The sequence below is a fragment of the Mustela lutreola genome, chromosome 3 (assembly GCF_030435805.1).
Source record: "Mustela lutreola isolate mMusLut2 chromosome 3, mMusLut2.pri, whole genome shotgun sequence".
NCBI lineage: Eukaryota > Metazoa > Chordata > Mammalia > Carnivora > Mustelidae > Mustela > Mustela lutreola.
In genome coordinates, this window is record NC_081292.1 from 143,793,313 (window position 1) to 144,081,670 (window position 288,358).

At 38.9% G+C, this 288,358-nt stretch overlaps 3 protein-coding genes, 1 non-coding gene and 3 pseudogenes across 13 annotated transcripts; 2 read left to right on the plus strand and 5 right to left on the minus strand.

The window, feature by feature from the left end:
• Positions 1-380: 380 nt before the first annotated feature.
• Positions 381-35,290, minus strand: LOC131827103 (plasma membrane ascorbate-dependent reductase CYBRD1). Its single transcript, XM_059167047.1, has 4 exons — positions 35,004-35,290; positions 18,943-19,151; positions 4,969-5,123; positions 381-4,443 (listed from the first exon to the last, which is right to left on the minus strand). The coding sequence occupies exons 1-4, from the start codon at positions 35,194-35,196 to the stop codon at positions 4,146-4,148; spliced, it is 855 nt and encodes a 284-aa protein (XP_059023030.1). The 5' UTR covers positions 35,197-35,290; the 3' UTR covers positions 381-4,145.
• On the plus strand, positions 23,653-26,467 carry LOC131827711 (G protein pathway suppressor 2-like; annotated as a pseudogene).
• On the minus strand, positions 29,064-29,164 carry LOC131828325 (U6 spliceosomal RNA; annotated as a pseudogene).
• A 28,891-nt stretch (positions 35,291-64,181) lies between the features above and the next one.
• DCAF17 (DDB1 and CUL4 associated factor 17) lies at positions 64,182-105,971 on the minus strand. 4 transcript variants are annotated; one of them, XM_059167049.1, is made up of 14 exons: positions 105,770-105,970; positions 104,152-104,255; positions 95,949-96,039; positions 92,444-92,580; positions 91,436-91,514; positions 90,191-90,280; positions 87,895-87,999; positions 87,499-87,604; positions 80,014-80,156; positions 76,656-76,765; positions 73,067-73,157; positions 72,290-72,373; positions 69,686-69,841; positions 64,182-68,826 (listed from the first exon to the last, which is right to left on the minus strand). In XM_059167049.1, exons 3-14 carry the CDS (start codon positions 96,006-96,008, stop codon positions 68,680-68,682), a joined length of 1,308 nt encoding a protein of 435 aa, XP_059023032.1. In that variant the 5' UTR covers positions 96,009-96,039; positions 104,152-104,255; positions 105,770-105,970; the 3' UTR covers positions 64,182-68,679. The 4 variants fall into 4 exon arrangements, with proteins under 4 accessions (XP_059023032.1, XP_059023031.1, XP_059023035.1 ...); XM_059167048.1 differs by lacking the exon at positions 105,770-105,970 and adding an exon at positions 104,657-105,112; XM_059167052.1 differs by lacking the exon at positions 104,152-104,255 and having other exon boundaries at positions 105,770-105,971.
• METTL8 (methyltransferase 8, tRNA N3-cytidine) lies at positions 105,252-190,993 on the plus strand. Of its 7 annotated transcripts, none has more exons than XM_059167053.1 (11): positions 105,257-105,464; positions 138,817-138,875; positions 145,895-146,049; positions 164,922-165,013; positions 175,370-175,737; positions 177,936-177,985; positions 182,174-182,237; positions 184,383-184,522; positions 188,518-188,624; positions 188,745-188,810; positions 189,528-190,993. In XM_059167053.1, the coding sequence occupies exons 2-11, from the start codon at positions 138,843-138,845 to the stop codon at positions 189,716-189,718; spliced, it is 1,266 nt and encodes a 421-aa protein (XP_059023036.1). In that variant the 5' UTR covers positions 105,257-105,464; positions 138,817-138,842; the 3' UTR covers positions 189,719-190,993. The 7 variants fall into 7 exon arrangements, 6 of the variants coding, with proteins under 6 accessions (XP_059023036.1, XP_059023040.1, XP_059023039.1 ...); XM_059167055.1 differs by lacking the exon at positions 105,257-105,464 and adding an exon at positions 105,996-106,018; XM_059167054.1 differs by lacking the exon at positions 105,257-105,464 and adding an exon at positions 116,270-116,390.
• Positions 190,994-234,214: 43,221 nt separating this feature from the next.
• On the minus strand, positions 234,215-234,318 carry LOC131828403 (U6 spliceosomal RNA). Its single transcript, XR_009352416.1, has one exon. It is a non-coding gene; the product is annotated as a U6 spliceosomal RNA (small nuclear RNA).
• Positions 234,319-282,190: 47,872 nt separating this feature from the next.
• On the minus strand, positions 282,191-282,541 carry LOC131828123 (gamma-aminobutyric acid receptor-associated protein-like 2; annotated as a pseudogene).
• Between the last annotated feature and the right edge of the window lie 5,817 nt (positions 282,542-288,358).

Consider the following 288,358-nt stretch of genomic DNA (forward strand, 5'->3'; position numbering starts at 1 on the left):
TGGAAAAAGTATGGTACTCAGAGTACATTTGAAAAAATCTGACTGCAGGATGCCTGGGTGGCCCAGTCATCAAGCGTCTGCCTCTGGTTCTGGTCATGATCCCAGGGTACTGGAATGGAGCCCTGCATCGGTCTCCCTGCTCAGCGGGGATTCTGCTTCTCCCTCTCCCACACCCCTGCTTATGTTCCCTCTATCGCCGTGTCTCTCTCTCTCTCTCTGTCAAATGAATAAATAAAATCTTTAAAAAAAAAAATCTGACAGCATTTTCAATAAAGAAACTTAAAAAAAGAATTTCCCCCCCAAAACAAAAAACATGGGACAGAAACTTGCCGAAGAAGAAAGTACACCTTGCCGTGGGACAAATGGTTAACACACACAAATAGCTTCCAAAATAACTTTTATTACTATATAAAAAAAAGTCAAGAAAAAATAGATGTGTATTTTTTTTCTACAAAATTATAAAATATTTGGGCTACTTCATATTTTTCCAGAAGAAGGCAAAATTAAAACACTAATATTTTCCACTTCAGTTTTCAGGTATCTCCTAAGGGATAAAAAATAATAGGTTTTTTTTTTTTTTTTACACTGTACTTTCCTTATGTGCAGCTCAGAGACATATAGCAGTTACAGTGTTCTGTCAGAGTTCTCTAAGAAAGGGCGTAACAAGATAAAAAATTCTATCACACGGCAATAAAATTAGCATAACACTTTACTCCTTTCTTTGAGCTTTTAGATCTGGCAGTTGTGGTCAATCGGTATGGTACTGCAATTTTCAACTCAGCAGGGAAAAGAGCCTAATTAAAAACAAGACATTCTCTTTAATTCGTCCTTTAGAAAACAGAAACCACTTGTCAGTATTCCTGAGAAAGTGCAATTGCCTTCTTTGTCATTTGATTGTAAGGTCTGAGATGCTGTTTCGAACTAGCGGCTTACATGAAACCACACGAGGCAAGGGAAGGAGAGTTTCTGGAGGGTGAATTCAGTCTGACATAGAAGCACAGGAAACTGTACGCCTTTGAGAACATTAATTCAAAAAGCATATTCATTTGAGTTTCTCAATAAATCCTTCCAGAGAAAAGGCTTTAGTGTTGATTTAGATGAGTGTTAAAATAAAGCTCCCCCCTACCCCCAACCCCAGAAATTAGATTATGGGGTAAGCCAAGCCAGACTACCTCTCCTGATGATAAAAGCTATAATTACTTGGGAAGATTTCAATCACTGTTTTGGAAATGATACCTAAGGCTTTCTTCTCCCTTCTTTCTTTTTGTGGACTTTTTAATGAGATATTTTGGGGAGAGATGGCTTTAGGTAGGAAATACCAGCTTTTGAAAGATAAAGGTACAATTACCATTAGAATAAAAAGCCCATTAAAAGAAGAGTCTCGGAAAGGTTTTCTAGATATATTTTACTATGCATTGTTTTCATAAAGGTTGAGAAAGAAAGAAGTTCCTATAATATCCGTAAGATTGCTCTCCCATTAGCCCACAAGAGAGAGAAAAGAAAGGGCTGAGATGATGGGTGCTCGAATACTTTGCAATGGAATAGAATATTCTCATGCCAAAACCATAATTAACTCTTCACTAGTAACCGCTTCCTTGGCTTCAATCATTGATACTGTCACTGACCCCTTCCCCTTCCAAAAATTCCTGGAATTTGGGGCACCTTTATATAAAGAAACATCCATTTATTAAAAATATGTTTGTGTATGACAGTGCAATTATTACTTCCACCTGACACCAAAATTGAAGCATCATCTACCCATATTGAATTGTGCCTACTACATGCCAGGTACTGGGCTGGGCACTGGGCATACTTACGACACCATTACCAATTTTGGAAATATAATTAAATAGGAAGAAAATAGTATTTTGGCAAGGAAATCTTCAATGGTTAGCCGTCAAGTTTAACCGATAGGATGGAGTGAAGCTCATATTCAGTCTATGGAGGTAATTACCACTTCACTTAAAAGGAACTCCACTAAGCACTAAAAAGGTTAAATGTGTTTGGTGTAAACTGTAACATTTTTACCTACATTAAAATGATCCAGTTTAAAATCACAGGGAAACAAACAAAAAACCCAAATAAAAAGCATCAGTTCAGCATAGGTACTACTCTGCGGGGGGTAGGGATTGTTTTTTAAGATTTATGTATTTATCTTAGAGAGAGAGCACGCCCAGGTACATACACGTGAGTTGGGGGAGGGGCGGAGGGAGAGAATCTTCATGCAGACTCCCTGTTGAGTACGGAGCCCAAGGGGGTCCTCCATTCCATGACCCATGAGATCACAACCTGAGTGGAAACCAAGAGTCAGACGCTCAACTGAGTGAGCCACCCAGGTGCTCCAACTCTAGGTTTTAATTTAAGTCGGCCCCGAGTCTAGACAGCGGTCTCCACGCTCGAACGAGGTCACCTCTGAGTCTCAGTTCATACTGAGAACCCAAAGCTCCAGATGTCTCCTAAAACTCCACCAGTGTCAGGAAGGACCTTAGCTGTTGCCACTGGGAAGGGCAGACCATGAGATGAGTCTCTCTAATCCCCAAACCCAAAGTTATTCAGCAGCTAAGATGCTGAAGAACAAAAATTGTGATTGATTAATCTTGAAAGTTACAGCTGTTTTTGCCCAAACATTTCTTTGTTACTAAGACACAATTTTAAGATCAAAGGGGCCTCCGGGTGGGCCACGGCTGGTCGGCAATGGTGGGGTGCCATGATCTATTTCGAGGTACGGGTGGACCTCTTTTCTTGGTTGTTTGAGGAATCTGCCTTGGAAGAGAGAGACAGAAGGTACACTTTAACAACACCACTACACTCCAGCAACTGGGGTTTATCCAGGAGTGAATCAGAGTAGGCACAAACTAGTATCAAACAGAAAATGTAGCAGAGTGAAGTGGTTAGGGTCACAGACTGAGGAGTCACAGCCACGAGTCAAATCTTAGTTCTGCTACCAATGAGCTGTATGACCTTGGGGAGAGTTACTAACCTTTCTCACCTCCAGATCTCCCAGTGGTAAAATAGTGATAATGATAGTATAAAGTTTGAGGATTGAACAAGTTAATATTTATAAAGTACTAAGAAGAGTGTCTGGCATGTAGTCAGTGCCACGTAAGTACTTTTTAAAATAAAAAACAGCAACTTGGGCTAAGCCTTTGCCTTCAGCTCAGGTCATGGTCTCAGGGTTCTGGGCTCGAGCCCCTGCATTGGGCTCAGCAGGGAGCCTGCTTCCCTCTCTCTCTACCTGTCTCTCTGCCTACTTGTGATATCTCTGTGTCAAATAAGTAAATAAATAAAACCTTTAATAAAAACAAAAAAAACAGAAACTTGGGGAAAAGTGCCCTTTGAGGTGTGGAGAACAGTTTATGCTACGTACACTTTCAGGCATGGTCCCTACTAATTAGGTTTTGGAATCTGGGTTAGAAAGTACACCAAACCCCAAGGAAACTTTGGGATGAAGTGGAGTTTTGGAAAAAACTTCCAGGTCTGACAAGAGAAGATTTCTTTAGCTACCTTTGGCTCAGTCATCACTCCAAAATTCTCTAATACAAACCCTGGTCTCCAGGGCCAATCTGAGCTCAAATGAGTGAGGGGGATAGATAGCAGGGGACAGTCACTGGGAGAAGGGAACCAGTCACTTTCCTGAATTTTTCTGCACTCTACTCCTTATCTGTGTAGCATAAACCCTGCCCCAGATCTGATTCTAAAACATTAGGATTGGATTCCTGGAATTAACAGGAAATGACTTCATGACAAGAGACCAGAGATGCTGCCAACTGATGGCATTTACCAACTGAGAGACATATTTTTGATTTTGATTTTGGTTTTTTTAAGTTTTTTGTTTGTTTGTTTTGGAGAGACACCTTTTGATGATCTGTTCTATGTAAGGCACTGTGCTAAATATTTTGGTCCATGATAAGAAAGAAGTAACATAACCACCACTTATATCTTCTACTATTTACACAGATCGTCTCCTTTCCAATTCAGGTAAGATCATAGGCCTCAATCCATACAAACTCTTTCAAGGAATCCTACTTTATGATTAAAATAAATATCTACTGCACAGCTCAATCATCTTGGGGCTAACCAGGAGAGGTTAAACTGGAAGGCTGGTTTTTCAAAGTGAAGTTATTGGGCCACATCTCTACAACATTTTACATGGTGGATCTCTGGCCAACCTCATCAGCAGTGAAGTTTCTTTTCTTTGCTGAGGCTTCGTGGTTTAATTTTGAATCTGGTGCGTCCACATTGCTGAAGTTGACGGTTAAGCCTCCAGCTCCCTCTTGAGCGCCTCCGTTTGGCTGAAGCAGGACAGAATTTGGTTCTTTAGGACGTTGCCATTGCGGTCTGGTGACTATCCAAAAAATGAGCGCCCCATAGAGCACCATCAGGAGGCCGAGGGTATTTGTGAAAACACCTTCTGGTGGGAACTTATTGTATCCAGAACTATTCCTACAAAAAAGAGAGAGTGTGTCCAATTACAAATAGGGCGATCCAGCCACATGTCAGTCTTGAATTTATCTGCTTAAAAATGCACAGTGGTACCCCTTATAAATTCCCTTAAAGTTTGACATTAAGGAGAAATTTAAGTTGTGCCAAAATAACTCAATTGAAATAGCATGTAACTGTTAAAAATGGTAAGTGTGAAAATACTATAGCAACCTGAAACACCTAGAGCACTTAAAAATTGGAAAAAGCATGATATAAAAATGTATGTATACCATAATCACAATGAATTTAAAAACATGTACATCAAAAAGATTAAAAGGGCATGCCTAACTTCAGTAGTTGTTTTGTAAGAGTGATACAGTTTTTTGGACTTTTTGGTCCTTCTTCCAAGCATTATTAATGCTATACCACATGCGTAATACATTTTAATTTTAAAAATTTTGTTACTTTAAATTATGCTTTTCCAAGGAACAAGTATTTAACATTTTATAGCTCAAATAATATAATTAGGAGAACTATGCAACTTACAGGGCAAAGAACAGTTTCTCAGTCACTCCCATAAGCACTGCGGCAATCACCGTTCCAAAGATGAGGAGCCCAGAGTAGACATGCATGGGCATGACAAGTGCTCGGAGGGAAAGCGGAGCCCAAGGAAGCAGAAAGATGAAAACCCCTAGGAGAAGCTGAACATCAACAAGTACAAAGGTTATCATTTAATTCTATGTTTTAATGAATTTTAAAATTATTACTGTAAAAGCAATTATGTGTAAAAGGAAGAACCTTCCTACAGAGCCAAGGGCATAAGATGAAAGGTATATCTCCACGCTCTAGTTCCACTACTCAAAGGCAACACCTCTTACCACTTTCTCAAGAACCCTTCCAGAAAATATTTATGCCTGTACAAGCTTATGTGTGTGTGTAAAGACAGAGAGAGATTTTTTTAAAGTATAAATGACGGGGCAGCTGGATGGCTCATTGGGTTAAAGCCTCTGCCTTTGGCTCAGGTCCCTCTGGTCCCAGAGTCCTGGGATCGAGCCCCACATTGGGCTCTCTGCTCAGCAGGGAGCCTGCTTCCCTTCCTTTCTCTCCCCGCCTGCCTCTCTGCCCACTTGTGATGCCTGCCTGTCAAATAAATATATAAACTCTTTTTTAAAAAAAAAGTATAAATGGCATGTTACTCTACATACTTGTTCTGCATCTTGCTTTTTTCCCTTAATAGTATACCTTGGAGATCTTTTCATGACAGCTCATGTGCATCTGGTTTATTCTTTTTCATGGCTACTCTTCTAGTAATTTACTCAATTCTCTCTCTATGAATGTTCCTGTTTCTATTTTTTTCTGATCATTAACAAAGTTACAGTGAACATTCTGGTATCTTCTTGTTTGTTTTTATCTATTTGCTTATGGATGCCAAGTAGAAGAGGAAATAAAAGATTTTCAAGTCACTAAAAGCAGATACAATAGGACACATTCAGTTCAGCCTAAAACAGTATGTGCCGAGAAGTTGACAATTTTGTTTTAGGAGGAAAAAATGAATCCTGCAGAGTCCATTTGCTTGACAATTAAAGCCCTAGTAGGATGTTTCTCTGCAGAGGATGTCAAGATTCTTAAGGAAAAATAGTCAGGTGACACTTGCAGTTTGTTTTGTTTTGTTGCCCAGATCAATGATTAACTATTCTCCTCTTCTCAGGAGAATGAAGATGACCACTGAGTCATCGATGAAGATGACCACTGAATTTAAAGGGGCATTTTTTCAGGTGCCTACTTTGGACCTACCACCCAAAGAAAACAAATATGAGAAAACACTGTTTTGAACATCACTGTTCATCTTTCCTCAGATCAAAGGACTAATGCGGGAGGCACACCAGAAGAATAAAGGCAGAAGGGGTCTGAGACCCTAAAACACATTGAGAATCAGCTTCTGGGACATGGTAATGAATGGAAGTTAAAAAATGCATGCGATAGGCTGGTTGTGCCTATGTTGTTGTCCACTTAAGGCCACAAATGCCTCGCTGTATGAAAAATGGTACAGAGGGTCCCCCCTGGCGGTTCAGAATGCTGCTAATTCTCCTTCAGTGAAGTTTAGTGATTGTATTAGTATCAAAGGGCAAGCATCCTGATGTACAGGTTGTGCCTTCTCTATGAAAAGGGAGCTCAGGTAAGTGGCCACCAAGGATTTAGTGCACCTACACTTGTGTGAGTAAAGTCACCACACCTTTTCTGTGCTTCGGAATATGTATTTCCACATTCCTGTTCTCCTGACTCTTCATTCCTAAGACTGTATACTCTCTTCTTTCTTTCAGGACTTACCATGTGTACCTCTTATAATCCTGTAGGGCTCAATGATCGAAGACAGTGAGGTGCCAGAAATAGGTTTACAGGACCCCAGGGGATTTAACGCCCTTTAAATGTTACTTTCATCATTAAAAAAAAAATATATATATATATATATGTATAATATATATATATTTTTTTTGGGGGGGGGCAAAAGAAAATTACTTTTTTTTTTGAAGATTTTATTTATTTATTTGAGAGAGAGACAGTGAGAGAGAGCATGAGGCGAGAAGGTCAGAGGGAGAAGCAGACTCCCCATGGAGCTGGGAGCCTGATGCGGGACTCGATCCTGGGACTCCAGGACCGTGACCTGAGCCGAAGGTAGTTGCTTAACCAACTGAGCCACCCAGGCACCCTACTTTTTTTTTTTTTTTAAGATTTTATTTATTTATTTTATTTTATTTATTTATTTGACAGAGAGAGACACAGGGAGAGAGGGAACATGAGTGGGGATGTTGGAGAGGGAGAAGAAGGCTTCCTGCTGAGCAGGGAGCCTGATGTGGGGCTCCATCACAGGACCCTGGGATCATGACCTGAGCCAAAGGCAGATGCTTAACGACTGAGCCACCCAGGTGCCCCAAGAAAATTGTTTTTAAGAGGAAAGGGGAAAATTTGCAGAATGCTTCACTTTGATTAAAAGTGTTCCAAATGATGCATGTTTATAATAACTTATAAAAACTTATAATTTAGAATAATCATTCTTTATTTCCTTTTTGTCTTACCATCTAGCTTGAAACCCAGCGGACTGAAAGAAAATCCCTCTGTCCTTTTAAGTCAGTGGTTCTTGAAGACCTGAATCAGAAATGCTTGTGCCTTTTTTTTAAAAAGAGATACTTGGGAAACATCCAGAGCTGCTAAATAAGAACTCCTGGGAGTTGGGCTCAGCAATCTGCATTTTAACAGAATGCCCAGGCGATTCCTAATACATGTGAAAGTCTGAAGATCACTGCTTTTGATTTACTTACATTGGTTCAGAAATATGGGTTAACTGCAGTCTGGAAAATCCCTAACAGTGAAGGCGGTGGAATCTTCCATTACCTTCAGTCTCAAACACGTATTAAGAGCCAACTATGGGCAAACAAAGTGCTCCAGGGTTTAGAAACCATCACCTGCAGAAAACTGTTCTGCACCACATTGGAGTTCTTTCTTTCTTTCTTTCTTTATTTGACAGAGAGAGATCACAAGTAGGGAGAGAGGCAGGCAGAGAGAGAGAGAGAGGAGGAGGAAGCAGGCTCCCTGCTGAGCAGAGAGCCCGATGCGGGACTTGATCCCAGGACCCTGAGATCATGACCTGAGCCGAAGCAGCGGCTTAACCCATTGAGCCACCCAGGCACCCCACACTGGAGTTCTTAAGAGAGCTAAAGAAGAATAAAATCTCATTAAAAAATTATTATTTAGATATTAAAGTGAAAGTGTAGTATGACCCTAATTTCCTAAAGGAGATAAGCCAAAATATAACGGTATCTCTAGATTGTGGCATTATCAATGACTTTGGTTCTTTTTTTCCTATATTTTATAAATTTTAAAGTTAATATATATTCCTTTTATAATTAGAAATAGACAATAAAAGTTTACTTTTAAAGTTCCTATACCAAATACCTAGGCTTTCTCAGTTAATTATTATTATCCACTCAAAAATGTATTTTGCTACTCCAGTTTTATCTCATGTATGAAACAAATGAGTTTTTAAAAAAAGATACATGTGAACTTTGAGAGCTAACAAGAGCTTTTTTTTTTTTTAAAGATTATTTATTTATTTATTTGACAGAAAGAGAAATCACAAGTTAGGCAGAAGTAGGCAGAGAGGCAGGCAGAGCAGGGGAAGCAGGCTCCCCGCTGAGCAGAGAGCCCGATGCGGGGCTCGATCTCAGGACCCTGGGATCATGACCCGAGCTGAAGGCAGAGGTCCAACCCACTGAGCCACCCAGGTGCCCCTAACAAGAGCTTTTATTTGCAAACATCATTAATGAAACCAGGAATTATCTGCCTAGCTCGCTTCTGTATTCGGTATGATTTCCTTTTTCTTTTAACTATAGAAGTGGAGTTAATGAGCAATCACGTGATTGACAGATGGAGGTCCTCTCCGTTTCTCTATTTATGTACTCAATCATTCCTGGATCGAAAGCACATATTCCTGGGTCCCATCCCTAGAGTCTCTGATTCACCAGGTCTGGAGTGGAACTTCAGAATCTGTATTTCTATTTCCCCCGGTGATGTTAATGATGCTGTTCTAGGGACCACAACTTTGAGAAGCTCTGTCTTGGGCCATTTCCAAGTTGCATTCTTCAAATATGAAAGCATGTTTCTTCCAGCGATTAAAAAATATAGTCAGCACCAACTAAAATATGTCCACAGTTTTTTTATAAAGAGAGACGACACACAAAGGGAACACTACGTTCCCCTTGTCAGTATCCCACATCTTCTTGCTGCACTGCCTGGCATCACGAGCACATGGTGATAGATAGCCCAGCACTGGCTCAGCCATCTCCAGGACTATCTCTGGTCTGCTAGGTACTACTGAAGTAAATCACACAGCGAATGACATCACTAAAAATCATGGTTATGATCCTCACAGCTATGAGCACTTTGACACTGCTCAACAATCCTTCAATGGTCCGATTTCTCAGCTCATCCTCCAAGTTCCTTCTTCCTCAAACTATTCGCTGTCCTGTGTGCCTTCTATCAGCAGATGATTTTATTACCATCTCATGGGAAAAACAGAGTCTCACTCTTCTGCCACCAAATCAAACAAACCAAAAAAGCACCCCAAGCCAACAGTTCCTACTTTCTTCAATTATAATACGGTCGCTATTCAGTTTTCCAGCTGGGCTTGGCAACCTGCTTCCTGAAGACATAGCTATAGATTCACTCTAGCATTTACAACCTCTCCTTCTCTACTGGGGCCATCCTGGGAGCATTTTGACACACCGGAGCTTCTCACAATGAAAAGAAGTAAAAAAAAAAAAAAAAAAAAAAAAAAAAGAAAGAAAGAAAAAGAAAAAACAACCAAACACCTGCCTTGATTTTCATCCTTCCTTTTCCAGTTGCCATTCTCTCGCTCCTTGCCTTCTTAGCCAAACCTCCTGAGTTGCCTATTTTTCACCTTCCACACTTCTTCAATCCACTGAAATCTGGATTCTGTCCTCCAAGAAAATTGCTTTCCAGAGTGATCAGCGACTACCAGGTCACTCAACCCAAAGAACAGTTTTCAGACCTTATTTTCGTTGACTTTTTAGAGCATCTGACACTCCTCAAGCCCTCTGCTTCCCCTCTAATGTTCCCTTTCTCATCCCCTACTTGCTTAAGCCTGCAAGTGACTTTCATCCCATACTTATGCTGACTTTCCAAATCTCGTTAATTTCACCTTTGAACTATCTTTTGAAATTATCCACTTTGGTCACTGCTGCTGCTACATTTCAGGCCACCATCCTTTCTCATTTGAAACTCTGTAAATACTTTCAAGCTAGTCTATCTACCTGAAAGGAATGAAAAGGAATCTGACACAGAACTCCTACATATCTTCAAGGAAAAGACAAAAGAAACCCTTGTTTTTCAAATGGACAAAAGATACAAACAGGTATTTCTGAGAAGAGAAACATGAGTAATCAGCCTCCAATTCATCTACCATACTCCACTCCAGGAAGTCTGACCTCCTTGTTCCTCAAACAAAACAAACTTTTACCCACATACTGTCCCATCTCCCTCTAATATGTCCTTTTCACCACCAACCTCATGACTTCAGGTTTTAGTTTGATTTCCTTAAATCCCTATACCATATGAGGGCTTGCCCAGAATACTCCGTACCCACCTTATCTACCAAATAGGGAAAGACCAGTCTCCCTTGCAAGTTGCATGAGGACAGAAAGCATGTTTCTTTGTATCCATGCTTGTCTTGTGGAACAACACATACCCTACAGCCTAGCAAGGAATCTAATAGTAGGTAATTTAGCTTTGTTGAATAAGTGGATGGACTCCTGAACAAAATTTCGTTGATACAAAATATATGTTCTTAACCACAAAGGTGCCTAAGATCTATAGCAGAAATAAAATTTAAAATGCCCTCTTCGGGGGCACCTGGGTGGCTCAGTGGGTTAAAACCTCTGCCTTCAACTCAGGTCATGATCCCAGTGTCCTGGGATCAAGACCTGCATCAGGCTCTCTGTTCAGTGGGGAGCCTGCTTCCCCCTCTCTCTCTGCCTGCCTCTCTGCCTATTTGTGATCTCTGTCAAATAAATAAATAAAATCTTAAGAAAATATGTGTTAGCAAAATCTGGGAGAAGACTCTCATAAAGAAATTTCAGCTTAATTTCTTCCTCGAAAGGGTAAACAAAGGATCTCTGCTTGGCAGGGGAATCATTACTGTGTTTGTTTTCAGGGCTGTGGGATTCGGCAGGGGGCAGGCAGCAGATTAGATGATCCAGGCTGGTCCAACCCTGGGCCCAAGTCCTCACTCAAGAAAACATCTAACAGACAAGTAGACCCAAACACATTTTTATGGAATTTAATCTCTGGACTCAGGAAAGATGGGCCCTCTCTTTTTGGGGGTAGGTTCAAGGATCGTAGGATCCACCTATTTCCACCCCGGCAACAGGCTGAGGGGAGCAGAGGTCAGATATGCAACAACACAGCCCAGTCAGAGTACAGTTTGGACCTCTGATAGTTTGTTATTTTTAAAAAATGCCCCAGAGGCTACATGTCACAAATTGAAAAGAATTCTACACTTGAAACGCTTTATAATCCATAGCGAAACTTGAGGAAGGAGGAAGACCTTTCAGCCTTTTCTGGTTGTGGCCTTTGTTCCTTGCCTCCTTCTTTCCTTTACTTGCTGAAATCACCTGACACTGGCTTCACTTGGTGGATAAATCCTGACAGGGAAGCTAAGCCAACCTTAAGCACTAAGGTAAGAGGATCTGAACTTGACCATCTCTTCTGCGCTCTTCATACTCTGTAGTAGGACTGCTTCCTGAAGTGTTCTTGGGTGGGGGCAGGGAGTGCAAACCAACCTCAAACTCGGTGAATGGTCCACACACAGTTAAACTCTGGGACTTTAGTGCAGGCTGCGGGGGCCAGGGAAGCCGGCAGAAAGACTGCAGCTGCTGCTGCTCCAGGAAACTGGGGCTTCCTGTTCTCCACCTACAAGTGGCAGCTCCAAAAACCTCTGCCTAGAACTCATCTTGGTTCAGACAGAGATACTGCTTCCCTTTTGTACTTTTGACTTCAGAAATCTGACAGAAGCAGATCTCAAGTGAAGCGTATTTTTGTGGCTCATCAATTTTTACAACTAAGACTATGCAGGCAGGAATCTTTGTAAATCATAGTAAGGAGGGAGCTTGAAGTGAAGAAAGCAAGTTGACAATTGGTTTCTTTCCTCTGGGAAAGGAAATATTCTTTAATGTAATCATTTCCTGAGCACACCTGGGTGATCGATTCTGTCACTTCCATGGAGAAGCAATGCAAATAACTTGAAAACAGCCGTCATGCAACAAAGCAGTAAAGCTGAAATGGAGTCCTCTTTCCCTGACAGGACATGTTCACCTCAACCACAGGCACCAAGCACAATGTGAGTACTCACAACTGTGGTAAGGGGCACCCATTTGCTTGTTTAGTTTTAGAAACTACGCAGGGGCGCGCCTGGGTGGCTCAGTCAGATATCTGCCTTGGGCTCAGGTCATGATCCCAGGATTCTGGGATCGAGCCCTGAGTCCGGCTCACTGAGCAGAAGTAGGGTGTCTGCTTCTCTCTCTCCCTCTGCCCCTCCCCCAGCTTGTGTGCTCTACCTTTCTCTCAAATAAATAAAATCTTAAAAAAAAACTATGTATATATGATTTTTATGTAACATATGACTTACTTATATTTAAAACAAAAGAGCCACATGTTCAAACAAGTCAAACAAGACATATTTAAAAATACTCCCCCCAACCAATCCTACCCACTCCCACAATGTAGTAGTGTGGTATATTCTCCCACACCCTTCTTTACACATCAACACATATATGCTTTTTTTCTTTCTCTCTTTCCTTTATTATTTTTTTTTTTTTTAGATTTTATTTATTTATTTGAGAGAGAGAGACATCAAGCAAGCATGAGCAGTGGGGAAGGGCAGAGGGAGAGGGAGAAGCAAGCTTCAGGCAGAGCAGGGAGCCTGACATGGGGCTTGAACCCAGGACCTAGGATCATGACCTGAAGCAAGGGCAGATGCTTAACTGACTGAGCCACCCAGGTGCCCCTCCTTTTTTTGTCTTTTTTTAAGTGACATTTTACTATACATTTTACTCTTCAGTATTTTTTTTTTTTTTTTTTTTTTTTTTTTTTTACTTACTCATTTGTCAGAGAGAGAGAGCACAAGCAGGGGAAGCAGCAAGCAGAGGGAGAAGCAGACTCCCCACTGAGCAGGAAGCCCAATGCAGGACTCGATCCCAAGATCCTGGGATCATGTATTGAGCCGAAGGGAGCCGCTTAAGTGACTGAGCCACCCAAGCATCCCTCTTCAGTATTTTTTATACTGAAGAACGTATGGTGATTTTACTTTGGTCAGTAGACAGAGCTACATTCCTTGTAATAGCTTTATAATATCCACCACTGATTTACCCCAGATTATTTAACCATTCCTATTGATGGAGATTTCAGTTGCTTCTTGTTTCCTGCCTGCATAAACAGTGCCCCACTAAAAATCCTTTTTAGAGTTCCTTATGTTATAGTATTTTTAATTTCCACTCTCTCCAAATGTGGGATTGTTAGGTTAAGGGTAACCAAATTAAAAAAAAAAAATAGTAGCTATTAACAAACTACTTCCCTAAAATTTGGTAACAATGTATTTTCCTGCCAGCAGTGGAAAAGCAGAAGAAGAGAGCACCCTTTACCTCACACCCTTGGCAGCAAGGAACATCACCACTGTTGTTGTGATAATCTTGTGGGGGAAAATGACCATTTTATTGTCCTCACTTACATTTTCCTAACTTTTTAGTGAGGTTAGCATATTACCTTATTATATTACCTTAGCATATTACCTTGGCTTATTACCTTAGCATATTACCTTAGTGAGGTAAGCATATTACCAATATGCTTATTGGTAATTTAAGTTTTTCTTCTTTGACCTGCCTATTCAAATTTCCTGTTTATTCTTCTATGAGGTTGCCTTTTTATCACTAATTTTTGGGAGTTGTTTTATATATTAGGGGCACCTGGGTGGCTCAGTCAGTTAAGCGCCTGCCTTCAGCTCAGGTCATGATCCCTGGGTCCTGGAATGGGGTCCTACAGCCCCTGCTCAGGGGGGAGCCTGTTTCTCCCTCTGTCTGCCACTCCCCCTGCTTGTGCACTTTCTCTCTGACAAATAAATAAAATCTTAAAACAAAAAGAGAAAACTGTTTTATATGTTAAATGCATTAACCCTTAACACACGACTTGATTATTCCTCATATCCCCTGGTGCAGTTTCTGTTGACCTTGATATCTTTCGTCCCATATAATTTTTAAAAAATTTTATGTAATCCAATAGGTCTTTCTTTTCCTTTACGACTTCTGGATTTCTTATCAACCTTATGGACTCCCCAAAATCAGATTATATGCTTCTTAATTTTTTTCTTCTCTTTTCATTGGCTTTTTTTTTTTTTTAATATTTAGGACTTTAATCTATCTAGAATCTATTTTCTTTTGTTTTATATGCAGAGTTGTTTTGCTTATTTATTTGGTTTCTCCCAAATGGATAACCAATTATGATGATAACTTTTTTAAAAAAGATATTATTTATTTGGGAGAGAGAGTGAGTGTGTGTGCGCATGCACACGAACAAGGTGGGTGCAGAGGGAGAGGGATATGCAGACTGCCAGCTGAGCAGGAAGCCCAATGCCGGGCTCAATCCCAGGAGCCCAGGATCATGACCCAAGTGGAAGGCAGACAGATGCCCAATGGATTGAGCCACCCGGGTGCCCCTGATGGTAACATTTATTAAATAAGCATTTTTTCCCACTAAATTGAAACACTATAGTGTCATTAAAAAAAAAAAAAGCTCTCCTACATACTTGGACCATTTTTGTTCTCTCTGGTCTTTCCATGACTATATTTTGTTTACCTCTGTGTTAATAACTTGTTTTGAATAAGGCAAGTATCCCTTCACTTCTTTTTCAAAAATTTTTTTATTATCCTTGGTATTTGCTCTGCAAGTTTAAGACTCCCATTGGGCTTAAAATGAGAATGATATGAAACATAAATATGATTGAAGAGGGACAGATAATGTCCATATTAATTTTTCTCTTTTAGTAATATGGTTTCTCTCTAATTATACCATGTTTTCTCAATAAAATTTTGTAGTATTTTACGTATTCTACATATAGATTTTATACCCTCCATTGTTCAATTTATCCCTAGGTATTTTATAATTTTATATCTACATTTTAAATGAATTCTACTTCTTATTCTAAGTGGCTATTTCCAGTTTAGGCAAAAGTTAATGAATTATGAATGACTATCTTATACCCAGCCACCTTTCCAAATGCTCGTATTACTTTAGCCATCTCTTGGGTTACTAGACATATGTTACAGGATCCGCAAATCAAAAAAAGGTCATAATTCTCTATTATTTATACTGATTTTTTCTTCATCTTGTAGCTAAAATTTCCATGGTAAAGTTGAATGACAATTTGACAGAAATGTCTTCAGTGTTTCACAGTTTCAGCTGGTGTTTGATGCTGGATGTTAGGAAAGATGTATCTCATTGGAGCCGCCATCTTGGGTGTGGTATGTAACGCACAATGGGGTCATATCAAAGAAAATTTGTTTTCTCTCGGTGTCCTGGAATAGTTGAAAGTACCTGTTCCTAGAAGTTCAAAAGTATAAAACGGACCCAATGCCTTTTTTAGTGATAGATTTCAAACAAACTTACCAATTTTGTCTAATATTATTAGCCAGTTTATGTTTTCTAATTCCTCTTGGATCAAATCTGGTAGTTTATATTTAGCAAGAAAATAGTCCTTTCTTCTTTAAGATTTTTAAGTATATTACTGTGTATTAAAAATCTAATAACCTGTCCTAATTTCAAAATATTATTTGTAACTATGATTATATTTCTTTCTTATTCTGAAGTTTGTATATTTTGTTTTTCCTCAATCAGGTTTGCAATGGCTTGTCTATTTTTTTTAAAGAATCAGCTTTTCATTTCATTTAGAATTTCTTCTATTTTTTTATTCATAGTTGTGGTAGGCTGAATCATGCTGCCCCCAACACGTGCAAAGATATTTACACCATAATCACTGAAAGCTGTGAATATGTTATGTTACGTGGCAAAAGACACTTTGTAAATGTAATTAGTTTATGGATCTTATGATTGGGAGATAATCTTGAATTATCTGGACAGCTTTATACAACCACATGACTCCATTAAGGTATTTTATCTAGTCCCATTTAATTACTGCACTCAGAACCACAGAACTCTCTCACAGGAAAGAAAAAGCTACATAGCTTTGGGGTGGTTTCCATTCTATTCTTCAGAGATACACCCTCCAGATGAGAATGCTCGAAGGCTAGCTGAGTGATCATGGGGACATCATGGGAAGGGCAGAACTAAGTGCTCGTGGGGAGGGCTGCGGACTTGGGCATGAGTCCCAGCTCAGCCACTGGTTGTGTAACTCCTGCCTCCTCAGCCCCGGCAAAGGCCATCTCCCAAGAAGGACCAGGAGAGAGAAGCAGAATGCTTCACACAGAGCTCTGGCTTCTGTGTTTGGCATTCTGAAGTGGTGCAGAGGAATGGAGACAAAGTGAGGGGAATGGACAGCTGAGAGCAGAACACGGAGCTGAGGAAAGTTCTGAAGAGACACCAGGAAGCCAAGGGGGGCCCTAAAGCAACTGGCAGCATCTCAATGGCCTTTGTTCTAGCCTCTTATTCTCTGAACAGGGAGGATCCACCAGCTGCTGGGGGAGAAAAGAAGCTGCCTCCCAGACGAGAAAACACGGAGGGAAAATCAACCTTGAGGACAGGAGGTCTGAGCTAAGCTCAGGTATCCAATTAGAGATACTTTTCTTTTTCCTTCTTATCAGTAAAATAGTGTCTGATCCAGGGTTTTCTCTGTGCTCCCATCCTGTCTAGCCCCTTTTCATTCTCTGATCCCTAGCTCCAGTCATGGTGAAAGACCCTAGGGGACCCGCACCCAAGGACGCACTCACAGACCACTGGATGCAATAAGCAAGAGGATTTTATTCGGGCATGCTCAGACTCCCAGGGACACTTGACCACGAAATCCACGAGGGATGGGTCAGTGTCTGAGAGCCCCGATCTGTTTCGGGAATGACTTAATATAGAATTTTACAGTCCATTACATCCGAGCCCTCACTTTTCTAGCCAGTAATTTCAAAGCATTACAGTAAGGCCTACACACAGGTAGCCAATCCTTTAAAATCAACCATACATTCTGGCCAGTCACCGTTCAGGTAGTGTACAGTAGAGGGTACGTGTTGAATTGCACGTTTCTAACCATTATCTGTTCAGCACGTCTCCAGCTAGCGTACGTGCTGAACCGCACGTCTCCAGCCTTGGTACGGGAGACAACCCTTATCAATTTTACTTAGTAGTAGGGGAAATTCTTAACAGGGGAAGGGTATAACTTTATTTGATTACACAGCGAGCGAGGGTTTAAGCAATTTTTCATTTCTTAGCAAAGCATTAGAAGCATTATTATACAGAAGCCAGAAACAGCTGGGTTAAACACAGATTTTTGCTATTCGTTATCCTGTTGTGCTGCTTGTTGACTCCTTTATCTATGGTCAGCTGGCCACAGTTTCTTAGCATAAGCTGGTTATAAAAAGAATGTTAAAACTTATAGGCTATACTATAGTTCTGACCTGGGGTCCTTCAATGGTAATGCAAACTGAAATAATCAATATAGTCCATACATACATTCACTTTTATTTAATTAAAATTCAAGAAGCTTTATGTCTTTAAAAGCCTTTCTTTAAAAAGAAAAATGACAGATACCTGGTAAGAGGTCTTTTTCTAAGAGGTCATATTTTAAGATATGCCTTATTGCAGGAGGTGTCTGGGTGGTACAGTTGGCTGAGAGATTCTTGGTTTTGGCTCAGGTCATGATCTCAGGTCATGATCTCAGGGTCATGAGATTGAGCCCCATGTTGAGCTCTGTGCTCAGCACAGAGTCTGCTTAAGATCCTCTCTCCATTTTCGTCTGCCCTTTACTCCCATGTTTTCTCTCTCTCTCTCTCTCTCAAATAAATAAATCAATCTTAAAAAAAAAAAAAAAAGATATGCCTTCTCCCTTATTCACAGAAAACTGAAGTTTACATTGATATCCCAATTACGTAGCTGGATATATGCTGTACAAGGCAAGGGAAATGAGTTGACATAGTTGACAAAGATTTTTCATCAAGGGGCGCCTGGGTGGCTCAGTGGGTTAAGCCTCTGCCTTTGGCTCAGGTCATGATCTCAGGGTCCTGGAATCGAGCCCCACATCAGGCTTTCTGCTCAGCAGGGAGCCTGCTTCCCCCCCCCCTCTCTCTGCCTGCCTCTCTGTCTACTTGTGATCTTTCTCTCTGTCAAATAAATAAATAAAATCTTAAACAACAACAACAACAAAACTTAAAAAAAAAAAAAAAAGACTTTTCATCAAGGTGATTAACACCAAAAAGACTTCTAAAATTAACCTTTCCCTTCAGTGACCTAGAACAGCCACATCCCTTTCAAACTCCATTAACTTATGTTTAAAAACAGTACTCTCCGAAGTATGTGTTTTTACTAAGTGAGGAAAGGGGAAAACTAAACTAATCGCTGAGCCTACAAAATCTACCAGAGAAGTAAAATTTACAACTTCATTCATAAAGTTAGAAAATAGAAGTGATAGGAAACATGGGGAAGAAATCTGTAGCTCTTACCTATGCTTGTTTATTTGGCACATGGAACTTGAAGTCTACATAATGGCAGCCTCTGTGTTATGGAGATGGCAGTTTCCCTACATAGATATGCCCATATCTAAACTCACACACTCAAGACTGAATTCTGCAGTTCTGGTGGCCCCTCGGGGAACAATACTGAATGGAAAGAAAACGGAGCAGAGTCTAGTGGGGGAATGACAAGGCGATTTCCAAGAAATATGAATGTATAGAAAACATCTCTGGTATCTGAAGTGTTTTACTTTTTATAACGTGTTTATAAACACACCAAAAGACTGACCTGTAAGATGTAGAGTATGACAACCGTCAGTCCGACCCAGCTGTGTAGACTGTACATGTTGGGGATATTCAGGGCATTGTGGAAATCAAAAACAGACACCAGAGCAATAATTACGAGAATGGTGGCAATGGTGTGTAACCCTGCGTGGATGGACTTCATCAGGAGCTTGCTGCATTTCCAGGTCCATGGCAGTCTGTAGACGATGATGGCTAGAAAGAGATGAAGAGGGACAGAATGAGGTGTTGCTTTTTTAAATCAACATAAGTTGAACATTTTGATGCACTTAACACTCCCTTGCATGAAACCATTTTCACATGGCTTCTGCTTCTCCCCTCTTCCCTGCCTTTCAAGAATTCCTTTTTGGGCTCTTTTGCCAGCATCTTCTTTACTCCCAACGTATGAACAAACTCTGGTGGCTCTCAGGCTCAGTTCTAAGACTTTTTCTCTGTGGGTGACCTCATTCACTCTTTCACTGAGATGCCATTTACATGGCAGGGACTCCAAAATTCATATCTCCAGCCCAGAACTCCTTCTGAACTCCAGATCCACATAATGCAACAGCTTCTTGACATCTCTGTATATATGCCTCCATATATCTCAAGCTCAGCAAATTCAAAACTAAATTATTAATCTTATGACTGGTTCTGTGTGTGTGCATCTTACTTTGATGAGAAAAGATAAACTAAGGAATAGAAAAATATGCAACACGATCTAAATAGACAAAAGAATATATCCCAGTATTTTACCAAAAACTACATCCAAAAATAGAAAGAGAAACATAAGTAAAATATCAACTTCATTAGCCAACAGAGAAATGCAAATTAAAGTCAAATAAGACTATGTCTACTATATATCTGAATGGCTAAACATGAAAAATACCAAGTATTGGAGAGGATGGAAAGCAATCAGAGCTCTCATGTTCCACAGCAGGAGATATATGAGAACAAACACTCTGGAAAACCAGCAGTATTTATTCAAGCTAAACTTGAGCATAACTTATGATCCAGCAATTCTACTCCTGGGTATATTCTCCAAAGAAGTATGTATTTATGTTCACCAAAAGACATGCACTAGAACATTATTAGCAGCACCATTTGTAGTGGCCAAAAACTAGAGACTCCCCAAATGACCATCTTGAATAATATGAATAAATAAATTGTGATATGGGCACCTGGGTGGCTCAGTGGGTTGAGCCTCTGCCTTCAGCTCAGGTCATGATCTCAGGGTCCTGGGATCCAGCCCTGCATTTGACTCTCTGCTCAGCAGGGAGCCTGCTTCCTCCCCCTCTCTTTCTGCCTACCTCTCTGCCTACTTGTAATCTCTGTCAAATAAATAAAATCTTAAAAAAAAAATTAAAAAAATAAATTGTGATATGTTCACACCATAGAATAATACACAATAAAGAGAAAGAATAATAACTATATATAATATATATGTATTATATATAAAATATATATACATAATATATATAATAATCTATAACTAGAACTTCACCCAAGAATATGAATCCACCTATAATGCTGATGCCAAGTAATGAGACATAAACAAGTATGTACTGTATGGATTCAATTTATACAAAGTATAAAAAGAAGAAAAACTCATGTCTGCAATAAGAAAAGTCAGGATATTGGTTACCCTTGTGAGGAAAGGGCGCAGTAACTGGAAAGGAACATACAAGGGATTCCTAGCTTCCTGCTAATACTCTTTCTCCATCTGGGTGCAGGTTACATCAGTTTTCGCTGAGGGGAGAATCAATGTACACTTTCTTGCATGTAGATTAAACTTCAACAAAGACATTTTTTTTTAAATATTTATTTATTTATTTATTTGACAGACAGAGATCACAAGGAGATTAGAGAGGCAGGCAGAGAGGGGTGGGGGGAAGCAGTCTCCCTGCCAAGCAGAAAGCCCGATGCGGGGCTCTATCCCAGGACGCTGAGACCACGACTGTTGCTGAAGGCAGAGGCCCAACCCACTGAGACACCCAGGAGCCCCTAACAAAAACATTTTTGAAAGCATTTTTTTTTAAGTGTCCTGGTTTAAGCAACAGATTATATGATCACCTTAACCAGCATGTGATTAATTTTTGTTCTGAAGACAATATCCTGCTGCTACCTACCCTCATTCCCACATCTCCGGTCCATGTCAGGGAAAATTTAGGGATCTAAAAATGTAGGGCAGGTTGAAAAAGTTTGAAGAATATTTCCTTGCAAGATAGATTCCATTATATCCACAGTGTATCCTGTATATTGCTTAGTTATAGTAAGAAAAAAAAAAGGGCACATTCCTACTAAAGACATTTATAATTTGAATATAAAGAACTTCATAGGATCACAAAAATGTATGAGATTATCTAATCCATTCTCAGGCAGAGACACATATAAACCCACAAAGAAAGATGTGAATTCATCCTCTTTAAACTTTCAGCACAAAATGTCAATCTTCCTATCCTTTCATTCTATTCCGCAACACTTGACAGCCCTCACCATTAAGACAGGATTCTTTTCTAATCCAAAGTCTGAAGAATTGCTACTTTTAGTGCATATATGGATATCTTATGACTATGATTGGTTATACTTCCTTGAGGACGTGGGGACTTTTCGGATAATCATTTCTATATTTGGTGAATCTTTTCAAGCCATTTAGTGCAACCAGGTAGACCCGCTGATCCTTAAACAAGGTTATAGTGCTTGATCCTTGAGCAAAGTTAGGGGTAATGATCCCCACACAGTTGAAAATCTGCATATTGGGGTGCCTGGGTGGCTCAGTGGATTGGGCTTCTACCTTTGGCTCAGGTTATGATCTCTGGGTCCTGGGATCGAGCCCCGCATGGGGCTCTCTGCTCAGCGGGGAGCCTGCTTCCCCCTCTCTCTCTGCCTGCTGCTCTTCCTACTTCTCTCTGTCAAATAAATTAAAAGAAAGAAAGAAAGAAAGAAATAATACAGATAGAGCCCATATACTCTTCATACAGCTAGCAACACCTGGTGTTACCAATGGTAACATCTTACATAACCATAGTACAATATCACAACTAAGAAACTGATGTCAATATAATCCACTGACCTAATTCAGATTTCATTAGTTTTATTTGTGTATGTGACCCATTAAGTGTTTTTAAAATAAATATAAAATACTCTCTGCAGGCTGATCAAAGTCTAGAAATAAAATTGAAGTCAACTCAAACACACAGCCTCCCCTCCTTATGCTTTTTCTCCTCTGATTCAGTGGCACACCATATAGGATTTTCTAGTTCTCAAGAAAAACAAATGCCTCTTGACCCAATGCCTTTGTGACCTTTCATCCACATGGTAGGGAGCATTTTGCAGTATGTGTGATCAGGCAGTAGTAAAATAAAAATGTAGCTAATATGAAAATCTAGCAATCATCTCACCCTCTTCTGAGTTAACCTCATTTATTACACACACACACACACACACACATACACACACACACACACACACACACACACACACACACAACTGAGCCCTTGCTAGATAGGAGGTGCCATGCTAAGTGCTCTACTTGTTTACATTTACATTATAATTCTTACCTCAACTCTGTGAGGAAGGGATGATTACCGTTACCATGAGCATCATACAGAGGAGGAAGCTAAGGCACAGAGAGGTTAAGTAGCTTGTGTAATCTTAGTAAGTGTTTTAAAATTAATATTATTATTGTCGTCATCATCTTCATTGCCATCCTATCACTCAGACATTGCCCTCATCTTAGATGAGGAAACTTGAACATCTACATATGAAAAGGAAATACTTGGAATATGTTTGCTTGGAAAGCAAATTATGAACAATAAATCACAACAGCTTTTTCTCCCCCATCTGGATCCTGTTACATTGCATTTTTTCCAAAGTCAAAACTAACCTCTGATGTTAGAAGTCAGGAGTAGTTATCATGACTGAGAGATGTTACGATGGTTAATTCTCAGATGCCTGGGATGTTGTTTCATGGTTCGGGTACATGAATGTGTTCACGTTATAAAAACATGTAACTTATGATTTAGGTATTTTTCTGCATGTATGTGGTTCTTCAATAAAATAGCTACAAAAATGTTCAGCAAAGAATCTTTACTCTTCTAAATACTACAGGCGTCACAGAGGAATGTGATAAAACTAAAATCTTTCCCCTTTAACTGTTAAAACTGGATTTTTAAACCTTTCACATTTACCTAAATGATTTTAGATTGGGTGCACACTAGCTTTCCTTCTCCAGCAGTCACACAAAAGGAACGCAATTCAATCTTTTACTGTGGATTTGGGGTTACCAATGAAACATATTATCCTCTTGCCAGAGAAAGCCCTTACGGGGTTTGAGCAGGAGAGGGGCTTGTCTCTGATTCACATAAGCCCAGGCAATTACGGTTTTCCAGTCCCGGGATCTAGTTTAGAGTTCTTCAATCTCCTCTTAAGTATCTTGCTCAGGTTAGGGTGCTTAACCCCCCTCCATCATCCTGAATTATCTTTTATTCCTACCAGCTTTAAGTTCTAGTTTATAAATCTTTATGTTGGCAAAAATCGGAACATCTGTTAAATCAGAGTGATGAATACATGGGGATTGGTTATGTTATTTTCTGTATGATTGAAAGAGTTTCTAATAGTTTTGAAGTTAAAACAATATTTTCTAAAGCTCACAAACCTAAGAGTGAATTAATCTCTACTAAGTCGGTGGAAATTGGAGAGGTTCTCATGTGAGTGAGGCATGGAGTTTTCTGCCCATCTTGGCTATGGAGTTCTGCTACATAGTTCACTATCATTCAAAAGCTCCCTAGGTAAGTGAGGGATAACTGCAAAATACCATGTTTGCATAAGGCGTTTACATGTTTTTAAAAATGTATAAATAACCAAACCATGGTGGACTTCAGGAGAAAGGGCAACCTTAACAAATCAAACCACATTTCTTAAACAAGAAGCTACTCTTAACAGTTATAAAAACTTCCTGGAGAGCGGAATTTAAATATTTCTTGCTTCTTTGGCTTGGCATTTACTTAGACACCATTCCTGAGGTTCAGCGAGAAGGAAGAAAAAGGTCTCATAAGCCCATGAGGAAGGGAAGTGGCATCAAACAGCTACTTGTAACTGAAACAAGGGTTTTCTGTTAGAGGCCCTCATTGGCAAGACCATTTTTTCCCCCAGAAAATGATGGAAAACATGAACACATATATATGAGAAATACATGTTAGATCTTTTAAAAGAAAAATTATTGGTAGTGGAATATGCTATTCTGATAAACTTAAAAAGAAAGCAAGGAAAGAAAGGAAAAAGGACATCAACACCTGTATTTAATTGGTTTTCGGACAAATGAAGGTGAAAAATGGTCTTTTTAAGTAAGTAATAGGTACTCTACACTCGGGCCCACTTAACAGCTTTACATTAGCTTTAAGTGAACCCCAAAATAAAATAAGAGTAAGTTATTGTTTGAAGTACATTGTAATTTTATACGCTAATTTTAAACGCTTATACATTCTAATTAAATATGGGGTACCTATTACACTTTTCTTAACTCTTTGAATAAAGCATTATTTTGACATCTTTGGTATAGGCTCCAAGCAGTATTATCAACTAATTTCCCTGTGCACCCAAAAAATGTGCCAGAAAGTATCCAAAGACCTCAAGGTTAAACGTAAAAGCAGGGGTGACTGGGTGGCTCAGTCAGTCAGACGTCTGCCTGCCGCTCAGGGCTTGGTTCTGGAGTCCTGGGATCAAGTCCGCATTGGGCTACCTGCTTAGTGGAGAGCCTACTTCTCCCTCTGCCCCTCACCCTATTCATGTTCTCTCTCTCTCTCTCAAATAAATAAATAAATCTTAAAACAAAACACGTATAAGCAGAGAACCGTTTTATTTTTATTTATTTATTTATTTTTTTTTTAAGATTTTGTTTATTTATTTGACAGAGATCACAAGTAGGCAGAGAGGCAGGGAGAGAGAGAGGGGGAAGCAGGCTCCCCACAGAGCAGAGAGCCCCACGCGGGGCTCGATTCCAGGACCCTGGGATCATGACCTGAGCCGAAGGCAGAGGCTTTAACCCACTGAGCCACCTAGGCGCCCCCTGAGAACCGTTTTAAAATAATCTTCTTGGGGGGGGACGCCTGGATGGTTCAGTCAGTTAAGCGTCTTTGACTCAGGTTATGATCCCAGGGTCTTGGAATCAAGTCCCCGGGGAGTCTGCTTCTCCCTCTGCCTGCCGCTCCCCCTGCTTGAGCTCTGACAAGTAAATAAATAAAATCTTAAAATAAAATAATCTTCTTAGATTCCTGCAGTGGCTCACAAAGAGAATCTGACTCGGAAGCGCAGAGACCCCAGCCTGCAGGCACTGCGCAGGCGGAGCACTCGGGGCTGGCGGGGCCAGGGACCCGGTGATGCGGTAGCAGTGGAGGCCTGCAGGCTTTGCCACCGGGTACTGCCAATTGTGACCCCCTGAGTGCCCACCTCTGGGTAGGGCCGGTCCCACGTCTGGCAGTGACAGAGCCGGGTGCCTACCTCACCCTCTCAAGGGCCCCCGGCAGCACCATGTCTGCCCTTCTGGAGCCTCCTGACCCCCAGGGTGTTGCACCAGAACATCGAGATGGAGTCTGTGCGCAAACCCCCCTAAGAGGAAGAGGGGGACAAGATGATAGAACAGAAGATGAAGGAGGAGCAGAGGAGAAGGAAGAAAAAGGAGATGGACGTGAGAATGTCACTGCAGGAGCCCAAGGAACAAATCTGAAGTTTTAGGAGAAGCTTTGGGCCCTAGAGGAAGAGAAGCACCAGCTTTTCCTGCAGCTCAAGAAAAGTTCGACGTGAGGAGGAGGAACGGGTGCGAAGAGGGACCTGACCGCTCTACTGTCAGCTGCGCCCCGCAGAGCCTGGTTGCTCACACAGGGGCTCACCTCCTCGGCGTGCAAAAGAGCCCTTGGAAGACCCTGGAAGAGCCTTGGAAGGTACCCTCCTGGTGGCTGAGAGGACCAAGTAGATGTTCAGACGCCAAGTGCTTGGAACCCGGCACTACGTGGGCTCAGCAGCTGCTTTTGCAGGGAGCCCAGAGCCCGGTCAATTCCAAGGCGGCCCCAGCAGTGCCTACGGAACCGCCTGCCTCACTATGGACCCACTTAGCCAGCCGTTAGGCCCAGTCTGCAGCTCAGAGCACCTTCGGCGTTTCCGGCAGCACGGTACCTGTCTCAGCCACAGCCACAGCTCCACGCAGGGCACTTTCCGCCCACCCAGACAGGTTTCCTACAGCCTGGCAGCAGGCTGTCCTTACAAAGGCAGATGAAACCAACAGACTGGTTTTTCTGACTCTTCCTGCACCCTATGTATCTCCAAGCTCTGCATGCACCCTCCGGACTCTCTGCCTCCCTCCAGCTTCTGGGGAACAGGCAACCAGCAGTAAAGTCGGGCTTCCCAGTTACCAGGCAACCTGGTTCTCACTTCCCCTTTATCCAGCAAAGCCCCAGAATTTGTGGTCCTACCACAAGTGACTATCAGATTTTTATCTTCAACCTGTCCCCCACTCTCTGCCATGGGTGAGGATCCCCGGTGTGTCCCAGTCCAATAAAATCCACCTGCCATGGGGGGGTGGGGGGGTGGGGGGGTAGAATCTAAATTTTGAAACATGCCTGTGTATTCAAACTGTCTCACCACATGAATATCATGTAACTGAAAACCTTTAGAGAATCAAAATGCAGGAAGTGATTTGGATGATTTGGAAGATTTGTTTTAGTATCTTGGCACTTAAACATCTCTTTGAAGTGACAAATCACAAAGGCGGCTAGTTGGTAACAAATAGTGTGTGAAGAGAGAAAAATCCAATTAATTGCTAGACATTTATAAATATCCAGAAATCCTGCATTGTTAGAAACATCAGCTATATTTTCTTATGCCTCGTATCAATATAACAGATTAGAAATAGTACTGGCTCTGACATCACCTCTTTGTGATCTCTAAAATCTCTAAAATCAGGCACTGAACTTCAAATCCTATGGCTCAGGTTTTCCAAAGGAAACCATAATTCGGCTCTAGCAAACTCAAATAGGAACAACTTGTAGGCAAGACTACATTTTACTCCTTTGTTTTACAGTGTCTGGCATGCAGTAAGCGCTTAATTAATATATGCTAGTTAAATAGCATGAGATATGAGAACTGAATGAATGAATGAACTTAGAAAAGTATGGCCTAAGTCTGTATCGTTATTTCAAAGCCTATTTTGGCTTTTTAAGAAAGATTCTACAGGAAGAAAAGAAGTTATAACAAAGATTTCTGGTCTAATTTCTTAAAAAAGAAGGTTGTTCTACTTTTTAAGGGAAAAATTTTAAATCCCACAAAATCAAGATGAGAAGCTCTAGCAGGAGTCACTTGTAAACTGGAAGGTATGGACTAGATTTGGTCCATAGATGTGTTTTGTTTGATCAGCATCATGTTTGGGTTTTTTTTTTTTTAATATTTATTTATTTGAGAGAGAGAAAGTGAGACAGAGCATGAGCAAGGAGAAGTCAGAGAGAGAAGCAGACTCCCCGTGGAGCTGAGAGCCCGATGCGGGACTCGATCCCAGGACTCCAGGATCATGACCTGAGCCAAAGGTAGTCGTCCAACCAACTGAGCCACCCAGGCGTCCCTTGTTTTGGTTTTGTGGCTGGTTTACTTTTAGATTGAACCAGGTTTTTTTTCTTTTCTTTTTAAAGATTTTATTTATTTACTAGACAGACAGATCACAAGTAGGCAGAGAGGCAGGCAGAAAGAGAGGAGGAAGCAGGCTCCCCACTGAGCAGAGAGCCCGATGCGGGGCTCGATCCCAGGACCCTGAGATCATGACCTGAGCCGAAGGCCTGAACACACTTAGCCACCCAGACGCCCCTAGATTGAACCAGTTTTTAAAAATCTGGGTTCTCCTGGATAATTGGAAGCTCTAGGCACTTTGGGCTGGCATCCCCATAGAGCTACATTCCGCTGCAGCTAAGAAGTTTCCTATTTTGTCCAGAGTAGGCGCTCTCTAATTCTTTACAATCCCCCCTCTGCCCTCAACACACACACACACACACACACACACACGGCATTTACCTTTTGTTGCACGAGGATCTGACCTTTGGTTAACTGTCCTAATAAACAGATACCAGAGGCTTGACATTAATGTTATTAGGCAACGTCAATTTATAATAAAAATTACCCCCTGATGGACTGGGAGAAACAATAAAAATTCTATAAATACCCAATAAAGCCAAACTTTGGGCTTCCCAGAGTGCAAAACTGTTATAAGCTGTGATGGTTTCCTAGGGCTACCATAATAAATTAGCACAAATGGAGTGGCTTCAAACAACAGAAATGTCTTCTCCCACAGTTCTGAAGGCCAATAGTCCAAAATCAAGGTGTCTGGCAAGACTGGTTCCTTATGGAGGCTTTGAGGCAGAATCCAGTCCATACTTCTCTCCTAGCTTCTGGTGGCTGCTGGCAACTCTTGGTGTGCCGTGGCTTGTAGACACATCATTTCAATATCTGCCTCCATTTCACATCGCCTCTACCCTCTGTGTCTGTGTTCCAAGTCTTCTCTTTTCTAAGGTTACAAGTCATTGGATTTAGGCCCCACTCTAAATAAGGATGATCTCATTTTGAGATCCTTAACTTTACATCTGCAAAGATACTACAGTCACATTCACAGATCTGTAAGATTAGGAGTTAGATGTGTCTTTTGGGGGCCATTGTTCAACTCACTGTATATCCCCTTCAGGGACACTGGCAACCAGGTCTGTAGAGTATTACAGAAGATACTGGCTCCTTCCCTGGGGCTAAAGATACATTATATGTTAATAAAAAATAAAAATAAATAAATATATTGGCTTCTGTGGGGCATGAGGACCTTAATCTCTGATCCCACCAATGCAGATCTTGCCTCTGGTGTCTGAATGGTCTCCCAGAGAAAGACTGGTTTATGGGTGGATATATGGCTGCTATATGAACAATTGCAGAAAGGATGCCCATTACAAAAGAATACCAAATGCTGCCCTGGCAGCAAGCTCTGGTGCCCAGTGTGGTCTTGGCAGTCTTGTGTATCTGAATGTTTAGTTGAACAGAGGAAGACACAGTAGTGGGTGCTATACCATTTCTCATATTGATTTTGTTTTTATTTATTTATTTATTTATTTTTAAACGATGGAATGCTTCACAAATTTGCGTGTCATCCTTGTGCAGGAGCCATCTTCTCTGTATCGTTCCAATTTTAGTATATGTGCTGCCAAAGCGAACACTCTCATATAGATTTTATAAGGCCATCCTTGTTAGTATGGCTTGTGGTTTAGAAGACTGACCAAACTTCCATTAATTTAGTAAATATTTATCAAATGCGGACTAGATGTTCAGTAGCATTCCACACACAATGGATACAGCAGTGGAGAAAACAGACAAGGTAGCTTACATTCTAGTAGAAGACAGACAATGAATGAATAAATAACTAAAACAGTTAATGGTCAGAGTCTGGATAATACTGCATTTTGAGTTTGGAGTCAATATAATTTTCTGAAGGATTGGATGAGAAGTATGTCAGGAAAAGAGGAATCCAGGATGACCATATGAATGTCCAGAAAGGATGAAGCTACCATTTACTAAGATGGGGAACCTGTGTAATGAGTGGTTTTGGAGGTATGAAGAAGATGGAGAGCTGAGGTTTGGACATGTCTAGTTGACATCCAAACAAGAGATTCTGAGTAGACGGATGGATATGTGGGTCTGAAGTTCCAGGGAGAGGTCCAAGCCAAAGACATAAATATCGGATTCAGTGAATAGACAGTGTTGAAAGCCACGAGACTGGATGAGATCACCAAGAGTATGAGTGCATCAAGAAAGGAGAAGTGCTCAAAAGACTGGGTTTTGGACACTTTAAATTTAAAGGATCAGGGAGAAGAGGAGGAACAAGCGAAGGACACTGAAAGGCATAGCCAGTGAAGAGAGTACAGCCAAGCACACCATGTGTTCTTGGAAGCCAAGTGAAGGAAGTGTCCCACGGAGGTCAGTTACACCAAATGCTGCTTTCTGATCAGGCAAGATGAAGGCTGAGAAGAGACATTGAATTAGCTACGTGCTTGCCACTAGTAACTATGTTAAGAGCAATTTTGACTGAGCAGTGGAGTAAAAGCCTGACTGGAGTGGCTTCAAAACAGGACAAGGGAGAGGAACGGGAGATACTTTTTTGTTTATACTTCAGGTGTTGACAAAAATTTCCAAAAATGTTCTGTGGTGGTAATGGAAGCAGAGAACTGAAACAGTAGCTGAAGGGGGAACATGGCGTTAAGAGTGCTGCTGGTTTTATAAGGACAGACATTATAACATGTTGGAAATAATCCAACGGTGGGAAAAAAAGTTTATGATGCAGAAGGAAAAAGGGAGGATTGATGTCTTTGGTAGACAAGAGGAGACAAAGGTTGTACTTCGATGGCAACATTCTAATGGGCCTGACGTCTTTAGAAGATGCATTTCCAATATAATTTGATGCTCGTTCTTCCTAAATAAATCTTTGCAGCCAAACTGGCTAAACAGGCTAATCACAGAGGGGCAAGGGAGGGCACTTTTACTTTAGATGCTATCATTATCATCCCAAATGAGTAAAATTGCATTTTGTTACTAACAGTTTAATGAAGGTACAGAGCTAATCACGCCTTTGTTCTTACTGGCCTACGTCTGTCGGTTCTAGGTGTTATTTTAGAGCCAGATATACAAAAAAGTGAGCAAAATAATCATTTCTATAACATTTTTATTAGTTACATTACAAAGAGATCTGCATGTATTTATTTATAACAAAAATTCTGTTTTGGGTTGCCTTGCATTGTGTCCTTATGCTTTGTGGCAAGCTTCCTTTCCCTAAAATTGGTAGGTTTTGTTCTTGGTGGTGCTCCCAAGACTGGTTTTGGGGTAGGTATCTGGGGCATTCTCTCCATTGTCCTCTGGGCCAGGCTCTATCCCAAGAGCCTTTTCAACTACACTTAAGTGGACCTGGAATGTGGTCACTTCTAGAGGCATTAATCGGAAATGCCAACTGCCTTTTAAGAAGTACTCAGTTTCGGGATGCCTGGGTGGCTCAGTTGGTTAAGCGGCTGCCTTCGGCTCAGGTCATGATCCCAGCATCCTGGGATCGAGTCCCACATCGGGCTCCTTGCTCCGCAGGGAGCCTGCTTCTCCCTCTGACTCTGCCTTCCACTCTGTCTGCCTGTGCTCGCTCTCATTCACTCTCTCTCTGACAAATAAATAAAATCTTTAAAAAAAAAAAAAAAAAGAAGTACTCAGTTTCTCTTTGTTCCTCTTTTAAATGTTACTGAAACGTAGTTACATTTTCTCACAAAGCCAACTTGAGATCATTACACAATTCAGTTTCTCTCCCCTCAGATTATACAGTAAACGGAGTTCTACATGTGGAAAACGGAGGAGGGTAGAATTGCTGAAACTTCTATTCCGCAAATTTAAATATTTGAATTTTCTACCTTTTACCGAGTAACACATTCCACCTTGCTGAACCTTTTAAAAGGTCAGCTGCCACTTTGAGAGGGTTTATTTGTTTCACTCTTTTCTGCAGCCTTCTTTTCGAAGGTTGTTTCTCTGGTTTCCTGGCAGTGTTATTTACTTCATGGGAAACATTCCTTTCAGAGAAGCACAAAGCCTCTTCTAAGTTCTCTTTGAAACTCTTCCTTAATCACTAGATATTTACTAGATATTCCACTCGTTTAAAATTTTATTTCAGTTTTAGATATCCCACTGTTGGTTATATTCTCTTTTAGAACACATGTATTTCTCAAAATATATCTGGACTATGTGTCTGCGGGCCTCCATGTGCACACATTTATTTTGTAACTTTTCTGCTAACCCCAGAGCTTACTTTTTAAAGGTGTTTCACAAGACTCTTGCTTGTTCTCAAATGGTTTTAAGTATTGCTTACTGTTTGTGTATTGTATTTGTAAGGCATTTCATGCTTAGAATAATAACTGTAATTTAGCCTTCCCTTCCTCATCTCTAAATATTTGTGCATCACAGACAAATTCAGTTGCATCCTTTTCATTACTAGAGATCTGAAAGAGCAAAACCTAAAAATTTCCTCCCTGAAACAATTACACACAGTAAAAAAGCCCTGTTCTAGCATGACTGGTCTGTAATGTGTGTTTCCCTCCTGGCCTATAATGTTGATTACTGAACACTTATCCTTCCACTGCTGGACCCGAGGAGACACTGGCCCACTGAGATTTGTACAAACTTGGGGGTACTATGCATGTGCCTGTCTGCAGGAAGCAGCTTATGTTTATGTTGATTAAATGCATTATCTGATTTAAGTGCTTTGCAAATCTGGAATCCAAATAGTAAACAGGAGAGATATTCCAAAACAGATACAAATACCATAACTAAGCTTTAAGAAAACAAAGTTTGCATAAAATAAACAGATGAAAATTCCCCAAATATCCATTTACAAGTTTTTGGTTTTTTTTTTTTTTTTTTTTTTTGTAAGAGAGAGTGAGAGACTCCCCTAGGTGGGGCTTGATGTCCCAACCCTAAGATCACGACCTGAGCCATAATCAAGCTTAATGGGCTGAGGTACCCAGGCGCCCTTCCATTTACATGTTTTTGCCCCAAAGTGAGTATGGACAGATTAAGAAAAGCCCATAGTTTAGAGAAACTAGAAACCTTTTAGGAAAACTCTAATGGACTCTAACAGGAATAAAGAATTTCAAGGTGTATTTTAGATGAAGTGTTTGCTCCTCTTAAGAATATTTTGCAGAAAGTAAGCATATTACCTTAAAGGCAGAGAAATGAACCCTGAAAATAAGGGTAAGGTACTTAGCTGCTCTGTGTCTTGGTTTATTCTTAAATCCCTGTGAAAGAATGCACTAGTGGGCATACAGAAAGCACTCAATAAAATGTTAGTGACTGTTTTGTGACCATCTCCTCTTGGGTCAATCAGGAAACAACTAGTATCATCTGTGTTTCCCTTATCCTCACAATTATGAGAAGACTCTGGAAAATTTTCTGGTATTAGGAGATCTCTGAAGTGCTGGTTGGAAGAGATAAGGAGACTGTTTCTCCTACTTTGAGCAAACAGAGGACGTTGGCAGCTCTGGCCACACTTCAGGGCTCCACCACCAAGGAAAGAGTGCTTCTGATGACAGCAACTTTGGAAATGGAGTATGTTTTTCTCATTTTCGGTCAGTAGCAAAATCACCTAGACTTACCTAAGGAAATAACTTGGCTGCCTGATGGCCCTCGCACCCCGTTGCCTATGGCAACCCAGGTGAACTAAGCCTGAGCAACACCTACCACTGCATCCCAGGGTGAGAGGGTGCTGGCCACATCTGTGGAAGGCGGCAGCAACGTTTTACACTGAAACAAAAATCTTTGCTTTGCGAAAGAGATCAGAGCTCTTTTCTTCACTTGTTTGTTTTGGAGAGCCAGATACTGGTGGAGAAAAGGTGGCCTGCTCAAAGACAAGGCTTAGAGGTTTCAGCTGATGGGCACCTCTTTCTGAAACCTTTATGCTTCTATCCATTGTTTTCTGAGCTATAACCACCCCCCACCACCACTTTCTACCTTCTTCTAAATACTTTATCAACCAGGCCTTGACTCCACTTTTTGAAAAGTGTCTACAAATAAATGGGGCTTGCACCACTAGCTAAAGCTTCCTTTCCAGCCAAGCAGCAGAGGAAGGAAACTGTCAGGACACTGAGTGTCACTACACAGCCACAGTAAAAACCACCATGGATGGGGGGAAGCGGGAGTGCAGAGGTGAAATGGGTGAAGGTGGTCAAAAGTTACAAACTTCCAGGTATAAAATAAGCACAGCATGATGACTACATGAATAATATTATATTGTATATTTGAGCCGTGGCTGAGAAAGTAGATCTTAAAGGTCGCTAAGAGAGCACATCTTCAAAGTTCTTACCACAAGAAAAAAAAACTGTGTAGCAATGTGAGTGGGTGCATGTTAGCTAGATTTACTGTGGTAACCATTCCGATTTATAAATCCTGAATATAATCATACACCTGGCCATGTTACACACATGAAACATGTGTGTCAATTATACCCCAAAACAAAAATCAAAACAAAATCTGCTGTCCACGGAACCCTCCCTCTCGGTCAGCCTCATCTTAGGCAGCGCAGGCCCGGAGCTGGCTTGTGTGGGGCCAAACATGGACACGGCAAACCCCAGGGATGTCTCAAGCACAAGCCCGTCTGGGAGCCAGGCGGCCGGCCGCAGGCCCTCACCTGGCATCTCCTGCCCGATTCGGGGCCAGCGCCCAACGGGAAGGCCCGCAGGGGAAACTTCCCTGGTCGGCAGCCACAAAAACAAGTTGGGCTCAAGTCCGTCCCATGACCAGGCAGGGCAGCCTAACACCCTTTTGAGTCCCGGAGGCTTCCCGGACTGCCCTGAACTGAAACCCCAGTTGATGCTTTCCTCACCCTGGCCACCGGCTGACCGGCCGGCCCCTTCACTCAGGACCGAGGCTGGGACCGGGACCGACAAATTCTCGCCCCACCATTTCCCCGGTTAAGTTTCTCTCCCAATCTAGCCCCCCTGAAGAAAGTTCCGAGAAAGGCCTCGCCTAAAGAGCCTCTCTGCGCCAGGGACCGCGCAGGCTCCGTCCACAGGGGGCGATTTTCGGGGCTACTGCGCTAGGGAGGCACGGCTCTCCAGCCTCCCTCCTGCGTCCCGGCTTCGGGGGTCACCCGGCGCTTCCAGCGCGCCCCCGCCACTCGCAGCAAAGAGTTAACCAAGTGAGGCCGGCGGAGCGGGCCACCCGCCCGGCAGCAGCTGTGCTCTGCCTTCCCTCCTCCCCGAGGCGTCTGGCCGCGCTCCCCGGCCCCGCGCGCCGCCCCAGGACCGCCACTGCCCGCTAGCCCAGGTCGGCCGAGTCACGGCTCGGCGCGCCCGCTGCCCCGGACTCGGTCCCGCCGCCGCGCCCCGCCGTCTCGGCGCCAGGGCGCCCTCCGCTCGCGCCCCGCGCGCCCTCCTCACCCCCTCGCTCGCCCACGTCGGCCCCACTCGGCTGAGAGCGATCCGTCCCGGGCCCCGGCCGTTGCGTCCCTCCCCGCTGCCTCCCAGGAGATGCCAGTACCGATGCCCTGGATGAAGACGAAGCCGGTGACCATGAGCACCGGGTGCCAGTTAAACTCGAGCGCGGTCCCATCCCAGCCGAGTCCCTCCCGGTAGTGGAGGACCCAGATGAGGGTGAAGATCACGGACAGGAAGCCGACGAGGAGCGACGACACCAGCAGCCCCAGAAAGCCCTTGTAGCCGTCCATGGCCATCAGAGCCCCATAGCCAGCCGCAAGAACTCTGCCAGGCGGTGGCGGCGGCCTTAAGGTTCTGACTCCGGGGCGGGACGCGGGCTTCTACTCCTGGGAGCTGCCTCCGCCCGGGAGGAGGGGCTTCCCCGCCAGCCGCTGGAATCTCGGGGCCGCTCCCTGGCCCGGCATCCAGTAACCCACCCAGTTCGTTGCTGGGGCGAGAGCTGGAAGGATTACGTACCCACCGCTTGCCGTGTCCATTGTTTGTGAGATGATTAAGGAGTAGGGCTACCGCTAGGTTTTGAGAAGAGAGGTTGGGATTGTGTATTGATTTTGATTAACGAAGCCTGCTGAGCCCCAGCCCTGAGGACTGGCTGTCTTCAGTAGATGCCAGGAATGTGCCCAAGAGGCCTTACCTAACAAGGAAACTCCTTGCAGTTTGCGCTTTAGAGAGGGAAGACAGACATCTCCTGGACCCTGAATTTGCCTACACAGTGTGATAAATAATGGATCATAAAAGTGCCCACCTACACAGACTAATCTGGACCAAAGCCCCACTTTGATGAAATGAAACTTCACTCTTTCCCCTCTTTCCAGCATCCCTGACGCATCCAGCGTCTCCATTAGACTGTCTGTTGCCTGTTGTCTGTTGCTATAAAAGAAAACGTGGCTCTTGGGGCCCCTGGGTGGCTCAGTCTGTTAAGCATGTCTGCCTTTGTCCTGGGATGGGGCCCCACGTCCAGATCCTTACTCAGTAGGGAGCCTGCTTCTCCCTCTTCCTCTGCCTGCTGCTCCCCCTGCCCATGCTCTCTCTCTCTCTGTTAAATAAATTAAATCTTAAACAACAACAACAACACAAAACAAAACCAAAAACGTGACTCTGGCTGTGAGGGCCTCTAGAACGCATTGGAACATTCACTTCTAGCTTCCCCCTGTAACTCATCTCCAAGGACTGGTTTACCATATTGTCTTGTTGCCATTTTGAAAGATCTTTGGATGTGCAGGCAGCGTGTAGAAGTGATTTTCAACAGAAAGACCAAGGAAGTAGGAGTGTCGAGCCCTGGTGGTAGGGCAGGATTAAGGGTTATGAGTAGGAGGCGGCACACCACCTGTCATTACTTTGCCCTTAGTGGAGAAAGAGAGGGAGAATACGTATGTCGGAAAGAAGGACCCGTGCCTGCAGTATAAGGCTTTCTGTGGTCTGGCCCAGCCTCACCCTCCTCTCTCGTCCTTTCACACCCTGACTGGCCCTGAAGTCCATAGCTGTAAACTTCTCACCCAGCTCCTGACCCCTCTACTCACATCCTTGCCTTTGAATTTTCCTGACCCCATCTCCACCAACACACCTTCTCCAAATCTGCCCTTGCTTTATGCCTCCACTCACCTACCTCCCCATCCAGTGCCTCTGTGTTTCATTTTCAAACTGTGATGTAATCATCTGTTCCTATGGCTGTCTCCACTCCCCAGACCGTCCCCTTGAGAGTATGAACTGTCTGATTTATCATTTTATTCTTCCTTGGCATCTAGTAGTTACTCAGTAAAGGAAGCGGACTGAGCATATAAGGATCCTGGCCAGAAATAGATGACACATTCCAACTGGGCAATTTAATAATGAACAGGACTATTTGCAAAGTTGTGGGCAGGGCATAGGAAACCACAAGGGTTTGGCAGTGCCCAGGCCTGAAGGGAAGACGGTTACTGGAATCGAGAGAACTGTGTAAAGAGGGCAGTCTCACTGAGGTTCTGGCCTTGAGTTGAGCCTGCAGCGACCTCACAGGCAGGAAGAATGAGAAGCAGGATGAATATTCCAGTCTGACTCTCTTCCCCTCCAGTTTCCTGTCCAGGGTCCCAAATGGCTGACCCTTCTCAGAAGCTGATGTAGTCTGTATAGATCAGCCTTCCAGGACACACACCAGGGTGGAAAAGGGTAGAAGCAAACCCATAGGAATGAAGAGAAACTATCACCGAATCGTCCAGTCTTATTTTTTTACTTTTTTGGCTCCTGAGTGCCATAAACATTCCCTATTTAATGTTATGCTGTTTCTCTTCCTTTGTGATCTTCAGCTAGTAATTCTTTAACAATGTCATTGTGTCCCTATTCTTTTCCCTTAACGTAGCTATTCCTTGTCCCCAGTTAACCTCTTCACCTCCTTTACTCAACATCTGTACTCCACTCTGGAGTTTATTTTGCTCCACAGAAGCAGCAAATAAGAATCTCTGGGATTCCAGATTCCATTCAATCCAGTTAATGGATTCCATTCCATTTAACAAAACATCTTAGGAGAATGAAAACATGGCCAAATGGTACAGATGGTGTTGAATTATTTTGCACTTATAAGCTAAACTGAGAGGATTTCAACTTTTAAGTCGTTCTTGTCAAAAGTTCAGAAAGAACAGAAAACCAATAAATCATGCAAGTAGTTACTAGTAAAAGTTTATTTATTGGGCACACAGCAAAAAGACAGTTTACAGAATAGGAGCATTCAAATCAAAATATGGATTGAAGTTCAGGGGTACAGGTATATTGTTATAAAGCAGCTTATGTAGTGAGAAATCGGTGACTATTAGTTTTTCACAGTGATTTTTTGTCAAAGTTTTTTTTTTTTTTTAATTTATTTATCTGACGGAGAGCACAAGCAAGGGGAGAGGCAGGCAGAGAGAGAGAGAAATGGGCACCCCACCAAGCAGGAAGTCTGACATAGGGCTGGATCACAGGAACTCCAAGATCATGACCAGAGCTAAAGGCAGATGCTCAACTGACTGAGCCACCCAGGCACCCTTCACAGTGACTGATTTTAATATTAGATATTCTTTTTTATTTAATTTTATTTATTTATTTGTTTGTTTATGATTTTATTTATTTATTTGACTGAGAAAGAGACAGTGAGAGAAGGAACACAAGCAAGGGGAGTGGGAGAGGGAGAAGGAACCTTCCCACTTAGCAGGGAGCCGGATGCTTCATCCCAGAATCGTAGGATCAGGACCTGAGGTGAAGACAGACGCTTTAGGACTGAACCACCCAGGCGCCCCTCTCAGTGACTGGTTTTAATATTAGGTTTTTGTAAAAGATAGGGAATTGATCAGTGGTTATCTCATATCAATCTTTTGAAACACTCCAAGTTTTGGTTATGATTTCCAGAGGCATAAGCCAAAAATGACCTTTGTCAAATTAGTCTTACAAAGTGAGCTAAATTAAGCTTTGCTTGTATGGCTAAACTCATTTTGTCTGTTCAGGCAATTTTCAAGCCTGGTCTCCATTTGTTTCTTAATATCCTTGAAGGACCTAACTTTGATAAAACTTGTCACTTGAAAGAGAAACATTTTTAATAAATATTGTTGTGGCTTAGTATTAACAACTTTTTAAAACAAGAGTTGTTCAATACCAGAGGTTTCCCTTGGGAGATGGTAAACAATTTGTCACCAAAGTCAGACTAGACAATCTGTCAGCAATGCTATCAAAGGGATTCCTGATGTCTGTGGGGGAAGATAGGGCGTGCGGGTGCGGCAATGCACACCACAGGCTAGTCTTCCTAAAACCCTGGGATGCTTCAAACATGCACAGGTTGGTATAGGTTTGGTTTTGTTTTGTCCCTGACAGACATAGAATGCAGAGTAAAGAGAGGACCAGAAGGGATAGGGAAAGAAAATCCAAACCCCACCCATCAGGAGATCAGGAACCAGGTGTCCTAGATGCATGAGGTATTGTTACATTTCTTTTGGTGCATACAGAAGTCCACTATTTTTTTTTAAGATTTTATTTATTTATTTGACACTCAGAAATCACAAGCTGGCAGGGAGGCAGGCAGAGCGAGAGAGAGAGAGAGAGAGAGAGAGAGGGAAGCAGGCTCCCTGCTGAGCAGAGAGCCTGATGTGGGGCTTGATCCCAGGAGCTTGAGATCATGCCCTGGGCCGAAGGCAGAGGCTTAACCCACTGAGCCACCCAGGCGCCCCAGAAGTCCACTATTCTAATGTGAAGTGTAGTAAATTGTGCCTACTGGTTTGCTTTATGGAATAAGTGGACCATTATTTAAATTTTCAAATAGTGACTGTGTGTTGGTTACTCTATTTGACCCTCCATTCTCCATCCTTCATTGCCTTGTCTTCTGCCCTGGCAGGCTCCTTGACAATTGGCTTCCAATGGGCTTTGGCCAATGTGCTAAAGATGGAGATTAGAGGGCAGGAAGAAAGAGAGGTCCACCTTTTTATCTTTCTCTGCCTCCTTCCCAGGCCATGGTTTTTGCAATGGTACATTCCTTTGCCATAACAAGGTTTGAGTGACCCCTATTCCATCTGGAACTCTCCCAGGGTCAGGTAACACCATGCCCACAAGCCCAGCAGTGTGAGCGCCCCCTTGCTTGTCCCTTGTCTTCACTATTCCTTGTTGGCTTTTCTTAAGCCTGTTTGCACCTCTGTAAATACTCCCTTTATTACACTGTCTTTCATGAAACTTGGCACACACCAGCTGTTTCCTGCAGGATTCTGACAGACAAGTAGAAAAATTGTCTCACCAGTGTGACTTTTCCCTTAGCCCCACATAATTGCCTATGCCTTTTTAGGACATATTATGAAAGGACAGATATATGAACCAAGAAAAAACCACAAGTAGGAGGAATGAACTCAAACATCTTGTTCTCCCTTCTACTGGACAAGAGATCTGAGGATCAGAAGGCTGTCTCGGTGACTCACAGCTGACACCCTGACCCAAGATGTAACCAAGCTCGGGCAGTAGTCCAAGGCTCCTTAGCAAAATAGAGCAAGGATTATGACTTTGAAAAGAACAAAAGCCCATGTTAATAAGAGGAATATACTTCCCCATGTGAGGCTAGACTGTTGTCTTTGTAGAAAAAAAACCGAATGTCTGCTTTGCTGAGATGTTTCTCCTCTAAAGGGAAAACTGGTGAGGAGATTAGCTCCAGCTCTGGCTGTGGGGAGACCGGCTGTGGAGTCAGCCTCTCTTATCTCTCTAACTCTAGAGGCTCTCAGAATCTACCTGCCCCAAGAGGGCAGAGCTGAAATACAGATAGATTTCATTTCAGGAACCCCAGTTTGGGGATTGGCAGAAAGTAGCTCTCTTCCTCAGAAAGCAGAATGGGCCACCAGCCTGGGAAGCAGACACAAGAAGAGGAAGATGCTAGGGAGAACAGAGGAAGCGAGGAAAACACTTTAAGAGGTGCCCAAGCAAAAGGCCTAACTCAATAAGGGCCTCTTCCCCCGGAGGGTCGGTGGGTGGGGGGCTGTGGTCATATCAAGGTGTTGCTTTTGTTCGCCCACTCTATACTGCTCTGTAAGATCTAACTGACCCTTCATTTAATTTTTAGAATGGCATCCATCATCATCCCATGAGAGTTTTGGGGGTTTGATGAGGCAGGAAGCCCTTAGGAAAGGGATTAGTAATTCTTCCTAATCATCTTGCCCTCTCCTAACCATCTGGCAAAGTAAAATTACAATGTTCCTCTTCTGGCGCTAACTCCTCAGCCCAAGACATTAGTAGGCCGAGCCTTGTCCAAGCAAAGCCTGGCCTTTGCCCAGGCAGAAGATAAATAGGATTCAATTCTCTGATTCTCCGAATCTCATCCACCACCTTTATTTCATACATTAGCAGGAAATAGCCAGATGAAGAAGAACAGAATGGGGCTTGGTCATACCTAGGTTCAATTTACTTTATAGCCCTCCTCCCCACACAAACTTAAAAACCCTAGATTAAAATGTAAACTTGAAGGTGAGGATTTGGTCTACCTTATTTGCTGCTGCTCTTTTAGGGTCTGTGTTTTAAAACTGTGCTGAGAATTGTTGTGATTGGGTGCATTGGACACATAGACGTGGAAAGGACTGCGGTGAAGGAAGAGGTTACTTTTTTATATTCATAGTCCTCAAGGAACAGGAAGCACTGGAAGTACGCCAAGCCCCTGCAGGGCCACCCAGGGAAGGGCCAAAACCAAATGAGTAGGCAGAAAGGGGAACCACAGGCTGGAGACTTCATTGCGGTTTTTAAGGGAAGGAATGGGTGAGGCAAGGTAAGCAAGTGGAACAAACTCAGGATTGGGTAGTTGGAATAATTTCCGTGGGTTTTGGTTTATTGAGGAGGTTCCCAGTAGTCTTGTTCCTGGTCCTGTGGTGATTAGGGCCAGGGGATGGTCCCCGGGAAGTACTAGAATTTGCTAAAAGAGCTAGGTAGGGGAGTGGACTCTGAAGTGGTTGATCTACATAGCAAAGGTGTGCTGGCAGGCCAATTGTTATCTTTAGAAATTAGTTAACCCTCAGAGAGGCAGTCCCCAGGTGCACAGGGCCCAAGGTGCCAGAGCATCAAGAATATGGAAAAGAAGAAAAGACAGTTAATACAGCCTAGGACAACTGTTGACAGGGAAAAGGCATTTAAGAACACGTTTGTGGACTGCCTGACTGTAGGGTTAGATTGGAGAGCCTAAGGTCAAATCGGGGAATTTGCAAGAGAAAGAATGTTCTGGAAAACCTTTCTGCCACCTCATCCAGATTTTATAAGTGCATTAGACTATTCAGGTGGGATATCAAAGTATGTTAAAAATTGGGTTATAGTATTATTGAGTAGCCAAACATCATTTTACCTTTGGAGAACTTTATTGGATGCTTCCTTTTTTGGCACTGAAATAACAGGAGTTAAGCTATTCTAATTTTTTAAGGGAGTTCACAGATTCAGAAATGTATTTCTAGAATTTTGACTCCTGGATCTCAGGATCTTATCGAAGTTTGAAAGAATCATGCATGTCCAAAAAAGAACTCTGAAAGTAGAACACAGAGGCTGTCTTACTTGTTCAAATATTTGGCTACATAACTTTTATCTGCAAACAGCTTAAACTGACCGCACTGGATCTCGGGAAGAGATTATAATTACTATAAGAAGTTCTTTAAAAAAAAAAAAACGATTTATCAATCCATTTGAGAGAGAGAGAGCAAGCCTGGGAGAGGGAGAGGATGGGGAGGATAGAAGAGAGGGAGAAAAGCCCAACCAGACTCCCCGCTGACCACGGAGCTGGACTCGGGGCTCGATTTGGGGCTCTGGATCCCCCAACCCTGAGATCAACCCACTGAGCCACCCAGGTGCCCCTCTTAGAAGTTCTTTTTAAAGAGAAAACCAAACGGTATAAGTTCAAATTTTATTTTTGTTCCAGAATAATTTAGCTTGGCCTCTTGTCATTTGTATGTTGCCTCCAAGACTAGATCCTTGAGCTCCAGTCAGCAGGAAGCAGTCTGGAATGAGGAAGCGGTCGTTGCTCTGGGGCTTCAATCTGCTACTCGCTTGCTGCATAATCAGACAATTTACAGGGGCCCAAAACTGGCCTGCGGTTTGCTAATCTGTGACAGGACAGCTTGGAATTAGATCAGGGTTGTGGATAGGATCTGCAGCGGGGGGAAACTGCAACGTTATTTTCCTTATGTTATAACTGAAACTTAGCATTTTCTTGAATTATGAATGCAGACAACAAACCCCACTAGTATTTGCAGTGGCTATGACCCTGTCACCAATAGAAATCATAGATATTTTTATGTCTCGTTAAGAGTTTTTACAGACACCTCAGTGTATCATTTATACTCAGCACTTTTCAGAGTCACAGCAGTTATTAGACCTGCAGATCTTGTTAATGCATCAATAACAAATCACATATCATAATTTCCTTTTAAACTGTGATAACTCCTTTTTTAATGTAATTGGTTTTCTTTGTAGTCCTATTTTTAAAAATTTCATGCATTTTATTTTTTATTATTTTTTAAAAGATGTTATTTATTTATTTGACAGAAAGAGAGAAAGAGCAAGCACAAGCAGGGGGAGCACAAGAAGGAGAAGGAGGCTCCACACCGAGCAGGGAGCCCGATGCGGGGCTCCATCCCAGGATCCTGGAATCATGACCTGAGCCCAAGGCAGAGGTTTTAACCCACTGGGCCACCCAGATGCCCCTGAATTTTATGCATTTTAAAACAATATTCGGTGGAGAGGTCCATAGGTTTTATTTAGCCTGCCAAAGAAGTCCATGGCTCACAAAAGCTTAAGAACCCCTGAGTTAAATGACCTCTAGGGCTTATTTTTGCTTTTTTAACCCAGAAATCCAGGGGCAGGCTATCAACTCAATCCAAATCACATCTTACAAAGTACGGTCACCATTCTACTACATACGAATGTAAAAAACAATACTTGAAGAACTTGATACAACTCTTGAAAAGCCAACCTAGAAAAGCCTTGTGTTCTCTTAATCCAGAGCTACTCTTAAATGCTGAGTTGTCCTGAGTGTCATACTTCCTCAAGAATAAAAGCCTGCTCCTTCATTGCTTAATCTTTATTTACCAATGGTTTGATAGATGTGGTCTAAAAGCATAGCTGAGCCAGGCAAGAGTATTAAACATTACTTGTTTGTCATGGGTGTCCTGTTGCTCCCTCTTTTGGTAGCCTCCTCTCCCTCCCCTGGCTGTTCTTCCCAACACCCACATTTCGTACAAGAACCCCCAACACTCAGATCTTCCTACTACCATCAAGGTCCCTGGATAGAGATGAAACCTTCTTTTACAATCTATTAATATTGAGTGATTGCAGGTCTCTTTCATGCTGAGTATTGGTGGTCATACTAACACCATGAGCATTACACATATGCTTATTGACAATTGAGCATACCCGAAGCACAGTTCTATAAATTATTCATGTTATTAAATAATTTGATTCTTACAACAATCCCATTTTATAGATGGGGAAATTGAGCTACCCAGAAGGTAGTCAACTTGCCCAAGTTCCCACAGCAAGGAGGTCATGGGGTTGGAATTCAAACTCAAGTAGTTTGGCTCTGTTCCTATACTTGTGAATACTATGCTAAACTACCATGATTTATGTAACAAATTCCCTGTTTGTTGAGTTGACGTTTATGTTGTTTACAGCTTTTCAGTACCAGGAAATTGCCTTCATGAATGTCTTCATACATAAATAATTTTACACTTCTGGTTGTTTCTTTAGGGCAAATTCCTAAAAGTGAAACTACCAGGTTAACATTTTTTTAAATCAGTTTTTTTTTTTTAAGATTTTATTTATTTATTTGACAGAGATCACAAGTAGGCAGAGAGGCAGGCAGAGAGAGAGGAGGAAGCCCGCCGAGAAGAGAGCCCGATGCGGGACTTGATCCCAGGACCCTGAGATCACGACCTGAGCCGAAAGCAGAGGCTTTAACCCACTGAGCCACCCAGGCACCCCCAGGTTAAAATTTTTTAAATGAATTGCTTAATTATCTTACAAAAGATTGCAGCAATTTGACCAGACTGTATGATTGTGTCCCTTCACATCATTGCCAATAAAGGGCATTATTGTATTTTAAAATACATTACTGTATTTTAAAAATGTTTGGGGGGGACGCCTGGGTGGCTCAGTGGGTTAAAGCCTTCGGCTCAGGTCATGATCCCAGTGTCCTGGGATCGAGTCCCACATCGGGCTCCTTGCTCCGCAGGGAGCCTGCTTCTCCCTCTGTCTGCCTGCCACTCTGCCTGTGCTCGCTCTCGCTCTCTCTCTCTCTGACAAATAAGTAAATAAAATCTTTAAAAAAAAATAAATAAATAAATAATAAAAATAAAAAACATAAAAATGTTTGGGGGTGTCTCCGTTAACTGTCTGACTCTTAATTTTGGCTCAGATCATGATCTCAGGGTAGTGAGACTGAGCTCTGCATGGGGCTCCGTATTGGGCATGGAGCCTGCTTCGGATTCTCTCTCTGCCCCTCTTTCCAAAATGTTTGCCAATCTGATGGACATCACATGATATCTCATTATAATTTGTGTTATACAATGTAGTATTTCTCATGTATTAATCGGTCATTTGTATGTCTTTTGTGATTACTTGTTTCTCTCTTTTGACCATTTATTTTTTTTTTAATTTTTTATTTTTTATAAACATATATTTTTATCCCTAGGGGTACAGGTCTGTGAATCACCAGGTTTACACACTTCACAGCACTCACCAAAGCTCATACCCTCCCCAATGTCCATAATCCCACCCCCTTCTCCCAAACCCCCTCCCCCTAGCAACGCTGTTTGTTTTGTGAGATTAAGAGTCACTTATGATTTGTCTCCCTCCCAATCCCATCTTGTTTCATTTATTCTTCTCCTACCCACTTAAGCCCCCATGTTGCATCACCACTTCCTCATATCAGGGAGATCATATGATAGTTGTCTTTCTCTGCTTGACTTATTTTGCTAAGCATGATACGCTCTAGTTCCATCCATGTTGTCGCAAATGGCAAGATTTCATTTCTTTTGATGGCTGCATAGTATTCCATTGTGTATATATACCACATCTTCTTGATCCATTCATCTGTTGATGGACATCTAGGTTCTTTCCATAGTTTGGCTATTGTGGACATTGCTGCTATAAACATTCGGGTGCACGTGCCCCTTTGGATTCTTTTGACCATTTAAATAAAATTTTGTGTAGGGGGTGCCTGGGTGGCTAGTTGGTTAAGCCTCCCACTCTTGGTTTTGGCCTGGGTCATGATCTCGGTTTCCTGTAATCAGTCCCGGGGTAGGTTCTGTGCTCAGCAAAGAGTCTGCTTGTGCCTTTCCCTCTGCACCTCCCTCTGCTTGTGCGCTCTCACTCTAAAATAAATATATGTGTGTGTGTGTGTATATATATATATGTATGTGTGTGTGTGTGTATATAATTTTGTGTAATCTTTACTCCCCAATAAATTCTTAACATATAGCTTTGGGAAGATTTAACTGGAAATAATAAATGTTAGTTCTTCGCTAAGCAGGACAAGACTGAGATTTCACAATGTCTTACAATGTTCCAGTGTCATGAGACCTGGAAACTTACTTGGGTTGCTGTAAGTTAGCAACACCTTGTTTTGGACCAGGGATCACTTTCTGTTCCCATATCTTGTTCTTGAGATTCTCAAGCTGCTTTTCAAAAAATTGTATTCTAAAACAGTTCCCTACTAAGCATGTTTCTTCTCTCAACCTTCCTTTATAGATGTCACATTTTTTAGTATAAATGCTGATTACTATTACTCATCCTACCTTAAATTACTCCTTTTTGGAACCTCAAATTTGTACACCATGAGGTTCTATTTTCAATGTTCTTCACAGATCCCTAGGGAGAGGGAGAACTGTGTGTCTTTCGAGCTTGCCTCCCCTTTTTAGTCCCTACATTCAGTTAATGGGTCCATTCTACCCCCTGAGAAATCCATCAATTTCTCTCCATCTCTTCTGCTACTTTAATTCCAGCAAGTCTATTTTCAAACCTAGATTAGCAAACAACCACCCAATAGGTTTTCTGCTTCTATTCTCACCACTCCTTCCCCAGACCACACATTTCCCACACTACATCAAAAGATATCCAAAAATATAAACCTGAGCACATTCCCTTGATTAAATCTTCCTGTGGCCTCAGGTTTCAAGAAAACTTCCTTGCCATGGCATGCAAGGCCTTTCTGAATGAGCCTCATCTCTTTCTGCCCTCCTCCAGCAATCTTGGATGCTGCCATCTTGAATTATTTGTAGTGTCCCCCCAAATGTCATGCTCTTATTTCTGACCTTTACTTTGCACACGTTGTTGTTGTAGGTTAGAATCTAGTGGCCCCATGAGCCTTCTTCTGCCTGATGGCTCTTTTCAGTCTGATTAAGTAGCTACAAATCAGAAGAAGCAAATAAAATTGACTCATGGGGTCCTTTGCAAATATAACCATGTTTATTAGCACTCTCAGCAGTTATACAGTTCTTAGGCCTATAGTAAAATAACCAAGGAAAAGACTGTGAAATGAATTATAAGATTTTTTTTTTTTTTTTGGCCATATAGCAGTCAATTTGACACAGCAAAATAAAAAAAAAAAAATCATAAGAATGATGAAATAGGGGCACCTGGATGGCTCAGTGGGTTAAAGCCTCTGTCTTCAGTTCAGGTCATGTACTGGGATCGAGCCCCACACTGGGCTCTCTGCTCAGCGGGGAGCCTGCTTCTTCCTCTCTCTCTCTGCCTGCCTCTCTGCCTACTTGTGATCTCTGTCTGTCAAATAAATTTTAAAAATCTTAAAAAAAAAAAAAAAAGAATGATGAGATAATGCTGGGAAAAAAGAAATTAATAATAGGCATGATCAAAATTGTGCTGAGAAAAAGAAGTCCTTTAATCTCAAATCAGATTACTCGCTTAATATGCAATGTGTTCACCCTAAACTATGCTGGAAACAAAGAAATAATATCCCAGCTTCTCACAGCTTTGGATTAGGTTATATTTATACTGATCATACTGTGAGATATTTAAGTAGATTAAAATTTCAAAATCAAGCCTTTGCAGAAGAAAGGACAGATTTATTTATTTATTTATGTATTTAAGATTCACTCTGTGGGAGCCTTGGTAGCTCAGTCATTCAAGCATCCAACTCTCGGTTTTGGTTCAGGTCATGAGCTCAGGGTCCTGGGAGGAGCCCCACCCCAGGCTCCGTGCTCAGTGTGGAGATGGCTTGAGATTCTCTCTCCCTCTCCCTCTGGCCCTCTTGCTCCTGCTCTCACGTGCTTTCTCTAAAACAAATAAATAAGTCTTTTTTTTTTTTAAGATTTTATTTATTTATTTATTTGAGAGAGAGACAGTGAGAGAGAGCATGAGAGGCGAGGTCAGAGAGAGAAGCAGACTCCCCATGGAGTTGGGAGCCTGATGCGGGACTCGATCCCAGGACTCCGGGACCGTGACCTGAGCCGAAGGCAGTTGCTTAACCAACTGAGCCACCCAGGCGCCCCAAATAAATAAGTCTTAAAAAAAAAAAATTCACTCTGTTCCTGCGTGATTGCTTAACATATATTGAAGAAAAAGGACTTCACCCAAATATTAGTTTTATCAAAAAAAGTAATTAAACAGAGACATAAGCTTAAATAGTCTGTCACTTTCAAAAACTATTTATGCTCTACTCGTGTGGGGCAACTTGGGCATAAGGGAAGAAGAGGGAGTCAGTGTTCTAGGTGCTTGCTACTCAAAGGGCGATCTATGGACAAGCTTGTTAGAAATGCAGGACTTTGGTGCACCTGGGTGGCTCAGTGGGTTAAAGCCTCTGCCTTGGGCTCAGGTCATGATCCCAGGGTCCTAGGATCAAGCCCCTCATCAGGCTCTCTGCTTAGCAGGGAGCCTGCTTCCTCCTCTCTCTCTCCCTGCCTACTTGTGATCTCTGTGTGTCAAATAAATAAAATCTTTTTTAAAAAAATGCAGGACTTCAGGCTCCACTGCATTGCATTTTAATAAACTTGCAGGGGGGGCACCTGGGTGGCTCAGTGAGTTAAAGCCTCTACCTTCACCTCAGGTCATGATCCCAGGGTCCTGGGATCGAGCCCCACGTCAGGCTCTCTGCTCCGCAGGGAGCCTGCTTTCTCCCCTCTCTCTGCCTGCCTCTCTGCCTACTTGTGATTTCTCTCTCTATGTCAAATAAATAAAATATTAAAAAAAAAAAACTTGCAGGGGATTAATAAGCACATTAAAGTTTGAGAAGCTCCACCTCAAGTAGCCTAGCACCTGGCAATCACAACTTAACCACCACAGCCTGGCCAGCTGCGAACCTTTCAGATGCTTAGCTAGTGCCAGAGACAGGGGTCTGTAATTTTCCAAGGCTCCGTATCTCAGATCAATAAGCTTTTTCAAAGGCTACAATCTGTCCTGAAAGGTCTCCTTTAAGAGCCTGACCATAATTCTTGCATAGATGCTATAACTTTTTTAAAAAATGACTCGTGTTGGAAAATAGGATGAGATTTGAGGCACTTAAATGATGCTATGATCAGAGAACCCAGTAAAACTTCAAGGTTCTTAAAGATTTTTATTTATTTGACAGACAGATCAGAAGTAGGCAGAGAGGCAGGCAGAGAGAGAGAGGAGGAGGGGACAGGCTCCCTGCTGAGCAGAGAGCCTGATGTGAGGCTTGATCCCAGGACCCTGGGATCATGACCTGAGCCGAAGGCAGAGGCTTTAACCACTGAGCCACCCAGGTGCCCCAGAACTTCAAGATTCTTGATGGAAATGTATGCCTAGTTCAATGACCAACACATAGAAGGTGAAGTGACATTTATTTAACAATGAGTGGATTTTGACCCCATACTTCATAGTAGTAATCTGATCTGCCAAGCTAGATCATGAGGAAGTCTCCTTTCTCCTAAATTATCCAAATCATGGTTTGAGCTCTACCTCTCCACATTCATTCACTAATTTTTTTTATTTTTTAAAGATTTTATTTATTTGATAGAGAGAGAGAGACAGTGAGAGAGGGAACACAAGCAGGGGGAGTGGGAGAGGAAGAAGCAGGTCTCCTGTTCAGCAGGGAGCCTGACATGGGGCTCAATCCCAGAACCCTGGGATCATGACATAAGCCCAAGGCAGATGGTTAATGACTGAGCCACCCAGGTGTCCCAACCACATTCTTTCGTTTAAAACAACCTGGATAGATGAGAGAGACAGAGATGACAGAGACAAGAGACAGAGAGAGAGAGAGAGAGAGAGGCCAGGCACCATGCTAGGCACTGAGAACATAACTGAGAGCAGAAACTGACAAGGTCTCTATCCTCATAGAACTCCCAGTCCCCTCCAAATACTAAACCTGAGTCCTGGACCTGCAATCAGTTCAAATATGAGGAAAAGGAGATCCAGTACCCACTTCTAGCAGCAGGGGAATGGAGCCCCAGGGTGTGAGAGGATGTGGAAGGCAGATAACTTGAGGGGAGGCCATTCACTCAAAAACTGCGACCTTTTACTGAGCTTTAACATCTTTGAACACTCTATCCCTAGAAAACTCAATCATTGTCCAAATTTCTGACAAACTAATCAGCATTCCTCTTCCAGGAGATGCGGTAAGTGTGGGTGGAGAATGAGGGAGAAAGCAAAAAAAAAAAAAAAAAATAGCCTTGTCCTAGAATATAAAGAGATTATTATTTTTTGTGGCCTGTAAAAGACCAAGCCATTTCCTCCTGTACAGAAGAAATTATTTCAATATCTTGAGAATCTATTATGTGTCAGGCATTCTTCTGGGCTCTTGGGACACAGCAGTGAACAAAACAAAGTGCTCTCTTAAAGCTTTCATCCTGGTGTCCTGCAAAAGATTCGCCAAACTGTGCTTCAGCTTTGAAAAGGAAAGAAAATTTTATTATTATTATAGAAACAGAAGAGGGAAGGAATCTACACATAGATGAAGGTAATAGTAGGCAATAAATGAGAATAAGGCAAAAGTTACACCAAATCGGGTTCTTAACAACATCCAACCTCATTAGCTAGGGAAGCCCCGTGGAAACGGCCAGGCTGGAGAGGCCTGGGTGGAGGCCTTCCTCTCAGGTGAAATTTCCAACTGACCATGCCCCTAAGGGCCGTATTTACAGGGCAAGTAATAGGTTTCAAATTAAACAGTTGTTTGCCTACGTGCCTTTTGGAGGGAGCTGCATTTCCATGTTATCAAGTTTCTGTATTTCAAGGAGCCTGGGCTCTGTGTGTCTGCCTCCCCTTCTGGTTTCCACTGGGGCAGGAGCGGTGGGCAGCCTGGAGCAGGAAGGGGCATGAGACAAGATTTGTAGCTTTGGCATCCACGACAGAAGGGCCAGCTCTGACCTGGAGGCCAGATAATACATTTCATTTTTTTTTTTAAATGATTTTATTTATTTGAGAGTGTAGGCAAGAGAGAGGGAGATGGAGAGAGAGCAGGCGCGCACAAGCTGGTGGAGGAGCAGAGGGAGACGGAGAGAGGGAATCTCAAGCCAAATTCCCCTGCTGAGTGCAGAGCCAAAGAGAGAATCTCAAAAAACTCCCTGCTGAGTGCAGAGCCTTCCAATCCAAGGACTCTGGGATGATGATTAAGCCAAAGACAGATGTGTAACCGACAGAGCCACCCAGGTGCCCCTAGATAATATATTTTAAACAATTAGGATCCTAAGGTTAATCACAGAGCATAAGTCTTACAAACAACATTCCCTAGCCTGTGTACATGCAGGCCCAGGTGGTCAGTTCTATGAGACAAATCACAAAAACATCTACCCATGCAGAGCACCTAGCGAATGGGTATTGAGGGAATGCAGGCTTTGCCTGAAGAGTAAAGTGCTACATTAATCTCCAGATTCCTGCCAAATACCAGGAAAGGAAGTCCGTCTCTCAGGCTGGAACCCAGGGCTGGAGTCGTAAGGTGGTCCCAAGCAGTCAATGACATATTCAAAGACATCATGTTCAGAGTTCAACTCCCATTCAGGAGGTCCCAAGATAGCATTCCTCATATGCAGGCAGACTAAAGGCTAGAGAGTGAGGACCCTGGGCAGCTGCAGTAAGTTATACCCATACTTTTAGCCGAGGCCCTCTGACAGGACTTAATATGGGACAAGGTGTGTGAATCCAGATGGTAAGATGGTTAGTATCACTATCGTATAAACCTGGGTTTTTTTTTCCTTGCTTGCTTCCTGTATTTTTAATTTTTAAAATTACCCAAGTAATACTTATTTTGAAACAAACAAACAAACAAACAAACCTGGTAAGTTAAGATAGCCAATTAAGAAGACACTCACCTATAACCTTCCCACCCTCCATAAATAACTACTAACATTTTGCTATATATCTTTCCAGACATTTTTTGATGTCTCTTTGCATATATTATGTACATATCCTCAAAATAAATTCTCCATTACCTCAGCAAATGTACACTGGATGAGTACAATGAATATGTATGATTAAAATACAATTTTATTTGGTATCCTTCAGAAGAGTTAACTTTAGAATTTATTCTGTCAGAGAATTTGCATGATTCACCCATGTTAAACTCACAGGAAGGCCTTTTATGGAAATGTTTAATGATCTGAAAGTCCACCCTTGGCTCTGTGGTTTGGCATAGACACTGAAGTTGAGAAGAATATATTCATATACTCTGACCTTAAATATTTTTTCAAGATTAAAGTTAGAACACTTTACATTGATTCTGGACTGCTATGATTTGGGGCATAAGGATATTTGCCATCAGCTTTACATTTCTGGTGGGAGCCTTTTAAGTGCTATGTCCTCTTTATTACTGAAATCCAGTTCCAAAGAATGAGAGATTATTTTCCTCGGATGGTCTCCATTACTGGCAACTATTGTGCATCAAAAGTGAAACTTAGAACAGAATAATTCTATTAATATGCTGGAAGCAGACTGACAGAGAAAGTCTGTGTATTTGAACTACTTTCACTGCTGGGTAAGGCACAATCTCTCTGTGCTTCACTTTTCACCTACAGTTAAGTAGGTGAACGATCCAGATATTCTTTAAAATTTTTTTTAAAGATTATTTATTTATTTATTTGACGGAGAGAGACAGCAAGAGAGGAAACACACGCAGAGGGCGTGGGAGAGGGGGAAGCAGACTCCCCGCCAAGCAAGGAGCCCCATGTGGGGCTCAATGCCAAGACCCTGGAATCAGGACCTGAGCCGAAGGCAGACGCCTTTTGACTGAACCACCCAGGCACCCCAATACTGATATTCTTTACAATTCTTCTAATCCTAAAACAATTTGATCTCTAACAAATGGTACTTACCCTATGGCCCAAAAGTTTAAAATGTCAAGAGTTTTCTAAGGGCAAGTGCGAAAGGGTACATGCATTGCACAATTAACAATTTAGATAAACCGTCAGCTTTTCTAACCATAGTGTTGAAGCTATCTACTTAGTCTGGATAGATTCTGAAGGGGAAATGTCAAATCCTTATGCAGTTTAATAAAATATAATTATGGCTCAAGCATAGCAAGTATAAAAATATATTCTGCTGGTCAAAAACATGAGTTATTATGTCTCCAAAGACACCAAAGATCTTGAAAGTAATGTGAGTGGGAATTTGCTTTACTTTGAAGTTATTCTGCATTAGATATCCTGGTATCCTAAACTGGAAAACCTGGATGCTCTGAAAATCCTTTCCTTTGCTTGCTTCCAAAGGAATTTTTTAAAAAGATTTATTTATTTGTTTTAGAGAGAGAGTGTGTGAATGCACGGAGGAACAGAACGAGAAGGGGAGAAGCAGATCTCCTTGCTGAATGAAGTTACGATGTGGGTCTTGATCTCATGACCCTGAGATCATGACCTGAGCCAAAATCAAGAGTCAGACACTTAACTGACTGAGACACCCAGACTTCCAAAGGAATTTACTACTATAATTTTAAAACAAGATATAGGGTTCAGTTCAATTAACAAAGTACTAAGTTATTGATTAGTGTTTATATTCTTAAGGTTTACTATATTTAAGTTTATTAGTGTGGAGAAAGCTGATCTAATTTCCTACCATAAAAATATCATTGGTGCAAAGGAATTAAGGTAAGAGGGTCTGTTGCCTATTTTAGCTGTGTACCTTCAATTCCATATCTATTATAGGACTTTAGACTTACACGCTTATTTAAATTTGAGATAAATGACACACAACTTAACTGACTAGATTAAAAGTTCAGCAGTAGTAAATCTTTGTAAACTTGGTTCTAGGTAGAAAAAGAAATAAAAGATATTCTTCCATATGTAAAGAATAACACTTGGGACACTTGAGACTTGCTTTATGGTCCAGCATTTGATCAGTTTTGCTTAATATTCCATGAGTACTTTGAAAGTTCTATATTTCTCTCCAAATCCCATAAAATCTCTTTTTTAATGAGTTTAATGAAATACTAAAAATTTCAACACTAACATATACTTTGTCAAAAGGCATTGTGGTATATTTCTCTAAAATTGCATAAGGCAAATAATCTACATATATTTTAGTATTCTTAAGCAGTGTTCTTTTGAAGAGAGAAACACAGTAGTAAAGCAACAAGACTTTGCCAACTCTACGATTCTTAAGAATTACCTGGAAAACCCTACAGAGAAAAAGGCAAAGACTAGAAACATAGCAGTTCACAGAAAAGGAAATAAAAATTTCCCTTAGATGTGTAAAAAATACTCAATCTTACCCATAGTAAAAAATGCAAATCAAAATTAAGAAATATCATTTTCACCCAATTAGATGGATAAATATCAAACAGTTTTATAATATATTTGATGAGAATATAGGCATGCTCCTACATTTCTGGTGGGAATATAAATTGATACAATTTGTATGGGGGGGAATATGATCCAGTAATTCTATCTCTAGGAATTTATAATACAGAAATACTAATATAGGTGTGAAATGACACTGCAATATTGTAATAGTAAATGACTATACAGAATCTGCAAGTTCATCACTGGGGAACTGGTTAAAGAATTTTATACAAGAGATGATTCTGCAGTCTTATAAAAGAATGATGAGGCTCTATATGCACTGATCTGTAACACTATGCATCATGTATTATTAAGGACTTCCAGGTATGGTACTAATGGCTAATTAGGTGCACAGAGGCCCCCATCCACTAAGGAACAAGTAGACCTTGAGTAGAACCCATTTCTTTGAGGCACTGTTGGTCTCTCAAGAGGTAGAGGAGGTTTCTGCAGACCTTTCCCCTCCAAAAGCAAAAACAAAACCAGAGTTGTCACGAGGGAAATGATGATAGTAGTGATACTACTATCAAGAGATGGATGCTTGCACCAAACATAGGTTTGGAAGGATGAACTGAGCCAAGATTCTGAAGTTGTCCCAGGATGTTGGCAACTTGAGCTACAGGCAGAAGTAGAAATAAATCCTCTCTGGAGGAGAGTTTTCCCAGTTTGGGGCTATGGGAATCTCACAGATTAAAATAAGTACACAATCAAAGATTATTAAGCTCAGGAGAACCCAAGGCCACCCAAGCCACCATTAGTGAGAGTCAGCATAAATAATAAAATATGGAAAAGCAATGAAACAAAGAAACAAAAATCCATTTTAGGTAGATCTAGATAAGAAAGTCAAAACTATAATGCTTTTAGGAAATAACGTAGGAGAGTATCTTCATGTCCAGGACAGTAAAGAATCTATGAAAGATGATGAAAATTGCATCAACCATAAAATAAAAGATTGATAAATTTAACCAAGTCAAAACAAAGAACTTCTGTTCCTCAAAAGACTCCATTATTACCAGGTATTATTAGAGTAAAAAAATAAAAATGGATAGGAAAAGATGTACATATAATTAGCAAAACCTAGTAAGCATTACTATTATAAACTGATGGGACAAACAGCCAAATAGAAAAATGGGTAAAATACTTTAATAGATACTATATGAAATTTTATATCCAAATGATCAATAAACAGACAAAAAGAAGCTCTACTTTAGTAATTAGGGAAGTACAAATTAAAACTACAATGGGATATACAGCTATCAGATTGGAAGAAAATTAAAAGTCTGATAATAAGTTTTGGGGAGAAAATGGATCAATAGTCACCCTCAAACACTGCTGGTGGGATCATAAACTAGCATAATCTTTCTGAAAAACTGTGTGGCATCCAATAAAGTTGAACACACACACACACCCTGATCCAAGAATTTTAGATACCTTAGAGAAATACACACATATGTGCATATAGATGTATGTACAAGAGTATTCAGGGTGGTGGTGTTATATTTATACAACTGAATGTTACACAGTAGCTAGAGATACATAAAGCAACATAAATGAACCTTATGTACCTAATGTTGAGTAAAAAAGCAGGACACAAAACAATACATACAATGTAGTTATATATTTAAACTTCATAAAAAAGCAAAAATAAACCCTTTGGTTTACATATACATATAGAAGTAGTACATTTATGAAAAAAACAGGAAAATTATCAAAAATCAGGATAAAGGTAATATCTTAGAGGGGGGATAAAACTATAATCACAAAGGCATATATATGGCTTCTAGAATGCTGATACTACTTTATGTCTTGACCTGGAGGGTGAGTTGGGTGGTTATTTGTTTTGTGACTATTTTCTGAATTATGCTTTTTCCAGGATGCATGTTACATTTCACAGTTTAGTTTTTTATTTATTTTTTTTAAAGATTTTATTTATTTATTTGACAGAGAGAGAGAGATCACAAGTAGGCAGAGAGGAAGGTAGAAAGAGAGGGGGAAGCAGGATCCCCACCAAGCAGAGAGCCTGATGTGGGGCTCAATCCCAGGACCCTGGGATCATGACCTGAGCCCAAGGCAGAGGCTTTAACCCACTGAGCCACCGAGGCGCCCCTCACAGTTTAGTTTTTTTAAAGAGGAAATAAAGGAAACCATCACCAAGATAAACAAGCCCCAGGGGAATACCAGAAATGAACAAGCAAATTTGAGGAAAAGTAGAAATTTTCAAATGCATATGCAAATTAAGCAAAATGGACCAAATGCTGGATGACAAAGCAACTCTTGACAAATTTCAAAGAACTGAAATAATACTGAGTATATTTTCTGACTACAGTAGAATCAAGCTAGGAATAACAAGATTATAAAGCTGAAAATTCAGTTTTTTGTAAATTAAGAGATACACTTTTAAAGAGTCCATTGTACAAAGAAGAAATCATTAAGAATATCAGAATATATTTTAGACTGATTAATATTAAAAATACATCCTGCCACAACTTGTGAGATAATAGTAAAAGCCATGCTGAGAGGGAAATTTTTAGTATATAAAGTGCATAGATCAGAAAAGAAGGAAAACTGAAAACCAAATGGTCTAAATGTCTATCTCATGAAATTAGAAAAGTACATATGATGGAGAAAATCAACACAGTCGAAAGACAGTTTCTTTTCTGTTTGTTTAAAGATTTTATTTATTTGAGAGAGAAAGTGAGAGAGCACAAGCAGGGTGAGCAGGAGAGGGAGAAGCAGAGGAGGGAGCCTGATGCAGGGCCAATATCAGGACTTTGAGATCATGACTGGTGCCGAAGGCAGCTACTTAACCATCTGAGCAGCCCAGGTACCCCCAGTTTCCAAAGCCTAAAGAGCATAATAAATATCCTATGAGACTAACCAAGGGAAAAAGAGAACACTTGGGTCAACTGTGAACTGAGCTTTCAGGGGCTTTGCAACTGTCTACCATTATTACAAGTCCTTTAGCTGTTAAAAGATGTCAAAAGGGGGGGGGGTGTGTGCCTGGGTGGCTCATTGGTTAAGTAACTGTCTTTGGCTCAGGTCATGATTCCAGGTCCTGGGATTGAGCTTTGCATTGGGCCCCCTGCTCAGCAGGGGAGTCTGCTTCTCCCCCTCTCCCCTTCTCATGCTCTCTCTCACTCTCTCTTTCAAATAAATAAATAAAGTCAAAAAGCTAGTATAAACAACTTCAGGATTATAGCTTTGAAAATTTGATGAAAGGGATAGATTTTTAGCAAGACCCAGTTGTCCAAGATTGACACAAGAAGGAAGAGAAAACCAGATTAATAAATAAATAAATTGGGGAGCCTGGGTGGCTCAGTGGGTTAAGTTATTTATTAACTTATTAAAAATACGATATTTTATATATATGTATATATATAATATTTCTTTATTAAAAATAAAGAACTCAATTATCTGATGTTATTGAAGAAGGCTGGACAATTAATTTGAACAGTTAATTAGAAAGGAAACCACTGTATAAATATATATTTATATATTATATATATAATATATATGAGACTAACCAAGGGAAATATATAATTATATATTATATAAATATAAATATATAAATATATATATAATCTGTAAACATTTTATTCCAACTTAAAACAGAAGGGTACCTTCATTTAACTACCTTTGATATAAGGCCAAGGCCTTTTTCTTTAGGTCTGAGTTTGTTGATTAGTGCTCCATGCCATCTTTCTGGCATAAGCCACACTCCCTGGACACAAAGAGGACCAGAACTCAGACACATAGGAAAAAATCTAATTCCTTTCAGCTTTTTGCCAATTCTCCCTTTTATTAGACATCCTACACAAATTCAGATTCTCTTGGCCTTACCCCTCTCTTGATCCAGCCACTGCTACCAACACTGTTCTCTGTGACTCAGCAAACTTCATGCCCAGACAACCTGGCAACACTAGGACCTCAATTCATGTCATGGTGCTGAGTTCCCCTTGCTTCCTGCCCATTGATGTCAAAGTGAATTCTGCCTTGTGCAATTTGGAAACTGAGTTATGTTTGAATCTTTGAAAGTGACAGATTAGACCTGGGGATAAATTCTTCCCTCTTTCTCCCTAACCTGTCCCTGCCATACTGCTCTGAGATGTAGTTTATGTGGCTTCTTAGAGGCTGGTCCATCAGATTAAGCATTTAGTTGCACTTAGTGGTCCCAGTATAATGATTAGTACTATTTGCTGTTACTCTCAGAAGTGTCTGTATATGACATGATACTCTATGTAGAAAAGCCAAAAGACTCCCCAGAAAATTGCTAGAACTGATACAGGAATTCAGCAAAGTCACAAGGATATAAAATTGATGCACAGAAGTCTGTTACATTTCTATACACCAACAATGAACCAGCAAAAAGAGAAATTAAGGAAATCAGTCCTATTTACAATTGCACCAAAACCTATAACAGACCTAGGAATAAACCTAACCAAAGTAGTAAAAGACCTATACTCTGAATACTATAGAACATTTATGAAAGAAACTGAGGAAGATACAATGACATGGAAAAATATTCCATGCTCATGGATTGGAAGAATAAATATTGTGAAAATGTCTGTATTACTGAAAGCAATCTACACATTTGGTGCAATCCCTATCAAAATAACATCGGCATTTTCCACAGAGCTGGAACAAACAATTCTAAAATTTGCATGGAACCAGAAAAGACCCCAAATAGCCAAAGAAATGTTGAAAAAGAAAACCAAAGCTGGAGGCATCATAGTTGTAGACTTCAATCTATATATCACAAAGCCTCAATCATCAAAACAGTATGGCACTGGCACAAAAAAGACATATAGATCAATGGAACAGAACAGAGAACCCAGAAATGGACCCTTAACTTTTTCCAACCAATCTTTGACAAAGCAGGAAAGAATGGCCAGTGGAGAGAAGACCATCTCCTCAACAAATGGTGTTGGGAAAACTGGACAGCCACACTAATAAGAATGAAACAGGACCACTTTCTTACACCATACACAAAGCTAGACTGAAAATGAATGAAAGACCTAAATTGAAACAGGAATACATCGAAATCCTAGAGGAGAACACAGGCAGCAAACCCTTTGACCTTAGCCACAGCAACATCTTGCTAGGGCCAGAGGCAAAGAAAACAAAAGTAAAAAATGAACTATTGGGACTTTATCAAGATAAAAAGCTTTTGCACAGCAAAGGAAACAATCAACAAGACTAAAAGGCAACCTACAGAATTAGAGAATATATTTGCAAATGTCTTATGAGATAGAGGACTAGCATCCAAACCCTATTAAGAACGTATCAAACTCAACACCTAAAAAAAAACAAACCCCAGTCAAGAAATGGGCAGAAGACATGAACAGACATTTCTCCAGAGAAGACATACAAATGGCCAACAGACATATGAAAAAATGCTCAACATCACTCAGCATCAGGGAAATACAAATCAAAACCACAATGAGATACCACCTCACAAAGATCAGAATGACTAAAAGTAACAACTCAGGAAAGAACAGATGTTGGTGAGGATGTGAAGAAAGGGGAACCTCCCTATACTGTTGGTGGGAATGTAAACTGGTACAGCCACTCTGGTAAACATTATGGAGTTTCCTCAAAAAGTTAAAAATAGAACTACTCTATGACCCAGCAATTGTACTTAACTAAAGGATACAAAGTAATGATACCCCAATATTTACACCAGCAGTATCCACAATAGCTGAAATCTGGAAAGAGCATATATGAGCAAATATATGCAAAAGAGCAAATATGGAACACACACACAAAATGGGATATTATTGAGCCAACAAAAAGAACGAAATCCAGCCATTTGCAATGACATGGATGGAACTAGAGTGTGTTATACTAGGCAAAATAAGTCAGTCAGAGAAAGACAAATACCATATGATTTCACTCATATGTGAAATTTAAGAAATGAAAACTCATGAATGTAAGGGAAGGGAAGGAAAAATAAAATAAAAACACAGAGGGAGATAAATCATAAGAGACTCTTAATTATAAAAAATGAATTGAAGGTCGCTGGAGGGGACATGGGCAGGGGGATGGGTTAATAGGGTGATGGGCATTATGGAGGGCACTTGATGTCATGAGCACTGGGTGTTATATGCAACTGATGAATCACTAAATTGCACCCCCAAATTAATAATGCACTATGTGTTTGCTAACTTGAATTTAAAATTTTTTTTTAAAGTGTCTGGATATGCACAAAAAATGTAAGAGCACTCTAACTCTAGCCAAAGTGGCAGAAGCAACCAAGACTTTCTGGCAAAAATTGAAATGGAAGCCATTGGATCAGGGGTCCAGCTGGTAAGGGAAACCAAGACACACTCTAGAAAAGTGACGTCTGGGACTGTGTATTAGATGTGGTAGTGGTCTCAAGGACCTCTTTAAGTTCACCATACAGTGTAAGTCAGCATATCTTCAAGCAGATACTGTGTCAAAACTGTGGTTTTAGATGTGGGAGAGGTTGGAGCTGGAAATGCTTTACTCTGACTTTGCTCTCTATAGAAAGACAGATTATAGACAGGAAAATTAAATGTTAGAATGGTTTTTAAACTATAATTCTTTAAACATATTTTAACCAGTCTTGTTACTCTTACAGATAAACCTCAAAAAGCTGTGCCCTTGGAGCCTGTGATTTTTCAAAGAGAAAAGGGGTTTCACAATAGGCTTCAGAAATGATTATCTACTTAAGCAGATGCCCTCCTAAAAGAAAATTAAAAATCTTTAATTGAGCCTTAAAACTTTTACTGGAGAAAAGAATTAATAATTTTTTGGTGAACAAATCATTTTCTTTTGAAAATTTCATTTGGGAGATCAGTTTATGTATACATATTACCTGAGCAGGTAGAGTGTCCCACCATGACCCATTTCACTGGTTGTCATCTTTATGACTTCATCACTTCCACAGCAATTCACGGTTTCAAAGTGTATTGAATTAAAATGGGTTCAAAGCACTCACTGGTGTTACAGCAGCTGTAAACTGACTTTTCTACTTCAGATGTAATTTTATTTAGTATATGAACTCTCTGGGCTGTGATAAGACCGGGAGAGGCTGGCAATATGCCCAGAGCTTCTCCAAGGTTGTAAGCCCTAACTTGCTAAATTCTGTTTATATGGGAATGAAATATTTGGCAAAAGGTCCAAAAATGTCTGGCAATCATTTGTAAAGGAAGAAAGTTATCTAAATGTAATGAACTTGAAATGATTAATTTGTACCATAATACAAATGTAATGGTAAAATTTATGAATTCACTATTGTGGAAATGACACATGTTAGAAGGTGGAAATGCAGAAACTATCTGACTTAAAATATGATTTAAAACTTAGGGGGGTGCCTGGGTGGCTCAGCTGTTAAGTGTCTGCCTTTGGCTCAGGTCATGATCCTGGGGTCCTGGGATTGAGCCCCGCATCAGGGTCCCTTCTCAGTGGGGAAGCCTGCTTCTCCCTCTCCGTGTGCTATTCCCCCTGCTTGTGTGCTCTGTTAAGTGGATAAATAAAATCTTAAAAAAAAAAAAAAAAGAAAAAGAAAAAGAAAAAGAAATTTAGAGGTATCAAGTGGATTTATCCCAAGAACTCAAGAATGGCTTACATTAAAAAAAATCAATGTAACTTACCATATTAACAGACTAAAAACTGTATGATCATCTCAAGAGATGCAGAATGATTATCTGACAGACTCCAACATCTATGTCCAATAAAACATCAGAAAACTAGTAATAATAGGGAACTTCTTCAAATTGATAAGAAGCATCTATGAACAATCTACAGTTAATATCATACTTGGTGAAAGATGGAATGCCATCATTTATGCATTGGATATCCATATAGAAAAAAAAGAACTTTGATCCATCTTAGACCATATACAAAAATAAACAAAAAATAGATTATAGGTCTAAATGTAAAACCTAAACTAAATGTCTAAAATTAACACTGACCATAACAAGGGTTAGCAAGGATATGGGGCACCTGGAATTCTCATGTACCGATGATGGGGTGATGGGCATATAAAAAGGCACAGCCATATTGGAAAAACAGTTTGGAAGTGTCTTAAGCATAGGTGTGCCTGGGTGTTAAGTGTCTGACTTTTGGTTTTGGTTTAGGTCATGATCTCATGGGTCACGGGATTGAGCCCTGCATCAGTCTCCCTGCTCATCTCGGAGTCTGCTTCAGGCTCTCTGCCTCTCCTTCTCCTGACCCTCCCCTTCTCCTGACCCTCCCCACTCACACACACACTCTTTCTCTCTCAAATAAATAAATAAATAAATAAAATCTTAAACAATAAAATCTTAAACAACAATAAAAAACAATTTTAAACAGTAAGATTGGATATCCACTCTTAAACAACAGTTTAATGAAAAAGTTAAGCATATTTCTAACATAAAATCCAGCCATTACCTACTTGGTATTTCCCAACAGGAATAAAGCATATGTCCATAGAAAGAATTTCTACTGCATGTTTGTAGTAGCTTTGTTTGTAGTAGCCAAAAATTGGAAACTACCTAAATGTACAGCAGCAGGTAAATGTCTAAATGAATTCTGTGTTATAACCACACAGTGAAATACCATTAAGCAATAAAAAGGAATGAGCTATGATACATATACTACAGACGGACCTCAAGATAGCTATATGGAGTGAAAGAAGCCAGGAAAAAAAAAGAGTACTTCCTGTGTGACTCCATTTATATAAAATTCTAGAAAATGCAAACTAATCTAAAGCAACAGAAATAGATTAGTGGCTACTTTGGGAAGACAGGAAAGAGAAGCAAGGGGTATTACAGAGAACCAAGAATAAGCTTTTTGGGGTGATGGACATGTTTAATATCTTGATTGTGGTGATGGTTTCATGTGTGTATACATGTCAAAACTTATTAAATTGTGCAATTCAAATATGTGCAGTTTATTTTATGTCCATTATACCTCAAAAAAATCTGTTAAAAAAAGTTTAAATTTATACATTACCAGTTCAGAGGAGGCCTGTGCTACAGTTCCCCAATCCCCCCAGAACATAGCACATATTTTTTGTAGGATGAACACAGTTTTTGCAACTTAAAAATAAAATAATTAAGTTTACGCATGGTATATAAACACACACAAATGTGCTTATCATCATTAGTTAATAAGGAAATATAAATTAAAACCATATTGAGATCCAATAGTTATTGGAAAAATAATAAAGTTTGTTTTAATATTAATATGGTTTCATATCATAGCAAAAATTCATTTCATTGGGGTACCTAGGTGGCTCAGTCAGTTAAGTATCTGGCTCTTGGTTTCAGCTCAGGTCATGATCTCAGGGTCCTGGGATTGAGCCCATGTCTCTGCACTCAGTGGGGAGTCTGCTTGAGGATTCTCTCTCTCTCTCCCCACCCACGCCCTGTTGAGTGGGTGCACACACGCGCTCTCTCTCTGAAATAAATAAATCTTTTTAAAAAATTCATGTCATTTACAAATAACATGAACTCCTATTCTTTACAGGAAAAGGTCATTTTCTGCTATTATTACAATGTTTTATGGAGCCTCTGCTCTGGTGTCATCCTGTCCAGCTCCAGTAGTCATGTGGAACGGTCTAATGTACCATTAGCAACCTGGGTTTGTTCTCTGTGAGTCTCCACAAAAGGAGACAGGGTTCTTTGGTGACACTGCATCCTCTGCTTTGCTGAGTTCTAAGTTATCTTGATTATTATCACAAAGAAAGAATGTTTTCAGCAGTTCCTGATGGAGATGAGGTTAAAAAATATAAAGAGGGTAACCTGCTGGGAGGGCTGCTAGGGGCAAGTACAATTTAAGTAACAACTAGGAAACATTTTATACCCACCATAAATGCTAAGATAAAAAAGACTAACAACCACAAGTACTGGAGAAAATGTGGAGCAACCGGAAATTTCATACATTGCTGCAGGCATGTAAAATGGTACAATCCTTTGGAAAAAAGGTCTGACAGTTGCTTATTAAACTAAACATACACCCACCCTAGGACCCAACAATTCCATCCTTAGATGTTTACCCAAGAGGAATAAAGACATATGTTCACAAAAAGTGTATACATGTTCAGAGCACTTTATTCATAATAGCAAAAGAAAAAGAAAAAGCAGAAACAGCCCAGGTGTCCATCAACAGGAAAATGGAAAAAACAAACTGACATTCATACAGAAGACTATTCAGCAATAAAAAGGAATGAGTCACTGGTATATGTGACATGAATTAACCTCAAAAACATGCTGACCAAGGAAGCGTTATGCTTTGTATGAATTCACTCATAATCAAGTTTTAGAATGGGTAAATTTAATCTGTGAGGCAAAATAATCAAAACAGGTGATAGGTCGGGTGGGAATCGACTGGGAAGGAACATGAGGAAACTCTCTGCAATGACTACTGTGTTTGAAATTTTGAAAAGGGTTTGGGTTACAGAGATGAATGCATTTGCAAAATCTCAGCAAGTTTATATTTAACATTTGTGCATTTCACTGCATGTTAAGTGTACATCAAAAAATTTAAAAACCAAACATTAAACTCTACTTACTTAAATGCATGCTGAAGTATTTGGGGGAAGTAAACTGATGTCTGCAATTTACTTTGAAATGCATCATAAAAGTAACATGGATAGATGAGTAATAAAATATAGATGTAAAATTTAGGATCCATGAAGTTGGCAATTGGGTATTTACTGTAAAATTCCATCAACTTTGCTGTATGTTTGAAAATTTTCATATTAAAATGATGGAGAAGAGCCCTCAGTTGGTCTTATTTTTCTAATATTATATTCTATGCCTGTAATAAATTATTCCTTCTGTAAGACAGAGGTAGGTTCTATAGCAACACAGGGACCAGAAATTAGCCCCAGAATTTTCCCTGAAATTGAAATTCTAAGTTAGATAACATATGTAAACATGGTAAGAAAGGTAAGAAACTATAAAAATTATTAAAAAGGAAGCCAAGTTACCTTAAGAGTAATTACTAATACTGATGTTTATTATCATCCACAAACAGGATGAGAGTACCAGATTTTGTATTTTTTTTTAAATACTTTTAACCACTGAATAGAAGAATCATCTTTTTTTATATCAGGTAATATATGTGAATAGGCCAATTGTATCTCATTCAAACTTTGTCCAAAATTTGGATATCTAACCATTTAAAAAACACTTACTAAGCATTTTCCTATACCCAGTATTATCATTGTAAGTATGCTATATATGAGATAAAATAAAATCATTTGTTTTTGAGAGCTCTGGAGGAAATCTGGCATAAGAATGTGTCAAACAAATCTGGATGTTTCCTAACTCTGTACTTACTAGTTGTAGGACCTCGAGCAAATTAACTTCTATAAGACTCACTTTCCTCATTTACAAAATGTGGAAGGATAATGGTAGTTTGTACTTCATATGATTATTCTGAATTTTGAGTGAGCCAATTCGTTTTACATGTATCACAGTGATTGGTAGACAGAAAGCACTCAATATATGTAAGTTATCATTTTTTTAAAAAGTACATACAAAAAACAAAACATTCAATTGGTGGAAGAATGTGGAGTACCTTAATTTGTTTAAATAGAACATCTTCTCCTCACTAGGTAATTCAAACCCCTCAAATTGTGAGAAATGTTTTAGAAAGTCAAAGGAGGATAACCCTGCTGCACTGATACGGCGAGGATACAGAATTGCAAGTAGTGAAATGCAGAAATACACTTATCAGCATATTGTTTAGACTTGCTGAAAGAAGCTATACTGCTTCCCTCGGTTTTGCATTGAACACTCAGAAATGTTACCCATAATGTTTTATGCTTATCACTAGTGCTTGTTAAGAAGGTGGGCACACAGTTAAAGACTCAAACACAGTCAGGCAGACAATGGTGGTTAAGATGGGGCCAGGAGAATATTAACTGCCACTTTCTTCCACCCCAGAGAATTGCAGTGTCATGCCTGCAATGAATGAGCAGCTGCAGTAGCCCTATGGGAAGCTGGGAAGCTTGTTTGGGAAGCATGCTGTACTGTTTCCTGTTGTGTGCGTTATCCATGCACTTGCTACATTCTTTAGAATCTTCTACCTTTTGGCATCTTTTTATCAACCATCCTGTTAACAAACATGTAGCCCACATTCCCACATACTGTTACGATTGGCTGAAACTATGTAGGAGCAGCCTGTCCTCTTACTTGGGGCATAACCCTTCTGTTTGTTACACTCCCCACAACTCCCTATGGACTTTCACCTCAGGTGCATTTCCTGCCTGGCTCATAGGGCATGTGGATCCTGGTCTGGTTTGATTTTGGCAGTAGTGAAACATTAGGAGTTTCTTAGTGGTCAGTTCATACCTAGCCTTGAAATATTCTACCCACCCACTCATACCTGCCCAGCCTAAAAGCAGCTAAGAATCTCAGCTAGTTCTCAGATGCCTTTCTGAGCCAATGAGTTCCTATGATTTCATCAAAAGAAGATAATGACTTAGAGGAGAAGGGGAAACTCTACAAGCTCTTTCTTTAAAAAACCAAACAGGATTGAAGTCTTAGGACATCCTTTTCTGAAACACTCTTGGAGAGTAGGCCTTCGGCTTTTATATAGCATTGCATCTCTTTGAAACCCATATAACGCTGGTTTCTTTCTTTTCTTTGGCATTTATTATCTATTACCTCTTATCCAGAACTTGTTTTTCAAGGTATAAATTCACTGGGTATGACTGTTTAGATACAGTTAGTGTCTAGTTGGGAGTTTGGGGCAATATCCAGCACATTATACCTATTCAACTGCTATAACCACGATCATGTCTCTAAAAGGCTCTGAAAGCTTCAAACATTATATTAAATAGTACTATTAAAGGTACAGAAAACAAGAGTAGATTTTTCAATTAGTAGATATAAAAGTATAGAATTTAATACATGAAGATAGTTATCTCGCTCATGAGGTAATCACTTCTGCTTTCCCAAATGGTTATTACACTTTGGATCAGATTCAGAAAGATTTATCTTTAGCCCACATATAAATATTTTCTCTTACTCTAAAATGTCAGCAATCTTCTTTTCTACTGCACAAAAGACAGTTTTAGGTTTGCTCTCTTTATTTCTTTTTAAATTTAAGGACTGTGTTACTAATTTCTTGATGTCTGGAATGTCCTCAGCCCTGTTGATTCTAATAAGTTTGAAATTTATCTGCAAAATTCAAGGGCAAAAAAGGGAAGATTCACATCCTTCTTAACATGGGATGAAGCCAAAGCCGAAGGAAAAATGGAAGGATTTAAATTTTTTTTTTTTTTTTTACCCCAATGCGGGGCTTTGAATTCATGACCCTGAGATCAAGACCTGAGCTGAGATCAAGAGTTGGTACACTTAACTAACTGAGCCACCCAGGTGCCCCCCAAAACTGAATTTTAATGTAAATTATCTAAGCTAAAATCCTAAATTTAACCTTAAATTTGAATCAGCAATGGTTTTTACTCTGTTTCCTCCCCTTCTATTTTTACTATTCTTTTGAGACTGAATCAGAAATGTGCTGAACATGTGGATTGCAGCAACTGGATTTCTCAAACAGGAAGCAAAAAGAAACAATTTTCTCCCTTAGGTTGCTTTTATTTAACAATCTGTAGAATGATTATCTGAGTTCAAGAATTAAATTTAGATTTGTCCTAACAAAGAAGAAAAAAATACTCATTTCACAACTAAGATAGAGCCAAAAGCCTTTTCTAGCTAATCAGTCAATTCCCAAACTAGTAGGAATTAAGACTTTATCTACTCTTCTACAAGGAGCAGAACTGGTGGGATCCAGGATACCTTTATCTTATTGCATAGGTATGAAAATACTGCCTATAAGCAGAATTGGAAAACTCACCAAATAAATAGAATGGTGAGATGAGTACAACATTCTTAGATATATTAAGAGCTGAACAGTCTATATACCAGAAAAAAATTTCTTTTCTTGGAATCTTTTACATTAGTCTATGATAGAAAAATAATCAATGGGAACACCAAGCCAAGAAAATAAAACCATGGAATAAAAGATAATCTGGGAACTAGAGCCAATTCCTAATGTTATATATAAATATAAAACATACATATACATATATATTATTTTTTAAATGTGATGACATATTTATGGCTCAAAAGTATTCTTTCACATTACAGATCTCCTTTCTCACCCTTAGGCAAAGTTTGGTGTAGAGGTTAGAGGATTTCTTTCTGTATCTTCTACATCTGTCTGTCTCTCCTGTCTAGTCTTACCTATCAAAATTCCATACCATCCTTTAAGAACCATGTTAAATACTTCTCCATCAATAACCCTCTCCCAACAACTGAAATTAACTTGTATTTTGTGCTCCCCAACACTTAATATTTGCGCCACCACCAGTGAAAAGCTCTAAAATGCTCCTTACCACCCCCTTGAATGGCAAGAATTTAAAAAAGAAGTCACAGTCATCTGAAGACAACACAAGACCTTTTCTAGAAAATACTAGAGAACTTGCTACGCAGATAACAAAAAGGAGGATTGAACATAGCTGCTGGGGGTTATGTGGCTAAAATTCTCATAAGTTATATCTCAAAATTTAAAATTATCTCACTCTTTTTCACAACTTCTGTTTGTTGTTTCTTCTTCACCAGGGTCACATACCATCTGGTAAACATAGCAGCTGAAGACTCTGCTTGGTTTCTGTTCTATGTGTAGTACCAAGTCTCTGTCAAAGTAGACTTCATGGCTGTATGTCTGTAATGAAAACACAGTGAAATGAAATCTCCTCTTCAAACAACCAAGTTTGCAATTATATCACTATGTCATGGCACCTATGCTCGGGCTCTTCAAAAATACACTTGGTAACAAAACAATTGCTAGAAATCGTTTATTTTCATTACTTATGAATATGCAGATTATTTATAAGAAAAGTATCATATAAAATGTTGAAAATGGAAAGAGCGCTGGGTCATAGGAATCTGAACACCCAGACTCTATTGCCTAATACTGTTATTTCACTGTGTGACAGTGGTCAAGTTGCTAAACCTCCTAGGTACTCCACCGATAAAACAAAAGACTAGATTAAAATAATAGTGGCTCTTCCTTGGTCAAGTTGCTAAACCTCCTAGGTACTCCACCGATAAAACAAAAGACTAGATTAAAATAATAGTGGCTCTTCCTTACAGTTTTTATGTTCTGTAATAATCAAAAAAGTAGACAAATATGTCCAAGAGTGCCTGCAAACCCTACATGTTTAGATATCATCTCTATTAAGTAACTGGGGGCATTCAATACAGTATACTTCTATTTTTAAAAATGCTACCAAACTTATAAAATGTGAGAAAACCAAAGACTATGGTAAGGAAATAGACAGCATGTCTCAGAATAAAACATAAAATTTTATCTTTAAGGCCTCTAGAAAGGAGGCATCCTCTAACTCCTAGGAAAGGAAGGCTTAAGAAGTACTCATTTTGTCCTGCAGGATGATATCCTTTTTGATGTGGTCACTGGTACAGGTGACCATGGACTGACAAGAACACAGTAACATCTGTTCCAATAAATGTCACCTACAAAGAAAATCCTTACAATTTTGCATTCCATGGACTCTACTCACCACATCCCATGACTCCACTAGTGGAATGCTTTTAAGTAAAGTTCCATATTCATTACAGTGGAAATCCAGGTGAGCTTTTCCTTCAGCATCTATTTGGGTAACAGCTACCACGGAAAGCAAATCCAGCTCATCTTCATAGTCCACAATTTTAAAAGTCTCAGTGAATAGATGGATAAGAAAGAGGAAAAGAGGGGCAAAATCCAGTTATCCAGTTAGGATTATTTCTATTTGTAGTTTAACTATTCTATTATTTTTAAAAGGAGAAATAGGTCTCTACTTTTATGCCTAGTAAAGTCCCAAGATTCTGAAGACTGCAGCAGTATCCTACAGATTTTAACAGAACAAAGTCTATGTAGCTCTCAGCCAAAGTGTTACGGAAATTCTCTATTATGACAGCAAACTAGAACTTCTCCAAATTCAAAGAGGTATTCAACTGCTGCCTCTGATATGTGTGTTCACTAGCTTCCAGAGAGGACTAAATATATGAAGTTCAGAAAAAAAAAAATATGAAGTTCAGTTCTGAAACCTAAAAATGACCCACTTTGTCAGAAGGATCTTTCCTCAGAAAAACACAAGTCATTTTAAGAAGAACTGATAGCCTATCACATACTATTTATGACTCTATTTGCCATCTTTTTTTTCCCCCTTTCAACGTTTTTCGGTTTCCTAAAGAAACCAAAAATGATGGGGCACCTGTGTGGCTCAGTTGTTCAGCCTCTGCCTTTGGCTCAGGGCATGATCCCAGGGTCCTGGGATGGAGTCCTGCATTGAGTCCCGCATTGGGCCCTGTATAAGGCTCCTTGCTCCACAGGGAGCCTGCTTCTTTCTCTCTTTCTGCCCCTCCCCCTGCTTGTGTTCCCTTTCACTTTGTCTGTCAAATAAATAAATAAAATATTAAAAAAAAAAAGAAAGCAAAAATGGCCACTTACATTTGAGGGAGAATATTATTTGGGAACTGAAATCCAACCCACAGAATAGAACTGGGATGAGAGATGTTAGCTGGAAATGATTCATGATGGTAAAGTCTTAAGGAAGAAAAAAATCTAACCTCAAACTCTGTTTAAGGAAGTAAATCTGGGACTCCAGCAGCCTCACAGGGGAAGCAGATCCATGGCAGCCATCCAGGGATGGACCACAGGAAGGGACATTTTGGCAGGCACAACAAGTTTCTTTGAACCACCACATACTAAACCTTCACTCACATTTGGTCAAACTTCTTTTTCATCTATTTATATTTTCTGCCTTTACTACCCATGATATAAAAATTTACAGAGATTTATTACACATGGCTCCTTTCTATTTACTTTTTTGCCCTAATATCACTTTGGTCAAACTTTGAGTAGACTTCTTGCCTGGGTCTAGTGATTTTAATAGTCTTGAGTCCCAACTTCTTTCAGCTTCTCTTTTACAGGCTAAACGTTTTTGTTTTCTAATCTCTTGATGTAGAGTATATCTCTCTTTGCTACCACCTTCTCCTTGTTAATTATTTTTTGCTATCTTTTAGAAATTTTAGTATGTCTTTCTTGAATATGGTTTATCTACAGGGAGCTTTCTACTTTGTTCTCAATAGATTTCTATGGTCCAAAAAAATACATGTATTTATTTTATATTTTTATATATTTTACATGACATATTTTATAAAATATGTACATATATAATATATAATTCACAAATGTACGTATACATATTTCTTTTTGAGAGTAGCAACATACTGAGTCACCTCCAACCTTTTTATTTATTTATCTGTTTATTTAAAGATTTTATTTATTTATCTGACAGAGATCACAAGTAGGCAGAGAGGCAGGCAGAGAGAGAGAGACACGGGGAAGTAGGCTCCCTGCTGAGCAGAGAGCCAGATGTGGGGCTTGATCCTTGGACTCTGGAATCATGACCTCAGCCAAAGGCAGAGGCTTTAACCCACTGAGCCACCCAGGTGCGCCACCTCCAACCTTTTTAAAAGAGTTTCAAAAACTATTCTTAGAAGCCTACTCTAATGTTTCTACCTAGAAATGGTCATATAGTTTTCTGCTCCAAACAGATCAGAATTCATGCAATGATATATATTTGAAGCATGATCACTATCAGTTGATTTTGTAAGAACTTTCAATTCCTCTTTAAAAGAAAAGGATAAAAATGTAATAGCTCAGTGACTGGCAATGTCAAGTTCAGGCTTGAGGCTAATTGAATTTATCACACCCTCACACCCTTCTTCCCTGGCCCACGATCATTAACATACATATCCATGTCTTGTAAGTAAAAAAAAAAGCAAAAGCCATAAAGTCATCAGGATGTGATTCAAGTATTTTCTATTAAGAAATTTCCCTATAAATGTGCACATTAACAAAACAATAAGCTAGTAGTAGTTTTTTCAAATTATTTCAGTCCTAAGAACCTTTCTGCAAACATAATCTTATGAATAATTCCAGTATGAGAAGATAGGGTGATGCGGATGCACTGGTTGAAATACCATGCACAATCCTACCAATGAAGTCTGCATGGAACTACTCACCCCCAACCCCTATCCCAGAGTCTGGAAAACATCGTTTAAAAATCACAGGGCTAGTACACACTAGTTTGATTTGCTATCTCTGGCTAAAATAATACCTCTTGTTCTGGGTCATCATCCAAAAGGTTAAAATTTTTTTTCACCACCCGTCCAGAAGCTGTAACAGTGGGTAAGTTTTCATTCTATCACATGGAGAGAAATAAAAAGATACGATGAGTCCTTTTATGTGCAATAAATAGCAAAACTGTACCAAATTTCATTAAACAACTAACCCTTATCCAACATCCACAATTCTTTCCTCTACTGAGAAAATTCTAAATCAAATTTCTGATCTTCCAATTAGCAAAAATACTTGACCGTAATAAGTTAATGGATAAAATACCAAAATAGACAAACAATAAATACACTCGCCCTTCTAATTTTTGCTTTAGTATAAGTACAGCAATGCTACACTGGATCTGTTTTTGGAAATTTATCTCTGCATAATTCTCTTCATGTTCTTAATCTGCACACTAAAGGGAAAGAACTATTTGGAGTTAAAGCATGGCATGTGATTTCTAAAGATTCATATGTACCCCAACCTACTGTATGTTTGCACAATAAATTAAACCCAAAGGTTGAAAATTCATCAATAAAAACCTAAAGAGAAATTTAGAAAGGGAACAGATATTAGCAAAAGTTAAGCTCAATATAATCAGCTCTTTTCAATTCTCAGTTGTGCACAAGGCTGAGACCAGTTACCGGCACAGACAAAAAACCCAGATTTTTATTGTGCTGTTCTTTTCAGCATACTAAAAGACAAACACATTTATATACTATATTCTCAAATAGAAAGACAGTGATACACAAAGAATTTTAAAGTACTCCTGGCTTACTTTGTTCTTCTCCCTGTTGGCCAAAATGACAAAATCTTCAGAGATCTGATGCTGGGCACTATTATTTTCTACTTCATTTAGCTTTAGAACTCTGAAAAGGGAAATAAAGAACCTAAGACCTCAACAGATCATCAGAATACCCAAGTTGAACTACTGAAATGAAACTCAACAAATGTAAATTACAGGAAAAACTGTTAGTTCTTGTTTCCTCCTGTGGAATCTGAAATAGTAATGTCTGATCACTTTAGTGTCTATAAACTTCAAATTCAGATTTTGTTAAACAAAAAAACCTGTGACAATAGGTATTCCTGATGTAGATAATGAAGCCACTTCCTCAAGTTTAGGCCGTCTTCCAAGCTGGCTTAATGAAAGTTCCCCTAAAGGACCTCATCTTTGTCATCCTGCAATAGGCCTTTAAGGTTTCAGCTTTAACGGTGGCATTAGAGTAGATGTTAGCATTTTCTACTTCTGAAGATAGAATGAGATATCAATGAACAACACTCAGAGTTAACTAAAAGGCAGACTGGAAGCAACTGAACCTAAACTAAGAGTTTTCATAAAAGAGTAATGTTTAAAAACTCCAATTTACTTAATACTTTTATTGTAGGATTATATTTAAAGATTTGGGTTTTCTGAGTACAAATGGTTTAATGGATCAAGCTTACTAAGGAAGAGAAAAGAAAATAATTTGTCCACTGCCCACACAAATCTGTTCACAGCATTAACAAGCTTCAAAAGCACAATGTTCCCAAAGCTTAAAGTCTCAGACACAGGTAAAGAGAATAGCAGGGAGGAGTAGATACCGTGGCTACAAAGAGCCAGTAGTCTTAGAGCTTGCCAGAGGCAAAGAAATCAGATTAGATTTTAAATTACTCAATTTGTTATCTTAATTCATGCCAATGTTTAAAAGTGCCTATCCTCTAGAACCTGGCAAAAGGGCGCAGTGTATTTGGACCTTATTTTCTTAAGCTCAAACTACTATTAAAAAAGGTGGGTTATGTGGGGCGCCTGGGTGGCTCAGTGGGTTAAGCCTCTGCCTTCGACTCAGGTCATGCTCTCAGGGTCCTGGGATCAAGCCCCACATCGGGCTCTTTGCTCAGCAGAGGACCTGCTCCCCGCCTCCCCCTGCCCTGCCTGGCTCTCTGCTTCCTTGTGATCTCTCTTTCTCTGTCAAATAAATAAATAAAATCTTTAAAAAAATGGGTTATGGGACACCTGGGTGGCTCAATCAGTTAAGCATCTGATGCTTAATTTCGGCTCACGCTATGATCTCACAGTCATGAGATCAAGCCCTGCATCAGTCCACACTGGGAGTGGACCCTGCCTAAGATCTCACTCTCCCTTTGCCCATCCTTTCCTCTCTCTCTTAAAAAAAAAAAAAAGAAAGAAAGAAAAAAGAAAACATGAGTAGGCAATAAGCATTAAGATCCAAGCTTTATTAAAGCTGAACTACAGTTTTTTTTAGAAAAGTTCATAATCTTATTTAATTAAGTCCCTTTATCTTCTTTATCTTCTTTCCAGAGAAGTAAACTAATTAAAATGAAACATAAGGAATAGAGAAGGCAGATAATGTCTTTCTTATTCAACCAGTTTACTAGTACCTACTCTGTGCTACTAAGTGCTATGCTCAGTGCTGGGGTTAGAGTCAGCAAAACAGACTCTTTCCCTGTCATTATGGAGCTGATGACTCCAAAGCTAGATATTTAAACAGATAATCAAACAAATAATTAATTAAAATTGCTGTGTTAGAGGAAGGTAACACAGTGGCTGGTATGAAAATAAGATGGGGGTGCCTGGGTGGCTCAGTGGGTTAAAGCCTCTGCCTGCCTTCGGCTCAGGTCATGATCCCGGGTCCTGGGATTTAGCCCCACGTTGGGCTCTCTGCTCTGCAGGGAGCCTGCTTCCTCCTCCTCTCTCTCTCTGCCTGCCTCTCTGCCTACTTGTGATCTCTGTCAAATAAATAAATAAAATCTTTAAAAAAAAAAAAAAAGAAGATGGGGAGCTAATCTAATGAGGGGTATCAGGGAAGGACTCTGTTAAAAGGGGATATTTAAGCTGGGGACAAAATATAAATAGAAATCAGGAGAACAGGGATTAAGAGAACAGCGATTAACAGGGATGATTAAGAGAACAGGAAGGGGAAACACACTCCCAATGGAGGAAAGAGGTCCCTGACTGTCTGAAAAGATAGCATGACTGAAATAAACTGAGTGGGAGGAGGGTCTTTCAGATCATGCTAAGTGTATGATGATCTTTATCTCAGGAACAAGAAACCATAAAAAGGTTAAAGCAGAATCCACTTGTTTAGGTTTTTGTGTTTGTTAATAGTTCTAAAAATCACTCTTATTGCTGAGAAGAAAACAGACTTAAAGAGTGCAAAAATGGATTCTTGGGAGTCCTGTAAGTAGGCTATTACTATTGTTCAGGCTAGTGATGGCAATGGTCTGACCAACATGGTAACAGGCCAAGGGCAGAAAGAGGCTGATTTAAGAAATATTTAGTAACAACAACAACAACAACAACAACAACAACAACAACAACAAAAAAAAAAAAAAAAAAAAAAAAAAAGAAAGAAAGGAAAAGAAAAAAAAGGGGAAAAGAAGGACTCAAAGGATCTGTGGGTGTGTGTGTGAGAGAGAGAAAATGCACACGAGTATATGTATGGATGAAAGACAAAAAGTATAACAAAGTGCTCAGAATCATTCCAGATTTCTGGCATGAGCTTAGATGAGAGGTTTCGGCTAGGATAAATTTTGGAGTTTTGGTGTATATGTGATTTATGAAGCCAAGGGAATAAGAAGAATCAATAAACAGAATCATGCAGAAAGGGAATGAAGAGTGAGAAGAAAATAGGGTCTAAATCCTGAGGACATCCAATAATTAAAGTCTGTGTAGAAGAGAAAGAACATAAAAGGGTATTAAGGAGCAAAATATTCATAACTGGTGTCAGGGAAGCCAAATGAAGAATGTTTGAAGGAAGGGAAGGTCAACTGTATGCAAGATGTGGGTCAACAAAGCAAAACAAGGTTTACTTCAAACAACTCCTGTTCTAAAGTCGTCTTTTAGAACAAAGAAATCACTTCTCTCCTTAATCCTGGAGAATCAAAACATGATGAGGACAAGCCAATCTGAATCTCCTTTTACCCATATATCATCCATCAAAGAATTTATCTAAATTTAATGTCTACGGGGGCGCCTGGGTGGCTCAGTGGGTTAAAGCCTCTGCCTTCGGCTCAGGTCATGGTCCCAGGGTCTTGGGATCGAGCCCCACATCGGGCTCTCTGCTCGTCAGGGAGCCTGCTTCCTCCCCTTTCTCTCTGCTTGCCTCTCTGCCTACCTGTGACCTCTGCCTGTCAAATAAATAAATAAAATCTTTAAAAAAAAAAAAAAAAAAATAAATTTAATGTCTACAAAGAGTAATGATGAGGCTGAAAGAATAGTCTTCTAGATGCCAGTCTCTGAGGAAACAACGTGTAACAAGCTAATGATTTCTATAATTGAGTCAACAGTTGGCTAGCAAAAATAAACATGTCAATAAATGCTTCTAAAACCTACCTTTCACTTTAAAGTAATGAATAAAAATACTCACTTGACCTGATTTGGGCCGACATGTATTATTCTACCAGAAGCATCAGGATGAAAATAGATCCAGTCAGATTCTAGAGAACAACATTCCATTTCTTGGATCCCATTTTTTGCCTGAAGTTGGGTAAAAATATTGAAAATAGAGATTAGGGGAAAATAAGTTTTCAAATCTAATTTCACTCACAGATCAGTAAATCAAAGGTACAGGCAAGAGGAAATATCAACAGTTGGACTGGGATATGTATGAGAATTGAATACAGCCATTCTTACTTGAGAAATTCAGAACATTTACCCTGTACCATACAATCTGCCTCACAAATAATAACTTAACAGTAATCATATCTCAAGCATTTAATTTGCGTCAGGCACTGCAGTAAATGTTTTAGTCATCTCATTTAATAACACTCAAAGCATATATTATTATCCCCACTTTGATGAGGAAACTGATATACAAAAAGAATGAATCATTTGCTCAATGTTTTACACGTGCTAAACAGCTGCTCTGATTCTGAGATCCAAGGACTTGTTCCATGATATAGCTCTGTACAAATATTGCACACATAGTTCCCTTTAACTTCCTCCCTTGCCTATCCCCAATAAACTGTCAAAAGGAGTGGTTAACACAAAGATAAACAGGCACCCCAACCCCAAATCTCAGAAACAGGTCATATAATCTCTTTGGATAAGTCATATATAAACCTCTAATAATGGAGAAATGGTCTAATACTGCTCAGCCTTTTAGGCAAGTAAAGATTTATTCACGGTAAGATATTTAGACATTAAAATAAAGAAAAAGATACCTCCAGGCTATATGATCACATAAGTACATAAATGTTTTACCTTACACACAGGAGCACTGGGAACTAACACCAGCATGGATACATTGATTTCATTTAATTTCTTCAATGTAAAATGAAGTGACACCACCTTTCCTATTAGATACAAATTTTCCAAATATTAACTTATTAATTTCATTAGCACATACTGACAGGACATGTTTTAGGTATCGCAGTAGGTGTTTGTACCTCACATGAACTAAATATAACTCTTGCCTTCAAAAAGCTCATAATCAAGAAGGGAGGCAGAAACATAACAGAAATAAGACAATGTAAAAAACAAAAACAAAAATGAACAAACAAAAAGATGGTGTAGAAAACAAAGTAATCAAGCCATGCACAGGATATTTTCAAGCATCCAGCTCAGGTGGGCAGAATATCAGAAGAAAAAACAGAACTTAAACTAAGCCTTAAGGGATGAGCAGAAAATGGCTAAAAAGAAGAGATGCCAAAACACAAAACACAGAAATGTTAATCCATGTAACATGTGCATGTGTACAGATGAATAAAAATTTTAATTTTGGCTCCTACAAAAGAAATATGATTAGAGAAGTAGGTGAGGGCTATGTCACCTACTAAAGTGCTTTGTATGCCACGCTTTCTAAAAAAACGAATTTTAACACATTTTCTATATTAGTGAGTTTTAATTTTTCAGGAATTTTTATTAGTATTCTAATAATTTCTAATAGGAATGGTGGTAATTATTACATTGTACATATAAGGAAATCAATTTAAACACCGTGGTTGAAACCACTGAAATTAATGTGTCCAAGATGGTATTAGCTCTGGATGTCCCTTTGTTTAAAATAAAACATGTACATACTATACACATCTTTCCTTAGACAATTAATTCCCTTTATTGTAATTATTATAACATGCAAAAGAAATACTGTCTCTTTTTGTGTTGAATATAAGGCAGCATTATTACCAGCCTCTGTAGTTTTTGTTATGTGCTGGAATGCTAGATTTTAAACCTCAGTTTAATAGAAAGCTATGAAACATTTTCTGAATTCTTCAGTTTGGCTGCATGTATTTGTGGGTTACTTACTGTTCTGACTGACAGGTGAGGAAGTAATGGGCATAAGCATCCTTAAGTTAATGTGACTACATCTAAGCTGTCTGGCAAAAGGATTGAAAACTTCCTCTGGATTTGGCAATTGCTCATGAATATGTTGAAATATAGATATGACTAGATGTTATCAGTTATTACAGAAAGTGAGTACTTGACAGGCATGCTTGATATAAATCTTGGAGGCCATTTTACACACACACACACACACACACACACACAAATATGTATCATTAGTTCTATTATAAAAAGAATATGCACTAAATATCCAGAATGTGAATCGTACAGGGTTTGACTGGATAGAAAAGTTAAGTTAAAGAGAGATGTGACAGGTCCTGGTAGCTGAAGAATGTTCCCTGGCTGAGAGGTGAACAATCAAATCATAGACTTGTCATGCCGGGAAACAGTCCCTAGAGAGGCCACTCTAAAAGAAGATGTCACTGGGTTGGGGCAAACAGGAGCTGCTACATGTGATGGGTAAATGAAAAAATGAAAGGGGACAATGTCCCCACAAAAGAAAACTATAAGACACTATACACAGTGTTCCCTGGTAGTGACATCAAAGGAAATGGGTAACTGGACTCAAGATTGTATTGATCTTTGGTGTGGTGAAAGGTGAAAGGCCTATGACTAAAAGCCACTGAGTCTAACAGTGACAGAGCGTGATCCTGGAAGAGATGGGTGTGGAATTAGCTGAACCTATATGTTTGATATCCCAGAAATGAATTACACTAACTCAGCAATACAAAGCAAAGGGGAACCCCTCCACCACTCCCAGAGCACTTGTTCTTTTGCGCTGCATCTTATTTAACTACATGTGTGTTTTCAAGAGCATAAGCAACTTGATGGAAGAGAATATGTATGTAGCCATTCCTGGCACACATTAGGCCCTCAAAGAATTGAACTGAATTAAATTAAATTAAATTATAAATCATGTGTAAATCATTTTCAAAAAGAAAATTAATTCAAGGGGTAGAAATTTCTATTGTCTTACCATGTACCATTTCTTCCTATTCTGCCATAAGTAACTTAACAATCTTCTTGAAAATTCAATGTTTCAATGCTTACATTGTGACCAACAGGGTTCTACCTGGATCTGCTCTGGGAAGCTAATAGTACCAAACGATGACAAAACAGAACCAACCACACATTGCATCAACAATTTCAGAAGCAGCCTGAACATATTCCATCAATAATTTCTACTATAGAGCTTCAGAAATGTTTTGCAGAGATCCCATAAGAAATCTTTGGTTTCCAAAAATTTTCGAATCTTTTAAGTTCTTCGTAGTATACACAAGTGTTTGTTATATTCTTTGTATCCTTCTGTATCTAACATTGTTTACCAATTACTAATATAAACAAAAACTAATTCTTAGGAATTCTTGTTACAGAAGTAGAAAATAAAGAATTTCTGATCAAAAATTTACTACTAAAAAGTTTTACTACTTATGATTTACCAAGGAGTTGTCTTTCAGGGCACAAATATGGAAAACCCCTTTCTGTTTCTTCTTATTAGGTGTGATGATGTAGTGCCAAGGATGGCCTCCAATTTGAAAAGCATTCTCCAGGGAGGACACCTCAAAGAGCAGTGGTGGTGTGTCTGCAGAGATGGGCAAAAGGAATTTATTATTTTCTCCGCTCTGGTAGCCTTGGAACATTCATGAACTCAATTCAACCCTTCTTGGCATGCACATCAGTGAATTTCCATTAATGAAAAATTACTATGTTCAGGAAATAAAATATAACCAGGAAAGAGGCTGATGGCTAAGAAAAGAGAAAGCTGGTAGGAAATAAATGTTATGAGGTCAAAATCTAGACATCTGTTTTCAGAGTATGTGTGACCTGCAACTAAGTGGAGATAAAAAGTGGGCTGAAGGTGCCCATGATGGGGAAAAAAATGACAAAGTACACCTTATAAAAGGAGCTGCTATTTACTAGGCATGTATGTCTCAGACTCTGGGTTAGATACTATTTGCAACACTCATTATAATCCTAATAGGTAATTAAGTCTAATAATTCCCTCAGATGTGAGGAAGAGATCTTCCAGACTAGCAGGTTACACTTAGCAAACTTTATGAGAGAAGTCTTAAGATTTCCAGTGTAGAAGTGATATTAGTCATAATGAATGTAACCACTTAGGACAGGTCCTGTCATAGTGAAAGCTTTATTAAAAGATAGCCACCACTAGTAGTATCATCTTTAGACAAGTTAACTAGTTTAGATACACCTAGTCAGTTACTGTCATTTAAAGACTGACACCAGGGGCGCCTGGGTGGCTCAGTGGGTTAAAGCCTCTGCCTTAGGCTCAGGTCATGATCCCAGGGTCCTGGGATGGAGCCCCACATCGGGCTCTCTGCTCAGCAGGGAGCCTGCTTCCAACTCTCTCTCTGCCTGCTTCTCTGCCTGCTTGTCATCTCTGTCTGCCAAATAAATAAATAAAATCTTAAAATAAAATAAAATAAAGACTGACACCATAAAAGAGGTATCTGTTGGTGCTTCTTAGTCTTCTTGATGACAACTAAGTTTAAGTAGAGCGAAACAGATGTACTCTTAGAGAAATGCAGAAGTTGAAGGTACTATGGCTTTAGAAGACCAGAATACCATTTGGGTACTCCTTGGGAAACACCACAAAGCACACAGTCTTTCAGTAGGTGGATAATCTAGGACTCTTTTTTTAAATCCTTCTACCTTAAGAGTATACTCTTTAGTTATGAGGCCATCACTGTCAGTAAAGAGGCTTGCCATAGGAAGACCATTCACTCAATAGTCACGTGTTACATACAGAAACGTTGACTCTATTAGGCTTCTTCATAAGGACAATTTACTACTTGGTGCTATATATAGAAAAATAATGAAAAGTGAATTCACAAATGGACAAACCTGAGAAAGAGATAAGTATAAACATATTAAGCATACTTAAAGTGCTTTTTTCTTAAAAACCTTTTTAGGAGAAGAGTAATATTCTTAATATATAAAGGAGTCTTTTTAATAAGAAAAATATGAACCCAACAGAAAACTGGGCAAAAAAAAATCAGTAAGTAAATTATGAAAGAAGTACAAATATCATATGTGATAATATGGTAGCTATCAAATGATGGTGAATGAGGAAAGTAATATAAAAATAAAAAATATAATTAGAGTTTGAATTTGCAGTTAAAGTTTCAAGTAGGTATGTCGTAGAGAATATAAAATAGGTATGAACAATAGGAAAAATAAGTCAATCCAAAAAGATGTATTTATAAAGAAAGGCTTTTCCAGCAGTTGCTAAAAATGGCCCCAAAGTAACAGCAGGACTCTGTTCATCATAATTCTAATGGGTCCCCACTAACCTCAAGAGCCCGAATTTTGATCTCTAATACTATTTTCAATTAAAGATTCCTAGAAATTCTACACTTGATCTTAGCCAAAAGGCCAAGGAGTGATGAGAGGGTCCTAGAAATTCTGAGAGTAGCTGATTCCATGTTTTGTAGTGAGGAAATCTTAGGATAGGTCTGAACCATCCAGTATTGCTATAAAGGATATTTACAAGGATGTCAGTGTAGTGTTAAAAGAATCAGAGAACCAACAAAAGGGGCTCCTACTGGCTAGACTGTGGAAAGAGGCACTAAAACGAAAATAATAATTATTATAATGCTCTGAGTCTGTGAAAAGGTCAATCAATGATACTTCAGAGTTCTAATATAAATTGTGCAAAATGTTGTATGGTTTATAAAAAGAATGGCTATAATAGGATATGATTTTTCTACAATTTTAAAATATAGGGATATAACAGACAAATGAAAATTTAAACCACAGTGATATATTGCCTCAGACCTATTAGAATGTCTATTATTGAAAAGAAAAAGAATGACAACAGGATGTAGAGGAAAGGGAACCCTTAGGCACTGCAGTTAGGAATGCAAATTGGTGCAGGCACTATGGAAAACAGGATGGAAGTTTCTCAAAAAATTAAAAATAGGGGGCCCTTAGGTGGCTCAGTTGGTTAAGCATCTGCCTTTGGCGCAGGTCATGATCCCAGAGTCCTGGGATCCAGCCACACACCGGGCTCCTTGCTCAGCATGGAACTTGCTTCTCCCTCTGCCTGCCACTCCCCTCACCTTGTGCTCTGTCAAATAAATAAAATTAAAAATAGAACTATCATATGGTCTAGCAATTCCACTACTGGAATATTTGGGTATTTACCCAAATTAAATGAAAACACTAACTTGGAAAGATAATATGCACCCCTATGTTCATTGCAGCATTATTTACAGGTGTTCATAGAGTCAGAGAACAGGCTGATGGTTATCAGAGGGGAAGGGGCTGAAGGGTGTGTGAAATGGATGAAGGGGGTCAACTGTATGGTGATAAATGGTAACTAGATTTACTGTGGATTCATGCAGATTTATACTACATATCACTTAGTAGTGTATACAAAAATTTTTTGTGGCAAAAGCAGAGTTTATTGAAGATATAGAGCGAGCAGATATAGACAGACACTCAATGGGACTTGGAAAGGAAAGGAGCATGAATTTCATCTTTGTTTGGGGTCTGGGGTTTTTTACTGAAGATGGTGGTCTGGCATATGTGTCCTCTCTGGCATCCAGGAACCATTTAGAACAAAGAAGAGGGCTCAGGTGTTATTCCTTGGAGTTAGGGGGTCTTGGCATGGAGCTGTCTAGCTCCAGTGGCCTGGAATGCACATATGATAGTTTCATCCTGTCATTCTCACCTGGTTCTTCTAATGATTCTAGAGAATCATTAACTCTTTGTCCCTTACAAGGAGGACATGTACTATTTGCATTATAAGGCATGTGTAAAGTGGGGTAGGGGTGCAGGTCCTAGCATGAATAGAAACTGGAAAAGAAGCAAAGGAAAAAAGCAGTCTTTTCTCTTTGGGTCCCCTTCAGTTTCTCTCTCATTCCCTACTATAAGATTTTTATCCTCCTAATTCTTAAGGGGTTTTGAAGAGTGAAAGTCTCATGTTCTGTAGCTTCTTCAGGCTGAAAAAGATTGTAGATCCTACCTACTAAGACACATTAAAATTCCTGAGCTATCTCATTAAATAAAGGGTCCCTAGTGGCAGATTGTTTGCATTGGAGGCAATCATGAGGTCTCATCATAAGAATGAGATGCTTCCTACAGTTTCCATTGAGATAATTTATCTGACATACTTATGCAGAGCATGTAATAATAATAGCTCCCTCAATAAAGAAAGAAACCTAGCATAATTATCATAGCTAGGAAAAGAAGTGTTTTCCACCAAGACTATCCATTTCTGCTAAACCAGAAAGAAATCCAATCACTGAGAGAATTAGAGGAGACAGATACTGCTTTAATTTGTGTGTGTGTGTATCTGCTAAAACTGTGGATATCTTAAAGTCATCAGGGATATATACAAAATATTTAGTCTCAATATTAGTATAAGTTTTTTCTTGAGTTACAATCAGGATGTCAAGGCCCACCTGGTTTTGGAGGGCCACCTTTCAAATTTGTGGGTGACTGCACGTTGGGTTTGGTTAAAGGTGGCCGTTGCATGCTTGGCTAAAGTCTCTATTTGTAATTTTACAGCTATAGAGGACGTTTCTGTGACAAATATGGCTAAGGGATAAAGCCATCAAGAATCCCTCTTTGCCTGATGTCTAGCCTTAGTAATATCCTAATTATGAAGACTCACTGGCAAGTGGGAGATGACTTGGCCTGGGAAAAACTGAATTATTATGCTGTACACTGGAAACTAATCAAATGATATATATACGTATCAATGTTATTTCAATAAGAAAAACAGGTAGTCAATCTTATATATTTCTTTTACTAAAAAAAATGTTTAGGGGCACCTGGGTGGCTCAGTCATTAAGGATCTGCCTCCAGCTCAGGTCATGATCCCAGGGTCCTGGGATTGAGCCCCGCATTGAGCTCCCTGCTCCCTTGCTTCTCTCTCTCCCACTCCCCCTACTTATATTCCCTCTCTCGCTGTCTCTCTCTGTCAAATAAATAAAAATCTTAAAAAAAAAAAGTTTAAAAAACTCAGATACATGTTAAGTGAAAATACAAGATACATAACAGAGTATATGATATACTACATTTGGTATAAGAAATAAGGTAACATTTAAAGAATGCATACACACATTTGCTTATTTTTATAAAACAAACAATAGAAGGATACCTTGAAACCAAAAATAATGATTACTTATAAGGGCAGGGTGGGGTAGGGGGAGGGAAGTAAGAGAATAAAAGGACTATGTATGGAAGAAAAATTTCTCAGACAATATCGTTTTTTGACCTTTGAAATATACACATTTACAACTTTAAGAATAAAATCGAAAGGGAAAAACAAACCTAAAATTAAAAACAAACTAAAACAAATGAATCTATTTACATAAAACTGGTAATCTAATCATATAGAAAAATAATTTCAAATAATCTTTTAACACATTACTCTGTAGTACACTTATTGGGCTGTACATGAAGGACAAAAGCAACGGTATAGAAATCTTAACCTTCACACTATAGTTTTTAGTAGTAGCGCTGATAAGGCAATTTTAAGATTATCACATACATACTAAAATAAAATTTTATTAGGAATCAAGAAGTTCAGTGGGAGCCAAAAGAAATACAAATATAAAATCAAAGAACAATTAAATTGGAAATATGAGAATGAACTAATGAATTTTTGTTTTATTTCCCAGCTCTGTTCACCAAAAAATAAAGACAACCAATTGCATTAAGCACAATCAGATCTTGGTCTGTGTTGCAGGTTGAACTGTGTCCCTCAAAAAGATAAGTCAAAGTCCTAACCCCTAATAATCTGTGAAGGTGACCTTATTTGGAAACAGGGTCTTTGCACAAGTGATACTGGATAAGGGTGGGTCCTAAGCCCCAGAGTAAAGAAGGCCTTATAAGGACCAGCAGAAATGGGAGTTACACTGCCACAAACCAAGAAATGCCAAGGATTGTCGGCAACAAACTAGAAGCTAAAGAGGCAAAGAAGGATTCCTTCCTACAGTATGGGAGGTTGTCTCTGCCAACAACTTATTTTCAGACTTCTAACCTCCAAAACCATAAGAGATTAAATTTTAAAGCTATCAGTCTGTGGTGTTAATAGCAGCCCTAGGAAGCTAAAGCAGTTAATGATAATGTTCTCTACTAAAATGGCTTCTTGTCAGACTTAGGACAAGGAAAGTAAAACAAAAATCTGGGATATATTATTGTTCCAGAAAGCAGGGAAATTCTCAAAGACTATTGAGGTATGTCAACATGGAGTTCTCACTGGCCAACTTTGGGGCAATTTGAACATCATTAAGAATTTGACTGTAGGGGTGCCTGGGTGGCTCAGTGGGTTAAAGCCTCTGCCTTTGGCTTAGGTCATGATCTCAGGGTCCTGGAATCAAGCCCCGCATCGGGCTCTCCGCTCAGCAGGGAGCCTGCTTCCTCCTCTCTCTCTCTGCCTGCCTCTCTGCCTGCTTGTGATCTCTGTCTGTCAAATAAATAAAATCTTAAAAAAAAAATAATGACTGTAACTATATAATTTTGAATAAATAAAAATCCTTGAGTCTTTTTTGATTATGAATGTGTGCTGACCTCTAAAAATTTTTGCCACCATTGGAAGTAACTATAACACCAACTCCTTGTTCAAAAACTGATAATTAAAGAAAAAGAGTAAGTATTTACTTTGACTTTTTAGGAGGAATTATAGTTCATCCCTAGGTGACAAATGAAAGTTTTTCTTTATAGAAAAATGTCAGTTATTAAAGGTAGAAGGAATGACAGAATCCTTCAAATGGCTATTCTGCCACCCCAAATGACATAACTGGTTCAGGCAAGAATCACGAATAGTTACAGGAATATTCTCATATTATCTGTAATCACAGAAAATTAAACACAACCTACATGTTCAAAGCAGTGAACTGGCTCAACAAATTTAGAGTTCATCAATAAAATAGTATATGTCAAGTTCTTAAAATTTCAAGAAGCTATGTGTGTACATGCATACACAAGGAATCACAACGTAAGCACCACATTCAAAAAGTATCGCAAGATATATAATGAAAACTAAGTCTTCCTTTCATTTGTATCCCTCAGATGTAACTAATGTTTATCAGGTTTTTGGGTGCCCTTTCATATATTTCAAGCAAATCTAAATGCATATGCTTATATGTACACTTTTAACGTGTGAATATGAATTCTTTATACAAATGAAGCTTTTTATATACAATTTTATACTCCTTTTTTCACTTAGTAATATATATTAGGAACTGCTCTATACCAATGCAAAAAAATATTTCTTTTTAACAATGAGATTTATGAAAAAAATAAATATAAAAAAACAATTAAATTTATGATACAGCGAAACAATGAGATAATATTAGTGTCATCTATCAATGTACACGTTATTTCCAATCATTTGCTATTAGAAAGAATGTTGTACTTGTACATCTGTCATTTTGTACACGTGAATATATCTGGTATAAATTCCTAGGCACGTAATTGTTCAAGGAGTATATACATTTAAAGCTTTGGTACACAATGACAAACTGTCCTCCACAAAGGACCCCAACAATAAATGATTATACTGTTAGATTCTTACATACTTCTATACTTTTAACAACCCTGTTATATAACTTTTTGATATTTGAGAATCTGAAAAGATCTATCCTATGATAATTTTAATCTGCATTTATCTTATCAGTGATATTGGGTTTCACCTTCCCCTAATTAAAAGCCAAATGAGATTCAGTATCCCCAGGCCTTCAGTTTAATGAATAGATTTTGATAGATTTGATAGATTCAGTTTAATGATAGATTTTGATAATACCTATTCAATAGCAAGGAATATGCTGTAGAGAAGTAAAATGAATGGAGTTTTTAATTAAATTATAGGAAAACATCTGGATGATTACAATAAATACTTATATGACCACTTATTTTTTTAAGGTGAAAAAAATGCTACATAGTAGCCATACCTGTGATTTTAATATTACAAGGAATGCCAAAAGGAGCCTCTCCTACAGTTCCAGCAGTCCCACCCCATCTGCATGCACACCCTAAGTCAAGTTTCTGTTGCATGAACTAAAAACAAAACAAAACAAAAATGGTGGCTTTAGCACCTACTTATTTGCTGTCTGAAGAGAGAAAAAGTCAAATTCACACGTATATGACAGAGAAAATATCTTCACTGACTTGAGGGCCTCTCTGTTTATCTCCCCTCCCCTCTTTTAAAGGTTACTCTGTCTTTCTGCATTTGTACAGTTTTGTAGAGTTAAAATCTATACAACTGTCTTACTCTAAAAGCAAAAAAAAATCATACCTCAGTCCAAACCTCGAGATATTATAATATGGCAAATTTCAGTCTTCTCTACCTGTTCAGTGATGGCTTGGAAGCTATAGAGTCTGACCAATCCTGAGCTGTACATCACAATCAGTATTCCATGAGACAAGGTAGCATCTGTAACATTCCCGAAAATCTGAGGGGAAAGGTAGATATCACCTGAGAAAAGACCAGAAGGCCAATCCTCTGAGTGTTCACAGTGGTTTGGGCAGTTGCTTAATATTCGGGTCACCACCACAACACTGCTCTTATCATTGACTTAATTTACAATTTAGAGACTTGAAGTTAAGACGTCATTAGGGTAGTAGGCCACTAGAGTCTCGAACAGAAGCACTAATGGGAGTGGAGCACTGATGGGGGTGCAGCACTTAACCCTCAAAATGATTCAGCAGCATTCACTTGCCTCATCCATTCGCTATACAGTTTTGTCAATATCTTTTAATAACAGTCTATTCCTCATGGACATCAGCATACAGTGAGATCATCTAATTCTACCCTGCAGGATATATGCGGTAGAGTAAATATAGGGACCCATTCTTCATGCTAAAATGTTATTCATAAAGAGACTTATTTTTTACCTCAAAGTGAAAAGACTGGATCTAAGAAAGTACTTATAATGAAAAACAGCTAACTCCAGATTTTTATCACTACTTTGTCCTTTAAATATCTAATACCGCTTAATTTTTTGGTCATATAAAAACCAAACATGTTAAAGCCCAAGGAAGCACCTTTAGAGACATTTAGCCTGGCTAACCTTGAGTAAGGCTTTGGCTCTTTGCTTCCTTTCTGTTTTTGTTCAATGCACTGGATCCTGCCATAGTCCTCCACAGAGCTCTGATAAAATAACTTGATTCTGTGCCTATTTTAATATTTAACAAAACCCAACATAGACAAATATTCATAGCAATGAAAGGACAAGAGGAAATTAAGTGGAAATCTGTTTCTGTTTCTACTCAACACAGATTATTTAGTGAATATTTACTACCCCAATAACTAGTTTAAAGAATATATTGGGCTTGGCCCCTGGGTAGTCTTCTATACATGGGAAGTGGAAGATACGCTTCAATTCCAACTAAGCCTAATCAAAACCAAATCCTTCCCGTGATTATCATAGGCATCTAGGAATAAATAAAAACAATTTATGATTTAGTTAAGTGTTCATTCCTGTTACAGACTATAATAAGCACACATAACTACTCAATCCACAAGCAAAAAGAAAATAGCTAAATTCATAAGTTGTGTTTCTTGTCATCTCTTAGATAATTATGCTTTGCTTCAATCTTGACTAATTCATGATTTTTTTATTTGCTGATCTTTGTTTCCCACTTTGAAAAGGAGGACTTGTGTAATTCAAGCACGTTTTCAAATAATGAGTGCTCTAATAAAGTAGCCACTCTATTTTAAAATTTGGTTCATACTTTGGAGTCAAATCTAGGTTCTAATTCCAGCTTCTCCATTTACTTAGGATTTTGGAAGCTGCTTACCTTCCTAGATGAACCCACTATATGTTACAAAGTTATAAACTACTCAAAGAGCCTGGCACAATACAATGAATAAGCAACTGACACTACTCATTCACCTTCCTGTATCTTAGTATATTATGCTTATACAAATTTCTTTTTATAATGTTCATCTTATTTGCTAATGACTCTTAGTGGACCATGAAGATCTGACCTCAGTAATACCTGAGGTGCTTAATTAAAGACTAGTAGAATAGACCAGTAAATAACTCTCTGCCTAGACTAAGTAACAAGTTTTTAATGGAAAGTAGGAGGCTACTGATTCTTTTACTCAAAGGAACTGCGTCCTTTCTTTCTTCCCATATAACATACCATAAATCAAGAGAAATGTCAAGAATAAAACCTATAACTGAACAAGTTGGAAAACTCACGTATTTAATTACAGGTCTTGTTTATGTAACATAAAACAAATTTTAGATCTATATTTTGCAATTAAAATGATTCATTTTGTTCAAGCTTTTCATCTTCCTAATGGTCATTTTAACAAGCTTTGGAATATCCCTCTGAAAAAAAACCACCTTACTCATTTCATAATTTTATAAAGTAGTGGTTTGTTAATGACACCAAAGGTATTCAGTACTCTCCATTTGAATAGCATAAGAACATGCAGAAAGATGAAAGGATGATTAGGCTTTCTTCCTAAATGAAACATTCTCATGAATTTTGCTATGAAACAAACTAGTTCAGAAAGCTTTTTACAGTCAGGGGAATATTTGCAATCAAAACACCTAATAAACAAACATATATTGACATCCCATCTTTTATCAAAAAATTAATACTGCAGTCAAATAAGAAGTAAGTTCTTACCTTCTTGTTGATCTCCAGAATCCCTATGAGTGAAAAAGGTAAAACATGGAACACTGCAAGGTACAGCAAAACAGGCTGTTGAATGCCCGTCTAAAAGGAAAGATTAAATTACAGGCAGCTCTCAAAAGAATTTTAGAAACACTCTTTTCATGAGCTGAAAGCATCCATCTGTCCTAGCATACAGTTATGTAGATGTTTGCACGAATTGAAAACATTTATCTACATTGCAAATTTACTTAAACAGGAAAGCATACATGTTCAAAATATGTCCATTAAACCTTCAGTCCTTTGATGCACATGCACATACACATAAAAATCCATAAAAGTAAACATAGGGGCATCTGGGTGGCTCGAAGTGTCTGACTCCTGATTTCAGCTCAGGTCTGGAATTCAGAGTCATGAGTTTAAGGCTCGCATTAGGCTCCACACTCAGAAAAAAAATAAAAATAAATAAACACTAACAGTAAACATTTCTTAGTATCAGAACATATATACTATACAACAAAAACTCTTAAATGCATAATAAAACATTTCTTTTTCTTTCTTTTTTTTTTTTTTAAAGATTATTTATTTACTTATTTGACAGAGAGAGAGAGAGAGAGATCACAAGTAGGCACAGAGGCAGGCAGAGAGAGGGGGGAAGCAGACTCCCCGCTGAGCAGAGAGCTCATCCAAGGATCCTGGAATCCTGACCTGAGCCAAAGGCAGAGGCTTTAACCCATTGAGGCACCCAGGCATCCCTAAAATATTTCTATATTATAAATAAATATATACTTCTGATATATATCACATATTGTTTTATTATACATTGTTATATTAACAGAATATAAATTATATTAAAAATTGGAATTCTAATAATAAAGAGCCTAATCAAAAGACACAGTTATCATAGTCACATCATCTGAAAGTACAATTACACTGACATGTCTATATGAAATGAGAAAAAATTATCAATAGTTAAACGCATGAGTGATTTCTCTGCTTGAAAAAGTTCCCTTACTTTAAAGAACAGGTTCTGTCAATTTCTTTCCACTATGGAATGTAAAATAATCTGTTATACTTCCCCAAAGTGGCTTAAAGTGTATTTCTTAAGTTTATACCATTTCTTAACTTTTATACCATTCTTTAAGAATCCAAGATGATTAGTTCTTTCCTAACAAATTTGCAGCCAATTTCCTCTGGAAACAAATTCCTCATCTTATTGATGTTTAAATACTTATTTATTGATATTTAAATATGTCTTACCTGCCGGGCCAATACTGAGCCCTTGTTTTGAGCTGACTTAACTGCAATGACTTCTTGAGGAGTGTCCCAGCTCAGGTATCTTGTAAAATAATGAAGAGAAGGTTATTCATTTGGTTAAGTTTCCTTATAACCAAGATAAAATAGGTATTTCATAAATAAACAGTTCTTTATTTAAATTATAAAAGCAAAGTCATTTATTTTAAAAAACAAGTAACTTAAAAATTCCCTCTACATGCTTATATGGATATAATCCTAATAAAAATACATATATATATATATATATATATTTAATTTTAATCCTTCTAGAGTGTCAGTAAATAAAAATTGTGTTTGATGAAACAGTATTCAAAACTTAGAAAACAAAAGATTATTCCTACTTTAAGATGGACATTAATATTATAAAAAGCATTAAAAATGTTATTTTTCATAGTCTACATACATATATTCCCTCCCAATACGTCTATAAATAATATATAAAACTACTAAATTAAAATAAGAGGTTTTAGGGATACCCAGCTGGCCCAGTCAGAATCAAATTCTTGATCTTGGGGTCATCAGTTTGAACCCCACATCAGGTATAGAGATCACTTAAAAACAACTGTTCTTAGACTATACTAGGCAGATGATTTAACTGAAACAGACTAGGCTTCAGGAAAACCTATTGTGAAATGTAACCTACATATAAAATACTATTTGCAGAACATATAAAATACTATATGTAGAAGAGAAATTTGAAAAGGGGGGGGGTGAGAGATATCTGCCAAGGTTAGTTACTTATGAGTGATACAAAAATAAATGATAAAGGGTCTATATCCTCAGATCTTCAAATGTAATAATAAGAAGAGAAAAAGAGGAAAGGTTTATGAATTGAGATTCAGATATACAAACTTAAAGACAAACAAACAAAAAAAACCTTGAAATTTCTGGGGCCACAAGTCTCAAATTTGTATATATATTTATATTTTATATATTTTAATAAAATTTGAGTATCAAAATCACAGTTAATACCTGAATTTGCAATATGAAGCAAGATATATTTTCTCAAGTACTTTCCCAGTAGTTGCTGATATGCGAAATAGCCAATTATGAGCAGTCAGTGCTATAAGTGAAGATTTATAATCTGATGAATTGGGAAGTATTTCCCCCTAAAAAATACAAGGTGTAAAAATGAAATTGGTTCATCATAAACAAATCTGCAGAAATCTATATCCAAAGAAAACAGCTTTTTAGCTACTTTTTAGCTACTCAAGATTCTCCCTTTCCTTCTGCCCACCCCCTCAATGAATATTTATTCCAGTATTATTCCAAGACTTGTTTTCCTTTTGATAGATGTCAAATGGTAAAGGACAAATTGTTCCATGATTCACTGAGGCTCTACTGTAACTCCAAATGCAAAGCTAGAATGCAGATTCAAGGCAGCCAAAGAAAAACAGGTTTTAAAGATATTCTCTGTCACCAATGAATTACCCCCCAAAAACAGAGAGAATAGCTACTTGGGCATACCTGCAACTGAGCAGCTGCCACAAGGTGGAAATCTAACGCAGGAAAACAAAGAGAAGCAAGGAGTTCTCCTTTGATTTGTAAAATAAAAAGGAAGTTCCCTCCCGTTAAAAAAAAATTATTAGAGAGAGAGTGTAGTGCAGGGAGGGCTATAGGGAGAATCCCAAGCAGACCCCTCATTGGGTGCAGAGCCCCACTCGGGACTTGATCTCACCACCCTGAAATCATGACCTGAGCTGAAACCAAAAGTCAGATGCTTAACCGACTGAGCCACCCTGGCACCCCTAAAAAAGTTGTAGAGGAACGTTAAAAATAGAAAAGTTGGAATTAATCTAGTATTCACTCAGGCTGAAAAGTGAATAGAAAAGAATGAAGGCACAGTTATTTTATATATGTATTTTTTTAAGATTCTATTTATTTATTTGACAGACAGAAATCACAAGGCAGAGAAGAAGGCAAAGAGAGAGGGGGAAGCATACTCCCTGCTGAGCAGAGAGCCCAATGCGGGGCTCTATCCCAGGACCCTGGGATCATGACCTGAGCTGAAGGCAGAGGCTTTAACCCAGTGAGCCACCCAGGCGCCCCTTATATATGCTTTTAAAGATTTGTCTTGTGTTTATTTTTCGGTTGCGTGTGTAGGGGGAGGGAAGCTTATTAACTACTAGAGGTTTTACATTAAAATTACATGCAATGATGCAAATATTTTTATTCTATGGCGTCTTATATATCATCTCCTGGAGATTTTTAATTTTAAAAAATACACTACTTATACCTTGCTTATTAAAGAAGAATTTGAAATAGCGTATGTAAAAAGAAAGAAAGAAAAAAATAGCATATGTAATAGGTTTGAGCTATTTTCCTAAACCAAAAGTTGTATTTCGTACATTGTCTCAGAAAAACAAGGTGCTGATTTAAATGTGGTTTCACACCAGAATGTTAACAACAATACGATATGCTTCTTAGTTTTTCTTAATAGAAAATCTTGCTTAACTTCAAATGAGAAGAAAATGGTAAAAGATAAGTGAGAACGGGAATTAGGTTACTAGAGGGCACCTGGGTGGCTCAGTCTGTTAAGGGTCTGCCTTTGGCTCAGATCATGATCTCAGGGTCCTGGGATAAAGTCCCATGCCCTACTCTCTGCTCTGAGGGAGCCTGCTTCTCTGACCCTCCCCTGGCTCATGCTCTCTCTCTCCCAAATAAATAAACAAATACTTTTAAAAATAATTAAAAAAAAAAAAAAGGCTTTAGATATTGGAGGCACAACAGTTATTTTCAGCTTTTAATAAGAAATTAAGGGAGAGGTGTGCCTCCTGGCTAAGTGGGTTAAGCCTCTGCCTTCACCTCAGGTCATGATCTCAGGGTCCTGGGATCGAGCCCTGCGTCAGGCTCTCTGCTCAGCGGGGAGCCTGCTTCCCCCCCCCTCTCTCTGCCAGCCTCTCTGCCTGCTTGTGATCTCTCTCTGTCAAATAAATAAATAATAAAAATCTTTAAAAAAAAAGTAATTAAGGGATTAAGGGAGAAAACATAGATTTAAAGCTTTCTGATTTTTAAATAGGTGTCTCTTTTTAAAAAGAGTAAGTGTCTAGAGAAAAAGCAGCAGCTCTGAAAAACTAATTTTATGTAAAAACAACAATATTTTAAAAAGAGAGACCCAGGACCCAGGGATCATGACCCGAGCTGAAGGCAAACGCTCAACCAACTGAGCCACCCAGGCAGCCCGCTGCAGCATTTCTTAAGTGCTGTTTTTAAAACACTGATCCTATGGAAAACCAGTATGTAGAAATATACCTCAAAAAAGGAAGTTCTATGATCAAGAGTTTCAAAGTGGTTGTCAAAATCACCAAGAACATTATTACTATTGTACAATATTATTAAAGGCTTTAAGAAGTAATTATATAAAATTTGTTATACGTTTTAAGCTCAGAAAATCCCACTTACTTTGTCTACAACTCAATTCTCTCAACTCCTCTAGCAAATATAAGGTGCTATCATTTTATTAAAACAGTCTTCTGAAAAATACACATCAGGACAATGTTGGTCTGTCTCATAAAATGAGTTAGCCTATTATTTTATTTTTTTTTATTATTTTTTATTTTTGACTTGTTATTTTTCTATCAAGATTCATGGAGTAAACTCATAAAAATCTACTTTTGGAAAGAAAGAAAGAAAGAAAAGAAAAGAAAAGAAAAGGAAAGAAAGGAAATGGGGGTGCCTGGGTGGCTCAGTGGGTTAAGTCTCTGCCTTCGGCTTGGGTAGTGATCTCAAGTCTGGAGTCTGCTTTCTGCTCAGTGGAGAGCCTGCTTCCCCTTCTCTCTGCCTGCCTCTCTGCCTACTTGTGAAATCTTTCTCTCTGTGTCAAATAAGTAAAATCTTAAAAAAAAAAAGAAAGAAGGAAGGAAATGAAGGAAGGAAGGAAGGGAAGGAGGGAGGAAGGGAAGGAAGGAAGAAAGAAAAAGAAAGAAAGAAGTATCCTTGTCAATTTCCTGTGGCTCTCAAGGTCAAAAATCTGTGTATAACTTTTAACTCCCCCAAAACTGAACTACCAATAGTCACCTGTTGACTGGAAGCTTTACTGATAACATAAAGAGTTGATTAACCCCTTAAAAAAAAATCTACTTTCAAAGAGCCATGTAATATAACTGTAGCCTAAATTAATATTTTATTTTGACAGAATGATCTCTTAAATCAGTAGAAAAATCTCTTAAACACTGAGAATAACTTCCTTACATTGCTTATAAAACTTTTAACCAGTTCATAACATTTTCCAGTTTTCAAGATTAACAAATGACATCGTTTTTTAAATGCCTTCATAATATTAATGTATATTTTTTAAAAATAAAAGTTATTTCATGAGAAAAAGTAAGCAAAGGATATTCTCTCTTCTTGACTCCTTTCAGGAGTCAGAAATAACTACGATATTTAAGCTTTATTATTTTTTTACATATATTAACAATAATCAATTATTTTAGGCTAAAAATGTGTCAGAAACAAATACTCTAAAAGCAAATCTTACCACCGGGCATTCCCATAATAATGCATCCTCTATTTTTTCTGATTTGGAACATTTTGGCATTTCATAAAGTTTTCTTGGCTCTGAGGCAACACTGGGAAAAAAAGAAAAATCAATGATTATTCTTCTTGATAACTCAGATAGTGTTTGCCCAGCTCTCAGTGACTTTTTTCCAGAGATTTGGAATACCAAGATATAACTTGTTATTTTGCTTTCCTTTTCCTAACTAAATGTTAACATTTTTTTTCTAATCACAAAATTCACAATAAAATTAAAAAATAAAAATTAAAAAATTAAAAAAAAAGAAAATTGGAAAAATAAAATAGATCATAATACTATATAATTACAAAAATAACTATTATTAACATTTTGGTTCATTTCTTTCTGGGTTTTCTGTATATACATATACTTACCTTCAGATTATTTTCCAAAATTGGATCATATTGAATTCTTTCTTTACCCTTGGACCTTAACTGTGAATATGTCTGCTGAGTTCCATGGGGCTCATAAACTGTTATTCTAATATTATAAAATGAAAATTAGATAAGGAGTCCCTTTATTTTAGAATAAAAATTAGTAGGTAAAAAAGGAAATGCCTTTAGGAGTTTTTCTACTCCCAAATTCCCGTTCAGAAAGGTTAAACAAGTTTGTACCTCTACCAGTAGTTAACACTACATTTTTTATATGAAAAGTAGTCCCTTACCTTTAGTTTATACTTACCTGATTACTATCGATATATGATTATAGATGTTTTCCCCCTTTTTAACTGATTAACATTAAAATTAAACTACAGTTTAGAAACAATTTTCAGAGGCTCCTGGGTGACTCGGTTAGTTAAGTGTCGGCTTTCGGCTCAGGTCATAATACCACGGTTCTGGGATCAAGCCCCCTGTCAGGATCCCTGCTCAGTGAGGAGCCCGTTTCTCTCTCTCCCTCTGCCAACACTCCCTCTTTGTGCTTTCTCTCTCTCAAATAAACAAAAATCTTAAAATTTTTTTTTCAGAGTGACAATTTTATTCACCTTTGATGTTCTCTGATTCAAAGTTTTTTTTTTTAAAGTGAAGAATCAACTGATTTTTTTTTTTTTTAGATTTTATTTCTTTATTTGACAGACAGAGATCACAAGTAGGCAGAAAGGCAGGCAGAGAGAGAGGATGAAGCAGGCTCCCTGCGGAGCAGAGAGCCAGATGCAGGGCTCGATCCTAGGACCCTGGGATCATGACCTGAGCCAAAGGCAGAGGCTTTAACCCACTGAGCCACCCAGGTGCCCCTCTCTGATTCAAAGTTTTAAACCAAACAGAATTTCACAGGATTGAAAGCAAGCCTTAACTTCTAAATTACGAGGTGATTCTAAACTATGGGTAAAATACCCATTAATGCTATAGTAAAGAAGTCCAACTATTTTATTATTAGATCACCAACCAATGCCACCCTCCCAGATTTAAGGTATTTTTTTTTTTTAAGTAAAGCAGATATTTCTCAATTGGGCAAGTTATGAAATAGGCATTAAATGTTACCAAAGAATTATTACTAATTTTGTTAGATGTGGTAATGACATTATGATCAGATAAAGAAATGTCCAGATATCCACTTCCAATGTGATAGCATGACGAGCTCTATAGGCATGCTCTCCAGGAAAACTGGTGAAAACTATAAAAGGACAACTATTTAACGTCTCTGGAAATGGTCCTAGGAGCATATAGCAAACAAACAGTTATTCAAAAAAAATCTGCTAGAGTTCACTAAGAACAGTGAGTCAATGATGTTTGAACTAGGATGTGCTCTCTCCTTACTGTTCTTAGCTCAGCAAGATGAAAACTACTCCAGACTGGTATAGCCAAGAGCGCAGGACTCCCTCTACCTCCAGCTCCCAGAGGGTCACCTTCTTTGGGGACCAGGATGACAGCATTTCTCATGTAGCTCCCAGCTGCTTGTTGCTGGGGCTGAGTCATGGGTGAGTGCAGTCAAAAAGTGGGGCTCCCTTCTTCCACCTAGCCCTAACTCTACCTTGGCCGTGGCATGCCTAAGAATAGAGAGGCTCTAGTTACCCTTAGCCCACCTCATAAAGTAGTGGTTCCACGTTAAGAAAGGCAAGAAAAGCTGAGGCTAATGTTTGCCTCAATTCCAGATGCTCAGTTTTTAGAGCATGGGCGTCACTCAAAGAGAAGAATGCGATTGATTCAACCTGTCTCCTACTACCAACTCTAAAGACTTGGGTTGAAGATTTTGCCTGGGCAGAAGAAGCAGGCCTTAAGGCATATAGCCCTATTCTCTTCCCAGAGGAACTGACTTCATTTCACAGAGTATGGAGAAGTTCTAGCCTAAAAGCACTCTTAAAACCAGTGGAGTTTGTGGTGAAAGGCAAATGAGAAGAAATTTGTAGATTCACTGGTCATACAGGCTAAATTGTAGGCTGGCTAATTTGTTAGAGAGAATCAGAAAAAGATTGTTGGAAGGATCCCTCCTCGGATCAGCACAAATATCAAACTATCTTCTCTAACTTCTGGTTTCTGATCCTGTAAAGCGCTTAAGAGTCATTACTCCTGTCCTTATGGGAAAAAAAAGCTGTTAAACAAAATCAACAACTGTTCCTAGTTACATCAGAGAATTAAGATCACAGAGCAAACTGCTGCACCCAAAACTAGAAAGAGAGGTGAATCACAGCTTAGCAGGAGTAAGCCAATGGAATCAGTACCAGTTAAACAAAAACAAGGACACTAGAGGAAATTTTAGCCTCTGAAACCTACTGCTTCAGCAAACAACAAACATAACATAAAACCTCACTCTAAAGACCCTTTTACTACAATCACTTTTACATCACATACAACTTACAACAAAAAAATACAAAGTAAACTGCAATTTGCAAAATGCAGAATGCAAAGATTGAAGAGACAAAGCAAACATCAGAACCTCCTTGCTGAGGGAGGCAGATCGGGGGGCTACTGGGAGCCTGCTTTTCCCTCTCCCTCTGCCTGGTACTCCCCTGCTTGTGTTCTCTCTCTCTGTGTCAAATAAATAAATAAATCTTAAGAAAAAAACAAAAAAAAGCAACCCCCAAACTGAAAAACAAAAACCCTAAAAACAAAATCAAAAGGAAATGCTAAAAATAAAAAAATCCATACAAATGAAGAATGTCTTTGACGGGCTCATCAGTAGACTGGACACAGCCAAGGAAAGACTGGTAAACCTGAAGATACGTCAACAGAAACTTAACTAAAACAATGAAAAAAAAAATGATAAAAGCAGAACACAACATCCTGACAGAGAATTAGAAAAGACGTAACATACACATAATGGGAATACTAAAAGGATAAGAAAAGGAGAACAGAAGAAATACTTGAAATCAATAATGGTTGAGAATTTTCCAAAATTAATCACAGGCACCAAATCACAAATCCAAAAGCTTACAGAACACCAAAGAGGAAAAATATTTAAAAACCTATACTTAGATACGTATTATTCCAACTATAGAAAATAAAAAATACGGGGCGCCTGGGTGGCTCAGTGGGTTAAAGCCTCTGCCTTCCACTCAGGTCGTGATCCCAGGGTCGGGATCGAGCCCTGCATCCAGCTCTCTGCTCAGCGGGGAGCCTGCTTCCTCCTTTCGTTCTCTCTGCCTACTGGTGATCTCTGTCTGTCAAATAAATAAATAAAATCTTTAAAGAAAGAAAGAAAGAAAGAAAATATCTTGAAAGAAGCCAAAGGAAAAAAGTACCTTCTCTAAAAAAAAAAAAAAACAGGATAGGAATTACATTGGACTTCTCTCTCTTTTTTTAAAATATATTATTTATTTATTTGCCAGAGAGAGAGAGAGAGTGCACACAAGCAGGGAGGAGGGGCAGAGGCAGAGGGAGAAGCAGACTCCCCACTGCACAGGGAGCCCCACGTTGGACTCTATTCCAGGACCCCAGGACCACGACCTGGGCCAAAGACAGCTACCCAACCGACTGAGCCACCCAGGTGCCCTAGATTGGACTTTTTTAGAAAACAGGCAAGCCAAGTAGGGAGTGACATAAAATATCTAAAGTGATGAAACAACCCCCAACCGCAGTCCTTTAAGACTCCTGCACCCAATTCTAATATGAGGGGAGTGGAATTCTCCCACACACAACACTCAGATACCAGTAGAGTATCTAAGAATTCAACTTAATTCTTATACTGTCTACTAGGAGATAGTATCAGATTCCACAGGTTAAGGATTCAATCCAGTAAGACTGCCCTCCACCACTACCCCACCTTCAGATGCTAGTTACAAAGCCCCGAGGCTGTTACCTGTGTTTCTGACCCATGGGCTACAGACTGAGCTTCCAATGACCTTCTCTTTAGTTTCTTTGATAGTGGCTCATAGAACTCAGGGAAGCATTTACTTATGTTTACCAGTTTATTAAAGGATATGATAAAGAATACAATCAACACCTAGATGAAGAGATACATAGGAAAAGGTATGGGAAGAGGGCATGGAACTTCCATGCTCTCTCCAGGAAAGCCACTCTCCCTGTATCTCCAAGTGTTCACCAACCCAGAGCTCTTCAAACCCAGTCCTCTTGAAGTTTTATGGAGGCTTCATTGTATAGTTGTGATTGACTAAGTCATTGGCCTCTAGCTGATTCAATCTCCAGCTCCCCTCTGTTGCCTGGAGGTCAGGGGTCAGTGCCAACCCCCTAATCACATAGTTGGTCCTCCAGGCAATAGGTCATTATACTTGGGTGGGGTCTGAAAGTTACCTTCATTAATAACAAGATACCTACCTTCACCTTTACAAGTCTGATGTATTTTCAGTAACTATAGATAAAAAGCAAATATATCTGAGAAAAATATTTTGGTCATCTGAATGACCAAATATAGATTTTTTTTTTAATTTAAATTCAATTAGCCAATATATAGCACATCATTAGTTTTTGATATAATGTTCAATGATTCATTCCATATAACACCCAGTGTTCATCACATCACGTCCAAATATATATTTCTTATAAATACTTATAATATACTCAACCAATCCAAAATTTTGTATCCTGAGAAGTTATCCTTCAAAAGTCAAAAAGAAATCAGGTTTTCTCAGATAAACAAAAATGCAGGGAATGTGTTGCCGGCGGATCTGCTTTATAAGAAATGTTCAAAAAAGTCATTCAAAGAGAAGAAAAATAATATAGGTCAGAAACTCAGATCTACCTTAAAAAAGGAAGAATGTTAGAAAAGGAATAAATACAGGCACTTGGGTGGCTCAGTCAGGTAAGTGGCTCAGGTCACGATCTCAGGATTGTGCCCCAAATCCAGCTCCACACTCAGCAGGGTATCTGCTTGAGATTCTCTCTCTCCCTCTGCCCTTCCCCCTGCTCATGTGCATGTATGTGCATGATGCTCTCTTTCTCTCTCTCAAATAAAATAAATAAATAAAAGAAATAAATAAAGGTAAAATAAAATCCTTTATTTTTCTTATTCTTAACTGATTTAACAGAGAAAAATTTATCTGTCATAATAATAGCATAGTAACATAATAATATTATTGTCATAATAATACCAGCAATAAGGTATTCAGGGAATATAGCTCATGGATAAAAAGAATGGCAGCAATGTTATAAAAGGCAGGAGGGAGCAATTAGAAATACTCTAATATAAAGTAACTATGCTACACATGTAGAGCTATAGCGCTACTTGAAAGTGATTTAAATTAGTTGTAAATATGCATTGCAAGTTCTAAGGCAACGATTAAAAATTTTTTAAAAGAAGTATAATGGATATGCTAAAGTAGACAGAAAATGGAATCATATAAAATGCTCAATTAAAAGCAGAGAAGACAAAAAAGAATGAAAGACAAGAAAAGCACAAAAAGCAATGAATAGAAAATAGTTACATGGGAGTATATTAAACCAACTGTAATAATAATCACTCTAAATGTGAATGGTCTATACCTATTAAAAGGCAGAGACTGTTAGAATGGATCAAAAAACAGGACTCGAATACATGTTGTCTACAAGAAACCCATTTCAAATATAAAGAAACAGATTATAGTAAAGGAATGGATAAAGATATACCATGCGGATACTAATCAAAAGAAAGCTGGAGTAGCTATATTAATTTCAGACAAAGTTGACTTCCACAAAAAAATTATGAGGGATAAATGGTGGCATTACATAATGATAAAGGGGGTCACTTCCTCAAGAAGGCATAAAATTCCTTAAAGTGTATACCATCTAACAACACAATGTCAAAACATGTGAGACAAAAACTGATAGGACACAAGTAGAAACAAATCTACTATTATAGTTGGGAGACTTCAACATGTCTGTCAGTAACTGGTGGGTCCAGCAAACAGGAAGTCTATAAGGATATAGTTGAAATGAACAGTACTATCAGTCAATGGGATCCGACTAACTTCCAAAAAATATTTCATCCAATAACTGCAGAATACACATTCTTCTCAAGCTCAGATGAAATTCACCAAGAGACCACAATCTGGGCCACAAAACACACCTTTACAAATTTAAGAGCGGAAGTAATACAAAGTATTACTTTCAGACCACAGTGGAAATAAATGATAAGTCAATAACAGAGGGGCGCCTGGGTGGCTCAGTGGGTTAAGCTTCTGCCTTCGGCTCAGGTCATGATCCCTGGGTCCTGGGATTGAGCCCCACATCAGGCTCTCTGCTTAGCAGGGAGCCTGCTTCTTTCTCTTTCTCTGCCTGCCTCTCTGCCTACTTGTGATCTCTGCCTGTCAAATAAATAAATAAAATCTTAAAAAAAAAAGAAAAAAGAAGTCAATAACAGAAAGCTGGAAAATCCCAGAAGATTTGGAGATTAAACAACAGACTTCTAATTAACATATGAGTCAAAGAAGTTTCATGAGAAATTTTAAAATATTTTTAACAAAATGAAGATGAATAAAATATATGAACATTTGTGGGATGCAGCAAAAACAGAGCTTGAGGGAAATGAATAGCACTAAATGTATGTATTACCAAAGGAGAGAAAATTCTAGGTTGGTGAACACATACAGATTTAGGGACAGTAGTATGCTCAAAAAGAATGGATATACCATCCCCTTTCCCACATATCCACATATCTCATCTATCTGGCTGTCTTGAGTTATACTCTCTTATAATATACTGGTAATCTACTAATAAGTCAATCACAAAAGACCACATACTATGTGATTCAATTCAGATGAAATGTTCAGAACAGGTGCATCTATAGAAACATAAAGTATACTAGTAGTTGCTTATGGGTAATGTTGATGGGGCTACAGCTAATGGAATAGGGTTTCTTTTTGAAGTGATGAAAATGTTAACTGTAGTGATGGTTACCTATATGAACCACAATGGTTCACCAAAATTCCTATCATTGAATATGAATTTCAACAAAAACCATAAAATTGTATACTTTAAATAGGTGAACTGTATAGTATATGAATTATATCTTAATAAAGCTATTAAAAGAAAGAAAAAAGTCCCTCTTTTTTAGAGAAGTGAACTTAAGTGTGGTGTGGTATTTCAAATATGCTTTAAAATACTTAGTAAAAAGGTCAAGGAAAAGGTGGCAATGGGTTAGAAAAGCAAATGCAGCAAAATGTGGATCACTTTTGAATCTAGGTAATGAGTATAGGGAGGTTCACTTATACTACTCTCTTTGAAGCAAGTTTAAATTTTTCTCTTAAAACAAACAAGAAAAGGCAAGTACTTCCAAAACAAAACAGGGAGATTCTCTAGGGGTGCCTGGGTGACTCAGGGCATGATCCCAGGGTTGTGGGATTGAGGATTGAGGTCCCTGCTCAGCAGGGAGCCTGCTTCTCTCACTCCTTCCTGCTCCTGCTCTCTCTCTCTCTTCCTATCTCTCTCTCTCTCAGATAAATAAATAAAAATCTTTAAAAAATTACTCTCTAAAGCAGTATCTAATTATTAGATACCTGGCTTCCTTAACTCTGTTATCTTTTAAGCATAATAAAACATTATACCATACCCTGAGCAACCCATCATTTTGCCTGCACTCTAAATTCGTTTTAAATTGGTATTTGCAAAGATGAAATCTCTAACTTCGAATTTAACAAGATTTTAAAATTACAACCCATTTTTACCACTTACTCTTATTTTGGGCTAATTTTTTTATTCTTCCTATTTCATTAAGCACCGAAATAGCATGTGGTTCTATAAAAATTAGTCAAGATTAATAGTGAGGTGAATTAAAGCAAAAATGTTCATCAAAAAGATACCTGCTGACACAGCACCGATAATTGTCAAAATATATTCTTCCTCTCTCATAGGCTATAGGTGACTTGGAATGAGTTGTCCACACATTCTTAAATTTAGTACTTTCCTGAAAGACAAGGAATTTTGGTTTAAGGAATAACTCGTAAGTCTCTACCGTGCACCGATTTTAAGTGGGATAGTTAAACTTACAGTATTCAAAGTAATCCTACGTACGTTATTTAAAACATTATGTTCCTATCTTCCTCACTCTGCCCTCACGTGTTAAGCGGGGTGACCAAATTTCTGGAAGATCATTTGCAGGAAGACATAAGAAGCTTAAAACTAAAAGCATCTGCCGGTTCTAACAGATACTTACTAACTCCCCAGGTTCAGGGCCTGGATTCCCCTGCTCAAGACATGTGATCTTCTTAAAAGAGAGCTCTAATACATAAAAACTGCGCCCCGGGAGGAGGCTTGGCCGCCAGTCGCCCCCTGCCCTTGGCCCCATTCCCAGCCGCCGGCGATCACCTGGCACACCAGCACCCTCAGGATGCCCAGGTTCGTCCTCTGCACCACGCCTGCGTCCCGCGAGAAGAAGCCCAGCGCCCGGCGACTCAGCTGGCGGCACACGTTGGGTTTCTGAGTTGGGCCCATGGAGGCAAGGGCCAGGTGCGGGGTTGGCTGGGCTGAAGAGGGGAGCGCCCCTCGCTCCCGCGCCAGGCAGCGGCCGTTACCTCCGAACCTCCAGGCCCCAACTCCTTGAGGGGCCCAGGAAAAGCTGACACCGGGAGCCGGGCCAGGAGCGCACGGCAGAGGGGCGAGATAACACGGATCAGCACCGCCTGAGCGCAGAGTGAAGGAAAAGGCACCCCCCTCCGACCTGCCCCTCAAACACTCTGCAGCTCTGGACCCGGGTGCGGGCAGTGTGACGCCCCCGTAACGCGCGGCCTGCCGGAGCCGTTCGCTCAACAAGAAGTGTAGTTCCCAGAGCCCTTTGAGGGAGCCTGGCTAATTCCCAGAACTACAATTCCCATCAGGCGGCGCGAAGGGAGCTCTTGCGTCGGCCCTGCCTCCAACCAGTCGTGGCCCCGCCCAGCCCGGCCGCGAAGAGGCTGCGCTGTGCAGCGGACACCCCTTTCCGGCTCTGCACGCGGCGCGGGCCAGAGCCCTGGGGGCGCTGTGCTGCCGCCTCCTGGTGTCGGTTTACAGTACGAATTGTGCCGCCCCGGTACCCTCACTCCCCCGATTTTCGTTCTGGGAGGCCCTGGCCGGGTGCCGAGAGGGGCGCTGTATCGAGTGCGACCTCCCCTCCCCCAAAGCAGCGTCCATGCTAAAGGTACGCCCCGCGGCTTTCCCCCCAGTCGCACGTTGGACGTTGTGGATGAGGTTGATGGTTAAACATTTTGGGTCTAGGAACATTATGTTATTGAATGATGAGTTAGTGGTGGAAGATGCTTGCATTCCCACCGAACTAGGGTTGAATTACTCTTTTCCAGAGCTCGCCTTTCCGTGGTCTGCGGGGACACAGGCTGGTTTCGCGATAATTATTTTCCTTCCTCTCGCCTCTTCTTCCTCTTTTTTTTTTTTTTTTTTTTCCTTTCCTTCTTTTGGTAATAAAATGGGAAATGTTTACATTCTTACCGGACTAAGATATTCCACGTTGATTCGTCTAAGTAAAAGGTAACTTTGTCAGCGACCCCTGCCTGTAGGATCAAAGTTCCCACGACACTACATTTTCCGTAATCGGTCACTTGGTGTGCCCCATTGCTTTGCGAGCCCCTTGAGGGTGGTGCCTTTGCATCTTCCACGTGGGCTCGGCTCGCCACCTCTCGTTCCTACTTGGGCGAGAGAACGGTTGCCTCTGACTGACAGAGCAGAGTACCGTACTGGGTGAGTGCGTTGGGTCACAATTTAAGTGTTGAGTAACAATTTGTCACATCTCTTTTTAACCCTGCCGAATTTCCTTCAGGGCCTGGGCTTTTGCTGATTTCTCATGACTTATTTACAGCATACTGTGGAGTGCTATGTGTATTTTTAGAGCGCGCTATAATAGTTAATTTGGTAATTCATGAATGCAGCTGTCACCGAGAAAACTGGGACCCAGAAACGAGAACTGGATTTTCTTTGGATGGAATGAAATTCAAATCATTGCTGACTTAAATTCATCATCTCTCACTTCTCATTCCCCTTCACCCTCACTTGTTTTGTCTTCCTGTGGTTTTTATCCTACCACCAACTCACCCAGAGGGCTGTCCTCCTGAATACCTTCCTTTCCTCACCCACAACCAGATCTTTTTGACTCTAACTCCTATCTGTCTCCTTTTTATATCACCTAAGTAATTTAGGGCCTCACAATTTTATCACATTATTATATTAAGTATCCTCCTTCTTGCCTTGCTTAAGTACTTGCGATTCCAACCCTCCATGCTGCTGACAGAGTGGTTTTTCTAAAGCACAAATTTGTCATTTCTTCAGTAACATCTTTCAGTGGCTCCCAGAACAGAATTTCTCAAGCCTGAGTCGATACCCAGGATTCTCTATTGTTAACTTAAAATATTTTCAGTATGTTAAATATATGCAAATATAAAACTATATATAAACTCCTTATGTTGTATATCTTATACGACTGTAACTCCCAGTTATAAGTTAAATGAAGCACAATTATAAAACAAATAAATTCAAATGAATACATATTCTTTGTTACCAATGAGACTGTTTTTGCTGGACCTAATAAGCTTCAAAAGCAAATGTTCACTGTTCTTCATAGCATAATTTCCTTAGAAAAGGTCTTTTTCTTTCTTTAAACCACTGCAAAGCTTTCCTTTATTCAACGTGTCATGGCTTTATTTGACCTTCGCTTGTCAAACACCATCCTTTACATAAAGTAGTTCCCATTTCTTTCTCATTAACCTGTGCCAGTGACAAATGGTACCAGTTGTTTGCCAGTGCACTGCTGAACACAAACATGTGAACTGAAATCTTATGACAGTAATCAGTTAAAAGGTGGCCATTCAGATGATCCAGAATATCCTTTTAAAAAATGTTTTTGTTTTTTATTTTAATCAAGCTGAAAATAAAAGGTTTCTCTAGGAGAAACATGGCTTTGGGGCTACATCTGGGGTCTGTGTAGGTGCCTTATAAGACAAAATCTGAATCCCTTAAAGTAGTATCAGGGCATTGTTATCTGCATCTTGCCCACACTTTCAGCCTTATTTCTTTGTCCATCCTTAACATTTGCTATTGTGGTTCTGAATGTTGCTCACTTGCTTAAGCCAGTGTATCTTTGCATCTCAAAGATACATCTTTGTATCTTTGATGCTTCCTTCCTTTTTTTCTCTTTTGTGTTTATCTCATGACTCATCCCAGGTATCACAGCTCTACTCCGACACTTTTCCTGACCCCTTCACTTTAGTTATGGTCTTGCCTCTTCTAACATGTTACTCTGCATACATTGTTTGCTGCACTATATTAGAATTGTTGTTTGTCTGTTTTCCCAACATATGTTTTTATTCTCTCTCTCTCTCTCTCTCTCTTTTTAAAGGAGGCTCTATTCCCTAGGGGTGCCTGGTTGGCCCAGTGGCTTAAGCCTCTGTCTTCGGCTCAGGTCATCATCTCAGGGTCCTGGGATCCAGCCTGGCATTGGGCTCTCTCCTCAGCGGGGAGCCTGCTTCCCCCTCTCTCTCTGCCCCTCTCTTCCTACTTGTGATCTCTCTTTCTGTCAAATAAATAAATGAAAGCTTTAAAACAAAAATAAAAACAAAAAACCCCAGAGTCTCTATTCCTAAAATGGGCCTTAAACTCATGACCCCAAGATCAAGAATTACTTGTTCTACTGATTGACCTAGCCAGGTGCCCCCCAACATACTGTTTTTAGAGTAGTCCATTCATTCATTCAACATACATATGCATTGACCACATTTTAGGCTGTATACAAGGGTGCATATGTACGTTGATTAAATGACTATTCTAAGGACAATGTATAGAATCCCCTTATTCTTCAAATCAGTAGGAAACCACAATGTTCATAAGAAGAACTAACTTTTTAAAAACTTAAATCCCCAACAATTCTACCTATAAAGTAGATATTTTTTCCATTTGTTGACAGTAAAATGGCTTGCACAGATATCCCTAGTTTAGGGTTTGAAAGTACCTTCTCAATTTGAGACATAAAACAAACATTGTTTTTTATTTTTGTTCCTTCTTTTTCAGTCTGTGCCTTTGTGTTTACAGAATACTTAGCCATATTTATCATGATTTGTTTAATGTATTTAAAAAAATTTTTTTTTTTTTTAAGTAATCTGCTTCCAACATGAGGCTCAAATTCATGTCCCCAAGATCAAGAGTCATATGCTCTACCGACTGAGCCAGCCAGGCTCCCCTACCATGATATTTTAAAGATTGAGAAGAAGAAATATGAATTCAAAAGTTAGTAAAATGCTTTTTGTTCATATATTTTGTTTAAAGAAGCATAGTATAACCGAATAAAGCATTCAGGTTATTAAACTTGAACATTTGTTCAGAGATAAACTTGAACCAAAACCACAAGAAGTCATTTAGTCAGCATGTAATTATTTTCATGTACATTATACTGGGAACTATTTTGGCATAGGGTATAACAGTGAATGGGATGGACAAGGTCCCGACATATGGAGGGAGATAGACAATAAATACCTAGATTTTTAAAATAAGATTTCAGGGGCGCCTGGGTGGCTCAGTGGGTTAGGCCGCTGCCTTCGGCTCAGGTCATGATCTCAGGGTCCTGGGATCGAGTCCCACATTGGGCTCTCTGCTCAGCAGGGAGCCTGCTTCCCTCTCTCTCTCTCTGCCTGCCTCTCAGTGTACTTGTGATTTCTCTCTGTCAAATAAATAAAAATCTTTAAAAAAAAAAAAAAAAAAAAAAAAAAAATAAAATAAGATTTCAGGTAGTGATAAGGGCTGTAATGAAAATAAAACAGGGTAATGTGTTTGATAGAGTGTGTTTGGAAGCTTTGTGTTAGCCAGAGTAGTCACAGAAGGCCTTTGGAGATTGAACTTTTTTTTTTTTTTTTTTTTTTTAAGAGAATGGACTTTTGAGCTAAGCCCTGAATAATGAGGATGGGCCAGTCTGCAAAAAACTGAGTTTAGAGTAGTCCAGGCAGGAAGATGCTTGAATGCGTCTGCAAGGCAATTAACAGCCTTGGTTTTTTCTAAAACTGTCAGGTCAGTGTGGTGGTTTAGTGTGCATGAGAGAGATGAACTTGGAGAAGTAGGCTGGAAGGAATTTTGGATTTTATTCTATTGTAATAGAAAGCCAAAGGAGAATTTGATCAAAGAGAGTGACATGATCTGATTTGTGTTATAATAAAATCTTTATAATGTGGAGAATGTACTGTGGGGAGACCAGAATGGAAGCAAAGAAAACAGGTGGCTGTTCATTTGGTTCAGGTAACCAATGATAGTGTTTGGGCTGGAATGGTAGCAGGAGAAATGAAAAGAACTGAACAGATTCAGGATATATTTTGGAAGTAGAGTTGATAAGGCTTCTAGTGTAGTAGATACTAACAATGAAGAAAAGATTCAAGTGAAATCGTATTAAGCAGAACCACAAATAAGCATCCCTAAACTCCTCAGAACAAATGGAAAGCAGGGAACAACTTACGATGTGATGTCTATGAAGCAGTATCTACCTTTTATTAAACTTACACATCAGCTTTTTAGATATTAATGCTAAGGAATGTTAGGATCTGTTCTGTGGTTAGGACATGTGGGAAGAAGGAAATAAAATCAGGTCCCAGTGGGTCAGGAGTCAGAGCATGTGGGACCATGGTAATTTAATGGAAAAATCACTAGTGATAGGACATTCCCTTTAGGAACAAGAATGAAATAGACCATTTAACAGGTAATTGGTATAGTTTAGGTGAGAATCACTTTTGGAAATTTATTTTTAAATTATTGAGGCTTTTGACCACAAGTTTGGGTTTTATGTTTCCTTTTCTCAGTATATTTTCATAATTGTTTGAACATGAAGTACATTCATGCATGTATAAAATCCAGAGATTTAGGTTTAAAGGTTGGTAGTAAAGTCTGTAAACTATTCTTATTTTTAAATTATCTTATTTAAAAAACATGTATGGGGTGCCTGGGTGGCTCAATCATTTGGGCATCTGCCTTGGTCCCGGGTCATGGTCCTAGGGTCCTGGGATAGAGCCCTGCATGGGGCTCCCTGCTCAGCAGGGAGCCTGCTTCTCCTTCTCCCTCTGCTGCCCCCCTGCTTGTAGGTTCTAGCTTACTGGCTCTCTCAAATAAATAAAAATCTTAAAAAACAAACAAACAAAAACATGTATAGGTAACAGAGCACAATATATAAATAATTATTATAAAAGGAATACCCATATATTTATCATCAACTTATAAGAAAGACCCAGGACATTACCTAAAACTTTGACATCTCCTTTATGTCTCCCCTGGTTCCCAGAACTTTCTTTCCTCTTTAAAATAAAATATTGTGTGTCTGAGTGGCTCAGTTGGTTAAGCGTCTGCCTTTGGCTCATTTCATGATCTCAGCATCCTGGGATCAGTCCCACATCAGGCTCCCTGGTCCACAGGGAGTCTGCTCCTCCTTCCGCTCTGCCCCTCCCCTGGCTTATGCTCTCTCTTGCTCACTATGTCCTTCAAATAAATAAATAAGATCTTTTTAAAAAGATAAAAAAATTTAAAAATTGTTTTGAGTGTATTGAACATCATATAAATTGAATCATACTATATTTACAGGTTCTTCTACTCTTCTTGCCTATTTTTTCTTCAACGTTTTTTCAACATTTGACAAAGTACCTATAGTTCATTTATTTTACTGCTATATAGTATTTCATTGTATGAATTTACTATAATTTATCCATTTTCTATTGACTGGGATTTTGTTGCTTTCAAGTTTTTTATTCTTAGAAAGGTATTGCTGTAGACATTCTTAAACCTGTCTCCTGGTATACATGTTAAAGAGTGTATTTCTATTGCTCTGTAACAAATTACCACAAATTTAACAGTTTAAACAAACACCTATTTATTATCTCTAGTTTTTTTTTTTTTTTTCCTACATGAATAACCACTTGTCCCAGAGCCATTTTTTTGAAGGGCCCTCATTTCTTCACAAATCTGCAGTGCTAACTCTATTGTATATCAAATTTACATTCATAGTTAGGTCTGTTTCTAGGCCCTATTTTCTGTTCTGTTGGTCTATTTCTATTCCTGGGCTAATACCCCACCACTTTTGTAGTAAGGCTTGAGAGCTGGTAGGACAACTCCTCTACCTTATTCCTTTTTCTCAGGAGTATTTTCTTTTTTGCCATTTGCATTTTCATATACCTTTTAAAATCAGTTTTGGTTCCACAAAAAACCTTATTGAAATTTTGATTGTTAATAGCATTAAATCTATATATCAACTTGAAGAGAACTAACATCTTTACCATATCAAATTGTCCTACTTATGAAGACCATATGTCTCTCCATTTATTTAGATCTGTAGTGTCTTTCAATGAAGTTCTATAATTTTTTTCTTGAGGGAATTGCATATTTCAAACTTCTAAATACATTATATTTTTGGTCAGTGTTATAAATGGTAAATTTTTAAATTAGATTTTCTAACTATATTTTTGCAAGTACATAAAAATGCAAATTTTCTTTTTGTATATTGGTCTTTTATTTAGCAACCTTGCCAGACTTTATCTTTAGTAGTAATAATTGTCATTTGTTTAAAAAAAAAAAAAGCATTTGTAAAGTTTGGAGGATTTTTCCATGTAGATAGATAATCATGTCCTCAGGAAACTGTGACACTTTCATTGCTTCCTTCTCAAATTTATTACACTTTTATTTATTACATTTTTCTTACTTTGCTGGCCAGAATCTCGAATGCAGTATTGAATAAAACCAGTGATAGTGGACATTCTTGTTTTATTCATGTTTATAAACAATGTTTCTAATATTTCACCATTAGGATAACATTGTAAGTTTTTGGTCACTACCCTTTATCAGGTTAATGAAATTCTCTTCCATTCCATATGTGCTAAAAGTCTTGTATATTTGATTTTTTAATCATGAATGGTGTTGAATTTAATCAGCTACTTTCTCTGTATCTGCTAAGGTAATAATAATATAATTTTTTCCTTTAATCTGATAATGTGGTGAATTACCTAAATATATTTTCTAATGTTAAAATAAGGTTTAGTTTACTTTGATAAGTTTTTGTGTTATGTTTTTTTTATACATTGTGGCATTTGGGCCTCTGGTAACTTCAGTTCTCACTCAGCTTTCTGGACTTTTGCTAGCTTTTGATCTCCAAGCATTTTTCTTTGTTTTTGGCTTAGTGGTGTATTTTAATAAGATACATACTTTTTTATCTATTTACTCTGCCTTTGGGAGTATTTTATAACAGAAGGGTTTTCAGGGTGTCAGTTCACCAAATTACCAGAACTAGAATTCCACGTCAGTATTTTTAGTGTAAAAGTTTCCATTAATGTAAGATATGATCACTACCAGCATTTCTGTCTGCTCTTCTTCTTGTCTCTCTGCATAACCATCCCCCATCCAGCTGGAAATAAGGCAGCAGTGTTGTGTAGTAGAAAGAGCGTCATACCAGAAGTCAAAAGGCACAAGTTGTAGTGTCAGCACCACCACTTAGTGAGATCTTAACCAAGCTACTTATTCTCAGGGAGTTTCATTCAACCATCCACTAGGAGGAAATACTCGGGATTGAAGTGAGAATTATATGGGTTTATAAATGTGAACGTGTTGTCAAGGGAAAGGATGAGATGCAATGATGTTGAGTACATTCTGTGTTAGGGAAATGTAATTGAAACAGAGTTTAGGGAAGGGAGAGGGTTGATTTGGTAGCACAGAGGATTTTTTTAGGGTGGTGAAACTATTTCATGGTTTTGGAATGGTGGATATATGACACTGCATTTGTTAAAGTCCATAGCGCTCTGCAGCACAAAGAGTAAATTATCTTGACATAAGCAAAATTTTAAAAATAAATAAGGAGAAATAGGGTTCTGGATAGAAGGCTGACTGATAAAAGAATCTATGCAATAACCTCACTGAAAGGGGCCAAGCTGACCTAAGTAACTTTGAAAATATGACTAAAACTAAAGGCAATAGGAACTGTACATAAGCACTCTACTCCAGATGTTAAAAGTATGAACTCTAGCTTGCTATAGATAGAGAGGGATATATATAGAAACATTTATAAAGACATGTATTTAACCAAGGTTTAGTATACCTACATGTATTTCCTTCTTTTGTCAATTGAGAGGGCCTATAGCCTAGTAGCAAGGAGCACACCCAGCACCTGGTCTGTTCTCCAAAAAAAGGAACCAGTACTCTTTGGAGAACTAGCTGATTCTAGGACTGGGTCAAGGAATATACAACATGAGCCTGCAATATCTTGTAGTACCGGAAAGTGAGGAAGTGCTCAAAAACAGAACACAATGATGGGAGTATGTCAGAAAGATACAGGAGCTAACTATAGGAGGAAGAGCTCTTCATGGCCGAAACAGGGAGAGTTTGAGCAATAAATAAAGTAGTGGTGGATAATAATCCACAGTTTAAAATAAACATGATGGGGCGCCTGGGTGGCTCCATGGGTTAATGCCTCTGCCTTCGGCTCAGTTCATGATCCCAGGGTCCTGGGATTGAGCCCCACATTAGGCTCTCTGCTCAGCGGGGAGCCTGCTTCCCCCTATCTCTCTGCCTGCCTCTCTGCCTACTTGTGATCTCTGTCGTTCAAATAAATAAATAAAATCTTTTCTAAATAAATAAATAAACATGAGTCCATACTGATAGAAACAAACGATTAAATAAGTAAGTGGGGGAGAAGAAACAAATCTCTCACACAAAAGAATTCCAAATAATTTGTGTATATACTCTGCCCTTAAAGAGGTGGAACATAACTCCCTACTCCATAAGTGTGGGCTTCCTGTAGTGACTTCCTTCTAAGAATACACTGTGGAAAGAGGGAAGGAAGTAACTTCACAGTGGAGAAACTTGTCAATCACTCCACAGCCAGGGATCAAGATTAACATCAACCCATGTTAAGTCATGTTCATACCATGAATACCCTTGATAATGATGTGATAAGAATGGCACTTTACTTCTGTGGGGTTTTTTTTCTCTCTGAAACCCAAACCCCAATCCAGTCATGAGAAAGAGGAGCATTCTACAAGATACTTGATCAGTATTCCTCAAAATTGTCAAGTTCTTCAAAAACAAAGAAATTCTGAGAAACTATTAGAGCCAAAGAGGAGCCTAAGGAGACCTAATCACAAAATATAATATGGTGCCCCAGATGGAATTCTGTGAGAGAAAAACACATCAGATGAAAACAAAGGGATTTTGAATAAAATATGGACTTAGGTTTATAATAATGTAGTAGTATTGGGGTATCCTGTCATGATCTCAGGGTGGTGAGATCGAAGCCCCACAATGGGTTGCACTCTGGATGTGGAGCCTAAGATTCTCTCTCTCCCTCTCCCCTACCCCCAATTGTGCACCCCTGCTTTCCTCTCTCTCAAAAAAAAAAAAAAAAAAAAAAAAAAAAAAAAAAAAGAAAAAGAAACTATATTAGAATATGGGAGCTCTCTGTACCATCTGTAACTTTTCTGTAAATCTAAAACTGTTCTAAAATTAAAAGTTTGCTTTAAAAATGCAATAGGAATATGGTAGATGCCACTGTATAGATGCAGCATAATGTTTAGTGGTTAAGAGGAACTCAGCGGCCTGCCTGGGTTCAGATATCAGCCTCACAACCTGCTAGCTGTGCCAGCCTGGGTATGCTAAGTAACTAGAATTTAACTTCTCTGTGCCTCATTTCCTTATCTGTTAAGTGGGTTCTTGGAGGTCTAAATGAGTTATCATATGTAAAGCACTGGAATTAATGCCTGGCATATAGCAGATACTAAAGAAATGTTTGATTCCATTTATCATTACTACTTTGTTTGGATCTTAATTTGGGGGAGCTCTGTGTTTATAGCTGAATTTTACTGAATCTCCCTTCTTTAGCATACTGATTTTTAGCTGGTCACTCCAACAGTACAGTGTCTATAATGCTTTTTTCATAGGGGGAAATTACTAAGATTATAAAGATTCTAGAGAAAGCAAGGCCAGAACTGGTGGATTGCCACCCCCAGTTTCATGCTGTATAAATAGTATTGGCCAAGTGAATGCAGATGCTACAAAACCTGGCAGGATCTACTTTTTTATGGGCATAGACATGCCACATACATAAATTCTGAAGTTAACTTTATTTGTTTTTTCAGTAGATTTACTATGGAAATGTCTACTCCCCTTTTAAGGCAAGGTACTGCCTACAGTACAAATCCCTCAGATTTAGGGGTCAGCATCTAAAATTTTCGTGACATTTGAAACAAAATGGATTGTATTATTTAAAAAATGTATATAAAAACATGTTTTAGGCCTTTTACTTCTCTGCGTGAAATACATACAAACACTGATAGGAAACTCCTTATACATCAGCAGCTCAGTTGTGATAGTGTAATGCGTAAAACAAAGAATTCGAAGTTAGGAATCCTGCTTGGACTCTGGGGTCTTATTGCTGTGTGAACAAGGCAATTCATGTAACCTGTTTGAACCTCATGTCCCACATCTGTAAAATGGTGATAACAAAATGCTTGTCCTGCCTTCCTCCCTTATAGGACTGTTGTAAGGATTAGGTGTGAAAATGAACATGAGAGCTTTTTGTGAATCGTAAAGCCTATACAAATTTTATTGTTCTAGTCATTCTCAGGCTTTTGACCAGATTAAGACTCTAATGAAGCTTTAGAGTCAGATTAGGTGTTGTACACCTTTACTTATTTAATTATGCAATAAGATGAAATCATTTGAATTTAACATGCCTTTGATGGTGTATTTTCTCACAGCACTTCAGTTTTTATGATGTTTTTCTTTGGTGTGACAAAGGAGGGCATTGTGTTTATCTGGAATTGTTTCCTTCAGGTAGCAGTTTGAGGAACTAGCCTTCAAACTCTTCACCGAAATTAGCTGTATAGAGAACACAAAAGCATATCCCTCTGATTTTTGTCTCCTTAAGACATAGACCCTATTGTCCTGGAGTAAAGCTGACCAGCAGAGGGTGCACGAGCTTTCCCAGGAGCTGGCCTCAAAGGCGAGCCAGGCAGACGGGACTGGTGTCTGATGATTAACAAGTACTATAAATGAAAAGGTTCTGGCACACCAAAAACAGTTACCAAATGGAAAGAGAGAGCAGCCATAACATCAGGTAACAATGTGGTACTTACCCACCGTAGCTGGTGAATAGGATGTTTCTAGGTAATTGGAATTTGGTATTGTAGCATAGGTTGTCTTCTATGTCCTCCTCCTACTCTTTGTCTTTTCCAGTAGTTGCTTTCCCTTTCAGGGTTCTTTGCCCCCACCTTCAGAGCATCTGCAGTTGTCGGCCTTATGTGGTCTAACAAATTGGAGGTTTTTTTTTTTTGTTTTGTTTTTTAAAGATTTTATTTATTTATTTGACAGAGAGAGATCACAAGTAGTCAGAGAGGCAGGCAGAGAGAGAGAGGGAAGCAGGCTCCCTGCCGAGCAGAGAGCCCGATGCGGGACTCGATCCCAGGACCTCGAGATCATGACCTGAGCCGAAGGCAGCGGCTTAACCCACTGAGCCACCCAGGCGCCCCAAATTGGAGTTTTTTTAAAACTAGTCTTTCTCTGAACTTTTTTGGCCGTAGGGTGTTTGGGTCCTGGATCCAACTGGCCACAGCACCCTGCCTGGGTCCCTTTACCAGGCTCTCACAAATTCCATGGCATCTTTTCCTCCATGTAAATGGGTGACCTCTAAAAAAAAAAAATGTACAGTTTTCAAGTTTTACTATCACTACTGCCCATACCATTTTTTCCCCCTTCCTTTCCAAGCATGAATCCTCTACCCATAGATATTGTGTAGAGTTTATATACTTAGCGATTATAAAAATATTTTTATGGAGGCACCTGGGTGGCTCAGTGGGTTAAGTCTCTGCCTTCCACTCAGGTCATGATCCTGGGGTCCTGGGATCAAGCCCCGAAGCGGGCTTTCTGCTCAGCAGGGAGCCTGCTTCCTTTTTTCTCTCTTCCTGTCTCTCTGCCTACTTGTGATCTCTGTCAAATAAATAAATGAATAAATCTTAAAAAAAAAAAAAAACTTTTGGGGCGCCTCCACAGGGAGCCTGCTTTCTCCCCTCTCTCTCTCTCTGCCTGCCTCTCTGCCTACTTGTGATCTCTCTCTGTCAAATAAATAAAATCTTTAAAAAAAAAAATTTATGTTTCCTGAGTATAAAGGTTATTTGGGTTTACTTACAAAGAAAAAGAAAAGAACATTTTGGGGACATATTGAAACAATAGAAGGATCTCCCTGAGTCTTTCAAGCAGAGAAAACTGTAAATTCTTCCAGACTTTTTCTATGCATATGTGTATTTGTTTTTATATATATTAATTTTTAAAAATGAGATCTTACTATAGCTACTATTCTGTACCTGATTTTTTCCCCAACCTAATAAATAATTGACTTCTTTCCATATCAATAAATTTAGGTTTATAAGCATCATTTTAATATATATAATTATTATATGTATATTTAAATGTATAGGATTGGGTCCTGCAGTCCATCATGGGGCCTGATCTCACCACCCCAAGATCATGACCAGGCACCCCCCTAACATAGTTTCTGTATTATTAAAATCTTATATTATCATGACAATTTGTTATAATTAATAAGGCAATACTACTACATTATTATAAATCTAAGTCCATACCTAATTCAAATTCCCTTTTTCTTCATTTGATGTGTTTTTCTCTTATACATGTATGTGTGTGTGTATATATATATATATATATATATATATATATATAATGGATATATAGTAATTTAGTCAGTTTTTTTAGTCAGTTTTCTAAAGATGAGTATTTAATGGCCTACAGTTTTTCAGGATAATGTACAACAATGCTGTAACAAATTCTTATATACTGGTCTGCCTAGGTGGCTCAGTTAGGCATCTGCCTTTGGCTTGGGTTGTGATTGCAAGGTCCTGGGATCAGGCCCCACATGGGTCTCCCTGCTCATCGGGGAGCTTGCTTCTCTCCCTGCCTCTCCCTTGTCTGCCTGCTCGTGCTCTCTCTCTCTGCCAAATAAATAAATAAAATCTTTAAAACAAAAACAAAATCCTTATATTCTTCTGATTATATTCTTAGGATATATTTCTAGAAATTGAATTTTCCATCAAATTTATTCTTTAAGAATTTTCATATATATGGGGCATCGGGATCACTCAGTTGGTTAAATGTCCGACTCTTGATTTTGGCTCAGGTCATGATCTCAGGGTTGTGAGATCAAGCCCTGCATGAGGCTCTGTGCTGAGTGTGGAGCCTGCTTAAGATTTTTTTCTCTCCCCCTGCCCCTTTACCCCCTTAAAAAAAAGAATTTTCATAGGTATTGCCTTTCCTCAGGAAAGGTCTTTCAGTGCAGTCTCCCCTAATAATGTGTGAGGATGCTTGTTTTTGCACATCACTGATCACAACATTTCACTTTGCCAAAATGGTAAGACAGATACTTAAGTAAGCCATCATATTCTTTTTTATTTTTATTTTTATTATTTTTATTTTTCTGTGCTGAGTGTGGAGCCTGCTTAAGATTTTTTTCTCTCCCCTGCCCCTTTACCCCCTTAAAAAAAAGAATTTTCATAGGTATTACCTTTCCTCAGGAAGGGTCTTTCAGTGCAGTCTCCCCTAGTAATGTGTGAGGATGCTTGTTTTTGCACATCACTGATCACAACATTTCACTTTGCCAAAATGGTAAGACAGATACTTAAGTAAGCCATTATATTCTTTTTTATTTATTTTTTATTTTTTTTATTTTTTTTAAAGATTTTATTTATTTATTTGACAGAAATCACAAGTAGGCAGAGAGGCAGGCAGAGAAAGAGAGAGGGAAGCAGGCTCCCTGCTGAGCAGAGAGCCCAATGCAGGACTCGATCCCAGGACCCTGAGATCATGACTTGAGCCGAAGGCAGCAGCTTAACCCACTGAGCCACCCAGGCGCCCCCATCATATTCTTTTTTAAAAGAATCAATGGACTTTCCTTCCTCTGTGTCACCCCAGAAAAATTAGTCTAAGGCAGTGGTTTTCCAACTTTTTGATCTCAGGACTCCTTGACACTGAAAAATTATACCAAGAGCTTTTATTTATATGGATCATAGTTGTCAATATTAATGTATTAGAAATTAAACCCAAGAAAAAATGTAAATATTAAGTAATTTAAAAATAACAATAATAGATCCATTGCATATTAGCATGAATGCCATTTTTATTAAAAGTATTTTTTTAGTCTTTTTTCTTTTTCCAACTCTCTTTTTTTTTTCAAAATCCTTTTCCAAAAGAAAAAAAATTAATGAGAAGAGTGGCATAGTTTTACATTTTTGAAAATCTCCTCAATATTTGGCCTAAGAGAAGATGACTGGATTCATTTCCTTTCTTATTTTTTTTAAAGTATGTTTAACATAGAATGTTTTATTAGTTTCAGGTGTACAAGATACTGATTTAACAATTCTACACATTACTCGGTGCTTACTTTGATAAGTGTAGTCACTGTCTGTCACCATGCAATGTTATTATGGTATTATTGACTATATCTCTTGTGCTGTACTTTTTGTCTCTGCAACTTATTTTATGACTACAAGTTTGCACCTCTTAATCCTCCTACCTCTTTCACTGGATTCTTAGGCTTGTTTCTTCATTGAGTTGTTTATGATATATTGTTCTGGTTTATATGCATGAAGAAAATCTGATCTCATGCAGAAATGTAAGTGCTTAGGGATGCCTGGGTGGCTCAGTCAGTTTAGCGTCTGCCTTTGGCTCAGGTCATGATGCCAGGGTCTTGGAATCGAGTCCTGCATCATGCTCCCTGCTCAGCAGGGAATCTGTTTTTTCCTGTCCCTTTGCCCCTTCCCCTTGCTCATGCCCTTTCACTCTCGCTCTCTCTCAAATAAGTAAGAACTTTAAAAAATAAAATTTAAAACAATGTAAGTAGTTAGAAAGAGGAGGAGTACTTGAAAGGTCTCTTAGGATGAATGAGAATATTCTTTGATACTATACTAAATTCCAATAGGCAGTAGTTTTGTAAAGGTTAATTACAATATAACATTTGAAACCATGTCAGTGAACTTTTCATATTCTGTTACATTAAAATCCTTTGACTGTCTTGCACTTTGAATAGATCTTTTACCCAGGCATGATTTTGTGATATCATGTGTCTCATCTGGAATATATTGGTTCACTGAGCTATGCAGTTGACACATTTCATTATACCGTATCAAAAATACCTTTTTCTCATCGGAACAGTGTTTAAGTGTCAGAAAGCTGTTAAGCTCACTGTGGTAGGCACAAGTTTTCTAGAATTCTAATTTTTTGCTTAAAAGCTTGAATTTTATTAATGGCAACAAGTGGTGTCAGTTGTTTTCCTGACAGGCTTATTTTGTTTTTGAGAAAATGCCAAAGTAAAAATGGTGTTCCATGAATACAATTTTTATTGCTTCGTCAAAGAAATGCTTAAGTGAAACTGGCTTTTTTTTTTTCCCTCCTGTCATTGCATGGTTGGTGAAGAAAATAGTCACCTGCAGTATAGTTTGGTGCAACTGCCTTGATTCAAATGAAGATGCCAGCAGCTTTATCCGCCATTGCCTGAGCACCATAGTGCAACTGCCACCACTGTAAAAAAATATATATAATATGTTGACATTATTATGAAAATAATTCTGACCTCTTGAAGACCCCCTTAAAGTGTTTTGGACCTCTAGGAATCCTCAGATCACACTCTCAGAACCTCTAAGGTAATTGTAGAAACCCATTCTCTAACCAGAAACTGATGTAGCAATAGTTTGTGCCCTCAATTTCTGGCCAGTGAAATCTGAGAGTAAATGTGTTGAGGAGCTTGTGAGAAAATTTCCCCATTCCTACAAAGATATAAGGAAGAAATGGTCCTTTTCTTCCTCTGGATATTACCATATTAGTTGTGATACCTGGAATTGCTGCAGCCATTTTGTGGCAAAGGAAACCAGCCTTAGGGAGGAAAGTAATCCTGTTAAGAGCAGGATAGAGAAATGACAAGAACCTAGGTCCTTGCTGACATTATAGAACTAAAGATGAAACCACACCTAGAGCTTACCCAACCTCTGGACTTCTAGTTATGAGAGATATTATTCTCAAATTATTTAAGCCAGTTTGGATAGGGTCTTCTGTTACTTGCCATTGGAAGCATCCCCCAAAACATTTTTTGTTAGCGTGATGAATATTTTTTAGTGTCTGGTGGCCATTTGCATTTCTTTTGTGAATGTTTATTGGTGGCATTGGTGTATTTTGTACTGAGGTCATTTCTAAATACTTCCTAACATTCCTTAGTATTTTTAAAGCATTCCTTACATATTAGTAATACATTGTAGTGTTTTGCAAGTATCTCCACCAGAGTCTTCTATAGCATATCCTCCCATACATCTTTTAAGCAATCTATTAGTCTTTTTCTTTCCTTTTTTACTTTATAGCTTTAGTATCATGTTTAAAAGAGTCTTTTCTACTCCCACTTTTAAGTAAGTATTCACCTGTATATTTTTAGGCCTATTGAGTATTTTTTACATTAAAAACTTAAACTTACCTGGAATTTATTTTGGTGTTAGGTATAACATAGGCATATAACTTTATTCTTTCCAAAATAGGTAGCCTTTTTCTTTCTTTCTTTTTTTTTTTAAGATTTTTTTTTTTTAAGTAATCTCTACACCCAAAATGGGACTCAAACCTACAACCCCAAGATCAATAGTCCCATGTTCCACTGACTGAGCCAGCCAGGTGCCCCTTTACTTCTTTCCATTCTTTTTTCCCTTCCTCCCTCCCTCCCTCCCTTCCTTTCTTCCTTCCTTCCTTCCTTCCTAGTTCTAGTGTAAGGTGGGGCTCAAACCCACAACCCCAAGATCTAGAGTCATATGCTCTCCTGACTGAGCCAGCCAGGCTCCCTGGTAGTGCATTTTCTTAATATACTTTTTTTATTAGTCCACCTTTAACCACTGCTTTGAAATACTAGCTTTATTACAAGAATTCTTCCATACATTTTACCCTAGTTTGTGGACTATCTATCCTGTTTCACTGCATTGACTGTATAACCTGGCACTGTAGACAGAAGATATACTTGCTTTATAGTGTATTATAATGTCTGGAAGGGTAAGCTCTTCTCTACCCCCCTTAACCCAATCCTACCACAAGTAGCATCACTGTTTCCCTTCCAGTATTTTCCTGGCACTTCCTACACATTTATTCTTCCAGATGAACTTTTAAATTATTTGTTCAAGATCCTCAAAAACATTTTTTGGAATTTTGAGTGGCATTTCTCTAATTTTATGGATGGTTTTGTTGAGAATTTGCATTTTTACAATACTGAATCTTCAGCTTCAAAAACCCATATATTGTCTTCCTATTTATTAAAATTATCTTCCACGTCCCTCTGTAGAGCTGTATAGCTTTCTTCCTATCAGTCCTGTATATTTCTGGCTAAGTTTATTCCTTCGTATTTCATATTACTTTTATTGCAGTCATAAGAGGAATCTTTTTTCCTATATATTCTCTATTTTTGCTATTGATATTTGTTAAAAAAAAAAAACTTACAAAAAAAATTCAGCTCTTATTTCCAGATAGTTTTGGCTTCTTAAAAAACAGTAAGCACAAAGGACACTATCATTTGTGGTAGTACAATGTGTACTGTGTGATTTATGAGGTATGAGGTTCTGCTTAAAGAAACAGAACATACCAGAAACTATATCTCAATGAGCATGATCTTTCCAAGCTGGTTATATTGGGAGTCTATATTTTTCTGGCAAAAAAACCCCACAACAACTGACTCAAAAAAAAAAAAAAGGTATTATCCTAAAGCAAAGGGTTTGACACCACTAAGGGTATGAAAAAGAATCAATAAGCTCCAATCAGAGAAAGACGGTAATCATCTGGTTCCACTCATATGAGGAATAGAAGAAACAACACAGAGGATCATAGGGGAAGGGAGGGAAAACGTAATGGGAAGAAATCAGAGAGGGAGACAAACCATAAGAGACTCTTAATCATAGGAAACAAAATGAGGGTTGCTGGAGGGGAGGGGAGTTGGGGGATGGGGTAACTGAGTGACAGGCATTAAGGAGGGTATGTGATGTGATGAGCACGGGGTGTTACATGCAACTGAGGAATTGCTGAACTCTACCTCTGAAATTAATGATGCACTATATGTTGGCTAATTGAGTTTAAATTTAAAAAAATAAAAATTAAAAAGAATCAGTAAGCTTGCTAGAAGGATATTTTCTGAAAATGGAATTTCAGAGATGTTTATTACTTTAATAAGTAGTAATCCCTCAAAGTGACTTACTTGAAGGGTCAACACTTATTTTGATGCACAGGTTTACTTCTTAAATAGCATCACTTTTTAGACATGCTTAGTGTTACCAGGTGGCAAAGAAATGGCTGACAGGTTTTATGTGGTTTTGTTGTTGTTGTTTTAAAAGAATCATCATTTAATCATACTGTTTTTATATTAAATAAGATTCATGTTGCCCCAGGCAGTATGGATTGGCAGTGTTTCAACTGTTGGGAAAATGGAATTTGCCAGTCTTCTAAGATCATTTAAAATAAACAAATTTCTTTTCAACCACATTATGGATTTAAAAAGCATGTGTGGGCTAACCTTGTATCTTAATCACCATTTTAAATGTCTCTATAGAAAATGTGGTGCTGGGCTCTTAGCAGTTGAGTTACAGATGATGTTAGAAATAAGACCTTTTAGGGCGCCTGGGTGGCTCAGTGGATTGAGCCGCTGCCTTCGGCTCGGGTCATGATCTCAGGGTCCTGGGATCGAGTCCCACATTGGGCTCTCTGCTCAGCAGGGAGCCTGCTTCCCTCTCTCTCTGCCTGCCTCTCTCCCTACTTGTGATCTCTGTCTGTCAAATAAATAAATAAAATCTTAAAAAAAAAAAAAAGAAATAAGACCTTTTAGGTTGAAGATTACTGAGGTTTCTTTACATGATGTGATTCTTGAAGGTTAAGAATATAATACTCTCTTGTGATGCCTGTCTGGCTCAGTCAGTAGAGCATGCAACTCTTGATCTCAGGGTTGTGAGTTCAAGCCCCATGTTAGATGTAGAGATTACTTTAAAGTCTTTAAAAAAAAAGAATATAATATTCTCAATTATTTTTAAGCAACTTGCTATGGCATTATTATTCATGGACTTCAGAAAATCATTCTTAAATTTACTGATTTTTTTTTTTAGTTTATATAATTTCTTGCAGTAAGGCTTATTAGGAAGGGAATGTTCATATTTTTTTATTTCTCTGGGTGAAGAGTCCGGCTGTAGGTCAGAATCCTATGCATGGTATTTCAGACCTGACTACAGGCAATTACAAGACTTTTCCTGGAAGGCCTAACAGGAGGAAGCTGCCATTTTCACCGCCAGTGCATTGCAGTTTTCTGGGGGGATTGTAGTCAAGGCTCCCCTGGGCAGTCATGCTCAATAATGGGGACTGCTGCTGAGATACTTTCTCCACTTTGGCTCAGTACCATTCCACTCCTTGCTCTTCTACCCCCACCACCAACCCCCTTCTAGCCCATGGATCTATGGAAAGACAGGAGACAGTTTCCCCCATCAGTGCTGCATCTACGTGATCCTCACCCAGTGCCGTTCCACAGGGAAAAACATAACACTCAGAGCTGGTGCTTCTCTTTGCCTCTTGTTTGCCCTGTTGCAGTAAGTAAAGGCTTGACTGTTACTTTCAGTTTGGCTTGTTGTCTTCATTCCCCACCTCAAAACCTGATTGCTTAGCAGTGGGAGGTGGGAATTTTTTGTGTGATACATTTTTTTCCTTTTCAGGCTTTAAGGGGTGCCATTTAGAAATGTTTCTGGAATTCACCAAATAGTAACTTGACTTTACATTTGTGAAGTACTATGTAGTTTATAGTGTTCTGTGCAAGAACTTTGTAACTTAAGAATTATCTGCATTTTACAAATGAGCCAATAAGTTCAGGCAAAGTAAGTGACTTTTCTAAAAGTCATGATAATAGAGGGTTGGACCAGGACTTGAATTTGAGGCTTCTTATATACTTGGTTCAGCACTTTCTACTTTACTTCCCTACTTCACTGGTAAATTAGTTTTTTTACCTTCTTGGGAAGCTGGGACTACTTTAAGTCTGTTTAAGCTAAGCAGCACAAGCTAAGCTTGGTGCTTTGGTGTCCTTGAAGCCCTGTGGAAGTTGTAAGATGAACCAGACTAATGATAAAAACAATAATATCAGCTAAAGTTTATTGAACACTTACTGTGTGCCCAGCAGTATGTCACATATATGTGTTACATAGATCACCTTCTCTGACCTTCCTAAATCTTCAAATAATCTTATTAGCCACATTTTGAGGAAATTGACATTAACAAAGTTAAATATCATATCATAGGTTGTGTGGTAGCAAGTCGCAGAGCCTGGATTCAACTTAGTCCAAAACCTTTGCCTCTTCACCTGAAATTGATTTCCGAGAAGACTTGAGGTGATTCTACCCTACTTTGGGGGTATTTCAGCTATTAAGGAGAAATAAGAGGAGAATTCTCTGGAACAGAATCTCCTAATATAGTATTTCTTAATATTGAAAAATGTATACACCTCCATTAAAAAGAAAAAAAAATTCTTAGGCCCCTGGGTTGACTTAAATTGACGTATTGTTACACAAATCTAGGTATAAGCTCCGTGTTCAAGTATAAAGTATATAAGCTCTTGTTCAAGTATAAAATCAAAGGACAAATGAGGGACTTTTGGGTGGCTCAGTCACTTAAGCAACTGTCCACCTTTCCTCAGCTCAGGTCATGATCCCAGGGTCCAGGGATAGAGCCCCACATCCAGCTCCTTGTTCAGTGGGGAGTCTGCTTCTCCCTTTCCTTCTGCCTTCTGCTCCCCCTGCTTGGGCTCTCTCTCTCTGACAAATAAGTAAATGAAATCTTTAAAGAAAAGTACAGATATAATCACAAAGCCAATAAAATTCAAATTTCCACCATAATGTGACTGCTGATGTGTTACCATAACCCAGTTGTAGCTCTCATTATTAACAAGGTACTGACCTCCACCACACAGGTTCTTTTGACTTTAGCCTATCTTTACTATTGTGCGCTATGTGTCTTCTCAATTCCCTCACCACTTTTCTCAGTTTGAAATACTGCAGAATCTTTGACAGTATATTCAGATGCATCATCTCCATATTATATAGCTGTGCTGCTTGTTGCCAACAAGATCATAAATGCAGACATAGGTGCTGAAATCAAGTAGCAGTGATACATTTGCTCCTTTTGATTTTATTTTTAGATCATTATCATAATATAAACATGATTTTAATAAATTGTCAGAAAAAAAATTGTCAGTAGGACCTGAGTTTGACAAACCCTGTTTGTTCTTTTGTTTTTAAATGTGTGTGGGGTCTTTTTGGTTTTTTTTTTGTTTTTTTTGTTTTTAAATAATCTCTACACCCAGCAAGGGCCTCTAACTTACAACCCCAAGATCATGAGTTGTATGCTCTACTGACTGAGCCAGCCAGGCACCCCAAACCCTGTTTTTTTTTTTTTTTTAAATAATTTTTATTTATTTATTTATTTGACAGACAGAGATCACAAGCAGGCAGAGAGGCAGGCAGAGAGAGAGGAGGAAGCAGGCTCCCTGCTGAGCAGAGAGCCCGACGTGGTGCTCTATCCCAGGACTCTGAGATCATGACCTGAGCCGAAGGCAGCGGCTTAACCCACTGAGCCACCCAGGTGCCCCGCCCCAAACCCTGTTTTAATAGATGTGTTTGTTACTGAAGAGCAAGGAATGGAAATCTATTATAATGACCTTAAGAAGGTTAAAATGAGGTGGTGAATGGCAGTCCATGTTTTAGCTTTTGTCTACTCTAAAGTGTTTTTATTTCATAGGTGTTTATAAACTTGTGGTTCTTTCTAGCCACACTTAAGAGCTTCTCATTCCAAGCAGGATTTCCTTCTCATTGTTACAGTGTCACAGTTTTTGTTACTAGGTGACATGGGTTATCCAACTCAGAAGGCCTAATTACTAACCAGTAGGTTCTATTTCTCTTCTCTTCCCCTTATTTCTTTTCTTTTCTTTTTTTAGATTTTATTTTTAAGTAATCTGCACATCCATCATGGTGCTCTGATTTACAGTCTTGAGAGCAAGAGTTGTATGCTCCACTGGCTGAGCCAGCCAGGCGCCCCCTCCTTTCCCCTTATTTCTATTTACCCCAGACTTAAGCCACATCATGTCCATCAGCTACATCTCGCTCTCCTCCCTCCTTTTCCTCTGTCCTCTTTATTTTTCATTTCTGGTCATTTTGGGCTTACTTTATGGTCATCATTTATATTCTCCCTCAGTTCCACCATCTTAAATCACCACTACTTTTTGTACTACCAGCCTGGACAGGCCTAATACAGATAAAAACAAATATATTGCCCCCAGACTGCCAGATGGTAGAGGAAATCATGTAACGGGTCTGTCAGGTTACTTCTAGTTGCAGATAATAGAAAACTCAGATTGGCTTAAATAATTGAGGGAATGTATTGGCTTAATAACTGAAAAAGCCAGAGGTGGGTTGGGCTTCAAATAAAACATAACCCAGCTGCTTAACAATGGCACTGAACTTCCTTTTATCTTTCCAGTTTTCTTTCCTCAAAGTTAGTTTCATCCTAAAGTTGTACCATTGTGAGACCTGGCCACTCAAGTCTCTAAGATGGCTTTTGTTGCGTACTAAACTGTGACCCACCCCCACCCCAATTCATACCAAAACCCCAGCCCCCAGAATGACTGTTATTGGAGATAGGGCCTTTATGAAGGTAATAAAAGTTAAGTGAGGTCATAATGATGGGCCCCTAATCCAATAAAATTGTGTCCTTACAAGAAAGAACAAGATACCAGAGAGATTTTCTCTGTCTACAGCATGCAAGAGGGAAGGCCATGTGAGGATGCAGCTGTCTACAAGCCAGCAAGTGATACCTCACCAGAAACCAACTTTGATACCAGTACTGTGAGAAAATAAATTCTGGTTTTGGTCATGTCTCCGTGTCTCTACAGACTCAAAGATCTCAAATCCATGAGCTATTAATGGAGAGTGAGTGGTCAGGAGGCAACCAGTAAGTGGTTGCTAATTTGAGTTGCAACTTCAGTTGGGCCAGTTAGCTGTTAACATTCCTTTACTCAAATGTTGTTAGTTTTCTTTTCCATTTTTTTTCTCTGTTCCTCCCTCAAGTTCCCTACCGTGCAGTCTCTTTACACAAGGATTATAACATTGGGAAAGGACTTCCACTACAAACGTACCTGTTCTCACTCGTGAGAGAATGAAATTGTTCTAGACACCTTATGTGACTGACACATTTTTGGTGTCCCTTCCCTTCCTCCCACTTCTTTTTTTTTTTTTTTAAGATTTTATTTATTTATTGACAGAGAGAGATCTCAAGTAGGCAGAGAAGCAGGGAAAGAAAGAGATGGGGAAGTAGGCCCCCTGCTGAGCAGAGAGCCTGATGTGGGGCTCGATCCCAGGACCCTGGGATCATGACCTGAACCGAAGGCAGAGGTTTAACCCACTGAGCCATTCAGGTGCCCCCCTTCCTCCCACTTCTTAAAGCTTGTCAACAATTTATCTCTTTCCTTTTTTTTTTTTTTTAGATTTTATTTATTTATTTATTTGACACCGATCACAAGTAGGCAGAGAGGCAGGCAGAGAGAGAGAGAGGAGGAAGCAGGCTCTCTGCTGAGCAGAGAGCCCAATGCGGCTTAATCCCAAGACCTTGAGATCATGACCTGAACTGAAGGCAGAGGCTTAACCCACTGAGCCACCCAGGCACCGCTTCCATTATTTTCATTATATTTTTCAACATTGGATTTTCTCTTATTCTACAAAGATGCTTTAAGATCTTTGCAACTTAACAAATACTCTTCTTTGATTAGGCAACACCTCAAGATGTGCTCCAGCTTCTCTCTTTTCCTTTCTACTGCCTGTGATAGTTATCTACATTTACTACCTTCCCTACACTACCCCATTTACCTACTTATTCCTCAACTCTGCCTTCTGCTGGCACAGCAGGGTTTTTGTTGTTGTTGTTTTTAAATTTTTTATTTTTGTAAACATATATTTTTATCCCCAGGGGTACAGGTCTGTGAATCGCCAGGTTTACACACTTCACAGCACTCACCAAAGCACATACCCTCCCCAATGTCCATAACCCCACCCTCCTTCTCCCAACCCCTCTCCCCAGCAACCCTCAGTTTGTTTTGTGAGATTAAGAGTCACTTATGGCTTGTCTCCCTCCCAATCCCATCTTGTTTCATTGATTCTTCTCCTACCCACTTAAGCCTCCATGTTGCATCACCACTTCCTCATATCAGGGAGATCATATGATAGTTGTCTTTCTCTGCCTGACTTATTTCGCCAAGCATGATACGCTCTAGTATCCATGTTGTCCATCCATGTCTAGTATCCATCCATGTTGTCGCAAATGGCAAGATTTCATTTCTTTTAATGGCTGCATGGTATTCCATTGTGTATATATACCACATCTTTATCCATTCATCTGTTGATGGACATCTAGGTTCTTTCCATAGTTTGGCTATTGTGGACATTGCTGCTATAAACATTCGGGTGCACGTGCCCCTTTGGATAACTACGTTTGTATCTTTAGGGTTGTTGTTGTTGTTTTAAAGATTTTGTTTATTTATTTGACAGAGAGATCACAAGTAGGCAGAGAGGCAGACAGAGAGGGGGGGAGGCAGGCTCCCCTCCAAGCAGAGAGCCCTGTGTGGGGCTCGATCCCAGTACCCTGAGATCATGACCTGAGCCGAAGGCAGAGGCTTAACCCACTGAGCCACCCAGGCGCCCCTGGCACAGCCAGGTTTAAAACATTTTGATAAAGGTCAAAACCGATTATTTATTTTTAATTTCTCTTTTTTAATATTCTTTAATATTGATCACATAAGCTGGCTCCTCTTCCTCTACCTGTCTCCTAAGTTTTGTGTTACCATGAGTTCCATCAGTCTCATTTTCTTTCTCTATCAGTTCATCATGACTTCATCTACCACCTGTAAACCAGTGACTTGCCTCCCAAATCGACATCTCTACCAGTGCCTGCCAGTTACGTAAATTCATCTCCAACTGTCTGTTGGAAATATCCACATAAATATACTGTGGGATCCTTAACACTTGTCATGTGCAAAATGAACTTACTGTCTTCTTTTCCCTACCACCATCCCACCATTACCTACCTTTTTTCTGAACTCTGTCTTGATTAGTCTCATCCTCTACCCCGCTACCAAAGCTAGAGATCTTGTTCCATATCCAAATATGCAGCTTCATCCTACGTATTTGGCTTCATCCTACTTCCATGTCTGATCATTTCAAAAGATCTTATTGATTCTGCTTCTGAAGTGTGTCTTGACTTAACTCCTTCTGTATCATTTTGTCTTCTCTAGTTCCCATGATTTCTGACAGATTCTTGTTATTTGGCACCCTCCTTTAATTAATTCTATATAGGAGTGTTTCTCAGTCATTGATGTGCACCAGGATCACATGAAGATTTAAAAAGCTGTACATGCACAGTCCCAGAGCTTTGATTTTCACTAGTCTGGTATAGGACCGCATGTTTTGTAGTATAAAACAATCATAACAATCTTTATAAAATACAGATCTAATCATATGGCTCACCTGTTTAAAACTCATCAGTTGTTGTCAGTGCCTACAGAAACTGCCTAGGGGTGCCTGAGTAGTATAGTCAGTTGAGCTTCTGACTCTTAGTTTTGGCTGGGGTCATGATCTCAGAGTCGCGGGATCGAGCCCCAGCTCAGGCCCTATGCTCACCATGGAGTCTGCTTGAGACTCTGTCCCTCTCTTCCTCATCCTCTGCTGTTCCCTCCCATGGGCTCTCTCAATCTGTCTCTCAAGTAAATAAATAAATCTTAAAAGAGAGAGAGAGAAAGAAAGAGAAAGAGGAAAGAAGGAAGGGAGGGAAGGAGGGTGGAAGGGAGAGAGGGAGGAAAAGAAAGACAGCCAGACTCCCTAGTCTGGTATAAAGACTCCTTATTATCTGGCTCTGGCATAAATTCCCAACCTTATAAATACCTCCCCATCCCCATGCTCACCTGCCCCTCACATCATAAGCTGTAAGAATACAAAGTTAATTTTTTTTTTAAGATTTTATTTATTTACTTGACAGAGAGAGATCACAAGCAGGCAGAGAGGCAGGCAGAGAGAGAGGAGGAAGCAAGCTCCCTGCTGAGCAGAGAGGCTGATATGGGGCTCGATCCCAGGACCCTGGGATCATGACCTGAGCTGAAGGCAGAGGCTTTAACCCACTGAGCCACCCAGGCGCCCCCCAAAGTTAATTTTCTAATATAAGCTTTTAATTTTAGAACAGTTTTAGCTTTACAGAAAAATTGTGAAATTTGTATAACTACCATATACTCCATACTGAGTTTCCCCAACTATTAACATCTTACATTAGTATGGTCACAGTTAATGAACCAATATTGATATATTTCTGTTATCTGTTCACTAAAATACATAGTTTACTCAGATTTCCTTAGTTTTCACATATCCTTTTTCTGTTCTAGGCTCTAAGGACACCACATTGCATTTTTTTTTTTTTTGGAAGACTTATTTATTTGAGAGAGAGAGAGGGAAAGAGAGCATGAGCATAGAAGGAAGGGGCAGAGGGAAAGGGAGAGAGTATCCCAAGCAGACTTGGAGCACGGAGCACAGAGCCTGATTGAGGGGAGGGTGCTCAATCCCAGAACCCTGAGATCACAACCCGAGACAAAGGACACTCAGTTGACTGCACCACCCATTGCAACACCACATTGCATTTTAGTCATCATGTCTCCTTAAGTTCCTCTTGGCCCTTACAGTTTCTCAGATTAAATTGCTTTTTGATGACCTTGACAGTTTTGAGGAATACTGTTCGGTATTTTATAGAATGATCCTAAATTGGGGTTTGTCTGATGTTTTTCTTATGATTAGACTGGGGTTATGGATTTGGGGGAGGAAGAAGAACACAGAGGCAAAGTGCCATTCTCATTATATCCTATCAAGAGTACATGCTGTCAACATGACATCCACTATTGATGTTAACTTTGATTACCTGACTGAGTAGTGTTGATCAAGTTTCTCCAGGGCAGAGTTAAGTTTCCCCTCTTTCCTACTGTACTCTTTAGAAGGAAGTCACTATGTGTAGCGCACACTTAAGGAATGAGAAGTTATGGTCCACCTCCTTGAGGATAGAGTATCTACATAAATTATTTGGAATTCTTCTGCCTGGGAGATTGTCTGCACTTATTATTTCCTGCACTTATTATTTATTCAATCAATCATTTATATCCATATGGACATACAGATACTTTATTTTGGGGATCATAACCCAAAACTATTTTGTTGCTCAAAGTGTTTCAACTTTGGCCATTAGGAGCTCTTTCAGTTGGCTCACATGTCCCTTTGACGTACCTCTGTCATTGTGGGGTTTTGAATTTTGTTTGTATTGTTTTCTTTTTGATTACTTCCTTACTTTCTGGGACTAAAAGATGCTTCAGGCTCATCTTGTATATTCCCTGCCTTAGGCCTAGCTAGCATTTCTCCAAGGAGCCCTAGTTCCTTTTGTTAGAGAATGGTATTAGAAACCAAGATATGGGACTCCTGGGTGGCTCAGTAGGTTAAGCATCTGCCTTCGGCTCAGGTCATGATTCCAGGGTCCTGAGATTGAGCCCCGCATCGGGCTCTCTGCTCCGCAGGGAATCTGCTTCCCTTCCTTTCTCTGCCTGCCTCTCTGCCTACTTGTGATCTCTATCAAATAAATTAAAAAAAAAAAATCTTAAACTTTGTTCTTTAAAAAAAAAAAGAAAGAAAGAAAGAAAGAAACCAAGATCTGGGTGCTTCCTGGGCTTGTTGCTACTGGGATGTGGTAGCTTCTAGGCCTTATCAGCCCGCGGAGTAGGGAACTATATGTTTGTGTACTAACTTGTGTATATACATATCTACAAATATTTCTACATATAATATCTGTATTTATATTAAGTTAAACATGAGTTCATACTGATGATTCCAATTCTAATCTATTACTATATGGATCATTTCAACCTTCTCCCTCCATTTGTTTGTAACCTTTGATTCCCAGTGAGAAACTTGGTCCGTTCCCACCATCTACTATCTATTTTATAGTGGTTTCAGAATTGTTAACCTCCTTTCAACTGGAATATATGCTTATTATACTTCTTCTTGCCTTTAAAGACCCCAACTCATTTTCAAATTTACTTTAATTAGTATCTTTTTCCCAATTACTTTTTATTTCCTGAATTTAGCATGTGCTTTCACACTTCTTTGTCTTTAATTGTGCCAGTCCCTCTGCCTGAGACACCCTGGTTTTTGTCCTTATCCTTTGAAATATTGCCACTCATTCTTCTAGACCCAGCACAGATTTTTGCCTGTACCAGGAAACTTTCCCTGGCCACTGCAAATAGACTCTTCAGTCACTCATTCCTCTGTGCTCTGATAGTACCTTATATCCAGTCACTCATTCCTCTGTGCTCTGATAGTACCTTATATCCACCTCTACCACATGTGTGTCAGGACTATTTGCATTTCATTTTGCTTCACTTGATGGTACGTTTCTTGAAGGCGGAAACCAAATGGATTTGTCCCTGGATTCCCAGGACTTAACACTATTGTGTTATATATTGTATGTTAGAAATCCTCTTGGATGAAAAATAACAGAAAATCTAACCATGGTTAAAATATTTAAGGATTTTTCTTACCTACAAAGAAGTCCAGAGGAAGGTGGTAACTCACATTGGTTTACCTGTTCATTGGTGCCATCAAGAATCAGACCCCTTGGGGTGCCTGGGTGGCTTAGTGGGTTAGCCGCTGCCTTCGGCTCAGGTCATGATCTCAGGGTCCTGGGATCGAGCCCCACATCGGGCTCTCTGCTCAGCAGGGAGCCTGCTTCCTCCTCTCTCTCTGCCTGCCTCTCTGCCTGCTTGTCATCTCTCTCTGTCAAATAAATAAAATCTTTAAAAAAAAAAAAAGAATCAGACCCCTTTCCTTCTCTGCACGCTGCAGAGGAGGAACACTTCCCTCCTATGTGCACTGCATCCTGAGCTTAGATGCATTGCATCTAAGTTCAGGAAAGAGGTAGGGTGAGTTTGTGCCAGGAAGCTATACTCTGGTCCCTTTCCCTCCATAGGAAAGAAAGAATTTAGCCCCTTGGCAGACTTTTTTCATCCAGAACTTGGTACCATGTCTCCTCTAACTGCAAGAGAAATTAGAAAGCTGAGTTTTTAGGAAGACTAATCTTTTGAATGAGAACAAGATGTTGGAATAATCACAGATGCTCCAAGTAGTCACAAGACTGCAAGGAAATCAGGGATCTGTTTCCTATTGGTTAAAGGACCTGAGGATTGACAGAGGACCAGTCCAAGAAGTCTCTTCAAGACAAGAGGGAAAAAAATGAATGATCCCAGTGCTCCCACTGTGTGGAGTACCTCACCATTACAGGTTCATCTGTTGAGGAATCTAACATACTCTGGCCACCCACTCTAAAATCTTAGAGAATTCTGTATTGCTCTGGAAACTTTCAGCTTGTCTTCTCATTTAGAAATCGTATTGTTCCTATTAACTTTACTTTTTGTTCTTTGGCCCCTTTTCTAAGTACCATGCCTCCTATGCTTTTGCAGTCAAAATGTTTCCTGACAGCCCATGGTAAGTTTGCCTTGCTTTTTTGCAAGTTGTAACTAGTTGTAACTAGTAACATAACTTCTACTACCTAAATTCTATGTTCTTTTGAAATTAAGGAGTTATAGTCATTTGGATACCTTTATTCACTGTATTTCAGATTTTTTATATCTAACAACTATTTATGATTTGAATTTTTAAATAATGTTCCATTTTATAACAGGGCAGCCTTATTGACACATTAGTCCAAAACATGGCTGGGTAAACCCTGTGTACAGGTACAAGTACCTCCTGCCATCTGGTAGGATAGGGACCTTTGTAATGAACAGGAAAACAGAAATCTCGTTAAGGGACAAACTACATTAATCTCATCCTTGTACATTTTTTTACTAGAATTTATAAGGACTGATAGCACATAAAGTATATATGTAACTTAGTACCCTTTCTCAGCCCACCAAATCTGATTAATGCCTCTAGAAATTAAACAGTGCATGCAAACTTGAAATGCCGGGTGGATGAGTTAAAATAGATTTCATTCTGATCCAGCATCATGATTTTGGAAACAGCTTCCAGAGTAATTTGAATGGTATGGATTGAGGCAGCTTTGAGATGGAGTGACATGAAATCCATTAAAGAAATAACTTGTGAATCCCAGTAGCTTCTAGTAAGTACCTGGTGTGGCCACCTTTAAGGGTGGTCATGGTGAGCAAACACTGAGCATGAGCTTTCCATTTTGAAGCTGCAGAGTGACTGATGTCATAGTGTGATCAAAGTGCTCTGTAAATACTTACTGTAATTATTGTTGTTGTTCTGTTCTTGCTAATAGCCTTATTTATACCCTGAAATTATAATCATCCAAACAAAGATGAAAACAAGATGTATGAGTTTTCTGAGCTGTTTGCCTCACAGATGGTCACCCTTGGAGTTCTCCAAAATTGCTAGGGTTAATTGAAGCTTCAGTCTTCACTGCAGTGTAGTTGATACTTAAGTGTTTCTTACCTGTAGTCTCTCACTATCCAAAAACAGTACAACAATAGCACTTTAATTTGCTCTCATTAATGCTAGCCTCTCAGGTAATGTTAGTGCAGTTTTATCTAGATGATGTTTGTTCCTCTGAATGAAACCTTTGTACCAGCTACCCAGCTGAGAAGAAAAGCTAAACAGTTACAAAGAGAAAAATACAAATGTCTCACTAATTTATTTATTTAAAAGATGTTCAGAACCCAGGAAACATCAAAGGGGAGTTAACTTTTAAATGGAGGGCAGGCATTTAGTGTGTGATTAACAGTGGTTTCTTTCCCTGAGATTTCACTGAGCTGAGACAACTGGGAATCATTCTTGGGGAGCCTAACAAATAGTCTTTGCTCAGAGCCAGCTGACTGCTCCAAGGATAATTGTTATAGACTCACACAAACAGCAGTACTGTTTGCTCTAGTTCTTTGGTGCTCTTCTAGCAGTATTGAGATGTAAAAAGGCAGTTATAGGATCAAGCTTAGATAGAAAGAAGTAAGTCCTTCTTTGCCTCTACTCCTCAGCTGTGTAAAAGTAGAAGACCAGTATTCAAATGTTCCATTATTTAGGTGATGCAACAGCGCTTTGTCTGTATCTTGAGTTTGGAATACTGGAAAAAGAATAACTATGCTTTCCTAAATCTGGGCACTAGTGTCTCCCATTGGCATTGCTTCCTATTTAATTAAGGCCCAAGAGAAGAAACGGAACTGCAAAAGATGAAGGGGGTAAGGAGGGAGAAGGAATTCTGGGTCTCCTTAAATTAGTTACAACAAATTAACAACTTCAGTAAAGACTGGAGAATCAGGGTGCCTAGGTGGCTCAGTGGGTTAAGCCGCTGCCTTCGGCTCAGGTCATGATCTCAGGGTCCTGGGATCGAGTCCCGCATCGGGCTCTCTGCTCAGCGGAGAGCCTGCTTCCCTTCCTCTCTCTGCCTGCCTCTCTGCCCACTTGTGATCTCTGTCAAATAAATAAATAAAATCTTAAAAAAAAAAAAAAAAGACTGGAGAATCAGTGCTGTGATCCTTCTAGCATGTATGGTGTACAAAAGTAGAAAGCAAATGGGTGAACTGTATGTATGTGAATAGCAAAGATGTAAAAAAACAGAATAAGGAAACAGAGTCTGGACTCTCCAGTTAGACTGACTGGGTTCAAATTGAAGTGTCATCAGTTATGGATTGGGTGACCTTAAACATGTTCTTTTATGTCATCCTGTATGGACTTTTCCTCCATAATGTGAGTATAAAAGCAGTACCCCTTGATAGGAAAATAGAGGTTAAATAAGATAATACATGTAGGGGTGCCTGGGTGGCTCAGTCAGTTTAGCAGTTGCCTTCAGCTCAGGTTATGATCCCAGGGTCCTGGGACTGAGTCCCACGTCGGGCGCTCTGCTAGGCAGGAACCTGCTTCTCCCTCTTCCTCTGCCTGCAATTCTCCCTGCTTGTGCTCTCTCTTTCTGTCAAATAAATAAATAAAATATATATTTTTTTTAAGATAATACATGTAGAAAAAAAAAGAAACAAGATGGGATTGGGAGGGAGACAAACCATAAGAGACTCTTAATCTCACAAAACAGAGGTTTGCAGGGAGTAAGGGGGTAGGGGGAAGGTGGTTGGGTTATGGACATTGGAGAGGATATGTGCTGTGGTGAGTGCTGTGAAGTGTGTAAGCCTGACGATTCACAGACTTGAACCCCTGGGGCTAATAATAATACATTATATGTTAAATATATATATATATATATATACACATACACACACACACACATATATACATACATACATATACACACACACACATATATATGTAATACCTGTAAAGTACTTAGAATAGGGCCTTCAGGGGCACCTCAGTGGCTCAGTCCTTTAAGAATCGGACTCTTGATTTCAGCTCAGGTCATGATCTCAGAGTTGTGAGATCCAGCCCCATGTGGTGCTCCACACTGAGCATGAAGCCTGCTTAGGACTCTCTATCTCCCTCTCACCCTGCATGCATGTCCCCTCCTCCTCACGCACTCTCTCTCTCTTCTTTCTCTCTCTCAAAAAAAAAAAAAAAAAGAAAGAAAGAAAAAAGAAATAGGGCCTCACACATGGCAAATATTTGACTCTTTAATTAATTGAGATTTACATGAAAGATAAACTGGGATTGGGCATTTATTCCTTAAAGACTTTTTCAATTTTCAGAATTTAGTATGGAGTATTTCCTTCAATTTAAATTATCCTTTTTATTTAAAAAAGTACTTAAAACTATTATTCTACAAAAATTAAATTCACAATTACTTAAACACTTTTTCATGTTTGTAACATGAAATATCCTTGTACATTACATATTCTGGTAGAATATGGTATAGTTTGTTGGTATGTAAGACAGGTGAATCATTGTGAAAAGGGATCCATTTTTAGTAGAAAGCAAATCATCTAGCCAAAATTTGGAGGTAGGACAGAGATCTCTTCCTCATATGTCAACCTATACCAAGGCGGCTGCTTTTGCTACACACAATGTGGTAGCAATGATGAGTTCAGAAAAGTGGTATAAAAATTGTCTTCTCCTTGGCTTGTCATACTGTATGTGGAACCTGAGTCATTTTGTGTATTTGTGCTTTTCCGTGTATTCTAATATAAGTGCACACTTAGCTATATCTAAGCTGGCAGGAAGTCTGTCAGCATTTCACGACATACTTCTGTATACTTATAGTATTGTTATTGATAATGAAATTCTGCCATTCTGATATTTGTATGAGCTTCAGTTCCTTTCTGAATCTGTTCCTTTGTGATTTCTCTAGCCAGTTAACTACTCATGACTGAGTCATGGCATTGAAATCTCAGAGGGCCTTTGCCCTAAAGCCATGCTCATTCTGTTTCATTTTGACCCTAAAGTCATGCTCATTCTGTTTCATTTTGACCTTGACAGGACTTGATAGGAAGAACCACTCTGGGATGGTGAGCTGCAGTTGGGAACCTATAGGCAAAGTAAGTAAAAGAAATACCATTTGATTGTATGGACTAGAATTGGATATGGCAGAATTAGTTTAAGCTAAGTTAAATGAAGGATGAGGACCTCAGAACTCTTCAGGTGCTTCCAACAGTACATAAAAACTTTCTGAACACCAAACAAGGATTTGCGGAGATTTTTGCTATCTTCATTTTGCTCTGCTCTGAACTGGAGGAACTCAAATTAAATATCAGCCTTAGCAGTGAGCACACTAAAACATGCCTAGAAAATTCTTACCTGTGTTTCTCACTTTTAGATAGCCTCAAGTTTTGTTTCTGACAAACACTTGATAATTTGAAACTATTACGAGAAACACTAAGTCTGTTAGAAAAACTGCATTGTAACTATCTGGCTAATATTCAGACCTTTATTTCATACAAGTATACTACTTACCCAGGTTATGTTGGCCTCATGAAACAGAATGATAAGTATTCTGTCCTCTATTTTCTGAAAGAGTCAGTGTAAGATTAGTGCTATTTCTTCCTTAAGTATTTGATATTCACTAGTGAAGCCATAGAGGCTTGTAGTTTTCTTTGTAGGCAGATTTTTTGTTTATTTGGGGTTTGTTGTGGTAAAATATATGTAAGATTTACCACTTTTATCTTTTGCAAATATACAATCCAGTGGCATTAAGTATATTCACATTGTTGTGTAAGTATCACAACTATCTATCTCTAAGACTTCTTATTTTCCCCAACTGAAGTCCTATACCCATTAAACATTTAATTCTTTCGTGGCAACCTACTACCATTCTACTCTCTGCCTCTATGAATTTTTGACTACTCTAGGAAATTCATAGAGGAGGAATGATACAACATTTCTCCTTTTATGATAATTGGCTTATTTCACTTAGCATAATATCTTCAAGGCTCATCCATGGTACAGCATGTGTCAGAATTACCTTCTTTTTAAAGGCTAAATAATACTCCATTTTATGTATATGTCATTTTGCTTATCTGTTCATCTTTTGGTGGACACTCAGCTTGTTTCTATCATTTGTCAGTTGTGAATAATGTTGCTATAAACATGGTATACAAATATGTCTTCAAGTCCCTGTTTTCACTTGCTTTGGGTATATATCCAGAAGTAGAATTGCTGGATCGCATGGTAGTTTTATGTTTAATATTTTGAGGGATTGCTGTACTGTTTTCCACAGCATCTGCACCATTTTACATTCCATCCAGCAATGCACCAAGGTTCTGATTTCTCCACATCCTCACAAATACATTTTTTAAAAATAATAGCCATCCTAATGGGCATGATGTTTGTTTTGCTTTTAATTACAAATTTAATTTATTTAGTACATTTGGGGCTATTTAAATTTTTTTCTTGCACTGTTTTGGTAAGTAATTATTGGTAAATTGTGGTTTTGAAGGCATTTATCCCATCTATAAATGGAATAAAATTTTTCATAATACCTCCTTATTAGCTTTTCAATGTCTGTAGGGTCTGTGGTGATGTCCTCTCTTTTATTCCTGTTACTAGAAATCTGTGTTTTCTGAAATACAAGTGCTTGAGATCAGTCTTGCTGGAGGCTTACTAGTTTTATTAAAGAGTCAGCTTTGACTCTGATTTTTCCTGTTTTATCCACTTTCTGTTTCATTGATTTCTGCCTTTAGTTTCTGTTACTTCCTTCTCTCTACTTACTTTGCATCCTATTTACTGACTTTCTAGCTTTTTAAGATTGAAACTGGATCATTGGTTTGAGATCTCTCTTCCTTTCTAATAGAAACATTTAAAACTATCAATTTCCCTCTAACCATTGCTCCAGCTGCATCCCATAAATTTTAATATTTTAAGATTTCATTGTTATTTAGTTCAACATATTTTCTTTCTTTTTTTTTTTTTAAAGATTTTATTTATTTATTTGACAGAGAGAAATCACAAGTAGATGGAGAGGCAGGCAGAGAGAGAGAGGGAAGCAGGCTCCCTGCTGAGCAGAGAGCCCGATGCGGGACTCGATCCCAGGACCTTGAGATCATGACCTGAGCCGAAGGCAGCGGCTTAACCCACTGAGCCACCCAGGTGCCCCAACATATTTTCTAATTTACCTTAAGACTTACTAACTCATGTAAATCTGACATATAGGTTATTTAGAAGTGTGTTGCTTAGGGCACCTGGGTGCCTCAGTTGGTTGGGCATCTGCCTTTGACTTAGGTCATGATCCCAGGGTCCTGGGTTCCAGCCCTACATAGGGCTCTCTGCTCAGTGAAGAGCCTACTTCTCCCTCTCCTCCTTCTCTTGCTTTTTTTCGCTTTCTCTTTCTCTCTCAAATAAATAAATTATTTTTTTTAAGTGTGAAGCTTAATTTCTAAATATTTGGGAACTTTCTAGATATTATTATTTAAAGTTTGAATAAAAAAGCAAGAGCCAACATTATGCTCCTATAAGAGAAGCACTTTATGTATATTTTTTAAGAGAAGCACTTTAAATGTAAACATATAAATGCAGTTAAAATATATATATAATATATAAAACACTGCATAAGACATCTGGTCAGGTTATATTAATATCAGACAAAGTAGACTTGAAGAAAATAGGTATTACCAGAGATAAGGAGGAATATTTATTAATGAGTCAATTCATCAAAAATATTAACACTAGGGGGTGCCTAAGTGGCTCAATTGGTTAAGCGACTGCCTTTGACTCAGGTCATGTTCCTAGAGTCCTGGGATCGAGTCCCGCATCGGGCTCCCTGCTCTGCAGAGAGTCTGCTTCTCCCTCTGACTCTCCCCCATCTCATGCTCTCTGGCTTTCTCAAATAAATAAATAAATAAAATCTTTAGAAATATATATATTAACACTAAATATTGTTATGGCCAGAAAGCATACCCTATAGGATTTTAATACTGTGGAATATACTGAGACTTGTCTTACAGCCCTGCATGTGTGGTGTGCCTTGGCAAATGTTTCATGTTCACTTGAAAAAAATGGGCATTTGGCTATTACTAGATATAGTGTTCTTTCTGTATGTCATTTAGGTCAAGTTGATAATATTTAATTCTTCCATATCCTAATTGATTTTTTCTATTGTTTTCTTAATGTATTATTTATTACTGAGAGGGGGGTATTAAAGTCTCCAAGAATTACTGTGAATTTGCTAATTTCTCCTTTTAAAAAGTTCTGTCCAATTTTGCTTCATGTATTTTGAAGCTCTATTATTATGTACATGCACATTTAGGATTTTATGTCTTGACAGATTGGCTCATCATTACTAAATGTCCCCTTTTATCTCTGTAACAGTCTTTTTTTAAGTCTACTTTGTTATTAAATAACAAAAATTCAACTGGATAATTTTTTTTTTTTAAGATTTTACTTATTTGTTTGACAGAGTGCGAGACTGTGAGAGAGGAAACACAAGCAGGGGCAGTGGGAGAGGGAGAAGCAGACTTCCTGCTGAGCAGGGAGCTCCAGTAAGGGGGCTCAGGATCATGAACTGAGCTGAAGGCAGATGCTTAACAACTGAGCCACCCAGTCGCCCCTGAGTAAATTTTAAAGATTTAGTTGGCTTTATTAACCAGTTCACAAATTGGGCAGTATTCCTTCTAGCACGTAGAGAGGAGTTCCAAAGGACTGCAGAAAGGACAAGGTTTTTAAAGGTAAAGAGGGGCTGGAAACAAGGAAATTATTAGCAAAGAATCCATTTTTTTAGGCAACATTGCCCTCCTAAGGGAACTGAAGGGGTCTTCCAATTAAGTCCCTAGTGCACCAGGAAATTCTCATGTTGACTGGTAAAAGGTTACATTTCTGAGGGATTAAAACTGCAGTTATGTTAGGTATTAATTCTTGTTTTACTGACTTGGGGTCTTAACTAAGTGATGCCATTTGGGGCCTGTGGTTTTGTTTTTAACAGTATTAATATAGCTCCATTGGTTTTCTCATGCAGCGTTCAGATAGTATCTGTCTTTATTTTAATATATTTGTATTTTCGTATTTAAAGTGCTTCTCTTATAGACAGTTTATGGTTGGGTCTTGATTTTTCATACAAATTGATAATCTATGTCTTTTAATTGGACTCCATTCACATTTAATGTAATTATTAATATAGTTGGGCTTAAATATCTCATCCTAGTATTTGTTTTCTTACTGTTCTTTTTGGTTTTAGTTCCTCTGTGCCTCCTTTCCTGCCTTCTTTTGGGTGATTGGAATATTTTTAGCTACACTTATTTGTTTTATTTCAAATAAAAATACTGCTTCTTCATACAGTTTCATTAGGCAGATAATAATATCTTAGTTAAACTGCAATTCAAGTTAGGGTATGCCAAAAGAGTTCAGAGAGGGTAAAGGATAAAGAGAGTGGAACAATCTGGTGGCAGAAATCAACTTTCTCTACCAGAATTGTGTTTGGGGTTGACCCTGCCCATCTTTTCTTTTCCCATCACAAAATGGAACCAGGAACTAGTAGGCATTCAGCTAACATGATAGTCGTAACATTGCATTTGCCTCCACCAAAGAGCCTTCATTTAGCAGAGAAGGAAAAACAAACAAGAAACAGGAGATCTGCACCAGCTATTGAGTGTTTTGTTTCTTCTCACACACTTTTTGAATCATTGTTACTGGTGTAACTGGATTGCTGCCTATATACTGTCATACTTTCCTGTCACTGCCTTCTTCCACACTGTAAGGATCTTAGGAGCCACCCTGAAAATATGAATATTTTCATATAGTTTCCTTCTAATTAAATTTATGCCAGACAGTGGAGCGCCCGGCTGGCTCAGTGGGTTAAGTCCCTGCCTTTGGCTCAGGTCATGATCTCAGGGTCCTGGGATTGAGCCCCACATTGGGCTCTCTGCTCAGCGGGGAGCCTGCTTACGGTCACCACACTGCCTGCCTCTCTGCCTACTTGTAATCTCTTGTCAAATAAATAAATAAAATCTTTAAAGAAAAACAAAAACTAAATTTATATCAGACAGGTATCAGTTTTATATTATCAATCAAACAGTTAATTCACAAGCAACTTTAGAGGCTTGCAATTTAGTTGAGAAAACATAATTTTATTATGTATTTTTCTGTATTGTGTTTATTATATAAATGTATCATTTTTATATAATAAAAAAGACAAAGAGCAATGCAAGGCTGTGTGTGACTGTTACAGATAATAAATAAATGAGGTAAGGTGTTTTTGTAGTTAATTAGAAAAACAGCAGCCTATCAAGATTCTTGATCATTTCTAGTGAGAGAAACTCATATCTTCTTTTCCCCTTTCTCTTCTCTATATAGATAAATATAGATAAGTATCACATGATTATTTGAAGATTAAAATTTCATTTTGATTTGGCTTTTCTGGGTGGAAAACGTTTACCTCATTTTACACTTTTGAGCATCAATTGTCTCTCTTTCTAGGTATAATCAGTTTCCACTCTTAAGCATACAGATTTTATGAATAATATTCAGTGCAGAAAGAGCTCTAAAAATAATTGTGCAGGTAGGGTTTTGTTGTAGTCTTACGTGGAGCACAGGCAGGAGATAAGAACAAAGGCACATCAGAGGAAATGTAATGGTTGGCAGAGCATTTCATCTCATTTGCCTCCACCAAAGAGCTTGCATTTAGCAGAGAAAGAAAAACAAAACAAACAGGAGATCTGCACTAGCTATTGAGTGTTTTGTTTCTCATCACTGCTAGTTACATTTGAATGGAACCATTACACTCTTTTTGGTGTATAACTAAGCCCTTTTTTTCCTCCAAAAGGAAAATCTTGAATTTTGTGTTTGAAAACACAATGAGAAGTTTTTGACATTCTGCAGTTCATTTTGGAAATCACCATCTTAAAAGCCATTGCCTTTCAGTAAGTTGGTAAAGGATGTACAATACATGTCATTTTTACACAAAATAGTCCCTTAGATAGTCTCTAGTGTGTATAAGATATACACACCTTTTAGCAATCTGTTTTTACCAGGAAGCTTACAGCATTAGGCTCAATGTTGTGATGAACAATTGAATGGGGATGAAACGCTGAGCACTCTTACAATGGATTTTTATTTAAAAAAAAAAAAAAAAGGTAAGCTCTTCAGAGCTTCTTTTTGATACTTTTCCATAAAGATTGTAAGCCAACATATTTGTCAGTATATAATTAAGGCAACATTCTCTTTAAATGTTCAAGTTCTTCCAAAAATGGGGATGGACTTGACTAACCAACTGATGATTCTCCTCTTAAGCTAGGATTGTATGTTTTTTTGTACAGGGAAATCTGTTTTTACAAATGTATTACTAACTATTCTTACAAATTTATGTATACAGGGTTGTTAGAATTAAGAATCACTGGGAGTAGGGGTACCTGGGTGGCTCAGTCATTAAGTGTCTGCCTTTGGCTCAGGTCATGATCCCTGGGTCCTGGGATGGAGCCCCGCATTGGGCTCCCTGCTCAGCAGGAAGCCTGCTTCTCCCTCTTGCTCTCCCCTGGTTTGTGTTCCCTCTCTCAATATCTCTCTCTGTCAAATAAATAAATAAAATCTTTTTAAAAAATTGCTGGGATCATATTTTCAGTATTTACTTATTATTTGACTAAATTTCATACTATTCAGCTCAGCTCAGAGGAGATTTTGTAGGTTTGTTTTCTTATTCTGCTACTACTGTACTTGGGTTTTTGGTCTAGTGGTCATAAAATATTCCCAAGAAATATGTTCCCTTAGGATCCCCAAGCCAAAATAATAAAATCACTTAAATTAAACTTTTAATACACAAAATTCAGATTCTAGGCTGACATGCTTTGCCTGTGTGCTAAAAATTAAATGAACAAATACCAAACAAAGCAAAGCTGGCCAAGGCTGTGACTTTTGAAGAATGTCAGCCAATGGTACACACTCTAAATATTCTTTTTGCTTCTCTTGGCCTGAAAATACTTTAGGACAGAAGCTATCATGCCCACTTTTCATTTAAAAATATTTAGTTTTCGTGTCTTTTCTCGGGTTGTAAACCTTTTGGACCAGTTTTTGTCTATTAGATAAATAATACCCTGTATAATGCATACTGACTAATTAATCATTTGTAACTTCCCAGGTACTGATTACGATGAATGTGATTTGGAGAAATTCTGTTTCCTGTCTGAGGATAAAAAAGGTGCCACATAGATACCAAAGTGGTAATCACCCAATGGTCCCTCTGGGATCAAGGATTTTAACTGACCCAGCCAAAGTTTTTGAACACAACATGTGGTGAGTTACCTTTTGACATCTGATGTTATAGATAGATAGATAGATAGATGAAACATTGGTATATTTTCTTTTTTTCTTTCTTTCTTTTTTTAAGATTTTATTTATTGATTTTACTGAGAGAGAGTGAGATAGAAAGCCCGAGTGTGGGAAGGGGCAGAGGGAGGAGAAGCAGACTCTTTGCTAAGTAGGAAGCTTAATGTGGTGCTCGATCCCAGGTTTCTGGGATCGAGACCTGAGCCAAACACAGATACTTAACCTGTTGAGCCACCTGGGCTCCCCAGCAGTGGTGTATTTTCACTTAAAGCCAAGAAAATATTTTTAAAGTTGATCAGTGTGGTTGAGGGTCTGAAAGGCAGGGTAACTGATCCTAACTTAATTGTTGCCAATTCTGAATTTCTTTGCAAATAGAATTGATAAAATGACACTTCCCAAGTGCTTTCCACAGCTTTGGGGTTCTTGCAGACCCTCCCTGCTCACCGCTGGTCCTGATTTGCCGGCATATTGTGGGAAGTGAGGCTCTTTTCTAGGTAGAGCCCTCCTCCTGCCCTGCAGGCCCTTCCACCTTTTACAAGTACTTGTCCATCAGCAAATGTGTATTCTGTACCTGCACACCTGCCCTTACTGAGACCAAGGGAAATACACTGATTTGACCCTATTCTGTGCTTTCAGGAAATCTGTCCTCTATTTGGAAAGGTAGACAATTACAGGAAAAGTTGATAATTAGCAATACATGACAGCAAATTGTAAGGGACCAATGTGTTCTTGTAAGGCATATACAGTGTTTGTCTTATAAGAACAACTCAGCTGTGCAAAAACACTTCTGTTTTGACATAGGAAGATTTTTGTTTCTTTTTTCAGTTTCCATTTTATTGACATATAATTGATGTGTAAAGAAAGACTTCTTTAAGTGGAGAAATTGAGATCAGGATAATTTATTCTGTCTCCAATAATACAGTGCCTGACACATAAATATTTGTGAAGTAATGACTTGGATAGCTAAGGCTGGAATAAGGGCATTCTTGGTGGGTAGAAATTCATAAAACATAGAGATAAAGAAGTATGAGGCATATGCAGAAGACCGTGAACAGGATATCGCCTAAAATAAAGACTGTCCTAGGAGATTTATAAATGATAAAGTATTGAAATGATATAGGCCAGGTATGGGGGTTGGTGGGGGGGCAAGATTGCATGAATTCTTGAATTCACAGCTGAAGTGGAAGACATTACAGAAGCCCCTGAAGAGACATGACATTATACATGGGCTATTAAGTACTGTGTATGTATTTGGTTAACATTATGCTAACTAGACAGATTAACAGGTAGAACTAGAAGCAGGAAAGTGCCAATGAGAGAGATTTTGAAGGAAGAATAAGTAGAGCTTGGTGCTTTTGTAGAATAAAGGAAAACAAAATATTTGGCTATAAAGTTTTGATCCTCTGCGACTAATAGAAACTTACTAATTAGTCCCACATTATACAATATGTTGCCACTAGCCAGAGGTGGTTATTGAGCACCTGAAACCTGAGTAGTCTGAATTGAGATATGGTGTAACATTTTGAAGACTTAGCACCATCTTCTTGGAAACCTCTGTATCATGAGAGCCAAGTGGAAGAAGAAGCAAATGTGCAGGCTGAACTGTAAAAGAAGAAAGGAGAGGCAGAGGTTCAAGTAAACCACTAGCTTGTGCACCCATGGAAGTCACAGGAGCAGAAATAAAGGAAAGCCAAAGCCAGGGACACTGGTACAAATTGTTGAACTGCATATATACTTTCTAGAACATCCATCACCATCTGATCTCAAGGACCACCTTTGAGAGACCTACCTTGCTTATACCAAAACATACTTTCGGTCTTTTGCCCTGGACCTGTGACTTTCAAGACTAATTCTGTTTTTATTTGTGGCTGAATATAATACATGTACAATAAATCATCTCTTCTGTCTTAGCTAAAGGGGAAAAAACAGTACAAAAAGAAAAGGTAAAACATATCATTAACATTTTTTTAAAAGTTATTAACATTTTTTATACTGACTTTTGTGTTGATATTATTTTGGAAATATTGAATTAAAATATGTTATTAAAATTTCATTTCTTCTAGCATTTTTAAAGATGGATACTAGAAAATCTTAAATTACATCTGTGGCTGACATTGTACTTTCTTGGACAGTTCCTGAATTAAACTACTTTGCCTGCCATCACCAATATGGACAGTAACAGTAGGTTGTGAGATCATTGCTAGGCAATTAAACCTCCACAGGAACTTCTGGTCCTAGACAAGCTATTCGTCTACCAGTTTTTTATTCTTCATCAGAGTCTGGTGAGTTAGCTGTCTGTGTTCTCTTTTTCTATCTGCTACCACCGACTCTTTTGTTTAAGGTTCCTGCCTACCCATTTAAGTTCTGTTTTGTCATAGGCTCTCAGGGAAGCAAGGGTCCTCTGGGTCAGTACCCCTCAAGCACTGTGGGGTAGCTTTGGGATGCTGCACAAGAGTCCCTTGGGCTAGAGGTATGGCCTAGGAATTCGTAATTTGAAAAAGCTCTTCTAGTAATTCTGTTGAGCAACCAGGTTTAGGACTCTGATTCAGTCCGGTGGTTTTCAAACTTTTCTTTAGCAGTAGAATTTTTTTCCAAGTGAAGTCCTAACATGGAATCCCAATATTGTGGATTGGGATCTTAATGAAGCACGTAGAGAGGCCCGGGGCATCAACAGCTCCACCTCCCATATCTCCCCTCACCTCCTCAGTGTAGCAGCTTCAAGGATTTTGGGGTTCTGTTGATCAAAGTTTGAAAAACCTTGATCTAGTCTCAGTAGCTATCCTCCTCCACAGCATACCCCCTTAAAGGGTATACAGCCTGTGCCAGGATACTTGTAGTGGACCCTCTCCAGAAGCAGATTCATACCATAATAATAAAATAATTTCCTCCAAATGAAGAGGAGAGTATCTGCCTCCTGTCATCTCCTTAGGTACCTATTGTTTTGTTGTTTTAGTTTTTGTTTTTTAGGGGCCTCGGGGGTTTTGTTTGTTTTTCTTTAAAGTGAAGATTTGTATGTTAATCTGAAAACCAGAATACTGGTTGACTTTTCCCCTTCCTTCAAGTCCAGAGTTCTATCCAAAAGTTCTGACCCTTATTTTCTCCTTTGTATTTAAGAGTAATGTTTCCTCTCTTGTTGAATTTTGATTTTAAAAAGGTGTTTCTAGAAACTACTGTACCTGTCAGTTTTCTCTCAGAGATGTAGAATTATCTACAACTTATTTTTCTGTTTAGTCTCTAGTTTAGTTAGTACTATTTATATATGACCCTCTTTTTAATAAAAAAATGTTTTTGAGGAAAAAATTAAGATACCCATTTTTTATTCAGTTTCTAATATCTTGAGAAAGAGTTGCCCTCCAGATTCTGTATATTTGTGTTACTTGTATTTACATCTCCCTATAGTCTTATTTTTTGATAATTTAGCAAAGTGAATTTCACATAGCATAAAAGTAACTTTTAAAGTGAACAGTTCAGTGGCATTAATTACATTCATGATTTTATCCAACTAGCACCTCTGTCTTGTTCCAAAACATTTCCGTCAACGTAAAGTCCTTTACCCATTAAGTGGTTTATCTTCATACTCCCTTTCCCCAGCCCCTGGCAATCACCAGTCTGTGTTCTAGCTCCATGGATTCACCTCTTCTGGATATTTCATATAAAAGGGATCATACAATATGTGATCTTTTGTGTGTGGCTTCTTCACTTAGCATAATGTCTTGGAGATTCATCCAAGTAGCATGTGTCACTACTTCATTTCTTTTTATGACTGAATAATATCCCATTGTATGTATATACCACAACTGGTTTATCCATTCATCCACTGATGAACATTTGGGCTATTTCCACCTTTTGGCTCTTGTGAATAGAGCTCCTGTGAACATGCATGTTCATGTACTTGTTTGAGTCCTCGTTTTCAGTTCTTTGAGGTATATACCTGAGAGTGGAATTTCAGGGTAATATGATAAATCTGTGTTAATTTTTTGAGGGATTGCCAAGCTGTTTTCCCCAGTGACCGAAACATTTTACATTCTGCTTTAAGTCTTTTGATTATACTTAGCAAAGTTTTTAATTTGGAGGGGAGCGGGGTGGGCAGGGCTCTAACTATATCGAGCAAATTCCAGTTACTTGGAAAAATCATTCCTTATTTCACACTGTTCTTGGTTTAAGTGTTTAGTAATTTTTCAGAAGATCTCTGAAATTTATAAGGAAGTAATAAACACATATAATTGTATGACCAAATCAGCTAGGCCAGTGGCTTTCAAGCATTTTAGCATGATCCACAGTAAGAAGTACAGTTTATATAATGGACCAGTACATGTACACATAACATATGTACATATATGAAACAGGAACAAAAGCTTCTTTTATGATTTTACTATGTGAGACATTCACTAATAGTTTCCATTTATTCTTTTCTACTCTATTTCTGTTTCTTTCTCATTTTAAGAATTGGTTAGATTAATGAAATTGACTTCATGACTTACTAAAAGGATCATGACCTTTAGTTTAAAAAATACTGAGCTAAACCATTCTGTATGGATCCAAGATAGGACTTGTATGCTGCAACATAACCTCCTATTATATAACCCATTTAAATAATAGTTTGCAGAATTCCAATAGAGTTTAGTTATCAAGATATCTTTCATATTATATGGTCTGAATTTTCCTTATACATGTATTATCTGATTCCTCTTACCTTGTTTCATACATAGTTCTTGAATACAGTTAAGTAATTTCTTTATCTGTCTCTGTTATAGCATTTGTCATGAGTAGTAGTCTAGATGTTGAGAGCACAGACTGACTGGTTGTCTGACTAGTTGGGAAATTAATCTGTCCCTTGGTTTCTACATCTTTATTTTTATTTATTTATTTTTTGAAAAATTTATTTATCAGAGAGAGCACAAAACTGGAGGAGGGGCAGGCAAGGAACCTGATGCAGGACTTGATCCTAGGAGGCTGAGATCATGACCTGAGCCGATGGCAGATGTTCAACCAACTGAGCCACCCAGGTGTCCTGGTTTCTACACCTCTAAAATGGGATAATAATAGTATTATCTACCTCAAAGGGTTACTGTAATGATTAAATTAATATATATAATATAAAAGTATGCACATAGTAAATAAGCAACACATAAGAATTAATTATATATTATCATTTTCCAACATGTACTTACTTAAGTTACTTATTATATATCTGTTTTATTGTCATTATTGGATTGTATGATCCTTCAGAGTCTTCTTAGTTTATATCTGTTTCATAACTACATTTCCCATATATTACCCACCCAATAAGTATATTTGAATGAGTGAATGAATGTTTACTAGAAGTGTATAGCTAGACCAAGACTTAATATAATGGCTAAATACGGGTTTCAGAATCCAAATAATGTGAATGTAGATCCTGACTCTGTCCCTTTCCAGCTATGTGAACTTGAGCAAATTCCTTCGTGGGTATTATGAGTATTAAAGGCAATAAATGTTTAGGACTCTTAGTCATAGTAAGTGTTCACTGAAATAAGTGTTCTTGTTATTATTAGATGGAGAATTAAAATATATACCAATGAATAAATAAACAGTATAGAGTATGCAAGGTCACACAGTGAAGGAGGTGAAGAACATAGGAATGAGCTTTAGAACAGGAAAAGATTTCTGAGATGAGGTTGTAAGAAAAGTCAGTAAAACTTCATAGAGTGTGGGATTTAACCTGGACTCTGAAGGATGAGGAGTATTTGAATAGTGAAGACTTTTCTAGACAGGTGGCAGCATGAGCATTTGAGAATACACGAGGTATATTCCAAAGCAAGCACATGGACCAGCCCAATTGAAAGAGAGGTAGAAGTATTTTAGGAAAACTAATCAGGCTCTGTTGTTCAGGATACTTAGAATTAACCGTAATTGAACATGAAGTGGTATCTTTTATCTCCAGCATGTTTTGTATATTGACATATACCCATCACTAGGTTAAATTCTATGGAGGACTTAAGAGAGGAAATGATTACTGCTCCAAAGGAACTCCAGCTCATTTCACTAAGAAACCTGAATCCTCCAGATATGGAAGATGGGGTGAATCTGAAAGACAAAGTGTTCCTTCTCCAAGAAAAGTAATGAGAAATAGTAAAAACAAGAACTCTACCAACAGCAACCACAAAAGTCCATAAACATGGAAAATTACAATCAAGGCAAGAAATTGTAGATTCATGTGTGGCTCAGAGTGGCTCCCCTAACCTCATCTTCATCTCTCAGAAGCAGTACCAGGAAAAGGGGGTGAGCCATCCTATCATTACTAATACTCATTAGCAGCCTAGGCAAAGGTTGAGAAAGAACCTGTTGGAAGCCATGAACTCTTGAAAATAAATGCCTTGTCTGTGGCAGCAGAATTTAAGGTCTCAGCAGAGCAAGAAAAGTCCTGCGGTTCCCCATTTTCTAAGGTTCCTTGCTGAATTGAGAGAACTATCTCAAGCCTAAGGAATAGGAATAGGACACGTCTTAACTAGATAAGTGAAACCAAACATAGGACTTAATGAATCTTTTTTTTTTTTTAAGATTTTATTTATTTGACACAGAGAGAAAGATCACAAGTAGGCAGGGAGGCAGACGGGGGGAGGGGGGAGGCAGGCTCCCTGCTGAGCAGAGACTCCCCATGTGAGGCTCAATCCCAGGACCCTGAGACCATGACCAGAGCAGAAGGCAGAGGCTTAACCCTCTGAGCCACCCAGGCATCCCCAACTTAAATGAATCTTTTAAAAAAAGGGAGAGAGAGAAAGGAAGGAAAGAAGGGAAGTGGGAAGAGGAAAAGAGCAGATTCAGACCTTTATAAAGGTTGTCCACTACCCTGTGGAATCTTCCCTTCTCTTCCACCCTCAGATTATAGGAGAGCGGAGGGGCGCCTGGATAACTCTGTCAGTTACGTGTCTGACGTTGGGTCAGGTCAAGATCTCAGAGCCCTGGGATGGGCCTGTGCGGGGCTCCCACTCAATGAGAAGTCTGTTTGTTCCTCTGCTTCTCCCATCTCTTGTGCTCTCTCTCTCAAATAAATAAAATCTTTCAAAAAAACAAAAAGAATATAGGAAAGTGAAGAAAATACATAATACTGAGCCTTCAAATTAGAGTTTACACTGAAAGATAAACAGGTCTCTGAGAAAGGTTGAGTGTCAAGAAAATTTATCTGCAGAAAAACAAAAGGAAAGAAGGAAGGAGGGAGAAAGAACATAGCATGTATTATAGATTAGTTTGCATTTTCCAATATTTTGTGTAGAGGGAATCACAATTTGTATTCTCTTTTTTCCCTCTGGCCTCTTTCATTAAGTGTGATTATTTTGAGATTTATCCATGTTGTTGGATGTGTCAATAATTTGCTAATTTTTATTGTTAATATAAAACTCTTGAGAATATCTAAAAAGCTCTCAAAATTCAGTAAACCAATGGCCCAGTAAAAATGGGCAAAGTATTTGAACAGACGTCACCAAAGAAGATACACAGGTAATAAGTACATGAAGGGATGATCAACATCATTAGTCATGATGGAAGTGCAAATTAAAGTCACAATGAAATACTACTACAAACTTATTTAGAATAGCTAAAATGCAAAATACTGTACTGACTGTTGGAGAGGATGTAGAAGAACTGAAACTTTCATACACTACCGATGGGAATGTAAAATGGTATAACCGTGTTGGAAAACAGCTTGACAGTTTATTAAAAAAATTAAACATAAGCATGTAATATGATTCAGCCATTCCATTCCTGGATATTTACCCAAGAGAAAAGAAAGCATATGTCCATACAAATATTTATACATGATTATTTATAGCAACTTTATTTTTAATAGCCAAATTTGGAAACAACCCAAATGCCCATGAACAAGTAAATGGACTATCTATATTAGGGAATACTATTCGGTAATACAAAGAAGTGAGCTATTGATAAATACAACAATATGGGTGGATTTAAAAATATGCTGAGTGAAAGAAATTAAAAATAAAGAGTATATGTTATACTTTTAGTACTATATTAGATAATGCAAACTAAAAATAGAGACAGGAAGCAGATCAGTGGTTGTCAGTGGAGTTGGGGGGTAGTGATAAGAAAGGGGAGACTGCAGGGTGCCTGGGTGGCTCAGTCTTTAAGCGTCTGCCTTTGGCTCAGGTCATGATCCCAGGGTCCTGGGATTGAGCCCCACATAGGGCTCCCTCCCTGCTTCTTCCTCTCCCTCTGCCTGCTCCTCTGCCTGCTTGTACTCTCTCTCTCCATCATTTATTTATAAATAAATAAAATTTAAAAAAAAAAGAAAAAGAAAGGGGGACTAGAAAGGAAGAATTATAAATATGTACACAGAAAGTTTTGAGGGTGATGGATGTATTCATTATCTTGATTGTGATGATGGTTTCATGAGTGTCTACATATGTCAGAACTTACCAAATTGTGTACTTTAAATATGTCCAGTTTACTGTATGTCATTTATACCTCAATAAAACCATGAAAAATATGGTTACATGCATACATTTGAAAATAATGCACAGTTAATAAAAATAAGAGAGATCCATGTATATTGATATTAAGAGATGGCCATGACATGTTATTAAATCAAAAGAGCAAGTTGCAGCAAGCTATCTTTAGTATGTCTTATTTTTAAGGAATTCTTGTACATGTGCTACATGTATATACAAATCTTTGTTTTTATATGCGTGGAGAAAGTTTGGAAATGTCCACATCATCTTGATAAGTGTTTATCTTAGGAATGGGCAAGAGCATGAGAGAAAGTAGGGATTAAACTTTATATTTTATATGCATTAGTAGGTTTGAATTTTTTTTTAAAGAAGGCCCTCCATGTACCTTTTCTCAACTCACTGTCTACCTGATAAATTCTTTATTCTTTAATAACTGATTACAGCTCTTCGTCTCTTTAACAGTTTTGAGTTCTACCAAATTGTCTTCATCTTAATGTCTCCCAATTCACAGCTCAGTGCCTGAAAGATACAGGTTCTCAATAAATGTTTAATGAGAGAAATGGTATTGGTTTCTTCCGGCAGCTATGATCTCTATTCCATTATATACAGAGATGGGAAGCCATTGTTTCTTTCTGTGTGTCCTTTATAAGTCATTCAGTCCTAAGTAAGAAACTGATATACTAACAAAAATAATCAATGGAAATATTTATTATGGCTGAAAAGGGAAGTGGATAGCCAGGAGTCATTAGTATAAGATAGTGTCGATAGTAGGAAAGATTTAATTGAAATTAAATTATTAGCTGATATACCTATAATAACTGTATTTCATTCATCTGAGACTCACATTTGTTTCACAATTAACATATCTGAAATCGTGATCCATCTTAAAATTGTAATTGGAGTGTTTTTTCCTTTCTTACTGGTACAGAAAATAATGGTATCTTAGATTTGAAGAAATAGGATAATTATAATTTCAAAGCACTTAATTATATACCATTTTGAGAATTATTGTTTTACTAATACAAAAATTGAGAGACACAAAATGATTTTTCATGACCATATATCAGAGTTAACATATAGAATATTTGTTACATTGTTAGAAAAGCATTTAAGTCTTTTGCTATGTGGATAAATGGACAGTGGACATAGAAAGTTGATCCAGAAGGAAGTACATTAAACATATGCAGAAATAGACAACAGTAAAATGAGTACAAATTAAACAATAAGGTACCTTTTTATATCTATCAAAATAATATAAAAAAAGAAAAAGAGAGGGAGGGCCTGGGTGACTCAGTCAGTTAAACATCCAACTAATATTCTCTCTCCCCCCTCCCTCTACCGCTCCCCTGTTCCCTTTCTCCTTCTCTCTAAATAGAAAGATAAAAGAAGAAAGAAATTTCAAATAACACTCAGTACTGATTAGCATTGTAAATTAATATAACCAGGTTATCTTTATATTTTTTATTTGTCTCATTTCTGTTATTTTCTCTACTAGCTTTTTAGCTATATATCTTTACATTATTTTTACATGTTATTCTAGAAAAATATTTTCAAAATTGTGGTCTCAGAACCCTTTCACTCAAATCTTTGAGGATCTAAATTGTATTTATCTAAATTGTATTTATTGATTTTTCCCATATTAGAAATTAAAACTGAGACATTAAAAATATTTAATTCATTCTAAACCAACAATTATCCATTACATCTCATATAAATTATATATTTTAATGAAAATATCTGTTTCCCAAAAAGAATGGCATTGTTTTTCAGTTTTTTTTTTTAAAGATTTTATTTATTTATTTCAAAAGAGAGGAAGAAAGAGCACAAGCAGGGGGAACAACAGGCAGAGAGCAAGAATCGGGCTCCCCGCTGAGCAGGGAGCCCAGGACAAGGCTCAGTCCCTGGACTCTGGGATCATGATCCGAGCTGAAGGCAGGTCCTTAATAACCTGCCCAGGTGCCCCATAGTGCCATTGTTTGAAATAATTGCAAGTCTCTTTAATGTCTGACTTTTTTTTTTTTTTTTAAGATTTTATTTATTTGAGAGGGAGAGAGAGCGAGCAAGAGAGCACAGTGTGGGGAAGGGGCAGACGGAGAGGGAGAAGTAGGCTCTCTGCTTCTCAGGCTCTGATGTGGGGCTTGGATCCCAGGACCCTGCAATAATGGACCTGAGCCAAAGGCAGCCACCTAACTGAGCCACCCAGGTGCCCCATCTTTAATCTCTGGCTTAATGGAAAAAGTTAGATTGAAATATCTGTTTCTTCCTTCCATCTGTTGTGATATGTTATTTAGATTGAATTATGTGAAGAAAATTTGGCCACACACAGATATGCGCTAGTAAAGGAGTTTTTTTTGTTATTGTTGTTTGTTTTTTGTTTTAAGATTTTATTTATTTATTTGACAGAGATCACAAGTAGGTGGAGGAGGAGGAAGAAGGCAGAGGCTTAACCCACTGAGCCACCCAGGTGCCCTTAGTAAAGGAGTTTTTTAATAGCATTTTAAGATAATTGTAGGTATATTTCCTGATATTACACTACATCTCAGCAACAGTAGTTTCTTAGTTGTAATATGGAATATGAAATCATATCAATTATATTTCATTTATGTATCTTGTACTTTGGATATTTTACCTCTGCATCATTTAAAAATGTTCATTTTGCTTGGGTAATTTGGAAAAGTTTGATTCCCTCTTTTATGTAAGTCTTTTGAATGTTGACACATTTTATTTACAGTATTTAAAAATCATTTTTGTAATATTACCACTTTTTTCATCAGGAAAATCTGTTAAGTATTGGGAAGCTATCAATTCATGGTGGTGGGCATAACTTTTCAAAATTCTAATTTTTGCTTTAAAACACAAAATTAACTTTGGCAGCAAAAATTGTCATTTATTTTCCTTAAAGTGTAGGCTCATTTCATTTACTTTTTTTTTTCGTTTTTGAGAGAGAGAGGACAAGAGGGGCAGAGTGAGAGGGAGACAAAGAATCTTAAGCAGGCTCCGTACCCAGTGCAGAACCCGATGCAGGGCTTAATCCCACAACTCTGAGATATTAACTGAGCCAAAATCAAGAGTTGGACACCTAACCCACTGAGCTACCAGGCACCCCTCATTTTACTTACTTTTGAGATATACCAGATCTCCAAGTCTGAATAGCTATAGTTTGTCTACAGTTGCTCTTTCCTATTTTCTATTTCCTCTTTCCTATTTCCTCTATTCCTATAGTATGGCATATCTGGGGTCTTAATTGAATAATGGAGGTATTCAGAGAGGCTTCTCCACTCTGGCTTAGCCAGAATTCCATTATCTCCAAGTACTGCACTGCCTATGTCCAGTCAGTTCTCTTTTTGCTACCTTCACTCCCAGAATCCTCTCTGTCCATCAGGACCTGTAGGTTCTGTCTTGTTGGTGAATAGCCAGTGCTAGTTAAGCATTAGGAGAACTCTCCTGCAGACTTTAGGAGCCTGCCCCTCTGTCCAGTCCCCTTTTTTTCAGTATTCTAATACATAAAGTTTCACACCTCAGGAACTCTGAACCCTGATCTCTGTCTTCTCAAGTCACAAAAGTGTCACTCAGTAAGACATCCACTATTTGCTTGGGCTCTACCTCTGCCCTGCAGTCTAGAACATGATCCTGACAGAAAAAAAGGATGAATGTGGTGACTGACCTTTTGTGTTTCTCCTTTAAAGGATCACAGTCCTGCACTGTCGGAAGTGTAATCCAGCATCTAAAAACAATTCCTTCACATATTGTTTTGTTTTATCATTGGTTTTGGTAGGATGGTAAACCCATACTCTGTCATGGCCAAAATTATAAGTCCTGTTCAGCAGTTCTAAGTCATAATTAAGAAGATTTTATAGCTATATAGAAAAATGTTGGTGTATATGTGTGTATACACATACAGGAAAGGAACTTGAAAAATTAAGGACTGTTAATCTGTTAGGATATTTAAATGAAAGGTTAAACTTTTTGTCTTTAAATTTTTCCATTATTATTGTAATTGTAACTATGTAATAAATATGGTTTTGCTATGGAATTAAGGATTATTGAAATAATTTTAAGCTGAAACTAATAGCCTCCACTTCTTTCTTTTACATAAATTGTATTTTTTTAAGATTTTTAAAAAATTTTTAAAAAGGATTTTATTTATGTATTTGATGGTGAGAGAGAGCACAAGCAGGGGAATAGCAGGCAGAAAGAGAGGGAGAAGCAGGCTTCCTGCTAAGCAGGGAACCCCATGCCAGGCTTGATCTCAGGACTCTGGGATCATGACCTTAGCCGAAGGCAGATGCTTAATTGACTGAGCCACCCAGGTGCCCAAAGATTTATTTTTTAGAGAAGAAGAGAGAGAGAACATGAATGAGGGGCAAAAGGAGAGGGAGAGAGAGTCCCAAGCACATTCCATGCTGAGCAAAAAGCCTGATTCAGGGCTCAGTCTCATTACCCTGAGATTACAACCTGAGCCGAAACCAGCCAACCAACTGAGCCACCCAGTCATCCCCAAGAATATTTTATTTTTAATTCACGAGTGATCTGAAATTTGTTAAGTTTGTCTTTAAATTTTGTTTTATAGTGATACTCATATATACACAGTAGATGACAGACAGAAAAACATTCTATCCACATAGCTTGCACTGGGCACTTTAGTCTATATATGATTATTAAAAATTACAATAGTAAGTGGTACATTTTGGCAGAATTTTTGGTAGGTATGATCCTCAAAAATGGTAATACCCAAGCTAAACAATTGGGGTGTGTGTGTGTGTGTGTTTTCCAAACTAAACCAGATGCACAATTATTTAGACTGTTACTGCAATCAACTGTGAAAGCAAGGAATCATCATTGAGTTATACTTTACATATACAAGGAATAGGAAATATATATGCACATTCACGAGCTGAGGTCATAAGCCTGACAACTACTGCAAAATGACAAGACAAATTCTATCAACCATGTTGTAAAAATTTCTTACTCAAAAATCCTATCTTTTATTTTTGAGATTTCTTTTTCTCAAATTCACGTTTTCAGAAAAAATATTAAGTATATTTTGAATTTTCTGCTTAATTTTTTTTTTTTAAGAAAACATATTTTCTTTTTTATTGTAAGTATTGCTGGATTTTCTGTTAAGAAGGATGACGTAAAGGCGCCTGGGTGGCTCAGTTGGTTAAGCCACTGCCTTCGGCTCAGGTCATGATCCTGGAGTGCTGGGATCAAGTCCCACATTGGGCTCCCAGCTCTTCAGGGAGGCTGCTTCTCCCTCTGACCTTCTCCCCTCTCATGCTCTCTCTCACTCGCGTGCTTTCTCTAAAATAAATTTTTAAAAATTTTAAAGGTTTTATTTATTTATTTATTTAACAGACAGAGATCACAAGTAGGCAGAGAGGCAGGCAGAGAGAGAGAGGAGGAAGCAGGTTCCCTGCTAAGCAGAGATCCCAATTCAGGGCTTGATCCCAGGACTCTGGGATCATGACCGGAGCCGAAGGCAGAGACTTTAACCCACTGAGCCACCCAAGTGCCCCAGAAAATAAGTAAAATCTTTAAAAAAAAAAAAAAAAAAAAAGGATGACATAAAAATTTTATTGGGGCGCCTGGGTGGCTCAGTGGGTTAAAGCCTCTGCCTTCAGCTCAGGTCATGATCCCAGGGTCCTGGGATCAAGCCCCATATCCGGCTCTCTGCTCCTCGGAAAGCCTGCTTTCTCCTCTCTCTCTGCCTGCTTGTGATCTCTGTCAGTCAAATAAATAAATAAAATCTTTTAAAAAAAAATTTTATTGACCATTGTTATATATCTTAAACATATAGTTTTTTTGTAACTATGTATATTTTTAAGTTACCTCTACTTGAGGGGTTCTTGGGTGACTCAGTTGATGAAGCATCTGACTCTTGATTTGGCTTAGGTCATGATCTCAGGGTTGTGAAATCAAGCCCTGCATTGGGCTCCACTCTGGGCGTAAAGCCTGCTTAAGATTCTCTCCCTCTCCCCCTGCCCCCTCCCCACCCACCAAAAAAAAATTACCTCTGATTGAAGCAGCTTTATAATATTAAGGAAATTTTAAGACTATTACATTTTAATTCCACTATTCTAATGAACTTGTTTTTATTTCACCCAATGTCTCTATAATTTTATTTAGTTGTGATTATAATACATATACAATTTTGGGAACTGCTGTTTTAACCTCATAAACATTTTTCCATGTTGCCACATAAACTTCCTATTATCATTTTAAGTATCTGCATAATATTCCTTTAAGTTACCGTAATTTTTCATTACCCTATCACTGAGATTGCTTCCACATTTTTGCTATTATATTTGGTATTCTAGCAAATATCATTTTACAGGTACTTTTCTATACAGAAATTCTCTGTTCTTTTGAGTTACTTTATTACAATAATTTCCTAGAAGCACAACTCATAGGTCAAACAGTATGAACCATTTTTTCCTTTGGTGATAATGGCAATGGTTGTTAAATACGTGATTATTTCTGTTGGTTATTTGTCTCTGTGCTTAAATTCTATTGAAATTGTATTTATTACTTATAAGCCCAAATGATTCTTATTGCTGTCTGTTGGGTTTTTGTGTATGTGAATCAGACTCTTCTAATATAAAAAAATGCCATAAAGCAGCAGGTCTGAAGGAAGTCCCCATAAATACAGTAGGAACGTTTTATAGGTTTCTGTGGGGATTCTGTAACTATAACAGTGGAAAATCTGTTCTTCAGGGGCTTAGGATATAATATTCCCCTCACTTAGCAGTTAAGAAAATGAAGTAATATAAAGAACAGTGTAAGGAAGTACAGCAATTTAAGAAATAACTAAATCTATTAAATACTCAGGAAGAAGCAAGTTAAACTAAACATTAAAACAAATGCTTAAAGCTAAAGACCATATATACTCTTATTGTCTCAAAGCTTGATTTTTTTTTTTTTATACAGGGAAATGGATTGTTCTGTTTTCTTTCTTATATGCTGTAGAAATTTATAGATGAGAAACTTGTACCCAGCCTTGGAAATCCTATTTTTTTAATAAACTACTTGTTGCCTTTAATACCATAACTATCATTTAATAATACCCTATGTATTCATATATGTAAATTATAAAATATAATTGCCAGGTCCAAGTTACATATGTTATTGCTCACATATCTTAAAATAAGTCAAAACAAAAATCTGTGTGTGTGTGTTTTTAAGAGTTCATTTACTTTTTTTTTTTTTTTAATTATTTATTTGATAGAGATCACAAGTAGGCAGAGAGGCAGGTAGAGAGGAGGAAGCAGGCTACCTGCTGAGCAGAGAGCCCGATAAGGGGCTTGATTCTAGGACCCTGAGATCATGACCTGAGCCGAAGGCAGAGGCTTTAACCCACTGAGCCACCCAGGTGCCCCAATTTTGATCCTTCTTAAAAGAAAGCAGTTTCTCACCTTTTGGTGGTGTATTTATAGCCAGGCCACTGGAATACACCCTTTTATATCCTGGTTGCATAAACATGACTTAAAATAGTATGGAGCTTATCATCATTTCACCCAGAGCAACTCCTTATTCTGTCTTGGTTACCCACCACACACACACACACACACACACACACACACACGCCACACACACACACACACACACACACACACACACGCACTTTCCTTGAAATCCATTTTAAGACCTTAGACTTGTTCTTGATTCTATTCTTCTTTCTCTCTCCCTCCAGCTAGTTAACTTCCAGGTCACAGATACAATTTTTGTCACAGTGGCTCCCCGTGTTTCTGTTTGCCGTTGCCACCATCTTAGTCCTGGGACTCATTACTCCTAGACCACTGCAATAGGCTTCTCATTGGTCTCCCTTCCACGAGTCCCTCCCACTTCATTTTATCTCATACATTACTAAACTGTTCATACTTAAGATCCTTTGAAATCTAACCATTAACCAGCTGTCAGCTTCCTAATGAAACATACAAATTGCCCACCTCCTTTTTCCCTAAGATGAGTCCAAACTTACCTCCCTCTCAAGCCTTCCTGTCTGCCCCACGCTAACATTAATTGGCTATGTTTGCATACATTAGATGCTAATCAAGTAGGCTGTATTGTATTGTCATTTACATATTATCATTGATAATATTAGTGTATTATCATTACATTGTTAATCTGCCTGCATCAGGATCATATAAAACCCATTATGGACAGGGATAAAGTCTTAAATCTCTCAGGATCCCCCACTGTCATAGTAGACAGTAATAGACTACTGGTCGAGAAGATAGACTTTGAAGTGAAACAAACCTGGGTTTGAATTCTGGTTCTGTCACTTAAAGCTATATGACCTCGAGTAAGTTACTAAATTTCTGTTTCCTGTTATGAAAATGAGCATGATTATAACCCCCTCATAGGGTTTTTGAAAGGATTAAGTAAGATATATATGTGTGTAATATGGAAGCTCAATGCCTAGCAACAAAATAAATAATAGTAGTAATTATCATTATAACAATTATGATCATCCTAAGTGCTCAATTAATGTTTTTTAGCCACCATTATGAGGCATGTCAAGAATTTGGTATTTCACCCTTTTTCATCAGTGAGATAGCTACAAATATATGAAGATAACAATGGGAGTGATTTTTCTTACAGTTATCAATAGGATATGTGGAGCTTGAATTTTGGATATGTGGCTTCTTTGTTGTTTAGAAAAATAGTTTATTCCAGGAAATTACATCACTCATTTGTAACCTTACTATTGCAAAAAAAGAAATACAAATTTTGTAAAAACAAACCCCAAGAAACCCCACCTTTTTTGTATAAAGATGTTGCTTGAAAACATTTTAGCAGCAGAAAATAATATCTCCTCGCATAGGAATATAAATTCTGAAACTGAAAATACTTTTAGAAAGTGCCAGATCTTGGAAAGTTGACCTTCTTATATACTATATCAACTATTCTATCATTTAAATGTTAAAGAATCCATTTACAGAAATTAAGATGACCAGTGAGAAAAATCTAAAGTTACTTAAAAAACTGAGGATACCAAAGAAATAATCCAGTCAATAAGTGGGCAGAAGACATGAGCAGACACTTCTCCAAAGACATACAAATGGCTTACAGACACATGAAAAAATGTTCAGCATCACTAGCCATCAGGGAAATACAAATCAAAACCACAATGAGATACCACCTTACACCAGTTAGAATGGCAAAAATGAACAAGACAGGAAACAGCAAATGTTGGCAAGGATGTGGAGAAAGGGGAACCCTCTTACACTGTTGGTGGAAATGCAAGCTATACTGCCACTCTGGAAAACAGTATGGAAAGACATTAAAAATAGAGATACCCCAATTTAAAAAAAATCAACAACAACAATAACAAAAGAGCTACCTACCCTATAACCCAGGAATTGTACTACTAGGGATTTATCCCAAAGATACAGATGTAGTAAAAAGAAGGGGTACATGCATCCCAATGTTCATAGCAGCAATGTCCATAATAGCCAAACTGTGGAAGGAGCTGAGATGTCCTTCAACAGATGAAATGAATAAAGATGATGTTGTTCATATATACGATGGAATATTACTCAGCCATCAGAAAGGATGAATACCCACCATTTGCATCATCATGGTTGGAACTGGAAGGGATTATGCTAAGTGAAGTAAGTCAAGCAGAGAAGGACAATTACGTAATGGTTTCACTCAAATGTGGACCGTATGGAGTAGCACAGAGAACAATAGGGGAAGGGAGGGAAAACTGAATGGGAAGAAATCAGAGAAAGATGCAAACCATGAAAGACCCTGGACTCCAGGAAACAAACTGAGGGTTTTGGAGGGAAAGGGATGGGGGAATGGGGTAACTAGGTGATGGGTATTAAAGAGGGCACATGTTGTAATGGGCACTAGGCATTATAAGAATCATTGAACACGCCATCAAAAACTAATGATGTACTATATGTTGGCTAACTGAACATAATAAAAAAATGAGGGTAATACAAAATAATTTTAAACTTTCATCTCTATGATAGTGAAGTATTAGAATATAAGTATTATAAGAGGAGATTTTAAAACTATTAAAAAGAATGGTGTATTCATAAACGAACAAAAAGGCAAATAAATATAGCCTTAGAGTAAAATACAGCAAACCATACTAGCACCCAAATAATCACACACCGTAGTACTCCTGGGACATGGCTTCAGCAGTCATTTCCAAAAGGTGGTTGGACTTGCAGCCCAGTCATATTTTAACAGAAGATCTGTATGAGTTATATGGTTGTACCAGCACTACCAGAAGAAACATCTGACACAAAATATATTCATTCAACATGGAATTAGTCTGTATCATTTGCCTTTGATTATTCTAGAAAGAAAGATGTATCCCTTGTCACGCTTTTTCTTCCTTCAGTTATGAGACAGTATTACAACCTTTTCATTTTTTGGTAGGGATCACATGCAATGGTCTGAAGAAGAAGAAGCAGCAGCTGGGAAAAAAGTAGAGGAAAACTCAGCTGTGCGAGTCCTTCTGGAAGAACAAGGTAGGCAACTACATGTTGTAGCTCCTGGAGCTTGGTTCTTCTGTTTGGCCTTCCAATGATTCAGTTCACACGTTCTCTTCCTAATTGTGTCATTACTTTGGAGTATTCTTTGCTTCTACCTGTGCCAATCCACTTGCTCCATTTGGGAGAATTCCATTATTCTAGTGTAGTGGGACCAAAGTTAGTGAAATAAGTTACAGATGACTCTTTAGTTGCTTTTTTGGTAATCATGGTATTACCTTTTTTTGGGAGATACACACAAGGAAATTTAAAAATTTTCCTCTTGCTATACATCTTTTAGTCTGCTGTTGTGCGTTATACTGGCAAGGAGTGTTTAACAAATTCAGAAACTTAGAGCAAAAATGGCAAAGTCATATCAAAATGTTGTGGCCCTTTAGGATAAACCTCAAGTTTCATAAGGATTCAAAGTACTTTTCTTAAAGGCCTTTTGATACTCTGGGTTTAATTGAGGTAAGACCATGCCAACCTTCAAAGCTGGCTTCTGAAGAAATGGGCTAATGCTACTATCACACACACACACACCCCAAAAAAAAACAAGCTTTGGTAAAGATGTAGAGAAATGAACCCTTTGGCACTGCGGACTTGGTAAACTTGTAAAATGATGTAACCTCTATGGAAAACAGTATGGAAGTGCCTCAGAAAATTAAAAATGGAGCTACCATATGATCTAGCAATCCCACCTCTAGATATAGAGCCAAAAGGGTTGAAAACAGTCTTAAAGATGTATTCACACACATGTTCATAGCAACACTAGTCACAATAGGCAGAAGGTAGAAGCAACCCAGATATTCTTTCACAGATAAATGGATAAATGAAATATGGTATATATGGACAATGGAGTATTAGCCTTAAAGAGGAAGAAAATCCTGTCATATTCCACAACATGGATGAACCTTGAGAATATCATGCTAAATGAAATAAGCCAGTCACAAACAAGACAAAAACTATACAATTCTACTTATATGAGGTATCTAAAGTAGTCAAATTCATAGAAACAGAAAGTAGAATGGTGGTTACCAGGGGCTGCAGGGAGGAGGAAACACAGTTGTTGTTTAACAGATAGAGAGTTTCAGATTTGCAAGATGCAAAAGTTCTGGACGTCTGTTTCACAACAAAGTGAATATACTTAACACTACTGGACTGTACACTAAAAAATGGTTAAGATGGCAAATTTTATGTGTTTTTTTACCACATTTTTTCTTTTAAAGCATGCTAAGAAAAATCTGGTCTGTGTCCTTCTCACTGCCATAGCTAGGAATCCAGGTACACTTTGACCAACATGTACACTCTTGAGATAAGCTTTTCTACCTTGTTTCTCTTAAAATGATTTCTTCCTTAAAACAGATTGGTTCTTTTTTCTTTAAAAAAAGAAAAAAAAAGATTACTGAAGTACCAAACACAGAGAAATTTTCACAACTCCTAAATGAATTGTCACAAAACTCGATAAATTTTCCCCACATCTATATCAAGAAACTAAGTATTACTATTAACCCAGAAACTTCCTCATTTTCTGTCCCAACAACAGTACTTCCTCCAACCCCTCTGACCCCATGAAGAGCAAGTATTATTCTGGCTTCTAATACCCTAGGTTAGCTTTACCAGAACAGCTTGGTTCTGGTCATCATAATTTCTTCATCACTCTTGTAGCAATATCAGTCTACCTAGTAGATAGAGCGAGTGTCCAAAAACTATGGCCAGGAGCCAAATCCAGCCGACTGCCTGTTTTTATAAAGTTTCTTTGGAACACAGACGTACTCATTTGTGTACATATTGTCTGTGGCTGCTTTTGAGCTCTATCTACACAGTTGAGTAGTGATTAACAGACCATACATAGCCCACAAAGACTACTCACTATCTGGCCATTTACAGAAAAGTTTGCCAACCCCTGCAATAGAATTTTGTTTCCAGATTGATCCTGTGTTCTGAAACGCCCCTGGGGAAGATGTTTGAAATCTTCTGTGCAAGCCCAACATAGTGCAAATCTCTAATCTCACTGATGGACTGAAGTTATATGGTTGTGGCTAAGGTTTGCAAGCAGAGGTAGCTGTGGACACTGAGCTAAGGGGAGCTCTTCCTTAGGTAGAGAAGCTCTTAGGTAGCGAAGGGGGCACTTCTGCCCTACCTTATCCTCTGCCACCATTGATGACTTACTTTATCCTCTGGCATTGTTTGCTTTTCATTAGAGCTAGTTCTCCTGCCTCATCTTAAGCATGAATGTATCCTGGAGGGTGGACAGGAAAGAAAAGCACCTGAGCCACAATGGAGCCATTCTATTTTTATGAGCTCCCTCCATGCAGTTCCAGAGTGGGATATGGCCAGGCAGTGTTGGCGCTGGATTGAAGGGTACATACCAGTGGCTGTTCTGCTTACAAATCAGCCAACATTGCATTCCTTTGCAGGAACTCTGTCACACTGTTTCTGAGGAAGTATAATTTTGCTTCTTTGCCAGCAGCTGCACAGACATATTTTCCACATTACTCAAGCTTCTGCTAGTTGGCCACCTGGATGTGACAGAAAGCATCAAGCCTAAACAGAATTAAAAGTTATCAGTCATCTTAATTCATTTCCAGGAAGTTAAGAACTATCTCCAGTATATTTCCTGATATGAAAAACCAAGGATTTTTTCATGCTGTCTTGAATATTTGTTTAGGACATAAATAGATGAGCAGTGCTGATAATGTTCCCTTAAAGTGCTCTGTACTGTACGAGGCTGCCTATTTTGGCCTATTTATGTTAACAATGAACTTGAGTGAAGCTAATGAGAAGGTTATTTTAGAGCCTTGGAAACCGCAGTAAAGGAAAATGACAGTTCCCACAGAACTATAGTGTGACTGAAATAGAAAGGTGGTGACTGGCCTCTCTCTACAGAAGCAGGAAAAGCAGGCTGGAGAGGACTGATGATACTGCTTTGAAGCATTTGGTTTGCTTATTAGCATGTCCAGTCACTTTTTGAAGCAAGTTTTCTGGCTGCCCTGGAGACACGGAACTAAAGACGACATTTTAAAATGGCTCAAAGTGATGCAGGATTCTGCTGGGCCCCACCCCGCCCTGGAGCATGACTCAGGTGCAGTGAACTTCACACATGTCAGGAAACTGGCACAAGGAGAGGACCCCACCGTGCCGGTGACTTTGTGATCACATGTCAGCGAGGGTGCTGTGAGGATGGCAGAGAAAGGGAACTTTTGTTCTGAGGAACTATATTGAGTGACAGGATGTAACTAAGAGTAAATACCTTCCCAGCCACCCTGCCTGGCTCCTCCATTCATCGGAGACCTGATGGGCAGCAGAATCCCTGGGCGAGGCCTCCTGTTTGATATTTAGCATCTCTGATGAATACAGGTCAAGGTGAATGGATCCGGTTAAAAGCTCAACTAGCAAACTTTGTGAAAACCCAAAGGAGGCTCTGACCCTGTTCTTATTCTGTGCCTTTTAGGAACCACCATCTCTTCTTATCCAGGAGAGTCCTCAGTCTTTGAAAGAGCACATTTTCTCCCATCACAGAGCTTTCTATTTGCAGACATATAGCATAAACACTGTCTATTGATCTTATTTCACTGATTTTAATGCCCCTGGGAGGAAATACTGGTGGTTCAGCTATGCTAGCCTCCTCTCTAGCGTACTCCTTTTGGTCTCTGTGTGTGTCACTCTCTCCTGTCGCTCCCATTTCTCATTTCTCACCTATTGTCTCAGATGTTGTGAGAACTGAAGTCAGGAAATACCCACACAGTTCTGAAAATAAGAGCTTAAGCATCACCAATATTGCAGTGTTCTAATGTGAGATAGTTGACATTTCATTCCTGTGATTAAAATGTATAACATCCAAGCTCTCGTGAGCAATTTTTCTTTCACTTAGATGCCCAAATTAATCATTTTAATTCCACATTTCCTTTTGGTAATTTCCTTTAAATTTTATGATAGCTCATATTTCTTTTAAAAGCGGGTTAATTCAGAGAAATAAGGAAAATACATTTGGCAGTTTTGAGTTAACATGATTATATTTTATAATTTCCTAAAAACATCTCCAGTGTGTTATAGCTCAGCTGGTTATTTAGAAAATGTAATGAGTTTTTAAAACTCAGTAACAAAAGCAGCTGCTAATTTTTTTTTCCACTTTACTTTAAAATATTCTTGCAAATACTTACCTATCTAGGGTGAGTTGTCTGTGTCCAGCAAAGTCGTAAAAGAATTCCACCGTACCTTACCTTGTGAATTCCTTTACCACTTGAAAGTGTCCTATGTAAAAAAAAAAAAAAAAAAAAAATAGAGTAGTTGAAAGTTTTGTACACTAATAAATTTAGAGTACTTGTTTTTAAGTCAGCTTTGATTGTTTAAAATTTCATGCAATACTGTTAGAAATATACTATCCACAGGGCACCTGGCTGATTCAGTGAGGCATGTGACTCTTGATTTCAGGGTTGAAAGTTGGGTGCCCCATGATTGAGCCCCATGTTGGGTGTAGAGATTACTAAAAAATAAAATCTTAAATTATATACATATCACACACACACACACACACATATATATACACTTTTCATAAGAGCTTTCTTTTATAAAAGGTTTTATTTAATTATTTACTTTAGAGAGATTGAGAACATCTGCTTACACAAGAGTGAGCAGGGGGATGGGGGGGAGGGAGGGGAAGGAATGTCAAATAGACTAAACGGGCTAGGCCCTGGCAGGAGTCTGGCAGAGGGCTTGATCTCATGGCCCCGAGATCATGATCCACACCAGAACCAACTACTCAGGTGCCCCAAGAGTTTTTTCTTAAGTATAGACAATGAACTTTCATCAGTGATACGTGGAAATTTCTAACTTTGAGAGTTATCTGATGTAATTGATGTGCAAAAATAACTCTAAATAGCTTTTTGTTACATTGTAACAGGATAATTTTTCATAATTAATATTAATCATATATATGGCAGATACATAAATGGTTTGGTTCTATTTCTTAGTTATGATATTCAGTGTGATTCAGGGTGAATTCTGAATATTTAAGTATAGTTAATATGTTACATTCCCTCTTCCCCTCAGCAGTATTGAATTTAATCAGTGAATAATTGAGAATTTGCTTCATCTGTCGTTAAACACATCACTACAACCCTTTTACTGCCATTGGCAAAAACCAATTAACTCTGAATCCACAGCCTAGGAAAATGAAAGGAAAAAACTTTCTCCAAGAAAAATTGATCATTGATACACCTGTTTAGAAAATCAGCTGGACTTTTGCATCAACATGGATGGGTCTGGAGGATATTATGCTAAATGAAATAAGTCGAGCAGAGAAAGTCAATTATCATATGGTTTCACTTGCTTGTGGAACATAAGGAATAGCATAGAGGGCGTTAGGAGAAGAAAGGGAAAAATGAAGGGGGGGAATCAGAGGGGGAGACGAACCATGAGAGACTGTGGACTCTGGGAATCAAACTAAGGGTTTTGGAGGGGAGAGGGCTGGGAGAATGGGTAAGCCTGGTGATGGGTATTAAGGAGGGCATGGATTGCATGGAGCACTGGGTGTTATATGTAAACAATGAATCTTGGAACACTACATCAAAAACTAATGACATACTGTATGGTGACTAACATAACATAATAAAAATAATAATTTAAAAAGGTAAGAAAATCAGTCACTCGCTAAAGAAAAAAAATATCGGTTGGGAGTTCCCGGCTTGCTCAGTCCAGTAAAGCATGTGACTCTTGATCACAGGATCATGAATTTGAGCTCCATGTTGAGGGTAGAGTTTACTTTAAAATAAGTAAGTAAATAAATAAATAAATAAATAGAAAAATCTTTCGGACAAGATTAACACAGGGCAGATTTGTCCACAGTATATTCAACTTTTTGGCCTGAACTTGAAATGAGTTAACAGCAGGTCAAAACTAAATTTTTCACTCATGTTCAGGAGAATAGCTCTTCCACTTCCCGTTATCACAGACACCTTTAAAGTTCAGGAAATTAATTCATATGCTGAAGGTGTTTACATTGTCTCATAACCATAATTGTGAGTCTGATTGAGCTTCTGTGGCATCTCAGAAGCTGTCACATCTTACTGGGAACTATGAGCTGCCAGCATTGATTGAGATAACTGCTGAGAGCACAACTTTAAAAGCAAAGAACAAAAAAGTTCCAGCCCTTTAGCCTTCACCCCAACCTATGCTGGGTGCTGTTTCTGTTTTGTATCTATCCCACAAGCCAGTCTGTTCTCATAGAGCATTTTATGTTTCCCCATCGCTCATCATAATTTCATCATATAATCTTGCATAGCTCATATTTTTTATAAATCAAATGGTGTTTAATTAATTCTGCATTTTTGATCTGTTTTTATGAAGGTTCTCTTCAATCAGCATTATTTTTACAGTTCAGTCATACTGATTATGTCATACTGGAGTTTTAATTTCAGTTTGATGCTTCATAATGAAAGTACAAAATAAAAAAAAAAACAGGTTATTTTCAGGGATATTTTGAAGAGGTTTAATATTGATTTTGTGTTAGGTTGGCAATGTAGTGTGATGGTTTAGAGCATGAGCTTTATTTATTTAGTTTTTTAAAGTTTATTTATTTATTTTTTTTGGGTGAAGGGGTTCACCTCCAGTGAGGGGTTCGAACTCAAAACCCTAAGATTAAGAGTCCTATGCTTTTCTGACTAAGCCAGCTAGGTACTCCAAAAACATGAGTTTTTAAGTCCAATAGATCCAGTTCCTGGCTCTAGCTGGGTGACCTTGGGAAATTTTCTGTCTCCTCTGACCTTGAACTTCTTTGTCTGTAAATTGGAATAGTAATTTGTCTGAGAGAGATTATTAGGATTAAATGGGGAAAAAATCCAAGTAAAGCATTTGACATAGTACCTGGTACATAATGAACAAAATATGTGTTATTGTTGTTATTGGTATAATGATTGTGTTTGTTTGTTTGTTTGTTTCTCTTAATTCCTGAAGTTTGGGAAATACTTGGAAAAGGCTTGGAAGTATACATGTTAGCAGCCCTTGACTGTGGTCTTCCCATAGTAATCAGATAGATCCTTTTTAAAGATTGCATAGTCTAGGGTTGAATCTAGATGCTTGATATATTTGGAATCTGAGCCAGATTCCAGTCACCTTGCTGCACATTCACCTTCTTTACAAGCTGGAAATATTAAAATGTAGTAATACAGGCTCATACTTAAGATCATAGTCTGAGCCAAGATTTTGTAGTTTGTAGAACTGACACTGTTTAATGTTCTCCATAAATTCATGGGGTTTAATAAGGTACATAGACTTCTTAGACATTGAACCTAGAGATACCCTAATTCAACCTCTCATCAAATGAGGAAACTCCATAGGCAAGTTAGATGACGCATTCAACTAAGATTCTGTTTTTATGTGTAAGATGCAGTGAACCTTTCTAAAAGAACGAACTACCTAACAATCATTACATTGTTACTGTTGCTCTAAATTTTCGTCTGATTATTATAAATCAGCATAAAATAAATTTTAGAGTTGCAGTGTATAGACGAGTCTGTGTGAATGTTTTCTGTTAATATCATTATCCTTTAAATTTTAATTGCTATGGAAGATTATTGTGTTTTGACCTGCATGGCTTGCTTGGTCATTCCTATGTTGTTGAGTATTTAAGTTTTCCTCCCACTTCTTTCTATTTTAAATGGCACTGCTATGGACATCTTTTCTTTCAAGTGCGGTCCTGCTATTTAGCCCCCCCCCCCACCGCAGTTAATTCCTAGGGGAATATTTCCACAAATTAATCAAGGTGTAATACTACATGCTAGTTACTGATAGGTTCAAATTCACCTCACAGTAGCTTGGTATTGAAACTCAGATACTAGAGATTTGACTAATGGTAGTTCTTCTTAGGTGGTAGCTTTTTATTAAACAGAAATATTTTTTACCAGCATAGAGTGAGTTACAAAGACAGTTTTTAAGGTAGAAAGAAGAAGGTGTGAGAAGACCCTGGGGAAATTTGATAGTTTGCTAATTCCTCCTGAATCTGATTTCAGAATGTTGTTTTATTTTCTCATACTCCAGTTTTTAAAGTAGAGATAGGACTATTTTAAAGATAACATATGACATTTTTAGATTAACCATATATGGGCTTCCTTCCATTGGTGCAGATGTGAGCATGTTTTGGACTTAAACTTCACATAGTTCTTTTGTTACAGAGATCTACTTTCATTTCTCAGACCTTAAATACAGATGGGAGTTTCTGTCTTTATAGCAGTGCTGCTACCGGATACGATTCAGCCTTGATGGGAAGGAAGTCTCGTGGCCAGATGGGTGGAGATCCATGTACAAGGCCATAAAGATAAAAAATGGAAAGAAAAGGAAAGCTACAGGATTCTATAACAAGGATGAACCTGACTGTGGGCAGCTGCTTGTTCTGAGGGTTGGAGCTTCTTTAAAATTATGAAAGTATTGAGTCCACTGATTTTATTTGTAATTTAGTTTATTTGGGGGAGGATAGTCACTTCAAAAAGATCAAAATTCAAATAATTCTTTTACAAACCCTGGCCCCCAGCCACCCGGTTCCCCTTCCTAGAGGCAGCCAGTATTACTAATTACGTGATTTTCCTTCCAGAATTATTCTGTACATATACAAGTAAATATGTGTTTACATGGATTGTGTTTCTGTGTATGCATACGTGTTCTTTATCTTCTCTTTTCCTAGCAAATGTTTGTGTCATAGATATGCTGTTCTATACTTTGCTTTTTCATCCAACATGAAATCTTTAAATTATATCAATAGATGGTCTTTTTTATTCTTTGAAAGCACTTTAAAAATGTCACATGTCTATATTGGGTGAGAGTAATTCTTTTTTTCTTTTTTTTTTTTAAAGATTTTATTTATTTATTTGACAGAGAGATAGAGAGCACAAGGAAGCAGAGCAGCAGACAGAGAGAGAGAGAGAAGCAGGCTCTCCGCTAAGCAGGGAGCCCAATTCATTCCAGGACCCTGGAATCATGACCGGAGCCAAAGGCAGCCACTCAACGAACTGAGCCACCCAGGTGCCCCGAGTGGGTGAGAGTAATTCTTAACCCAGGGATCAGACCTGGTCCATAGTAGCATTCAAGAAATGTTTGTTGAGTGAAGGGGTGAAGTAGTGAGTGAATTTATTATTTTATTAATTTAAGGTACAAATAAAAAGAGGCAGAAAGCTAAGAATTGTCTGAAGTTCTGAGACTGTTGACCTAACCTGACCCTGGGATAGAGGGAAATCTAAGGGTTAACATCATAAAGTGTGAATTTCTTGGGGCACCTTGGTGGCTCAGATGGTTGAGCCTTCTGCTCAGGTCATTGGGATCAAGCTCCATGTTGGGCTCCCAGCTCAGCAGAGAGTCTGCTTCTCCATCTCCCTTTCCCTCTCCCTCTGCCTCTCCCCCTGCTCATGCTCTTTCTTTAACTCTCTCTCTCTCTCTCAAATAAATAAATAAAACCTCTAAAAAAATTAAAAACACTAATTTCTTTTAAAAAGGCGTATCTCGGGGTGCCTGGGTGGCTCAGTGGGTTGATGCCTCTGCCTTCGGCTCAGGTCATGATCCCAGGGTGCTGGGATCGAGTCCCGCATCGGGCTCTCTGTTCAGCAGGGAGCCTGCTTCCTCCTATCTCTCTGCCTGCTTCTCTGCCTACTTGTGATCTCTATCTGTCAAATAAATAAATAAAATCTTTAAAAAAAAAAAAAAAAAGGGGAATCTCCTAAGGCTTCATACTAGGAGATGTCAATAGGAAGATTTCTCTGGAGGTGAAGGAAGAATGGGAGGCCCCTAGATTCCAGGAGTTTCAAATGCAAAATACGGAGTTGGAGTAGATTATTTCAATGGGTTGTTCTGGCTCTAAGATTATGTCATTTATAATTCTGCAGTTTCCTGACTGATTACCAATTACAAGACACTTGTGTTGAAACCACATTTATAGAGAAATAAAAAAATGAGGTGTCCTTCCTTTAAGATGATAAAGAGCCCTACAGGTTATTGATGAAAATGTGATTATTAGGAATCCAAGATTCAGACTGTAGAAAGTAGTTTGCAATGATTATATTCCTCACAAAAATTTATTGGCCAAACTCTCGAAGCAGAAGCAGATTTATGGGGATAGGAACTAATACCCCACACATTGACATATTTTGAGAAAATCAATACTCTATAGGGTTAACCTGTAAAAGGCCAAAAAAAAAAAATCAGATAAAAACTGTAATATTAAAATTACTCAATAGCAAATATAATTATTATAAATCATAATGTCTGTAATATATTTAACAATATTTATTAAATATATTTAGTTATTAAAATAGTAAGTAATAGTAAACATAATTCATAGTAAAATAAATCTTTTTTTCTTTTTTCTTTTAGTTAAGTATGAGAATGAAGCTAGTAAATATTGGAACACATTTTATAAGATTCATAAGAATAAGTTTTTCAAGGATCGTAATTGGCTGTTGAGGGAATTTCCTGAAATTATTCCAGTTGATCAAAAAACTGAACAGAAGCTGCAGGAATTATCATGGGATCATGCAAAAACTAGTGCTGCAGATGGTTTCTCAAGAAGGCACTGCCCTACTATGCCTGAAGAAAACAATCATAAGAAAAGTTGTGGTTCATCAGGTAGTCAAAGCAAAGTGGGATCACATTTTTCCAACCTGGAATCTAAAGAAAACAGAAAAGGACCTCTGAAGACAGAATTGTTTCCTGGTAGCAACGCCACTTTCAGAATCCTAGAGGTACTGTCTGGCCGGGGCAAAGATGGGAGGTGGCAAATAGCTCTGAAATGTGCATTCCACATGACTTTATTAATAATCCAGATTTTTTAGGGGGAAAATTATCAAATCTAAATAAGTGTTCAGTATACTTCTGTGCATAAAGAATATTTAAAGGACTCATGTCTATCATCAGGTTCTAAGTTTGGTTTTTAATTTTTTTTAATTTGTTTTCATTTCTAACTTGAAGGCAGTTTTAAATTCCAATTAAGTTTTGGCCTTAATTTCTATCTCTTCCTGTTATTAACCCTTTTTAAGTGAAAAATATATAATAATGAGATATATAATTAACTGTAATCCAGTATAGACATTGACTTTCTATTTTTAAAAATAAATCTCTTCCTTCTGTTATAAAGGTAATATATATTGATTAGAGAGTTTGCAAAAGAGTAGATAAAAGTATCTACCATCTCACATACAAGGGAGTTAACCACGCTTAACATTTTACTAACTTTTCTCCTTTTGTTTACACTGTTTTATACAGTTGAGCTATACTGTACCTGTATTTTGGGGTTTTGCTTTGTTTTTACTTAACATTATAACATAAACAACATAAGCAGTTTTTCTATCTTAAAAATTCTCTATGAATATTTTCATGGCTGCAAAATATTTTCCTATGGAAAGTACTTTAATTCTGCTTATCTGTTTTTACAATACTAGACATTTAAATTGTTTTCAGATTTTCTACAGAAAATATCTTTGGGTGTAGACTTTTCTCCATTTTCTTTTATTATCTTGGGTTAGATTTACTAGCTCATAATTTATTTTAAAAACTTAATGCCCTTGGGGCGCCTGGGTGGCTCAGTCATTAAGTATCTGCCTTCTGCTTGGGTCATGATCCCAGGGTCCTGGGAAGGAGCCCCGCATCAGGCTCCCTGCTCGGCGAGAAGCCTGCTTCTCCCTCTCCACACCCCCTGCTGTGTTCCCCTCTCTTGGTATGTCTCTTTCTGTCAAATAAAATCTTTTTTAAAAAAAGTTTTAAAAAATTTTAATGCCCTTAGTATATATTGCCAAATCACTTTTTAGGAAGTTGTATTAATACCAATTCATGGCAATGTATGTCTGTTTCATCATACCCTCATTGGTTAGAATATTCTTATTTTAGGGGCTCAGTTGATTAAGCACCTGCCTTCAGTCAGGTCATGATCCTGGGGTTCTGGGATCAAGTTACACATTGGGCTCCCTGCTCAGTGGGTAGTGTCCTACTCTCCCTCTGCCCCTCCCCTTGCTCTTGCTCACTCTCTATGTCAAATAAATAAATAAAATCTTTTTTAAAAAAGTGTTCTTATAATAAGTGATTTCCTCTTTGACAGATGAAAATTATACCATGTTTTAATTTGCATTTCTTTGATTGTTAACTAGGTCACATCGTTCTTCAAATGTTTATAAACTATTTGCACTTCTTTTGTGTTCTATTTATTTCCTTTGCTTATTTATGTTATTTTTTTAATGAATACTATCTTTTTACTGTATTCATTGCCAATTTTTAAAAAAGATTTTATTTATTTATTTGACAGAGAAAGAGAGATCACAAGTAGGCAGAGAGGCAGGCGGGGGTGGGGGGAAGCAGGCTCCCTACAAGGAGCAGAGAGCCCAATGCGGGGCTCCATCCCAGGACCCTGAGATCATGACCTAAGCCAAAGGCAGAGGCTTAACCCACTGAGCCACCCAGGCACCTCACCAATTTTTTTTACAGTGTGTTGGTCACCTTTTAATTTGGTTTGAGTTTTGGTGTGTAAACATTTTAAATATTTCCATAGTTAAATTTATCAGTATTATTCTTGTGACTTATTCCATTGCTTTCGAGTTTAGAAAACCCTCTGATTCCTCTGGGGCACCTTGGTGGCTCAGTCAGTTAAGCATCTCTTTCTGGTCAGGTCATGATCCCATGGGCTCCCTGCCCAACAAGGAGTCTACTTCTCCCTCTCCCTTTGCCCCTCCCCCTGCTTGTGTGCACTCGCTCGCGCTCTCTCTCTCTTCTTCTGTCAAATAAATAAATAAAATCTTTTAAAAAGTAGAAAGAAAGAAAGACCCTTCGACACCTAGGCATCCGGTACATTTTTTTCTAGTTTTTTTTTTAATTAAATAAAAAAAATCTAACATTGGTAAGGAAAATTTAACCTTGTTTTCATGATATTTGTTTTTTCTTTTGATTTTTTTAGGTTGGCTGTGGAGCTGGAAATAGTGTTTTTCCAATTTTGAACACTTTACAGTGAGTTTTAAAGTTTTCTCTTGTAAAATTTTACATATGTATGGGGCATTAAGAAATTCTGGGAAAATGTCATCTATATGCCAGTAGTATTCTTGTTCACATATAAACAATGGCTTAAACAGCTTTCAAAAGAGTTGTCTTAGTCCTAGTGTCAAATTTTGTGTGAACTAGGAATTACTCTGAAAAGAGTGTTTCACAGCTGTGGGTTGAAGTAATTTTTTAAGCTTGTGTGTGTGTGTGGATGAGAGAATAAGAAAAGAACAAGAGATTTGACCGTTCCACTAAGCTGTGAATTGCTAAACTTCAGAGTTCCGTTTGCTCCTCCAGGTCTGTAGGAGCCATTTCCCACAGAGAGAATTGAATTTAAAGATTATACTTTAACCTCATTTTATTTTGTCATCACTTCTGGAGCCACACCCAGTATTAAGACTTCCCTTTGTCCAATGATTGTCTCTAGACTTGGAATTGTTTAGAGGTAACAGCAACTATCCCTAAGACAAAAAAAGCAGGTGTAGATAATAGGGACAGAGGTGTTCTCCTTCTGCGTCCTTCCTGTTCACTGCCTCACATATGTGTTGTGGTATTTCCATGATGAAGACAACACTCCTCACAAAGATTTTTCTAGCACTTGTACCTGTGGCTGGTCTTCTTTTTTTTAAGTTTACACAGTAGCTTTCACATTATTTTTCCATTATAAAATTGACATGAGCACATTGCAGAACATTACCATTAAAGGAGAGGAGGGTAGGAATCACCCATCATCCCCATCATCCTAACATGGCTGCTGTCAGCATTTTTGTTATAATTCCTTTCAGTCTTTTCTCTATGTGTATTTTAAATTTTAATGATGGGTTTTTTTTAGCTTTTCCTTATGAAAATGTGAAAGCATTCAGAAAAGTAAAGAGTAATACAGTGAATTCTCATAAACCCACCACCTTGATTTAACAGTTAACACAATGCCAACATCATGACACTTTATTTTTAAATACTTATGATGTCTCTCCAAAAAAAAAAAAAAAACACAGTACATTCTTCATTACTATTCTAAACCTAACATAATAAATAGTAATTTCCTAATACCCGTAGATTACCAGTTAAAGTGGCCAGGCAAAAGATAGCGGCAAATTTGCAGTTCTCTTTTCATACTTATTTTCTTTGTTTTCCCTTTTCCCCATTTCTGGACCAACATTTCCTGCTGTTTTATACCACATACTCAGTTTCCTTCACCCCAGTAACTTCTGATCTTATAATACCAATAAATTTACTACTTTGGCAATTGATAATGAATTGCTTTATGACTCATCTCAAGGTATTATTTAGCATATCATTTATTTAATCTTGTGTCTCCAACCACTGCATATATTCCTTGAAATAGAAAATATATTTTATCCTAATCTGATTTTCCAGGTAACCAAACCGTGCAATACAGGTAGTTAGAGTTCAATACATATTGGATAATATCTCTGAATTCCTAGTTGTTCTATTTTTCCCTCTTCTCCCTCCAATGAATGATTGCAAGCACTTTTTCCCTCACATCCTGATACTTCTTGGCTGTATTGTTTTGTTTTAATCATTGTAGCTTGATAACCTAAGATAATTAATTCATTTTTAAAAAGCATTCAGTGATTTTTTTTTCACCTTCCAAAGGGAGAATTAGACTCTTTTCCCCACCTAAAAAATTATGTTTTATTACTTTTGGAGAGTATAAGATTAATATTTTACATTTTCTGAATATTTTACCATAATTAGACCTCTGGAATTGAGAGGTCATATCATTCTCCAAGGATCATTTAATGCTTAAACCCCCTGCCAAGAGAGTGGTGTTGTGGTAGTAGTGATATTTACACCTGCTTCCTGGGAGAAGGGCCAAGGCAGTCAGCTGATTTTACAGAAAAGCTCTGGAAAGTCATTGGGTGGTCACAAGACCTCAGCTTGGGCTGCTCTTGCAGTGGGAATTCAGTCTCAGAGGTCATGCTGCTGTCCTGGGAGGACACATGGCAAATGGCACATGCTTTCCTTTAGCTACTAGACTATTCTGTATCTTGTGGGTGTTTAGCAACCAGTGCCCAAAGGTTGACTGCATACCTTTTATAAGGAGCTAGATGTGCTAGTGTCCAGAGAAGCATTTTGAGTTATATGGAAGCTTTTACAGAGCTGTGATAAGTTCTTAAGTTTTTAAATTCCTGGAAGGCAGAGGCAGGTCTTCCTATAATAATAATATGACGGTTATAATAAAAATAATAGCAATAGCAACAACAGTTACAACAATGACTAACATTTAGCAGGTGCTTACTCTGAGTTTGGCACCTTTTTGGAAACTTAAATGAATTGCTCCAATCCTTACAGTGACCTTAGGTGCCATATTTATCTCTGCTTTATAGATGAGGAAATGGAGTTACAGAGAAATTAAGTAACTATTCCAAGATCATACAACGGAGTGGTAAAAGCCAGGATTCAAACCCTAGGCAGTTTGGTTCCAGAGCCCTTGCCCTTAGCCATCATATCACATAGGTCTATATGCATGTTAGTGCTTCCTGAGAAAGTTCAAACACATGTGACCGACCACCCAGGAAGTTAGCGGTCACAAATATATGGATTTCATAGGAAACATACAGGTATCAGCTGGAGTAAAGCACTGTTTTTTTATATGGAACAGATGAAAAAGGCAAGCAGCACAAGTCATAACCAAATCCTATTTATCATATTTTAACTAATCTATCCATCAATGGGTAGCATTTAAGAGTATAATCTGAGCCTGGGTGGGATTTTATTTGTGGAATACATATTTGTGTTTGTATTTCACATGTATTTAGTAGTTCTCCTTGCTTGAAATGTCTCCTGAACCAAATTAGAAGTTCTAATTATGTGTTTTAAGGCCCACTTATATAATCTGCTACATACTGGTTTGAGCTCTCAGGATCAACTCTGCTTCTTATCCCTGGCATAGGACTCCCATCTCTAAGCCCTTATACCATTTACCCTACTCCCCACTCAGCAATGCTATTCACCTTCTACAAAATTCTGAAGACTTAACACCTTTGGAACTCTGCCCTATCCACAACGCTATAAAAGCTATATAAAACCAATCATGTCCTCAGCTAGGCTATAAAACCCACAAGAGCTAGGACCATAGTTATAATTATTGTTTAATGACAAACTAATCTCTTTCTGGGATTCAGACATGGTATTAAGTAACATGATGCAAGGATTATTTGGTACCATCATACTAGGGATAATCAGTAAGGGTACTGGTCCACAAAATTCAGAGTATATGTGTGCCCATGAGTAACCGCGATCCAGACATTGTAACTGAATTTTAGGTAAAGGCTAAATAGAACTTGTCTACAAGTTCAGTGGAGGCCACTTAAAACTAATCAAGACTTTGATATGGATAAACATCCCCTGCCAAAAAATGACTGACTTTAAATTTATAAATAAAATAATTCACAGAGTTAATAAATGGAAAATTCAGGATTTAAACACAGATCTATTTGGCTCCAAAATATATACTTTTACTATTTTATTAGACAATTTCATTTACTACCTTGTATTCTAATGTTTCGTACATAAATGAGGCTAATAAATGTTTAGAAGTTGTGTTTACATGATATTAAAATATATATATATATGTTTCTGTTCCATTAGGGGCATCAGAGCCTCTCTGAGAGGGTCAAGAACCAAATGAGTTGTACACAGAGAAAGGGGACTGAAGCACCAAGGACACAGGGGTCTGAGAGTCCTTGCACACAGGTCGAACTTGACTAAGCTATGAAGGAGCTATAGGCCTTACTGGCTGGAGGCACAGAAGAAAGAGTGTGGGGAGGTGGGGGGAGCAGGAGAAAGATGGAGCAGTGATGATGGATAGCTTTAGAGGTTTCCCATGTGAGAGTATGATGGGATGTAAGGGTAGGTAGCCTTACATAATGGAGAACTTTAAAAACAGGACAGGAATTTGAAAGTTACCCTGTAATTAATGGTAAGCATTTGAGACAATGCTATTTCAGAAGCAACATGAAGGCACCCATATGCCATTATAGAGAATAATGTCTAAAAGGAAGAAACAACCACCCAGGTGTCATCCAAAATTCTATTAAAGAAATACTTTTTAACAAGTTCAAGCCTACAGTTTCCTTCTGTAACCTGAGCATAGATTAACTCTAGATTTAAATATTGGTTTCATTTTCATAGGAATGTTCCAGAGTCCTTTCTTTACTGTTGTGATTTTGCTTCCAGAGCTGTGGAGCTAGTAAAGGTATGCTTCATATTTTCTTTAAGGAGAGCCAGGTAAGGATCTAATTTATTTGCTGCTGCTGTGATATTTTTGAAATATTTCAGATGTTATCTGTGACCATTTTTAACCGAGCTTTTACTATTTCTGGGAATCATATCATCAGCTGATACCTAAGGTATCACCTTAAAATGATAGAAGTTGTTTTGTATTTAAAGTTGAAGGTACTGGTACACCCAGAAAGGTCAACAGGTCCTACAAGGTGATCTTTTTTTTTTTTTTAAGAGCGGGGGGAGAGAGAGAGAGAGAGAGAGAGAGAGAGAGAGAGAATCTTATTTATTTATTTATTTATTAGAGAGTACATGCACACAAGCTGGAGGAGGGGCAGAGGGAGAGGGAGAGGATCTCAAGCAGACTCCCTGCTGAGCGTGAATCCCAGTGTGGGTCTCATCAGCCCTAAGACCATGACTTGAGTCACACACTCAAGTCATGGTCTAAACTAAAGAGTCACATACAACCAACTGAGCCACCCAGATGCCCTGGGGAGAGAATTTTAAGTAGGCTCCATGCCTTATGTGGAGCCCAGCACAGGGCTTGATCTCAGTATGGGGCTTGATCTGAGAACCCTGAAGTCATGACCTGAACTGAAACCAAGAGTCAGATGCTTCACCATGAGTTACCCAGGTGCCCCCTACAAGATGATCTTATTCATATTTATGTCCCTAGATCCCTGCACGCAACCTAACATGTAAGAGGTACTCATTAAATTAAAAATTATGCAGTTATGGGGCCCCTGGGTGGCTCAGTGGGTTAAGCCGCTGCCTTCGGCTCAGGTCGTGATCTCAGGGTCCTGGGATCGAGTCCCGCATCGGGCTCTCTGCTCAGCGGGGAGCCTGCTTCCTCCTCTCTCTCTGCCTGCCTCTCTGCCTACTTGTGATCTCTGCCTGTCAAATAAATAAATAAAATCTTTTAAAAAAAAAAATAAATAAATAAATAAATAAAAATAAAAATTATGAAGTTAAAAAAAATTGAGAAGGCACATAATACAAATGTAAACTGTCCTAGACTGTTGGAAAAGCAGTGGGGAGCCTGGACTTGTTTGACCAATCCCCAAAAGCTAGTAAGCATTACCTTAGCAAAAAGTATTTTTAGGAGATGGGAAAGGAATGGAAATTCTGCTAACAGAAATGTATAATCAGTACATGGACCTTAATTTCTGATACTGAGTAATAGTTAATCATGGTAGACATTTTCTGAAATACTGAAAAGCCTAAACAGAGAGATAAAATTCACCTATATTCATACTTCTTAGAGTCCTATGGTGAATCAAGGTTAGGTATTTTGGTATATATCCTTCTGGTATTGTTTTATGGGCAAATTTGTGTGTATGTATGTTCTAATTTTTTTAAATAACAGCCTTTATTGAGATACAGTTCACACACCGTGGAATTCACCACTTTATACAATTCACTGATTTTAGTATATGTATAAAGTTGTGCTATCATTGCCATTATCTAATTTTTGATTATGTAGTAGAGGATATTTGTATTTTAAGCCAAAGGAGGCATGGAACAAGCAGTAGGAAAGAGAGCTGAGGACCATCTCAGTGCCTCTGAAATAATATATGGTAGTCTTTCAACAATGTTGCCTACTGAATCAAAGGCCTGCCCTATTCCTCTTTTTATTTTATTTATTTTTTTTTTTTGAAGTTTCTGGACCTTTTTTTTTTTTTTTTTTTTTTAAGATTTTATTTATTTGACACACAGAGAGAGAAAGCACAAGCAGGAGGAGCACCAGGCAGAGGGACAGGGAGAAGCACACTCTCCACTAGCAGGGAGCCCAATGCGGGGCTCAATCCCAGGACCCTGGGATCATGACCCGAGCCTAAGGCAAGCACTTAACCGACTGAGGCCCCCAGGTGCCCCCCTATTCCTCTTTTTAAACGAAAGAGGGATTGTGAAGAATGCTATGAGTCCAAGCACAAGACTTAATTTTTTATGGCAACTTGAAATAAGCTTACAGAATACTGAATCTGAAATAAAGTGCATCCAGATTTACAGAGGAAAAAGGCACTAGGAGAAATATAAAGTTTGACCTTTTTATTTTAAGAAAAATGCTAGAAGTCTGCTAACTGCTTATTTCCCCCTTTTTATTCCCTTATCATGATAGTTGCACTCGTCCTACAGAGCAGCCCAGTGCTATGCCTTTGTTCATGACGTCTGTGATGAGGGCTTACCTTACCCTTTTCCAGATGGGATACTGGACGTCATTCTCCTTGTCTTTGTGCTCTCTTCCATTCATCCTGACAGGTAACCAAAGACAGAAGGGCAAAGCAATGTGTAAAGCCCCTTTATCAGTTGTAGTTTTCAGAAATATTTTTTAAAAAGTGACAATTCTTGAATTTATGATTTAGTGAACTACACTGTGTAGAACATGCAGCCTTTTAAATGCAGTTTTTCCTTTCTTCCGACTTGGGAAAGAAACTGGTCAAACTGCTTCATTAGTGAGCTTTCTATCACTGTCAGAGAAGTGAGCATTCTCTGGCTAGACACATTCCTATTAAAAGTGACGGTGCTTCAAGGAAATTACAAATTCAGAACAGCCTAATAGACTCCCAAGAGGGAAATTGTACTTGGTGATCAGAAACAAACATCTTTGATTTAGTGTCTTACTGAATGTTCTTGAAGAGGTGGGCTGTGAATCTGTTTGGTTTCACACCGGTCTGTCGACAGGCTTTAAAAAATTTGTGTTAAAGTAGTTCTCCAGAGAATTAGAGGTACTCAAGATTTGCTAGATTAACCTTGGACCTTTATCATCTAAGATTGGCTATTGCCATCATTTAAATATTTATGACTTAAAGTTTTTGTTCATATATTGTTTTGAAACAGTCGACATAGCTTTTGTCCAGAGAGGAAACAGAAAGAGATACTACCAGCTGTTAAAATGATCACCTCTCTTAAAATTCTGCCACCTCATTTGTATTAAGACACACGTGTGGTGGCAAGGGTTGTGCATGTGTAAGTTTTCTTAAAATTGGATTTTCTGCTGCGGCAGTAGATTCAACCCCGAAAATTTCCTCTGCTGGTAGATAGAGACTTGACATCAACCAGTCTTTGTTTGATGAGTGTGACCCTTTCCCAAAGAAACCGAGTTAACGTGTGCTTTTCCCTTTGCAATTACAAACTCACTAGGACCCTTTATAGTCTTTTTACTTCTTTAGAGATGAGCACTTTGATTGCTTGTTGAAAGACAAATTAAATTTCCAAATAAATCCGAATGAAACATATTTTTGCACCTGGTGAGACATATCACATTCCCTGAAGCCACTTTTTCCTCCCACTTTCTATAATCTGTGTCTTTCTGCTAATCTGTTTAGAATATTGGCATCATTCAGGTACTGGTAGAGAGATGTCATCTATGTATTTTGTTTCATAGTTAAAAGAATGAATAGTTAAAAGGATGGAGTAGGTGGTTAGAGAACAAGATTTTCTATTTGACACCTATAACAGGAAATGTTTAAATTCCAAATAAGACCACAAAAATTCTACTTAAAATTAGTGTAGATAATGTATTTTCTCATGATTTGAACTGAATGTTAAAAAGAAGGGGAAGCAGATGTCTTGGAAAGATAACTGTTATTCTACGTATAAAATAAATTCAGATGTATCCTGTCCCTAGCCACTTTCTTACCTATATAGAAATGATCTGAAAATAAGGTGAGTAAGTTGAAGGAAGGCACTACTAAGTGAAAAGACAGTATCTTTAGGGTCATTTGGGACTCTGGTGGTATATTCAGCCCTGTGGAAGTTTTAGAAAAGTGGCTTCCTACCAGCTTGAAAAATCCATGCACAAATGAATGGCAAGCAGTTCTGCTAGACCTTGAGACTGGGGAATCCAGCTTAAATGAGAACAAACTATAAGAGGCTAAAAAAAGAAGAGCTAACTGTCTTTACCACTGAAATAAAAGAAAGTACAATATGTTTACCACAGATCCAAGCATAGAGTAGGCAATCAACAAATACTCCTTTTTAAAATCTCTTCTTTTCCTTTTCCTTACCCTCCATCTAGAGGTAGATGAGGATAGCAGAGTTGGCCCAAGGCAGATAAAGAAAGAAAAGGGGCCCTCTCCCATTTCTTGTCTTGTCCATTTCCCCCAGCCCACACTCACCTGCAGTCCTCAGGAACTGGTTCTGGAATTTGGCACTGAGCCAAGCAAAGTGGGCGGATGAAGAAAAGCAGCCCCCACCCTTGCTTTTACCTACAACCCTAGATGTTAAAGGTTAGTTGGGAAGAAAGGATTTGCAGAGGGAGATGGCTGCATTTTGAAATATTTGGCTGTTTATTTTTCTGCATTTATGTTTCATACTTTGTTTTAGTAGTAATTACAGAAAGGTATTCTCTGTACATAAGACATTTATCCTGAATGCGAATATTTTAAGGTTTAGATATGGTTTTCTTTAATTGCCGAACTCTAAGGCCATAAACACAGTGTGAAAATAACCTCTAACAAAATAAACAAGGAAAAAGAGTTTTCTTTTTTTCCCTTTCATGTACTTATGTTCCAGTTTTTTAAGAGAGCATTTCATCTAATTATGCCACCTCTTTATGTTACATTTCTATCTTGTTTTCATAGTGACTTTCATTTTCTCACTACTTCCTTCATAACCTGACATAAATCTGGCTTTTCTCTCCTTTATTCCACTGAACATTGTTTTAATTGGAAGAAATTTACAGATTATCTGATGCAAACTCCTCATTTTTAAAATAAGAAAATCTAGAAGTTTTAAGTAGCGTGGATAACGCAGAGATAGCTAGGACTCAGCACACAGGCTTCCATTTACCATTCTCTGCTCAGGGCAGACACTCATAACTGATTTTGTACCCTAATTGTCATTCCCACTGAGCTCTGTAGGCAGCCCATGTCAGTTACTCGGCATGGATATGAGATCTGAAATCTTTGCCATCTCTGACCCATAATCACACATAAGACCATGAACATTTAACCAAAAACATTAAGTCAAGAGCAGTCACAAGGGGTTGTATTTGATTGAGAACCAGATGAAAAGAATAAATAATAAAAGAAAGTAAGTAAAGGCTTCCCAGTATTGAGCTGGGGCTTGGAGTGTGAATAGAATTTAAATAGGCAGAAAGTAAGAGAGAATTCTTTGAGGGGAACCACGTGAACAAGGGCATGGATTGCTTCGGAGCCAAGCTTGGAACAGTTTGGGCAGAGTTGATGCTTCACATTATGATGTAGTGGGAAAGATGTTGGAGAAATTGAGGCCAGTTGAAGGAGATCTTAAGAGCCCAGCTAAGAAATTGAGATTTTTTTTTTTTTTTTTAAAGATTTTATTTATTTATTTGAGAGAGAGACAGTGAGAGAGAACATGAGCGAGGAGAAGGTCAGAGGGAGAAGCAGACTCCCCATGGAGCTGGGAGCCTGATGTGGGACTCGATCCCGGGACTCCAGGATCATGACCTGAGCCGAAGGCAGTCGTCCAACCAACTGAGCCACCCAGGCGCCCAGAAATTGAGATTTTATCCTATGGATAAAACATTTTTGAGCAAAGGGATGATTTGACAAAGCCATCATTTTAAGTAGAATAATTCCTCACTGACATGCAGGAAGAATTAACAGGGAAATAGTAAAGGATGTTAGAAAGTATTCTGTTTCCAGGCCTAAGGAGGTTTCAATTTGTACTAAAGGACTACAAAAGGGAAACAAAAAGGAGACAAAACATCATTTAGAATTGGATGACTACGTGGTTGTGGAGAGTCTAGTGAAAGAGGAGGAAAAGAAAAGGGGTTAAAAATACCTCTGAGGTGTAGCACTTCAGTGAATGATGGCACCTTTGAACTAAATAAAGGAGAAGGGGCTAGTTTTGGAGGAAACATGATCTCTGTTTAGATATGTGCAATTTGGGATAGCTCCACCATATTTTTTATCTTGCAAGGAAAATGAGGTGACTTCAGTGTTTATCTGCCTTGGGACTACCGTAACTTGATAGAAATACCAGGAACTATGTAGTTTTGCAGTGCAGCTTTGACATCATCAAGCTCTGCGAAGACACCACTCAGTCATTTGGGTGATTAACTTATACTCTAGGTCTTCTGAGTCTAATCGTTTAGCAAGTTTTGATATCCATTTTCCTTTCTGTACAGAATATTTTTGGTTTTGTCGCCCTTAGGTTTGTGGTGAGATTTTTTTGGCCCCATGGAACTTACCTTATTTTATCTTTTAAAAGGTTAAATGTGGCATGTAAAGCAAGACTTCTGCAGATAGTATCTTGCTTTGTTTTCAAAGGATGCAAGGCGTTGTAAACCGACTGTCCAACTTACTGAAACCTGGAGGAGTGCTATTATTTCGGGACTATGGAAGATATGATAAGACTCAGCTTCGTTTTAAAAGGGGTATATTCAGTTTGGAATTCTTTTCATGTGTTTTTAAAATGCCGTGTTTATATTTTATGTCACATTTCTGTTTTGTTTTAAGGAATACTAAGTTTCTCTGATCACAATTATGCTTTTTAGGACATTGCTTATCTGAAAATTTTTATGTTCGAGGAGATGGTACCAGAGTATATTTCTTTACAAAAGGTATGCTTATCTCTAAGGGAAAGGGAAAGTAATTAGCTGAAGGAACTCTCTTTGGTTACTCTGTAACCACACTGTAACTGTTCTATGTGAAAGCTCGAAAATGGCCTTTTCGTCTTTTAGTCTTTCTCCAGTTGAAACTGCTTTAAAGAATCGCTTGTTTCATTCTTATGGCCAAGTGAAGGTGTAGTCTGTTCCATTTTGGAAGTACTGTTAGCCCAGATATGAATAAAATGATGACATACCACAGCCAGAGGAGGGAACATGATTTTAAGAGTCCATAGAAAATTACTTATCTCTTGTCAATTTCTCATTTTTAAAAATGAATGAGTGTTTAAAATTAATTCTCCACTCAAGGATTTTCTCCAAACTTCTGTGAGTACTTTTATAATGTGCCATTTGGGGTCTCTGGAAACAAAAAAAAAAACCTCAGAACAGAGGGCACCTTTCAAAATATTGAAATCTGCAACCAGTAGTATTGTATATCTGTTTATGCCTGCCATGTTAAGCTGTTCATACTTGGTGTATTTTTGTGAAGTAGAAGAAGTCCGGGTGGTTTTACAGGTTTCCTTAACCAGTTTGTACTGGGGAGTCTCTTAGTATAACTGAAATTTAGATGGTCAGTCATTCCATTAATATTCCATTGTTCCTGACTGTCCCCCTTCTCCCACCACCATGTACCAGTCACATATACATTTGGTTGCCATTTTTGTCTCACAGGGGAAGTCCACAATATGTTCTGCAAGGCTGGGTTAGATGAGAAGCAAAATCTGGTTGATCGTCGTTTACAAGTGAATAGGAAAAAACAAGTGAAAATGCACCGAGTGTGGGTTCAAGGCAAATTCCAGAAACCATTACACTTGATTCAAAAAACCTCCAAGTTGGGATTTTCACTCCTTTTTCATGGCTGAATCATGAGGATTACACTGTACAAAGACTTCTGTAGATCTTTCATTTTTGAAAGGACAACCAGAAGAAAAGAGAATTTGTATATCCTGCTGTTTATCATGGGTGAGCTCTTTTGTTTAAGCACTCGTGAATGATTTGGAAGAGTGTACCGTATTCCGTGTTTTCAAAGCTTAATGTGCTCAAGCTTGTTTGTGTTTATGTCTAACCATTTTGTTTGTTCTCTGAAATTTATAAGCTTTCAATTAAATTACTGCTATAAGTCAGATGATTCTGAGAAACCATACCCTGCCATGTTTTAGAAGTGCAAAAAAAACATTTGTTTATATGTTAGTCTAATAGAGTTAAACTCTCTTCCTCTCTTATCTGATAGCAGAGAGACAGTACTCCTTTGTCCCGTCCCCCCCTCCCCCCGCAAGTCACAAGGCCTAGGTGAATTTTTTGTTTTCACCTTTTCTGTTTACCCCAAAACTCTTTTTTTTTTTTTTTTTTTAATTCGGAGACTAATGTCTGAAATAGAATTTTAGTTTCTGTTTCCTAAAAGTGGGGAAGTATGACCCATGCTAACATTATTTTCAGGCTATTATTAGGTGTACACGTTATTGTAAGCTCTCTTTAAGTCAACTGTTATACCCCCCCAAAATTCTTATTACCACCTTGCCTCAAAAAGGATTTAAGTTGGCTTGCAAATTGCACTTTGTAAAAATGGAGTTTCTAAGATTGGTTTTTCATTTGTCATACAACATATACTGAATACTTTACATTGTGCTAAATTATATGGACTAATACAATAAATACAGACCCAGCCTTGTCTTCAGAGAGCATAGATAGAATCTGGCTGTCAAAGCAAAACATGCACATCCCAAGCTTCTAAATCACAGTCTCAGATAATATATAAACAGGTACTCAAATAGGGAACTTAGCAGCTAGCAGACTTTGAGCCACAGAAATCTAGAAGAAATGGAAATCTCTAGAAGGACTACCATTGGAAAAATTCAGTTCCCACTCTTTTTCCTTTTTGAATGCACTTAAAATTCAGTTTTCGGAAGAATGTGATTGGTCTAACTTGAGTCATGGATTCATCTCTCAACATTTTGGGGCAGGGAAGCTTCATTGATGGTGCCACCTGAATGTATGGAGGTGCAGGAAAGTTCCTCAAAGGAAAAGGAAGGCACTGTTATCAAAAGAAACAGTCACAAACAGCGCGTCCCAGAGTAGTGTTAGTGGCAGCAATAGTGGTTCCAAAGAGAAAGATTAGTTGGTGGGAAGGAAGGGGGAAACATCAGGTTCTGGGGCGCAGTGGATGTCAGCCTAGTCCCTGATGGGGAGAAGACAAGTGTGTTTGGTGTGGGCCATTCCCCATGATGAATTGTGGAGAAAAGATGGGGTAGTAGTCAGCTGCTAGACAGCCTTGAATAGAGGGCACGTGGGCTTCTAGTCTCTAGTCTGGAGCAATCCAAGGTTAGTTTGTTTCTGTTTTATTCTACTCATGTTATAAATACATTTAGAGAGATTGAGGTATCCCATATGTAATGGAATGCAGGAAGACCACATAAAGGGTTTTGCATACACTTGCCTTGGTGGCAATTCCTCAGAAGTACAATATCAAGCTTTCTGTTTACATGGCATCAGTCAATAAATGCAGAAGTTAAAATGTGCCTGAGACTCTTCACTCAGTTGTATTTCATAATTAAAGAATACATTTAAAAGCCAAACTAGTCCTGAAAGTATTACATACAACTAGGGCAGTTAAACACGTTAATGTCGCTATGGGAACCCCAGCAGATCTTCTTGTGCCTCAATTTAAAAATCGTGGCCTAAGGTGGTTTTAAAAACAACAGAAGGTAAAATCATTCTCACATTCTCACACATGTAAATTGTACTCTCTCTCTCAGTCCTAAATAGCAGTTTCAAGCCAGGCTTTTGACTGGCAGAGTAAAATTCAGCTTTGTGTCTTTCTATAATGTATTATAGCACGTAGTTAACCTTTAGAAACTTCAAAAATACATCAGCCAAATTTGGACTGTGAGACACAAACTGGGCTCTTCTGGGCTCTGTCTAGCATAGACCTCCCGTGCCACATGGCTACTCGGTAGGGCCATTTCTACAAGTGTCTTTCCACTTGTCTGGTCAGTCTTTTCTCTTGCTTAGCCCACCTAAATCAGCCCCCTACTTAAAGTTTGCTACTAGACAAAATACAGATTTTTGGCGGCGGTGGGAGGCCGGTGGAGAGAAAGACCTGATTTGGAATATTGCCTGTAGGTATTAAAAAATCATGAAGTGTTGCAAATGTATCTGCCTGGATATTAGTTTAAAATATTTGATAGCTGCATGAAATTCTTATTTTTTCCGCATGGACATAAAGCTAGGACCAGTTAGTTAGACAGAATTTGAAATTTAAAAATTCATCTTCTGAGGGAGCTGAATTTCAAAAGGACCATTTTCTTTCTAACAGAAAAAGATGTTCCTTCATCTTCTTACGATACAGAAACAATGAAATAGTCTATATTAAAAATGCAGCCTCTTTTCTCTCCACTTCTAAAAATTCGCTTTTGAGAGTTTTCCAAATGTAAAAACTCTCACACATGAAGAACTATTCAGAATTTTGTAAGAACGTCAAGGTAACAGTTTCTATTATTAAAAGTTTTGCATTCAGTGTGATAGATTTATCTTATTGAAGCACTCAGTGAATGTTGATTTCTGAGAAATTACTTGCTTTGCTTGATTCAATTCCATATGCTTTGTCTCTAAACTATGAACACATGGAGGTTTCTACCATTCTGCAATCTAAATAGTCACTATACTCTAGTTTGTATGGGAAAACTCACCCATATTTAGACTGCTACACTTCAGGTAAATTTCTTGCCCCCAAACTCCTGTGCTATATTCCTATGGTTTGCCAACTCCTCAAAGCCAAGTTCTGAAGCCTGAATATATCACTCGTTGTTACTTCTAATTGGTTTTAATGTTTATTATGCTCCTCACAAGTGCAGATAACTTCGCATTTGCATCACTAATAGACCTCTTTCAGAGCCTCCGCAGCTCCTGCTTCCGGCCTCTGTTAGTCACCAGTAGACATCGAGCTGGCTTGGGTACTCCCCTACCTCCCCTCCCTACCTCCCCGCCCTGCGCTTGTGAAAGTGAGTTGTAAATTCTAAAGCACTGAATATATGGGAAGTATTGTTATTAATAACAGCATTTACAGTCTACAAGGGCACAAATGGAGAGTATTCCAGCAATAGAAACTTTTTTAGTGGCTTTATGAGACCTTGTGAGAAAGACCGTAAGATGCGGTGGGAAAGAATTGCCTCAGAGTCAAACAGAAAGTATGGGTCTTGGTTCCTTTTGAACCACTTAACTACTCTTAATTTAGCAACCAGTGCTGAGTCTTCTATATACTATATTTTTAAGTATTGCATTATTACTTCATTTCATCTTCAAATGCCTATGAATTCATTTCTGTCCTGACCATTTAACAGATAACACTGGGGCTCTGAGACTTGCCCAGATGTCACTGCCAATCCATGGCAGAGCCACGGTTTGGACCCAGAACTGTATGATTCCAAAAACTCTAGTCTCATCAGCACACTTTTAATCGATAGCTCACATGCTGCTGGGAAAGCTGCTGGAGAAGAAAAAGAGCTCCTGAATCAAGCAGAGAATTATAGCAATGGGTAGGAGTTTGGATGAGACAATCTACAAGGTGACAGCTCATTCCAGATCCAGTGATTCTATGAAATAAATACCGTTGCACTGGTCCACAGTTACAAAATGGGAAGGAAAAGAAGGAAAGGAACTAAGAGGAATGACAAAGCAAAAGCTTTCAATCAGTTCTTTTCAGCATTCTGCATATGTTTACTTCTGCTCCTGCCCCACCCCCTTCTGGCTTCCACTTGGCTTCCCTCCGAGCCGAGCCAGCAAGCCGAGCACCCATCGCCTGCATACTCCTCACTAAACAGAGAGGGGGGGGGGGGGGAAGGCAGTCTGAAAAGCCTTAAAATGTCTTCCAAGGGATTCAGCTTTAGTATAATCTAAAAGATGTGAATTCAGGGATTGTCAGCAACAAAATACGAGTGAAAACATCTTTATTTTAAAACATTGTATGTACGTTAATGCCACATTAATGCCAATTCGAGCATAAAACGTTGAGCATTTCTTGGAATATGGTTTGGGATTCGAGAGGCACAAAGGTACCTGCAAGATAGCTTTGGTGTTGTTATAAATATAAATAGAAGTAAAATAACAGTTGCATCTTCATTTATAATGAATCTTATATTGTGGCTTCAAAGCTACAGAGGAGAGTGGATGCCAAAATCTGTCTTTCATTAACATATGCCTTACATGACAGGGAAGAGGTGTTGAAGACAAAATTACTTTTTCCTCTGAGTATGAATCAGCAACATGCGGTAACAAGTAATAACAGTTCTGTGTATGAGTGCTTGCGGAGGGTAGCGGAGGGTAAGAAAAACAGCCTCAGAATGAAAAGGCAAGTGCACCTGCTGGAGAGGCCCAGGAGGCTGCAGAGCAAACCCCCCCCCCCCAGCCCCCTCCTGCAGTGTCTCCGAGCACAGTGACTCCAACTCTGGCACGAGATGGACGGAGCACATTAAAACCTACAGATGGCCAGAGAGAGCCCACCCTCAGCTGCCCCTGGAGCTACAAGGCACTACTCCTTGTTCAAGAGTTTCAAACAGCTGCTTTGGATTCTGTAGTGCATGTGGTTTCACAACCACTTAACCTTTAGTAAGGAACAGCCAGAGGCAGGTGAATGAATAAAAACACGCGTTAACATTTCATAAGGAGAAAAAAAGATCAATACTTGAGGAACTCATGGACTTCAAATAGTCACAAATGGCGTCCAGTTAGCTGTGTCCCTGGCTTCCCAGGGATTTGCATCTTTATCTTTGATTTTCTCCAGCAGGTAGGCACTAAGTAGAGCCTAGGCCCCGGAAAATATATGCTTTTCTATCAAATGTTGCCTACCAGATCAAGTGAGCCATTGATTGCCTCCTAAAAAGCCCCCAAGCATCACTCTCCTGCTTGGGCTGTTGGGTTTGGTCCAGGGAAACTATGAGTTTTGTTCTGCTTATACAAATTCTTTGGCAGTTTTCTCAATCTATTGCTCCTTTATGTGACACCCCCTAGGCTCGTTGCAGAAAAAGCAGAAATGGATTTTCTTTCTCAGTTAATCTTTATGTATTGATTATTGGTTGTGGTCATTAAGCCTTTTTCATTGGGAAAAAGAGCTAAAACTCTGTGACTTCATAAAATTAACGAGGAGATGCCACCGAGTCCTTTGCATTGATTTTGGGGGGTGGTTTAAATGTTACGTATTTAACACAGACAACACTATGCAGTTGCTGCCTCATTGCTCTTACCTGTCTCCCAAGGGTGACTTCCTCCTGAGGCTGTCCTACCAAAACAGAATGTTTGCCTTAAAGAATCTGATAGCTCTCCATACATCTTTAGTTATGCCCCAGTCCCTCAGGTGAACTGAGACCACGTCCCCTCAAGCAGCATTTGGAACTCGCACGGAAAATCAACCTGAAAGAGAATGGCTGAAATTGCCTGCATCACAGGCTGCATTGAAGCAAAGAAATTTCTGTCTCCAAGGATAATTGCTTTTCTCATTGCTCATACTTTTTCCTCCACAGCCCTCATTTATTTTAATGTATATATTCCACTTTGACTCTGTAGAAGGTATTTTTAAAGTTTTTTAAAAATCCAAATCAAAGATGAGATTCAGGATCCAGAAAAGTATTTATTCTATTTATCCTTTCCATGAATGTATTCTTAATCAACTATCTTCCTGATTGTCTCTTCATTTGCAGCTTTGTTTCCTAATAGAACACTTGGGCTCTGGAGATTAGCGAGACAAAGCTTCATTATAACCATCCTTGTTTTACTCCCATTTCTTACACGGTTTTTCATCCTAACTCACTCTCCAGGTGCTTCTTTCTCTTGCCAAATAGTGCAAGGAAACACTTTTGCAGATCTTTTGTTTACTTTAGAAAAAACATTGATCCAGTCTTTCCTATGCGGGAGTGCTGCTCATTTCCTGACTGGCCTTTCAAGTTTGGCTCAGTAGCAACTTGGGGATTTGTTTTCTATCCAGAGTGGAAGGAGCTGGGCGCCCAACAGCTCCGTGCTGGAATGAGAATTAAGTTCTGCTCATTCCCTGCATAAGCAAGCTGACGTTTCCTCATAGTTTTTTTTTTCCTCCCCATTCCTCAAAGTTTTAATGTTCAGTCATTTAGCTTTAGCTTTTTAAAAGGTATTTTAATAGGGTTGTCTCTCCTCCAAGTGCTGGCAGAAGCTGGTTGTCTGCACTGGGCAACTCTCAACTATAATGGATTCCCTGTTTGCTGGGTTCTATCTGCAGTGCAGTGTGCTGTGCAATATGGGGTGGGCTTGCCCCAGCTCCAAATCCACTGTCACCTGCCTGGCCTGGTCTAGAAGGACCTGCAACACCAAAGGAATCTGGCCGGTGCTACCTTACTTTCTGGGACCCCAAGACTGCTAAGTTAATGAAGTTTTGGTTATTACCCAGTTGAACATTTTCTTACTTCATGTAAGTTTGGTTTTGGGCTTTTTTTTTTTTTTTTTTTAAGATTTTTATTTATTTGTCAGAGAGAGTGTGTGTGTACAAGCAGGGGGAGAGACAGGCAGAGGGAGAAGCAGGCTCCCCACTGAGCAAGGAGCCTGATGCGGGGCTTGATCCCAGGATCCTGGGATCGTGACCTGAGCAGAAGGCAGTCGTTTAACAGACTGAGCATCCCTACTTCATATAAGTTCTATAAATTTCTTTGTGCTTTCTTCTGGCACATCTACATTAAATTTCATTTTAGTTATGCAATTGTATCTATACTTAATTATGTTTTTATGTGAGTATAAGTTACTTTCTGTTCATCCTACCTTGGGGAATTTATTCATAGTTTCTTATGAGGTCAGTAACTTTCCAAAGAGGCGGGCTTTCTAAACCAGAAGCCTATACTTATCTATATTCATGCATTTTTACATTAAAATGTATGTTTGGACTAGCAAAGTTTGTTCTTTTTTTTTTTTTTAAGATTTTTATTCATTTATTTAAGAGAGTGAACAAGAGAAGAGCATGAATTGGGGGGTGCAGAGGGAGAAGGAGAAGCAGACACCCCTCTGAGCAGGGAGCCCAAAGCCATGCTACCAGATACAAAGTGGTGCTTGATCCCAGGACCCCGGGATCATAACCTTAACCAAAAGCAGACGCTTAACAGATTTAGCCACCCAGGTGCTCCTGAACTAGCAAAGTTGAATGAAAAACACTGACGAAGATCTTAACTACATCAAGGGGGTGGGTACTATCTTTCTTTAGGGACTTAATCTGTAACATAAAGTAATATCACAAATATAATTCCATATTTGGGGGTGGGGAAAATACAGACAAAGCTATTGGCATAGACAAGGTCTAGTTGAGGAGACATAATGCTGGGAATACGGTGACAAAGAATCTAGGGGTCATTCATTCCTCCAGCTCAGCCAGGCATAGTCAGTCATCACGAGGAAGGGCTACCAGAAGAAGCAAGCCACATTCTGGCTTAGAAAAGGTAGGCAGTGTTCACAGGCGATTAGCCAAAAACTACTCCAGTGACCCAAAGAAAAATGCAAGGTCAGAGAGAATTGTAGCAAGAGTGACTTGTAACTGAATCTCAGAGAAATAGACTGTAAGTTTTAATGCTCCCTGGCCTAACTCAGGAAGAGCCAAAGAAAGAGTCCTAACTGGGTCTTGGAAATGGGAAGGCTGCAGAGGCCATGAGCTTTTCTCTGTTTACCCAAAGTGAACTATAGAAATGCCTGGAAAGACATTTTCTTCTTGATACTTTGTAGAGGAGCTAAGACTCACTTTTATCTGATTCTTCCTTTTGATTCTAGAGCCCTTGTGTTTTCCATCGTGATGTGTCCCAAAATATGTGCTTATTGATCTTCAAAAACCTGGAAAGATGAGCCACAACTTTAGGAGAAACACACCCAGAAAAGTACAGGCAGAAAGGGGCATTGACTGAGCCAGGAGATTGCCGTCACTCACCAATGTGGCAGAGGAAGTTCTGGCTTCTACTTGGCAGAAGGTACAGAATAGATATCAATACAGCATAGTTACCACATGAGTGTTTCAGGATTTGCTCTCTTCTCCGAGAAGGCTAATGGAAGGCAAATGAAGAATATAGGCCAGCAAAGCCTCTGAGACAAACCTTTAATGTATAATCACTGCCATTTGGTGAGGTTTGAGAGAAGCCTTCCAAATAATACCTTTGTATTCCTGCCCAAACTATAAGCCAACTAAGAGAAGCTGATACTGGAGAAATTGGCTTAGGGTACATAGGAACAATTCCCTTCCTACGACTGAATCCAGGAATCAACACCCACAGCTGAACAGCCACAGGACTCTGCTCTTGGGGGTCTGCCCCTGTGTAGCCTTGTACGGAGTAGCTAGTTTCCAAGAGTGAAGAAGGACTAGGTTAAACATGTCTAATTCATTTCCCAAACTCACTTCTATAAGGCGCTTCTCCCAGGAATGAAGAAACCAGGTGAGTCCCTCCACATGGCAAGAAACAACAGGAGTGGACACTACCTAAACCTTTTTTAAGAGTTGAGGAAACCTACGTCTCATTTACGCGGGCTAGAGCAATGGGGAGTGGACTCTCCTGTGCCCTTTGTGACTCGCTCAGTAGTCTGCTTAGAGAGCCCATCAGTAGTTCTTCAGCATTTCCCTGTAAGCCTGGGGTCATAAGCATCTGCCTCAGGGATGGATGGAATCTTCAGGGAATGCGCTGATACACGTAGATGGTTGGAATACGGGCAACTAAAAGTGAGCGTCCGAAGGTATTACTGGTGACTTATTCTGGGAACATTACCACACCTAAATCTTTACTAGACGCTAAATAAATGGCTGGGAGTTCTAGCAACTCTGCCAAGCACTATTTCTACATTTACTTGCTAGACCAGCACTTCTCTAACTACCTGAGGTAAAGGACCAGTTCTTGCTTTTTGTTTTGTTCTGCATATTTGCAACCTTTCATAGACCAATGCTTTATAAAAATGAATTACTAGGGAAAAAAAAAAGTCCATTTGCTGGCATTTGGTGTTTCCTGGTCTCTGCCCTCTCTCCAACATTCTCTTATGATCTCCCAGGCAGCCAGTACATACCAGCTACATGTCAGGCCCTGCTCTAGCGTCTGGGAATGAAGCGATGAGCAGAAAAAATAAAGATGGGCAATATATAAACTCAAGATTTTTATTAGGTTTGAGAGATGAAAAAGTATTTTGTTACTCTACTTAGCGTGTCACAGGCTAGGAATGAAATGGACCAGTGCTTGCCCACAGCCCCCACCTTGAACTACCCGACTGTAGACCATAGGGAGACTAAAACTCCACATCACAGTATTTGGTTGGCTTCACCTCCTGAACCCCATGGTCTTTCTTCACCATGAGGCATCCGCTCCCAGGTGTGGGTGCTCGCACCTGGAAAATGGTTAGTCCAGGTGTGCTCTGTGCTGTTCCTGGTATCTTTTCATGCAGTTGGCTGTGGGAAGCACACAAAACTACATTGTGACACCTGGCTTTCACCAGGATTCCTGGTGGTTATTATTCCTTTCCTTTTTCACTTTTTTAAAAATGATTTTTTGTCAATAGGTGCATAATAGTTTCTAGGCTGATTTATAATGGGAAGGGAGATGATTCTATTCTTTTACTAAAGTCAAAACTTGTGATTTTTTTCCCCCATTGAATGGTATTTTAAGGACTGAGTTGATGCCAAATTCAAAGAACATGGAGAACTTGGGGAAAGGCCAGAGATAGATAAAAGATTATTAATAGTTTTTTTGTAAGGGCCATGATTAGAAGCTGAAGAACATGTGTTAATTACCATAGAAGAAGAGCACACTAGAAGATGGGAATGATTGCTCCCAGGTAGAAACAGGCAAAAAGTGTCCTCAGAGAAGAAACAGGGGACCCATTGGATATAAAGCCTAGTTTTGCTGCTGCTGGTTGTGTAAACTTAAGCAAAATACTTAACGTCTCTGAGCCTCAGTGTCCTCAACTATAAATTGGAGATGATATTGCTTACCTAAAGATTGTTGCAAGGACAAAAGACAAAGCAGACTGAATGTAAGGCTGGGGCCTGGAGATGATTGATGCTTAATAAGTGGTAATTATTTAATCTATCACTAATAGATTATTTTATTTTATTTTACAAAAGATGGTGATCAGGGGCGCCTGGGTGGCTCAGTGGGTTAATCCGCTGCCTTCGGCTCAGGTCATGATCTCAGGGTCCTGGGATCAAGTCCTGCATCGGGCTCTCTGCTCGGCAGGGAGCCTGCTTCCCTCTCTCTCTCTCTCTCTGCCTGCCTCTCCATCTACTTGTGATTTCTCTCTGTCAAATAAATAAATAAATAAATCTTTAAAAAAAAAAAAAAAAAGATGGTGATCAAGTCTTTGTCTCTTTTGAAGGGAGGGACAGAATGGACTCCTCCTGCAGTATAGTATAATTTAAATTAGTCGTAAGAAACTTCCTAACTACGAAGAGTTGAGGGTTTTGTTTGTTTTTTTTTTTTTTTAAGATTTATTTATTTATTTTTAGGGAAAGAGAGCATGCATGCAGATGAGTGGGGAGAGGAAGAGAGGGAGAGAATCTCAAGCAGACTCCTCACTGAATACAGAGCCCAATGCCGAACTCAATCTCATGATCCTGAGATTATGACCTGAGCCAAAACTAAGAGTTGAATGCTCAACTAAGTGAGTCACTCAGTCACCCCAAGAATTAAGGTTTTTAAAAAAATTTAGTAGGTAAATGCTGTTTCCTTTGCTTATGTTCAGTTCTGTTCAAACATTTATTAAGCATGGAGTGTGTGCCAGAAAGTGTGCTGGACACGGACAGTACTGGAGTGAATAAGACTTGGTCCTTGCTCCTTAGATGCCTGCAACATAGGATGGATGCCCATTTATCTGAAATGTGGTATCTCCCACTTGAATTGCCTGGCTCCAGCTGGCCACTTACTTAGAGCTCTTGGGTCCATTGGCCAGCACTGGCACAGCTTACCCTACTGTTGGCATCCTCATTTTTTTTTTCTTTTCGATCTTCCATGTCTTTATATTTTTTTAATTTTTAATTAACATATAACATATTAGCCCTAGGGGTACAGATCTGTGAATCATCAGGCTTAAACACTTCACAGCACTCACTGTAGCACATAACCTCCCCAATGTCCATAACCCAACCATCCTCTTCTTACCCCCCAAGCAACCCTCAGTCTGTTTCCTCAGATTAAGAGTCACTTATGGGAGGGGAGGAGTCAAGATGGCGGAGAAGTAGCAAGCTGAGACTGCTTCAGCTAGCCGGAGATCAGCTAGATAGCTTATCTAAAGATTGCAAACACCTGAAAATCCATCGGCAGATCGAAGAGAAGAAGAACAGCAATTCTGGAAACAGAAAAACAACCACTTTCTGAAAGGTAGGACCGGCGGAGAAGTGAATCCAAAGCGACGGGAAGATAGACCCCGGGGGGAGGGGCCGGCTCCCGGCAAGCGGCGGAGCAACCGCGCACAAAATCAGGACTTTTAAAAGTCTGTTCCGCTGAGGGACATCGCTCCAGAGGCTAAACCGGGGCGAAGCCCACGCGGGGTCAGCGTGGCCTCAGGTCCCGCAGGGTCACAGAAGGATCGGGGGTGTCTGAGTGTCGCAGAGCTTGCGGGTATTGGAACGGGAAAGCCGGCTACAGAGACAGAGCCGACAGTAAGCTCGCAGCTCGGTGTTACCTTGAACCGGTCGCAGGCTCGGTGAGCTCGGAGCGCGGCCGGAGGTCAGGCAGACGGGAGTAACTGGGCGCTGTTCTCTGAGGGCGCACTGAGGAGTGGGGCCCTGGGCTCTCGGCTCCTCCGGGCCGGAGACCAGGAGGCCGCCATTTGTATTCCCGTCCTCTGGAACTCTACGGAAAGCGCTCAGGGAACAAAAGCTCCTGAAAGCAAACCCGAGCGGATTACTCACCCCGGCCCCGGGTAAGGGCGGTGTAATTCCGCCTGGGGCAAAGACACTTGAGAATCACTACACCAGGCCCCTCCCCCAGAAGATCAACAAGAAATCCAGCCGAGACCAAGTTCACCTACCAAGGAGTGCGGTTTCAATACCAAGGAGAGCAGCAGAATTCCAGAGGAGGAGAAAGCCAAGCACGGAACTCATGGCTTTTTTCCTGTGATTTTTTTTAGTCTTGCAGTTAATTTAATTTTTTCTTTTTCATTTTTTTTTTTTTTCTCGCCTTCAGGTAAAATTTTTTTTTTTTAACTGTTACCTTTTTCTTTTTTAACGATTTTTTAATAGTTTATCTAATATATATATATATATTTTTTTTTACATTTTTCTTAGGTGTTTTCTTTTTTAAAAAAAATTCTTTTCTTTTCTTTTCTTTTTTTTTTTTTTCTTTTTTCTTTCTTCCTTTTTGAACCTCTTTTTATCCCCTTTCTCCCCACTCACGATTTTGGATCTCTTCTAATTTGGCTAAAGCATATTTTCCTGGGGTTGTTGCCACCCTTTTAGTATTTTACTTGCCCCTTCATTTACTCTTATCTGGACAAAATGACAAGACGTAAAAATTCACCACAAAAAAAAGAACAAGAGGCAGTACCGAAGGCTAGGGACCTAATCAATACAGACATCGGTAATATGTCAGATCTAGAGTTCAGAATGACAATTCTCAAGGTTCTAGCCGGGCTCGAAAAAGGCATGGAAGATATTAGAGAAACCCTCTCGAGAGATATAAAAGCCCTTACTGGAGAAATAAAAGAACTAAAATCTAACCAAGTTGAAATCAAAAAAGCTATTAATGAGGTGCAATCAAAAATGGAGGCTCTCACTGCTAGGATAAATGAGGCAGAAGAAAGAATTAGTGATATAGAAGACCAAATGACAGAGAATAAAGAAGCTGATCAAAAGAGGGACAAACAGCTACTGGACCACGAGGGGAGAATTCGAGAAATAAGTGACACCATAAGACGAAACAACATTAGAATAATTGGGATTCCAGAAGAAGAAGAAAGTGAGAGGGGAGCAGAAGGTATACTGGAGAGAATTATTGGGGAGAATTTCCCCAATATGGCAAAGGGAACGAGCATCAAAATTCAGGAGGTTCAGAGAATGCCCCTCAAAATCAATAAGAATAGGCCCACACCCCGTCACCTAATAGTAAAATTTACAAGTCTCAATGACAAAGAGAAAATCCTGAAAGCAGCCCGGGAAAAGAAGTCTGTAACATACAATGGTAAAAATATTAGATTGGCAGCTGACTTATCCACAGAGACCTGGCAGGCCAGAAAGAGCTGGCATGATATTTTCAGAGCACTAAACGAGAAAAACATGCAGCCAAGAATACTATATCCAGCTAGGCTATCATTGAAAATAGAAGGAGAGATTAAAAGCTTCCAGGACAAACAACAACTGAAAGAATTTGCAAATACCAAACCAGCTCTACAGGAAATATTGAAAGGGGTCCTCTAAGCAAAGAGAGAGCCTACAAGTGGTAGATCAGAAAGGAACAGAGACCATATACAGTAACAGTCACCTTACAGGCAATACAATGGCACTAAATTCATATCTCTCAATAGTTACCCTGAATGTGAATGGGCTAAATGCCCCTGTCAAAAGACATAGGGTATCAGAATGGATAAAAAAACAAAACCCATCTATATGTTGCCTCCAAGAAACACATTTTAAGCCCGAAGACACCTCCAGATTTAAAGTGAGGGGGTGGAAAAGAATTTACCATGCTAATGGACATCAGAAGAAAGCAGGAGTGGCAATCCTTATATCAGATCAATTAGATTTTAAGCCAAAGACTGTAATAAGAGATGAGGAAGGACACTATATCATACTCAAAGGGTCTGTCCAACAAGAAGATTTAACAATTTTAAATATCTATGCCCCCAACGTGGGAGCAGCCAACTATATAAACCAATTAATAACAAAATCAAAGAAACACATCAACAACAATACAATAATAGTAGGGGACTTTAACACTCCCCTCACTGAAATGGACAGGTCATCCAAGCAAAAGATCAGCAAGGAAATAAAGGCCTTAAATGACACATTGGACCAGATGGACATCACAGATATATTCAGAATATTTCATCCCAAAGCAACAGAATACACATTCTTCTCTAGTGCACATGGAACATTCTCCAGAATAGATCACATCCTCGGTCCTAAATCAGGACTCAACCAGTATCAAAAGATTGGGATCATTCCCTGCATATTTTCAGACCACAATGCTCTAAAGCTAGAACTCAACCACAAAAGGAAGTTTGGAAAGAACTCAAATACATGGAGACTAAACAGTATCCTTCTAAAGAATGAATGGGTCAACCGGGAAATTAAAGAAGAATTGAAAAAAATCATGGAAACAAATGATAATGAAAATACAACGGTTCAAAATCTGTGGGACACAACAAAGGCAGTCCTGAGAGGAAAATATATAGCGGTACAAGCCTTTCTCAAGAAACAAGAAAGGTCTCAGGTACACAACCTAACCCTACACCTAAAGGAGCTGGAGAAAGAACAAGAAAGAAACCCTAAGCCCAGCAGGAGAAGAGAAATCATAAAGATCAGAGCAGAAATCAATGAAATAGAAACCAAAAAAACAATAGAACAAATCAACGAAACTAGGAGCTGGTTCTTTGAAAGAATTAATAAAATTGATAAACCCCTGGCCCGACTTATCAAAAAGAAAAGAGAAAGGACCCAAATAAATAAAATCATGAATGAAAGAGGAGAGATCACAACTAACACCAAGGAAATACAAACTATTATAAGAACATACTATGAGCAACTCTACGGCAATAAATTTGACAATCTGGAAGAAATGGATGCATTCCTAGAAACATATAAACTACCACAACTGAACCATGAAGAAATAGAAAGCCTGAACAGACCCATAACCAATAAGGAGATTGAAACAGTCATTAAAAATCTCCAAACAAACAAAAGCCCAGGGCCAGACGGCTTCCCGGGGGAATTCTACCAAACATTTAAAGAAGAACTAATTCCTATTCTCCTGAAACTGTTCCAAAAAATAGAAATGGAAGGAAAACTTCCAAACTCATTTTATGAAGCCAGCATCACCTTGATCCCAAAACCAGACAAGGATCCCACCAAAAAAGAGAGCTATAGACCGATATCCTTGATGAACACAGATGCGAAAATACTCAACAAAATACTAGCCAATCGGATTCAACAGTACATTAAAAAGATTATTCACCACGACCAAGTGGGATTTATTCCAGGGCTGCAAGGTTGGTTCAACATCCGCAAATCAGTCAATGTGATACAACACATCAATAAAAGTAAGAACAAGAACCATATGATACTCTCAATAGATGCTGAAAAAGCATTTGACAAAGTACAACATCCCTTCCTGATCAAAACTCTTCAAAGTGTAGGGATAGAGGGCACATACCTCAATATCATCAAAGCCATCTATGAAAAACCCACCGCAAATATCATTCTCAATGGAGAAAAACTGAAAGCTTTTCCGCTAAGGTCAGGAACACGGCAGGGATGTCCATTATCACCACTGCTATTCAACATCGTACTAGAGGTCCTAGCCTCAGCAATCAGACAACAAAAGGAAATTAAAGGCATCCAAATCGGCAAAGAAGAAGTCAAATTATCACTCTTCGCAGATGATATGATACTATATGTGGAAAACCCAAAAGACTCCACTCCAAAACTGCTAGAACTTATACAGGAATTCAGTAAAGTGTCAGGATATAAAATCAATGCACAGAAATCAGTTGCATTTCTCTACACCAACAGCAAGACAGAAGAAAGAGATATTAAGGAGTCAATCCCATTTACAATTGCATCCAAAACCATAAGATACCTAGGAATAAACCTAACCAAAGAGACACAGAATCTATACTCGGAAAACTATAAAGTACTCATGAAAGAAATTGAGGAAGACACAAAGAAATGGAAAAATGTTCCATGCTCCTGGATTGGAAGAATAAATATTGTGAAAATGTCTATGCTACCTAAAGCAATCTACACATTTAATGCAATTCCTATCAAAGTACCATCCATCTTTTTCAAAGAAATGGAACAAATAATTCTAAAATTTATATGGAACCAGAAAAGACCTCGAATAGCCAAAAGGATATTGAAAAAGAAAGCCAACGTTGGTGGCATCACAATTCCGGACTTCAAGCTCTATTACAAAGCTGTCATCATCAAGACAGCATGGTACTGGCACAAAAACAGACACATAGATCAATGGAACAGAATAGAGAGCCCAGAAATAGACCCTCAACTCTATGGTCAACTAATCTTCGACAAAGCAGGAAAGAATGTCCAATGGAAAAAAGACAGCCTTTTCAATAAATGGTGCTGGGAAAATTGGACAGCCACATGCAGAAAAATGAAATTGGACCATTTCCTTACACCACACACAAAAATAGACTCAAAATGGATGAAGGACCTCAATGTACGAAAGGAATCCATCAAAATCCTTGAGGAGAACACGGGCAGCAACCTCTTCGACCTCTGCCGCAGCAACATCTTCCTAGGAACAACGCAAAAGGCAAGGGAAGCAAGGGAAAAAATGAACTACTGGGATTTCATCAAGATCAAAAGCTTTTGCACAGCAAAGGAAACAGTTAACAAAATCAAAAGACAACTGACAGAATGGGAGAAGATATTTGCAAACGACATATCAGATAAAGGACTAGTGTCCAGAATCTATAAAGAACTTAGCAAACTCAACACCCAAAGAACAAATAATCCAATCAAGAAATGGGCAGAAGACATGAACAGACATTTCTGCAAAGAAGACATCCAGATGGCGAACAGACACATGAAAAAGTGCTCCATATCACTCGGCATCAGGGAAATACAAATCAAAACCACAATGAGATATCACCTCACACCAGTCAGAATGGCTAAAATCAACAAGTCAGGAAATGACAGATGCTGGCGAGGATGCGGAGAAAGGGGAACCCTCCTACACTGTTGGTGGGAATGCAAGCTGGTGCAGCCACTCTGGAAAACAGCATGGAGGTTCCTCAAAATGTTGAAAATAGAACTGCCCTATGACCCAGCAATTGCACTATTGGGTATTTACCCTAAAGATACAAATGTAGTGATCCAAAGGGACACATGCACCCGAATGTTTATAGCAGCAATGTCCACAATAGCCAAACTATGGAAAGAACCTAGATGTCCATCAACAGATGAATGGATCAAGAAGATGTGGTATATATACACAATGGAATACTATGCAGCCATCAAAAGAAATGAAATCTTGCCATTTGCAACAACGTGGATGGAACTAGAGCGTATCATGCTTAGCGAAATAAGTCAAGCAGAGAAAGACAACTATCATATGATCTCCCTGATATGAGGAAGTGGTGATGCAACATGGAGGCTTAAGTGGGTAGAAGAATAAATGAAACAAGATGGGATTGGGAGGGAGACAAACCATAAGTGACTCTTAATCTCACAAAACAAACTGAGGGTTGCCGGGGGGAAGGGGTTGGGGAGAAGGGGGTGGGATTATGGACATTGGGGAGGGTATGTGATTTGGTGAGTGCTGTGAAGTGTGTAAACCCGGTGATTCACAGACCTGGGGATAAAAATATATGTATATAAAAAATATATGTTTATAAAAAATAAAAAATTAAAAAAAAAAAAAATGAGTCACTTATGGTTTGTCTCCCTCCTGATCCCATCTTGTTTCATTTTTTTTTTCTGCCCTACCCCCCCAAACCCTTCACTGCCTCTCAGCTTCCTCATATCAGGGAGATCATGTGATAATTGTCTTTCTCTGATTGACTTATTTCACTCAGCATAATACCTTCTAGTTCCATCCCTGTCATTGCAAATGGCAAGATTTCGTTTCTTTTGATGGCTTCATAGTATTCCATTGTATATATATACGACATCTTCTTTACCCATTCATCTGTTGATGGACCTCTAGGTTCTTGCCAGCATCTGTCATTCCCTGACTTGTTAATTTTAGCCCTTCTGACTGGTGTGAGGTGATATCTCATTGTGGTTTTGATTTGTATTTCCCTGATGCCAAGTGATATGGAGCACTTTTTCATGTGTCTGTTGGCCATCTGGATGTCTTCTTTGCAGAAATGTCTGTTCATGCCCTCTGCCCATTTCTTGATTGGATTATTTGTTCTTTGGGTGTTGAGTTTGATAAGTTCTTTATGGATTTTTGATACTAGCCCTTTATCTGATATGTCATTTGCAAATATCTTCTCCCATTCTGTCAGTTGTCTTTTGGTTTTGTTGATTGTTTCCTTTGCTGTGCAAAACCTTTTGATCTTGATGATGTGCCAATAGTTCATTTTTGCCCTTGCTTCCCTTGCCTTTGGTGATGTTCCTAGGAAGAAGTTGCTGCGGCTGAGGTCGAAGAGGTTGCTGCCTGTGTTCTCCTCAAGGATTTTGATGGATTCTTTTCTCACATTGAGGTCTTTTGTCCATTTGGTGTCTATTTTTGTGTGTGGTGTAAGGATATGGTCCGTTTCATTTTTCTGCATGTGGCTGTCCAATTTTCCCAACACCATTTGTTGAAGAGACTGTTTTTTTTTTTCCCCCATTGGACATTCTTTCCTGCTTTGTTGAAGTTTAGTTGACCATAGAGTTGAGAGTCTATTTCTGGGCTCTCTATTCTGTTCCACTGATCTATGTGTCTGTTTTTGTGCCAGTACCATACTGTCTTGACGATGACAGCTTTGTAATAGAGCTTGAAGTCTGGAATTGTGATGCCACCAACTTTGGCTTTCTTTTTCAACATTTCTCTGGCTATTCAAGGTCTTTTCTGGTTACATATAAATTTTAGGATTATTTGTTCCATTTCTTTGGAAAAAATGGATGATATTTTGATAGGGACTGCATTAAACATATAGGTTGCTTTAGGTTGCATAGACATTTTCACAATATTTGTTCTTCCAATCTATGAGCATGGAACATTTTTCCATTTCTTTGTGTCTTCCTCAATTTCTTTCATGAGTACTTTATAGTTTTCAGACTACAGATTCTTTGCCTCTTTGTTTAGGTTTATTCATAGGTATCTTATGGTTTTGGGTGCAATTGTAAACAGGATCGACTCCTTAATTTCTCTTCTGTCTCGTTGTTGGTATAAAGAAATGCAACTGATTTCTGTGTATTGGTTTTATATCCTGACACTTTACTGAATTCCTATACAAGTTCTAGCAGATTTGGAGTGGAGTCTTTTGGGTTTTCCACAAAAAGTATCATATCATCTGCAAAGAGTGATAGTTTGACTTCTTCTTTGCTGATTTGGATGCCTTTAGACCCTTTCCAAGGCCCTGCGTGAACACATCTAATCATGTGCTACCCAGTGAAAGCCAAACAAAGCATGTGGAACAAGTCCCCAAGATATAGCCCCTGCAGGAGCACCTGGGTGGCTCAGTGGATTGGGCCTCTGCCTTTGGCTCAGGTCATGATCTCAGAGTTCTGGGATCAAGCTCCTCATGGGGCTCTCGCTCAGCAGGGAGCCTGCTTCCCCCTCTCTCTGCCTGCTTCTCTGCCTACTTGTAATCTCTCTCTCTCTCTCTTTCAAATAAATAAATAAATCTTAAAAAAAAAAAAAAAAAAGATATAACCCCTGCACCTATGCCCTCTAGTGTCATGCCCTCTGGTCATTTCTAACAATGCTATCTCTCCACAGACCACTTCCTTCACAGCATTTAGGGATTCCACTCACAATGGCTCTCAGCAGTATTCACCATCACCATAATCCATCTAACTGGTCACAACTGAGATGAAATTTGGGCTACCTTCAAGAGATCTACAAGACTAATAGTGCTACAAAGCTCTACTCCTTGCACCATGCACCATTCACCAGAGTTGGTCCTCCAAACCAAGAACCTGGTCTTTTTACAGTTGTCACCCAATCCTCACATAATCTCAAAAAACGTGTCCTTGCAGAGCCCAGAAATAAACCTTGCATATATGGTCAAACACCAGGGCACCTACGTGCCTCAGTTGGTTGAGCATCTGACTCTTGATTTCAGCTCAGGTAGTGAATTCAGGGTCATGATCTTGGGGTTGTGGGGTTAAGCCCCATATGGAGCCAAGCATAGGGCTCCACACTTAGTTGGGAATCTGCATTCTTCTCCCCCTCTTCCCCCTGCTCCCATGCTCTCTCTCTAAAATAGATTAAGAAATCTTAAAAAAAGAAAAAAAAGATGCCAACACCAATAGGGAAAGGACAATCTTCTCAAATTGCGTTGGAAAAACTGATTATCTACCTACAAAATAATTAAGTTGGTCCCTTACTTTACAATACCAGAAAAAAATGAACTCAAAATGGATAAAAAAAACCTAAATGTTAACACCTGAAACTATGAAACTCTTAAATGAAAACACAGAAGAAAAGCTTCATAACACAAGTTTAGCAATGTTTACTTGGAATATGACACCAAAAACACAAGCAACAAAAGAATCTTTTTGTAATCCAAAAAGACCAATTAGACTACATCAAAAGTAAAAGCTTTTGTACATCAAAGAACACACTCAATGTAGTGAGAGAGTTGCCCACAAAATGGGAGAAAATATTTGCAAATTACATATTTGATTAGGGGTTAATATCCAGAATATATAAATAACTTCTACAACTGAATAACAATAACAATAACAAAAAGCCCAATTATAAAATGAGCAAAGGACTTAAATAGACATTTCATCAGAGAAGATACACAGATGGCCAGTAAGCATATGAAAAGATGTTGGACACCACTATTTAAAATCACAGTGGGATAGAACCTCACACCTATTAGAATGACTATCACTGAGACACAGTAGTAACAAATGTTGGCAAGGATATGGAGAAATTAAAATACTTGTACACTTTTGGTAGAAGGACAAATCGTGCAGCATTTATGGAAACATTATGGTGGTGCCTCAAAAAATTTAAAATAGAGTTACCATATGACCCAGAAACTCCACCTCTGGATATATATCCAAAATAATTGAAAGCAGAGACCCTAAGACATATTTGTACATCCATATTCATAGCAACATTATTCACAATAACCAAAAGGTGGAAGCAACCCAAGTGTCCATCAGGAGATGAATGGATAAATAAAACAAGGCACATACATATAAAGGAATATAATTCAGCCTTAAAAGGGAAGGAAATCCAGACACATGAGTGAACCTTGAGGACTTTATGCTAAGTGAAATAAGTCACAAAAGGACAAACACAGTATGGTTCCACTCCACCTCCATTTGAGATACCTAGAATAGTAAAATTCACAGAGACAGAAAGTAGAATTGTGGTTGCCAGGGGCTGGGGTACCAGAAATGGGAGTTCTTATGTAATGGGTAGAGTTTTAGTTTTGCAAAATATAAAGAGTCCTGTGGAGGACTGACTGGTAGTGAAGGTAGCAGGACAATGTGACTGAATGCACTTAATGTCATTGAGCTGTACACTAAAAATTACTAAGATGGTGAATTTTATGTACAGTGTATTTTACCACAATTTTTAAACTGGAAAAGAAAACTAGCCCTTATGTTTAGCCTGGCCTTCCAAAATCTTGAACTTGCTGCCTTCTATCTCTAGCTCTCCGCTCTTCCCACCTCCACATACACCAGCCTGTCTCCTGCCATTCCTCACCATGCCCAGCGTATTTGTACTTGGGCTTACCGTTTCCATACATACTCATTCCTGATCCCAGGAGAGAGGACTTAAGCACAGGAGATCCTGGGCTTCCACCTTCATGGGATTTTCTCATAACCTTCCACCCCTAAGTACAGATAATCAAAACCCCTCACCAAAAAAACCTGGGAAAATTTCAGCCCTTTTATAAGTCCTCATGGTTGAAGTGATGGGTAGATAGAAAAGGGCCAGAAGCAAAGGTGTTACTTTTGACTTTCCCTACATGATGTGCTGGCATGACATAAAAAGAACCCTAGCATTTGTTGGGGACCTTAATTTGGAATTCCAGACACTACACTTCTTGTAGTTCCTAGCCTCATGCCTTCTGACCAGAGGATTCATTTTCCTTTTTCTGAGTTCATGCTTATCTTCTCTCTTACCTCAGTTTCCTTGCTATTTCAGTCCAAATGTCCCCTCCAGCTGTGTCAGTGACAGCTTGGTTCCAGGGAGTACCAATCCCAGAAGGCCCTTCTGAACAGATATGACATGACCAGAAGTCACAGATGGCCAACCAGGAAGGGAGGGTGCAATATAAAAAGGTCCATGCTACCAATTTCAATATTTCTCTGGCTTTAAAGAATATTTAGGTCAGGTGATCAAACTAAAAGTTTTGATTGTTTATTAAAGAGACCATATACGCTTCCTAGTTTGCCCTTTTTTTGTAAAAAGTTCATTATTTTGTTGGTTGTTTATCTCTGCCCATTCTATTCTGTGACTAACCACTGGTCTTAATTTTCTTAAATCCTTTATGTACTCAGAGGTGGTTTGCCAACTAGCAGTGTCAGCATCACCAGGGGAGGTTATTAGAAATACAGAATCTCGGGGCGCCTGGGGGGCTCAGTCAATTGAACGTCTGACTCTTGATTTCAGCTCAGGTCATGATCTCAGGGTCCTGGGACAGAGTCCCACATTGGGCTCCCTGGTCAGTGGGGAGTATGCTTCCCCTTTCGCTCTCCTTCTGCACCTCCTCCAGCTCAAGCATTCTCTCTCTCAAATAAAGAAAAAGGAAATAAGGAAAATAAGGAAATACCGAATCTCAAGCCCTATGCCAGACCTATCAAATAAAGATCTGCATTTTAACAATATCTCCCTGGTAATTTATATACACATTAAATCTAGAACTGTTCTAGAAGTTGTCTAACTGCTCCCACTGGAGCAAATGGATCACTACCTTAGCTCTTCATTAGAAACATCTGGGAAGCTCTTAAAATTATTGATGCTGGGGTCCCACCACCAGATTCTGATTTCATCCATCTACAAGGATGCTGAGCATCAATTGGTTGTTGTTGGCTTTTTTTTTAAGATTTTATTTTTACGTAATCACTATACTCAGTGTGGGGCTGGAACTTACTACCTAGAGATCAAAAGTCGCTCACTCCACTGACTGAGCGAGCCAAGCACCCCTGGTTGGTTGGTTTTTATTCTCTCAGAGATTTGTTGTTTAGCCCAGCTGAGAAACACAGAATTAGAGTGTAACTTAAAGGAAAATATCCCAGAGAATTCCATGAATTTTAAACTGTTTTAGAGATGTGGGGGGGAAAAAAAAAAAACAGAGTAAGATTGTTTAATTTGAATAGGTTTCTTAACCTAAATATGTGAATATTAACTTGAAACTATGGATTACATATGTAAGTAACTTCTTAAATTCTTCCTATTTTATTCCTTATTTTTTGTCTTATTTTCTATTTCTTTAGTCCTTAAAGTCCTTCAATGGCTTTCTTAACTTCTATTAAATGGCGTCCACTGTTTTCCACCAAGTCCAATGAGAGGGCCTCCATCCTGTCCCAGGGCCCAAAGCTGGTGCTGCTTCCTGCTGCTGACAAGGCTCAGGTACAGGGTACTACTGGTGGGAGCAGCAATCACTATGACTGGTTGTTAGTATTAGTGGGTTGATACCACTCTGCCCAAGCAGGTTTGAATCCCAGTAGGAAGCAAACCATAGCCTCAAGTTGTGTATTTATGTACTCCTTGCAAATCAGCCTTGTAAACTTGGTATAAACTGCAACCCCCCGCCAAACTTGAAAAACTTTAGTATCCCCACACCAATCTGCCGTCTTCACAATTTCTTTAGCCTTTTCCTGTGTTTATCGTTTTCCATGTGTCCTTTCAAAAAGCCCAGCCAAAATCTATCGTAATCTTAAATGGGTTTAAGAGTAGAGAGCTTCACCTGCTACATAGGTCTCTTCTTGAAGACATGCTTTTCTTCTGTGGTCACAGGTGAGTACATAAGGGCCTCTCAGCAAGGCTTAGTAAATATTTATATATTCACCCATATTCTGAATTTCTATCCCAGAAACTAGTTTTTAAGAAGTTTAGATAGATTTTTTTTTAGCCAGTGTTGGAAAACATTTTTTTTTTAATGTTTGAAAGTGAAATTCAACTTAATTGATTTATCAAGTCTTGATTGAATTCCTGCTGCTACCATCAAGGAAAATAACTAGCAGCTTCCCCATTGTTACTAAAATGCTCATCTCCTTATAAATATTTTGACATGCTTCAAACATCAAAAATATGCATGATGTGTACTATACAGTCAAGAATTAAACAGGGCTCTTGCTTTGGCATAAAGCTTATTTCAGGTGAGGAAAGAACACAGCTGATAGTGCAGTAAGAGAATAGAATTAGATAGTCTTTTTTATTGACATGATATATTTGAAGATAGGGTCCTAATAATTTAATTTCTTATTGAGAAGTGTACCCTAAATGTACCCAAGGCTGATTTGCATTTTTGGGTTGTAAGTTCTGGCTCTAAATTCAGTATGTGTCGTTGAGGAAGTCAGTCTTTTTCTGCCTCAGGTATTTAGCTGCAAAATTAGGAAGTTGTACCAAGAGTTCGATAAGGTCCCTTCCAGCTCTAAAAGTCAATGATTCTTTAAATTCTCAGCTAATTTTTTTTTTTAAAGATTTTATTTATTTATTTATTTGACAGAGATCACAAGTAGGCAGAGAGGCAGGCAGAGAGAGAGGAAGGGAAGCAGGCTCCCTGCCGAGCAGAGAGCCCGATGTGGGGCTTGATCCCAGGACCCTGGGATCATGACCAGAGCTGAAGGCAGAGGCTTTAACACACTGAGCTACCCAGGAGCCCCTCTCAGCTAAATTATGTATTAACAAAGGGCAAAACATCATCTTCTGTTTGTTCCCCACTTTTGGTTTTGCCAACATATGGAAAGCAACAGAAATAAAGGCAATTAAAATTAGATTAAAAAATGGATATAAGATGCCATCCTAACATCTCAAGTATTATCACTTTTGTGTTCCATTTTGGTCTTTGAACATAACCATACATAGTTTTGCATAACTGTAACCATAATAGGTAAAATTTTATATGTGGCTTACTTTACTTGACATTATATAGCATTCTTATATTACCATTTATCACTCATAATGATAGTTTCAATGGCTGTATGATACTCCATTTCATTCCTGTACCAAAGTTTGCCCAAGTATTTCTTGTATTTGGAAATTTAGATTGCTTTCAATATTTGATAACATAAAGAATGCTGTGGCACATTTTCTACTCATATGACTTTTGTTTGAATAACTTTCTAAGAATAAATTTCTAGGTGTATGATTACTGAGTTAAAGGGAGCCCCTTTATGGTTGTTTGTAAGTACTGACAAATGGCTTTTTCTAAAAGCTAGCACTGATTTACATTGTTGCCACCATATCTGAGAGCAACATCTTAATCACAGCCTCACTAAAGATGAGGTCTGAAAGTATACTTCACGTCTCAATGCACATTTCTTTGATTACTGGCAATCTTGAATATTTTTCCATTTGTGGAATATTTTTCTTTTTTATTTTTTCTAAATTTTTTTTAAATTTATTTATTTGTCATAGAGAGAGAAGCGAGAGCAAGCACAGGCAGACAGAGTGGCAGGCAGAGGCAGAGGGAGAAACAGGCTCCCCGCCAAGCAAGGAGCCCGATGTGGGACTCCATCCCAGGACACTGGGATCATGACCTGAGCCGAAGGCAGCCACTTAACCAACTGAGCCACCCAGGCGTCCCTGTGGAATATTTTTCCATTGCAATTTACCTTCTGTGAATTAGCTCATTTTTGCCCTTTGCCATCTATCTGGCTGTGTACCCATAGATGAGTTGCTTAACCTCTCTGTGGCTCCATTTTCTCATCTGTACACAGGTTGATAATAGTTCCTGTCTACAGAGTTGTTGTAAGGATTGAACATATTTCTAAATGTGAAGCATATAGAATAGTATCTGGCATGTAGAGAACCTTCAAAAATGCTAGTATTAGTGCTAGTAATAGCATTTATATTAGTTATGTAACAGGATAGTAGTCATTTTCTTTTTAATTTATATGATTTCTTCAGTTCTTATGCAAATGCATACATATATTTGATTAACTTTTATGAAAGAGTTTTTTATATAATATAGATATGACTTCTTTGGTCTGCTGGATTTGGTAAAGTATTTACCCTGATCATAGTTTTAATTCCCATGAGTTCTGCATGTGTGTATATGCACACACACATGAGCATATGAGTATGTGCTTTCTCACAAGTCCACAAAGACAGTGCCAGTGCAAAAAGGGCAAACCCTCAAAATGCCAACTGCAGACCATTCTCAGAATGGCACACCCAGCTCTGCTGAAGAACTGTCTAACCAAGTCATTTACAAAAATAACAAATAAACACAAACCAAAAGCAAACCCATACATATACTCATTCACAAAACCCAAGCACATGACAAAAAAAACAAAAAAACAAAAAACCAAAAACTGTTACTGTTTTAAGCCAGAGAGATGAGAGAAAGGCAGATGTAAGCCATGGAAATTTCTCCTTAAGAGTAATTGATTCTTTGTGTGCAATTATTGCCTGATTCCTGGCATAGGGAGATCTAACTTAGACCACTCAAAGGAAAAGCAAAAAGGGGGGCATCAATAAATTGCCTCCCGTGGCCGGGTGAATGCCCAGCTGGCTCAGTGAGAAGAGCGTGCAGCTCTTGATCTTGGGGTTCTGAGCTGGAGCCCCATGTTGGGTGTAGAGATTACTTAAATAGAATTTGAAAATAAATAATTAAATAGCCTTTGGGAATAAAAGAGCCTCTTAGATTCCACAACATCATGGTTGGAAGAGATCCTTAGGGAGGGAAGGAAGTGCAGCTGAGAATGGGAAGGTTAGTGATGTTCAAGACCAAATTTAATCATCTATACGGTGAGCAAATTGAAGGAAAAGGATAAAGAGCAATAAAAAATAATAAAATATGAGTAATGGGAGGACTAAAGAAGTCCACTACCCAGATGAGGATCGGAAACTGTTTAAACTGGATAATACAGTATGTGTTTTGGCTCTGAAAAAACAGAAGTTGAACTTTTGAGTGGTAATCAAGGACTTGGGTCTCAAAGTATTTGCAAATAGTGCTGGTATGGAGAACAGATGCTGACATTATTGCCAATGGGAATCGCAATATGATAGTTGGAGTGAGAGACCGAAAGAAACCACAGGGAATTCTTGTGGAAAGTTCAGCACTGAAAATGATTTATGGTTGATTTAAGGAGACAAGGAAAATAAGGCTACAGTGTATACCATCTGACTGTTTCAGACAAAGGATGTAAACAGCCATAGCTCTCCAGCCTCCTGGAAATCAGAGTCTGCTCGTACAGAAAGGCGCCAGAATGTTTGTCTGAGTTAAGTGCATACTTCTTTTTTAGTATCTAAGAATAGTGCCTTACCCTCCTTTTTTCTCCCATTACTGTTTGGGTGTCCTTTAGAATCAATCTATTAAGCTGTTATCACCAGCTTCTAAGCATTGTGCAGTCTCCCAAAGAGATCAGTAGGATACTTTACTAGCATCAAAGGAACCTCACTTGAGGTCCTAGGTTTGAAAGGTGGGAGCTCTATTTTGTTAATGTTATCTGTGTGAAATACTGTTACACTAGAAAACAGAAGTTGGGGGATTCGGGAGAGCCAGGTGAATCTTCTGAAAATCCCCAACAAAGTATACTGAGAAGGAAAGTTGAAGAAGGAAAGATAGGACCATTCCTTACTGTCACTTAAGTTATATCCTCCCTTCAAAGGGCAGATAACTGTCAGTGTCCCTCGGACAAGAAGAACTTCTTGAACTGTCCTATTGAGAGTCTGTGTTTTGAAACGGGAAAAGACAGACCTATGTGGCTAAAGGAAGAAGGATTTTAATATAAAAGAGACAGACTTTGGGAATGTCAACTTTGGTCCTTAAGAACTCGGAACCACTAGAGAAATAAGGTTCATGTAAGGACAATAGATGAAAAACAACAACAAAAGCATCTCCAAACGTTTGGAACAAATATGTTTTAATATCAGTCCAGTGACAATGCTTATTGAATAGCAAAGGGAACATGGAAAATAAAGCTGGGCTTTGTGCCCAGGAACCTGAGCCAGCTAAGCCAATCAGCCGTGGGATCTACATTGCTGTAGGAAAATGGATCCAGGTTTTATCAACGTGTCTGTTAGGAGGCATTTTCCTCACACACATACATGTCACCAGCACCCTCTCCATTGTTTCCTGGTTGAGTTTCCTTTGAAAACGTCTCATTCCAGAGCCTGTGCTAAGACTGCTAAGATCTACCCAAATCTGGACCAGGATAACAGGGGAGATCCAAGTGTAGCCTCGGTGGTCAGCATATCCTGCCTAGGTGTGGAGTCAAAGAAGAGCCGATGTAGCTAGAGCAGATGCAAAGGTGGGGCTTCTTACCTGCTTGCATTGCCCTCTTCACTCTCATTTTCTTGGTGGAATCCTAATCCGCATTCAGGATCCACACAAGTATTACCTATTATGTCCTCTCTAAGCACCACTGGTCTTTAGAAGGGGCTCTATTTCCAAATGATCTTGTTCACAGTGCTAATTATGCATTTACTGTATTGTTTTGTAATGATTTTCTCGTCCATCATTCTTACTGGACCATTAGCTCTGTGATGTGGGGACAGTATCCTTTATCTCTGTGTCTCCAGCCCCAACACAGTAGCTGAAACTGTGGCTACTGAGAATTTGAAATGTGACTAATTCTAATTGAGACAAGCTTTGAGTATAAAATACAGAGTTTCACATACCAGTAAGAGAATGTAAAATGTTATTAATAAATTTTTATATTGGTAATACATCAAAATGATCTATATTTTGGAGACATTGAGTTAAATAAAACATATCAAAATTTTCTTTTACTACTAAAAGGTTTAAAATTATATATGTGACTCCCATTATATCTTTTACTGGAGAAGACTGGTTTAGAACCTAGCAGAGGCTTGTTCAAGTCGGGGTCTTAGCAGCAAAAAGAAAATCTACTCCATTTGGATTTTGAAGAAATGTTAATGAAGGGACGATTTCCAGAAGTGTGGGCAGGAAATCCACAAAGGATGCTGAAGCATCAAGAGACTAGCAACAGTGGGGAGCAGTTAACACTCAGCCTGAACAAAGGGAGAAGATGGTGTCACTAGAGTTGGTGAGCACGGGAGGTACGTTAGAGGATCAGGAGCTCTAGTTATAAAGGGACCCAGTCACTGCCAGAACCATGGAACCGAGCAGGGACACAACTTGCCTTTAATCATCTGCTGTGCTCCCCACTAGCTGTAGAGAATCAAAAGCCCAAGGATGGGGGATCCTGAATGATGCCATCCTTAGAGGTCACCTCCCACCTTCCAAGGCACTAGGCAGTGAGAGAAGACTAGAGAATTGATCACAGCAAGAAGAGGGCAGGCGATAAAGAATAACCAACACAAGACAATAAAAGTTAAATGACCGAATGAGATAAAACTAGCCAATGGGGACAGTGATAATATTTTCCACCTGGGATCTTTTTGCAGTGGTGCTTTTCAAACTATTCTGTGACACTAGGAGTTTAGTGAAATTACTTTAGGAGTACCGCAGCCATTTCTTCTTTTGTCATACATCTGTATATGTATGTAATCACCAAAGTGCTCTGCTAGACAAACATGTACACCCAATTGTGTTATATATCAGCATTTTTTAAACATGGGAAATATGTCACCACCAGCTTGTGCTGTGGGTAAATTTGGTTTTGTGCAAGCCTAAAAATAAGAGTCCCCCTGCCTCTTCTCTACTTTTATTTGAAGGTCTTAAATGGATCATTAGTTAGGAGGGTTTCCATCTGCATTAGTCTTCTATGAAAATTCAAGTCCATATGTGTCCACTTTCAGAAAATTATACGTATTAGGAGACCACGGTAGCACATGTGCATAGCTCAGCAAAATGCCTAGCAAGTTTCAAGCATGTGTATCTGCCCGCATTCTCATGTCTAGTCATGTTATACCATTTTATATCATGTTTCTGTAAACATGATCTATTTAGGCTAAAGAATTATGCAGTTGTACATAGTGTGAGGGAATTCCATTTGAAATGCACTTCTGGCCATTTGCATCTCCCATTCCCTATGCCTGGAAGATGATTCCTTCAGTTCTTGGTGAGGCTGAGATTAGGATATTTCTCAGAAGGCGATTCCTCAAATCGCCTAGTATCTTAATTGGGTTCCCCTCCCAATTCTCTATTTCAGCCCTATTTTATTGTAACTGTTTTGTTTCATTGGCTCCTCACTGATTTTTGTCTGTTTCCTTAACAAAAATTGAAATCTCATTATTGCTGGGTTTGGGTCCCTGGCTTGGCATGAGTGGGGCATTATTGTAAAGATATTTACCTGTATTAATTCACCTGTTCATAATATCCTTGTGAGGGTCTTTCTGAACCCCCTTTTAGAGATGAAGACTCTGATACTGAGAGATGAATAATCTGATAAAGGTCATGTAGCTATTACATGGGAGAGCCAGGATTCAAACCAGGAAGTCTTGCTCCAGTTCTTTTACCCACTGGGGACCCAGAGATACAGCAGCACAGTTGCTCTTAAAGTCTCCAGATTTCAGAGTCCAAAGTGCCAACAATAATACTGGCTAACATTTCATGACAGCTTCCTATGGTGCAGTGTTTCATACGAATTATTATTATTACAATAACCTTATAAGATAGATACTACCATTATCCCCATTTTATAAATAAGGAAATTAAAACCTCGAGAGAGTAAGTACCTTTCCAAAGATCATACAGCCTAAAAATGGTAGAATAGGAATTTGGACCTAAGCTCCTAGCCATGCTGCTTTGTGGCCCACGCTGGAATCCTGATTCTGCCCTGTGCCCCACCTCACCGTGTCTGCCACCATGTATAACTGGACATATATTTCTCATCTGTAACTTGGAAGAATATGCATTTACTGAGGGCATCTGTGTCCTCTGGATGGAGAGCTGGAGGACACCTGGTTTATATGGATGAGTTCAGTTCTAAGCAGAGGTCACCAGGAAACCTTGTGTTGATGCTACTCTCTGTATACATGTCCTCTCCAAATCGTGTTCATCTTGGGCCTCCCAAACTGATGCAAATTTAACGTTATCATTTCCCTGTGGAAAATCTGGGAAACTCACAAATGTGTGGAAATTAAACAACACATGCCTAAATAACCAATGGGTCAAAGAAAAAAATCTGAAATGAGATGATGAAAATAAAGATAGAACACACTGAAATTTACGGGATGCAGCTAAAACTTCCTACATACAGAATGTATGTGTTTGTTTATTTCTGTCTTCCTCACTTGATTTACTGTCTTATCTACTTACCCAACACTTACTGAAGGCCACCTTCAGGCCAGGTACTGCTAAGGTTTGGCAATACCATGACCAGAGCTCAGTCACAGCCCCATGGGGATTAGCAGATGAAGCACATAAACTGATTACACTGACTGGTTAAGGGCTGACATCAGGATTCTAATCAGTAATTCTGGAAGAAGGCTATACTATTCTTTTGGTCTGTTACTATCTGATTCTGTCTTTTATTTTACTCTCCTCCAGCTTTCCTTTTCCCTTGGGGACTTCCTTCTCTAGGGGTCTCATGTCCCCTTTCTTTGCTGATGTTGTATGATTTATAAATAATTACAGCTTATTCAAGATGTTCTCTTCTGTGTATTTTGTACAGTTAACATTTGAACCCTGACTACTGAAATCTGGATTTAATCTTCCCCCTCAGCTCTCCCTCCTCCCCCAGTCTCCAGCTAACAAAGGCTCAACAAACAGGGATTCATGGTAACATTAGCCTGAGGAAAGCTGAATTAGACAGTCATTAATTCTTCACCACTCCCTACAAAATTCAGGATCTCTTCCAAAGCCACATAGGAATGATTTTTTTGTTGTTGTTGTTATTTTCTTAGTTCTCTGTTCCACTTCCATTGGCACAGATATGTACAGATAGATGTCTTCTGACTTCTTTTCTGCTGTCCCTAGAATTGTGGAATGTTGTTTTGAAATTCTTCTTTGGATTTTTGTATCCAAATTTATATCCTCAATTCCTTGCATGTTGCCTGGCACATAATAGAAGTCCAGTAAGTGTATGTGAAAATAAATCCATAATGAAAAGAGAAAAAAATTGGTAGACCATTTTTGCGTGCACAGTGTTGCTGTACTTAAATTTAGGGGGTTACTTATAGATTTTGTTCCTAAATTATCCTGGTCCTCAGGAATAGGAACTAGTCTTTGTCCTTCTTTGTATTATCCACTACTCTGTGCCTAACACAATATCTGGTACAGAACAAATACTAGTTTATCCTGTTGAATGAAGAATGAATAAATATCATTAAATATCTGTGGATGCTAGAGATGAGGATTTATATCAATAATATTCCTTTGACCATCAACAAGGTATAAGGAGCCTAGGTAAACAGACTATAAATAGTATTAAAAGAATGCCTGTGGAGAAGAGACTGCACTGGTGTGGTGTGACTCCTGCTCTGGGAACCCATCCCTTAGAATGGGTGTGCCTACTTCTGTTTCTTTTCCCTGGAGAGAAACTGGAGATGAAATTTGGAGATGGCTTTGAAATGGGAGTATAAAAGAGTGTGAACATGTGGCTGCAGGGTTTTTGTTAATGTAGTCATTTCCTTCCAAACACTTGAAAATTATTTTTCTTTTATATTTTCCATTCTATTGCCATTGCCTCTGTGCTTTTTCCTCATTTCACATTTAAATTCTATAAACCGTCCAGTTAATGTGGACATGCATAATAAGTGGGCCCAGATCTTATTCCAAATGGAAGCCAGAACCAGGGTCCAGACTCTAGGAAAGCATAATTACCCAAAGAACAGAGTTATGTTTTCTGGAAGGGCTTTTATCAGTGTCTATGGAGCCCCAGATGTATGTTCCAGCATCAGACAAGGAGAAAGATTTATGAAACACATAGCTATTCTTTCCTGGGGAGGAAAAAAAAAAACATACAAAAAGCTTTCTCTTTTGCAAAAAGACTTAGTATATGAGTATATCCTGACCCTTAAGGGAAAGAAAGAAAATTTTATCAAATCTATGCATGCTAAAATAATATTCACTCAAAATGAGGAATGATTGATTTTTCCATATGTTCTTATCCTATTTCAATTTAAATTAATTTTGCAAGAGTCATTAACCATCTTTGCAAAATTTGCTGGGTTTGCTCCCGATGCTGGCTTTGGCACACCTGCAGCCAGTGCGTGTCTTTATGGTTAATCTGTAGGAACCAAAATTAATTTCAGTGAAACAGCCAAATGGTCCTCTGGAGTCCTTACTCATATGTCTGGTTAGTATTCACCAGGGGCAGAAAACAGCCCGACAAGGGTGATAGAAATGTTTCAAAGGATCTTTTCTCAGTTCTCTCACTATCTTTTTTTTTTAATCTGCAGGTGCAAAAATTCCATTTGTAATTCTTTAATTCCAAGGGTAATGGGTGTCTTGGGGTCTCAGAATTCAGGACAAGTGGCCAGCTGGGACACAATATTATGTGTGCAAGTCATGGCAGGTGCAGAAGGAGGGCAAGCAGTTAAAAGTTTGGCCCATTCGCTTTTTTTCTCTTTTTGTGCTTCCTTTTGCTCTTCTAGACGGGTGTACAGTTACATGAGCTGAATTCGTTATCTCCCAAAGCTGTGCTGTTGTACATCCAGGAAAAGGACTTGATTACTCACCCCATGTTTCCAGGAGCCTTATTTGGGTTCTTTTGTGCAGCAGAAGCAAAAGTGCTGAGTGCACCCTCTATTTGTTTTGCGATTTGCCTGCTGGGCACATTACTTGCTATCACTCTGGTTTCAATAGATGGTCTTTCCACTGAGGTTTTAGCATGTCTATATTTAGAAAACAATAAAAGATGTATAAGATGGAAAAATTAGAGGAGAGCAAAAGTGCACAGAGGAGGAGGCAGAAGGGCAAGAGATAGTCACAGGTCCTTTCCGATGACAAGAGCTGCCCCTGGCATCCAGGCTTGATTTCTTTCTTACTTTGCCAAGTGTTTCACTGCACAATGTGGTGTTATTAAGTGTGGAGATGAGGAAAGGAACAATAGCCAAAGAAAACATGGCTGCGGTTTTCTATGGCGTCCTCTGAGCAAGCTTTGCCAGGGCGTACAACAGAAACAGTGTGAGAATACAGGGACTGATACGTCAGCTATAGGGCATAGCCATGTGCTATAATAACCACACATAATCTCTCTTTTGGTGGCTTTGTCAGCATATGAGCTGCTGGGGAGGTCAATGACTTCTTTCCCCACCAGGAATAGTCTGTTGGCTCTTCGGCAAGCTGTGACCAGAAACTTAACTTTTTTTTTTTTTTTTTAAGATTTTATTTATTTATTTGACAAAGATCGCAAGTAGGCAGAGAGGCAGGCAGAGAGAGAGGAGGAAGCAGGCTCCCCACTGAGCAGAGAGCCCGACGCGGGGCTCGATCCAGGACCCTGGGATCATGACCTGAGCTGAAGGCAGAGGCTTTAACCCACTGAGCCACCCACTGAGCTGCCCCATGACCAGAAACTTAAGTTTGGGGATTCCAGAGGTCAATGTCACCAGAAAATGCTCTGGTTTGGCTCCAAGGATTTTGATCCTCTGAAAAGATTAATGGGCAACAAACTGAGAGACTAAAACAAGAGGAAGTAGCAGAAGAAAAGAGGAAAGACAGACTGAAAGCAAAGGGGAAATGACACTTGAGATGGGCTTGTCCCTTGACTATAGCTATAAAAACTTCATTGTCCCGTTAGATGAGATAACAATAGGTTTATTTGATTATGAATGGTTTGGTATATGTTTGCCTCTTTTTACATGGCCCCTTTAATGCTATATGGAATATTAATGTACTTTTACTTGTTTATGTATATATTTACTTTCATACTTTTTACTGTACCCAGCCTAGGAACGTAAGAGTTGGGTACTTAGCAAATAGAAAAAGGAGTTGCCATAGTAGAATGTACATAGGCATTTTCTTTGGTATTGAAAATAAAATGAAAAAAGAGAAGAAAATGTCTGTTTGGCAAAAATATATATATGAGAGGTCCATTTAACCTTAAGATGTTTAATTGAACACATACCTCTTACTTGAAAACTTTACCCATGACTTTTTTTTCCTCTAAAGATTTTATTTATTTATTGGACAGAGAGAGATTACAAGCAGGCAGAAGTGCAGGCAGAGAGAGCGGAGGAAGTAGGCTCCCTGCTGAGCAGAGAGCTCGATGCAGGGCTCGATCCCAGGACCCTGGGATCGTGACCTGAGCCGAAGGCAGCGGCTTAACCCATTGAGCCACCCAGGCACCCCCACTCATGACTATTTGAGATGATATGACTGGGGCACCTCACTGGCTCAGTCAGTAGAGCATGTGACTCCAGATCTTGGAATTGTGAGTTCAAGCCCCACGCTGGGTGTAGAGATTACTTAGAAATAAAATCTTAAAAAATAAAATAAAATGTTGCAATCAAGAGTAAAGAATCCTGTGATGAAGTAGCTATTGTCAGATCTCAGCTGCCTGGTTGGACATCATCACAAGACTTAGATTCTGGTGTAATTAAAACAAAACATCAGATTCTGGTGTAATTAAAAACTGAACCCCAAAATGCCCACCCATCTACTGGAGGACATAACTGCCTTCCATATTCAGGATGCCTTTTGGTTTCTAGGCAGAAAGTCTTGGATGTAACTCTGGGCCAGGATCCCTGGATTTTCCTGGGGAAGGGAAGTGGGCTACAACTTGTCTCTGCCTTATGGTCTCTCTGCAGACTGGTCGACAGAAAATACTGCCAGGAAACCGGAACATTGAGTTCTAGTGCTGGCCCAGCCACCCTTGTGAGCTGTAAGCAAGTTAACTTCATCTCCTAGGACCTCAGTTCCTCATGCGTGCAAAAAGAGGTACTGTTTTCTCTGGATGCTTCAAAAGACTATTTTACAGAGTTGCAGGTGATGTTATAGAAAGAGCAAAGGCTTTGGAGTCACCCAATCTCAACATTTCCTCGACAGGTATTTATTTAGCGTCTACTATATGTCAGGTACTGTGCTCAGTGCTAGAGAGGCTGCCCTTGTGAAGCTCACATTTTAATTGGTCATAGCCTTAGTGAATCATTTAGTTCATCTCAGTTTATTTTTCCACCTATAAAATGGGCATTGTCATAATTCAAGATTTGTCAGGATTAGACACTATGGTATTTAAATCACCTATACAATAGGAGCTCAATTCATGTTATGTAAGTAATATTATGTAACATGGGAAAATGCTTTTGCAAGTGAATAATGCTATCCAGGTATGTGAATTATTATTTTTTCATCTCTCCTCTGTACTGAATGGCTTTAAGACCACAGACTTCACAAAATTACACTATAGAGTTTGTAACTTCTCTTCATTTCTTTAAAAGGGATTTCATTTATTAAAGAAATGCTTTTTAAGTACCTACTATGTACTAACTACTAGGCTGGCACTGGGGATATAGAAATAAATGAGACTCAGGGCACCTGAGTGGCGCAGTCGTTTGAGCGTCTGACTTGCTTTAGGATCAGCTCATGATTGCTGTGTCATGAGATCAAGCCCTGCACCTGGCTCCACGCTTAGCGCAGAATCTGCTTGAGATTCTCTCTCAAATAAATAAATCTTAGAGAAATAAATGAGACTCTCCAATGCTTATTTAGAATCATAACAATAAATACTTGGATTTCAGCAGGGTTCTTACTTTGGAGGGCTTATTCCTCTAGAATTTATATTGGCTATTAACTGTTTAGAAAAAAAAAAAATAAGAAAGAAAGGAAAACAGACCTTGGCAAGTGGGTTAAGCCAAGTTTTACTAGAGGGACTGAAACTAAGTCTGTAAGACCTTTGGCAATTTTACTCTATTTAAGACCAAACAGACAATATAAGACATATAGCTGCCTGTAGCTGCCCCAGAGGTAAATAGTCAATCTATCAATATCCTTTACAACAGAGAAAATCAATCAAATTATTCACTGTACTCAGCAATGCGGCCAGTGTGCTAATGGATATTTCGGAGGATATAAATGAAAGAAAGAAGATATTGAAGTGATCTATATCAGTGTAAGATATGATGCCTGCCCTGGAAGCAGGAGGTAGAATGCATTTGTTAATTTACTCATTTATTCATTCAAGAAAAATCTGCTTATGGGTCCTGGGTAGGTCAGTCGGTTAAACGTTCAACTCTTGATTTTGGCTTAGGTCATAATCTCAGTGTCATAGGATCAAACCCTGTATCACGTTTCCCACTCAGTGGGGAATCTGCTTGAGTCTCTTTCTCCCCCCACCCCCCCAAAAAGATTCTCTTTCTCTCTCTCCCTCTTCCCTCCCCCCAGCTCTTTCTCTCTCTCTCTCTTTTTTTTTCTTTAAAAAAAGAGAAAAAGGGGATGCCTGGGTGGCTCAGTCGGTTTAGCGTATGCCTTCAGCTCAGGTCATGATCCCAGGGTCCTGGGATCGAGTCCCACGTTGGGCTCCCTGCTCAGCGGGAAGCCTGCTTCTCCCTCTGCCTGCTGCTCCCTTGCTTGCGCTCGCTCACTCTCACTCTCTATCTCATAAATAAATAAAATACTTAAAAAAAAAAAAAGAAAGAAAGAAAGAAAAAAGAAGAGATGCCTAGTATATCAGTCGCTTAAGTGGCTGCCTTCAGTTCAGGTCATGATCCGGGGGTTATGGGATTGAGCTCTGCATCGGGCTCTCTGCTCAGTGGAGAGCCTGTTTCTCCCTCTGCCTGCCACTCCCCTTGCTTGTGCGCTCTTTCTATCTGTCAAATAAATAAAATCTTTAAAAAAGAGAGAGAGAAGAAAAAATAAAAATATGTTTAATAACCATGGCCTTGAAGGAATTGCACTAGGCCCTGGTTCTTCAACTGGGAGAACCAACAAAACAGAACATTTATTAAACACCTGTAATGTACCAACACTATCACTTTACTTACCTCATCTTAGTTTACTCTCCCATCAACCCTAAATATAAAGTTGTAAACTTTGAACTCAGAGACTTAATTAGGATATGACAGGATGGAAAACAACCGTACATAGTCTGAGAAGGAACAGGCCCAAAGATGGGAAGCTCAGTAGAGGGGGGCACACTTAACTGTCCCCAGAGAGTAGAATCAGGCTTCACAGAAGTGATGGCATTTTAGTTTTAAAGCAGGAATAAGATATGTCAAAGAGATACTACTGGGCAGGCAGGGATACAGACAGGGGGCGGACAGATAGCCGTGGACAGCCCAGACTGTAAGTGCTGCAGGAGCTAGAGGAACTCCAGGCTCTCAGAGCACCAAGGTACTGCTCCCTTCCTATGCATTCACCTGGGGTTGTTGCCTCAACTGAGAAAATTGATTTCCCTGAGATAATGACACCGAGACACAGATTTCTAGCCCAATTCATGGTGCACATGGGGCCTTTTTATAATTCATGCTCCGTTTTATGAAGGAAATAGGTCTCTTCAGTCAGGAGCTGATTTTTGCACTGATGCCGTGTGGATCTTGATTTATTTTATGTTGATGACATTTAAGAATAAGAAATGGGAAGCAAACTGATCTTCTTCATGTCCCACTACTGGGTTTTGATGGATAAAATGGCCTTCTTTAAGCTTTTCTTCTTTCATATGGAAAGTATTGCAAGATACAAGTTGAACACAGAAGTGTAGAGCTAGATACACATAAGTTCAAATCCTCTGTCTGCCCTTTGTTATCTGGGTGACCTTGGGCATGGAATCTCTTGTCCCAAATTTGTATCACAGGATCGAATAAAACTCAGAGAAGTGGAGATACAGTTTTCAATTTGGAGCCCACCCTGGAAAAACTCAGGAAAGCCTCCTTTATCCTTCTATTCTTTGAATTAACAAGTGTAACTCAGTGATCACACCTGCAGCATTAAAGCCATCAAGAAAGAGGAAAAGCAGCCAGAGGCTGGTCTCTAACTAGTTTGCTCTCAGTTTCCTAATTCAGCAAGCTAAATACCTGATACTCAAGAAAATTGTTAGGGTTTTTTGCAATAAATATTGTCTGAAGACCCCACTGAGTCTTGGAGGTCTGTGATTATAGTCGGAAAGTGGCCTTTTTTGAAATAACAGAACTTGTGAATAGGTAGAAGTTAGAACTTTTAACGTATAACAACAACAACAGCAACAATAATAATAGATTAATTTGAGGGTGCTTGCTATACACAAGGCATTGTGTTAAGCACTTTATTATGAATGAACTCTTTTAACCTTACAACCACCCTGTAATGTAGGTGCTATTATTTATCTCTATTTTAAGATAAGGAAGTTGAGACACAGATAGGGTACCTGAGTGGCCCAATTGGTTGAGTGACTGACTCTTCGTTTGGGCTCAGGTTATGATTTCAGGATTATAAGATGGAGCCCTGCATCTGGTGCTGTGCTCAGCATGGTGTCTGCTTAAGACTCTCTATACCTCTCCCTCTGCCCCGCCCCGCCATGTGCCCACATACGCACTTCTCTCGCTCTCTCTCTAAACTAAATAATCATTAAAAGGGGGCGGGGCACCTGGGTGGCACAGTTGGTTAAGCAACTGCCTTCAGCTCAGGTCGTGACTCTGGAGTCCCAGGATCAAGTCCTGCATCAGGGTCCCTGTTCAGCGGGCAGTCTGCTTCTTCCCCTGACCCTCCCCCCATCTTGTGCACACATTCTCTCTCACAAATAAATAGAATCTTTAAAATAAATAAATAAATTTATTTTTAAAAAAAGAAAAAGGAAATTGAGGCACAGAAAGGGATAGCGGCTTGCCTACCTGGCAGAACTGGCATTTAAATTTATGCTGCTTCAAGCCTGGTAAGATGAACCACTCTCCAGCTCTATAAGCCAACTTTTTTGTTTTAGAAGCTAACTTCTTTTTTTTTTTTTAATAATTTTTAATTTTTTATAAACATATAATGTATTATTATACATTACTAGCCCCAGGGGTACAGGTCTGTGAATCGCCAGGTTTACACACTTCACAGCACTCACCATGGCACATACCCTCCCCAGTGTCCGTAACCCCACCACCCTCTTCCTACCACCCTCCCCTTGGCAACCCTCATTTTGTTTTGTGAGATTAAGAGTCTTTTATGGTTTGTCTCCCTCCTGATACCATCTTGTTTCATTTATTCTTCTCCTACCCCCCAAACCCCCCATGTTGCATCACCACTTCCTCATATCAGGGAGATCATATGATAGTTGTCTCTCTCTGATTGACTTATTTTGCTAAGCATAATACCCTCAAGTTCCATCCGCATTGTCGCAAATGGCAAGATTTCATTTCTTTTGATGGCTGCATAGTATTCCATTGTATATATATACCACATCTTCTTTATCCATTCATCTGTTGATGGACAGACATCTAGGTTCTTTCCATAGTTTGGCTACTGTGGACATTGCTGCTATAAACATTCAGGTGCACGTGCCCCTTCGGATCACTACATTTGTACCTTTGGGGTAAATACCCAGTAGTGCAATTGCTGGGTCATAGGGTAGCTCTATTTTCAACTTTTTGAGGAACCTCCATGCTATTTTTCAGAGTGTAGAAGCCAACTTCTTTAAAAATAATTAGAATAATAACATTGTGTGTGTGTTCTAATCATAAAAGTAAGTCATAATAGGAATTTTTTAAAAGATTTTATTTATTTATTAGACAAAGAGAGACACAGCAAGAGAAGGAACACAAGCAGGGGGAGTGGGAGAGGGAAAAACAGGCTTCCGGCTGAGCAGGCATGTGGGGCTCGATCCCAGGACCCTGGGATCATGACCTGAGCTGAAGGCAGACACTTAATGACTGAGCCACCCAGGTGCCCCCATGGTAGAAATTTTTGAAACAGAGGAGTAAAGAAGCTGAAATTTTCCATATTTTTATCACCCAGAAATAAGTTTTATTAATACTTGGGTCTATTTCCTTTTAGAAATTAAATTACATATATAATTCTCTCTTCAAATATATAACACTATATATAAATTTTTAAATTTAATGTTAAAATTTGAGCATCTTCCCATGATATTAAATGTTCTTTTGAGGGGTGCCTGGGTGGCTCTGTGGGTTAAGCCGCTGCCTTCGGCTCCGGTCATGATCTCAGGGTCCTGGGATCGAGTCCCACATCGGTCTCTCTGCTCAGCAGGGGGCCTGCTTCCCTTCCTCTCTCTCTGCCTGCCTCTCTGCCTATTTGTGATCTCTCTCTGTCAAAAAAATAAATAAAATATTTTTTAAAAATGTTCTTTTGAAAATAGATTTTAATGGCTGCAAATATTCTAGTTATCTGGAGGTATCAAAATTTACTTTTAAAATCTCCTAACACTGGACTGTTGGTTGTTTCCAACGTAACTGAGACTTCTCTTTTGGTTTCTTGAGGATTCCTTAGCTTCATAATTTCAAGAGCTCCCTGGGCTATTTTCTATGAAGAGAATGTGCTCACATACCTCTCACCAGGTAAAAACACCCCTGTACCATTGAAAACAGATAATTCAGAAAATTCTCCTTGAGTGTCCAGATTCTCAATGACAATCTAGAATTCCATTCAACTAAAGAAGAAACCTTGTAATTTTTCCTAATTTTGTAAATAAAACATATGTCTTATAAAGAAAGTAGAGGGGCACCTGGGTGGCTCAGTGGGTTAAAGCCTCTGCTGTCAGCTCAGATCATGATCCCAGGGTCCTGGGATTGAGCCCCGCATCACATCAGGTGCTCTGCTCAGCAGGGAGCCTGCTTCCCCCTCTCTCTCTCTGCCTGCCTCTCTGCCTGATCTCTGTCTGTCAAATAAATAAATAAAATCTTAAAAAAAAAAAAAAAGAAAGTAGACATATAGATGAGCAAACAAGGAAAAAACATCTAAAATCACACCACTCAGCTTGATGAATATTTATCTTTTGACACTATACGCTATTTTGTTACCTGCTTATTTTATTAATAGCATATTACATCCTTTCATAATGTACATATATAGCAAATCATCACAATGTGCACTTGAAATATCCTACAATTTTATATGTGAATAACACCTCAAAAAAACTGGAAAAAACAAATGGATACCAAATCGTAACTGATTTCTTCCCAACCACCTGCCAACCCACAGGGCTGATTCCTCCAGACAATCACTTTTAAAGCATTTATTTTTACATAAATATGAAGCATTTTTTCTCCTTATTCATTTTGCCACACCTATCATGGAGTAGTGCTGTACTTTGAAAGGACAAAGTGGTGTCCCTACCATCAAAGACTCAGCCTTCTACTTGAGGAAGCAAGACCCATATTCTTGAGAAAAACACAAAAAGACTAGATTATAAGAAAGTGATGCAAAATGGTGCTTCCAATGAGGACATATGTGGGAATAAGGAAACATGCAGAACATTTTACAAATCCAAATGCACTATCCCATCTTTAACCCAGCCTATTATGTCCAATTTTTCCCTCCATTCCTCCACTAATCTCAAGTTTTTTTACAAAGGGTCTAATCAGCTGTGCCAGGTACAATGTCCCTAACCAAATGTCTGCCTCTAACTTTTAAAGAGATACTTCTACCTCACCTTTCTAAATTATTAAAAAAAAAAAAAAGAGTATGTTTGTACCAGAGGCTAAGCCTAAGTTTATTTTAAATGACTCTTGCTTGAAATCAGTAAAGACAGGACTCTGAGCCACTCCAGCTTTCCCAGACAGACATTATTAAAAATGGAGTCTTGTTTCCAGAGGAGTTATGAGCCTAGGGATCACTATACTAGGGGTATAACAAGTGGTAAAAAGATCCAATGAAATGTAATCATCTGCTCTGTGAACAAACTGATGCTGAAAGAGCATCAGAATGGCTTCTTCTTAAAGCTCTCTTCCTATTTCATAGCTTCAGGTCATTGACATAGCATCACTCTGAACTCACTGTTATAATTATTTACCAGAACCCCACAATATATATATATTTTTTACTTTAAATAACCAATTATATTTTAAAGAGATTTAGAAGAAAATACCAACCAAAAAAAGGTCTTTTATATCCACCCACAGAGTGACCATTACTGGTGTTCTTGTTTCCTCTGTGCAATCCAGATTTCCATGTGGTGTAATTTTCCTTCTTCCTGAATGTCCTTGAGCATTTCTTGTGTGGTTCTCTTCTTGTTGCTTATGCTTGGATTTATTGGGCTCATAGATCTGTGGGCCTAGGATTTTCATTAAATTCAGAAATTTTTCAGCCATTATTTCTTCAAAATGTTTTGTCCTCCCATCTCTTTCTTCTCTGTTATGGCCTGAATTTTGTCCCTTCAAAATTCATATGTTGAAGCTCTAACCCCCAATGTGACTGTAGTTGGAAAGAGGGCATTTACGAAGGCAATGAAGGTTCAGTGATGTCGTAAGGGTGAGGTCCTGGTATGCGTCCTTGTAAGAAGAGGAAGAGATACCAGAGATGAGTTTCTTTCTACACACATGCACAGAGGAAAGGCCAAGTGAGGACACAGTGAGAAAGCAGCTGTCAACAAGCCCAGAAGAGAGAGATTACTAGAAACAACCCTGAAAGCACCAGGATCTTGGGCTTCCCACCTCCAGAACTGTAAGAAAATAAGTTTCTCATAGTAAGTAGCAACTGGATATGTGAATGAGGAGCCTACCCAAGTAAGGGAAAATACCCACTGGAAAGGAGCCCATAGTCTTCAGACTTCACACAGGGCCAGGAGTAATTTATGTTCCTCGCACCCAGAGTGGAAAAACCTTGTGCTACATTGGTTATCAAGAAGAATGCTCAGAAGGCTATTATTTTGTTATGGCCAAACTTATAACCCTAATCTAATTATGAAAGTAAACCAGATAAAATCCAATAGCTGGGCATCCTATTTTAACCAAACCAGTGCCCCTGAAGATTTCATGTTCATCAAAAACAAGGAAAAAATCGTCACAGCCAAGAGGAACCTAAGGAGACATGACAAGTTAATGTAACTTGGTGTACTAGAAGAATCCTGAGGGGAAAAAGTATATTAGGGAGAGATTAAATCTGAATAAACTATGGACTTTAGCTGATAATAATGTATCAATATGAGTTCATTAATTATAACAAATATACCATACTATTGTAAGATGTTTATAATAGGGGAAACTGGATGTCCGGTTCAGGTGAGTGGATGGCTAAAATATGGGAACGCTCTGAACTGTTATATTAGCCTTCTACAGTTGTCATAACAAATACCACAGATCCAGCAGCTACTTACCTGAAGACTGAAAAGGAACCATGGTTTTGGGGGCCCTTGCTCTGTCTCAGAGCTCTGTGCAGCTCTCTCCTCCCTGGCACTCTACCCTGTGAATTCTGTCTACCTTGCTTCCTCCGAACTCACAACTCTGGCTACTCAGCTCAGGGAGATTACCAGGTTCTGTCTGGGATTTTCCTCCCTATGCTATAGCCTGGAAACTCTCTAGGCACAAAACTAGGGCTATCACAGGGCTCACCTCTTTTATTTCTTTTTTCTGAGGGACTACTGCCCTAGGTTTCATGTGTCCAATGGCTGAAAACCATTACTCCTTGTCTTTTTTCTCAATTTTTTAAAAATGGAACATTTCACAGATCTGCCTGTCATCCTTGCACCAGGGCCATGCTGATTTCTGCATCATTCCAATTTTAGTATATTTGCTGCCAAAGTGAGCACTTGTTTCTTGATTTTAAGTGGAAAGAGTAAATCCAGTTTCTCAGTGTTATGGCCACATACTGAAGTCAAAATTATTTTTTTGTTTTATTGTGGTAAAATACACATATCATAAAACTTACATTTAACCATTTGAAGTGTACAGTTCAGTGGCGTTAAGTGCATTTACATTGTTGTGTAAACCATCACCACTGAAACCCAGTACCCATCATCCCAAACTGAAACCCAGTACCCATCAAACAATAACTTCCCATTTTCTCTTCTCCTCAGCCTTTGCCACTGTTCTGTTCTGTCTCCATGAATCTGACTAATCTAGGTACCTTATGTATGTGGAATCATGATATCTGTCCTTTTGTGTCTGGCTTATTTCACTTAGTGTAAAGGTTTTATTTATGTAAGAGAGAGTGAGAACACAAGTGGGGAGAGGGGTGGGGGAGAGGGAAAGCAGGCACCCAGCTGAGCATGGAGCCTGAGGTGGGGCTCGGTCCCAGGACCCTGAGGTGATGGCCTGAGCCAAAGTCAGATGTTTAACTGACTGAGCCACCCAGATGCCCTTTATCTCACTTAGTATAATATCCTCAAGGCTTATCCACGTTGTAGCACGTGTCAGAATTTATGTCTTCTTCTTATTATTTTTTTTTTTTTTAGGATTTTATTTATTTATTTGACAGCAGGAGAGAGAGCAAGAGAAAGCACAAGGGGAGGGAGGAGAAGCAGACTCCCCACTGAGTAGGAAGCCTAATACAGGGCTGCATCCCAGGACTCTGGGATCATGACCTGATCTGAAGGCAGATGCTTACCCAACTGAGCCACCCAGAAGCCCCAGAATTTCTGTCTTCTTGAAGGCTGAATAATAGTCCATTGTAGGTATATACCACTTTTTATTATCCATTCATCTGTCAATGGATATTTAGATTGTTTCCACCTTTTGGCTATGACTAATGCTGCTATGAACATTGGTTATATTATGGACCAAATTATGTCTCCACAAAATTCATGTTAAAAGTTCTAGCCCCCAATATGACTATATTTAGAGATAAGGCCTTTATGAAGGGAATTAAAGTTAAATAATATCATAAGGGTGGGACCCTAATCTGATAGGACTGCTGTCCTTAGGAGAAGAGGAAGAGACAGGTCAGAGATTGATCTGTCTGCATGCAGATAGGCTAAGTGAGGACACAGCAAGAAGGCAGCTACCTACAAGCTAGAAAGACAGATATCACCAGAAATGCACCCTGATACCTGGTTTTGGACTTCTCCAAAACTGTAAGAAATTCAATTTCTGTTGTTTAAGCCACCTAGTCTGTGATACTTTGTTATGGGAGCTTGAACTGACTAGTATGGTGTACAGATATCTGTTTTGAGTCCCTGCTTTCAGTTCCAGAAGTGGAACTTCTTTAAATTTTTTGAGGAACTTCTATACTGTTTTCTGCTGTGGGTAATTACATTTTTTAAAAGATTATATGTATATATAAATATATATATATACATACACACACACATATATACACATATATATGTATATATATATTTAAGAGAGAGTGTATGTGAGCTGGGGGGGAGAGAGAGGGACAAACAGACTGCACTGAGTGTGGGACCTGACATGGGGTTTATCCCACAACTCCGAGATCATGACCTGAGCCCAAATTAAAAGTTGGATGCTCACCAATATTCATAGCAGCTGTGTCCACAATAGCCAAATTGTGGAATCAGCTGTGATGCCCTTCGACAGACGAATGGATAAAGAAGATGTGGTCCATATACACAATGGAATATTACACAGCCATCAGAAAGGATGAATACCAACTTTTGCATCAACATGGACAAGACTGAAGGATTATGCTAAGTGAAATAAGTTAAGCAGAGAAAGTCAATTATCATATGGTTTCACTTGTGGAACATAAGGAATAGCATGGAGGACATTAGGAGAAGGAAGAGAAAAATGAAAGGAGGGGAGGAATCAGAGTGGAAGATAAACCATGAGAAGACTCTGGACTCTGAGAAACAAACTGAGGGTTTTAGGAGGGAGGGAATTGAGGGTTGGGTGAACCTGGTGATGGGTATTAAGGAGGGCATGTATTGCATGGAGCACTGGGTGTTATATATGTAAACAACGAATCATGGAACGCTGCATCAAAAACTAATGATGTATTTTATGGTGACTAACATAACATAATTGAAGAAAAAAAGAGTTGGATGCTCAACCAACTGAGCCATGTAGGTGCCCTGTGTAATTACATTTTAATCATCAATTTCACTGGCTAGAAAGTAAGCTCCAGGAAGGCAGATTAAGTCTCTTGTATACATAGCGCATAGCATGTTATAAATGCTCAATAAATATATGTCAACTCCATGAGCAAATACATGAATTCTTGCTCCTGAAAATTAATTATTAGTAATAATAACTATTTGAGACAGCATTATATTATAGAAAAAAAGCTTGAAACTGGAATTTTAGTTAATCCTTTGCTACCAACTTACTTGTGACCTTGAATAAAATATTGAATCTCTTGGGGTCTCAGTGTCCTCACCTGAAGATGAAAGAGTTGTATTGAATGATCTCAAGGTCCTTTCAGTGCTAAGATGTCTTGGTTCTCTGAATCTCAGTGCTGGGATACCTAGTATCATTAGTTTTACATACTTGAAAATACTACTGCTTGTCATGTTGCCTGCTACTAGAGCTTAGGCAAAGCAGGGTACCAGGTTAAGGTCCTGATGGGTTGAATTGGGTTGGTTGTTTCCCAGAATTACAAACAGTAGAGGACACATCAGAGATTAGATTAATAAAAGCAGTATCAGTTATCAAGACTAAGAGTCAAGTATAAGGGCTTCAGGTGGGCACCAGTGATACCAGAAAGAGGTCAGCAAATGTGCTGGAAAGCTAGACTACAAAACTGAATGGTAGTTGGCTTCATTAGGGTGCCTGCAGAAAGTGCTGGGTTTTTAGAGCTCTGTGACAGGATCTTTATGCCTGTCTTCCAGAGTATAAAATTGGAGTGTTAATTACTACTTTTTCTACCACTTAGATAAATGGAAATAAAAACTTCCAAAAGAACCAGGCCTTAATTTTTTATGAAATATTTGAAAAATTAAATGTAAATGTATTTAAATTAGAGCAAAATATAAAAATCAGTGAATTTGGAAAAGAGTATTTAGGAGTTCCTTATATTATTCTTGTATATTTTCTGTAATTTTGAAATTATAAAAATTAAAACTTGCTAAGAAAAAGAAGAAACGTGTATTTTAAAGAAAGTAAGACAAAAACCAGAAGGGCACATACAGGAGCTTGCCTAAGCGTCCTTTATCTGCCTTTCTTCCTAGAGTACACTCTGCTTTTCCTGTAAGCATTAAAGTTGTCAGTTATTTAAAATTATCCCGACTGTGGGGGAAACATTTTATATGGAATTTACCGACAGCAACTTTAGAATTAATTTTACAAGCATAGAAGAACCACTTGTAGGGCAAAAAATCCAAATCATCTTATTATAGAAGTTTTTTTGACATTGTTCCTAAGTCTATATCAAAGTACTAGTGTATTAATACCTAGAACTCCAATTTGAAATTAGAAATTCAAGAAACCACAATTTTAGATTTACCAGCTTATCAGAACTCCTCTGGTTTTTAGCTAAATTACATCATTATTTTGGAAGAAAGTATTTCCAAAGTATAAATTTGATAAAGTGCTTATATCTAGAATAAAGAACTCTTAAACCTCAATAATAAGAATGTAACATGATTTTTTTAGGTTTTTAGGTGTTTTTCTTTTTTTAAAGATTTTGTTTTTTTATTTGAGAGAGAGAGAGAGAATGAGAGAGAGCGTAAGAGAGAAGTCAGCCAGAGAAGCAAACTCCCTCCTGAGCAGGGATCCCCCCACCATGTGGGACTCCATCCTGGGACTCCAGGATCATGACCTGAGCCGGAGGCAGTTGCTTAACCAACTGAGCCATCCAAACGCCCAATGTGATTTTTTTTAAAGGTAAAAGATAGGAGGACATCTCACCAAAGAAGAGCATAGCAAATAAATGCATCAAAAAATGTTTAATACCGTAAGTCATTCGGAAATGAAAATTAAAACGGCAATAAAATACCATTACCCAGGCACTAAGATGGTTAGAATTTTAAAACACTGCTAATACCAAGAGTTGGCAAGAGTGTGGAATGGCCACAATGCCTGTACATTGCTGGTAGGAATGCAAAATTGTACATCCACTATAGAAAGCAATGTGACTGTTTCTTGAAAATTAAACATACACTTACCATCTGATCCAGCAATCCTACTCCTATATATTTCCCCTAGAGAAATGAAAACATACTTCACTCAAAGACTTATACTTGAGTATTCCTAACAACTTTGTTTATAATCATCAAAAACTGGAATCACCCAAATGCCCACCAGCTGATGAAGGAATAGGCAATGTGTGCTATGTCCGTACAGTGGCATACAACTCAGAAATAAAAAGGAACATACTACTCACGCACACAACAACGTGGATGAATCCCAAAAGTGTTATGCTAAGAAAAAGAAGGCAGACACGAAAGATCACACACTGTAATATCATTTATGTAACATACTGGAAAAGTCAAAACTTAGAGTTACTAAAAGCAGATTAGTGGTGGCCTGGTGCCAAAGAGAGGAAGAGAATTGCAAAGGGGCAGGAGGGAATCTTTGAGGCTTGATGGAAATGTTCTATGCCTTAATTGTGAGAGGTGGGTTTTTTTTTTTTTTTTTGAAGATTTATTTATTTGAGAGAGAGAGATTGGGGGGCAGGGCAGAGGGAGCAGGAGAGAATACCAAGGAGACTCTGCACCAAGGGTGGAGCTCCAGGCAGGGCTTGATCCCATGACCCTGAGAGCAAGATCCGAACCCAAATCAAGAGTCAGATGCTCAACCAACTGAACCACACCGATGTTCCAGTTGTGAGGGTTGTTAAACAAATATATGTACTTGTGAGAATTCGTTGATTGTACACTTAAATTTTGCGAATTTTACTGTAGTCAATTATACCTCAATAGTGCTGATTTTAAAAAAAAACTTTATAAAATTAAGTCATTCTTTTTATTGCCCCAATATTTTTATCCCAGTGGATATCTAATACTAGGTCCACAGTAACTGCCCTTGGAAAGTAATAATAAATAGCATCAGTTGATGAATGTTTAACATAGGACACTAAAATGACCTATACTGCCAACTTCACCTTTTTCAGGATAAATTAAAAATAAGAGAGACAGGGTGGTTAACATAATGGAATTGCTTTGACAGAAGGCTGTCGTGGTGTTTTATTTGATGCGAAATGGAAAGGTGACAAATATGGGGATCATTTTAGTTCAGATGTATCAAATCTCCTTATTATTCTAGAGCAAATATTAGTGGATTGAATGAATCTCAAGCTGTAGACATTTCTCAGGTCTATTTTTAAACTCAAACTGGCTCTTTCCCAGAAAGAAGAGAAACAAAAATTTACTGGCAGTAAAGCCTTTACCTTTTTTCATTGAATTTTCTGAGGAGATTTAAAAAAAAAAAAAAGCCTCTGAAAAATCAGAACAGATGGAACATTACGAAGAGCACTGAAAAATAGAATACTTTTCAGAGTACTTAGAAGAAAATAAAAGTGCTCAAAAAGACCCCGTCTTTTAAGAAAATCAGTTGACTAGAGACAAAGTATCAAGTGTAGTAAATATTTGCCTTTCTTTGAAGGAACTGAAAACAATAAAAGCCCAGTCACATTAAATTGTTCTCAAGGTTGGTCTGTAAGGCACCAGTCCAAAGAATTTCCATCTGAAAAGACTTTGTAGAATTCTTCTTAGAAATAAATAGTTGAATGGTTTGGGGAAAGCCTGAGAGAATTGATAAAAATGTTGCTCGTTAACATTCACTCTCTCTTTTTTCTTGCTATAAACCTATCCTTTAAATATCAGAAAAGTTAAACTCTCCAAGGGGAAAACAGAGCAGAGAAATTCCCACATATGGCAGCCATGTTGTGCACTCATAAAGGCTTCATCTCTCCACTTGTAGATAGTTGAATAGGGATCACAGTAATTGCCTGGCTCTTTGCAACAGGTAAATGATGAGAAGTGACCTATACAGGAGTGGAGGGAGAGTGTGGAGGGCTCCAGATGTTAATCCTATTTTCCAGCTCACCAGAATCATTCATCATAGACTTGCTACCAAACCACTGGGAATGAGACAGTGTAAGGGAACATGTTAACGGTAGCCAGTGAAATAGACCAAAAAACTGTCAGTCTCAGGAAAAGTACTAGAGAGGAGAATTGCAAATGCAGCAGTGGATCTGCCAAACAGACACAGTTGGTTTGTTGGTTTTTTTTTTTTTTTTTTTTTTTAAACATCACACTTGACAAATCCTTCCTGAGTTTGAAAAGAGACAAATAAGCTTCCATTTTGTTATCAATAAAGGTAGCAAGTTGTAAAAAGCTTAAATACTGTTTTAAGAGTAAACCATAGAGGGAACATGGCAAGCTATCATAAAGTAAGAAAATATAAAGAAAAAAGAAGTGAAGTGAAAACAATAAAAACAAAATCTTCCTTGAATGGAAACTGGAAGTACATTTCCTTGGCTGAAGATCCAGTGTGAACAAAAGGGAAAAAAAAAAATAACATCTTGATAAGGCCAAATGAAACGGTAAGCCAACCTTCAGTACTGGTGTGATTGTCAAGAAGCCTTTCGGTGGGTGATCTGGAGTACTGGTCTTTCGACACCTGAAGCTATTTACTAAGCTTAAAGAAATAGAAAAATTCTCAAAAAAAAAAAAAAAAAACAAACTTTCAAAATTACTTCATTCTGATTTTCTGTGTTTGGGAAAATCAAATAGACGCCAATAGCTCTTAGATGAGCAGGAACTAAGATGCAGAGATATGCTATTGTGATGAGCTCAGAGTATTTGGAAGACATTTTGGAATGCAAGATGTTTGCAAAGATGATGATCTAAAAGTGGACGGTCAGGCCTGGTTTCAAATGGTTGTCTGAATGAAAGGTTGTCTGATTTTAAGAAACCCATCACAGACCTCTCTGAGCTCTAGAAACCAGCCTGGTTTAATGATGTCACTGCCTCTAAGAGAGAGCAGGTGATATATTGCTTTGATCATTTGACAAGAATACCTCCCCCCTTCAGGTACAGAGTGTGATCCAAGATGTAAAGTACTTTCTAGGACCTGGCTCTGATGCCTAGAGTCTCAAGAAGCCTGGGAATCTCAGGAAGTCTGGGAACTGGACCTGGGCTCTCATGGGGGAGGACTTCTTAAGGAAATTATTTTTTCTTCTTGGCTAAAAAAGCACTCAGAAGGAAATGTGTTTTCTTTTGCTGCCATTGGATAAATAGATGATCCACCATCCATCTACCTATGTATTATATTCAACAAATATTTTTTCAGCATTTATTATGTGTCAGGCACTGTGAGTGCTAAAGATTAAGGAGTTAATGAGACCCTCATGGAGTTTCCCTTCTAATGGAGAAGTCCCAGAATAAACAAGTACACAAATATTATACTTATAGATTATAAATGAGCTCTCAGGAAAATAGGGTGATGAGAGAGTGAATAAGAAGGTCACTAAAGTGAATAAAGTTCACTATAATGAGTGGTCAGGTCACATACAGCCAAGTCTTGATGGATGAGAAAGAACTCGTCCTATGGGAGCAACAGGGAAGGAAGAAATGTTTCAGGCAGAGGTAATACCAAGTACAAAGGCCATAAAGTAGAAAAGAAGGAACATATATCTAGTGTGGTATATGTGTTAAGGGCAGAGTGACATTAGATGAGGTTAGAGAAATACAGAATTAGGATCTTATTCTGAGTGCACTGGAAAATCATTGATGGCTTTGAAGCAGAAGAAAAAGATTTGACATTTTAGTAAATCACTTTACTATTCTGTTGAAGGTATATTGGAATGGAACAAACATGGAAACAGTGAGACCAGTAAGGAAATGCAAGATAATGGTGACTTGTGCCAGGGGTATCTATCCCACTGAGAAGTGGGATCTACATCCCTTCTTGAGTTTGAGTTGAGTTTGAGTTTGTGAATACTACTACCAATAGAGTAGCAGTGGAATTGACCCTGGGACTTCTGAATTTAGACCATGAAAGGCCATAGCTTCTCACAAGAAGTCTACCTACCTTGAGGCTTCTCTAGGCTATGAAGGAGCCTCAGCACATGAAGGGGCCATGTGTAAATGTTCCAATCAGCACTCCCAGCTAAGATCCCAGTTAACAGCCAGGATCTGCAAATCAGGTGTGTGAATGAAGATGTCTCCAGATGATTCCAGCCCTGCATTGTTAAGTCACCCCTAGTCTCTGAGTCTTCCCAACTGAGGTCCCAAGATATCCTAATGCAGAGATAAGTCATTCCTGCTGTGCCCTATCTGAATTCCTGACCTATTAAGTTTTGAGGTGGTTTGTCCTATAGAAAACAGTAACTGGACCACTAGGAGAGGAACACCTTTGAGGGGAGAAATTAAGAGATGCCAATGAAAACTGAGGGCAAAATGTAAAGCAATTGAGGAGAGACATCAGGTAGTTTGTTGGACATACAAGTATAAGCAGATAGCTGGGCTAGAGCTATTCTATTGGTGAACAGCATATGGATCCTATCTACTTTCCTGGGACGGCGTGAGTCCACTTAGGGCAATGAGTGGGCAGAGAAGAGAGTCTATTCAAGACCTTGTTCTGAAAAAGTCCAGTCCCCAGTGGTAGGTAAGAGGAAAAAGAGACAGAAAAGGGAATTGAGACAGAGTGCCCGGTGAGGCAAGAAAAGAAACAGAAAAGCCAAGAGAGGTTTGTCCCAAAAGCCAAGAGAGAAACTTATTTCCAGAATGAAGAGAGAGTCAACTTTGTAGAAAACTGTTGGGAGTCAAAAAGACAAATGTGGTTATTGAATTCAGCAGCAAGAAAATCACTTGTGACCTTGAAAAAGAACAATTGCAGTAGGGGTAGATTGTTCAGAAATATAATAGGGTTTTGATCTCTCTCAAGGAAGGAAGAACAATAGTACATTCTTTCAGAAAAATTTGGATCAACCTGCTGTATGCAGCTAGTTTAAGTGCTACCCAAACTGCACAATTTACCTGGGAGCGGAATAGCACAATGTAGGAAACAACATACCTTTTTGGCATCAGAATTGGGTTAAAGTAGCTATGGGCAAATTATTTAAACTCATTGAACTTCAGTTTCTTCATCTGTACAATAAGGGTAATAATACTTCTTCATAAGATTATTAAAAGCAAAAAATGAGATAACATTTTAATACAGTTGTAAGGACCTATTTAGCAAGAGGCTTTCATTAAGGTTAAACAATAACCTTGTTGTTTAACCCTTAAACGGTCCCTGCTCCCCTTCCTCCAGGGGATTTACTTAAAAACAAGTCCCGGAGGGACGCCTGGGTGGCTCAGTTGGTTAAGCAGTTGCCTTCGGCTCAGGTCATGATCCCAGCGTCTTGGGATCGAGTCCCACATCGGGCTCCTTGCTCCGCAGGGAGCCTGCTTCTCCCTCTGCCTCTGCCTGCCATTCTGTCTGCCTGTGCTTGCTCTCTCTCTCTCTCTCTGATAAATAAAATCTTTAAAAAAAAAAAAAATTAAAAAAAAAAAATTTAAAAAAAAAAAAAAAAAAAAAACAAGTCCCGGAAACCAGCCCCAGGTAACAAAGCTCAAATGCAAGGGTGGGTCAGGCCAGCTGGAGACTTCCGATCAGTGGGGGGTTGCATACTGTCTCCCTAGCTACCAAGGAGTATGGGCCCCGCCCTTTGGACACCTTTTGGGCGCCAATTCTAACCAAGGTGATAGGCTGGTTCAAATGTCTACTAGGGTAAATTGTAATTCAGTTGGTCAGCTAGCATGACTGTGCAGCTTTCTCTGTGTGTTACAGTTTCATTGGCCACCTGTGCGTGTCCAGGCCCAACCGCATGGCCTTTGCCCTTAAAAGCTAGTCTGTGAAACAGAGAAGGGTCACCCTCTCTGTAAAAGGCGCGGCCCTGGCCAGGTCAGTTTGATTCTTGATGCTTGGCGCGAAATAAAGCTTTGCTTCACCTTCACTTTGTATCAGCTTCGCTCCTTTAATCATGGACCCATTTCTTGGGGGGGCATAACACAGTGCTAGGCATAAAGAAGTTTGCTCAATGCTCATTCATTGAAAACACACTCATTGAGTGCCTACTGTATGCCATGCCCTGTGCTGATTGCCCAGATACGAATTTGAGAAGTTTCAGTCTGTGATCTCCAGAAAGCTGTGCTTGAGGATAAGATCGTCATGTCAGTGGGATTGTGATGAAGGAGAAGAAAACCTAAAATTTGTCTGAGGGAGTCAAAGAAAGTTGTACCAAGGGAATAGCATTTCATCTGTGGCCAGAAGGCACGGGGTAGGTTTGCCAGGTGGACAAGCTGGGGAGGGCATTCCAAGCAGAGAGAACATCATGTGCAAAGGCTCAGAGATGGGACTGAGCATAGCATGTTCTGGAGCTATAGAGATCTGTGTTACTGTGGGATAACCTGTACAGAACAGGCAGAGGTAGTAGAAGGAAGGTGGTCAGGGAGGAGGCCAGGCTGGCAAGAAGCAATGGGAGGATGAAAAGCCGCATTTGGGGACACCTGGGTGGCTCATTCGGTTCAGTGTCTGCCTTCAGCTCTGGTCATGATCCCAGGGTCCTGGGATAGAGCCCTGCATCGGGCTCCCTGATCAGCGGGGAGTCTGCTGCTCCTTCTGTTTACCCCCCTCCGCCAGTCAAATAAATAAAAATCTTAAAAGTAAGGAAAAACCTCATTTGTTATGCAGAAAAGTTTAGATTTTATTCTGAAGGGGTAAGGAGCCACTGGCACAAGTAAGTGACAAAACCATTCTTAGGCATGGAAGGTGGACTACATTTCCTCAGCTTTGTAAAATGCCTTGGCCTTTGCACTTGATGAAGAAAAAAAAAAGGTGTCTCTGAGCAATGCTTGGCAGGACATGTGCTATAAATTATTTTTCCAATTGTGACACTAGGCTGTTTTCATCCTCTTGCTGGGAGGAACTCATGGACCAGTTGAACAGAGTAGAGAATCCAGAAAGAGACTATGTTAAAGCAAATCTTTCTATTCTTTCCATAGAGGATAATGTCAATGCCATATGAAGTGGTGACTAAAAGCCTGTAACCAAACAAAAGCAAAAAAAAGTAGGCAAAAACTGTGACACAGATGTGATACATTTAATTTAAAAATGATGTCATACATTTCATAGTGATATGAAGATGGCATTATCTAGCTTTTGTGACATGTAGTATTTGTAGTTTTATAGATTTGTGATTTGATATGCTTTCTTTTTCATCTTAACCTCTACATTTTTTTCTTGGATTAATGATTTTGTGGGTTTTTTAAAAAAAGATTTTATTTATTTATTTGACAGAGAGAGAGACAGAGAGGGAACACAAGCAGGGGGAGTGGGGGAGGGAGAGGCAAGCTTCCCGTAGAGCAGGGATCCTGATGCAGAGCTCAATCCCAGAACCCTGGGATCATGACCCGAGCCGAAGGCAGATGCTTAATGACTGAGCCCCCACATGCCCCACTGCCTTCTTTTTCTTAAAGAGGGTTTTAAAAATTGAGTATGCCTTAGACCCCACAAAACCTGGGTAAACCATTGAGTACTGCATTATCCCTTAATGGTTTCCCTAAACTGGCTTGCAACTCTGTAAATAATTATTTTATGAAACTCTACTCAATTTCCCCACTTAAGCATGCCATCTGTTTCCAGTACCATGACTGACACAACAATGTTCATGTGAGTCATAATCTTTGTCTACCATTTATACATTATATTCTTTTTTTTTTTTAAGATTTTATTTATTTGTCAGAGAGAGAGAGAGAGAGAGAGCGCGCACGAGCGAGCAAAGGCAGAGACAGAGAAAGAAGCAGGCTCCCTGCCGAGCAAGGAGCCCAGTGTGGGACTCGATCCCAGGACACTGGGATCACAGCCTGAGCTGAAGGCAGCCACTTAACCAATTGAGCCACCCAAGCGTCCCTATACATTATGTTCTTCTAGTAATATGAAAAAATTGACAATAACAAAAAGAATATAAGAGATTTCTCTAGGGGTGCCTGGGTGGTTCAGTCTGTTGAGCAAATGTCTTTGGCTCAAGTCATGATCCCGGGGGGCCTGGGATTGAGCCCCAGGTCTGGCTCCCTGCTCAGTGGGGAGTCTGCTTTTCCAGCTTCCCCTGTCTTTCCCCTCTTCCCCACTCATGCGCATGTGCCCTCTCTCTCTAATAAATAAAATCTTTTTATTTTTCAAGATTTTATTTATTTATTTGACAGAGAGAGACAGCAAGAGAGGGAAACACAAGCAGGGAGAGTGGGAGAGAGAGTAGCAGGCCTCCTGCTGAGCAGGAAGCCCAATGTGGGGCCAATCCCAGGATTCTGGGATCATGACCCGAGCCGAAGGCAGGCGCCCAACTGACTGAGACACCCAGGTGCCCCATAAATAAATAAAATCTTTAAAAAAGAGAGAGATCTATAATCTATCTACTTATCTATCTGCTCTGTGTAGGTGTATGTATTTGTATATACATAATGTATACATCAACATCATGTACAGATTATGTATAGATTGAATAATTGCTGACAGTGCTCCATGGCAGGGACAGGAGAACAAGGGACAGAGATTAGATGAGAAACTAATTTTATTATAGTCTCCTTTTTTATTATTGAATATTTTTCATGTTTATGTATTTCTTTCTCAATTGAATTACATTTGGGGTTCATTTTTGTTCAAAATATTTCACTAGGTACTTTTTGAGGGGGAACAAAATATAGAGTTGGGTTTTACTGAAGCTTGATCAATATAGTTTATTTTAATGTTTTATGTCCACCCAAAGTTTTCCTTTACTCAGAAGATTTCTGGGACTGATGATTAGGCCTTAAGGAATAGAATAACTTAATGTAGCCCCTCAAGTAATAGGGATAAAAGTAACACTTATTACTTTATTCAGCTCTTACCTTTGAAAATATTTTCTGAGATACTTCTATGAGGAGAGCTTTAATTTACTAAAAGACTGAATGGTCATTTTCTTCATAATTTAGGGTCTCCCTAGAGTTGCATAGTAATTTTCACACAAAATACCCAGACAATTTTTTCCACACATATCCCCAGCCATAGAGCTGACCCTCAGTTCCTTGCTCTCATGAAGCAGGAACCCAAATCCTGGGAACCCAGGCATGCAAAATGCATTTCAGCCGCATCCAGCTGATTGAAGCCAAAGCCCAATTCTCTGTCAGGGAAACTTGCCAGGAGTACAGTCTGCAATCCTGAGTAGCTCCCCCTCGAGGATTCCTCTCACATGCTCCACATGTGCAGAAGACTAGGAAGAATGCTAGAATCATCCTAAAGGAAGGGAAAGTTTTTTGGGTAGGAGCCCTTTGAACATCCACACATCACATTGCAGAGTGGCCTGCCTCTTGCCTGCTGAGATAGAGGCCCTGGAGCCTGGGTGGCAGCCGAGGTTTGGGAAGTTGTACTAGGGAAAGGGGGAAAAGGGTACCCCTTGCTATGCAAACATATCCCCACAAATTCACAGAAAAGAAAGAACGGACAAATATGGGCTAAGAAGTTGAACCTGTTTGCTTTTTATGGTCCTTACTATCTTCTGCCAGCAGTTTATCTGCTCCAGTCACTGAAGGCCTCAGGAAAGCTAATGATCTCTGGAATATGGTAGCTGACAGTACTTTACCTTGGATGTTTCTCCCCTACACAATTGATTTGGCCAGGGAAGAATGCCACCATGTGACTTCACAGCCCATTAACCAAAACACTTTCCATTGTCCCCATGACTCAAATTCTCTGGATAAGACAAAGCTTTTTATTCCAGGGTTAGAGACAAGGCAAAGTACCCTAGGAGGGAGAGCCTATTGGCTTAAAGATACAGAGAGCTTGTTAAGGCATCCCCTTAGGAAAATCCCTTCCTTGGGAGCTGAAGACCCTCTGAGGCCTCATTGTAAAAAGTCTTTGTTCTCTTGGGAAACAGATGGACTTACCAAACTGAGGCATCTGTCTATTGTTCTCAAGCAAGGCACACAGGACTCTTGGTGTCCTTTCTCTTGAGATAGGTTTATATCTTCACTGAAGGACAAGAACATTTACAAATATCCTACTTTGTTTAAGAATCATGCTCATTCTTTATGTTTCTATAAAATAAAACAAAGTAACCTGCCTGCAATGATTGGAATGAGATAAGGGAATTGTGACTGGAGGACCCCAAGCGTTCTTAATTTCTACCTTGAAGAGAAGAAATGCAAAAGCTCAACATTATGGCCCCTCACCCGTTCTTATCACCCTGGGTGGTCTGCAGAGACCTGGCTTTAAGAGAACAGACCAAACTTCACAAAAGAACTATGAGTTCTGGGCACTAACCATTATGATGACTCAAGAATCCCAGCTTCAGAGAGTGAGGTCAGTCGCAGTATGGGCGATGCCTAACAAGGATTTGTTTTTTTCAAAGATTTTATTTATTTATTTTCACAGAGAAACAGTGAGAGAGGGAACACAACCAGGGGCAGTGGGAGAGGCGGAAGCAGATTTCTCACTAAGCAGGGAGCCTGATGAGTGGCTCGATCCTAGGACTCTGGGATCATGACCTGAACCGAAGGCAGACACTCAACTTCTGAGCCACCCAGGCATCCCGTACACTGATTTAAAAAAAAAAATAACTGATATTTATTATTTTTAAAACATTGATTTTTATTATGTATGACCGACATACAGTAAATAACGTATGGTTGAAATGCACAATTTGATGTTTTGATGTATGAAAATACCCATGATATCATCACTACAGTCAAGATAGTTTAAATACCCACCACTCCCAAAAGGTTCCTCACACCCTATAGTAATCCCTTCCTCTCGCACCTGCCCATCTCATCCACCAGGACACCACTAACCTCTTTTCTGTTACTATACATTAGTTTGAATTTTCTAGAATGTTATATAAAAGGACTCATACAATACATTTTTTTGCCTGCTTCTTTTGCTCAACATAATTATTTTGAATGTATCAGCATTCAATCTTTTTATTGCTGGGGAGTATTCCATCGGGTACATATACCACAGTTTGTTTATCTACTCACCTATAGATGGGCATCTGGGTTGTTTTCAGTTTGGGGCCATCACACATGAAGATACTATGAACATTCATGTATAAGTCTGTGTAGATGTATGCTTTATTTTCTCTTAAGTAAATACCCAGGAGTGAATGTCTAGATCATACAGTAGGAGTATGTTTAACTTTTTAGGAAAGTACCCAACTGTTTTTCAGATTGGTTGTATTCTTTTATAGTCCCACCAAGAGTTCAAGTTCCTTTACCTCCTTGCCAACACTTGGTATGTTCAGTCTTTTTAATTGTAGCCATTCAGTAAGTATATAGAGGTATTTAATTGTGATTTCAATTTGTATTTTCCTAGTAATTATTGATGCTTACCATTTTTTAAAATATGCTTTCTTAAGATTATTTATTTATTTATTTGACAGAGAGAGAGAGAGCAGAGAGTAAGAGAGAGAGTGAGTGAGAGGGTGAGGGAGAGGGGCAGAGGGAGAGGCAAACTCCCCATTGGGCATGATTCCTGACACAGGACTTAATCCCAGGACCTGGGGATCATAACCTGAACCGAAGGCAGACACTTAGCTGACTGAGCCCGCCAGGCACCCGTAAAATATGTTTATCTGCCCTCCATGTCTGTTCAAATCTCTTGCCCATTTTTTTTTTAATTGGGCTGCTTATTTTCTTATTATTGATGTTTGAAGGCTTTTAAAAAAATATATTCTACATGCAAATCCTTTGTCAGATAGAAGCTCTGCAAATCCCATTTGTAAGACTCCATTTTCAAATAAGGATAATAAACCAGCTTTTGGTTTCATTGATTTTTCTTTATTGGTTTTCTGTGTTCTGTTTCATTGATTTCCACTCTAATCTTTATTATACCTGCTCTTCTGCCCATTTTGCGTGTCATTTTCTCTTCTTTTCCTAATTTCTTATGGTGGAAAGTGAAGTCATAATTTGGGTCCTCTATTCCCTTCTAATATAGTTATTTGGAGCCATAAGTTGTCTTTTAAGTACATCTTTTAGCAGCACTGTGCAAATTTTGATATGTTGTATTTACATCCAAGTCAAAGAGCTTTCTAATTTCTCTTTTGACTCTTTTTCTGACCCATGGATTACTTAGAAGTATATTATTTAATTCCCAAATATCTGGGAACTTTTTGATTTCTAATACAAATTCACTGTGGTCAGAGAATATATTTAAATTATTAAATTTATTGAGACCTGTTATATAGACCTATACCAAGGTCCATCTTGGTAAATATTTTGTATACAATTTAAAAGAATGTTATTTTGCTGATGTCTTCTGATTCCAATTAAGTCTTGGTTGCTAGTATTATTCTATCAATTATTGAAAGAGTACTATTGAAATCTCTGGATATAATTGTTGATTTCTCCTTGCAGTACATCATTTTGTTCTATTGATGAATTGACACTTTTATCATTATAAAATAACCTTCTTTACCCTTGGTAATATTCTCTTTCTATTCTGAAATCTACTTTTCATTTATTTATATAGCCACTCCAGCTTTCTTTGACTAGTGCTAATAAGGTATATATTTTGCCCTCCTTTTTCTTTTAGCCTGTTTGTGTCCATTTTATGTAATGTGGATTCCTTTTAGACAACATAAAGGAAGGTCTTGCTTTTTTATCCAGCCTGACAATCTCTGCCTTTTCGTTAGGGTGTTTAGTCCATTATATATAATGTAATTATTGCCACAGTTAGATTTAAATCTATCATCTCACTGTTTGTTTTCTATTTGACACCTATATTCTTTTTTTTTTTTTTAAAGATTTTATTTATTTATTTGACAGACAGAGGGAGATCACAAGTAGGCAGAGAGGCAGGCAGAGAGAGAGAGGGAAGCAGACTCCCCACTGAGCAGAGAGCCCTACTCGGGACTCGATCCCAGGACCCTGAGATCATGACCTGAGCCAAAGGCAGAGGCTTAACCCACTGAGCCATACAGGTGCCCGACACCTATATTCTTCATTCCTCTTTTCTTTGTCTTCTTTTGGTTTACATGAGTATATATTATGATTCCATTTTATCTCCTTTGTTGACATATTAGCTATAACTTTTTGGTTTGTTATTTTAGTGGCTGTTTAAGGGTTGTTATTATATGTTTTACTTAACAGTCTACTTTTTTTGGTAAGGTTTTTAAATTTATTTGAGAGAGAGAAAGTATGAGAGCAGGGGAGGGGCAAAGGGAGAGAGACAGAATCTCAGACTCCCTACCGAGCGCAGAGCCAATGCGGCTCTGACCCTGACCCTGAAATCATGACCTGAGCAGAAATCAAGAGTTGGACACTCAACCAACTGAGCCAACCAGGTGCTCTTACTTTCTTTTATTTTTAAGTTTTTATTTTATTTTATTTTTCAAAGATTTTATTTATTTGACAGAGATCACAAGTAGGCAGAGAGGCAGACAAAGAGAGAGGAAGGGAAGTAGGCTCCCCATTGAGCAGAGAGCCTGATGTGGGGCTTGATCTCAGGACCCTGGAATCATGACCTGAGCCGAAGACAGAGGCTTTAACCCACTGAACCACCCAGGCGCCTCTATTTTATTTTAATTCTAGTTAGTTAATCTACAGTCTTATATTAGTTTCAGATGTACAATATAGTGATTCAGCACTTCCATAAAACACCCAGTGCTCATCAGAACTTCACTCCTTAATCTCCATTACCTATTTCTTTTTTTTAAAGATACGGTTTTATTTATTTATTTGAGAGAGAGAGAAGGAGAGAGACTGAGAGAGGGAATACAAGCAGGGGGAGAACAGCAAGCAAAAAGAGAAGCAGGCTCTCTGCTGAGCAAGGAACCTGATGTGGGGCTCTATCACAGGATCCTGAAATCATGACCTGAGCCAAAGGCAGATGCTTAACCAACTGAGCCACCAGGTGCCCCTCATCACCTATTTCACCCATTCCCCCCCCACCTCCATTCTGATAACCACCAATTTATTCTCTATTAATTAAGAATCTATTTCTTGGGGTGCCTGGGTGGCTTAGTGGGTTAAAGCCTCTGCCTTCAGCTCAGGTCATGATCCCAGGGTCCTGGGATCGAGCCCCGCATCGTGCTCTCTGCTCGGCGGGGAGCCTGCATCCTCCTCTCTCTCTGCCTGCCTCTAAGCCTACTTGTAATCTCTGCCTGTCAAATAAATAAATAAAATCTTAAAAAAATATAATCTATTTCTTGGGGCACCTAGGTGGCTCAGTGGGGTAAGCCTCTGCCTTCAGCTCAGGTCATGATCTCAGGGTCCTGGGATTGAGCCCCACATTGGGCTCTCTGCTCAGCGGGGAGCCTGCTTCTCTCTCTCACTCTGTCTGCCTCTCTGCTACTTATGTTTTCTCTCTCTGTCAAATAAATAAAGTCTTTTTTTTTTTTTAAAAGAATCTATTTCTTGGTTTGCCTCTCTTTCTTTTTTCCCCCTTTGCTCATTTGTTTCCTTAAATTCTACATATAAGTGAAATCATATGGTATTTGTCTTTCTCTGACTGACTTAGCTTTATACTCTCTAGCTCCATCCATGTTGTTGCAAATGGTAAGATTTCATTCTTTTTTATGGCTGAATAATATTCTAGTGTGAATGTGTGTGCATGCGTGTTGTGTATATACATATATGCACCACATCTCCTTTATTCATTCATTCATCTTTCAATGGATGCTTTGACTGCTTCCATAGCTTGGCTATTGTATATAATGCTGCAATAAACATAGGTGTGTGGGGCGCCTGGGTGGCCCAGCGGGTTAAACCTCTGTCTTCCGCTCAGGTCATGATCCTGGGGTCCTGGAATCAAGCCCCGCATCAGGCTCTCTGCTTCGCGCAGAGCCTGCTTCCCTCTCTCTCTGCCTACTTGTGATCTCTGTCTGTCAAATAAATAAATAAATAAATCTTAAAAAAAAAAAGCGTGCATGTATCCCTTTGAATTAATGTGAATTTTATAATGGTATACTTCCATCTTTCCATCCCAATAGTTATGCTATTGTTTTTATATCTTTTATTAATGTATAAGTTATAATCCCTGCAATACATTGTTATTATTTTTATTCAACTCATAAATTATCTTTTAAAGGTATTCAAATTAAAAAAAAAAAAAACAATCTTGCAGGGTGCCTGGCTGGCTCAGCTGGTAGAGCATGCAGTTCTTGACCTTGGGGTCATGATTTCAAACCCCATGTTGAGCATAGATCGTACTGAAAAAAAAAAAAAAGAAAAGAAAAGAAAAAGAAAAAACCAAAAACCAAAACAAACCAAAAAAACACAAATCTTACATTTTTGCTCACATAGTTACCATTTTTTTTTCTCTGCTTTCTTGTGTGTATCCATATTTCTATTTGATGTTATCTTCCTTCTACCTGAAAGATTTCCTTTACAATTTATTGTAGCATATGTCTGTTAGTGATAGTCTTTCAGTTTTTGTATATCCATAAAAGTCTTTGTTCTGCCCTCCTTTTTGAAAGATATTTTTGCTGGGTATAAATTTCTGGGTCATAGTTAGTGTATTTTTCAACAGTTTATAAAGATGTTGCTCTACTATCTTATCCATGCATTGTTTCCCTAGGGAAACATTCTTATCTTTGATTTTCTATACATAATGTGTGTTTTCTGGCTGCTATTAAGATTTTTGCTTTGTTGCTGATTTTGAAAAATTTGGGTCTGAGGTATTTTAATGTAGTTTTCTTCATGTTTCTTATGGTTGGAATTCGCTGAGCTTCTTGGATCTATGAGTTTATAGTTTTCGAAAAAATTGGAGTATCTTCAGCTATCATTTCTCCAAATCGTTTTTCTGCTCCCCCCCACACCCTGCCACTTGGGAACACTGATTACATGTATATGAGGAAGCCTGAAGTTGTATCACTGATTTATTTTCTGTTGTTTTATAATCTTCTTTACTGTTTCATTTCTGTTTCTGTGTCTCAAGTTCATTAATCTTTTATTCTGCCCTTAATTCCCAGCAATGTAATTTTCATCTCAGATATTATAGGTTTGATCTCTAGATATTTGGTTTTTCCCTTCATGTATCTGCTTAACTTTTTGAACATCTGGAATAAAATAATAGCTGTTTTAATGTCATTCTCACTAATTCCTATATCTGTGTCAGTTTGTATCGGTTTCAGTTGGATGATTTTTGTCCTTATTTTGGGTTGTATTTTCCTGCTTCTTTGTATGCCTGGAAGGTTTTAACTGGATGCAGATATTGTGATTTGTACTCTATGAGGTGCTGAATACTTTTGTATTCTTTTTTTTTTTTTTTTAAAGATTTTTATTTAAATACTTTTGTATTCTTATAAATATTTTTGAGCTTTGTTCTGGGATACAGTTAAGTTACTTGGTAAAACCTTAAACATTTTTTTATCTTGCCATTAAGTTTTGTTAGGTAGGACCAGTTCCCCACTAAGATTTTATTTCCTTCTCTCCTAAATGCCCTCTGAACTTTGAGGTTTACCAGTATAGCTGATAGGAGCAGCTCCTATCAGCTCAAAGTTCAGCAGGAATATTCCTGGTCCTGTGTGACCAATGAATACTATTCTTTCAAATGCTAAGATTGCTCTTTCTCCAGCCTTGGGCAATACCCCTATGAGCTGATGAGTACTCTGCTTCGTGCTCAAATGGGACTCCCTGCAGACTGCAGAGTTCTCTCTCTGTGAAGTTCTTTCTTCCCTGGAATACTGGACATCTTGATCAAACAGGACGCTCAGCTGGCTCTCTTCATCACTGAGAGAGGGGGCCATTCATAGTCCTCCTAGGTTCCCCCTATATAGTGTTGCCTAGAAACTTTCCCAACACTGTAAGCTCTTTCTTTCTTTCTATATGAGGACGAGGTAGGTAGATCGTCAAAGGGCTTATACCCTATCTTTCACTGCCTGATGTCCAGCTTTTGAAACCTATTATTTTATATATTTTGTGTGGTGTTTTATGGGTTTGGGTTTTTGTTGATGTTGTCATTGCTGTTGTGGTGGTGGAAGTGGGGAGATTTGGTTGTTCTGTGCACGAAATCAAAGCTGGTTTCTGTTACCCCATCTTGGCTACAAGTGGAAATTCACCTGACATGGGATTTTAAAAAGAATAAAGGAAATGCAAAACCCTCTGATTTTTCTCTGTCTAGTTATCTCCAAATGCCTCCTGTTGTTTTGGTGAGAGAGAATCAAAGTAGACTCTGGCCTAAGGAGAGGAGGAAAATCCTAATTCCAAAGTGGGAAAGCCTGATAGCAGCTCATCTCTGGTGCAAAGAATTTAGAAAGGAAAGGAGGGAGAGTCTCAAGCACATCGTGCCACTGTAGAAGGGCTCCTCATCACCGAGCCCATCTTGTCAAGAACAATCTCTGTATCTATGAAGGCTTGGCAAATATTGGGATGTCACATGGAAATACTTCCCAAAGAGAACAGGAGTTCATTTAAGACGTAACAACTGTCAGGGGGAATGCTGAAGGAAAAAAAAAAAAAAGCAGAAGCAAGTCATTTTAACAGTGTCTCGCTATTAGATAGTACTGTTACATATTTAGGGAATTCCCCACATTATGGATTTCCCCACTGCCATCACTGCAAAAACCAGACACTCATTGTCTCCATCTCCCATGTAGCTATAGGTAACATAGACATGTGATCTGGAACACATTAATCAGATCCATCAACACCAGACCTTAAATATTTATTTATTTAAAGTTTGTTTGTTTGTTTAAGTAATCTCTACACCCAGCATGGGCCTCAAACTCATGACCCTGAGATCAAGAGTCACATGCTCCTATGACTGAGCCAGCCAGGCACCCCCTCCCACACCAGACTTTAAGTCAAATATTTGTGTGCGAGTAGCAGGCACTGGGTTAATCTATTCTGGTGAGCAACATTCCAGTTTACAGAGGCAGCAGTATTAATGCTCTTAGAGTTTTGTCTAGTGCCTGATGTTGGAAGTATTAGCAGCACTTTGGGGTGGTGGAAGTGGAGTCTCCCTGCACCTGGCTACAGTGTGATTTTGTGAATTTCCCAGCTGTGCTGCTTCCCACAGTGTGTAGCCTAATACTCTGGCTCTCTTGGAGAATCTGTGTGTGTATTAATGTCTTTTAATACAGGGATTAGCAAAACTTTTCCATAAAGGGGTAGTTTATAGAATGGATTGTGGACTAAATTGTGTCCCCCCAAATTTCATACGTTGAAGTCCCAACTCCCAATGTAATGATATATCAAATTGGGATTTGGGAGGTAATTAGCTTTAGATGAGGTCAGGAGAGTGGGACCCAGATTAGTGCCCTTATAGGAAGAGACAGAGATCTTGCTCTATGTGAGGACCAGTAAGAAGGCCACTGTCTGTAGCCACAGAAGAAAGCGCTGGCCAGAAACTGACCATTCTGGCACCTTGATCTTGGACTTCTAATGCCTAGAACGTAAGCAGATAAATTTCTGTTGTTGAAGCCAGTCAGTCTATGGTATTTTGTTATGGCAGCCAATTTGACCAAGACATTAGTAAATATTTTAGGCTCTATGGGACATACAGTCTTTGTCCCAGCTATTCAGTTTTGCCACTAGTACATGAAGGCAGTAATGGACAATATATAAATAAACGAGTATGTCTGTGTTCCAATAACATTTTACTTAGGGACATGGAAGTTTGAGTTTCATATAATTTCCACGGGTCATGAAATACTCTTTAAAAATTATTCTTAGTTTGTGGGCCATACAGAAATAAGCAGCAGGTCACATTTGCTGACCTCTGTGAAAACATTTCTTCTCTGCTTAAACCTACTGTTGGTTTCTCATTTGCAACTAAGAACACTGACTAATACATTTAGTCTATGCCTGTTTTAAGAGAAGCTTATTCTTAAGCCACGGAGATAGACAAATACCCATTCTGCTTTTCTTCAGCTGCCAGAGAAGAATTTTCTACATAAGCCTCCCTGAGTCACCTGCTGCAATTTTTAGCAACCCTTAGACTCCTTGCCTGTCTAATATATTTCCAGAGTCTCCTCATGAGAAAGGATTTTAAATAGCTTTTTGTTTCCCTCTCCTATAGATTACTCTGCTCTGGAGAGCCCTTGCTCATCTGCGTGAGCCATTTTTTCGTTGTCACCTGAACCACATGACTGTGGATAGACAGAGCTCGGCAGCCATAGCCGTAGCTCAGCCTTTCCGTAGCTGACAGGAAAGATCTGTGAAATAAGACATACAGGGATGGCGATAAAATAAAGTAGGCTGCAAGATGAAAGCAGGTCATTCCCTGCACTCATTTGTAAAGGTGGATTCAGGAAACTGTACCACACTATTCTAGAAGCTCAGACTGACCAAAGTCGTTGACATTTAGTCCCGTCCCCCCTCTTTTTTTTTTTTCTTCCCTCCAGGCACTTCACTACAAAACCCAGACTCTGTTTGCATTTTCAAGTAGAGTAACTTGCCTAATAAAAATACAATGCTTAGCAACAGAAACGGATTACAACTATATTTAGCTAAACCGAAGCTGTATAAAAATCTACTGGACAATATGATTGACACGACTGGCAATGCCTCTTGTCCTTCCCTGACAGTATCACCTGGTTTATATTCCGATGTGAGAGGAGTCTCATCAGTCTGCGGTGATTTGATTTGTCAGGGGAACAATGAGAAGACAGAGGCTCAGACAAAAAGGTCTCCCCCTGTCATCTCCTTGGGAGCAGGTCTGGAATTTATAGACTTCCAGCCTGCATCAGGCACTGCCTCTATTTTTGAATATTAGATCTTCAATTTTACTTTCAAAATTATAATAATTAAGTAATCAGAAGGGAAAGCAAGTCAGTGTTATTTGGGGACCTGGAAAAAAGTACCAAAGACTGGGAGAAAGAGTGGTCCTTCCCTAACATTGAACAGGAGAAGTCACGTTGATGGTCTGTACCCCTGATATGATAGGGTGAGTGTGGCCCTTTAGCTCTGTGTTCTTCCTCCTCCACAACCTAAGCCCAGTCTGATCATGAGCAAAAAGCATCAGACAAATCTCATTTGAGGAACATTCTATAAAATACCTGACCAGTAATCCTCAAAAGGTCATTAAAAACAAGGAAAAACTAAGGAACTCTCAGAACCAAGAGCCTCAGGAGACACGACAACTGAATGTGTGGCCTCCTAGGTGGGATCCTGGAACAGAAAAAGGACTTTAGGGGAACACGGAAGAAATCTGACTTAACTGTAGACTTTGGTTTATAGTAATGTATCAATATTGGTCCATTTACTCTAACAGATGTACTAATATGAGATGTTAACAATAGGTCAGGGGTATATGGAGCCTCTTAGTACCATCTTCACAATAATTCCATCAGTCTAAAACTGTCTTAAATAAAAAGCTTATTCAAAAGGAAGAAATCAGCTTTCCCTTTTGCTAGACTTGTTCCCCAGCCCTCCAGTGACAGGCAGGGGCAACGGTTGCTATGGACGCTTCTTTCAATCTGCCGCTCCTTATCTGTGGCCAGATAATAGAGGATCTAAATGAGCAACCATACATTTTTAAACTAAATCTAGACAAAAGCCAGAATTAAAGCAGTGCTCACCAAAGAATTAACTTCGCAAAGCATTCTGTTATTTGTCAGCGTGAATAGAACATCATCTGTGAGAAACTCCAAGATGGAATCCGACCTTTTATTTTTAACACAACAGCTGAACTCTCAGTGGTTGCCTGCAATAACTTCAACCATTGCCTGTAGACAGCACCTCTTCCAAATTAAGGAACGTTCCTTGAAGTTCTCATTAAATGCACATTACCGTTGTCGGGTTGATATCCTGGGAGCTATGATTGTTCAAGCTACTCTTTACAGAGCTGAGTTTTATAGAAAGCAGAAGCATTATGAGAGAACCGAAATGTATTCTTCAGAGTAGGTTTGTTTTAAATATGTTATTCGGTACAAATATCTCCTTTGGGAACTGTGCCAGAAAAAGCCTTTCTGATGACCACTCCATGGCTGCGTTTTGAGCAGCAATCACTCCCTTTAAGATAACCTTACAGAAGTCATTCTCAAACAGAGAATTGATGAGTGCTTATCTGGTGATTGCCCTCCACCATTGGTCACAGTTTAAGCTGGCCACAGAAAAGGAGGACTCTTTTGATTTGGGTCTTCAGCGGTAAAACAAGTGAGGAACTTGAAAGTCCCTTTCTGCTGACTTCTGGTCCTGGTTTCAGAATTTGGGAGCTGTCTTGACAGAAAAAGCTAAGTTATTTTGACACTGGTCTTTCCCTTTCTGTTCTTTATATGACTCGAGTTCTGATACTGCACTCTACTCTGCCACCTTTCTTTTGCTTTCACAATAAAGACGATTAAAGAAAGGAGGAAAGATCTGAGACTGGATTTCAACATTCTTAGCTTAAATGGGTTTTGTTACTTGGGCAGAGCACTTGGGTTCTCTCTGCCTCAGCTTCTTAGGCTATAAAGTTCTATTTTTAATATGTGCCCCAATTATTTAGGTGTTACTATGAGAGTCAATGATCATAATAGATGTTAACATTTTTTTTTTTTTTAGTTTAAAATGCAGAACAAAGTTATATTTAAATACTTAAAGTGAACTGCTCAAAAATTCAAAGTGCCCTTTAAACCCCCTAAAATAGCAGTTTACTTGTGACCAAGGTGTCAGAGCTACAATTTGGTCACAAGTTTCACACAACAGAAACTAATTCTGGCTGATTTAAGTAAAAGAAAAAAAAAAAAGGAAGTGTGAAAGGAAAAAAAAAATTTTTGAGGCAATATTGAATAGCCCATACCATTGCCAGGCTTGAAAAATAAGTAAGAACAAGGAGTGCACAAATGCTTCCAGGACCATGGCCAAAACCATGTCACTGACCACTGCCCCCTACTTGAAGTTGCTACTGTTGCAGTAACTGAACCAGCTTGAGTTGGCTCCTTGATGAGTCAGAAATTGCATCAGGCTAAGTTGTCACACAAAGAAAACTTACTTGCAGCAAGTAAGGAGATAGCTGAGAATGGCTTCCAGAGCCACGACTCCCTTCCTTTCGTTTAGGGTTAGGAAGAATATTTAGATAGTGAGGCATCCTCTGTAGAGCCTGGCATAAGGTCACATATGCACCGTATGGAAATGTCTATACATAACACTGCATTATGTAAATGAGGCTACGGTAATTCCTTGGGCAGAGATATTAATATTTTAATAAAGTGAAGATAACTGTAGGTCATTCCAGAGGTCACTCCATTGTCCATCTGTGCAGGCACAGTTTGAGTCAGGTTTATCTCCAAACAGTCTGAGCGGTGGTCTGGGCCATGGGAGATTTTGTGTGTACCTGCCTCTGCCTCCGGCAGTCACCATGTTGGAGGGAAGTTGGGGTTGGGGTAACATTTGCCTGAGTTAAGAGGAAAACCATTAAGAAGAGCTCATGGCAAAATGTAAGAACAAAGGTGGGTACAAGCAGGTGGACAGTGAAGGCAGGTGCTGTCATGTGGCTGGTGACATTGCCACCCCCACCCCCCAACACACACACATACAAAGAATCTCTGCAATATGTACGTTTCCCATCACTGATTCAAAGTCTAAAGCAGGTATTTCTCATCAGCCTTGCCTACTCTGTGACACAACCTCCTGGCAAGGAAACTGGGAAATGATCATCTGGAATTTTCTGCTTCTGCAGGGAGGAGTAGGCATTATTTCTCACCAAGACTCATAAAGTGACTTTCATTCCCTGCACCCAGGAAGGAGTTTCAGATGCTGAGGAGTAGCCCAGCAATAGTAAATATCTCCCAGGTAGAATTTTTAAGGGGAATTGACTTCCTTATGTTGGAGAAACTACAGAAACACATCCAACAGGATTGGCCTCTAAACTGGGTGTGTTCCCAGTGTTCCTATCTGTAACCCCTTATCCTTTATATGGCCTATTTTTATTAGCTTTCCTTTTCTCCAATGGTGGACTTGTTCTTGCCAGTCTGACACCCCTGTCTGACTCCCAACGAGGTCACAACTGTTTTCCCCCATACGTCACAATTTGGGGCACAACCCAGAATTGAGGCTCTAAGAGGAACCATAAGCTACATAGCAATTAGACATTTGACATTTGCCACACTCTGTAATATTAGCTCATTTCCCAGCTAGGATATGGGTGGCCCAGATGATTAGGATGGGGTATGTTTTTACAGAAACTCTAAACGTTATTTTTTCAAACTTTGGAAATGTTTGTTGTTTTCATGATCGGAAATGTTCCCTAAGCAGTTCGTGAAGGCATTGTCCTGATGGTGCCTAGGAGTGCCAATTCAATTTTTAAAACTTTTTTCACATTTTTATTTGATGAGTATAAAATGTAAGCCCTGATCTGAAGATGAGAAAGAACTTATCATATCAAAGTTTTTAAAGGACTTTGCCCCCAATTATAATGATACTCACCAGGGGAATGAGGCTAAGTGATTAGAGGGATCAGGGACAGAATCAGGGACATGGCAGAACTCCCTATGCCCCAAAGGATTTGCCAGCCCTCTCTATGATTTTACACAGTAAGAAGAGAGCATGAGGTCTGTGCTACAAAAGTTATTTTCAGAGCTGTTGGGATTTAATCACTTCACTGTTTTCAACCAAAGGAACCTATTATATTTTTTACTTAATATTTCACATGGTCATATGTTTTTGCAAAATTTGCAACTGTAAAATATTTGACCACAATTGGTTAGGGCTATTATCTCTTTCCAGTCTGATACCATAATTTCCCTTGTGTCTGATGGCCTTAGAGAGTCCAAGGTCACTTCAGGGACCCATCTAAGGGAAGTTAGGAATACATTTTGTTGGGGTTTAATGGGATACCTTTATGTGGTTGGCAGTCATTTCTGTGCCTAGTTCAGTTAGTGCTGGCCATCCCAGCTTAGGAATGGTTTGTAGGAATATTCCTCCCCCACAGTGTGCCAACTCACTTGTGACCTGAAGGTACAGAGTCAGTGATGGTACATGTGCTGGTAAGTGAGAGTGTGGCCAATACAAACAATAATTAACATTAGTCACTGCCCAGCAATACTTGAAGTGCCTGAAATATCTGAAAGAAACCTGGTAGAGATTTTTCCAAATGAGACAACATTCCTAGAAATGTACATGAGCTCAATAATGAGCTGGGAAACTGAAAGAAGCTTTTTAAAATGATTAGTAATAGAATACCTATTAACTAACTATCCTAGAGAATAGCATGAACTATCTTTCCAATCCCTATACAGGAAATGAATGTCTAAATTATTGTCCTAAGAAGCAATCAGAAAGTAGGAATCAAAAAAGTAGGGGTAAAAATGCATTAGAGAGCTGTCGGGCAGTTGAATAGGAATATTTCATTTTTATAAATGTTGTGGTCTTAATCAGATCTTAATATTTGTAATTTGTTGTGATTTCTCCCCACCTAATTTTGCATTCTTTTGAAAGCTCCTCCCCTCCCCAAACCATATAAGCCTTAGGGGCACAGAACTTAGATTTGCCCCTGATGTGTGGCTTTTGGAACCCAGATGCACTTCCAAGTGCTCAGAGTATGGTAGGTCAGACAAAGAAACAAGCAGTTCAACACAGTGTTACAAGTGCAGCAATGTAGTATCATCTGGACCAACTGGGAGAAAATGGAAGCTGTATTAGTCTGTCCTAAAACAAAGTGCCATAGACTGGGTGGTTTATAAACAACAGAAATGGATCTCGCAGTTCTGAAGCCTGGAAGTCTGGGACCAGGTTGTAGAATGCTGACTTCTCTTCGTATCCCCACATGGCTGAAAGAGAAAACTCTGGTCCTTTCATCCTCTTAAAAGGGCACAGATCCCATCCCATTCATGAGGGCAGCACCTTCATGACCTACTTACTTTCCAGAGGCCCCATTTCCAAATACTATCACACTCGGGGTTAGGACTTCAACATAGGAATTTTGCATGGACACAAACATTTAGGCCACTAGCTCCTAACCTTGCATATACTCAAGTGTGTTTTCTTCCAACCCCAAACCTGTGGTTTCCTTCCAACAGCAAATGCATTATTCCAACCTCAATTCTCTAATTTTCTTAAGCCAGTTGATCGTCCTGTAATTCTATCCAGTTCCCTCACCACCCAGAGTGCTCTGTCCCACAAGATTACCCACTTCAGATGCCAGTCAACTGCCTTAGATCCCCAGGCTACCTGCACTTCCCTCCAACTTGGCTATAGATGTAGGGGTTTCCCTGACCCACCCTCAGATGTGATGATTCTCTAGAACAACTCACTGAACCTAGAAAAGAGCATTATTTATGTTTACTGGTCTACTATAAAGGATACAACTCAGGAACAGCCAAAAGTAAGAGATGCGTAGGGAATGGTTCTGGAGGTGGGAGTGGGTGTCAGTGCACAGCTCCCATGCCATCCTTCCCAGTACACTGATGTCACCAACCCAAAAATTTCTGAATCTCATTGTTCAAGAGTTTTTATTGAAAGTTCATTAAGTAGATGCGGTTGATTAAATCACTGGCTATTGGTGATAAAACTCAATCTCCAACCCCTCCCTCACAAGAAGGGAAGGGTCACTGAAAGTTCCAAGGCTTTGATCACAAGTTTGGTCTTTCTGGTGACCCGCCCCCATCCTGAAACTCTCTAGGGGCTTTCACCCGGAATTCATTATTAGCATATACTTTGATATGTTTCAAAGGGGCTCCTTATGAACTACAAAAGACACTCTGGTCAGAGATCTGTGCCAGGAACTGAGGGAAAAGACCAAATATACTTTTTTATTATATGTCAATCTAACACCATTAATTTCAGTTATAAAGCTAGGAAGTTAGACAATGAAACAAACTTTCCTAAACCCAAAACTCTCCCCCAAATATTCCCCGAAGTTAGCTTCCCAGGAAGCTTTCTCAACATCTTATTTAGAATTGTTTTCAGTTCCTTGGCTCAAGGTGTAATGATCTTCAATTTTTGCTTAGCTACGGTAAATATAAGGAACAAATTATGAGGAATATTAAAAAAGGCTTTTTGTAGTGTGTTCATATGTCATTATCATGAAAATTGAAGTTGTGCGTGATGAATTAGAATTTGGATTACATATATTTTTGAAAACTATACACTCTTTAGCATTAAATATATGATTTATTGATTGTGGAGTGTGAGGCTGCTATTCTTATTTGTAAAACAGAAGGAATGGAGTCTCTGGTTGATTTTTTAAATTTCTTCCAGTTTCTCATTTCTTTCATTTTAATGAATTCCTAGCATTCATTAAATCATGGCGTCAGGCCCTTAGTCAGATGCTTCCTCTCCTTTCTATGGCTTCCAAGGGGGAAAATCAGATTCCACTTACATCATTTTTATTGACAGCATCATTTTTGAGATTATAAATCAGGTGAGGTGTATAGACTACTCATCTCTACACCTTTCCCATGCATAACTTAGTTTTAAATGGTTCTATTCTGTTGAGAAGTATTTGAACTATTTTGATTAAGCAAAAAAAGTCCCTTTGAAGAGGCAGGTTGGTCAGAGCAGATTGTGAAACTGCAGGGTTTAGCAAAGAAGCCACTTAAGCTAATTGGGAAGTGATGAAGGAGGAAGCTAATTGAGTGAATTAGTAACTTGGTTACTAGAATAAGTTTTCCCTGGTTTAAAGGAGACAAATTGGTTAGACAGATTTTGGACAGGGCTCGAAGGGGGAGAAAAAAAAAAAAACACAAGGAAAGGGAAGGTTCAGAACATGCCACCCCAAAACATACCACTCTGGCCTGTGGATTATTTTGAACGGAAGAGAATGGAGACCCAAAAGTTTGAGAAGCATTTTATCTCCCTCTGAACTGCCGAAAAGTAGGTATAAAATAAGCCATTTGTTGGGTAAATCTACATTTATAAAAGAAATTTCCATTAGAAAGTGTCCCTGGACCAGGAAGAGAGTTACTACCAGAGATAACTTTTTTGCCCTTGAGAGTATTATCTGCATAACAAGGTATCTCTTATTTAGCCTGCATTTCCTCCTCTCACCTTCCCATAAATTGCCTCCCTACACCTCTACCACCTAGAAGCCCCAAACCCCAATTCTTCTTAGCTCAGGATGGTATGTATGTAAGTCTCAAGTCACCTGGCTGACTGCTGAGTCTTTGGGAGGCAACCATGCCTGTAATTAAGAACCCCACTCCTCACCCCTGTTAATCTGTTTTATGTCAAACTTGATTCTTAAACCAGCCACAGAACCTAGAAGAGTAGAAGGGAAGCATTTTCCTCACTTATAAGAATATAAGGTTTTTTTTCTAAACAGGAACTAGAAGGGGGAAGCAAGGCAAGGAGATAGAAGACCAACAGTAAAGTCACGAAAGACATGAAAGTCTTATTTTCCAAAATTCTAAATTAACATACACAAAAGGAGAAACCCTGTAATGTGTATGATGATCTTTAAAAGGGTGATTTATTCATGGCATGACATGCCGTAGGCCTGGAAGCTTTTAAACTGGTGGGGGGTGGGGGTGGACAGGAAGGCTTTCTGAAAAGCAGAAGAGAAAAGTCAAGATTTTGTTCAGGGTTGGCTATTCGGGGCATAGCTAGTAACAATGTTTTGTAGCTAAACCTGTTTGACTCTTTGCCAACTTTGCTTGATTTTGTATAGCATCGAAATATGTTTACACCTTTGCCATCAGCGTTTCAGGAAGCTGGGCTCGAATTGAGATTGACCACCTAAATTCTTCGAGCCTTAGTTGTTTCCTTTGTAAAAAATGATATAATTATCGATCCTGGCCTGCTGAGAAGATTGAATAATGAGAGCCTTGAAGATGTCTGGTGAGTCAGGATACCCAAATAAGAATCAGTTTATGCCCGAGCCTTTGAACAAGTGACCATTGCCAAGGATCTCTGTATAAGATTGACTCTCAAGGCACACCTGTGCCTTCATACTGAAGTGAGGGAGCGAGGTTCCTGTCCCACAGAGTTGAAGAACGAATCTTGTGGACAAGAGAGTGAGTAAAGCCATAGAGCTGTATTAAGCAAGGATACAGAAAGAGCTCTCAGGAGTGCAGAGGAGTCCCAACAGGGTTGCCAATGTGGGCCTCCACTGACAGTCTTCTATTTAGAACCGACCAGGGAAGCTTGTGGCCTTATCTGGCCTTATCATTCTTGTGAGGTCTTGGCTTGAGTAAGGGCTAGTGATAACATCTTTAATGGCTTTTTTTTTTTTTTAAGATTTTATTTATTTATTTGACAGACAGAGATCACAAGTAGGCAGAGAGGCAAGCAGAGAGAGAGAGGAGGAAGCAGTCTCCCGCAGAGAGCCCAATGCGGGGCTCGATCCCAGGACCCTGAGATCACAACCGAACCAAAGGCAGAGAGGCTTAACCCACTGAGCCACCCAGGCACCCCAATGGCTTATTTCTTTTTAAGGTCTGGTTATTTGTTGGTCACAGGTGACTGTTATTTTAAAAAAACACCCATCCCACATAGGGTAGGGTGGTCTGGTTTGTTTCCTTATCTCTGGTTTCCCCATACCTCCACATTTTGGGGATTTCTATGAGCCTGATTACATACCCCCCTCTCTATCTCTTCCTTCCTAGCCCAGCCTGTCCCTTACTCAGTACCATCCAATGCCAAGGACTCATAGAAAATCTCGAGGTCACCTTGTCCATTCTTCTCAATGAAGCAAGAATCTGCTTTCAAGATCTATTACTTGGGCTTGAACATGTCTACTTTGGAGAAATCACTACTTAGTGTGATGGTCTATCTTGTTTTAGGGTGACTGTGTTAGGACAGTTTACCTTATATTCAGTCAAAATCTGCTCTTTACTTCTACTCTTGGATCTTTGTTCTGCAACCTGGAATTTGTACTGTCAGTCCTTTCCTTATTTTCGTTAGCAGATAGACCCTGCCCCCACTACATAGGCCTACTCTTTTCCAGGTTCTCCCCCCCAACCCCACCCCACCGCTCCATTTTGGTGACTGTGAATAGAAGGGAAGGCCTCACAGAGAGGGCACTTCTGATCATGGCAATTTGAAGAGAGGATCTTTTGCAAATTTTTGGTTAAGGTCAGGATAGAGAGCATAATTTAAACCGACGCAATGACTGTTCACTTTATCAGCCATCTGTTTCATAATAAAGTCAGAACAGAGCTTCTCAAAGAAAGCTTCATCCAAAGAGGATGGATTCCTCTTGGCACTGAGGTGCCAGGCTTCACCATAGAAATCAAAGAATGGTGGGTTCTTCAGTCAAGTAGAGCCTAATCAGGAGCATGGGGGCATACATCAGAAACTGGTCACTTAATTACTGAGGGACTTAGAAAACACTTGATGAATGGGGCCTGCAGTATCTCTCTCTCTTTATCTGGTTTTCTGTCTCTCTTGTCTCCTCTATTCTTTCTTTGTTTTACCACTTCTCTAGAAGCTCTTTTGGTAGGGGAAAGTGTCAAGAATGAGAGCACAGGAGGGTTTGGGTTTGCAAATAATTCAGCCTTATCTTCATTTATAGGCCTCTGGTGGGTGTATTTTCCAGGGTCTGATCTTAATAATAAAATCAACTACAGGGAAGCAGAATTTGTCACCCCAAAATATGCCTCTTTGTCATATTGATTCTTTTAAGCTGGTTACTTTTTAAAAAAACAACAGACCTGGGAGAAGCTCTGAAAACCAAGAAGTTACCCTTTTGTTAAAGACATTTACATGTGTAAATGTATACCCATTTGTGAGGGTATCTTCCTTGTTTTACCAGGAATAGAGAGATGAGCAAATCTCTAGAAAGTCTTACCAATGGAGAAGGCACTGAGACAAATCTGCTTAGCAACCATACCTTTGTTTACTGTGCCTTCCTGGTAACCTCCCCTAAATGACTCTTCAACCCCTATTATCTTTCTTTTGTCTTCAGCTGAAGATGGTGTTTAAGGTAATGGCATGGATCATTTCAGAGAGTTACTCAGTTTTCCTGGATTTCTATCCTATATACTTGAATGATATGTGTGTTATTAAACTTTTGTTTGATTTTTCTCCTGTTAATCTGACTTTTTATTATGTGGATGTCTCAGTCAAGAATCTAGAACCATAGAGGGAAAATTCTTTTTCCTCCCCCATACCACTTACTATGAGGCATGGAATTGTTCTAAGCAATTGAGCATATTAATTTACTCATCCTCGAACCATTGAAGGAGGTACTATTATCATCAGTTTATAGGTGAAAGAAATAAGGAAGGGAATGTTTGAGTATCCTGCATAGCTAATAAACGGCCAAATGAAAATTCAAACCCAGACTATCCAAATCTAGATCCTGCACAATGTCATTACATAGTGTTAAAGAAAAACAAAATCTAACTGAGTAAATTTGAAGATCTAATTGGCTTTATCCTACAATTCATGAATCTGTAATATCCCACTAACAGATAAAAAGGACCTCAAAAGAGCTGTACAAAATGACCACAGACTTATATGCAGAAGGAGATAGGGCAAGGAAGTTATTCTAGGAAACAGTGGATTATTTCAGGCAAGGTCACCTTCCTTTGGGGGAAGAAGGCCATCTATCAGGCAGATTACCTTACTAGTGCTGACCAGGTAATTCCAGATTGACTAGTTAAGATTATATTCCTAGGGGAAGCTGAAACTACAGTTAGGTTAGGTATTAAGTCGGTTTGCTGATGCGGGGCTTAGAACAAGTGACTCCATTTTTGACCTGTTATCTCTTTTTAAGTAATTCCCCCCTTTTGATCAGACTTTCAGATGTGATAAAAATTTAAGGCATTAGCAGCCCTCCCAGCTACCATTCTGAAGTTTTTACAGTTTTTGCTGACCTTTGTGTGGTGTTCACAGGTCATGGTATTTTTTGAATTTCTGTGGTATTCACAGCTCATGACTTCATGTTCACTCCTTTTTTTTAAAGTCAATGATTCTCTTCATTCTTTTTCTAATGTTCCAGTCTTAGGGAGATCACTTGCTTGGTGGTTAGCAAGTGCAAACATACATTTAAAACTTTTCTTTTCTTTTTTAAGATTTTATTTATTTATTTGTCAGAGAGAGAGAGAGAGAGAGAGAGAGCACAAGCAGGGAAGCAGAAGGCAGAGGGAGAAGCAGGCTCCCTGCTGAGGAGGGTACTCAGTCCCAGGATCCTAGAATCATGATCTGAGCTGAAGGCAGATACTTAACCAACTGAGCCACCCAGACATCCCACATTTAAAACTTTTGAGAAAATACAACTCACCAGGGGGTCTACTATAACTATTATAAGCAAGATAACTCACAATGTCTAGAGTGTACTTCAGAGTCATGGTCCCCAAGACTCAAATCAATCGTCAGTCAAATAAATCAGGACTGCCTGGCTGACTCAGTTGGTGGAACATGGAACTCTTGATCTCAGGGTTGTAAGTTTGAGCCCCACATTGGGGGTAGAGATTACTTAAAAATATATATATATTTTTTTTAATTCTTAAAAAAAAAGTCAAAGAAAGATCTTGTTGAAAGAGTCATGTTTTTAAGCCATGTGGCTTGCTCAGTGATCTTATGTAACTGAGTCTCAGCTTCCCCAGATGTGTTAACCAAGGTGTAGCAGGTGATGTCCACCACAACAGACACCCCTGGCTCAGCTACAAGACAATCAAGACTTATCCTACTATCAAGAACAACTTTGGCTAGAGAGTCTAAGGATTTTTATTGGGCAGCTATTGCTTTAGTAGATGCTACAATATCTTCAAAAGTTTGGGAGAGGTTCCTGATCATAGTCCCATTTACATCTGTACCTACCGAAGGAAATAGAGCCCTGGCAAAGGAAGTGAATCAATCACAAATGTCTCCTGGTAGGTCTTTTCTAAATTGACGATGTAAATTTAGGGTAGTTGACAAAAGAGCTGTCTTTGTCTATAAATAGTTAGGGACACAGTTAGGCAACCCAAGAGGCATTTTCCAGTCATCAAAGCATTTATAGGCCCAAGGAGAATGATACCCACCATAGACAAAGATAAATCCTGTCAGGGCACAGACCACTCCCACTAAGGTGGTATTGTTAATAGACAGATCAGAGTTTTTGGAAACAAATCCAGCAATCTGAGGGTTACCCCTCTTAGCAATGGTCTGGGAGAGACAGATGATGACATGATCTTTTCAGGCCAATGCCAGAGTAAAAGGAAGAAAGAGAAAAAGAAAGGGTTTTATGTTAGAATATGAAGACTTGACCCAGCATCTTGTGTAGAAGAGGACTACACTGATGTCAGTTACTTCTTTTCTTGGTCAATGTGATCTAGACGTCTCTGGTGTCTGCATAGGACCAGGTGTCAGGTGGACCCTTTTATAACTATGAAATGTGTAACCAAGGTTTAATTCCCTGACGTTGGCCTCCATTTGGGTAGTGAGGAAAACTGATATAGTACCTAGGAGATTCAAAGGCAGTCATTGTTTGGAACAGTTCCAAATAAGAATGATGGGAGAAAATGGGAAATGCTAGTTTGGAGAGTTGTAGCCAGATATTTGAGGAAACTAAAATTTAAGATCTAGTCCAGTTTATAGGTAGGGAAAAAATTTCTAAAAGACAATTAACAGAACTAGAATCTGATATCCACAAGTGTGTATTATAGTTTCTACTGAGATGTAATTTTTCTCTTTAAAACGACCCTTATTTCTACTAGAGATAGCCAAATTAAGACAAATTTGTTTACAAAAGAAGTCTAGTTTCAAAAACTTGTCCTAATTATTTACATGAGTGCAGCAAGAATAATGATTGGGTTTCTTTCTTTTCCTTCCTTCCTTCTTTCCTTTCTTTCTATTTCTTTCTTTAAGTAGGCTCCACACCAAATATGGGGCTTGAACTCATGACACTGAGAGCAAGAGTTTTATGGTCTAACAACTGAACCAGCCAGGCATCCCTGTATAGATTCTTTTAAATCTGCTTTACTGGAACTTTTCATAAGGAATCCCAAACTGGTCTTTTAAAAGTCTCTTGAGGCTAGGAAGCCAAGGACTTGCTATCAGATTTTGCCTTCAATACCTATAATTTGGGCAAATGCCTCTCTTCTCAAGGTCTCCCAAATATCCTGAGGTTCTTGCATCTGCCAGGAAGTAACCTTTGTTAATCACCTGATAAGGCTGTCAGGAAATCTATAAGCAAGATCAGGCTGTTTTTCCAAGGGGGTTTATTGGTTCTGTAAAGTCAACCTTAGTTTATTTAAACTGGTCATATCTGATTTTATGCACCTCATTTTCAAATATGACATTCCATCCAAAGCCTTGGTAAGATAACCAAAGTTTCCAACTGTGTCCCCTTACAAGGAGAACAGATTCTTATTGATTTATGCAAATAACTATATTGACATGAAAAATAAGAATACTCTTTAAAATCTTAGTTCTGGAGGGATCAGATGCAGGGGGGAAAATAATTATTTCATCTTTGTTCACAAAGGTATGCTTTACCAAATTGCTATAGGTCATAGATAGGTTAAGAGAAAAGAGAAAAGAGTTTCCTTAAATTTGGAAAACAAAACATTAGAGGATCAGCAGTAGTGTTTCAAACAAAAAGTCATAACAAATTATAATCATCCTCATTAATTCATTCAATGTCATGGTATTAACTCTGGTTCTGCTGTTAGCAGTTTCATGAATCAAGTTTTCTCTTAAATTCTTATTCAGCTCAATGGGATGATCTTAAAGTTATGAGAAGTCTGTACTTGTCAGGGTCCTTTCTGTGAATCTCTATCTGAAAATGAAATATACCTGCAAAAACATCAGAGTAAAACAGTAACTTCTGTAAATGACAAAGACTTAAAAATGACCACAGTTAAGGATCTGATGAGAGTTCATTACAATGCAATTGACAAAGACATTTGGTTATTTCTGTGACATACAACATTGCAAGATACTACTAAAATCATGACCAAAAACCTTACACCAGGACATGTCAGATTTCTAGACTTTCATAGACTGGGACACATAAAGACTACAAAAATATAATCTAAAGATTAGCATTACTTAATTGATAAAGTTTTAACATAATTTAACATATCTGTTTAGCCAATTTGTTTAACAACTCTCTTACAAAAGAAGGAGAACAAATCTTTTGAGATCTTCCAGGGACACTCTTTAAAGTACCAGTCAGTTTGAGGTCAAAAGGACTTCATTTAGAATTTGAATTTGGGGGGCGCCTGGGTGGCTCAGTGGGTTAAAGCCTCTGCCTTCAGCTCGGGTCATGATCTCAGGGTCCTGGGATCGAGCCCCACATTGGGCTCTCTGCTCAGCAGGGAGCCTTCCTCCTCCTCTCTCTCTCTGACTGTCTCTCTGCCTACTTGTGATCTCTGTCTGTCAAATAAATAAATAAAATATTAAAAAAAAAAAGAATTTGAATTTGGGAAATTTGTCAAAAATATCAAAAGGATTTGGACATATGACTAATTAGGGTTACAGAGCATTGGGAAACATTAAATCATCTATTCGACCAGAGTGACAATAAAAGACTTCAAAGGCAAATGCAAAATTTTACATAGTTGTGAACAAAACAAATCAGACACCCGATAAAGTATAGGAAATTATTATTTTGACAAAACACAAAATCTTTGTTTTCTAGGCAAATTACTTATAAGGCAAAGAAAAACCTTTCACAAATCTCTTAACAGACAGGAACAGCTCAACACTCCAAGAAAACTGTCCTTTTAGCAAATCAAAGAAAATTAAGTTTTAAGGGGCAAATCAAAGAAAATTGAGTTTTAAGGGCTCCTGGCTGGCCTAATTAGTTGAGCATGTGATTCTTGATTTTGGAGTTGTGATTTGAGCCCCATGGTGAGTGTAGAGATTACTTAAAAAAATAAAATCTTTTTAAAAAAGGAAAAATATAAAGCTTTAGTTTTATATAAGTACACTATTGACATTAAAGCTTTTATTTCAAAACCTTATAATAAAAATTCCATTTTTAGCCAATTTGACTTCTCAAGGTAAAATTCTCTCTTCCCAACTTTCTTTCTTTTTAAAAAATTTTATTTACTTATTTATTTATTTTAAAAAGAATGGGAAGGGGAAAGCAGAGGGTGAGAGAAACTCAAACAGACTCTGCACTGAGTGCAGAGCCTGATGCAGGACTCATGACCTGAGCTGATACCAAGAGTCTATTGTTTAATCAACTGTACCACCCAAGTGCCCCTCTCTTCCCCATTTTCTGTAGCATTTTGTATTTTATTCTCCTCTTTCGCATTTTGAAATAACCAGTTTTACTTTAGGACAAAACTACATTCTTTTCCCTTGGCAAAAACACATCTCCATTCCTCATCAATTCTTTTAGTGAAAACACATATCCTTGCACGTAGAAAGTTTTCCCTTAATATTCCTAGTAGCTTTAATTGCATATACTAGAACTCTTAACTCCTAAACACCTTAATTTCTAGTGGAAATTAAGAGGAACATGGTTGTAGGCTATTTCTTGTATTAGCTGTCTATGGATTAGGAGACCTGTAAAGTCTTTTTATAATTTTTAGAAATGCATCCTTTCTCACATATTTTTTAGTATTACTGTATTAGACATCTTTCTTTCTTTCTTTTTTAAGATTTTATTTATTTATTTATCAAAGAGAGAGCATATAAGCAGGAGGAATAGTAAGCCAAGGGAGAAGTAGACTTCCCGCTGAGCAAGGACCCTCCCCCCCCCATACTCATCCCTGGCTTGGGACTCAATTCCAGAACCCTGGGGTTATGACCTGAGCTAAAGGCAGATGCTTAACCCACTGATCGACCCAGGTGTCCTGACACAGTTCCTAATATAAATTATTTTTCGTTTTCTCTGTAGAAGAAAACCAAAAGTAGATAAACCTATGTTCAGGATTTAGGATTTCAGTATTTATCTTATTTAGAAATTACATAGATATTTATTAGATACCTGTCATTTAATTTAATTTAGAAAACTTTAAAGTTTTAGGTTACCAAAAAGATTTGGAAATTTTTTTAGCATAGGCATATCATAAAAACCATTATTTTTCTTGCTGAAAAATTTCATAAAAGGGATAACATGAACTTATTTGACTAATAAATCCAGGTAGAGTGAAAGTTGTGTGTCTGCATTACAGCCAATGTTATTAATTCCAAAGACATGCCTATTTTAATTAAACCAACAAACTTAAATTAGCTTTAATACCAAATATTTCCAATATCACATGAACATATAAAGCATTTGGGTTAGTTTCTACTATTTTTAAAAAATATTTTATATATTTTTATATTTTATAGAATTTTATGGATACTCAATTCATATAAGCACTTAGTTTCCTTTAAGCCAATTAAACAGAGCTCTTCCACAAATTAATTTTAATAATTCAATTCCAGGTAGAAAATGCCACACATTTCCAACACATGTACAGAGATACATTTCAACATGAAGACAGATAGAGAGACCTTATAGTTTTCATTTTGAAATTTTAGCTCTGAGACATATATGATAATGCAAAACTCAGTAGCTTATAAAAGAACAGTTGGAATAAGTTAACCTGCTCTGATGGCTAGATTTAGATTTAGATTTCTAGATTCTTTAGATTTCTTTAGATTCTGCATTTGCATCAACTTCCCCAATTGTTTTGATTCTGATAAGGATTATCTCTCTTTGTGTTTCAAAGAGATGACCTAGATAAGAGTTGTTGGAGACCAGGTAGAATATTGACATCTCAAAGGCACAAGGAAAGAATGCCTGTTCCTTGAGGAAGAATTTTGTTCCCTAAGGCCGAAATTTTTACAATACTTACAAGCCTTTTGATTTAAATAGGGGAGGTTTTGGCATTGGTAAGAAAAAATATATAGGTAGAATTTGAATTATGTCTGGAGCTGAATTTCTGGTTTTGCAAAGATTTCTAGGATAAGGGTAGTTGCTTTCAGTTCCTCCAGGAATTTGGTTTCCACTTATATCACATCACATGTTGAGCCATCCATCCAATTACATTATCCTCAACTTGCTACCTTATATCAGGGAGAAGATTTCCAAGTAAGATGGAAATCAAAAGACTTCTGTGTTCTGAATTTAGAGCTATTTCTCTTTGGAATGTTTTAGTAAATTCTTCCACAGGCTTCAGAAGGTGTTCCCACCACCCCACCCCACCCCGGGTACATAGCTTTATTTTAACTTAAGGAAGAAAGCCTAATAAAAGTTCCTATCAGGCTCTGATTCTTTTTTTAAATTTAATTTTATTATTATTGTTTTTTAAGATTTTACTTATTTATTCGACAGACAGAGATCACAAGTAGGCAGAGAGGCAGGCAGGCAGGTTGGGGGGCAAACAGGCTCCCTGCTGAGAGACATCCTGATGCAGGACTTGATTTCAGGACCCTGAGATCATGATCTGAGCCTAAGGCAGAGGCTTTAATCCACTGAGCCACCCAGGCGCCCCTTTGATCTTTTTAACATTCAGATATTTTAAATATTTTTTTCTTTGCCAATTGATACAATATTAAGCTTTCACAGCAGGAACTTCTGGAGAGACATTGCAGGAAGAAGCTGTTTTCCTTCCCAGTTCCTGTGTACATGGCAGCAGGCTCCTGGAGAGCAGGACTCTGGCAATCAGCAATACATGAGTTTTCTCCAGAACTTGACCACTGTTGGGCACAATGGTCAGCAGTACCTAGCAGCCAGAATCTTCCTTTTGCACCCCACTCAGCTGGTTTTGTAGTGGAATGCTTTCAGCAAGATACCTCTTCTTTAAAAGCTTTTTTTTAGCAAGGTGTATTTCCAGAAAGTTGCGCTAACATGACACCACAGAGACTTCCCTGCCTTTCAGTGATTTCCTGTCCTGACCACTCCAATAAGGTCTGGCTCTATACCTAGACAGGCTGGGAAACTCTTACACATATACCCTATCTTAGCCCCCAGGGTAGGGGCTGCTCCATGATAGCTGCTATTCCTATATTATTTAGAACTCCCTTTACTTCTTACTATCCGTTCATTCATTATTCTGATTCTCTGGTATGGTTAATATTTCTTTTTATTAAACTTCCTCTGTTCAAATTACTATGTGGTATCTACCTCGTGATTGAATCTTGACTGATACAGTTCCTCCATTGTACAATGGTTCCTCCTCAACTATAGTTTAACTAACTATACTTTAGGCAATTAAAGGACTCTGTTCAATCAGGACTCTTCTTGTTGCAATTAAGAGTAATCTCATTCAAATTAGCTTAAACAAAAAAGAATTCATAAGTTCAAATCACAAAGTCTTAAGAGGGGCAGAAATGAGGGGTTCAGAGAGTTAAGTGCTACCATGTCTCTTTCACTGTCCTTTCTTTCTCCCTCTCTCCATTCCATGTCTTATTTCTGTTTTATTTTTTGTATATGCTCTCATTGTTTCAAGCCAGCCATAATTATGCATCTAGAATCATGGCTGCATTTATGTGTAAGCTTATAATTCTGTTTGAATCCTATCCTAAATCTCAAAAAATCATTATTTTCTTTCCTCTCCATTTAGATAAATCTTGAGACAGACACTGACCTAGTCTGGGCCATGTGCCCATCACAGACCAATCATTGTATCCAGAGAGATGAGTGTATGTGAATCATGCTGAGTCACATGCTCAGTTCTATGGTTAGGAAAGGAGGTAAAGTGATTAGCAGTGCCCAAAAGATTAATTTGTTTGCAGTGGTAAAAAATTTGATTAAAACAAAAACAAAACAAAAAAACAAGGAGGGGAATGCTAGTTTGAGCAGACAAAGCTATACTATTTTAAGATGTAGACTCAAGCTTCATGAACTGAAAAGGATAACATATTTGTGGTCAAGACCAAAATGTTATTCATAGGACTTTGGTGGTTAAATAATGATAGTCCCCCTTCTTCAAACAATTGGCCAAGCTAATAATTGTTAGCACATTTCCCTTTTCCAACAGGACTTAAAAGTTCAGGTACTGTGAGTTGCCTATCAATAGCCAGTCCCTCCTATATTGCTTACCAGCAGAACCTTGACTTGGTTCACCCTTATCATGGATATGTGCTCAGTGAAGGAGGCCTTCTCTAGCTCCAAAGACTAAGTCTCTGTTAGCAAAGTCCATTGTGGAAATTCTACTTTTCTTTTTACCATTGATTGTTTAGGAATGGATGTGTAAGGTAATCCTAGCAAACACGACTTGAAAGAAACTTTTCCACGACAGCTTCTGGGAAAGGATTTTCTGCCATTGTGAAGGAAAACTGCCCCCTTTGATATTTCAACTTTGCTGTTTGAGGGAAAGATGCCTGAAGATGAGGCAGCCATCTTGGAACCATGATGAGAAAAGCAGGAAGACAAAAACTAACACACTGGAGATGGGAGCATAAAAACATACAAAGAGCCACGTTTTTCATGGAAAGAATCTTTGATGCACTGCTGCTCTTAAATTAACCAACCTGGAAATCACGCTATCTCCAGAACTCATATATGGGAAAATTATTTCCTTACCGTTTAAGCCACTTTTAGTTGAGTTTTCTGTTATATACAGCCAAAAACATTAGAATTAAAATTCAGGGCATCAGGTAGCATCGATTTTACATCAGAAAATAGCATACTTGCTTGCAAAATCATATCCCTTTATGTTATAAAGAAATATGAATGGGAATATTAGGGGCAATAAAATCAGCTAAATTACCTCTGTCCTCAGAATCAACCATTATCATTGGGTTAACTACCACACACTATCTGATGTCCTCACAGATCCAGTGTATTTAAGGCATATGTATGTCTCTTTACAAGTGCACATAACCTTCAAAAGAGAAAAAAAAAATCTGCCTTTCAAAGCAATATCATTTGCCAGAAAAAGACATAAATGTCGGAAAGCCATTATACCTTCACAGTCCATGTGGGCATCTCTCATTTGGAATGCCATCTGGTGAGCTCTTCCAAAACTGTACTCAACAGGTAATTCTATCTGTAAGGAATGCATTCAACTGGCATGGAGCTATTTCATTTCTCTCAAAAAGAATAGAGATATTTTTACACCACCTTGATATCTTCCTTTTATAGTTTTTTCTGTTCTATACACTTTAGCCCTTAAATATGGTCTGATTCTTTAGTTTTTACCTTTTAAATATGTCTCTTCTTATATAAAGATTACATTTTCCTAGAAAGCAACATAGTAAGGAAAGACTGTGCTTTGGTCTCATAATCATAGCTTAAGATCTCAGTTTTTTCACTTACAGTCCTTGTAACTTTGGACAAATTACTTAACTTCTTCTTTCTTTTTCTTTCTTTCTTTTCTTCTTCTTCTCCTTCTTCTTCTTCTTCTCCTCTCCTCCTCCTCCTCCTCCTCCTCCTTCTTCTTCTTCTTTCTTCTTCTTCTTTTTTTTAAGTAGGCTTCACACTTAGCATAGAGCCCAGTGCAGAGATTGAATTCACTGGGATGAATGAGATGAAGACCTGAGCTGAGTTCAAGAGTCAGATGCTTAATTGACTGAGCCACCCAGGAACCAGTCTTTTTTTTTTTTTTTAATTAAGATTTTATTTTTAAGTAATCTCTGTACCCAATGTGGGGTTCAAACTTACAACGCCAAGATCAAGAGTCACATGGTCCACCAACTGAGCCAGCGATGCACCACAAGTTATTTAGCTTCTGAGTCTCAGTTCTTTCTCTATAAAGTGTGAATAGTATATCCTCTCACAATAGCACCTCTCACATTTATACATTTTTATTTACACGTTGTCACATTTTTAAATTACAGTGATATTAAGTCATGCAGGGATTTTGTATGAAAGAATATTATTTCTTGATTCTCAATGCCAAGTTCCCAGGGGAAAGCAGCTGACTCTTCATTGCTTCTTCATGATCTCACAGAAGAGTAAAGAGAATTCCAGACCCTTCTTATTCCTCAGTATAGACAGCAGAGTTGACAAAGCACCTCTTCCCACTATAAACATAAACAAGTGCTGGGAAAAATATTACTAAATCATTTTTAAAAGATTTTATTTATTTGTTTATTATTTATTTATTTTAGAGAGAGAGAGAGCATGAGCTTCAGTTTGAAGGAGCAGAGCGGAAGAGAGAGGAAAGGATAAAGAATCTCAAGTAGACTCCCCACTGAGTGCAGAGCGGGATGCAGGGCTTGATCTCATGACCCTGAGACCAAGAATCAGGTGCTTAGCTAACTGAGCCACCCAGGTGCCCCTACTAAATATGTCTCTCTCTCCCCCTCTTTTTTTTTTTTTTTTAAGGTTTTATCTATTTATTGGAAAGGCAGAGAAAGGCAGAGATAGTGATAGAGATACTGAGAGAGAGCAGGAGCAGGGAAAAGAGAGAGAAGCAGGCTCCTGGCTGAGCAGGAAGCCTGACTTGGGGCTTGATCCTAGGACTCTGGGATTATGACTGAGTCAAAGGCAGATGTTTGGCTGAGCCACCCAGGCACCCCTACTAAATCCTTCTTTAATGGAAGAAATGAATAAAGAAAAAAGTGTGGGGGGAAAAAACAATTAATTCTGGAAATGAAGCAAAAGCTCAAAGCCAGAGTAGTAAAACCCAGAAGTTGCCAATAGCTCAGGGTAAGACCAAACCAGGATATTGGTCCTAGAGTATGGGTGAGTAGCAACATCTTTGCAGCTGTGGGACTCTATAAGATTTCCAAGTAGGAACCTACTTAGAAACATCATGACAAAATAGCAGAATGTTAAGTATAAGGAGAAACATCTTAAAAAAATAAACAGAAAGGAAAGACAGATTGCCAATATTGGATTAACAATTGATAGACTACAAAATAGAGGTCAGAGGCAAAAAGAATTAATGTTTTAAAAGCACTAAGAGAAAATAACTGTTATCTTTATACATGCCTAATAACCAAGCCAAAATTAAAAAAGCAAAAATGAACAGGATCATAAGAAAATTTTACAAATCTGAAATCATAGTGGAAGATTTTAATACATCTATCCAAAACTGATAGATCAAACAGTCAAAAAAAAAAATCAGTAAGCCTCTAGAAGACTTGAATTACACAATTATGAGTCTCATATAAAAATACTATTGAGGGGCGCCTGGGTGGCTCAGTGGGTTAAGCCGCTGCCTTCGGCTCAGGTCATGATCTCAGAGTCCTGGGATTGAGTCCCGCATCGGGCTCTCTGCTCAGCGGAGAGCCTGCTTCCCTTTCTCTCTCTCTGCCTGCCTCTCCATCTACTTGTGATTTCTCTCTGTCAAATAAATAAATAAAATCTTAAAAAAAAAAATACTATTGAAAAGATAACATGCCAATTTTTTCCAAACACATTATATGTGTATATAAACAACTGCACGTTCTTTGTGGATACAAAGGTAGTAAAAGTACTAGAGTATACATGGCAGTGAAATTTAGGATAGTTGTTATATCTGGGGCTGAAGCAAAGTAGATAGAAGGGGTTGGGGAGGGAATTTCAATGATACTACACCATTTTGTTTGTAAGGGTTAAAGTCAATAGTGGTGCTGGGTTGAATGGTGGCTTCCAAAAGAATATGTTCCACCAAAAGCCTATGAATATCACCTTATTTGGAAAAAGGGTCTTTGCATATGTAATTAAGTTAAAGATCTGGAGATGAGATCATCCTGAATCAGGGTGAACCCTAAATCCAATGACAAGTATCTTTCTGAAGAGGAGAGGAGGTGAGAAGGTACATAGTGTCTTGGTTTGCCTGCAGACAGAAGAAGCTAGAAGAGAGAGATGGAAAATGTTCTTCTTCAAAGACTCCAGAAGGAATCAACCATGGTGAGATCTTCCATTTTGTACTTCTGGCATCTAGAACTTTGACAGAATAAATTTTTGTTGTTTTAAGCCATCAAGTTTGTGCTAAGTGTTATGGCAGCCCTAGGAAACTAATACAATAGTGCAAGAAGTTAAAATATGTCAAAGCTTGGAAGTTTATTGGGTATTATTCTCTGTATCTATCTATCTTCCTTCCTTCCTTCCTTTTCTTCCTTTGTCTTTATAAGAGGAAGTTTTATTGTTAATTATTTACCTTTATAGTTTCAGAAAGAGAAAAAGAGTAGCTCAGTCCAACATGATTGGCAGTTGGCAAAATCTAGTGAAGCAAGTGTTCTGATTGCTAAGTATTTAATTTGGGTGCTTTTAATACTTAGCCATCTTTAACACTTCAAACTTTATCCAGAAGAAATGCATTATCCCCTTCTCTTTCACTTTAATACCCCATCTACCTGATGTGGGAAACAAAGGCAGAAGAGAAATTATTAAATTTCCTTACTTACCTACAGCCCATTAACAAGTCCTTGAGACAGGCAGAGTGACATTCCTCTAAGGATTCAACTGCCTCAATGTTAATATTTTGCTAAGGGCAAAAGACAACCCTAGCCTGGTCCCCAGGATCCTATAAGTCCACTTTAACATATAAAAACTCCTTTGGAAACTTCTTTATCTCTAAACCCCCCAAGTTATGTGTTGGCAATCAACCCCCTGAGCATATGGCCCACTGATATACATCTGAAGGGTCTCGTGACTAAGGTTTTATTAGACAGTAATAAATGATATTTTCCCAACAATAACTAGCCCCCTCAAGGTACTGGAAACTTTGCTTCCAAAATTTCTTAAAGACTTACGCCATTCCTCCACCCAACTTGAAAGTATATAATGGACCACTTCTCATGACCCCAGTGCTGCTCTTTCTGACCATGGGTCCTGTCCCTGTGCTTGAATAAAACCACCTTTTTGCACCAAAGACGTCTAAAGAATTCTTTCTTGGCTGTTGACTTTGAACCTTAACGTCTTTCCTACATCACTACCTCACTTTGATATGGAAATATCTTCATTAAATATGATCCTCAAAGGAACAATTTCCCTTGGAGTACAGCTGTGAGGACAGGGCACAAAAAGGAAAACTCAAAATAAAACTCTGTATGATAATATTCTAATCTGAGGAAACAATACCTTCCAATATATCAAGAAATAAATCCAGTTCCACATGCACTACTAGGTCTCTGTGAAGAGGTCTGGTAACTGAAATTTCCCAGCTATTCAAAAGACACCTAAGCCACAAAAGTGTACCTAGCCCAGCGTTGGCCCTCAGAAGCCAGAAATGTTCTCTCCACTGCAGGCCACACACAAAAATTCGTCTTCATCTTATTCCTTTCTCATAAAGCTGTCCTGTAGTTAGGCTGAACTGTGGAACTGTCTTACCCACGAACAGGAAGATTTCCTTTTCAGCAGGAAGCTGGATCCTTTTCCTAACAATCCACATGAACTGAGGCACCGTGATGTCAGATCTAATCAGATACTTCTGTTTGTGTCAACCATCTGAGAGCCTGAGACTTTTTTCCACAACCCCTGGAACCCGGCTGGATATTTCACTCAGATATTTGCAGATTCCACACATCTGTGTTCCAGCAAGTGGTCCTCCTTGAAGGTTCACATCATGGTGGTGGTGGTGTGGGAGCTGTGGAGCTCAGCGCACCAACCACTGTATTTTGCTATATAGTTCAAATACCTCATAATTTAAAAGTGTGTACAAATGCTGTATAATTAGGAAAGAGAGGCCCATCAAGCCTATGATAAAATGCTCCTTCATGCTTCCCAGCAGCTTTGGGGTCCACAGATACATGCAGACTTGATAGTGGAGAATAAAGTCAGTCCTCTGCTCCACTTCTCTTTTGCCTAATTCTAGCCATTTGACCAAAATGTTTTAATAGTCCTTGATACTGGTGTTCTCCAGAGGATAAATAAAAAATTCTTGCATCGGGCGCCTGGGTGGCTCAGTGGTTTGAGCCGCTGCCTTCAGCTCAGGTCATGATCTCGGGGTCCTGGAATCGAGTTCCACATCAGGGGTCTCTGCTCAGCAGGGAGCCTGCTTCCCTCTCTCTCTCTCTCTGCCTACTTGTGATCTCTGTTTATTTAAATAAATAAATAAATAAATAAAATCTTTAAAAAAAAAATTCTTGCATCAAGCCCAGCACCAACTCTTTCAAGAATGATTTTACATAAAGTCTTATTATTTCTCTATTATTCATGCAAAGCAATGAATTGCTGATGTGTTTGATAGCAGTTAATGGATAAAGAGTTAGATGGGGAGCTTCTGGAGCGTATATTTTCTTATTAATTATTGTTTTAAAAATCACCCTTTATTAGCCTTTAGTACTGTTAAGTTGCATTTTCCTGGAACACAAACTTGGCCTGCAACATGAACTACTAAACAGAGATGGCACTTCACTAACCTGGGCAGAACCTAAGGAAAGGCAAGAATAGCTAGGCCTTGTGCACAGCAGAACAGGGAGTTGTATGCAGAGTCAGAAAGCCTCTTGCTCTCCAGCTCAACAGTCAGCTTCCTCTACTAGATAGCTCATCATGCCTCTGATCCAAGATGGCACATGATGCCTGGTGAGGTACAATTTTAGAAGATGTTTTTAGAGGTGTCTTTGTTCTTTTAGGTAAAGAAAGGAACTGATCCAGGAGCAGAGTTGCACTATTCTGAGGGGAATCCTTTGAATGCTGCTCCCCAACTTAGTTATGCAAATATCAGGGTTATTAACATCCTTTCTCTTGAGGAAGGGACTTCCTGGGAAAGGGAGCAGAGACTTCCACCCACCCATCCACTTTTCCTTAGAATTAAAGTTCAGTAGCCTGTATCAGTGTCAACCAACTGGCCCTGTTCTCTGGTAGAATAGGACACCACAGTTTCTCAAAAGGATGGCACTGAGAGAGAAGGGTGAGTTTAAGTTGGTCGCCTGAACTAAACACAATATTCCCATTGACTGGATTCCCTGTGAGACCCAGCTCTCCTGGCGTTGTGTTGAATATGTGAACGCAAGTCAGCAAAACTCTGATCTTGGAGGCCAAGCATGAGACTCTGGGCTACTGAAGCCAGGCAAGCATCATCCATCCGCCTGCACAAGACCAACACTGAAGTGTGGATGCTGTGTGGCAGGGGCAAGACTAATGCTAGTAGTGATCTAATCAGATTTGAAGTTCTTGATTTTTGCGGTTTGACAGGGTGGATCCTTTTGTATGAAGAAAGCCCCTGAAAGTCTTGGACAGTTCGGGGGAAGTCCCTACAGAGGAGATCTTGGGAAAGAACATAGGAGAATTTGAGTAAATCATTGCAAAATTGAAAGATTTAAGATGATGTTTTCGTTAAGCTAGAAAACTATGATTTATAAGTTACGTATATGCGTTTCAACTCAAGAATCTACCACTGAGTGCAACTTCCTTTTGTGTCCCTTATTTATTTATTTATTTATTATTTTAAAAAAGATTTTATTTATTTATTTGACAGACAGAGATCACAAGTAGGCGGAGAGGCAGGCAGAGAGAGAGGGAAGCAGGCTCCCTGCTGAGCAGAGAGCCCGACGCCGCGGGGCTCTATCCCAGGAGCCCGATGTGGAACTCGATTCCAGGACCCCGAGATCATGACCTGAGCTAAAGGCAGAGGCTTTAACCCACTGAGCCACTCAGGCGCCCCTGCGTCCCATATTTAAATTCTGAAGTGAGTGAATACAATTACCTCATCTAGGTCAGGTGCCTATTTTGGGGCCATACAGCTAGGAACTCAGGAGAAGAAGGGTTAGTCAGGAGGGTAAATAGGGAGGTATTAACAAAAAGGTCAATATGGATATAAGAAAGGAGACAAGCCATGTTGCTTAGAAGAAGATAGGCTTTGGGCTGCAAAGACTTGAGTTTAAATGTAATGGATGTCACTTATAAGGTAAGTCACCTGAGAAAAATGAACCTCTCTAAACTCAACTCCCCCATCTGTAAATTCGGCATAATAATACCAATCTAATAAAGTAGTAGTGAATACTAAGTAAGGTAAAGGTAAAAAATACCTTGTATGGTTTTTGGCTCATAGACTATTCTCAGGAAAAAGTCAATATTATTCTTAACTCTTCTAACAAGAGTGCCTTGTACAACTCCAGGGTATTATTCTCTGAGGCTTGTAAATGCTTTGAGATTCTTTGGGAAAATGGACTATATTAGGAAGAAAATTTTTTTTAAATTTTATTTATTTGTTTTGTGTTACTGGTTCAGTGGGTCACTGAGATAAGACCAGGAAAGACTAATATTTTTTCTGGCTGTTTGTCCTATGATAGTGAGTGCATTAGTCGAACTCTTATGGTTGCAAATGGAAAAAAAAAAAAAAAAAAGTCCAACTGGCTTAAAACAAAAAAGGAAATTTACTGATTCATGTAAATGAAAAAGTATAGAGTATGGTAGCTTTAAGATTATTTGGACCTGTGTACCCAAAAATGAAGCCAGGAATCTTTTGATTATGCTTTCCTCTGTTTGCTTGCATTGTCTGAAGTGGTAGCAAAGATTCCAAAAATAACTTAGGCTTGCATTCTATCCATTGGAGAGAGAATATCTCTTTCTTTCCTTTCCTTTCCTTTTCTTTTTTTTTTCTAGGATTTATTTACTTATTTGAGAGAAAGAGAGAGAGTGGGTGGGGAGGGAGTGGCACAGGAAGAGAGAGAGGATCTCAAGCACTCTCCCCACTAAGTGCAAAGCCCCCCAACCTGGGGTTCAATATCATGATCCATGAGATCATGATCTGAGCTGGAATCATGAGTCTGTTGCTTAACTGACTGGCCCACTCAGGAGATCTGGGAACATCTTTCTTAACAGTTCCAGCACAAAACTGGAATAACACTCTCACTGGCTCAAGTTGGGTCACATGTCCATCTCTGAATAATATTGAGGGCAGGAGATGCCGTATTCTGACTGGCCAGATTTGGGTCATATATTCATCACTCTGAGTATGGGGATGGAAGTGTAGGGGTCAGCTCTACCTGAAGTACATGGAAGATTGGTAGGGAGCCTCAAAAGTATTATTATATACTACTGTATTATATAGTACTGTCTAGTACATGTTTACTAAAAGGAGGTTGGGGATGGTATGCTGGAGAAGAAAACAAAGAGCGCTTACAGAAGGAACTGCAGCTTTGGAGGGAAATAAGAACCAAATGACCACCCTCTGATTTTTTTGCTCCTACAAAATAATTATATATCAACCTCACAACGTTCACTGAAATACATTTTCTAATCCTATTTGAAAGAGATTATGTAAGTTTGACCAATAATGTATTCTTGGATGACAAAAATGAGGCCAATTTTATGAAGATTGACTTATCAGAAGTTGCAGATAAATTACTTCAGAGTAGTTTCACCCTTATCTAGATGACTTGCATGTGACCACTACCCTAACCACCTCATCCTATAACAAAGGAAATTGCCATCTGTCACTTTGCTTGTATGAAATATTTCTGGAGGTGGCTTGCCAACTTCAGCCAGAATTATAGAACTAATGAGTTTTTAGCTACCATATGCACAGAGTGTAATAATAGCAGGTTCTAGGCAAATGTTGTCTACTTGCTTCTGGGAGTGCTTTCCCTCCATGATAGGAGCAGATGCCCGAGGCTCTATTAAGAATTCTGTTTTCTTCATAAATCTGTACAGTGACATGGAGTCCTCATATTCTAGCGAAGTGATTTTTACATGGAAAACATACCCCTGTTACTCTGTTTCTCTTGGGGTTTTAACCTTTGTCATAGAGAGACTGGCCCTTATTATATCAGAATTGAGTACCAGATGCCTTTGAGAAAATTTGGCAAGTTTTAAATTTCTAATAGGTCTTCTGCTCTGTTGATGGCTCACCGATTTATGTGAAAGCAAACAAGATTTTAATTTTCTAATACTTCTTGCTTCTTCTATTAAAATTATTATTTGGGGGCACCTGGATGGCTCGGTTAAGGAACCAACTCTTGATTTTGGCACAGGTCATGATCTCAGGGTTGTGAGATCAAGTCCTGCATCATGCTTTGTGCTGGGCATGGAGCCTGCTTAAAATTCTCTCTCTTGGGATGCCTGGGTGGCTCAGTAAGTTAAGTGTCTGCCTTTGGCTCAGGTCAGTATCTCAGGGTTCTGGGATAGAGTCCCCCGTTGGACTCTCTGTTCAGCAGGGAGTCTACTGCTCCCTCTCCAACTGTGCTCTCTCTCCTCCTCTGTGCTCTCTCTCTCACTCTTGCTCTCTCTCAAGTAAATAAATAACATCTTAAAAAAAAAAAACAAAACACCTCTCTCCTTTCCCTCTGCCCCTCCCACCTTGTGTGCATGTATTTTCTCTTCCTAAAAAAATGTTTTTAAAAATAAAATAAAATGAATAAATAGAAATAGGTGCAAATGTACCTAGCCTAGTGCCTTGTACACAATTACTGTAAGAGTCAGGTTAGCTTAGCTTCTGTGGTTGTAGCAAATGACCCCAGATTTTGGTGGCCTAAAATAACAAAACCTAATTTCTTATTCCCACTGTGTGTGCCAAAATTTTCCGCAGATGACCATGACATTTATTTCCTTGGGGGTCTAGTATGTGGGACTCAACCAATGGAAATCCATAAGTACTCACAGAGAGACTATTGGGGAAGGGGAGCAGGAGTGAGTCGGTGAATATCTTATAAGTTTATAAATTAGGATGCTTTATTTCTTAAAACTAATACCAGAAAACCCAACTTTATCCATTGACAATGCCTAGAAACAACAATACCCCAGTAAATACTTAAACAGTTTTATACACACAGGAATTTTTTAAAGATTTATTTATTTATTTATTTGACAGAGAGAAATAGATCACAAGCAGGCAGAGAGGTAGGCGGGGTGGGGAGGGAAGCAGGCTCCCCACTGAGAAGAGAACCTGACGTGGGGCCCAACCCCAGGACCCTGATATCATGACCTGAGCTGAAGGCAGAGGCTCAACCCACTAAGCGACCCAGGCGCCCCCACACAGGAATTTTTATCATTGTTTTATAAAAATGAGACTATTCTACATATACTTCTGCTCTTTTCATTCAATATCTTTAATAAATTTACTTTTGGAAAAATCATTTCATTCTTTGTCTTTGAGCAAACCTTGTTAAGAGTATTATTATGAGCCTTCATTAGATACTAATGTCTAAAATGTGTTCAGAGGGCTTTTTCTAGTTTGACAGTGATGTCTTCTCAATTTTCCAAACACTCATGATCAGGTTTGGGGTTGTACTTCTCCCTCCTGCCGTCTGCTTTTCATGCCTTTCTCCATTCATTAGCACCCCCACCGGAGGAGGGCAAGAAAATGAAGAAGAGGTGAAGCATTACTCAAAAATACCCAGATGAATGGAACAAGAGGGCCCAGAAGCAAAATCTTAACAGTCATTTTTACTTGTGTTAAGGATGGTTGGAAGACATTCCAGTGGCTAATTTTTACCACGTCAT

Excerpts from the sequence above, each read along its gene's own strand:
- DCAF17 (XM_059167048.1), bottom strand. The coding sequence starts at position 104,782 with ATGGGCCCAACTCAGAAACCCAACGTGTGCCGCCAGCTGAGTCGCCGG. Across the intron at positions 92,581-95,948 it reads TATTATGGGAATGCCCGGTG|GGGGAAATACTTCCCAATTC; the intron begins GTAAGATTTGCT and ends TGTATTTTTTAG. Across the intron at positions 73,158-76,655 it reads GTCGGCCCAAATCAGGTCAA|AGTTCTAAAGCTAAATGAAG; the intron begins GTGAGTATTTTT and ends TTCCCTTTTCAG.
- METTL8 (XM_059167053.1), top strand. The coding sequence starts at position 138,843 with ATGGTGAGCTGCAGTTGGGAACCTATAGGCAAA. Across the intron at positions 175,738-177,935 it reads CCACTTTCAGAATCCTAGAG|GTTGGCTGTGGAGCTGGAAA; the intron begins GTACTGTCTGGC and ends TGATTTTTTTAG. Across the intron at positions 182,238-184,382 it reads GAGCTGTGGAGCTAGTAAAG|TTGCACTCGTCCTACAGAGC; the intron begins GTATGCTTCATA and ends TTATCATGATAG.
- LOC131827103 (XM_059167047.1), bottom strand. The coding sequence starts at position 35,196 with ATGGCCATGGACGGCTACAAGGGCTTTCTGGGGCTGCTGGTGTCGTCG. Across the intron at positions 5,124-18,942 it reads TCATACTCTACATCTTACAG|CTTCTCCTAGGGGTTTTCAT; the intron begins GTCAGTCTTTTG and ends GTTGATGTTCAG. Across the intron at positions 4,444-4,968 it reads GAGAAACTGTTCTTTGCCCT|GAATAGTTCTGGATACAATA; the intron begins GTAAGTTGCATA and ends TCTTTTTTGTAG.